General features: G+C 40.8%; 3 protein-coding genes and 1 pseudogene across 6 annotated transcripts; all 4 read left to right on the forward strand.

Moving 5' to 3' along the window:
* Positions 1–41992: 41992 nt before the first annotated feature.
* Positions 41993–42538, forward strand: LOC125345787 (60S ribosomal protein L21-like). The gene has a single exon (XM_048337818.1). The coding sequence runs from the start codon at positions 42022–42024 to the stop codon at positions 42502–42504; it is 483 nt and encodes a 160-aa protein (XP_048193775.1). The 5' UTR covers positions 41993–42021; the 3' UTR covers positions 42505–42538.
* Positions 42539–48586: 6048 nt separating this feature from the next.
* LOC125347422 lies at positions 48587–48738 on the forward strand (annotated as a pseudogene).
* A 13321-nt stretch (positions 48739–62059) lies between these two features.
* On the forward strand, positions 62060–237308 carry Osbpl3 (oxysterol binding protein like 3). 4 transcript variants are annotated; one of them, XM_048339668.1, is made up of 23 exons: positions 62060–63095; positions 138637–138874; positions 155913–156024; positions 156550–156603; positions 157116–157229; positions 164129–164296; positions 164797–164920; positions 167058–167161; positions 167359–167451; positions 168948–169104; positions 178258–178388; positions 182070–182177; positions 189566–189700; positions 190798–190891; positions 194237–194487; positions 199031–199168; positions 215464–215527; positions 221642–221720; positions 222804–222948; positions 228939–229083; positions 231639–231765; positions 234195–234317; positions 236826–237308. In XM_048339668.1, the coding sequence occupies exons 2-23, from the start codon at positions 138789–138791 to the stop codon at positions 236920–236922; spliced, it is 2649 nt and encodes an 882-aa protein (XP_048195625.1). In that variant the 5' UTR covers positions 62060–63095; positions 138637–138788; the 3' UTR covers positions 236923–237308. The 4 variants fall into 4 exon arrangements, with proteins under 4 accessions (XP_048195625.1, XP_048195627.1, XP_048195624.1 ...); XM_048339670.1 differs by having other exon boundaries at positions 62062–63095; positions 155878–156024; positions 236826–237307; XM_048339667.1 differs by having other exon boundaries at positions 62062–63095; positions 155908–156024; positions 236826–237307.
* LOC125346811 (40S ribosomal protein S27-like) lies at positions 116052–116486 on the forward strand. Its single transcript, XM_048339671.1, has one exon. The coding sequence runs from the start codon at positions 116086–116088 to the stop codon at positions 116338–116340; it is 255 nt and encodes an 84-aa protein (XP_048195628.1). The 5' UTR covers positions 116052–116085; the 3' UTR covers positions 116341–116486.
* Positions 237309–257273: the final 19965 nt, after the last annotated feature.

Genomic DNA, 257273 nt, shown 5'->3' on the forward strand with positions numbered 1-257273 from the left:
AGCATACATGAATTGTATGGGAGATTCATTGTGACCCTTCCAGAGGTATAATTGTTTTTTTTTTGTTTTGTTTTGTTTGCCAGTCCTGGAGCTTGAACTCAGGGCCTGAGCACTGTCCTTGGCTTTATTTTGCTCAAGGCTAGCACTCTGCCACTTGAGCCACAGTGCCACTTCTGGCCATTTTCTATATATGTGGTGCTAAGGAATCGAACCCAGGGCTTCGGGTATACGAGGGTATAGGAGGCAAGCACTCTTGCCACTAGGCTGTATTCCCAGCCCCCAGAGGTATAATATGTGTATACAATGTATCCTACCAACTTCACTCCCTCTGTTACACTCCTCAGTGGGCCCATTTTTTTCTTTACTTCTGTCCTCCATAATTCTAAAATAATAAACTTCTCTAAGTCATTATGTTTGTGGTAATTTGTTGGAGCACCAATAAAGAACTGTAAAATACTGTAGGTGTCTTTGTCTCCATTGTTTTCCTGAAAGCCAGGATTCCAATCTAATTCTCTATGACTTCAAAGCCCATATTTTCCCCTGAATTCCATTTTTGTCTTTAAAAATTTTTATGTCCTTATTGAAATCATCAAATATTGAATTGTCATAATGACTACCTTATAAAGAATCACTAATGGCATACTTCTGAGTACCTCTATTATTTGTTGAAAGAAAAAGGAGCATCAAGGATGGATGTAGTAGTATGTACTTGTAATCCTAGCACGTAGGAGGCAAAGAGAGATCAAGAACTCAAGGCCCATCCATCTAGGCTACATACAATTTCTGTTATTTTTTTAAAATATCAATTGAATATTGTAATGCCAAAATATACCAATTTCCCCCACAGATATACTTCTATCTAAGGGGGCAAATAAAAGCATTACTTTTTTTTACTTCATTTGGTTGATTTTCTAAATTATTTTGTGCAAACTTAGCATAGCACTGTTTGTGAAAAGATGCACAAATTCGTAAATACCAGGGCAACATAAACCAAAGCCACAAGAAAAGAGCCCACTAGGTGGATTGAAATTTTTTAAAAATTGAGCATGCGGGGCTGGGAATATGGCCTAGTGTCAAGTGTGCTTGCCCTGTATACATGAAGCCCTTGGTTCAATTCCCCAGCACCACATATATAGAAAAGGGCCAGAAGTGGCACTGTGGCTCAAGTGGCAGAGTGCTAGCCTTGAGCAAAAAGAAGCCATGGACAGTGCTCAGGCCCAAAGTCCAAGGCCCAGGACTGGCCCCCCCACCAAAAATAATTGAGCATGCAAGACATGAGTATTGGTGAGGATATGAAGAAACTGAAACTCTCCTAAATTGTTGGTGGGATATGAAAGTACAGCTGCTTCGAAAAACTGGCAGTTTCTTTCACGGGCTGGGGATATAGCCTAGTGGCAAGAGTGCCTGCCTCGGACACACGAGGCCCTAGGTTCGATTCCCCAGCACCACATATACAGAAAACGGCCAGAAGCGGCGCTGTGGCTCAAGTGGCACAGTGCTAGCCTTGAGCGGGAAGAAGCCAGGGACAGTGCTCAGGCCCTGAGTCCAAGGCCCAGGACTGGCCAAAAAAAAAAAAACAAACAAACGAAAAACTGGCAGTTTCTTGTAAAATTAAATACATGCCTACTATATTATCCAGAAATTTCACTTATGGGTTTTTAGCAAGGAGAAATATATATATATATATATACATATATATATGTATATATATATAATATAAAAATATATAATATAAAATAATATATTTTAAAATATAGAAGCTCTCTATAAAAGTGTTTTTATCAGCCTTATTCTTATTTGCCCAATGTGGATAAAATCCAAATATCTATCAAAAGGTAAATATATATTCCATACAATGGAATAATACTCAGCAATAAAAAGGAATAAATGCAACAGTATGGATGATTTTCAAAAATCATTTGTGTCAGATGAGAAGGATTTATTTTATTGTTGTTTTCTTGCAGTGCTGAGGATTAAACCTAGGGCTTTACACTGGCTAAACCAGTGTTCTATCACTACACTACACACCCCAATTATACCCCCAGTTCAAAAAGCACTATATTGAAGCCAATTGCTCATACCTGTAATCCCAGATACTCAGGAGTCTAAGATCTGAGGATCCCAATTCAAATCTAGCCCAGGTAGACAAATTCAAAGGACTCTTATCACCAATTACCTCGCAAAAAGCCAGAGAGAGGTATGGTTCAAGTGGTAGACCACCAAGAAAAGAAAGCTCAGCAAGAGCTTAAGAGTTCAAGCCTCAGTACCAGCATAAAATTTTGTGTGAAAGAATTCAATAGCTTCCCCACTGCAAGGTTTTATTTCTATGAAGTTTCGTACTGGGAAAAACGAATCCTCTTGGCAAAAAGCACTGTTGCCTCTGGTCAGGTTAGGGTATGAGGATGACTAGAATGTTGCAATGGGCGAGCTTTCTGGGGTGATAAGGATGGTCTGTATCTTGATTTAGATAGGGGTTACATGCGTTTGTGAGAATGCGTCAAATTATTTCCTTAACTCTCTATGAATATTTCTCCAGTTTTGAAAAAAGAGGCCGGAGTTAAAACTAGAGGAAAAAGCACACTGGGGGTCTCCTCATACAATCAATGTGCATCAGAGCAGGACAATGATTGCTGTGATGGAGAGAGAACCAGGAGAGAAACAGAGGCTTCCTCTGGTCCAGTTCTTCACTGACTTATGGCCATGTGTGACCTTGCACGATTTACTTCTGGATCCCAGGATCATCAATTGCAAAATAAATGAGCTTGGTAGATGACCTCTAAGTTTTCTCTTCTTGCTCTAAAATTCCATTACCCGTCATTCTAAATGGCAAATCAAATCATGCAGCATTGCTTTTCCAGTCTATATTGATTCTAGTCTATGATTCAATTGATACTCGTCTCAGTGAGGAATGCAATTCTCAGAGATTACATCTTCACATCAGAAACTTGGATCCTCTTTATTAGCTAATTTCCAGGAATATATCTTAGAGCAATTCAAGTGAGAGCTACATGCATTCAGATTATAGGCATTTTCCACCTTTAGAGAGAGCAGATATGTTAGTGTTCATAGATATATGGACTGGATGTATAGAGTGGGACCTCAGATGAGTCATTTATGTAATCAGATAACTCTCCTCTCTTTGAATGATTTGCCTTCCCAGGGTTGTCTGAGGACAAAATAAGATCTTGTCAAATAGGCAAAGCATGCTTTAACTTGCAACGTGTAGTATAGATATCAAGTGGTTTGTTTGAATTGAGATTTGGGAGAGGAAGAAACCACCACAGGTGTACAAACATGAGCAGAGGTCAGGTCAGTACCAGTCACTGGGGTGAAAATAATCATCTCTTGGGGTGACACTGATGGCTAGGATACAGGACGCATTGAAAGGGAGATGAGTTTTGGAACATGGATTTGGGACAATGATTTCCTGGCTTTTCATCATCTAGATTTCTCCGGCTCATCTAGAGTCGCTCATCCACATATACAAACTCACTGACCTTTGACTGAGCTGCAAGGTTGGGAATAATGCACCAGACAGAGGCCACAGAGAGTGCCTGGGAACACTGAGTGTCAAGGACTGCAACAGCTGAGCCTGTCTGGCTGGTGGATTTGTGGGCCCAAAAAAGTTTAGATTGGGGAGGAGACAAGTGGGGGGAGGGGCAGGATGAAGACTGGCTCCCTCCCATAGATCTCAAACTCTCCCAAAGGACAACAGCTTCCTGCTGTTTCTCCACTGCTCTGTTATATGAAACTGTGTTATTCATGTGAGAGGTGGGTGATGCACGCAGGATGAATGAACAGAGGTCATAAATGCAGCATTAGCAATGTCCACCAACCCATACTGGGCTGAGAGGAGAAGTATCTGGCCCATCTCTCTAGATTTGGAGATTGAAAGAGAGAAGACCAGCAGATGATCAAGTTACTAAACCATTCAAGTCAGGAGGCCCTAATGCCTTTTTCCTTATTACCCAAGTTTAGCAAGCCAACTTGATCCTTTCTTCTGTATCCTATCAAAGGGCCACAAGAGCAGGAATCTAAAAGAAAGAAAATTAACTCATTGTGTTTTCTGTTTCTCTTACACTCCAGCCCCCATCGTCATCATCTTCCAGCTAAACCATAGCAATAGCCTCCTAACTGGGCTTCCCATTTCCACGGTCTTTCCTCTCTCTCTTTCTCTCAATCTCTCTCTCTCCCCTCCGTTTTCCCCCTCTCTCTTTCCTTCCCTCTGTCTTCTCTCTCTTCCTCCCCTTTCCTCCTTTCTTTCTGTGGATACTATCTAAATTATATATGTACATAATTTATTATATAAAATAAGTTACAAATAATAATACAAAATAAGTTACAACATATTCATATATGTATTCATATATAGACTCATCTATTTAAAAGCATATAGAACAATGTCCTGTCTCTCTTCTAGCTCAATTTCTCATATAACTAAATACACAGATGCTTTGAGTTTATGTATAAAATAAGTACCTGACTCAGGTGTCTTAGCCAGTGCATTAACTGAATGCTAGCCCCTTGGTATCTTACCTGGATAGTTGATGGCCTTATGATGAGGGTCTCCTAGCATCTTTGGAATTTTGCAGAATCTTAATTCTAGCATATGGTGACTCCTTCTGCATTCTATTAAGAGTGAAACAGAGTTTTAATTTTGACTATTGTGAGAAATAAGGTAATCTTTCTTTTTCTCTCTCTGTTTTCTTGACTGCTTTCTTTTTCTTTATCATTTTTATTACATTTAAGTAGGTGTACAAGGAGGTTTCAATTCAACATGTCAATTTATGTGTATAATACATTTTGATCAATTTCACCCCTTCTATCTTTCTCCTTCCATCTGTCCTAGTCCCATGCATCCTCTTGTTATCTAGTTCCATCTTCATATATTAAGGTTATATTTCTAAAAATCAAGGGATGAAAACAGTAATTACCAATATGTGTCCAATATACAAGATGAGACAGCACCTGTGAGCCAAACCAGACTTGAAGTGTTGAGAGATGGGATCTAGTGTCTTTGTCCATTTTCTGTTTCTATAACAGAATACCAGAGGCTGGTAGTATACAGTACACACAAATGTATTGATACATTAGCTGGCATTTCTAGAGTTTGGCATATTCTGGACTGAGGAGCTGGTATCTGGCGAGAAACTTCTTGGTGGAGAGACAGGCAGAGACCATCTTGTGGTGAAGAGACATAAAGAGGGAGAGAGAGAGAGCACTCTTTTGGAACATTCTTTTATAACAACTCTGCTCCCACAAAATTAGCAGATTCTGGAAATAAGCACCTTAATCTGTTCCTGAGGGCCAAGTTCTCCTGACCTAAGCACCTCTTATTAGGTCCACCTCCAAAACTGTTGCATAGGGGGTTAACTTTCTAATGCATGAATTTTAGGGAGCACATTCAAACTGTATCACCCAATAATAAACATCACTATTAATTTTACAAGCACAAGTAAGTGTGTGTGTGTGTGTGTGTGTGTGTGTGTGTGTGTGTGTGATCTGATACTGGGGCTTGAACTCGGGGCCTTCTGCTCTTTATTGGCTTTTTTACTCAAGAATGGCACTCTACCATTTAAAACAGCTCCATTTCTGGACTTTTCCTGGTTAACTGGAGATCAGAGTCTCAGGGACTTTTCTTCCCAGCTGACTTCAAATCATGATCCACAGATTTCAGCCACCCAAGTAGCTAGGATTATAGAGGTGAGACACTGGCACCCAGAAAGGATACACATAATTTGAAGTTCAGGTTGATCCTGAACTCTTCACACTAGGTTGTATTCTGGTTTGATATAATGTGTGAGGAGGCCACTATGAAATGTATGTGCTCAGCACTAAGACAAAAGGAACACCTGAAGAAGGGGTGAACTGTCCACAATGAAATGTACTCTTTACCTGACTTATGTAACTGTCACTCCTCTGTACATCACCTTTACATTAATAGTAATATTTAACAGAGTTAAACATGTTGATTTTTTTTTTGCCCAGTTGTGGGGCTTGAACTCAGGGCTTGAGCACTGTCCCTGGCTTCTTTTTGCTCAAAGCTAGTACTCTGCCACTTGAGCCACAGCACCACTTCTGGATGTTTTTTATATATGTGGTGCTGAGGAATCGAACCCAGGGCTTCATGAATACGAGGCAAGCACTCTTGCCACTAGGCCATATCCCCAGACCCAAAACATGTTAATTTTATACTAATACATTTACCACACAGTTTACATCATGTGTTTGAGGAAGCAGTGCCCCACAAATCAATAGATTATTGGTGTGCCTATCATAAGCCACCTCCCTAGACTGACCAGGTATAAGATAGGTAACTGATAGTTAGAAGATAGATGATAGATAATAGATAGATAGTTGATATATATATGTAAATAATAGATGATATATAGATTATAGATATATAGAGATAATTGATAGATGATAGATTATTGATAAGTGATACATAGGTAGGTAGGTAGATAGGTAAATGATAGATTTTGGTACATAGATGAAAGGAGATAGGTAGATAAAAGATAGATAGATAGATAGATAGATAGATAGATAGATAGATAGATAGGCAGATAGGCAGATACTTAGGAACTCTCCCAGTAAATACTGTTAGTCTCTTTTCCAAAAAGTTTGTAATAGTTTGGTGTGTTGACAGAAACTTGACTAGGTAATATCTCTCTTTGTCTCTATCTCTCTATCACTTTGCCTCTGCCTCCCACTTCCACCCCACCACCTTTCTTCCTCCTTCCAGTGGCTTCCCAGAGAAAAGAATGGTCAGCTTCTAACTCTTTCCTCCCTCCAAGAAATAAATTTCTGATGCTAAGAATTCCACTGGAAGCTGTTCAGTGATGATTCTCTGAGCCTGGAAAGCCTTCTGTCTCAATCATCACTGCCTGGGCCTGAGAGCAGCCTACACACACAGACCAGCAAGCCTGTTCCCTAACCACCTCTTGGCTTCCTCACCTGTTTCCTTCCTGCAGGGTTGATACAGCTTCTTCTTAAGTACGTTTCCATCACTAAGTTAACTTTCCATAAAGGCCTTTGAGTTTTTCCCTAATATTTTTGTAAGCCCTTCTTAATAATAATGTTGCATTTCTTTTGTGCCCATGACTAATTCCCACCAGCAGCCAGTGGGATCAGAGAGCTAGAAAGTGTTTCCCCACTGAGTCCATGTTCCAGTCCAATAGTTCTCAAAGCCTGCCACGTGTCTGCTGGGCATTGCCCAGGGAGAAGCCACTGTTCCTGTGCACAGGGAACTCACAGTCCCTAGGGGAAATAAAGCCATATCTATCTCCAAATCCTCTGACATTGAACTCACCCTGCCTTTAGTGTCTGAACAATGGCTCATAAATCAGGACATAAAGACAATTCTCTCCCTAATGGTGTTTTGGAACCAATTTCAAATGAACATTTTGTTCTTCTCAATATGCCAATAAATAAGTAATAGCATAAACTGTGTTTGGTACTGCAATATAATAGTAAATCCTGAAAGGAAGGAGGATGTAAACAGTACATTCCAGCTAGGGATATGGGAGAAGGCACAGAGGATGTGCTGGCTAAGCTGGGTCTATGAATTTGAGAAAATTCTCAGAGACGAAGGGCATCCAAGTAGTAGACAGGAGACATGGAAGATGGCCTCTGATATTAAGCTAGTTGATGATAAAGCTGGGGCATCTATCCATCTATCCACCTATCTACCTATCTATCCATCTGTGCACTGGTATTGGTGTTTGAACTAAGGACTTTGTGCTTTTGCTTGACTTTTCTGCTCAAAGCTGGGCTCTACCAGCTGAGTCACCTCTCTACTTCCAGCTTTTTGCTAGTTAATTGGAGATAAGACTCTAACAGATTTGTCTGCCCAGGCTGGTTTCAAGTCATGGTCATCAGCTTTCAGCAAGGATTATTGGTGTGAGCCACAGGTAAGTTTGAGTATTTTGAAATCATAATGAGCAGGTGACTTTCATAGAGGACCAGGCTTGTATAAATGACACACAGGGACACCACAGTAAAGCAGCACGGGGAGGAAAAAAACAGAATTGGCAGTGCTTGGGTTGCTGCTGAAACCTGGAGAATAAAGGGAAAAGAGAAGTCACAAATTCTGTCATGGAAAACGGTGTGACATTTCCTCAAAAAACAACAAAAAATAAATAAAACTACATATAATCCAGTACTCTTGTCTTGGTATTTTTGAAAAAGCTTTGAAAGCAGGGTCTCAAAAAGATACCTGTACTCCTCTCTTCATTGTAGCACTACTCACTATAACCAAGAGGTGAAAGCAACTCAAACGTTTATTGATAAATGAAGGGATAAAGAAATGTGATACATCCATGCAATAGAATATTATTTAGCCTCAAAAAAGAAAAAAATTCTGTCATCTACTACAATATGAAAGAACCTGAAGCACATTAGGCTAAGTATATCTGGGCATAAGAAGATAAATATTGTATGATTTTACTTCTAAGATGAATTTTAAGTAGTCAAATTTATAGTCAGGAAGTAGAATGACAACAGGGACTGGGGGTTAGAATAAGGAGTTATTGTTCTTTGGTTTTATATGCTGTACTATGCTTGAACTCAGGGCCTCATGTTCTCACTTGGCTTTTTCTGCTAAAGTCTGGTGCTCTATCATTTGACTTCAGTTTCACTTCTGGCCCTTTGCTGATTTATGAGAGATAAGAGTCTTCCAGGTATTTCTGCCTGGGGTAACTTTGAACCACAGTTCTCAGATCTCAGCCTCCTGAATAGCTAGGATTACAAGCATGAGCCACCAATGCCTGGCAAATAATTATTGCTTCTTTGTTACAGAATTTTAGATTTGGAAGATGATAAAGTTCCTGAGATCAGTCCTACAACAACATGAATGCCCTTAGGGCTGGGAATATGGCCTAGTGGTAAAGTGCTTGCCTCATATACATGAAGCCCTGGGTTCGATTCCTCAGTACCACATATATAGAAAAAGCTAGAAGTGGCAGAGTGCTAGCCTTGAGCAAAAAGAAGCCAGGGACAGTATCCAGGCCCTGAGTTCAAGCCCCAGGACTGGCAAAAAAAAAACCAAAACAAAACATGAATGCCCTTAATATTATGAAGCTGTATATTTTTGTACCTGCAAATATTTAAGGTGATACTTTTACGTTAATATGTTTTACAATAAGAAATTCTATCTTAGGCATCTTAGTGACTAGGCATTCTATACTGGAGGAACATAATATATCTGGGGGGAAGAGAATAAGTTCAGTTTGGACAAAATGAATTTGAGATGTTTGGGTGTTTGGGTGTTTGGGACTGGCTCTGGAGTCAGTCTGCTATGTTCAGGCCTGGCTAAGTCACTCCAAATTTAGCCACCTATTCCTAGAACTCTGTGAGATGAATTGTGCAATCCTACAAATCAATTATGTATAGTGTATCGGGGTGAGGCTCACACTCTCCCCTAACTTTTTGCTCAAAGCTTCCACTTGAGCTACAGCTCCACTTCTGGCATTTTACCGGTTAACTGTTGATAAGATTCTCACAGACTTTTCTTCTTAGTCTGGCTTTGAACTGTGATCCTCAGATCTCAACCTCCTGAGTAGCAGTGTCTCCCCAATATTTAGAGATGAGAAAGGGCAGATAGAAAAAGACTCACAGTCAGCAATGGGTAATGTTAATGAATCTGTACAATTTTGTGTCTAGTAAGCAGTAGTCTGGAGTTCAGGAACCTTTTAGATCTTCCCAAAAGAGGTTGGAAAATAAATGTTGTTCCAGAATGTACTGAATGCATCAAGAGATGCCAATCAAAATCAGTTATCAAATCTAACAGTTTCATTAGCTCAGACACTCTTATCATATATATATATGTGTATACATACATATATGTATATATAATATATACTCTGCAAGCTGTTGCTGTTGACAACAACTATTTCATGTGAAGGGCATAATTTAAGAAGAAAGTGCGGGGGCTGGGAATATGGCCTAGTGGCAATTCCCAGCACCACATATATAGAAAATGGCCAGAAGCGGTGCTGTGGTTTAAGTGGCAGAGTGCTAGCCTTGAGCAAAAAGAAGCCAGGGACAGTGCTCAGGCCCTGCGTCCAAGGCCCAGGACTGGCCAAAAAAAAAAAGAAAAGAGAGAAGAAGAAAGTGCATACCAGTGGTTTCACAGTGTGAGTGGGAAGTTTAGCCTGGGTTTGGTTAAAATTGCCCATGTTGAGCTGGTAATGTGGCTAGGTGGTAGAGTACTTGCCTAGCATGCAGGAAGCTCTGGGTTCGATTCCTCAGCACCACATTAACAGAAAAAGCCAGAAGTGGCGCTGTGGCTCAAGTGGTAGAATGCTAGCCTTGAGCAAAAAGAAGCCAGGGACCAAGCCCCAGGACTGGCCAAAAAAAATCTGCCCAAATTGAACCAAGCACTAATGGCTCACACCTGTAATCCTAGCTACTCAGGAGGTTGAGATCTGAGGATCACAGTTCAGAGTCAACCCTGGGCAGGAAAATCTGTGAGACTCTTATCACCAATTAATTACCAGAGAGCTAGAAATGGTGCTGTGACTCAAAGTGGTAGAGAAGTAGGGTTGAGTGGAAAAAGCTCAAGGCTCTAAGTTCAAGTCCCACAACAATCAATCAATTAATAAAACAGCCAAGTGCAAAACACCTAAAATACAAGATACTTGTGGATTTCTTCAGGAAATAAATAAATTAGCATTGGATACTTTCTTGTTTCAAAAGATACCTTAACCATTAGGGAAAAAAGAAGTGGTTGGTTACCCTCAGACAAGCTGTAACAACCTCACATGCTTACTGAGACTTGCCTGCATGTGCCAATATTCATTTCCTCCTCCCTAGCTACCTCCTTACTCAGCCTGGTGACTCTGTTTTTAAGAAAACAAGGGTGGGGAATGGAATTTGAGTAAAAAGCAAGCATAAGTGGGAAGAAAAAAACCAACAAAGGGAAGTATAATTTCCTCTGCAATCACTAGCAGGCATCACTAATTAGCTCCTGTCATAGACTTGTGCTGTCCCCAGAGGACTCATGATAAGGTGACTATCACAATTCTTGCTCTTGCCTTCAGGAAGCAGGAGCTGAGGTGAGTTGAGCATGGCTCTATGGGGCCTCCCTACCAGTCTTCCAGTGTCTGAGGTTCAATCCAGATCAGAACTTAGCAGGTATAGATCAGAACTGAGCAAGCATCTAGCTGACTGGGAGAACAACAAGCCAGCTTCTTAGATTGTATCCCTGGGCTTTTGTGAATGTGGTCACAGTGACAGGGCAGAAGGGCGCTGCTCTGACCAATAGGCAGAGTCCTGACATAGACAAGCAGGGCCAGGCATGTTAGCATGAATCATAATTACTCTTGTTTGCACTCTGATTGGTCATCGGAAAAATATCTCTGTTTTCAGAACATTAATTTGAGCCAGGCCCTGTTGGCTCATGCATGTAACCCCAGATAATTCAGGAGGCTGAGATCCAGGAGATTATAGCAAGAAGCCAGCCTGGACAGAAAAGTCCATGAAAACCTATCTCTAAAATACCAGATAAAAAACTGAGCTGGGAGTGTGGCTCAAGTGGTAGAGCACTAGACAAGAAAGAATGCGGAGCAAGAGAGACTCTGCTTGAGTTCAAACTCATACCAGAAAGGGGGGGGGGAGGTCCTTCAATTGGGTATTGACCCAGCAGATAGAATAACAGCTATTTCTTGAACCACTATTATGAAACAGGCCACCTAATGATGATGAATACATGGCTCCTACAGTTAAAAAGCTTCCAGTCTGTGGGAGATTAAATACAAATTTTAATGAAATTGCAAAAATGATAGGAGAAGAAATGATTCAGTCTACCTGGTATATTTGGAACACATTGAATGGAAGAGGTGATTTTTTTTTTAACTGAGTCATGAACAGCCCAACACACCCTGAAGGAGAAAAAGAACACTTTCAGGTAAAGGTAGCAATACATAAAGGTCTGATGTATGGAGGATGTAGCTGGACCTGAATGGCAGGAACATAATGACATGAATAGTATAATTGTGGGTCTTGAGAGGATATGGACTCATGGTTGTAGGGTCCTAGAGGCCTATGCTAAGGAGCTGGTTTCTATCACCAAAGTCACTCTAATGTGCCTTGTCTTTCCCTCCTCTACCCTTGCCTATCCCTCCTCCACCCTTGCCTACGTTTCCTCAATTTGGCTCTGGCCTGGGGCACTGCAGAAGCCCGTTAATAGCTCTCTCCCATCCATTATTATTCCCCTCCCATCTTTTCTCCACACTGAAGCCTGGGGGAGCATTCAAACTCTTTTCTTAGAATCCAGAACTGGCACATGCAATCGATAATGAGAGAGAAAGCAGAGTAGTGATTGTCTCTGACCAACAGCCAGCAAAGGACCAAGGGGAGCTTTTTGAATGACAGCAATGTGCTGTGTCTTAACTGAAGTGGTGGTGGTGGCCCTTCACTGAGTTCTTCACTTAACAACGAGGTTGTTTTCTTGCTTTTTAATTACACTTCAGTAAAGCTGATTTTTAAGACAACCACTTTTCTTTGCCTTCTGCTAAAAATCAGTATCCTTCACCTGATTCCTGGACCCTGCATGGCTTCCGGCTTTCTCCTGCCTTGTTCTGCTCGCCCCCTCCACACTACACTGCTCAGCCTCCACTGCCCAGCCTCCACAGGTCTCCTGCATCTGCAGAACTTAATGTGCCCTCCTCATTGAGAGTACTGCCCACTCTGTCCTTCCCAACAACAATGCTGGTCCTTTCCCTGCTGCTGGCTTTGCCCAACTGCCCAATGATCATACATCATGGACCCCAGCAGGGACCTTTCCTGTTACCCCACCCCCAACATACACATACACATACACAAAACACACACACACACACACACACACACACACACACACACACACACTTCTGCATAGCCTGAACAATGTGAGTGTGTAGCTGTTCAGCTTCCCTCCTCCCCTACAGACAATGAGCTTCAGGGGATGTGACAAGGCTGGCTTATTCACCACCAGCAGCCTGCTACCTTGCTCTTTGTGTGACATGGTAAGGGATCAGTAAGAGTGTCACAAATAAAACCATCTTGAGGGCTGGGAATGTGGCTTCACAGTAGAGTGCTTGCCTATCATGCATGAAACCCTGAGTTTGATTCCTCAGTACCAGATAAACAGAAAAAGCCAGAAGTGGCGCTGTGGCTCAAGTGGTAGAGTGCTAGCCTTGAGCAAAAGAAACTTAGGGACAGTGTCCAGACCCTGAGTTCAAGCCCCAGGACCGTCCAAACAAACAAAAACACATCTTGAACCTCAGGGCCTTACATTCTTCCTTAGCTTTTTCTACACAGATTGGTGCTGTACCACTTCAGCCACACTTTTGTTACTGGCTTTTTTGCTCATTGGAGACAAGAGTCTCGTGGAATTTTCTGTCCAGGCTGACTTCAAATCCTCAGATCTCAGGATACTTATATGTTTCCCATAGAGATTCCCAACTAAGAAAGTCAGGCATTTACTTCTGTTTCTCATGATGACTGAGGGCCAGAGGCCAGGCATGCTAGACATCCTTCATGCTGAGGACAACTCCATTGAGAAACATTGTTCTAGAAAGATCACTCTACCTGTGCCTGTGATACAGCTATGGAACGTGGAATAGGAAAGAGAGGCTGAAATCAGAGTGGGGAGACTTACAAACATCCAAAACAAAGGAGAGCTGGTGGCCAGGATGAAGTCCATACTAAAAAAAAAAAAAAATAGGGTCAAAATGAAAGGAGGAATGGCAATTTGAGAAGTATTCAGTAAACAGAGCCAACAAAATAGGTGATTAATAGGCAAACAGATTTTCCCTTTGAGGAAAGGGTTATACAAACTCATATAAAATGATGACTGTTGAAATGAACTCCAAGAAATGGAAGAGGGTTTTTTTAAAAATTATATTGTTTATAGTTCCTTTTTTTTCTTCTTTCTGTTGATTTATTCTCTTCTGTGGCTGTTTTTTATTTATTCCCTTCTGTGGCTGTTTTTGATTTCTGTGCCTTCCTCAGTCTTGTCTATAAGTTTATCTGATTTGAGGCAGGGAAGGAGAAGCACAGAAATGATGGGACCAAGAGTGAACCAATTCAGGAGTGAAACCCCCTAGACACTATACTGGAAATGAACTTTACAACCTTGTGATGAGGGAAACTGGGTGGGGGGAAAACTGGGAGAGAATGTGGGAGGGGTGACACTGTTCAAAAGCAAATGTACTTATTACCTGACTTATGTAACTGTAATCCCTCTGTACATCACAATAACATGTTTTAAAAGAATTTTTGAAAAAGAAATAAGATCTATGATCCAGGAAAAGTATTTACCTCTTTGTCTTCTGTAATCTAGGGACACAAATAATACTCAGATCATGGAGGCTGTTACCATGTTCATTGAATCAATATGCTTGGGTTATATTGGGTCCTGGCGGCTCATGCCTGTAATCCTACCTCCTCAAGGAGGCTGAGATCTGAGGATCTTGGGTTGATGCTAGGTCAGGCAGGCAAATTGGAGAGACTCTTATCTCCAATGAACCAGCAAAAAGCCAGAACTGGAGGTGTAAAATGGTAGAGCATTAGATTAGCCTTGAGCAGAAAAAGCTAAGAAGCAGCACACAGATCTGAGTTTAAGCCCTAGAACTGGCACCAAAGGATACTTGGGTTACTGCTTGATGTATAACAAGCACCAGGTAACATTTGATATTGTAGTTGCAAATATAAGAATAAATAGATATAGCAAATTAGCCACAGAGTAATGGAGAGAGGAAGAGAAAAAAGATGGATGGATTGATCTGCAGAGATAAACAGGTATTGGATACAGGTGATTGAGAAAGCATGATTCTTGGCATGTTGGCAATCACAGGTTTGGGTAAATCTACCCACACACTCCTTTAAGTGTGAAAGCACCCAGTGCTCTTAATATTATAGGACACAGCCTCAGAAGCAGGAAACAGGAAAAGGATTTAGTTGGCAGAAATGTGCCATAGGTAGACTGTATTCATCCCATTTCTACTGTTATAACAAAATCCTAGGGGCAGGGTATTTACAAAGAATTTACTTTACAGTCATGGAGACCAGAAATCTGAGATAATGTTGGTCTCATTTTTCTGATCTCCAGTGTAGGCCCTGTTAGCTAGGTCAAAAAATGGCAGAGAAGTGGCCACTCCTGAGAGCTAAATTGGGTCCTACAAAAGCTGCAGTCATCTTTCCTGAAGGCAGGCGCTCCAGTCACTTCTCAACTCTACCACACTGGGAGCTAATTTTCCAGCATATGGTCCTTTAAAGTTGCTTCAGTTTGGATATTGGATGCCCCTTAAAGGTCCACGTGTTAAAAGCTTGGTCCCAGGGTGGCAAGATGGGCAGATGCTGGGACCCTTCTGGAGGGAGTCCTTAAATCACTTGGGATGTGCCCTAGAAAGGAATTGTGGGAACCCAGTCTCTTTCTGTCCTATCTGATGAGTGAACAGGCTAGCTGTGCCACACTCACATTCCTACCATGATGGCCTAAGTAGAGGCCAAAAAGGCCACCTGATTATGGAATGTAAACTTCGCAATGAGGAGCCAAAATAAGTCTTTCTTTTTTAAATTAACTGTCTCAGATGTTTTGTTATAGTGATGGAAAGATGATTGGCACTAGAATCATATCAAATCATAGCTCAACCTTCCTAGTGTTAGGTTTTTAAAGTAGGTAGCCGGTAAAGGAGAACGGTAAAACCGAACTGCTGGCCTGTGGCCAAGATGATCCATGGCCGGAGAGAAGGCAGAGAAGAGAGAGGAGAAGAGAGTGACCCCCACCCAGCCCTGCTTTATCTAGGGCAAGGGCAAGGGGTGTGGCCAGGTGGATTAGGATGTGACCTCAGGGAAATGGAAGGTAACTGCCTCCAGGTCTGCTGGTTACCCAGGTAACTGGGTGGAGACTTAATGAGGTGGGGGCATTTACATGGAGCCTTCCAGGGATGGACCTAACATTCCAGCCTTTTAATAGTTATGAAAAAGGGCGAAGACTCTCTCTGGCTGCTTCCTGCTGGCAAGGGGTATGGGCATTAGGGGTAAAAGGCAGAAATCTGGCCCCTCCTGGAGAAGGCAAGCAGCAGGGTCCCTTGGTGGTAGATGCCAGTCCTTGAATGAAGCTTGGAAGAAGTCTCATGAGGCAGAGGCTGGACAAAAATAAATAAATAAATAAATAAATAAATAAATAAATAAATAAATAAATATATATATATATATTAAGGCAAAAGGAAGGGCTTAGAGCACAAAATTAAAAATTGGATGACTTGGCTAGTTCTTATACTCAGGTATGGACATTAGATGGACAAACTACTATCTCTTGATCCCCTGGCTCTGATTAATTTTGAAAGGGCGAGACAAAGTGACTCCATTTAGGATGTGACATCATTCTCCTCTTATTCATCTCCATGATCCTTGTTCCCTGAACTGGCTGAGTCCCAGGGGTCTAGGTGCTTGTTGCTGGGATGGCTTGCCCCCATTGACAGGGTTTGAACTCAGGGCCTGGGCACTGTCCCTGAGCACTTCTGCTCGAGGCTAGTACTCTACCACTTGAGCCACAGCTCCACTTCCAGCATTTGGCTGGCTAGAGATCAGTCTCTTCAGCCATGCTTCCAGCCTGGCTCTTTGCTGGTTAGTTGGGAGATGGAGTTTGAGAGAGATTTTCTGCCCGGGCTGGCTTCAAACTGCAATCCAAGGCATCTTTGTCACAAAAGCCCTTTTTTTATTTCCAATTAAAACAACAAGGAGACCAAGGGGACTAGAGCTTACCTATACCTTGTCAAGAATTGACCAAATACTTGCCAGAATTCTGCAATGACAAAACTCAGTAGATGTGATGAGTTTTAGCACAGATATATAGCTAGATGGACATACTAACAAATGACATTTACACAGACATACACAATGTGCACATAGGTTTTACAGCATGCACAAATGAATTTCAGCAGACCCTTTTGGAATTCCAATAGTAAATGACTTTTTTTCCCCCAATATTTTAGAACCACATGGTTGGTTAGAAAAACAAATTTGCTAGCAAACAACAATTTTCAGATTATAAAATGGAGAAACCATATTTCGATAAACTCCAGTGGGATGCCATGTTGAGGGGGGTGGCAGGAGGACACAAACACACTAATAGAGAACACGTGGCATGGCATAATGGCGCCTGAATTGGTGCCTGTTAAACCCAATATCCACCACGTGGTCAATGCTAGAGAAAATAACTTTTAGATATCTTTGCTGACAAAGCACATTAGTGGTCAAGCCTCAGTTTCAGAGTTCTGTGAAAAGACGCAGCTTTGTGAGCAAGGCACATTATCAGGATGGTACGACTTGGCGTTTTTATGAAGTAAGCAAGTAACCAGGCAGATGAGAGAGGGAGAAAAAGGAAGAGAAAGAGAGCCTGAATATAAGTGACTTCTGACCATTTACCATTGCAGTGGCAAAAACTATCTGTTTGAATATTTCGAGCAGGCCTCATTGCACTGTCAAGAGGCGTGCTAGCAGTGTCCCGGCTCAGGTGTGACTGTGATGCAAAACCCAAAAAGCACAGGAGGGAGGCGCCTGGTGAGTGGATGAGAGCTTACCGGGCAGAAGCGGCAGAAGCGGCAGAAGCGGCGGAAGGAGTGGCAGAGAACCGGAGCAGCAGCAGTTTCACTCACCAGGGTAGACAAGTGGTGTGGAGGTGGAGGTGGATGTGGAGGTCAGCAATGGTATTAGTGAAAAGTGCCACGTGGCGTCTCGCAGCTGTTCAGTTTGCAGAAAAAGGGCCGTCAGGACTGGGGATACTCCCAGAAAAAGGAGAAAAATAGAAGGGAATTCCGCCTGTCCTGACTCTTAAGCCCTTCCCGAGTCACGGCACCATATATGTTAGGTTTTTAAAGTAGGTAGCCAGTAAAGGAGAACACCACACGGTATTCAGGCAAGAAAGAAAGTTTATTACCGAACTGCTGGCCTGTGGCCTAGATGATCCATGGCCGGAGAGAAGGCAGAGAAGAGAGAGAAGAAGAAGAGAGTGGCTGGGGATATGGCCTAGTGGCAAGAGTGCTTGCCTTGTATACATGAAGCCCTGGGTTCGATTCCCCAGCACCACATATACAGAAAACGGCCAGAAGTGGCGCTGTGGCTCAAGTGGCAGAGTGCTAGCCTTGAGCAAGAAGCCAGGGAAAGTGCTCAGGCCCTGAGTCCGAGGCCCAGGACTGGCCAAAAAAAACAAAAAAAAAACAAAAAAAAAGAAGAAGAGAGTGACCCTCACCCAGCCCTGCTTTATCTAGGGCAGGGGCAAGGGGTGTGGCCAGGTGGATTAGGATGTGACCTCAGGGAAATGGAAGGTAATTGCCTCCAGGTCTGCTGGTTACCCAGGTAACTGGGTGGAGACTTAATGAGGTGGGGGCATCTACATGGAGCCTTCCAGGGACGGACCTAACACCTAGCATCTGCCCAGCAGATGGCCCTAGGAGACACATGGAGTGGCTAGTCAGGAAGAGTTCTGGCAACTTCACTTAAGACACTTCCTCTTGCTCTTTTCTTGCTCATTCAACATTTTGTCACTCTCCTACTTTTTTCTATTCTGCTGCAGCATTTACTGAGATGTTCATGTATGTTGCCTGAAAGACTGGGAATCACTGTGGACTGGAGTGAGTTGTTAGCAGGTCATTTTACTGCTCTGCTTGCAGTACTTGCAAATGTAGCCCAAATGAGCAGTACTAGATTATGCCTAAAGCTCTGTAAAGTTCTTTTCACCTACAACCTGGCTGACGCCTCATCTCCTTGTTCTCCCCAGGAACTCACTTCTCCAGTTCTATGCTCTCATCTTCTGTACCTTTCTCATTTTCTTGGCTTTGGATGACTTCATCTTCTAAGTTTTCTACTAACCTCCCATCTGGCTTCTGTTTCACTGTGAATCATCCCATGGCTCTCTCCAGATTAGGGGGAGTGCGCAGCGCACTGTCTATTAAGGCAAGAATTATACTCATAGAAGTTTCAGAGAACAGAACCCATTCCAACCAGTTTAACTAGGAAAAGATTTATTGTGCATATTAAATAGCTAATAAAGTCATGGAGAGTTGATGAGATAGACCTGAAATTAAGCTTTTATGAATCATAGCCACAGGACAGAACCAAGCTTCCACAGCTAACTCTTTTAGTATCAGGAAGTCTCCGGCCTGACAATAGTACTCCATTAGCATAATGAGGAACTTAATTTTGCCCACACAGAAATCATAGTCAAATTTTGGCTAATCTGAAGTCTGTTTAGTTATTACCATCCTGGTTTGACAATGTTTGTTTCATCAGGCCATATCCCACCTTCTAATTTTACGGACCATTTAGAGATTGATTGCTTTTGGTCAGTTGCCAGACATGATCCAAAGTACTTCAGACAGTAGAAGAAAAGTTCACCTGGTAAAACATGGTGAAGGAAACTTCTGGGGACAGGGAATGCAGTATACTTATGCCTTTCTTTGTTGGTTGGTTGGTTATAGGGCTTGAACACATCTGGCCCTAGCCTTGAGCTCATTTGCCCAAGGCTAGTGCTCTACCATTTTGAGCAACAGTGCCACTTCCAGTTTTCTGGTGGTTAATTGTGAAGGGGGGAATGAAGAGTTAAAAGTAAACCCCATTTTCAGGCGGCCCCCGTTTTGTTGTCTGAGCAAACCCAGGGCAAGCTTATTAGGGCCCAGCCGGTCAAGAACTCTAACCGCCCCTAGAATGCCTTGAGCCTAGTGCCTCGAGCCCTGAGCCAATCAGATTTGTACCCGTATCCTAATCTTGCTTGCTTAAGCACCTGATTGCTGTAACTTTGCTTTTTGTCTTGCTTGAACATCTGATTGCTGTAACTTTGTTTTTTGCCTTTATAAGCTCTGTGGAATCACAGCTTGGGGCTGCCTCCTAACCTCTGCTGTGTTGGTGGGTAGGACAAGGCCCAGGCCGCGGCCACGCTTGAATAAAGTCTTGCCTTGCTTTTGCATTTCGGAATGTCTGAGTCTCCGTGGCCTTCTTGGTGGTTGTTTCACGACTTGGCATAACAAATCGGAGATAATACTCTTTTTTTTGTTTTGTTCTGTTTTTGTTTTTGGCCAGTCCTGGGGCTTGGACTCAGGGCCTGAGCACTGTCCCTGGCCTCCTTCTGCTCAAGGCCAGCACTCCGCCACCGGAGCCACAGCACCACCTCTGGCCATTTTCTGTATATGTGGTGCTGGGGAATCGAACCCAGGGCCTCATGTATATGAGGCAGGCACTCTTGCCACTAGGCCATATCCCCAGCCTGGAGATAAGACTCTCACAGATGCTCTTGCCTGGGCTGGCTTTGAACTGTGATCCTCAGATCTCAGTCTTCTGAGTAGCTAGGATTACAAGTGTGAGCCACCAGCTCCTAGCTACTTTTTGTTTCTGCTGAGATTAATTTTCCTGTTACCAATAGGGTTCATTGGTGGTGAATGATGGTAATTAATTGCCTACCTGGATATCAATTAAATTTAAATCTGCTATTAGCCCTAACCATTTTTTTCATCTCATCCCTGACATAGAATGAATACTGCTTTTAACACACAGGCCAGTGATCAGCAAGGTGCTTCATGCCAGTAATCCCAGCAGAGACAGGAGGACTGAGAATTTGTAGTCAGCCTGGGGTATCTCAAAACAAAACAAGAGAGGCCAAGGTCATAGAATGTTGGGAACAAGGAGAAAATTCAGGGACCATAAAAATTTAGTAGCCATCAAATACTAATTGTAGTCAAAAGTGAATAGGATAATGTAATAAATTTTATTTAAGCTAAATGAACTCAATTTGAAGACTTGACTTTATGCTGAGTGTAATATGGAGGTCAGATCTGGCTAGCGCCATCTTTGGCTGTTGAGGGGTGTCAGAATGAGTCTATCTCAGATTAAAGAGGTCAGAAGCCTACTCCATCTTTGCTAAGATCTCCCCTGCCCTATCCAGGGAAGTTCCCCTTCACTGTGATAAGATTGTGTAAACTGTTTGACCACTTGAGTTGTGGAACATTCAAGGTTAAACCTGTGCCCTCTCATGAGGAGGCGTATCTACCTGCATCACGTGAGCCTGCCAAATCCATACCCCAAGTCTAAAATGATAGGTTGGTTCAAACAGTTGCTTGAGGCATATTGCAACTCCATTGGCCACCTGCGTGTGACCTGGCATGCTCTGTAAGTGTTGTAACCTCAATGGCCACCTGCGTGTGGCAAGTTTGACCATGTGGTATTTGCCTTTATAACCTGACCCCGAGCATGGCCTGGGGCGCGTGGTCCCAGCTCCTGAGTCTGGGCTGCGGCATTGTGGTCCCCTCCCTTGGGGGGACCCCATCACACTGAGGTTTTTTGCTGTTGTTATCCTTTATCTTTAGCCATATATGGGCTATGTAATTCATAATTTTAAAAAATAGGTCTTTTGTGGTAAATTGAACATTGGATTGTCTTTTGCTGATCTTTTGGAGAGACCTGTGAATATTTGGTCTTATTTTGATCATCTCCCACAGGGAAGGCCTGTGTCATGGCCTGTGTGTCACGCAAAATAAACTAGAAACACTGATCTCCTCTGACCACTATATTCTGAAAAATGTCAGAGTGCCCTTGCTGCTGACCTTGCTAAATCATCTACTACCCCCTCTACCCTTCCCAAACACACTCTGCAGCTTTAAAAGAGATAACCAGAGGCCAAGGGCCATCCAGGTGTGGGTGCATCTGCTGGACTGGTGATGCTGTTAAAACCCCCTATCCTGTGACTCAAGATAAGATTGCTCTCCCATCCCACCTCCATCTTTGCACAAAGAGCCCCTCCCTGCGTTCCTTTCCTGCCCTCCCAATGTGAAACAAACCACCCCTGACCTCTGCCCCACCTGACTTCACCCTTCTGTCAGATAAAAAGAGACCCCAGTGGTAAGAGAAACACACCATTTTCTCTTCCACTGGGCTGAAGGAGACTTGGTTGCCCTTCCCAGATTTTCATTCTGAGTAAGACCTATTGGTCTGTTGAGGTCACCTTCCTGCTCCTTTTCTGACTTACTCAAAGGGGTTTCTTTTCCAAGTTAAACTGTACCTGACATCATTCTTAGATGAATCACTGTGCCACATACATCAGGACATTGATTGGTTGATAGCACTAGTACTGAGGATTGAACTCAGGACTTCATGCTCTTGCTTAGCTTTTCTTGCTCAAGGCTGGAGCTCTACCATTTGAGCCATACCTCCACTTGCAGCTTTTTGGTAGTTAATTGATTATAGTCTTATCAGATTTATCTGCCCTGGTTGGCATCAAACCTTGGTCCTCAGATCTCAGCCTTCTGAGATTAGCTAGGATTACAGGCATTAGCCACTGGCACCTGGCCGCATATCAACACTTTAAAGATTAAAGACATAACTTCCTGCCATCTTTTTCTCTAGGCCTTTCTTCCATTTGTAGCTCCTAGGGTCAAAGGCCTTCCCTTCTGCCACGCTGTGTATTTACACATCTAACCCTTTGAGAACTGGCCTAATTTCTCTCCCTGGTTACATTTGTTTCTTTAAAATGATAACACAAAGAGGTTAGAGGGAAAGCCACCACTTCCTGTGGTAATTGATTTCCAGGCTTTTGGTACTTTGCCCAGGCAAGTGGATAGAACAAGCAATTACCTGGGTTGTTCAAGAAAACATTGACTCCCTTTGACTACCAGAAATGTGTAAGGTTCGCCAGAGAGGAAACCACATGGTTCAGGGAGAAAGGAGTTTATTGGGGGGAAAACAAACTGCCAGCCCATACAAGATGGAGGTGCAGGGAGTCAGAGGGGAAGGAAGAGAAAAAAAGGAAAGAGAAAGGCAGAAAGGGAAAGAGAAAAGGAAAAAGTAGGGACTGTATTGAGCCAGATTATATAAGAAAAGGTTGGAGATCTGGCCAGGTAGATTGGATGTGACCTCAGAGAAGCAAGAGGTAACTGCCTCCAGGTGTACTAGGTAACTCAGGTACTGGGCACAGACTTAAACAGGTGGGGGGCATCTGCATGGAGCGCTCCCAGGGGTGGACCTTACACTCAGAAGGCTATGTTCTGAGGATCATAATTCAAAGCCAGCCCAGGCAGGAAAGTCCATGAAGCTATTCTTTTATGCCAGTCTTAGGGCTTGAACTCAGGGCCCGAGTGTAGTCCCTGAGCTTCTTTTACTCAAAGGTAGCACTCTACCACTTGAGCCACATTCCCAGCCTTCCATGAGACTTACTCTCCAACTAAGCACCAAAGAAAAAGCTGGAAGTGAAGCTGTGCAGGCCTTAAGCAAAAAAGCCCAGGGACAAAGCACAGGCCCCAAAATAACAAAATAGCAAAATAACAAAAACCAAACAAAAGGTCTGGTAGATCCCCTGGAACCCCCATCCCCAAATGCCTGTTGAAGATCTAACCTCCAGTGTGACTATATTTGGAAATAAGGCATTTAGAAAGTCATTGAGGTTAATGAGAGCCCAATGTAATGAGAGCCACATGCTTGTAATGCTAGCACTGGGGGGGCGGGGGCTGAAGCAGATGATCTCTGGATCCAGGCCAACCTCAACTACATAGTGAAAGTCTCATAAATATATAAACACAAATATAAATACACATAAATAAATACAAATAAATAAACAAATATAAATACAAATAAATAAACAAACAAATATAAATACATATAAATACAAATAAATAAAATATAAATACAAATAAATAAAATATAAATACAAATAAATAAAATATAAATACAAATAAATAAAATATAAATACAAATAAATAAAATATAAATACAAATAAATAAAATATAAACACAAATATAAATACAAATAAATAAAAATAAATAAACATAAATACAAATACATATAAATACAAATAAATAAAATATAAACACAAATATAAATACAAATAAGATATAACTAAACATAAGGAAATATAAGTACATGTAAATAAATTAGATAGCTGTAAGGTTTGCCAGAAAAGAAACCTGCCACATGGTTCAGGCAGAGAAGAGTTTATTGGGGGGAGAGCAAACTGCCAGCCCACAGAAGATGGAGGTTTGGGGAGACAGAGGGGAAGGAAGAAGAGAAAAGAGGGAAAGGAGAGAAAGAGGAAGAAAAAGGGACTAAGAGAAAAGGAAAGAGAAAGAGCAAGAGAGAGTAAGAAAAAGAGTGGGGACCTGTGTTGAGCTGGATTATATAGGGAAAGGTGGGAGATGTGGCCTGGGGGTGGACCTTACATTCGGGCCTTTTAATAATTATGAACAAGGGCGCTGACCCTCTCTGGCTACTTCCTGCTGGCAAAGGACGTCGACATTAGGGGTAAAAGGCAGAGATGTGGCTCCTCCAGGAGAAGGCAAGCAGCAGCTGTCCCTTGGTGGTAGATGCCAGTCCTTGAATGAAGTCTTGGAAGAAGTCTCATGAGGCAGGGGCTGTAACTTATTAAGAATTGACCACATATACTTGTCAGAGTTATTTCTCTAAAATTGCCCACTTTTTCCTTTGGCTGGTGGAGATCAAACCCAGAATGGTTGGCCTTTGAGAAGGAACCAAGAGCGGGGTCCCTGGAACCCAGCCTGTGTTGTACTCTTGAGAGCACAAGCCAAAAGGTTGGGCCAGTGAGATTCATTTTCTAGTCTATGAGGCCTTTTGACTTTATGGAGTAGTCTGGTAAGGACATAGGAGTCCATAAGGACATAGATGGGGGTCCACAAGGACATAGGCAGGGGGTCTTCAAGGACATAGAGTCAAATTCTTGATTCAGGCATCCCTTAAATGAGAAGAGACTGGCCAAAAAGGCATCCGGGGTCCCTCTGGTGTTGTCAGACAGACAGAGGACCTGTAGAAGGGAGTCACTCACCAGACATACAAAGGAGATGGTGTGGTGGATGCGTAGCTAGCAAGGGTAAAGGTGAAAAGTCCGAAGTGAGGTTCCTCTGGCTTTTGGCAGTTTGGTCCAAGGAGGGATGGTCAAGGAAGCAGATTAATCCTCAGAAGAGCAGAGGAGGAGGAGATCCAGCAACTCCTGACTCTGTCCCCTCTCGAGTCATGGCACCAGACAGTAAGGTTCACCAGAAAGGAAAGGAAGCCCGCTACATGGTTCAGGCAGAAAGTCTATTGTGGGGAGAGCAAACTGCCAGCCCACATAAGATAGAGGTTCAGTGAGACAGAGGGAAAGGAAAGAAAGAGGAAGAAAAGGGGAGTAAGAAAGAAAAGGAAAGAGGGAAAGAGAGCAAAAGAGGAAAGCAAAGAGAATGGGGACTGTGTTGAGCCGAATTATATAGGTAAAGGTGGGAGATATGGCCAGGTGGATTGGATCTTACCTCAGAGAAGAGGCAACTGCCTCCAGGTGTACCAGTTACCCAGGTAACTCAGATACGCGACACAGTCTTAAACAGGTGGGTGTGAGGGGGGGGCATCTGCATGGAGCACTCCCAGGGGTAGCTCTTACAGAATGAATGGTGGAAGCCAGGAAGTGAGTATTAGTGCATCTTTCACTCCATTTTCTGTCAGGAGGCTAGTGAAGGAAGGTATCTGTGAAGCCATTTCACCTGGCTTTGCATTTTGGGAGGAATGAATTAGGAGCAAAGTGATTTTGTCACTCATGGAGCTAACAGACGTAGGAACATTGACTACATTGACTACTCCAGAAACTGCTTCCCCAGGCCAGGAGATGACTAGCTGGAAATGCCTTGGCATCTTTCCCTTCCATCAGACAAGGGCCTGGGTAGAGCCAGGTTGCCATGCACCTTGACAAGTGTCTCTCTTGAGTTGTGATTTATTAACTACTAAGCAAACAACCATGCCCCCCCCCAAACTATTAGTGGCCTTTATCAGACTGCTAATTTATCCTTAGCCTTCTTTAGATCTGTAACTTTTAAAGACCTTGCTTATTTAGCAATCAGGAAAAACTTGTGTATACAAGCCCAGAGGCAGTTTCCCTGGAGACACTCTAAATCTTACAGTCAAGACATTGTATTTGACTTGGGTCCCTGCTGATCCCTACTTGAATAACCAGACTACACTTAACTACAGAGTGTTTCTTATCTATCACAGCTAAGTGTCCCAGAGTGAAGAAGTTAACGTGAAAGAAAGAATAACATCACAAATGCAAGCTAATATTACTACTCATTTCTTTGTGTCAATACTGGGGCTTGAACTCAGGCCTTTGTGTTCTTTTACTTGGCTTTTTCTGGAAGGCTGGAACTCTTACTCTTCCAGCCTTTTTCTTTTTTTTTTTGCCAGTCCTGGGCCTTGGACTCAGGGCCTGAGCACTGTCCCTGGCTTCTTCCCGCTCAAGGCTAGCACTCTGCCACTTGAGCCACAGCGCCGCTTCTGGCCGTTTTCTGTATATGTGGTGCTGGGGAATCGAACCTAGGGCCTCGTGTATCCGAGGCAGGCACTCTTGCCACTAGGCTATATCCCCAGCCCCTCCAGCCTTTTTCTGGTTAATTGGATATAAAATTCTCACAGATTTGTCTGCCTGGAATGGCTTTGTGCTATGACCCTCAGATCTCAGCCTCCTCAGTAACTGGGATCAGAGGCATAAGCCACTGGCACTTGGCTCTATTGCTCTTTTTTTTTTTAATTATGTTTTTTTCCCCCAATACTGGTTGTAAATTTGTGGTCACTCCCAGACAACATGCATACTTTTCTTACCTCTCAGTTAAAATCAATAAACTTAACAACACTTGGTTTTAAGTAACTAATTAGGAATCACCACTTACTGGCTAAATGGGAAAGGAGGACAGGATGTGAAAGCCACAGTTTAAGTTGAAGAGTTAAAGTAAACCCCATTTTCAGGCAGCCCCCATTTTGTTGTCTGTTTAAACTTTGAGTAACCCAGGCCACCAATTATCCCGGCTAGCAGGACAAGATTATTAGGGCCCAGCCGGTCAGGAAACTCTCTGCTTAACTCTAACTGCCTGGGAATGCCTCAAGCCCTGAGCCAATCAGATTTGTTCCCGTATCCTAATCTTGCTTGAACACCTGATTGCTTTAACTTGTTTTTTTGCCTTTATAAGCTCTGTGAAATCTCAGCTCGGGGCCTTCCTCCTAACCTCCAGTGTGTCGGTGGGTAGGACGAGGCCCGATCTGCAGCTTGCCTGAATAAAGTCTTGCTTTTGCATTTCGGAATGTCTGGTTCTTGGTGGTCTTCTTGGTGGTCGTCTCGTGACTTGGGCATAACAAAGTGAACTGGGTAGTTTAAAAATCAGTATTGAAAGACTGGCTAGGATGGCCTCATCGCCTCTGCCTCAGTTTGTCCTTCCTGACCTAGCAAGGTCATGATTTGGAAATGCTAAGTCCCCATCAGCTTTCCCACTGTCATGGGAAAAGCCACAACCTGCCTGAGTCAAACTGAGGACAGTGAGTATGATAAAAAATTTAAAAAAAAGACCAAACTTTAGGAATAAAGGTTGGCTAAATTCTGTGACTTACCACAGAACCATGGAGATGTTATTTACAATTTATCATGTGGGATCAAGGGGATAAAAGCACTTTGTGACTAAAAATTTGCTTTTGGGGGCCAAAGCAATTCCAGGAGAGCCACTAGAAATGAACATACAAGGTTTCAGTTCTGTTCTCATAAACAATAGATCTGAGTGTGGTGTGTCAGCCAGCCACATCCTATCAGGGCAGAATGTCAACAGACATTTTCTCCACCAAAAGCCAAGTTCCATAAGACAGTCTTCAAAGAGCGTTCCCATAGTTAAACCAATTGGGATTCTGTGAGTGTGCCTAGAATAGCACAGAAATTGGAAATGAATCTGTACTTAATCAATCACACAAACATTTGTGCCTTGAAAATACAACAATAAATGAGAGGTGGTCTTAGCTCTTTTAAGGAGCTTATTGTAAGTGTTATTAAAGTAGGTAGCAGATGAAGGAGAACACCACAGAGTATTCTGGCAGGAGAGAAAAGTTTATTCACGAACCGCTGACCTTTGGCTGACAGCAAACATGGCTGGAGAGGACTGAACCACCCCGGGGCCATGACTTATCTAGGGCAGGGGTGGGGAGGTGTGGCCAGGTGGATTCTGACGTGATCTCAGAGAAGGGGAGGTAACTGCCTCCAGGTGTGTCAGTTACCTGGGTAACACAGGTACTGGGCTGAGACTTAAACAGGAGAGTAGGGGGTGGGTATCTATCTTCATATAGCCCTGGGGGGGAGGGGCGGACCTTACATTTATATTTATGTACTGGTGTAGAAGTAAGATAAGTGTGCAGGTAAATATGTGATATAAGTTCAGAAAGTGGTAAAAAACAAACTACTAGTAAAATTATTAAATAATACTTAGAAGGAAATTAGAGAATACATATTTTATTTATTTATGTATTTACTTTTAAATTTTATTGTAAAAATGGTGTACAGAGGGACTAATAGTTATATGAATCAGGTAATGAATATATTTCTTTTTCTTTCTTTTTTTTTTTTTTTTTGCCAGTCCTGGTGTTGTGCCAAGTTGCAAGACCACCCCCAAGAAGACCACCGAGATTCAGACACTCCGAAATGCAAAAGCAAGGCAAGGGTTTATTTAACGAGCTGCCAACTCGGGCCTCGTCCTACCCACCAACACAGCGGAGGTTAGGAGGAAGCCCCGAGCTGTGATTACACAGGGCTTATAAAGGCAAAGAACAAGGTTACAACAATCAGCTGTGCAAGCAAGATTAGAACACAGGTACAAATCTGATTGGCTCAGGGTTCGATTCTAAAATGGGGTTCACGTGGTGGGGCTTGACTTCAAAGTCTGGCACCTCATTTCCCCCTTTTTCTTTTTGGTACCTTGGGAGCCAATCATGGCTCCATTCTGTCCATTTCAATGGCTTGCATGTCTAGGGGATGATATAGAGGTAAGGCATGGGCCAGTAGGGCCAAAAGTAGTATCCGAAAATAACTCTGGTCCCTCAGTTTTAAAGGGGGGCTGATGGGTGAAGATCATCCATCTTCTGTAATTTCTTCAGGCTGACTCAGGGGCGTTGACCTTACCTAGCCAGGAACCTATAACCTTAGTCTACTTTACCAAGGGACTGCAGGATTCACCTCACTTTGGAGTGAGCTGCCACTAGCCAGGGTAGTAAGGAAAGAAGGCAAAAAGAAAATTATAACAATATTCAGTCTAACTTTCTTTTCTTGAGGCGAAGGCGAAGTGGCTGAGTTGGGTGCTTGGAGACCTCCCATGTTCCACCACGGTAGTTGTCATCCAGGGCAAAGGGGTCAGCTGGCCTGGTGTGGAAGCAATGAACCCATGTGGCGATGCCGTCCAGGGTCCCCTCCACCATGGTTAATCTGTTGATTGGGGGCATTGGCAAGCTGACAGGCCTTTAACAGATCAATAAGGACAACACAATCTCAGGTCTACAAGCTTTCTTTCCTAAACAGATGTATCAACTTAAAATTCTTACTGCCAGTCAGGGCTTTGAGTAAATGCGGGGGGTGAGATTTTAATCTATCCTCTCATTTAACAAACTTACCCTTACCAACCACTATCACAGATGACTGGCAAATTCCTGCCCAGTAGACAGACATGGGCATTGGAAAGGCATGCTCATGAACTATTCTTCTAGGACTTCCCGGCTTTAACTTTTGAAAGGCCAACAGTAGTGACTCTAGGATCTGACACCATCTCTGCCATCCAAGCAGTGGCTTACTGCCTCTGGATGCTCCATCACTTTTGTCCCAGGAGGAGTGACTTTCGACTTGGACTCAGGGCCTGAGTGCTGTCCCTCAGCTCTCCAGCTCAAGACTAGCACCGTACCACTTTGAGCTCCACACTACTCCGTTCCCAGCACTCTGCTGGCTGATTAGAGACAAGTCTCTCGCAGGGACCTTTCTTTGCCCGGGCTGGCTTCGAACCGCAGATTCAGATCAATGAGTCTTATAAGGGGCCACTTTACTCCAATTATAAGCAACAAGGTGGTCCACACAGAAGTAGTTTTTAAGCATGCTCTCTTACCTGGAACTTATTAAGGGTCAGTATTAGATCTTGACAAACTTGTAGGAATCACCTGTGCTTCTCTGTGGGCCTGCTGGAAACTGTTACAAAAAAACCTACAAAGAAGCTGGAATGGCAATTAAACATTTTGGTAGCCATAATTCTCCTTTTCTCACTTTGCAATAATTATTTAGGACAATTTTACTTCCAAATTTCTTCCAAAAGGCTACAAAAACAAAACAATTAATACAAAAGGAGGAAAACACACAGGCCTAAGAAAAGTTACGAGTTGGAGATCTCCCAAGCTGGCCCACAACCTCCTACAAGGGTGGAGAAGGAATGGACCCGAGTTGGCCCACAACCTCCTGTAAGAAGGAGTGGACCCGAGTTGGCCCACAACCTCCTGCAAGGGTGCAGAAGGAGTGGACCCAAGTTACGAGTTGGAGATCTCCCAAGTTGGCCCACAACCTCCTGCCAGGGTACGGGAGGAGTGGACCCAAGTTGGCCCACAACCTCCTGCCAGATAAGCAGAAGGAGCAGACCCAAGTACAAGGTGGGCGGGTTGAGTCTCGTTTAGGAGGTCCTCCTGGTCAGTTCCGGCCAAAAACCAAACTGACTCGCGCCCTACAAGCAAAAGCAAAACAGACAAATTACAGGACAAGACAAATGAACAGTGCTGTTTTCTTACCTTCGGAGTCTGGGATCTCGGGGTCTCTGGGGCTATCCCGGACGAAACCCCAAATGTTGTGCCAAGTTGCAAGACCACCCCCAAGAAGACCACCGAGATTCAGACACTCCGAAATGCAAAAGCAAGGCAAGGGTTTATTTAACGAGCTGCCAACTCGGGCCTCGTCCTACCCACCAACACAGCGGAGGTTAGGAGGAAGCCCCGAGCTGTGATTACACAGGGCTTATAAAGGCAAAGAACAAGGTTACAACAATCAGCTGTGCAAGCAAGATTAGAACACAGGTACAAATCTGATTGGCTCAGGGTTCGATTCTAAAATGGGGTTCACGTGGTGGGGCTTGACTTCAAAGTCTGGCACCTCACTGGTGCTTAGACTCAAGGCCTGAGCACTGTCCCTGGCTTCTTTTTGCTCAAGTCTAGCACTCTACCACTTGAGCCACAGCACCACTTTCAGCCTTTTCTATTTATGTGGTGCTGAGGAATTGAACCCAGGGCTTCATGTGTGCAAGGCAAGTACTCACCAAGCCACATTCCCAGCCCCTACATTTTTTTTGAACAGTGTCACACCTTCCTCATTCTCTCCAAGTTTTCTTCCTCCTGACTTACCTCCCTCTAAACTCATATAGTTCATTCATATAGTGAGTTTCACTGCTGAATTGCTTCACCCTTGTCCCACTGTTTCTGTGCTTTTACTTATTTTTTATGCTGGTACTGGGGCTAGGGCACTTACCTTGAGCTTTGTCATTCAAAGCTGGTGCTCTACCACTTGAGTCACACTTGAATTTCTGGGTTTTTGCTTTACGTGTGTCAGTACTGGGGCTTGAATTTAGGGCCTCACTTTCTCATTTGGCTTAACTCAAAGGTGGCACTCTATCACTGGAGCCACAGCTCCATTTCTGGATTTTTGCTAATTAATTGGAGATAAAGAGTTGCCGGGCTTCGCTCTACCCCCCCATCCATGTGGGGGTCCTGGGCTTCGCTGCCTCTTCCGTGTGTGGTCCTCTGCCACCCTCTCACATCCCCCTGGCCAGTAGGGAAATAACTGCGGGAGCGGAGTCCACAGGTAGCCTCAGGTGGCGCATAGTCTCGAGACCCCCATACCCAAGGAAGACACAGGCGCGTGTGAGTCCCGGAGAAAGCCTCAGGGGCGTTCTGGTTTATTGAAGGGAGGGGCTAACAGTTTATACCCCCAGAGGCACGCACAGGAGAGGGGCTACTGGACATTAATGATTGGCTAAAGGACTGTCCATCAGGTGATGTCATGGAACTTCCTCTATGGGCAGAGACCACAGTCCCCCAAGGACCGGGTCTCCGCCATTACACACCTGGCCCAGCCGAGAGGCGGGGGCTGCTTTGCTTCTCTTCTGGTTGAAGCCGGAAGGTGGGAGTGACTACCTTCCACACAGCCCCAGGGCTGGGGGAAGGGCAGCTTCTCGGGAGCTCTAGTCGCCCTTCCCCCTTCAAGGCCAAACTGAATCCCCAACAAAGAGTCTCATGGATTTTTCTGCCTAGGCTGCCTTCTTGGTTCCAGACCTCAGCCTTTTAAGTAGGTAGTATTACTAAGCAAATTATTAAGCAAAATATTTAAATCTTGCACCATTTCTCAACCCCCTCACTAGTTCTGGGGCTTGAGCACTGTCTCTGGCTTCTTTTTGCTCAAGGCTAGCACTCTCCCTCTTAAGCCACAGCACCACTTCTGGCTTTTTCTGTTTATGTGGTGATGAGAAATTGAACTCAGGGATTTATGCATGCTAGGCAAGCACTCTACCACTAAGCCTCATTCCCAGCCCTGCCCTTCTTCCTCTTGATAGGAATACTGTCTAATAGGATACTGTCTTGATAGGATACTGTATAATAAGATTGTCCTATTCATCTTCTACCTCTGTTCCAACTCCAGGTGCTACGCTATAGATTGGAGGTACTCCATTAAGGAAAAACAGAGAAAGAAACAAGAGACTGGAACTGTCTTTTAAAAAGGTGAGACTACAGTGAGTCATAAAAAGAGAATCTTTGGGAAGATTGCTGAGGGAAGGAAGCAACCAAGAGAATAAGGAAGGAGCATTTAAAGAAGGAAAATCCTAGGCTATGCACTGGATCCTTTCTGATGACATCTGAGAGATTCCAGCAAGATTAGAGTTACTTCTAATTACCCTGACTACTGGAATCAGTGTGTAACGCCCTGCTAAGATTGAGCCAGGTGGGTGCCTGGGTTTTATTTCATCTACATAGAGTATGTGCACACATGCACACACACACAGATACAAAGACAGACAATCAGACAGACAAGCATGTAAGCACACACACACACACACACACACAATGTCTCCAGGAAATTGCCACATTTTGAGGGGGGGGTGTAAGGTTTAATAAGGTTTAAATACTTTATCAAGGCATGAAATGATGAAACATAAGACAGTTCAGAACAACATATAATCAAAGATTTAAGCTATATCTTAGGTGACAAAGATATACATAACGTAAACTCTTCAGCTAATTGTTATTTTCTGGGCATGGAGAATATGAAAAGTATGAAGATTCCTTTGACATTTAGACAAATAATGCATTCTATGTGAAGAGCAAGTTTCCTCAGGGGAGTTTCTAGATAATAATTTTGCTCTTCTATTATGCAAACAGCAGTCTTTATTGATGTAGAGCTCAGCATAAGAATGCCTTCCAGATCACCGATGCACCCTCTCACAAATCATCTTTGATGAAAAATTAAACAGACACTAAAAGACTTCCTGCTTCATACCTCATAGACCAGGAATGCATCCAAGAAACCTGAATCAAGTTGAAAATTTGCATCCAAAAACCTTTAAGATAAAATAACAAGTAATTTCCAACATTATAAGTATAAAAGTCATTCATGTTCTTAAAACTATATGGAAAGTTGAGGTAGATCCAGAAAGACTAATGGGAAAACTTATTATTTGGGGTGTGTGTGTGTGTGTGTGTGTGTGTGTGTGTGTGTGTAAACCATTTTATAACATGTTAAAGGGATCCTCTATAAATACAAAAGCCTATAGAGAGAAGAAGATATTGAAAATGTAGAAGTCAGGTATATGACCACTCAGCTGTTTATCCTGTAGAAAAGTACTATTTGTATAGTCAGGCTGTTCAAATAATGGTATAGGTCAAACAATAATATAACCGAGAATATCCAGATCCCCTGTGGTTATTCTGTAAACAGCAATGTTTTGGAAAAACAAAACTCTCTGTAGGCATACTTCCTTACATATGTATGTATAAATGTGTAGAGTAAAATGCCTAAAAATATAAATATATAAACTGTCACTGGTTCTTATCTTTGAGAAATCAAACTCCCAAGGGACAGAATGGTGGAAGAATTAGGTTGAAAGGAAATCTTTTGTGTTTTATTCTGTGTTTCTCCTATTATTTGACCTTTACAATAGGGATATACTGATTTGTAGTATCTTAATTAGTAATTAATTAGCTTGTAGAACATTTGGGAAACAATAGATAAAAATCATCCACAATCATAGGTTTAACTATTGGTTCTTGTCTTGCTCACAGTGCTTCAACTACAAGCATTTCTTTCTCACAATTCTGGAAGCCAGGAAGTTCAAGATCAGACTGTCAGCAAGATGGGCTCTAGAGAGCCTTCTCTTCTAGACATGGAGATGGCCACCAATGCTGGGGCTTCACAGGGCAGACACACACACACACACACACACACACACACACATGCGCACACAGAAAGAGAGAAAGAGAGAGAGAGAGAATGCTTTCATGGCCCTTTCTCTTCTTTGGGGACCAGTGATCTCATCATGAGGTCCCTTTCAGGACCTCCTCTAAACCTCACTCATTAATGCCATTTCATTGTGGGGTAGGGCTTCAATAAATTAATTTGAGAAAGACATAAGCTTTAGCCCATAACAGCATTTTTTTTCTAGTCCCGGGGATTGAACTCAGGACCTGAGCACTGTCACTGGCTTCTTTTTGCTCAAGGCTAACACTTAACCTCTTGAGTCACAGCACCACTTCTAGATTTTTCTGTATATGTGGTACTGAGGAATCGAACCCAGGGCTTCATGCATGCTAGGCAAGCACTCTATCTCTAGGCCACATTCCCATCCCACTAACAGTTTTTAATATATTTTCTTCTAGGATTTTTTTCTAAATAGGTTGGATTATATATGCATATATATATATACACACACATACATGTATGTGTGTATACATATATAGTTTTGTACATAGTTGTTTTTTTTTTTGTTGTTGTTGTTGTTTTTGCGCCAGTCCTGGGCCTTGGACTCAGGGCCTGAGCACTGTCCCTGGGCTTCTTTTTGCACAAGGCTAGCACTCTGCCAACTTGAGCCACAGCGTCACTTCTGGCCATTTTCTGTATATGTGGTGCTGGGGAATTGGACCCAGGGCCTCATGTATATGAGGCAAGCACTCTTGCCACTAGGCCATATTCCCAGCCCCTTGTACATAGTTTTTATAATTTATTTTGACATTAAAAAATCTTGGTTACACTGGGCTTTAAAGTCGGAGCCTTGTGCTTGCTAAGCAAGGACTCTACCACTGAGCCATGCCTCCAGTACTTTCTTGAATTGCTTATTTTGAGATAAGATTTTGCTCTTTGCCTAGGCCCATACCTAGACCATGATCTTCCTATTTTACACTTTTCACCATGGCTGGATGACAGGCACATGCTACTGCACATAGCTATTGGTTGAGAAAGAGTCTCATAATTTTCTTTGCTTAAACTGACCTCCAGTGGTCCCATCCTCCCTAAATATATATTCTTTGATACTCAGTAAAACAGAACTTTTTTTTTTTTTTTTTTTTTGGCCAGTCCTAGGCCGTGAACTCAGGGCCTGAGCACTGTCCCTGGCTTCTTCCCGCTCAAGGCTAGCACTCTGCCACTTGAGCCACAGCGCCACTTCTGGCCGTTTTCTGTATATGTGGAGCTGAGGAATCGAACCCAGGGCCTCATGTATACGAGGCAAGCACTCTTGCCACTAGGCCATATTCCCAGCCCCCAAACAGAACTTTTTAACACCTGTTTTTTTTTTGCGTGTGTGTTTGTTTTTTTGCCAGTCCTGGGCCTTGGGCTCAGGACCTGAGCACTGTCCCTGGCTTCTTTTTGCTCAAGGCTAACACTCTGTCACTTGAGCCACAGCGCCACTTCTGGCCGTTTTCCATATATGTGGTGCTGGGGAATCCAAAGGGTTTCATGTATACGAGGTGAGCGCTCTACCACTAGGCCATATTCCCAGCCTTTTAACACCTGTTTTGAACCCTTGTAGTTTCATTATAGTCCTTGTCCTTCATATGCACTGTTAAAAAAAAAATATATAATATATATGTATATATGTATATGTATATGTATATATGTATATATATATGTGTATATATATATATGTATAGCCAGTGCCCACAGCCATGCCTGTAAGCCTAGCTGCTTAGGAGGCTGATATCTGAGAATCAAAGCTTAAAGTCAGCTCAGATATGAAAGTTGGTGAGACTCTTATCTCCAATTAACTACTGAAAGCTGCAAGGGGAGCTGTGGCTCAAGTGGTAGAATGCTAGCCTTGAGCACAAAAGTTCAGGGACAGTGCCCAGGCCCTGAGTTTGAACCCCAGGACCAGCATATATACAATCAATATAAACACCATATATTGCTATATAACATATTTATATATTAAGAAAAACTGCATATTTTTGTAACTTGTTTGTTGGGGATTCATGCTGCCCTTCCCCCAGCCCTGGGGCAGTGTGGGAGGGAGCCCCTCCCACCTTCCGGCCTCAACCGGAAGAGAAGCAAGCGGTCCCCGCCTCTCGGTTCAGCCACGTGTCTAATGGCGGAGGCCTGGCCCTTGGAGGATTGTGGTTCCCACCCACAGAGGAAGTTTCATGACATCACCTGATGGGCAGCCCAGCTCAGCTAATCAGTCACCCCAAGTCCCTCCCCTTCCACCTTTGTCACCGTAATAAATTCTTCTGCCCACCCTCTGGACTGGTGAGACGTATGGACCATCGAACTGTCTCCCCGATGCCTCTCTCCGCCGCCACTCCTGACACGTGAGGGGACGGGGGTCCTTTGGCAACCTTTCCTCAATTTAGCATAATCCATAAGAACACGCTTTGTTCCTTCTGCCAGCGGGAGGAGTAAAAGCCGAATGTTCTTTCATAGTTTGGGATCAGGCATTCCCCCAGGAGATAGGGGGAAAGGGGGTCCAGAGCCCCCCAACACTTGTTAGTTTTGTAGTTATTTATAATAGGCAATCAAATCCTGTTTTTTCTGATTTCCTCCCTTTTCCTTTAGTTTTAAAAAGTATTATCTAAAATGGAAGGACAGAGTGAACAAATGGAATAGTAGGACTCACTAGATACTATGTTGAAAATGAACTATACAACTTGTGAGTGGAGATGGATGGGAAAAACTGGGAGAGAGCAAGGGAAGGGGTGACATTGTCCAAAAAGTGATACATCCTTTACCTGACTTATGTTACAAACTGTAACTCCTCTGTACATAATAATAAAAACAAATCTAAAAATGAAAAAAGTTATTAACACAAAATATATTTTCTTATAACTATGATATTTTGTTTTGCTTACCTTATTTATGTTTAACTAACTCATGTAGGGTTTGTTTAGATGATATGGTAAAGTGAGAAATTAAAATAATCTAATTTCCCCTAGTACTAGACCAATTTCCTCTCTTTTTTTCCCCCTTCAGGTCTAGGGCTTGAACCCTGGGCCTGGGCACTGTCCCTGAGTTTCTTTTACTCAAGGCAAGCACTGTACCACTTGTGCCACAGTGCCACTTCTGACTTTTTGAGTCTTTTTTAGGGATAAGAGTCTCATAGAGTTTCCTGTTCAGGCTGGCTTGAACTGGGCTCCTCAGATCTCTGCCTCTTGACTAGCTAGCATTATAGGTGTGAGACACCAGCGCCTCACACAATTTCCTCTTTATTAATTACCTTTCCCTCTAATTATATTTAATTTTTTCTCTAATTCATTTATAGTGTGTCCTTTATAAGGTGTGTTAGCTCATGTACTGTAATTTGTTTCTTAGCTAAATATGCTGATCCCTTATTTCAATATCAGTACCAGTGCTATAATACAGATGTCAAATAAATTATTGTGTAGGTTTTCTAGTAGCTTGTTCAGTTTGTTATTTAATTGCTTGTTTGATTGATTGCTTTTCTGTCAGTTTTCAATTTTTCATTTAAAATTTTGTTTCCAACATTATTTTGGCCATTCTGAGGCAGGGGGACAAAACAGAGTGCATGGCTGCCCGGGCCACCAGCAAGATCAGCCCACAGATCTGCCCCTGCCCATCAACACCTCAAAACCTCTCCTAACTCCTTGCCTTATGACCATTAAAAAGTCCCAAAAAATCTCCTCAGGGAGGGACAAATGAATAGAACATCCTAATAATGAGGATGTTTGCTCAGAAAATAAAATTTCCCCTGCAGGGTACTTAGAAGTCCTTAAGTAAACTTTCAGGAGAAATCCCTAATGTTTATGTACTGTATATCATTAATATCATTATAATAGAATGCATCATGGGAATGCATATGTGCAGTTGGAAAACTTATATACCACTACCTGCTATTCAAATCTGTCCATCATGAAGAATCACTTCTATGAGAGGAACCCTTTGACCCTCATATTAACTCACAAAAGCTTTCAAGGTCCAGGACACCATTCCTGGGGGGCTTGGAGCTCTCCCGCTCAGGTTTGCTCTCCTGTTGTGGATCAAATTCTCACTATACTTTCACTTTGCTAATCCTCTATCATTTCTTACATGCATTTGTCTGCCTGACTTCCTTCCCTTCTTCCTTCCTTCCTTCTTTTCTTTTTCTCCCTCCCTCCCTCCTTCCCTCCCTCCCTTTCTCTCTTTCTTTCTTTCTTTCTTTCTTTCTTTCTTTCTTTCTTTCTTTCTTTCTTTCTTTCTTTCTTTCTTTCTTTCCTTCTTTCTTCCTTTCTCTGGTAGATTACTACTTGTTACCACCAGTTATTTTTTTTGCTACTTATTTTAGAGACCAAGTCTTAGACTTTGCCCAAGTTGCCCTCAAATTGAGATCCTCTTGATCTCAGCCTCCTAAGTAGTGAGGACTACAGGTGTGAGCCACTAGCATGAGGCTTTTATCCAATTCTTTGAACCTGGATGATACCTACTTGCAACTATAACTAGATAACAAAACTAGTTTATTTATTCTTCTAAAGCAACTTTAGAAATTTTTTGAGTTCTCAAAAATCCTTTGAGACTCTACAGTAGTATACTTCAAACCCATGGATTAACTTGTGGAGAATTATTTCTTTTTCCTTCAATATTCAGTCTTTCATACTGGGATGCAGTTATTTACTTCTTGTGAGTTACTTAAAGCTTATTTGTACTCTGATGTGGAAATGTGTTTATATATACTTACATACCTGATTATCTCACTTGTCAAATGGATGCAGGCAATTTTCTGTCAGACAGGATGCAATTAGCAAGGCTTTTTCAGACCTAATATCTGAATTAGATCAATAAAGTATATGCCAACCAATTCGAAGATAGCTAGAAGTTCCTCTCTGTCCTGAAGTTCCCATTCAATCACAGGACCAAGAGTAGTCCTCTGCAACCAATCCACCACAACACTACCAGGCCATTTAAGGAGTAGAATCAGATTTGAATGGTATAACAAGGCAATCCAAGCTAACTTGCGTAGATTCATTACCATTATTTTACTAACCTTCCAGTAATTCAACTCATATTTTATAGAGCTGAAATCTTTGATTTCCAATATTGTGTTATGGCAGCATATAATGTATAGCTGACAGTATAGTTACCGTTGATTAGCTACATGGCATGACCTTTCACTACTCCTAATGTTAAATCCACAGATTCAAAAAAAAAATGTCCTGCATTTGGACATTTGTTTGTTTATATCATGGTTGATCATAAGTGGCTTGCTCCAGAAAAATAATGTGGACACGTGTGGTTTGTGAGGGGGGCCTACATGATTCCTGGTCCTGTGAGCAGAGGCAGAATGGCAACTACTAGCCCTTCTCCTAGGTAGATGAATAAGCTCAGCTCTTCACTATGCCTCTTATGGCTATGTGCCAGGCACTTCATCTCCTCAAATGTGCTAGACATAAAGCTAGGATTTATGCATGGGACCCATGCTACTATATGGGATCTATGCAGCTTCAGTGAGAGTGCTTTGCAATAATGTGGCAAATGTTAACAGAGTAGTCAGTCAACTCCTTTAACTTACCTTAGAAACCTCAGGAGGACCCAGACCTCACCTCAAATCTCTCTCTCTCCTCCAGTGCTATAGTTCTTAACATCTACAACTAGAAATTAATCACTTTTTTCTTCTCTTTTCATTCCATTTAATATGTAAATTTTGGAAGTGTAAAGTCATTAACACCTTACTTGGAAATAGTTTCTCAAAATTAAAGAAACTGAGAAAAACGTGACAACTCTAGCCCATGGGAGTGGAGAAGCCTTTTGAAGGGGAGGGGACAAGGAAGGACATATAGAAGAGAAACTACTTCGTTAATTTTTCCAGATATAGGGTTAGGCATAGAATCATGACTTGTGTAAACCACATATATGTTTGTTGGTATTACAACATTTTGTATATTTGGTTAACATTATGGATACACATTAATTTTTTAATCTCTCCTTGTTTTTAGTTACTCGAACAAGAATTTACTGCCTGCCATTGTAACTCCTTTATTTTTCAGAAGACTGCTATATTAGTCAGGATTCTCCAGAGAAACAGAAGCAATCATACACACACACACACACACACACACACACACACGTATGTGTGTGTGCGATGGGAGAATGAGTTTTTTTTTAATTTAATTTTATTGTTAAGGGGATATACAGAGTAGGGTTACAATCGCATACATAAGGTAGTGAGTACATTTCTTGTCAAACTTGTTACCTCCTCCCTCATTTTTCTCTCACTTTCCTTCTTCCCCAATCCCCCCCCAATCAAGTTGTACAGTTAGTTTACAACATACTGTCTTATAAGTATCGCTGTTTCATTGGTTCACTCTTTGTCCTTCGTCTCACCATTCTGATGTTCTCCTTCCCTTCCCTAATTCAGATAAACATATATACAATACCCAGGGTAGCAAAATCAAATTCAGTGACAATAGGGGCTAAACCATAAGGAAGAGAAACACAAGAAAAAAGAAATAATTTCATATAGTACATTAAAAATAACAACAATGAAAAACCACTTGTTTCTATATCATGAAGTTCATTTCACTTATATGATCATATGTACATAGTTATTGAGCTATTGTGATCCTCTGTTAAGACTATCCTTGATATATACTAATTATTACCAGTGAGGGAAAACAAAGTCTTTGTTTCTTTGGGTCTGGCTCACATCACTTAGTATGATTTTTTCCCAAGTCTTTCCATTTCTTTATGAATGGAGCAATGTCATTCTTTCTGATAGAAGCATAGAATTCCATTGTGAATGTATACCACATTTTCTTGATCCATTCATCTACTGAGGGGCATCTGGGTTGGTTCAGTATTTTAGTTATGGTAAATAATGCTGCAATAAACATGGTTGTGCTGGTAGCTTTAGCATGGCCTTGTTTGTGATCCTTTGGGTAAATGCCCAGAAGTGAGGTTGTTGGGTCATAGTGGAGCTCTATGTTTAGCCTTTTGAGGAATCTCCATACTGCTTTCCAGAGTGGATGAACAAGTTTACACTTCCACCATCAGTGTAGTAGTGTTTGTTCCCTTTTGACGACATCTCCACCAGCATCTGCTGAGCATCTGCTATTATTAGTTGTTTGTTTGTTTTTTTATAATGGCCGGTTCTTGTGAGGTAGAATCTCAATTTTGTTTTGATCTGCATTTCTTTTATGGCCAGAGATGATGAGCACTTCTCAGGTGTCTATTGCCCATGGGAGAATGAGTTTTACTTTAAGGAATTGTTTCACACAGTTATGGAGGCTAAAATCCAAAATTGACAAGCCCAAATAATTTGTGTGTGTGTGTGTGTGTGTGTGTGTGCGCGCACACACACAGTACCGTGGCTTGAACTCGGCCTGTGCATTGTATCAGCTTTTTCACTCAAGATTGGAGCTCTTCCACTTGAGCCATAGCTCTACTTTTGGCAATTAATTGGAGATAAATGTCTCACAGTCTTTCTTGCCCAGGCTGGCTTTGAACTGCAAACCTCAGATCTCAGCCTTCTGAGTAGCTAGGATTCTATGTGTGAGCTGATGGCACCAGGCAATAAGAACTTTTCTTTACATAGGATAAATTTTGTATCTATCACACTAGAGAGTAAAACTAACAGATGTTTAAATAGTTACTAAATTCATATAAAATTAACAATAACAACCTTGGTAAATATTAACATGTTTATGTTAAATAACTACATTTTGCCCAAGCAAACAAAAATACAGAGACCCTTTTGGCCAGAACCGCCATCTTTTAGTAATTTGCCAAAATGACGAACACAAAGGGAAAGAGGAGAGGTACCCGATACATGTTCTCTAGGCCCTTCAGGAAACATAGAGTTGTTCCTTTGGCCACATACATGAGAATCTACAAGAAGGGTAATATTGTAGACATCAAGGGAATGGGTACTGTTCAAAAAGGAATGCCCCACAAATGTTACCATGGCAAAACTGGAAGGGTCTACAATGTTACCCAGCATGCTGTTGGTATTGTTGTGAACAAGCAAGTTAAGGGCAAGATCCTTGCCAAGAGGATTAATGTGTGTATTGAGCATATTATGTACTCTAAGAGCCGAGATAGTTTCCTGAAACAAGTGAAGGAAAATGACCAGAAAAAGAAGGAAGCCAAAGGGAAAGGAACTTGGGTTCAACTGAAGCACCAGCCTGCTCCACCCAGAGAAGCACACTTTGTGAGAACCAAAGGAAAGGAGCCTGGACTACTGGAACCTATTCCCTATGAATTCATGGCCTAAGAGATGTAAAAAAATAAAAGACCTCTGGACTATATAAAAAAAAAAAAAACAGAGAAGAGTCGCACTGCTTTGAATTTTTAAGTTTGACTTCTTGGATGACAAATGGATTCTAATGCTTGTTTCTGTATTCAAGAACTGATTTCTATCTGTTTTGTTTTTGTTTGTTTGTTTGTTTGACATCCTACATATGAAAAGAATCTGGCTTTGTGCAAACGTGCCATTGGAAAAGATGTGTTTTCCAAGCTTTTTCAGACATTAAGGTATTTTTCTACTCTCCTATTTACTGCCCCATACCCAGGGCTCATATTCCAGCAGTTTTTGTAAAGATAATGTTGCCTTTTCCATCCAGCTCCCTTTTCAATCCTTTGAGGATGGCTTGTGGTGCTTTGCCAGCCATGTCAGTGGGGCAGCAGAGCCTGTGGCCAACCACAGAGCCCTGGGAGTTTCATCACACCTGTGTGTATTGAAGATATGTGAAGACAGTTATAATCGTTTTCTAGAGCTTTGTCATAGAAGATGGCTGAGAAACAGAAAGACCAGGACCTCATAGGAGGTAACAAGTATAGAAGTAGCTACAGATGACTATCAAAGTCCATTTATTGTGGTTAAAAGTACTGCCTTGGAATTAGGAAAGGGGTAATATTCATCAAGATACACTGTATACCTATAAACTGACTTGTTGAATGGTAACCATTTGGTACAACTACTTAAAGGTAATAAAAAATATAATACAAATATTTCATTGCTAAAAGTGATTCAACTTCTCAAGCAACCACATCTCTGATGACTCCAAAGAGCTGGGAGGTGTGACATGCTACCTTTTGGAAGAAAAAGTTAATATTGGTTAAAAAAAGTAAATAGAAGCAAGTGATGAAGATTAGTTTGTAGATACCTGTAGCAAAAAGAGAAGAATATTCTACACACAAAAAAAACCCCAGCTAGTTTAGTTCACAAATTGGACGGCTGTGCCTCATCTGGAGATTATGTGCATTCCGGACACCAGGCAGTCCACAAAATCACAACCATGGCCGATGAATCTGAAGAGACAAGAGGATGTGCCCAGCACACCCAGAGAACATTAATGGGATAGATGTTGAAAAGGCTTGTCTTACTTTAGGTGATCTACAATTGTACCTTCTCCTTAACTTCATATCTCACAGTGCTGTTTGACTTCTCTTGACCTTTTTTTTTTTTTTTTTTGCCAGTCCTGGGACTTGAGCTCAGGGCCTGAGCACTGTCCCTGGCTTCTTTTTGCTCAAGGCTATCATTTGAGGCAAAGCATCACTTCTAGCTGTGTATGTGGTGCGGAGGAATCAAACCCAGGGCTTCATTCATGCAAAGCAAGCACTCTACTGCTAAGCCAACATTCCTAGCCCCTCCTCTTGACCTATTTATTTATTTATTTTTTGGCCAGTCCTGGGCCTTGGACTCAGGGCCTGAGCACTGTCCCTGGCTTCTTTTTGCTCAAGGCTAGCACTCTGCCACTTGAGCCACAGCGCCACTTCTGGCCGTTTTCTATATATGTGGTGCTGGGGAATTGAACCCAGGGCCTCATGTATACGAGGCAAGCACTCTTGCCACTAGGCCATATCCCCAGCCCTCTTGACCTATTTATAAAAGCTTCTACCAACTGCTTTGCTGCCATGCAAGACCTGCCCATCTGGAACCTGAGTGAACTTGTCCTCACCGGCATGTGTGGGGCTTTGATAAAAGGAAGCTACTCTCCAGTTTACTGGATATGTTCTTCACTACAGCAGTGTCACTTTGAGTCTTATGGGGTCTTTACCACCAGCCTGGTATGCTTACACTATTGTTCTAAAGACTAATTTATTGAAGAATTTATGTCACTGAGGGAGCACTGCAGAATGTGTTGGAGGAGCTGGGTGATTCTGAGCTGATCCTAGGCTTTAGCACTATGGAGTTGGGTAGTGTTCACTTGGCAGACCCAAGGATCTATGGGTAGGCACCTGTTCTAAGTGTTTAGAAATCATGATCTTAGACATAGAAGGTGTCATCCAAACTTATATAATTCTTGGTTTACTGGGACCTGAACATCATGGAGAATTGATGTTGGCATGAATTAAACTGGTATTCCAATAGCTATAGCTCATAGGCCTAACTGGTACTGAGACAGAAGGGGAGGGATCACAGATTGTGGTGACTACTCTCATCTCTGTATTTTTCTGTGATAACAGAAAAGGGAATTTGTGAAGGCATTTAAGTGATCTAGATCTGCCAATGTTTTTTACTTTAGCCATCATAGAGTCTGATTGCACAGTAGCCTATTATGAATTTACTAATGGATACATGATACCAGATCCTCAGAATACTTCCCTTAGAAAAATGACATATATACTTCTTGGTATTTATTTTACTTATAAGAGATGGTTTTGAGAATCATTAGCCTGCTTTGCTTTTTTTTTTTTTCTCAAGATAGGTTGACTTAGCTGGTTCTGTTCTGTAAGTTTTCTTTCTGACTAAAACTTTTCCAGATAAGAGAATGTTTATTGTTCAAAAATATAAAGTGGCTGCTCTAGAAATTTCTTCCTGAAGCAGTTTGATTATAGTTTTATGCAGGTTTATTTTGTGACATGTGCAGAATAATGAAAGCCATGTGCTGTCTCTGTGGTTCACATTCTTAGCTGCCATGGTGGAACTCATTGTTGAAATCTTTTGCTTTTTCCCTTCCTTAGCTCTCTCTGTGCCCTTTCAGCCAGCTTGGAATGGCACTACATGTGGCCTTTGACACATGCAGAGTTTACTGGTGTCTGCTTTTTAAGCCCAGTAGAAAGTACAAGATTCCTTCAATAGATTGTTTTCTTATCGTACTATTATTTTCCTTTTCAATTGACTTTAAATCAAAATTTATTTATTTATTTATTATTATTTTTTTTTGGCCAGTCGTGGGCCTTGGACTCAGGGCCTGAGCACTGTCCCTGGCTTCTTCCCGCTCAAGGCTAGCACTCTGCCACTTGAGCCACAGCGCCGCTTCTGGCCGTTTTCTGTATATGTGGTGCTGGGGAATCGAACCTAGGGCCTCGTGTATCCGAGGCAGGCACTCTTGCCACTAGGCTATATCCCCAGCCCTTAAATCAAAATTTAAAATAAGCTTTACAACAGTATAAATTTATATACCTGGATTAATAGGAACTTGAGAAGTTGTACCTGCAGGAATGTTATTGCTATTATCCTTACATTCTAGCTAGAATACAACTAGAGGGAGCGAATAAAGGACAAAATCAGATGACTTTATTAACTACTTTTGTTATTATTTCCCAAATAAGTTGCCCAAAGTATGAAAGAATATATGTGTACATTTTCAAAATTGTGTACTAATTATAGCCCAGATTATGTATGAACTGCTAAAACTTTTAGGTCAGTAGTCAACATACTTTCCTAAAGGACTAGACACTAACTAGTTTAGATTTTGCAAACCATACATCAATTGCCCAACATGGCTGCTGTAGCATGAAAACAGCCATAGACAACATATGAACAACGAGGAGGCCTATGTTCCAATAAATCTTTATTTATTTATTTATTTTTGGCCAGTCCTGGGCCTTGGACTCAGGGCCTGAGCACTGTCCCTGGCTTCTTCCCGCTCAAGGCTAGCACTCTGCCACTTGAGCCACAGCGCCGCTTCTGGCCGTTTTCTGTATATGTGGTGCTGGGGAATCGAACCTAGGGCCTCGTGTATCCGAGGCAGGCACTCTTGCCACTAGGCTATATCCCCAGCCCACCAATAAATCTTTATTGACAAGTGTGGGGCCATAGTTTTACCTCCTTCCCTCCCTCCCTCCTTCCCTCCCTTCCTCCCTTCCTCCCTTCCTCCCTTCCTCCCTTCCTTCATTCCTTCCTTCCTTCCCTTCTTTCTTTTGCCAGTCCTGTGGCTTGAACTCAGGGCTGAGCACTGTGCCTGAGTTTCTTTTGCTCAAGGCTAGCACTCTACCACTTGAGCCACAGCGCCAAGGCCATAGTTTTTTATTCTCTATTTATAACCTGTAAACAGGTATCTATGAATGTGGAAAGCATTTTCTATGTTGATGGAAAATACACATAGTTTATAGCACAGTAGTCTCAGTTACTTGATCTTAGCTCTATTCTGTTCATTGTTTTTGAGCCCTGTTTGTCTTTGTAAGTTACGTAACTGGTACATAAGTCCTAGCTTTTGAAAGGAGAAACTAGTTTTGTTTCTCTTGGCAATAAATCTATGAGATAATAAACGTTCCTCATTGTTGAAAACTGTATTTTCTGCCATTCATATCATTTGCAGCCAAAAGCTCCCGACATATCGCCTGTGAATTGGGGTCTGTAGTACTGTCTTGCCTGTTCCTCAAAAGTTTGCAATCATTCTTTGAAAAGTATTTGATGGAACTTGTTCTCAATAATTATGTAAATTGGTATGCTAAATGAACCCTTAACCACAGAATGCTTAAATATCCACTTCCCTGGCTCCAAAAAATTAAAAAGAAATGAGTTCATATACACTCTAGGTTTTAACATAGCAGCAGGTTTTGGTTTTGATACAAATCTATCAATCATGGTCTCTATTTGCATTCATATTAAAAGTGGCTTTCTTGGGGCTGGGAATATGGCCTAGTGGCAAGAGTGCTTACCTCATATACATGAAGCTCTGTGTTCGATTCCTCAGCACCACATATATAGAAAACAGCCAGAAGTGGTGCTGTAGCTCAAGTGGCAGAGTGCTAGCCTTGAGCAAAAAGAAGCCAGGGATAGTGCTCAGGCCCAGGGCTAGTTAAAAGTAACTAACTAAATAAATAAATAAAGTGGCTCTTGGAATTCAAGGACAAATGGTCAAGAAGAAAGGCCTTAATAAATGGAATGTTTAAACATAGTGATCAGTGGAACAAGGTTCATTTACTGTTACATGTCATTACCTATCTGTCATACTTTTTGATTATTTGTTTTAGTCCTAAAAGTGTAGCACACTCTGGAATAAACTGTTTTCCAGCAAAATATTTAAGATCCTTCTTTCATCCTTTTTAGGGACATTACTTAGGTACAGTTTGGTAATCTCAGTGACAATCAAATCCCCATTGACTTTGAGGGGTACTGTGGAGCCCCTCTCCAAATCCCTATCTCAAAATTTGTTGGCACTTAAAAATTAATCTAAACTTTTATTTCTGCTTTTCTAAGTATGTTCTCAAAATTCAGTTCCCTTTTAAAATGTTAAAAAATATTACACAACTACATAATTGTTATGGCTGCATAAAATTGGGAATATACACTAAACTGTATATGCAAAATGGCTAAACTTAGCTGGGTGCCAATGACTTATTCCTGTAGTCTTATCTACTCAGGAGGAACTTCTAAAGCCAGCCTGGATAGACATATTTGAGGGACTTACCTGTAATGAACCAACAAAAAGCCAGAAGTAGAGGTATGGTTCAAATAGTAAGCAACTAGCCTAGAGTAGAAAGCCAGAGCATAAGGCCCTTAGTTCAACCCCCCCAAAAGGGTGACATAATTTGTAGGGTCTGTGCTCTTTACCCAAACTGAAAAAATTAAAAAAAAAACTTAAAAAATCCAAAACCTAAAAATCTTTCCAATGATTTTAATGTGCAGCATGTTAATAGCATTTGAGTTGGGCACTGATGGCTCATACTCAAAAGTCTGAGGCCTGAAGAGTATGGTTCAAAGCCAGCTGAAGCAGGAAAGTCCATGAGACCCTTATCTCCAATTAATCTCCAATAAGCTCAAAGAGGATGTGTGGCTCAAGTGGTAGATTGCTAGCTTTGAGCAAAACAGCTCTGAGACAGCTCAAAGCCCCACAACCTGCACACATATACAAATGTGTAGGGGTGGTGGTGAGTGAGAAATGAAGATACACCTAAGAGATAACTAATTGTAAGAGAACAAATTAGCAATACCCAGGCTTGACCTTGGGACAATCCTTTATCCATTCTAAAGAGGAGAATGAACTGTGGACACACAGGTTTTTATCACCAGATTATCCTCTGGCCATACCGATGAGTAAAACTGCTCAAAATAAATAAATAAATAAATAAATAAATCGAAGAATTAAAGACTGCTTTAAAAAAATTCTGTAATAAAAGAACATTTGCAACCAGTTAAGCTGTTGGCTCCTTTGCTGGTGAGAACCCCATGTGCAATGGCAACAAACAGCAACTTCCTTTTCTTTTTCTTTTGTCTTTCCCCTCCCCCCTTTTTAAGTGTGTAACTTAGGTTTGAACTCAGGGCTTAGACACTGTCCTTTAGCTTTTCACTCAAGGCTGGTATTCTACTTTTTGAGCCATCGCTCCACTTCTGGCTTTTTGCTTGCTAACTGAAAAGAAGAGTTTCACAATGTTTCCTGCCCAGGCTGGCTTAGAATTGCAGTTCTCAGATCTCAGTATCCTGAGTAGCTAGGATTTCAGGCGTGAGCTACCAGCAGCCTCCTCCTTACTGTACACAGCCTGTGTCCATAGGTCACCCTACAGAACCTGGGAGACAGCCCTGGTTCTTTACTGGCCTTGTGCTGTTTCCTGTACAGGTTCCATGCAGGGCACCTTTGCGAAGGACCAGGGAACCGTGGCCAGGGTTCACATTTGGCCAGGACATCAGCCTCACCTTGCACTAAATAAGGTTCAGAACAAGAAGCATGCTATTGAGGCCCTCATTTGGGTCAATTCAAATTCCCTGAATGTCAGAGGATCCTTATCTTAAAGAGGTGGGAATCTGAAATCACAAGCTGTGGGGAAGTGGCCCTTTGTGGGTGGGTGTGGGGTTAAATAAACCCCCAGTCCTGGTACTCAATGTTTCCCAGGCTGTCTCAAACTCATGATCCTCCTGCCTCAGTCTCACGAGTATCTGGAATTACAGGCATACCACACCCAGTTTATCCATCTGTTCTTTAAACAAATGGTTACTGAACACTTAGTATAAGCCAAGTTCCATCTTAGGTGCAAGCTTAAAGCAATGATTAACAAATATTTTGTGACTCAGCTGAGCTTGGTGGCATGCACCTGTAATCTCAGTACTTGAGAGGCTGAGGCAGGGAGACATTGAGTTCAAGCCTAGCCTGGACTACATAGTAAGACCCTATCTCAAAACAAAAAAATAAAATAAAACAAAATAACCTCTCCTCCTTTCCTCTAACAACAAAAAGGAATTCATCACCCAAACATCTTCTAATAGGTAGGGGAGATCGATAGAGTAATCATACAAATAAAAAATTATAATTTCGGGGCTGGGGACATGGCCTAGTGGCAAGAGTGCTTGCCTCGTATACATGAGGCCCTGGGTTCGATTCCTCAGCACCACATATACAGAAAATGGCCAGAAGTGGCGCTGTGGCTCAAGTGGCAGGGTGCTAGCCTTGAGCAAAAAGGAAGCCAGGGACAGTGCTCAGGCCCTGAGTTCATGGCCTAGGACTGGCCAAAAAAAAAAAATAATAAATAAATAAAATTATAATTTGGGCAGCATTAGGAAGAAAAACAACATAGTGCTCTCACCTTTGAAACTTGACTATGCATAAGATTCAAGTCTAATTGACCCCATATTCTCTGCTCTTCTTCCTAAGCCCCCTTTGACTACTGCAAAGTAGCCCAAAACCTTAGCCTAAAGATAATATTGCTAACATTGCTTCTACAATTCCCTTTCCTTCCTTGAAACTGTTGAGAAAGGACCCTGTCATTGCTGTGGTAGAGCAGCATGGTGCTTTAGATCTGGGAAGCCCCAGTTTTAAATTTACTTGGTTGCTTTCTATCTCTGTGAAGTTGGATAAGCTATCAGGCCTCTCTGATCTCAGCTGTAAAATGAGGTTGACTGTATATGCCAGGCATATGGGCCACTATGCATGTGCAATAAATGTCTATTAGTACTTACCACTGAGGCTGTTATTGCCCATAAATTCAGAATACTTAACCCAGGAAAATAGGGTAGGGGACCCAAAATTAAAGTCATACTTGGTGTTTAAGGTAGAGTTTTATACCTTATGCTCATAAAATGTTTCTTTCTTTTTTTTTTTTTTTTTTTTGGCCAGTCCTGGGCCTTGGACTCAGGGCCTGAGCACCATCCCTGGCTTCTTCCCGCTCAAGGCTAGCTAGCACTCTGCCACCTGAGCCACAGCGCCCCTTCTGGCCGTTTTCCATATATGTGGTGCTGAGGAATCGAACCAAGAGCTTCATGTGTAGGAGGCAAGCACTCTTGCCACTAGGCCATATTCCCAGCCCAGTGTTTCTTGATATAAGAAAAAAAGCAATGAAAATATGTAATTATAAAAGAGAAAGACAAGCCCTTGGCATTTGTGTTGATAGAAGCATCATTTTGTGTTAAAGAAGCCATTTGAGAAAGCAGCTTCCAGCCAAAGCACTTTAGCTGGACATTTTGGCAGCAGTCAGGGGAGTGGTGTTGGCGCTCTTAAACATCCTGTGTTTCTGGAAAGCTGGAGTCAGGGCTTTTGTTCCTGGAAGAGTGACGCTAGATTGTCCATTTGCATCCAGTAAGTCTATTATCCACAGATTGAAATGCATCATAACCCTCTGGAGATATTGGGCATCAGTTCTATTACATTCTTGACTCTTACCTACTGCTTTTTTTTTTTTTGACACCTCAGTTTTATCCAGATAAGTGTAGTAATTCTGATCACTTCTTTGGATGAGAGTATAAGTGACCTACACCCCTCAAGATGGAGGCTTGGAGACACATATGTAGAGGAGGCATTAATCACTACTCACTAGCTGTTCAGTTCCTTCATCTTGGTTTCCTGTGCCTGACACTTAGAAGGTGTTTTAGGTATTATTACTGTTACATAGGTATTGTTCTTTCCATCTTCATATGGGAAATTCAGTGCGATTCAGAGCATACGGTTGAGATCCATATATTTGATTGATGGTGTGATCAGTGTTTCAACCAGGGCTTTTCAACCTTAGCCTTATGGATATTTGGGGTAGATAATTGTTGAAAGGAGGGTATTCTGTGCATTGTAGAATGTTTGTCAACTGTCTTTAGTAGATAGCAGTATCTACCCTCACAAATCTCACCCAATATTGAAAAAAAAAGTTTTAGGTAACTTTTGCTTTTGTCAATACCAGTGCTTGAATTCAGAGCATCGTGCTTGCTGGGCTGGAGTTCTACCATTTGAAACATACCTCCAGCTTTGTGTTTTGCTGGTTATTTTGAAGATGGAGACTAGTCGACTTTTTACCCTGGGCTAGCTTTAATCTGAGATCCTTGAGATCTCAGCCTCCTGAGTAGTTAGGATTAAAGGCATGAGCCACTGGTGCCCAGCAAGAAACACTTTTAAAAAATCTGAGTCTTTGGGGCTGGGAATGTGGCTTAGTGGTAGAGTGCTTGTGTAGCATGCATGAAGCCCTGGGTTTGATTCTTCAGTACTACATAAACAGAAAAAGCCAGAAATGACACTGCAGCTCAAGTGGTAGAGTGCTAGCCTTGAGCAAAAGAAGCTTAGGGCAGTTCCCAGACCTGAGTTCAAGCCCCAGGACTGGAAAAAGAAAAAAAATCTGAATTTTTGGAAAAAAATTATGTTGAGTGAAGTAAATCAGACTCAGAGAGACAAAGGGCACATGTTTTCTCTCATATGTTGAAGTTAGATCTAAAATGTAAACACACAAGATCATATGCATATACAGCATGCATGCTCAAACTAACTATAGTATACTCGGGGGTGGTTTCATGGTATAATTCCTTGAACAATTAACAGACAGTTTAACAAAATGAATACTAGGAAGCTGGTTTGAGGGGATGAAAACTAAGGGGAAGGAGCAGATGAATGAAGAGAGGAATGGTGAATAAATACAGTCATAACTATGTACATATGTGAAAATAAAACTCAGAAACAAGTAGGGCTGGAATAAATAGGGGGTTTACACTGATTGAGATGCATTGTGCATATAAGTTGACATGCTGAATTAGAATCCTTTTATTTAAAATTATTGAAAACAAAAAAAATTCAGGTTTTTGGAATACAAAGCCTATGATCATCCTACTCTATCACACTACAGTTCATTTTGTGCTGGCATTGGAGCTTGAATTTAAAGCCTTGCCCTCTCATATAGCTTTTTTGCTCAAGGCTGGGACTCTGCCAGTTGAGCCACAGCTCCACTCTGGCTTTTGGGGTGATTCATTGAAGATTCTCTCAGACTTGTCTGCTGAGGCTGATTTTATACCACAATCCTCAGATTTCAACATTCTAAGTTTCTACGATTATAGGAATAAGTCACTGGTACCCAGATTGATTCCTAAAAAACTTAAGGGTAGGAGCGGGGGTGTAGCCAGTATATGCTTAGCATACACAATGCATTGGGTTCAAGTCTTAGCACCAAAAGGAAAAAAAGATAACTAAAAGAAATGTAAAGGAATGATTTTCTTTCTTTTTTTTTTTTTTAAAGTCACATATTAGTTCCAGGAATGGTATTAAACCTAACTCTGGGGCTGGGAATTTAGCTCAGTGGTAGAGTGCTTGCCTAGCATGCATGAAGTCCTGGGTTCAATTCCTCAGTACCACATAAACAGAAAAGGCTGGAACTAGCACTGTGGCTCAAGTGGTAGAGTGCTAGCCTTGAGCAAAAGAAGCTCCAGAACCATTCCCAGGCCCTGAGTTCAAGCCCCAGGACTGGCAGGCAGATAGAGAGATAGATAGATGACAGACAGACAGACAGACAGACAGATAGATAGATAGATAGATAGATAGATAGAATATCACTGTGAAGTCAGTAAATTGTGTCATTTTTATATAGTTAACCTCTTTTAATCTTGTAGTCATTCTTCATTTTGCCTTCTACGGTCTCCCACTTCAGGTACCCACTGATTTTTATGGTCTCCTTAACTCTATCACAGTCCTCCTTTCATATCAGGAGCAATGTTCTCTGTTCCAGCCTGGCCAAAATCCCTGCCATGACACTCTGGATGTGTCTGCATGTTTACCGACAGTATGCAGCCTCCATTTCTCATATATGAATACCTTTGCACATGTAGTTTCTCCCCTCAACCAGCAAAGGCAACAATGAATGTGTCTCCTTGCTTCTTATTACAGTATGATCTAGTGCTTAAAACGCTCAACCACTTTGATGTATATTTTATGTTGACAGTAACACAGGTGGGTGGGCAGAGAACTGACAAGACACTGTCAAAATAGTATATATCATTGAAGATTCAGAAAACAGTGAATAATTTGCCTTGACTTATATGGTAACAAACATATACATGTGACCAGTGAGCTCTTGAAATAGAGCAGTCCTAATTGAGATGCACTGTGATATTGAGTTTATTAAGACATTACTAAAGTATATAAATATCTGGTTAATATACTTTAATTGGTTGCATGTTTGAATGACAATGCTTTCTGACATAATGTGATATGCATGTTATTAATGTTTTTAGAAAAACCAAAACCAAAATGGATACATGGACTTGTTATGATTTGATTTGGCCATGGCATAATGACATACTGTGTTAGTCTATCTCTCCATTGCTATGGTGGAATCTGTGAGGCTGAGTACTGAGAAAAACAGTTTCCAGAACACAGTTTACAAGTTCAAAGAGCCTGGCACCAGTTCTGGCAAAGACCTCCCTGGCTCCACAGCATCATGGCAGATGCAATCATCTGAGGAGCAAATGTGGTGAGAGGAAAAGATCACATGGTAAGAAAGAAAACTAGAGAACATACCAGGAACTGAGGTTCCATAAGAAATTATACTTGTTTTAACATGACCACACTGGAGACTGAGCTTCCAACATATGAACCCTTGAGGGATAAACCGCATTCAAACTAATCTTTGGCTGTTATTAGAAAGGCCTGATTGCAAGATGGGTCCTTGGCTGGCATCTGGAAATATGGAAGAAAAGCATTCCTTGTGCACTGAATGTTTGTGAAAATGGAGTTCCATGTGAAACACCTGCCTCCCTTCTACATTTGTCAGTTGAGCCACAGTTTCTTGTTTTGTTCTGTTTTGATATCTAAACTCTATGATCTACATCAGTCAGGGCAGAAATTTTGTCCTGGCTAAGTATGAAAGGACATAGCTCTCAATTCTAACCAATGAAACATGACAGTAACTTGGCCAGGGGCTTTTCAGAGGGACTTCCTGACTCATAGAATGTGGCTCAAGGAAGGGATATTCTCTTCTGCCTATGGCTGTCATAGTTTCCTGGACATGATCTTAGTAACTGCTGCTTCTGTATCACATCACCAAGAAGAAAAGCCCTCCAGGTGATTTTTGTAAATCAGAAAGACAGAAAGAACCGGAGTCTTTTGCTAATGTATTTGAACTATTGAATAAACTAATACCGAAATCACCATATCTCTGGATTTCTTGCTATGCATGTAAGATAATATATCCTGTTATTAAAATGGCTTTTAATTGAATTTCTCTCACTGCAGCCAATGTTTCCAGAAGATAATGGGAACATAATTCTACTACCTATCAAGGAAGTCAGAGAGAAATTACGGAAATTACGTAAACATAAATTTGTATGTATTGTCCTTTACTTGAGGGCCTAGCGATCATCTGATTACTCTTAATTCCTTGGATTCTATGGGGACAGCTATGACGAACTTCAGTCTAAAAACAAGAAGCAAAAATTTAGAAAGGTTAATTTACTTGCCTAAGAAGAAAGAACTATTAAACCGAAGAGTTAGTATTTAAATTGAGTTCTTCATTTTCAAAATTCAATTATTTTGTTATGGTATATGTTTAATTGATTTTTTTTGTTGTTGTTTTTGGTCGGTTCTGGGGCTTGAACTTCAGGCCTGGGCACTGTCCCTGAGCTCTTTAGCTCAAAGCTAGTACTCTACCACTTGAGTCAAAGCACCACTTCTAGCTTCTTCTGGTGGTTTATTGGAGATAAGAATGTCAGGGACTTTTCTGCTTGGGTTGGCTTTGAACCATGGTCCTTAGATCTCAGCCTCCTGAGTAGCTATGATTACAGGTGTGAGCCACTGGCACCTGGCCATTTAATTGATGTTATACAGATTGTTTCAACATTTTTCATAATCTTCACCATAACATCTTAGTGAATTCATAATATTCTGTTGATAGTTATAAATCATTTATAAAATCACATACATCAAAGCAAATATAGTTTATATTTTTATCCTAAAATTGCAACAACATGAAAAAGTACTAGAACTAAACATTGAATGATAAAAATAGATCCTTTTGTAGGTAGCCTAACAATTTTATTCACTTTAACTTCTTTTAGGTTTTAGCTTTGCTACTTTTTTTCTGTGTGTGTGTGTGCATGCATGTACACATGCACATGTGCTGGTACTGGAACTTGAACTCATGGCCTCACACTTTCTCTTGGCTTTTTTGCTCATGGCTGGAGCTATACCACTTGAGACACAGCTCCACTTCTGGCCTTTTCCTGGTTATCTCAGGATAAGAATCTGACAGACTTGGCCTTTTTCTGCTCAGGATGACTTAGAACTGTAATCCTCAGATCTCAGCCTTCTGAATAGCTAGGATTATACGCATGAGCCACCAGCACCTGGTTAGCTTTACTAATCTTTTGCTCTACTGGAACTTTATTCTTTCAGAACTACACTCTGTTCTGTTCCACAACCCCAGAAAATTACACTCACTTTCAGAGGAAAAGAAAAGTATCAGCTTCATATACCTTTTATTAAGAACATATATACTATTCATAGACAAGTTTATTTTCAGTCCCAAGACTTCACTTTATTGCTTTAACAATCTGTAAGAGCCAGAACAAGGCAAACTTTCTTCCCCGAAGTGCTAATTCCATCTGAGCACGATATTCTGGTTGCTACAGGCCAGTAGAGAATTGTAAATAATACACATCAGGGAACAAAGTATTTTCTTTAGACAAAATTATTCGATACAAATCCTGACAACACTGTAGAGAAACAGAGAGACTCACACAAAGGGAAAACCCCACTTCCAGAAAAGGCAAAAATACATCTGCTAGAGGATTTATATTTTTGATTTCTGTAACTGGGGGAGGGGGTGCTATGTTTGTGAGAACCATGAAGCCCACTTCCCAGTGTCTACATTTGGTAGAGCTGATATGAAAATGTGGAGGATGTGAGGAATACAGTAAAGGAGAGAAAGAGAAAATTTAAAGTTAGGTAAGTTGAGTCCATGGCAAGTTTATTATTATCATTATTATTATTATTATTTATAATTATTTTGTCGGTCATGGGGCTTGAATTCTGGGCCTGGGTACTGTCCCTGAGCTCCTCAGCTCAAGGCTGGAGCTCTACCACTTTGACCCATAGTACCACTTCTGTTTTTCTGGTGGTTAATTGGAGATAAGAGTTTCAGAGACTTTCCTGCCTGGGCTGGCTTTGACTGTAATCCTCAGATCTCAGCCTTATGAGTAGCTAGAATTACAGGTGTGAGCCACTGGTACCTTGGCAACTTTAAAGAAGACAATCTTTCTGATGTTGAGGGCTATACAATTCCATCTAGGATTTGGACTCTGAGCAGTTGGTAATTCCAAAGTTTGGGGTGGGCACTCACCTCTAATCCCACATTCCAGCCACCATGAAAGTTCATTCTTTGAACAAATATTTGAGGGCTTATTAAGCTAGGAGCACACACTTGTGCCTAGCTCTTCAGGAGGCTGAGATCTCAGGATAGTAGTGTGAAGCCAGTCTGGGCAGGAAAGTCTACAGAGACTCTCATATTCAATTAACCACCAAAAAGTCAGAAGTGTAGGTGCAGGTCAAGAGGAAGAGTACCAGCATGAGCAAAAAAAAAAAAAGAAGAATATGAGGCCAGTATCATGCACAAGCATTGGGTGGTTCAAACACACAAGGTGGCATCCTGTGGCATTTATAATCCAGTTGGAAGACAGAAATTAATTTTTTTAAATAATCACAAAATAAATTACAACTGTGATACATGCTACTGAAGTAAATAACTCCCATACAAACTAACACTGCTCCCCCCGGCCCCACTATTTCATCCAGATCAATACAGATTGGATCATGAGAGTTAGGGAAGATGTCCATCCCTAATGGATGAGTCAGCATTAACTAAATGAAGATACAAAACAGTGTGTACCAGAACCCTGGGTCAGGAAGGAACAAGGTCCTGGAGCAGACCAGTGTGAAGAAAGAGGAATGAAGAAGGGTTCAGGTGGAATGAGGCGAAGTAGTTGTGTGTTTTTCTTAAGAATAATAAGTTTCATGATTAAATTTGGATTTAAAGAGAACCACTTGAACAATGGATTTATGGAGCAGAAGATAGTTCCTATTTTACAGTGTTTTAAAGACGCATTGGTGGTGCACAAAAAGATGGTGAGTTAAGGGAAATTGTGAAGGACTTCTAGCTTATTCTATAAAAATGGAAACATTAAAGAGGGCATAGTATACATTTTTTCTTCTGCTTATCTATTTGCCAGAGACTTGGAGAAGATATGGTGGATGCTGTGGCTTGTCTCACCCAGCTTCTAACTTAACTTCCCTCTAGCAGGCCTTCTGGTTGTGCAGAGGATAGAAGGACAAGGATTCAATTGCCTTGCCTCCCTTGCAGCTAGATTTGCAGATGGAGATTGTGTAATATACAAATCAGACCTATTTACACAAAACATACATTTGGAAATGAGATAATAAGGGAGAACAACAAGGTTTCAGGTGTACATTTTGCTGGGTGTGGTTTGTAACAGAAAGGGTGTAGTCCTGGATGGGAATGTAGCTTAGTGGTACAGTGCTTGCCCTAGAATGCATGAAGCCCTGGGTTCGATTCTTCAGAACCACATAAACAGAAAAAGATGGGAGTGGCACTGTGGCTCAAGTGGTAGAGTGCTAGCCTTGAGTAAAACAAGCACAGGGACAATGCCCCGGCCCTGAGTTCAAGCCTCAGGGCTGGCAAAAAAAAAAAAAAGGGAGAGGAAGGAGGGGAGCCTTGGTATTTCTGCTAAATCTTCTGATTTGACTGGTTGGCCCATGACAGTGGCTGAATCAGTATCAGTCTTGGCAGCTCAGTCGTGGCCCAGAAATGTTTACTACTTGTGAGCTATTATTACACTTTGTATTTACAGCAGATAATTGTACAGGACATGCATGTGCTATAGAGTTAGTACTTAGGGGCTGGGAATATGGCCTAGTGGTAAAGTGCTTGCTTAGAGTTAGTACTTAGTGAAATGCTTTTCCTGACTCCTGAGGTAGTTCAGATCTGGAGGAAAATCTGTTCAGTGATTTGTGCATGACACTTATATCTCTCAGTCCCAGTATGTTCCTTTGTTACTAGTATGCTCCTAAGGAAGATCATGCTTAAGAAACTGGCCCTGATAAATGCTTGAGAAAAAGCTGTCTTGTTGTTCTGAAAGGGGAACAATCTAGAACATCCCAGACATTTTAAATATCTGATTTAAGAAATGACTCACAATTAGAATGAACTGTGATCTTAAGATGCACTGATGATAACCGGTTACATTACACAGGAACTGTCTCTGAACTAGGAAACCTAACAGTGTGGCAACTTCCTTTATGAGAATGACTTTAGTATAATAAATACAATAATCTTTTATCAAAAGTTAAAAATGCCAACAAAGGCATGCAGGAAGTGACTCTCTGCTCCTAATTCTCAAAATAATCTCTCTTTTCTCTGAACACATTTTTAGTACCTCTCCTAGGACATTTTCTATTCTTCAGTTTGCACTGTAGTTATTTATACACATATTTGATCTGCCCCATAGATGAAACTGTAAAAGCAACAAGGGCAAGAATACTTACCGCTTCATCTTTTTAGCTCTTAAGTGCCTGCTAAGAATGGTTCCTTATACCATGCAGGAAATCAACTTATATTTAATTCCAGGAGTGGATAAAGTCTTGTATAACCTTTGTCATGAGTTTACTAACACTTTCCAAAGATCAGTTCCAATGTATTCATAATGCAATAAAATAGACTCATTTCCCCAGACAAAAGTGAAGAAGGGAGATGGATATGAGTGTGTATATCTCTGCTCCAGACAAATGCTTTCTCTGCCTCCCCAGGTGAGGAGAATGGCTTATGGGGATAGGAGATCCAGCTTCAGGGCTATATAATTATGATCAGAATGTTGGAGTTCCTAGGGCTGGTCCCCTATTCCTCCATGAAAAGGGTTGATGGAGTGATTTGCTGGTTCCATCTCAATTGTTGTCACCATTCCAAAACACTGAAGGGTATTAGGATCTAAAAGGTCCTCTAGCCCCAGGATGGCCATTCAGCACTCACTTATCTGCTGACTCTGCTCTATCACTCGTGGCTTCCTGTAGCAATGTGTTAAGGATTCTGAGGCTGTATTTGAGTTAGGTGAGGAAGCCAACCTTGACTTAACATTTTTCTGCCACAAGACAGAGAAGGGAGAAGCAGCCATCCTCCATGCAGTTCAGTCACTGGGTTTCTGCTATATGAAGGCCAGTAGATCTCAGACAAGGGTGATTGTACCCTGTAGAAGGCATTGGATGGTGTCTGGAGACATTTTGGTTGTTACAACTAGGAAGAAGAGGGTACTACTTGCAGTTAGTGGGGAGAGGGCAGAGATGCACTAAATTTACAGGAAAGACTCTTCTCTATAATTATCTGGCCCAAATGTTACTACTTGAGGTTGAGAACTCTGTGCTAGGCTAGGTGATAGGTGTTTTCAGATGGTCAGACTCTGCAGGTACAATTATTATTTCTACTTTACAGAGTAGGAAAGGGATCTCAGAATCAAGAAGTACATAGGACAAAACAAGAAGCCAGGTGCCCTGATTCAAGAATCCATAGTTCATGTCTATATTCTATTGCAATCAGGTTCCTTTTTCTATCAAGATATGCAAACTTAAGTAGCGCCTGCTTATGTTCTATAAAGTTCAGATGCTAATTAACATCCCTCAGCCAATTGTAGGAAAATTTATCCTGGTGGTGAAGGGCTCTAGAAACATTTACTATGCAACCATTGATCCTTCTCTAGTACATCCAGATCATTGCTTTAAAATAAAACTCCAGGAGAAAGCTAATTTTAGAACATTAACAAGCTTTTTCAAGAATAATTAGCTCTGCGTGGGTTTCACCCTTAAATTTTTCCCTCTTTTGATGGTAGGAGCTGGAGTGCCTGGAAGTTTATTTAGAAGAGGAAATGAAACTGAAGAGATACAGTAAGATTCCTCTTTCCTGGAGGCAAGACAGAATTGGAATATGAATAACTTTTCCATGCTGACTAATTAAAGGCCTCTTGTGCCAGTAGAGAAACACACACACATACACAGCTATTTGGAAGAAATTAGAAAAACAAAAGGTCAAGAACTAGATGCTAAACAATAAAAAGAAATTCCTTTTGTATTAAAGGCCAATCTGCCTAAAACAAATGCTGTTCTGTCAGGTGATGATGGTAAAAAAATGGAGATGGGGTGGGGAGCATGAGTGAAGCAGGGGCATGAGGAGTGCAATGCTGGCTTCTTTCTGAAGGGTTATTGTAAAAGAGAGTGTAGTGAGCGATGCAGGTAACACAGATGGGGGTGGGCAAGGTGTTCCCTTGAATTCAGGATGAATGGTTTACAAGGGCCAGACCGGTTCCTCTAGCAATGTTCACAGGTGTCTGATGGGGGCGGTTTAGGAACCTCAGCAACATTCCGTTTGAAGCCGCCAGCCCAGTTCGTGTGCCAACGTGGCAGCACGTCAGCCAGTACATTCTGTGGCATCTAGGGATCTATCTTCTGCTGTCGCCCGAAAGCATGCAGTCCCATGCACTCTGCGACTGGGAAGGTTCCCCAAAGCAGAGGACTGAACGAATGAATGAAATGTGGATAGCACAGCCGAGGAAAGAATCTTAGAAACTTTAGTTGGGGTTAATTTGGAGACTGAAGATGCATGCACCCATGCCTGCAGGTGGTGGTTGGCACGGGAACTAGGCTTTCTGGAATGGGTATAGTGTGCCAGGAGCCCGATGCATTGCCAGCTCCTGATGGGTCTTCAGAGAGGTTGAATACTTTGTTTTTGCTCTTCTCCGGGCCTAGAAAGCTCTTCCTGAGATTGGGTGTGGCAGATCCTTTTCTAGTTTCAGAGATCTTGCGGGACAGCCACCTCCTCTGAGAAGCTCTCAGGGCACCGCAGCTTCACTTCTGAAAGCTCTGCCCTCACATCAGCATTCACAGTGCAGCAGCATTTTCAGTGTTTCCTGCAGCTGTTTTTCAGCAGTAGTGTTTAGAGCAGTATATTTTCTTTTGTTTATTTTCTCTCTCCCCACTAAAATGTGAGCTTAGTGAGGTCAGAAACCTTGTGTACCCTATCACAGGCAGAGACCACCACTACTCCTGAAACCAGCAGGTGCTTAGCAAGTGCTGCTTATTTCCCTTTGGCCCTGCCCCCTGTAGTCTAATTACCAGTGGCCAGCATTCAAGCGAGGGTCCAGAGGGGCCAGGCTGGAGTAGGCTGTCAAGCTAGGTTTGACATTGCTGTTTAGCAAGGAGCGCCGACATTTATTATTTATTTAGAGGGGTGGTTGGTGGTGATACTAGAGCTTGAACTCAGGGTCTGAGTGTTGTTCCTTAGCTCTTTCCGTTCGACTGGCCCTCTACCACTTGAGCCAGACCTCCACTTCCGGCTTTTTGCTGGTTAGAGATCCAAGTCTCATGGACTTCCCTGCTCTAGCTGGCTTCAAACCGCAATCCTCAGATCTTAGCCTCTACAGTACTTAAAGATTACACGTGTGAGCCACCGGCATCCGCCTAAGCTCCTGCGTTTTAATTGCACCCCACGGAAACTGCAAGAACAATTCGAACATTTTCCCTCACTCCTCTCCTGAGCCCCCACCCATCGGCACGACCGTCTCGGGAGTCCTGGCCACCGTCTCGGAGCCCAGCGTCGACCTCGGGCGCCCACCATCCTTCCCTTGCCTATCACAGTGCTCTTGAGCCCTTCCCCCTCCCCCCTCCCCCCCCCCCGGCCTCCGTCTGATTTTTGCAATCTGTGGAGTGAATCTTCTCTTTAAACCAATCCTCCCGTGCAGCCCTCACTTCCTTCCCTCTGAAATGCCATTCGGCAAATACTTATTAAGCGCCTATGGCACACAGGCACAGTGATGGGCCACTGGGAGCGCCCTGCCCCTCACCGCCGCAACGCTCAGCTTCCTCCGCCCGTTCGACCGCTCCCAAGCCCGGGGTCGCAACTCTCCTGACGTAAGGAGGAATCCGCCAGCTTCGCCCGCCTCCTTCCTAGGACTGGCTCCTCATTGGTGAGTGTGGAGGTCACTCTGCCATTTCCCCCGCCCTCCCCAGGTAGACCCGCCCCGTTGGTGGGCGCAGGCTCCTCCCACTCGTTCCCGCCCCTAGCTCGTCGGCTCTGGCTGCTCGCCGGGAGGCGCGCGCGAAGTTCTTGGGCAAAGTGCTGGGAACTGGTCGCGCAGCCGCGGCGCTATCGCGGCACGAGCCGGGACCTGGAACACAGCGCCTCGCGGCCGGTGCTCCTGGAAGGCTCCCGCCCCGCAGTGCAACCGCGAGTGGCGTCCCTTTACTCCTGTTTCCTGCGGCGGGAGCGAGAACTGTCAGCTGCGCCGTTGCTCTGCTCCGGGACTGGAGAGGTGCGGTCCGGTCTGCCTCCGCTGTGATCTGGGGTGAAGCCCGGAGCTGGGCACCCGGGAACGAGGCCAGTCTTCTTGCCCCGCGGCCGAGCGCGCAGGTAAGCGGCGGGGGGCCCTGTCAGAACGGTGCTGGGGTGCCGTGGATGCCTGGAGCCTTTGGGGGTCTCGAAGCGCTGAGGTGTGGAAGTGCGGTGTCACCACGCGAGGGCCGAAGTCCTGTCCTCTGTGGGAGAGCTAGCGGGCGAGGCACCCCCGGGCCTGAGAGATGGCCTTGGTGCCACCGCTCCCTTCCTCCGGAGCGACCCGGGGCCACCGTCCTGGGGTCTGCCCCCTCGAAGGACAGCCTAGCGGGGCTTGACCGCCGGAAGTGGCCATGCGCAGCGCAGAGCCTGGGCGCCGGCGCGGGTGCGGCCGGACTCGGCGCGGAGGAGCTAAGCTGTCCCGGGCAACGACCGGCGCTGCGCCGGGGCGGGAGGCCCAGGAAACCGGACTTAATTGGACCCTCCGCGAAGCTTTTGCCACATCCGCGGGTTTGGGACGCAGCGGGCTAACTCGGTAGCTGCGGGTGCCCCTCTAGCTGAGCTCGCTCACAGGTGTCTGGGCTGCACTTCAGGAGCCGTCGCCCCGTCGGGCTTGCAGGCGCCCCGGAGGGAGGGCATTTGCCCCGCGGGGGTCGTCGCCTAGTGTTCCGATACTTCTTAATTCAGGGCGCTCCTCTCCGACTCTTGGAACCGAAAGGGCTATAAAGTTGTCGCTTTCCGTAGGTCTGGAAACTGCTGGCGCGGGAGTCCCCAGAGACGTCGCACCACCTTTAAATACCTCTAAATACAGTGGTGGGGATGTTTAAAGTAGCTGCAAAAGAATAAACCTTCAGAGAGTAGGTCTAGAGTAAGTAAGCAGTAGATCTGTCTTTTAATTGTCCTCCCACCTCCCCCCAAATATTATACAAGTTGAGGTCCCTCTTCTGGCCAAACGATATTTTTCAGGTGAGCCTGGGTTGTATCCAAGATGAATTTTTGCCCTGTCCACCGACTCCACATGGTACTGTCCTCTTGTCTTCTTTGTTGCTGCTGCCGGTCCTACCCCTCCTTTTTTTTTTTTGCCAGTCCTGGGCCATGGACTCAGGCCTGAGCACTGTCCCTAGCTTCTTTTTCGTTCAAGGCTAGCACTCTGCCACTTGAGCCACAGCGCCACTTCTGGCCGTTTTTTATATATGTGGTGCTGGGGAATCGAACCCAGGGCTTCATGTATACAAGGCAAGCACTCTTGCCACTAGGCCATATTCCCAGCCCCCTACCCCTCCTTTTTCAGTGGTGTTCCTACAGGGGCATGCACTCAGCTTGGAGCCAAACATCCACTTCTGACTTTTTTGTTTTCTTTGTCTCAGTCTTGGGGTTTGAACTCAGGGCCTGGGCCTTGTCCCTCAGCTCTTTTGCTCAAGGCCAATGCTCTACCATTTGAACTACAGCTCCACTTCGGTTTTCTGGTGGTAAATTGGACTTTCCTGCCGGGGTTGGCTTTGAACCGCAATCCTCAGATCTCAGCCCCCTGAGTAGCTAGAATTACAAGTGTGAGCCAGTTACTACTGGCTCAGTTCTGACTTTCTGCTAGTTAAAGGTAAGCATCTCAAAGACTTTTCTGTCCAGGCTTTCTTCTAACAATAATCCTCATTTTAGCATACCAAGTAGCTAGGATTACAGACATGAGCACCTGCACCCTGTTTCTGTTTTGTTCTTTCTTTCAGCATTTATCACTCTGAAATGATCTTGGTTCATTTACTGTCTGCCTTCCCCTACTGGAATGTAAGTTGCCAGAAAGCAGAGACCTTATTTGTTTTGTTCTTCATCACTGAGTCCATCACTGAGTCCAGTTCATCACTGTTCATCATCAGTGTCATGAACACTTGGCCGTGCACACAGTAGGTCCACAATTCATATTTGTAGAATGAACAAATGAAAATTTATGGCTTTGATCTTTTTTTTTTTTACTTTTTATCTATTTTTCTGTTGAGGAAATTAAAGAGTGATAACCACTTTTGATAAGCACCTACTAAGCACCAAGATGTAGTCAGGAGCTTTGTATAATTTGTCTCATTAAATATGAAAATAATCTTCTTAGACAAATTAATTCTTCAGAAGATTAACCAACTTTCCTCCCAACGTTATCATGGATCCCAATCAATTTTTTCTCTTTATTGTGCTAGGCCAATTCTAAGAAATTATAATATGGTTTTCATTAGTATGAGGAATAGACAAACTAGCTTTATTTGAAACAAAATCTATTTCTTTGTCACTGGGCTATAGTCTCAGTAATAACTAATAGGCTGCTACAGGTTGTCACACTTAACCTTCAAGATCTTCTTAGGCAGCATTGTAACATTCTTTAATTTTTTTCAGGTGAGAAGAAAAAAACAACAACTGAGGATAAGTTTAGTAATTTGTCCAGAGTCAATAGTAAATTGCCAAGGTAGTTTTTACTACTTAGCTTTTGGATTCTAAACTCTTAGCTCCTTCCACTCTATTCTAGCACTTCTCCCCATCCCCACCATTTAATTGGATATTAAGTCATAATGATAGAGCCCAATGATACAAATCCAATGATACAACATGTTAAAACCATCTGAGGTTGAAAACTTGCTGGTTCCAGGATGAAGTGTCTATGTGTACCATTTCTGAACTATGGGACCTTTTAACTACCATTCATTTTTGTGGTATAGTGTATGGTTTGTGGACCTAGTAGTTTGGTGGTTTCTAATAGAGGAGGAAAGAAAGTCATACTTTCACTTAAATCTAAAGAGAAATCAGATTAGTTTTAATCACTTGGTTGAATGTACTCTGAAGTATGATGCTTACTACCTCTTAAGTGTAGGGAAGCCAGCAAATCTACCTTTTCCATGTGTAGAAACCACAGATTCCTAAAGTTTCTGCTGCAATAAACTTTAGTAAAACAGTAGCATCACAGGTCCTTTCTTTCTTGCATGGAAACTGATAAGTCAAGTGGTCTAGAAAGAGTATCATGATTATTGCCTAAAGGACTAATGCAGAAGAGGGCATGGGGAAAAAATTAGAGATGCATTTTTCTCTACTTCATTCCAGTTTTGAGGTAATAGAATGTTTTTCCATGCATAATGGTCTGCTGGATAATCCAGTTTTATGTTTAATGTGCTTCTTGGCAGGACTGTGTTTTTGTAATTGTCATTTCCATTTCAGGAGAGCCCCAGGAGGGCTGGAGTACAGTGCTCAGGGACGTGGGGTGGGGTGGGAGGCACTGTGGAAGGTGGAATCTGTTAGGTTGAATAATTCCATGAATAATTGAGTGTTGTTTATAGTGCTCCTCAAATTCCTTTCCTATCTAGATCTACTTTGCCAGCTTTCTGGCCTTCTTCTCTGGAAAAGCCTATGCTTTATCTTCCTTTTTTTTTTTTTTTTGGCCAGTCCTGGGCCTTGGACTCAGGGCCTGAGCACTGTCCCTGGCTCCTGAGCCACAGCGCCCCTTCTGGCCGTTTTCCATATATGTGGTGCTGGGGAATCGAACCCAGAGCTTCTTGTGTAGGAGGCAAGCACTCTTGCCGCTAGGCCATATTCCCAGCCCTTTATCTTCTTTTTTTTAAAAAAATTAAATATTATTGACAAGGTGTTGTGCAAAGGGGGTACAGTTACATAATAAGGCAGGGAATACATTTCTTGTGATATCTTACACCCTTCCTCCCTTCACTAGATCAAGTAGGCATATATACAATATCCAGTGTACCAAAATTATATACACTAACCATGTAGCGTACGCCACAGGAAATTTACCTAGAACTTTAAAGGTAAAGTCAATAGTAGAATCCTCCTGTGTCCTTTTCTTGGAGTTGTTTTTGCTTATTCTCGTCTTATATGATCATGTGTACATAGCTGTTGAGCTATTGTGATCCACTGATAGGTTTATTCTAGACCTTTTTATGTTTAGTAGTTGTTTGGTTTCCAGATACATAATGTGAAGTCACTGACCAAAACATGTGGAAATGCCATTTGAAAAGAAGTTTGTTGTTTTGCAGACCTGGTCTCTACTGTCCTCCTCCCTCCCTAATAGTCATCTATCAAGGAAATCATGCCCCTTTGTTCTCTGTGTTCTAGGCTTGTCTTGCTCAACATTATTCAGTCAAGTTCTAACCATTTCCCTGCGAATACCAATATTTTATCATTTCTAATCGCTATGTGGTATTCCATTGTGTATAGGTACCACAGTTTTTGAATCCATTCATCTGTAGTGGAGCATCTGGGATGTTTCCATATTTTGGCTATTGTGAATTGTACAGCGATAAATGAACATGAATGTGCAACTGTCTTTATTGTTTTATCTTCTTTTGTGTTTGTTTTATCTTTTTTTGTGTGTCTTAACTAGGGTTTGAACTCAGACTTCTTTTTCCCTTGATTTTGTTCACAAATTGACTATCATTTGGGTCACCCTTCCACTTCTAACTCATTGCTGGTAATTGGAAATTGTAGTCTTGTGGACTTGCCCTGGCTGGCTTCCAACTGTGATCCTCATATCTCAGACTCCTGAGTAGCTAGGATTATAGGTATGAGCCCTTGGTCGTTGGCTGGAAAAGCCTTTCTTTTCTTTCCAAGTACTGCTGTTCTAATCCTGTTCACATTCAAACCAGCTCTTTTCTCAGTTTTTTGCATGAGTTCTTCCTGTTTCCCCATTGGAATATCTTTTTTTTTTTTTTTTTTTGGTCAGTCCTGTGGCTTGAACACAAGGCCTGAGCACTGCTGTCCCTGGCTTCTTTGCTCAAGGCTAGAGCCACAGTGCCACTTCTGGCCTTTTCTATATATGTGATGCTGAGGAATTGAACCCAGGGCTTTATGTATGTGAGGCAAGTACTCTACCACTAGGCCATAGGCCCCCAACCCCCCCCCCCCTTTTTTTTGGCTGTACTGGGGATTGAACTCAGGGCACTGGTGCTGTCCCTTAGCTTTTTTGCTCAAGGTTCGTGCCCTACAACTTCCGCCACAGCTCTAAGAGTCTCATGAACTTTACTGCATGGACTGGTTTTGAACCATTATCCTCAGATCTCAGCCTCCTGAGTAGCTAAGATTATAGATATGAGCCAAGGACACCTGGCTCCATGCAATATCTAAGTTCAAGGTCTTAGGGACTTCTTACCTCTGTACTAACAGGTAGATTTTCCTCTCTCTCTCCCCTTCATACTATACATACTTAGAAAATTTCTTTAAGAATTCTGATAATATTATTTGTGAATAGCTTATATACTTAATAATAATATTAGCAACAGCTATTGAACTGTCATGTGACAAATGCTGTCATCAGTTCTGTATGTGTATCATGGAATCTTGAGAGTCATATCAAAGTAGATGTGTTATACTCTCAAGCTCTAGCTAGATGAGGCTAAGAAAAGGCAAAGTTCATGCCTGCTTTTCAACTAATAAGTATTGAATCTGAGATTGTGCCCCAAGTTCTTTTCTTTGCTTTTTAGGCTAATGTCAGGATCCAGCAGTCTAGACTCAATGTTGGTTCCTCTCCCATCATTGCCCTGGCAATCTGAACTTCATCAGCAAAACATTTTGCCTTTGTACAAACAGTCCTGTTGCCTGGATAGTTCTCTAACTGAAAACCCAATCTTTCAAGAACTCTAAACTATTTCTACCCCCTAATCTCCAACTTAAACACTCTGAACATTTACAAACACAAATGGAATCTTTAATATGTTGCTTGTTTCTTTCATCTGTTTAATTCTTTCTTCCCTTTAATTGTTTCTTTCTTCCCTCCCTCCCTCCCTCCTTCCCACCCTTCCTCTTTCCTCCCCTCCCTCCTTTTCTTTTCTTTCATGCTGGTAGTGGGTCTTGAACACAGGGCTTAGGTCTTACTTAGTTTTTTTCATTCAAGGCTTGTGCTAAACCACTTGAGCCATACCTCCACTTTGATTTTGCTGGCTAAATGGAGATAAGAGTCTTATGGAGGGCTGGGAATATGGCCTAGTGGTAAAGTGCTTGCCTCATATACATGAAGTCCTGGGTTCGATTCTTCAGCACCACATACACAGAAATAACCAGAAGTGGTTCTGTGGCTCAAGTGGTAGAGTGTTAGCCTTGAGCAAAAAGAAGCCAGTGACAGTGCTCAGGCCCTGAGTTCAAGCCTCAAGACTGGCAAAATAAAGAAATAAATAAAATAAAAATATTTTTAAAAAAGAGTCTTATGGAATTGTATGCCTAGTCTGGCTTTGAACCATAATCCTCAGATCTCAGTTCCCTGAGTAGCTAGGATTACAGGTGTGAGCCACCAGAACCCAGCTACGTTTTGTATTTTTGTTTGCTCCCATCCTCCTGTTCCATTATCTTTTGTCCCAGTTGTTTATTCAAATATATCACCTCTTTTCCTAGGTTTTAAATGTTTTGAAGGAAGAGTGTGTATTCCTCATTTTTCTGTCTAAACCTCTTGTCTAATCAGCCTATTGTCCTATTCGGCTACTTGATTTTAAACTAACTATTGAACAATTATTACTAGTTACATTTTATTAGAAAACAAGTAGTTAGAAGGTAGCATTTCATTTTCTAGTTTTTGATCCACAATATTTCAATGCCCCTTATATTTAAGATGAAGCAACAGAATAAATTCCAAGTTAAATCTAAGGAAAGCACTTATTCTGGTTGCCCTTACCATTAGACCATGGATCTATTGCCAGGAAATCACAAATTCATACAAGAAACCAGAATAAATACCTTACATATAATTTGTGTCACTTTTTGCTGTTATTAAAATGTATTAAACACACACTGGTAGCTCAATCCTGTAATCCTAACTAGTCAGGAGGCCAAGATCTGAGAATCAACTTTCAAAGGCAGCCTGGGCAGGAGAATCTATGAGATGCTTTATGTCCAATTAATCACCAAAAACCTTCACTCTTGTGAAGCAGTGGTTTAAGTGGCAAAATGCCAGTCTTGAGCAACAAAAGCTAAGGAGCAGCACCCAAGCCCTGAATTCAGGCCCAGGATCAGCACACATGCACATTCTTATGTGTAAACATATACAGTATTAAAACTGTTCTGGAATTCAAACTGTATTTTTTAACTCAATGAATATTTCCCATTTTAACCAGATTTAGGACATCTTGAATCAGCTCTCTGCTTTCCTGTCCAGCCTCATAGCACACCAATTAGTCATCCTTTGCACTGTTCAGTTACACTGAAGTAAATACAATGTGGTATATGTATATGTATGTGTGGAGGGGGTTGGCTTCTCAGTGTTTGTACAGTCTTTTGTCTACTTCATAATCTTTTATTCCTTATCCACATTGACCTCATTCATTCCTAGTCACATATCACATGGTAGCAGGAATGCAATTTCTAGGAAGACTTCCTCAGCCCCCTTCAAATTGGAGTTGGAGAGGCTCACCACACTCGGTGTCTACCTATTTTGTAGAAAACAATTATCCTACCACTGTACAGCTGTCAGGCTGAAGCCTGCCCTAAACCACTGTTTCTCCTTTGGCTTACATTAGAATTAATTAAGAATTCCTTAGGAACTTCCTCTACCTAGGTTCTACTCCTAAAGTTAGGGGATCAAGTGGCCTAGGGTTGAGGAGAGTCAGTGACTAGATTTTTTTTTAAGGCATTCTCTCATTGTATTTATAACTGAATAATGTTTCATTGTGTAAATGTGGCATACTTTATTCAGTTACTGTTTTTCAAACTAACAGCTATATTGAGATATATTTACATATACAATTTAACCGGTTGAAGTATACAATGTAGTGCTTTTTACATATTCATAGAGTTGTGCAACTTTCACCCTAACTAATTTTAGAACATTTTATCATCCCTACTTTGTATGGAATTGCCTATTCCATAAATGATGTCATACTTACAATGTATAGCCTTTTGTGTGTGGCTGTTGTGTTCAGCATGTTGTTTTTAAGGTTCATACCTGTTGTAGGAGGAGGCATTTTTTTATTGCTTAACAATAAATACCCTGTTGTAAATGCACCATATCACCACCACCCTCAGAGCAATAGCAATGTGATGTGGGCCGGGGGGTGGGGGAGTGAGGGGGGAGAGGAAGGAGGTTGGCCTCTCAGTGTTTGTGTCTTTTGTCTACTTCATAATCTTTTCTTCCTTATCCACATTGGCTTCATTCATTCCCAGTCACCTGTCACATGGTAGCTGAAATGTGACTTCTAGGAAGACTTCCTCAGCCTCCTTCAAGTTGGAGTTGGAGAAGGCTCTGTGTCCACCCATTTTATAGGAAACAGTTATCCTACCACTATATAGCTGTTAGTCACTTGTCCTGCCCACATTTTATTTATCCATTTATCCATTTGTCAGCTGGTGAAGCTGGTATTATAAAGCTTTCTTGCGAAATTCTCATGTGCAACCAGGAAACCAAACTAGAAGTTTCTTTGAGTATTGTTCTTATGCTTTGGGCTAGAACAGTGTGGCTAGAATAGTATTACTCACCTGTCCTATTACATAAGACAAGTGTATAATTAACACCTGAATGAATAAAGAATTATGCTAAAAGTAAAACTATTAGGTTGGGGTTATCAAAAATCTTCCCCCCCCACCCCGTAGTGTTGTAGTTCAAACCCAGGGCCTTGGGTAGTCTAAGCAAGTGCTCTACCACTGAGCTATATCCTTGTTCTGAATTTTGTCATTAAAAGTCCCCATTGTTGATTGTTGAGCTCCCAGTTTTTTGTTTTTGTTTTCTTTTTGCCAGTCGTGAGGCTTGAACTCAGGGCCTGAGCACTGTCCCTGGTTTCTTTTTGCTCAAGGCTAGTACTCTGCTACTTGAGCCACAGTGCTACTTCTGGCGTTTTCTATATATGTGGTGCTGAGGAATCGAACCCAGGGCTTCATGTATATGAGACAAGCACTCTTGACACTCGGCCATATTTCCAGCCTGAGCTCTTAGTTTGAACAAACCAGCTGTAGAGAGATGGAGGTGGGGAGGTGAGGGTGGGATGGGAATCAGAGACAGAGGGGAGCTAGAGAGAATAAGGAATTTTTAAGTCTTTTTTTTTTTTTGGTCTTTATTATTTTGTGCTGGTGATCAAACCCACGATGTTGTACTGGTTAGGCAAGTACTTTGCTACTGAACTACATCCCAGCTTGAATGAGGAAAATTTGAACACTGATTTTTAGGATTTACTTCAAAATAAATAGCCCATGAGCATGGAGGAAATGTAGAGTAAACAAGGCTGGGATGTGCTGATTTCTGAAGCTGTAAGAATGACTGCAGTATTCGCATCTGTACTGTCCACTAGGCAGCCATTGGCCACAGGTACTCCACTAGAATTGTGGCCATTCCTTATTGAGGAGGTGTAAAAACACACTGAGTTCTGAGGATTTGGTGTGAAAAGAATGTAAAAATAATTGGGAAACATTTTGTTGATTATTTGTTGAGATAATATTTCAGATATAAAATATATAATAAATAATGTTACTTCCTTTTACTCTTTGAGTTGGCTACTTAAAAGTTACATATGTGCCTCATAATACATTTCTCTTGGATAGTGCTGCTCTATTCATTTTGTATGTGTTGGAAATTTTTATAGTAAAATGTTTTAAAATCACAGACAGTTGAATTTTTTTTTAAAGTATGGAGTAAAACATTTTTGTAAAGGATTCCTCTCATATGAAAAAATTAGGAAATTCTGATTTGTTAAAGTTTCTCTTTTGCAAAAGCTAATAGCAGAAAGGCTATAGTCTTCCATTTTCATTCCTGGGCTTATTTCATCCATGTGAAAAATTGGAAATCCTTTCATAATAAATGGAATTAACAGCTAGAGGCAGAAAAAGAATTGCCTTTTTGGTTATTTATCTGATTCTTCTGAACTTGATGAAATATTTCTTTCATCATGGAAAAATATAGACAACAATGATAACTTATTTTTCTTAGTCATATTGTTTATTATTCTGAAATGATTTTGTCCTTGGGCTTGCTTTATAACTGCCTCTACCTAAATTTGTTTGGGAGTTAGGACGTGATTGTTTTTAGACTCTCCAAGACCTCTTGAGTATGAGTAGAATATGACTCCTAAAGCGATAATAGTGTGTGGATTTGAAGTTAAGAAGCAAATTGCTTTCATATAAAATTTCTTTAGGTGAAAATTATATCAACTTTCTAGATATCTGTGTTTATTCACAAAATAAATGTGGCAATAGTGAATCTTTCCTTTTTTTTAACCAGTCCTGGGGGTGGACTCAGGGCCTTGAGCACTGCTCCTGGCTTCTTTTTATTCAAGGCTAGCACTCTACCACTTGAGCCACAGCGCCACTTCTGGCTTTTTCTTTTTATGTGGTGCTGAGGAATCAAACCCAGGGCTTCATGCATGCTAGGCAAGCACTCCACCACTAGGCCACATTCTCAGCCCCTGAATCCTGTTTCAATGAGCAGCTGGACATGAGATCAGCAGAAGATCACAGGCTTTGAATATACAGACTTTGAATATATATAGTTGACCATTTTTCCCCACTCTCTATGGTTAAATTACTAAATGTTTTTGAAATTTTATGTAAGTCAAACATATACATATACATGTATGATTTTTAGTGTCACAAATACTAAATTTAAGTAAATGCCTTCAGAATTAAAGCATGTAGTAAGGTTTTTGTTTATGTATTTCATAAATATTTGTTGAGCATGTGCTAGGTGCTCAGCATTGAGCTGGGAAACGGGATATGGTGATGAATTACACAGAAGTGGAAGCTGTCTTCAATATTTTACAGTCTAGAAGGGGATTTAGATATCAAACAGAGAATTCATTAATTATAATGGTGATACGTGGCTCAAAGGAAAGAGTCTGGTTTTTAATTGGGACCCTGGGGAGAAAAGTTCCATTTTCCTGTAGGTCTTGATTCAGGCTACAAAGAACTGACTAAGGAAGAGAAAGAGAATGTGGCTGGGGAATCCTCCCAGGAGAATGAGATGAGCAAAGTTCTGCCCTTTAGTGTCTGCTGATTGTAGGAGGTCATGCAGAACCAGTAGAAGAAGGGTTTTATCTCTTGTTCTGAGGGTTTGACTTTCTCTCTGTGGTGCCACACACAGGCTTGTTTACTTGTTAATGGGAATTGAATCCAGAGTTAAATTTGTATCAGTTTTATAACTGAATCTGGACAAGATCTAACAACCATCTTCCAGCATAGCTCTGAAAATAGCTTAATATAACTGTACTACAGTTCTAGTATAGCTCAGTTGTCTTTCTGAGATGAGCTAGAGGTATTTCAAGGTCCAAAAGAATAGAATGGAAACCCACTTGGGTTTTTCTCTCACAAGTTCAACTGCCACAAGCTAATTTCTGATGTATGCAGAAGTGTCTGAGGTTTATTTCTGTGTACCTTGTGGAATCATTAGGGGATGAGGAGTCATCCTGCCTTTAAAGATAGTAATGAGAGTCAAACAATAATAAGAATAATAATAAGAATAATGGTGGCAGCCAGTGTCCATGGAGAATTCTGTGCCAGGTTCAGTGATTTACTTACACTGCTTCATTGAATCTTACAATTGCATGGTTATTATTTCAGTTTATCAATAAGAGAACAGAAGCTGGGAGCAGTTACTTGCTCTTGGGTTAGACAATATCCATTTATCCTACTTGGTTCCCACTTGAAAAACCACTTCTTGCCTTTGAACCTCAATTTCTGGTAGCAAAAATGAGGATTCTATTCTCTCAGCCTTGGGTTGCCTTGTGCCAGGACCTGGATCCTGACTCTGGATCCAAAGCGAAGAGGAATGGAGATTCTGCTGTCTGTGTGCATCCTGAGCAGACTGTCGTGGCTCTCACAGGTTTGGTCTGATCCAGCTTCCTTGCTTCCTTTTTTTTTTTTTTTTGGTCTGTCATGGGGCTTGAATTCAGGGCCTAGGCACTGTGGTTGAGCTTTTTTGCTCAGACTAGTGCTCTACCACTTTGAGCCACAGCTCTACTTCCAGTTTTTCTGGTAGTTAATTGGAGATAGGAGTCTAATGGATTTTCCTGCTTGGGCTAGCTTTGAACTGTGATTCTTAGATCTCAGTGCCTGGTCTTTTAGTTCTTCAAATGGACATTTTTCTAACATATTTTTGTTTATATTTACCAGATTATTTCTTATATATAAACAGATACTGAAGGAGCTAAGAAGACTAATTCGGGAGATGCTGATGTAGAGCAGTGGGCATTTGAGCCTTGCCTTGAAGATTGGGATAGTAGAAAGGACATGGTAGGCAGAGAATGCAGGATGAACCAAGGCACAATATTTAAGAATCAAAGGGCCCTCCAGTTTGATAAAGGAAGGGACTGTTCAAAAAGGGAGATAATGTCATGGAATTTCCTAGAGTGTAAACCAAGAGTGATACACTACTCTGTGCGCTTTTTGAAGGAACATCATCTGATTTAACTGTCTTGACTAGGTTCTGTTTTCATTGATAACCATTGAGGGGGGAGAGGGTAATTGCAAACATTACAGCAGGAGAGATCTGAGAGGGATCTTAATAGAGTTGGGACTGTGGAGTGGGGTGTAATTTTAAAAGGTAGAGAAGCAGGGAAAGATACTTCAGATCAAGGGGAGTGATGCAAAAATGGAAAGCTGGCTATTCTTTGTAGTTTGAAGGTAGGAACTGGGGAGAGACTCCAGTGGGTGAATGACTACTCCGTTGTCTATCAGTTGGAGAGCCATCAGTGGAGAGTAAGGGATCATACATCCATCAGCTCAGTAGACAGAGAGGTTATATGTTTCATTACTGGGCACTATTATGTATCCTCAAATTGAAGGAAAGATGGCTGGTAGGAGTCAGGAAATATCACTATAATGTGAGATAAGTAGTACAGTGGTCTTGACCACAGACAAGAGTAGTTGATATTTTAGTATAACATTGTAGTTGGTATTATAGTAGAAGTAGTTAGTATTGTCATGTCTTGTCAGTATGTTTTGTGCTAAGTTGAGTTTGCCTAGATATGTGTATTATGTACATTTTTATCTATCAGTAACTTACACACTATAAAGAATACTGAATGCAGGATACTAAGAAAAGTAGAGGTGAATAAAGAAATGATTATTTGTTGACATGTATTTATACATGTATGATTTATCCATAGTTGTGCCTGAGAAGTAGTGTTTCCTCTCACAAGCACACACAAACCTTGTCTCTATTCTTTGGGGGACACTAGATACCTAAAGTTTTTTCATCTTGTACATAAGTACAAACATGATGTAAAAATTTCCCCAACAAGGTATTTAGCTCAGACTTTGTTTAGCCCAGTGTGCTGTTAACAGTCTGGTGTGTGTATGTTGTTACATGTCATTAAGGAAACATAATAAGGCATGTGAAAGGGATCAAGATTATGCCCTTGGTTTAAAAGGACTGTAGACTTGTTGGGCAAACCTGCAAAGGCATCAGGCATCATACTTCTGACTTGTAATTCCTGTTTTTCTAGTCATTCATTTCACAACTAGAATAGCATTTCAGTGTGTTTGTTAAGAGTTCTGCCTGGTATGTTCCCATGATTAAGGGATTGGGAGCCTCTTTTGCTCTCTGGTAACTAGAGGTCTTTTTTTCACTGGTCTATGTGGATATTTATGGAAGATAGCCTTTTCTGACATACAGATTGATACCTTTGTCTGACAAATGCCAAAGGATGGAATGTAGGAATTTGGATTTCCTCTGCTAAATAAGAGATGTGTGGTCCCCATAAGTACCTTGACTTTTCCTTCACTGCTACCGACAGGTTAGGCAAAGTTATTGTGTTACAGGAGGTGAAGTAGTTGGGTCTTGCTGTAGATGGTTAACTCATGCTCACCTTTGGCAAGTCTTGGACCTATCTGCGTACCTGTAGATAGGATTGCCTCTCTGTAGCTGACTGTTAATAGGTGAAACAGGGCTCTCCAGGAAACCAGACCCTGCTATTGCCAGCTGAACAGGGAGCTAGCTGGAGGAGAAGGACCATGGGAATAAAACATCCAATAATAGACAGTGGTTCTAAGCTTCAGCAACACCAGAATGCCCCAAAGGGCTTGTTAAAATACTGATTGTAGGCCATACCTCCAGGTTTCTGATTTAAACAGAATGAGAGATCCCACATTTCCAGAAACTTCTCATGTGTTATTATGGCTGCTAGTCCAGGGACTACTTTGCACATCCAAGCCTTGGTGTACTGGGAAAAGACTGAGTGATAACCAGCTTCATGTCTACTATGATTGGAGGAAGAACCAGAGAATTCTGGATGTCAGTATGTTGTCAAAACCTCCTTATTTTGAAATGCATTTCTAAGTTTGTAATTTTGCCCACATTAGTGTGCTTTGCTCAGCTCTGGTTTGGAAGGATCTCCCAAAGGCTCATGTACTAAAGGCTTGGTCAGCAGCCTCTGGCATTATTGAGAGGTGGTGGGCCTAGTGGGAGGAAGTTAGGTCATTGGGAATGCATCCCTCAAAGTAATATTGAGAATATTTGGACCTTGACTCCTTCCTGTCTCCTCTTGTTGTCCTCCTGTCTCCTCTTTTTGTCTTCCTGTCTACTGGGCCATGATGAAGTAAGAATTCTTCATTTACCATTTGCTCCTGTTGCTGCTTTTCTCCTCCTCCTCCTTCTCCCCTTTTGATACTGAGCCTTGAACTCAGGACAGTGGACAATCTCCCTTAATTTTTTCACTCAAAGCCCTAGTGCTCTACTGTCTGATCCATACTTTCACTTTCAATGTTTACTGGTTAATTGGAGGTAAGAATTTTATAGACTTTTCTGCCTGAGCTTGCTTCAAACCATGATTCTCAGATCTCAGCTTCTTGAATAAGTAGTATTCCAGGTGTGAGCCACTGGCACCTGATTCCTGCCATCAATATATATTGTGCTCCTTATGGCAGCACAAGGTCCACAACCTCTGAAATTGGAACCAAGAAAGCCTTTCTAATTAAGTTGATCTTCTCAGGTATTTTTCCCAAGGTGATGGAAAGTTGGCTAATCCAACTTCTTACAACACACCAGTCTTTAGAGGAAGGCAGGATAGGAATTGTCCATTGGATACCTGTGGAACATTAGCCTGAGGCTAGTGAGTAACACACCAGGGGTATGGGGTTTAGTGGAGACTTGGTGTCTTGATGTTCTTTCCATCAATTTCATACTCTTTAAAGATGGAAAAACTTGGAGCTTACCTGCTTAGAAAATCTTCAAAGCTTATCCAAGTTTGCTTGTTTATTTTAATCACACTCTCCCAATACAAAAATAACTTACTTAATTTTAGGGTAACAGAAAAGTTGTAGAGATGGTACAGAGAGTTCCCAGGTGTCCTGGCCTGGTTTACCCTACTAGTAAGGGTCATACATCATAGTTAACCAATGAATAATAAAACAGTATTACTAAAGCCTATGCTTTATTTAGATTGCCTGACTTTTTTTTCTGATGACTTTTCTAGGATCCCATTGAGGTTTTGTCTTGCATTTAATTGTCTTTAAGCTCCTTAGAAAAAGTATCTTTAATCTCCTCTTAGTTTTGACAGTTTTTAAGATGTCTTAGTCCATTTTATGGTGTTATAACTGAATGTTTGGGATTTGGTTATTTATAAAGAAGGGAAATTTATTCTTTTACAGTTCTAGAGGCTGCAATCTTAATCTGAGATGAAGTCACCCACATCTGATAGGGGCTTTCTTAATGCATCCACATGGGGGGGAGCAGAAAGGCAAACCAGAGAACCCACTCTCTTAAGCACCTTTATACAACCCACTCCTAAGGCTTTAATTCTCATGACCTAGCTACTTCCCAAAAGACCTTCCCTCCCAATACTGTTCACTGAGTCTTAAGTTCCTAACAGATGAATGTGGACAATGAATGTGGACAGATGAATAAAGATGAATGTTCAGACTATAGCCACAGACTTTCCTAGCTTTTGGTGATCTTGACAGCTTTGAGTAGTTGTTAGTTTTGAACAGACTATCCCTTTATTGAGATTTGTCAGTTTTTCTCTTCACTAGATTACATCACCTCATATCAGAGCCATGTGCTGTCATGAGCTATGTGCTCTTGTCATCATGATAGTACATCATGAGAGTACATAGTACGTTCACGCTCATGTCAGTCTTCATTGTCTGGATGTAATAATGTTTGTCAGATTTCTCCACTGCACAGTTACCCTTTCCTTCCTCTTTCTATTCTGTACTCTTTGGAAGGAAGTCACACTATATACTGTGCAGAATATCTTTAAGGAGCAGGGAATTGTTCTCCAGCTCATTCAAGGTGAAGAATCCTTCTAAGTTACTTGGCATTCTTCTGTGTGGCAGACTTGTATGTTCTTTCCACTTATTTATTTTATCAGTATTTACGTCTGTAAGTAAATGGAATTATGAATCAGAATAAAGAAAGGGCAAAAAGCAAACTCAGCAGACCAACAGACTTTCATTTTGGGCGTGTAAAAGCCTGAGCAGGACCACAGTCTTCCAGCCGGATTGGAAAGACAATGGCACACACTCTTACAACTGAGGTCTCTTTTTATTAGGCAGGGAGAATCAAATCAGGTGGGGCAGGGGCCTGGAGTAGTTTGTCATAGGAGAGGAGGCAAGATGGGAACAGAGGAAGAGGCTTTTTGTGCAGAGATGGGATCTTGAGGTATAGGGAAAGGTTTTTTTTTGTTGTTGTTTTTTTTTGCATTTGTTTTTTTTAGCAGATTTGTCAACGAAAGTTGTGGCCCTCAATTCACAGGTTATCCCTTTTACAGCAGGGTATGTTCAGGGAGGGGAAAGGAATTGGGAGATGATTCTGCAGCAAAAGCAGCTCTAAGATGTGGCTGTCAGGGGGAAAAGTGTTTTTAGTTTAAGTCATTTTTCATCAATGTCTGTTTGAATTTATGAATATTTTGTATTTTGGGTTGTAAACCTATATACTTTGCTTTGTTTATTAAAGTGTTATAGCGTTGTCTATTATGAGCTCTTCCCATTGGCTCCTTTGCCTCTTTTAACCTCATTGTGGATTTTTTTTTATTTTTTTTAGTGTAGCCTACTTCTGTTAGTGCAGATGGCTCCAGGCTCATTTTGTATATTCTCTGCACTAGCCCTAGAATCATTTTGGTAAGTTGGTCTTGATCTACTACATCAACTTGACTACCCATTGCAGGGATCACTACCCGCAGTGAAAAATAGTGATCCTTTTCAATCCCTCACATTATAGGTAAATGTATCACCTTGAAAGGTGAAATGACTTGTTCAAGACCACTCCTACTTGGTTAACACTGATTTCTCTGGACTTCCAGTTCTTTCCACCACTTCATGCAGGAAGATTCTACCATTGGCTACTAGGGTTACATAGTCCTACCCCATCCATTGTCAGTCAGATATGAGCTCTTTTGGATGTGTTGTTGTCTAGTCACAGCAAGTATCAGCAGGAAGGGGCAAAAGGTGCTGGCCAGACTCCTGTGGAGGCCACTATAATGCTTCTATATTATTCAGTCAACATGGGGATTTGTAATGGTGAGTGTGTTGCAAACTCACAGAATGTGATTGCTGGCATCTGCCCTTTGCATCTGTGCTTTGACCATATAACTGTGCTTGGTTTTGTGGGGAAGTGGGCCAAAGATAGTCTTGTAGAGTCTCACACATTCTGTTTGTGGTTTCTTCTCCTTTCCACAGAGAAGAATGAATTCAAGAAAGAAGCAAATTTAGAGAAAGAAGCAAATTTAAGCAAAAAACTCCCCTCAAAACAAAAACACCCTGGAATTTCATTTTATTCTATGAACTCCTGGGAACCACAAACACAAAACTGAACAGACAGGTTTTTGATCTCCTGAAAGATTAAACAACTTGGTATTAAGGTTGGGTGTAATTAATCAGTTGCACAAAAAAAGCATAATTTCCTTGTGAGAAAAGAAATAATTCAGTTATTCAAATGTTCCTGTGATGAAGGTAGTACAAAAAGGGCAATCTTATTGCAACCTTATTTTCATTCTCCAGATTATTCCATTTCAAAAGATTTCTATTTATTTTTTATAATCCAGGGTAGGCACTCTGGCTAAAGGTTTTTTTTTGTTTGTTTGTTTTGGTTTGGTTTTAGGAATTTGACCGCTAAGATATTTATTTGCAAGTAACAGAAATCTAATCTAGCATCAAAACAACTTAAAGTAAAATTAATTGGCTTACGTTACTATATAGTTCCTGAGTAGGACTAGCTTTAAGCAGAGCTGGATTTAGGGGCTTGAGCATACCCTAGCATGCTGAGTAACTGGTTCCACAAATGCTTGTTTGTTGTGATTGTTCCGGCTGGGTCATGCTGCAGGGACCATGGTTATTGAGGCTATTATGAGCCAGGCATGGGTTGGGCAGACAAAAATAATGGATACCTAACAGCCTCAGTGTTGTGAACATGCAGGATAAATGCTTGATGAAGAACTCAATGTCTAGCTCTAATCCTATCCCTGTGTTTGCTTGTTGAGCCCCTTGCCAAGCTACTGACTTACTCTGTGGACTTTTGAGTTCTACTAGTTATCCCTCAATTAATGAATCATTCTGACTGCCTTAGTCTGTTCAGGTTGCTATGAGAAATGATCATAAACTGAGCAGTTTATAATTAATAGAAATGTATTACTTCTAGTCTGGAGACTGAGATCAAGGTACGCAGATTCAGGTTTTGGTGTCAGTCTTCCTCCTAACTATATTCATTTTTGGCATTATGGAGTTTGAACCCAGGACTTTGTACTTGCTAGGCAGGTTCTCTACTGCTGCTGAGCCAAGCCTCCAGTCCTCTGGCTGTGTCCTTACTTGGTCGATGTAGCAAAGCAACCCTCTGGAGCTTCTCTGATAAGGACATTAATTCTGTGCATTAGAGTGACACCCTGTTATCTAATCAAAACCCATAGGTTTCCCCTTCTCATTACCTCTTAACCTGGAGGTTCTGATTTTGGTAGATGAAGCTTGGGAGGGAGGAGGATACATTCAAACTATAGCAAGTTCTCAACTCCAATACTTCTTGCTTGTTTCTGTTGCTCATTTCAGCTAGTCTTGCTTAGTTAGATTGTGGTGATCCTTTCTTCCCTGAACCTGCTTAACCAGGTCAGTCTTAGACAATTTGTGATTGAGTTTGGTGGATGGTCAACACAGATGCTTTAGTACTGGGGGAAAGATCTTCCTTTTTCCCTTCATCACAAGTATAGCCTCAGATCATAAGTGGTTGATTAGATTTCTTTCCTTTCTTTTTTAAAGAAATTGTTGAATGAACCAAGTCTAATTCATTCCAAATTTTTAAAAAAGTCATTTAAGCATTATTTCTTGTTTTTCTTGTTGCCATCTGCCCTCTGTAAATGTCATTGCATGTTAGTGCCTCTGCCTTAAGGGGCAAGGTAAGATTGAGGGTAACTAAATCCTTGACAGCAGCCCACCTTCTGTCTGTCTTTGTTTTCTCTGGAGACTTCAGAGATGAGTCCATGCAAAACCAGTTTTATATCTTGACCAAAAGAACTATGATAGACTAACTGTAAGTATCCATTAATAATCTTCTTGGTGTCTCCTTGTACAACAGGAAATTGAAAGTCACCTTCCAAGGTCACCTCTGAGTAGTTGCATACACTCACATTTTTTCATTTGCCTTTCTCTTGAGTCCTGCCAGGATCAAATTAAACATGAATAAATGCCAAGTTCAGAAGCAGGTGACTGGGTTTGTTCTGTTTGTCAGTCTCAGAGTGTCTATTACTTCTCAGTCCAGTTGGAAAAGAGTCTGTTTCTATTAGCACATCTAATTGAATTTACTATTCTTGATTGTGGGTTGTCTGCTTTCTTTGTTTATTTTAAGTCCTATGTGGCTACTTCACAGCCATCTATTTTCTTTAACTTTGTTTTTTATTTATTTGTTTGTTTTTAATCTCCAAAGTCTTTTCATCTAGGCTGTGGTCAAGACTCACAAAAGCTGTTTTGATTAGGTTTCTCTCATTCATTGATATATCACAGGAGCAGGACATGGCTTCATATTATAAGAATACTTTAAAGCTGGCACTGGTGGCTTATACATACAATCATAGCTACTCAGGAGGCTGAGATCTGAGGACTGGTGTTTGAAGCTAGCCTGGGCAGGAAAGTCTATCTCTAATAAACTACCAAAAAGCTGGAAGTGAAGCTGTGGCTTAAGTGGTAGAGTGCCAGTTTTTAGTACAAAAGCTCTGGGACAGTGCCCAGGCCTTGATTTCAAACCCCAGTACTGGCACAAAGAAAAAATAATTAGAGAACTAATGAGGTGGTAGGGTTGTGTTTCATTTCTCTTCATTTCCATCTGTTCAGGCACCTGCATTTGCCATTAATTACTATTCCTGTGGTGAGTTCTCTCTTTCTTTGTTTTACCAGGGCTTTAAAATGATCTCAGAAGGAAAGCTGATATGGAGGCACATATCTGCATTAGAATAGGTATTTGCTTTTATCTTGGTAGTTCAACGTTATCGTTAAGACTCAGAGCTATTTTAGTCCCCCCCCCCCCTTTTTTTTTTTTGGCCAGTCCTGGGCCTTGGACTCAGGGCCTGAGCACCATCCCTGGCTTCTTCCCGCTCAAGGCTAGCACTCTGCCACCTGAGCCACAGCGCCCCTTCTGGCCGTTTTCCATATATGTGGTGCTGGGGAATCGAACCAAGAGCTTCATGTGTAAGGCAAGCACTCTTGCCACTAGGCCATATTCCCAGCCCTATTTTAGTCCCATTTTTAAGGATATTCTTTTTATCTTCTCCTGCTGTCTCTGCTTATTCTCTATAGTTCAACCACTTTGGTCACATCATTTTTTTTTTTTTCTTAGCAAGAAATATTTGAATACTATTTGTGGCTCCTACTTTGTTTTAGAAGTAGAAAAATGCCTTGTTTGATATTTCTTTTCAGTAATAGGCACTTGGGTCAAACCAGTGCAAATCAATTTGCAAGTGGTTGGTAATCACACAGCATTAAAATAACAAAACAAGCATTTATTTATGAAAGACATTTTAAAGGGAATATATACTCTATTTGGAGGTTCCACTTGCTGCTTTTATTTTAGGTAAACATTTTGTACAGCATATGTACAGAAAACTTTATAAAGCATAAATGTATAGTTTAATGAATTTTCATAAAATAAATGAATCTATGTAGCCAACGTCCAGATTAAGGAATAGAAGGTTTGTTATTAACTCTTTTAATCCTTGGACACCTAGCTCTATTCCAAATGGATAGTTCCTCACCTGGTTTATTATGCCATCAGATAAAATTTGCTTGTGTTTGTAAAATTTGCTTGTTTATGAGTCTACTGACTCAAAGTCTGTATTACAGTCTGTATTACAGACTTTGAGTCAGTAGACTCATTCATGTTTTGTTTGATGTATGGTTGTAGTTCTTTCATTCCTATTGCTGTTTGAATTCCATTGTTTGTGTGCCAAACTTTATTCAGTTTAATAGTGGTAAGCATGCGGGTTTTTCCCATTTTGGGCTGTTTCTGATTAGTGCTGTTGTGTGGATTCATGTATGTGGCATTTGGTGAATATACTCATGGATTTTTATTGGGTGTAAGGGCTGGATTACAAATTGATGTATGACTAACTTTGATTCTCCCACATGTTGTGTCAATTTGCATCTCCATTGTTCATTTTAGCCATTCTGGTTAGTTTGGCGGTTTCTTATTATTTTTAATTCTTGTGACCTTGTTTGGTAAAGAAGACAATCATCTTTCCATAGGCTTATCAGGCATGAGTATACTTTGATCTTAGTTATGTTTTTAGTTATTTAAGTCATAGCTCACATTAAAAGAGCAAGCAAACATTAAACAACTTCCAAGAAAGATTTATCAACATTCATTAAATTGTGGTATGAACTTCTAGGCCAATAGCAAGTCTTTATTTATTTATTTCTTTGCCAGTCCTGGGCCTTGGACTCAGGGCTTGAGCACTGTCCCTGGCTTTTTTTTGCTCAAGGCTAGCACTCTGCCACTTGAGCCACAGCGCCACTTCTGGCCTTTTCCATATACATGGTGCTGGGGAATCGAACTCAGGGCTTCATGTATATGAGGCAAGCAATCTTGCTACTAGGCCATCTCCCCAGCCCCAATAGCAAGTCTTTAGATCTTTGTTAATTTATTATTATTAGATTTTAAAACATAAGTGCAAATTAGAAATACAGTCTTTTTTATGGTCCTGTGGCATACTTCTAGAGCACTTTTGTTTTGTATTTTGTTTCCTAGATAGTCTTGTTGCTACCTTTACCTGGGTTGATACAATTTATACTTCAGTCCTTTCTCTGCCTCCCAAGTAGTGGTATGTCCCACTACTTCTGGTTCTACAATCTTTCTTTCTAATTGAGTCTTATTGTACAACATAGGAGATCTAAGGTGAAGGATGTAGTCTCAATTTTCAAGGAGCACACATGTAAGCTGGGTGCTGGTGGCTCCCAGGATGACAGTGACCATGCTAACACCTGGATATGCTATTGCAAACTTTGAAAATGTACCTTGATTACTTTGAGGAAGAAGAGGTGAGCCCTTTGAAAGGAACACAGGAACATATCAGAAGATTTGAAATGCCTTTGAACTTCACTGTCAAATATCTTTATAAGTGAAAGATGGAAAGAACAAGCTTTTTCCAAAGTTTTGTGCATTTGAGGGATATCAAGTAGCTCAGAGTGGCTGAATTATAGGAGATTCAGAGTGATATAGAGGAAGAAAGTTTAAAAGAGAGTAAAATCAATTATCTTAATATTCAAAGCAAGCCTGTTTTAATAAATCAGAAAGCCTCATTAGCAAAGCAAATTAAGGGGTGGGAATGTGGCTTAGTGGTAGAGTGTTTGCCTAGCATGCACGAAGCCCTGGGTTGATTCCTCAGTACCACATAAACAGAAAAAAGGTGGAAGTAGCCCTGTGGCTCAAGTTGTAGAGCAGTAGCCTTGAGCAAAAAGAAGCTCAGAGACAGCATCTAGTTCCTGAGTTCAAGCCCCAACAGGACCAGTAAAAAAAAAAAAGCAAATTAAAACACATAGAGATAGACATAGAGAAAAACATTGAGATTTAACTGTCTTTGTTAAATCTTTATTATACTGTCTTTGTTATACTGACAAGTGTGTGGAGAAATGGTCTCCATTTTATGGCTGGCTTAAATTGCTCTATCACTCTATGATAGGTGATCCGGTCATCTTTTTCAAAATTGAAAATGTGCATACTTTTTCACCCAGTAGTGCTTCTTGTTGGAAATATATCTTGTTGAAAGTGAACTCAATGTGAACAAAAAGCTATAATAATAAATTATTGGAAATAACCTAACTAAAAGAGAATGTTTAATTGTGCTTTATCTATTCAATGGCTTTCTGCAGCCAATAGATTTGGTGAAAATTCCTTTATATTGGTGCACTATTATGGAACAACCTTCAAGATATATCATGGAGCTCTCTCTCTCTCGTTCTCTCTCTCTCTAGTATATATATCACACACACGCACACACACACACACATATATGATAGTAGCTATGTAAAAATTTGGGGACATTTTATCTGAAAAAAAAAGATGAAATTGCTGATACTGTTTCCTGAGAGAATGAGGTGTCTGAAGTCCAAGAGAGACTTTTTGCTGCACACCCTTTTACAACTTTAGGATTGTGAACTCTTGGGGTATAGTATCTATCCCAAATAAATGGAATTATCTCGCCAATCGCTCTGCCCTCCTCCTCCCAAAATAGAATGAGATCATGGAAGATTTTGAATTATAGTCAACCAACTATATTTTTAGGTCTTTTAAAATTTATTGAAGTGTATTACTTCCTTTAATCCGACATTAACAAAGTGAGGAAGCAGTTATTTTTTATTTATTTATTTATTTATTTATTTTTTTGGCCAGTCCTGGGCCTTGGACTCAGGGCCTGAGCACTGTCCCTGGCTTCTTCCCGCTCAAGGCTAGCACTCTGCCACTTGAGCCACAGCGCCGCTTCTGGCCGTTTTCTGTATATGTGGTGCTGGGGAATCGAACCTAGGGCCTCGTGTATCCGAGGCAGGCACTCTTGCCACTAGGCTATATCCCCAGCCCTATTTTTTTAAAGTAGCTTATATTAGTTATACATGGGGTAGAAATTCATTGTTACATCTTCACTCATATTGGCAGTGTATTCCAATCAATCTCACACTTTAGCATGCTCCCTGCCCCTCCCCCATAAAAGCATTCCCAACCATTTTCTTTGTGCTATTTTCATAGTTGCAAATAACTTATTTGGATAATCTTCAGCCTCCTTCTGCCGGGCACTTTTATTTATTTATTTTTAATTTATGTTTAAAAATTGATTGTAAAGCTGATGTTCTAGATTACTTTTAGGCAAAGTGAACACATACCAAGTAATAATTGCAGCCTAGTGATTTGAGAAGCATTTATTAGCAATTTTTACCTTGATCTGTAGCTGTTTATCTTTTTATACCAGATCTGGTCTTGGCTCTTCAACCTTGATTTCAAAATCATTAGCTGTCGGTGGCAAATTTGAAATTCATTAATAAAGAAGAGATAGTTGAAGGCTTGATTATTTGTTGCTTAATGCAACCTCGGGGCTTTGTTTAGAATTACATATAATCCTTTTTTTTATTGATAGGAAGGCAATTGGATTTCATTTCTAAACCTTAGACTGATAATGATGAAGTTTGTCCCTTTTTTGCTTCCTTTTTCTATTATGTCTCAGCTACAGACAATAAGAAAGAATTAATGTGACTTCAATAGCTTTGGACACCTTTCAAAGTATTAAGTCCACTTTTAGTAGAAACTATTTCAAAAAGGCTTTTTCAACAGATCAAAGTAGCTCCATAGCAAAAAGAAATGGTAGAAGGTAAAAGAGTCACAAGAGGAAAAGAAACAAAAAACAAAAACTGAATTTCCCCATAAAGAAACAGATGGTATTGTTTTAGGGAAAAAGTCAAGTTTAATTTCTCCAATGAAATTGCACAAGTAACTGGGAAGACAAATGGGAAAAATCAAAATGTGTCTCAGAAGACCACCTTACCAAGGAACACTGTAAAGCATCCAAAAATGTGAAGTTTAGCAATGTGACCAACTTTATAAACAGAATTCCTCTTTTCAGAAACGAATGCTTTGAGTATACACAAGACAAAGGAAGGTCAAGATAGGGTAGTTACAAGAAGATTCAAGAAAAGTAGTGGAAGCTCTAGTGTTTTGCTCTTCAGTTCTTTCTAACCAGAGATACATGGGATGAACATGGGTGGGAAATAAAGTTAGGAGTAGAGAAAATGGGTGAAGGATAATTTTTTAAGGCTAGCTATGACTAGCTAGAGTGGTTTGCTTGAGTGAAGAGAACAATTCTGTCTAATGTGTGTTGTGCAAATGTGGATGTGGCTAAGAAAAGACTAGTTAGCTGGGAGCAAGTTAGTGCCCTTGGGGCAAAGCTAAGGATCCCTTGGGGCAGTGTGGCAATATTTCAATCTCAGGATGGAAGCTTTCATGACCAAGTGGGTGATGTGACTAAGTGGGTGGTAGATGATGGGAGTCAGCATTGAATCTACCATAAGATGTTGGCTGTGGATCACTGTTATCCTGTGAGGAGTCAGTAAGTATTTTTCATGGAGACTGATCTAGGTTTTGTGGAAATAGACATTTTAATTAGTGAACTGAAATGTGAAGTGGGAATTACACTATTATGGTGTGTAGATGTACAAGCAGTTGGTAAGTTGGAGATAGTTGGGAACAGTGTGATCTCATGGCTATAAATGTCCTATTTTTTCCATAGGATCAAGAGCTAGTTTTGGTGAAAAACATCTGTAAGATCACAGTGACTAAGCTACATGTTAGTTGGTTTGCTGAAGGAGCTTAATGATTGTGTGCTTTAACGAACATTTATTCTGTAGCTGTTAACTTGGTTTCAACTATTATGTCAAACATTAGAGTGTCCTGGGATTATAGCAGTGAGCTAAGTCTCTACTCTTGTGGAATTCACATCATAAACAAATACAGGAATATGTAATTGCTAGTGAGTGCCATGGCTAATTTAAAGCTGTGGTAAGAAGGTTAGAGTGAACTGAGGACTCAGAATTGCCATTTGATTTTATTTAGAATGATAGAAGGCCTCTCTGTAACATTTGAGAACAGATCTAAAAAGGAAGAGAGGAATAACACCTCTGGGGAAAGAGCTCTCCAGGTAGAGGAAACAGGAACTGCAAAGGCCCCAAGGCGACCCCTAAAACCTGTCCTCCATAGACCAGCTAAGGAGAGTCCCAAGAATGGAAACTCTAGGAGGGAAGAAACTCCGTCTTTCTACCACTGCTATCTTTCTAAATACCTTTCTTTGTGGTAGAAATGCTTAGGTTAAGGATCTCTGTGATGTGTCTATATGAATTCAGATAGTACATATGATTCTTGGAATAAGAACATAAAACTTTCATTATTATACAGAACTTATAAAGCTACTAACATACCTAGAGACAGAAAGATTTTGACATCCTTATGGAGGATGGAAAGTAATAGTGGGTTTTTTTTGGTGCAGAGAATAAATAATAACTTTGTCTAAATATATTTTAATTTACAACAACAATAGTGACAATCTAGACTGTTTGATCCCACACATTTTCAGTTCTTGTTAACATAAGTGGAAGATGTTGGGGTTCAGACAGTGTTTTGGCTTGAGTGACTGTATGTGTGGGTATTATTGACTTTTGTTACCCAGGTGAAAAAATGTAGTGGGGTGTCAAAGTATAGAGTGGAATACTAGAAAGGAAGGAGAAAGATCTTGGGTGAGAAAAAGCTGCACGTGTGACCCACGTGGACTGCATATTTCTAAAGTTCAGCATCTGAGGAAGAATTTCAGGCTGATTGTCATTGTTGCTTGTGATGGATGTCGATTTCTTCATGAGCTGTTTTGTCTCCCATTTTGTAGCAGGAGCTGTCCTCATGCATCCTTCCAGGTCATGTCACTCAACATTTATTGCAATGTCTGGTGCCACTATTTTTTTTAAATGGAGCCTCACTGTGCCTTAGTTTAAACTTATTTATTAGAGTTTTGTTTTCTTTCACTCCATTTCCATAGCATGTATTAAGCAACTACTATGGGCAGGATATGAATAGGTACTGAGTGCAAACGTGTGCATATATTTAAAATGAACTTCCAGGTCAAGGGGTTAGAGTAGCCCTATGGTAGAGCAAGCAAACCAGCAATCAATCACTATCTGTAAGGCCCTGAGTTCAACCACCAGCATCTCTTACCCAAATAAAAATAAAGAGAGCTTCTCTCCTTGGCCATAAACTACTTAATTAGTGATACAAATCTAGTGCTTCATAATGTGCTTAATTCTTTTTCTGATAGCTACTTTGTTTTCATACTGAGAGTCATTACAGGTACTCAATCAGTAAATGATTAAGAGGAAAATTGAAAATCTAGTTAAAATTCAGCAAACATACAGTACTTAAATAGGAGACATTTAAACCTACCTTTTGAGCAACTTTTCCCACAGGGATAGGAAATGAGAACCTTCTGATATAATTTTCTCTGAAAGAAACCCTAGGAGAAAATTGCTTGGTTTGGCAGGATGTGGCTGGCTCCCTGGCAGAGCTGACAAGTGGTTGGACATCAAGAATCGAGGTGTAGATGGTTGTCAGAGCAATTAAGAGTGATTAAGCAGGGGCTAGGAATATGGCCTAGTGGCAAGAGTGCTTGCCTCCTATACATGAAGCCCTAGGTTTGATTCCTCAGCACCACATATATTGAAAACGGCCAGAAGTGACACTGTGGCTCAAGTGGCAAAGTGCTAGCCTTGAGCAAAAAGAAGCCAGGGACAGTGCTCAGGCAAAAAATAAAAATAAATAAACTAACAACAACAACAAAAAAGAGTGATTAAGCAGAATGACTTGAGAGAAGGTTTTCAGGTGTGATGATGTCTGAAAAAGCTGTTACTTTAGGTGAGGTGGAGGAAGGCAAGAAATGAGAAGGGATAGGCAAAAAATGTTGTTAACCTAAGAACCTCAATGGTGCTTTTACTTATGGATTCACCTAATGGTTTGCATGTTGTCAGGGCCAGGGAACCTTAAAATGACCTAACCTTGGTCTTTATAGTGTTGATGTCAAGCACACAGTTATGAATGTGTTAGGACTTTGCCTGTGAATTTACAGAGGCCTGGCATGAATTGCTTTGAACTGGAGGAACAATTTGAGTATGTGGTTCATAGGAGGGACTTCCCAAATCAATAGAGCAACATTTCAATTCATCCAGTTTCCTGTCATTCTTTGAAGGTAGTAAAATAATTTTCCAGACATGGTTTCTGATGTTTCAGTCTTCTGCAGTGCACTGCATTGTGGATCACAAGACCTAGATGATTCCATAGCATTAGGTAAATCTTAAACCTAGGGCCTCAGTTTCCACATTCTTAAAATCAAGGGTTGAGGAGTCTGGGCATGGTGGCCCATGACTGTGGTCCCAGTTACTCAGGAGACAGAGGTAAGAGGACCACAGTTCAAGGCCAGGTTGGACAAAAGCAAGAGACTGAAAAACAAACTAACAACAAAAGAACTGGGTGGTGATTCAAGTGGTAGGCAAGTCCCTGAGGTTAGTCCCACTAACCTCCCCACCAAGAAAAAACCTTCTAAAACAAAACAAGGGTTGGACTGATTATGTTTTTCTTAGCTTCTTACCTTCACCAAGTATTAGTCTTGCTGAACATAATTTTGGGTATCATCCTAGCCCTGGATAGTTCTAGTGCCTCCTGTATTCTGACACTTGACACATGTATAAGCTCCTTTTTCAAAGCTTGAAAGAATAGCCCCAGAGGTGGTCTCTTCACCATCTTGCCTGTCCTGCCTCTTGGTTATTTGGTTACACAATCCTGTTCATAAGTATCCCTAAATAGTGTTCCCATTATCGGCACTAAAGATCTCTACAGTCTCATTTATGCTTGAGTAAAATGATTCCTTTTGATGTTTAAAACAGAAATGAAAACATTTGAGGTCTCACTGGAGGTGTTTATTCATTGAAGCTGAAAGATGTGCCATGGGTGTTCTGTCTGACTCTGGAGAGCTTTTGTAGCAGGGTTGTATCTGAAGTGTTTGCCTTTGTTTATTTGTATTTGTCTAGACTGAAATTAATAGAAACTTTTCTTGCAATCGCTGGGGATCTTTAATATAGTTTTCTTCCCTGAGGTGCTTTTTGTCAGCCCTTACCTGACAGAACATTTAAAAAGTATTGTTTGTTTTATTTAAGCTCGAGCTTTCATCTTTTACCAATAAACTGGAGAAGTTGGAGAAGACAGTATATGCTTATATATGTTCACAATAATAAGGTTTAAGTCATAAATGCGAGTAGCCTTTTGTAAAGCAAATTTCTTGTGTAGATCTCAGTGCCACCTTTTAAATTAGCATTCATAGGCATGGATTTATATATATATATATATACATATATATAATAATATTCAATCATCTCTTGGTTTGCTTTTATTTTCCATTTTCCTCTATTTCAAATGGAAGGGATATATTGGATATCAGTTTTCTAGGCATGTGAAAAAGTGATTTTGTATTTTTTTTACTTGAACAAGTTGCTTTTATTGAAAAGCATTTTTATTGTTAATAAATTTGAAAGGAAACAATGACCACCCAATAATCCACTGAAAAAGATATTTAAAACATTTTAAAATGATATTACTGTAAGGTGTTTATTGTGTGTGTGTGTGTGTGTGTGTGTGTGTGTGTGTGTGTGTGTGTTGGTACTGAGGCTTGAACTCAGGGCCTTGCACTCTTGGGTAGCTTTTTTTCCTTAATGCTGGTGTTCTACTCCTTGAACTACTCTTGTATTTGTAGCTTTTTGCTGGTTAATTGGAGATAAGAGTCTGACTGGATTTTTCCTGCCTGCACTGGCTTCAAGTCTTAATTACAGGCATAAGCCACCAGTACTCAGTTTACCATAAGATTTTGATGGATTTCTTTCATAATCTATTTTTATAATCCAAGATAACAACATTTCTTTCTCTTCACATTCTACCTCCTGATGCACAAGAATAAAAAATTGTAGTGAGCAGATAATAATTGTAGGGGGTTGATATGATTTCATACAGGTGCAATTTTAATCCATTAATGAAGATTTAGCAGATCTGAGACTATAGCTAAGTGATAGAGCATTTACTTTAACATTTGTAAGGCTTTGGGTTCAGTCTCCAGAAGTATGTGTGAGGAGGTAGGGATTGAAGGCTAGTTTTGGGTACATATAAAACCTAAAAAATATTTTTCAACTAAAACTCAGCTTTGTAACTTGAGTTTTGGCTGTTGTGCACTGACTTTAAATTGTGCAGTATGGTGACTTGAGTTTCAAATTTCACAACTTCAATTCTGAAGACTTTCAGAAAAAAAGAAAAAAGAGGCAAATACATTAAAAGTCAAGTGTTTTTGTTTGTTTGTTTGTTTTGTTGTTGTTGTTTTTTTCCAATCCTGGACCTTGGACTCAGGGCCTGAGCACTGTCCCTGGCTTCTTTTTGCTCAAGGCTAGCACTCTGCCACTTGAGCCACAGTACCACTTCTGGCCATTTTCTGCATATGTGGTACTGGGGAATCGAACCTAGGGCTTCATGTATTCGAGGCAAGCACTCTTGCCACTAGGCCATATCCCCAGCCCCTAAGGGTTGTTTTTAATGTGCTCTTTTTTTCCTTTTACTTCTTTGGCCAAGAAGTTTTGTATGTGTTCTGTGATAAACTACATTGTTTCTGCTTTTTTCCTTTTGAGAGCTCTAATGAGTTTAACTTTTTTTTTTCATGAGTCTATCTTGGATTTCAAGTTATAAGTAGGTATAAGGTCTCCCATGAATATTGATATAGGCATGCTGGTTTATCTCTGTATGTGTATATGTATATATGTGTCAAAGTGGGTGGAGCCTTCATTGCATATTAATTTTTTTCTGATAAGGAAATGTATTATGATAGTGTCTCCTAGGAACTTTTAAGCTAGCACTATGCTGTTACAGAGTAAATTCATTTTAATACCTGACTTGGGGACCTAATCATTTTATAAAAGAATTTCTATAGAGAAAAGCAGACTTCAAATTCCAGGCAGTTGATTTACAAACACACTTGTGACTCAGAAAGCCCTGCTAAGTTGGAGACTAATTAAATAGTTCTCTAAGCCCCAAGCTTTGTTTTGATTTCCCAGAATTTGCCCTAATTTGGTTCCTGTGAAAGCAGTGCCTGAAGCCAGGATTTGCGTAAGGGTGGTTTAAGATGATCCCAGGAAGCAGGGATGGGGAGCAGGGAGAGAGTCTGAGAAGGAGGAAAAGTCTATAGCAGACAGTGTTGTGAAGATGGATGCTCTAGGCAATCTGATTCTGTCCTTAGATTCCTCTTTTCAAAAGGCAGGAGCTAGAGCATTTGTATCTGGGTCATTCATGCTTCCACACATCTGGACTACACTTGTTTTTTTGTCCAAGTGGGAGCCTTGCTTTAGAAAAAGCCACCGAAAAAAGAATATACCTTGCACTCTGCCTGTGGTAGAAGGCTAGTCTGTTTGGAATTGCCTGCCATAGCCATGGCTGAAATCGGAGCTGAGCTGAGAGAATAGGACAAGGGATGTCGAGTATCTGCACTCAACACCCAAGATGGATTTATTTTGTACAGTTCAGCCAACTATTCATTGAATCAAAGCCCATATTTATTGGAAGATCTACCATTAATTTATGTACCATTGGGCTGGGAATATGGCCTAGTGGCAAGAGAGCTTGCCTCGTAATTTATGTACCATTAATAGAAAATGTATCACTAAGTAATTAAAATAGGCTGCCAAGTAAACCATGATGCGCATTAACTGTGAGTCATGCCCAGTACTGGAGATGGAAAGTGTGAGAAAAAGCATGTTCCAGCCAGGCCTTGGTAGCTCATACCTGTAATCCTGGCTACTCAGGAAGCTGAGATCTGAGGATCATGGTTTAAAGCCAGTCTGGCAGGAGAGTCCAAGAGACTTTTCTCGAATTAACCATCAGAAAACTGGGAGTGGCAGAGCAAAAGAGCTCAGGGACAGTGCCCAGGCCCTGAGTTCAAGCCCCATGACCACCACCACAAACAAAATATGTCCTAGAACTAATGAAACAGTATGCAATAAGTATTTGTCCTCATGGAAAGACACCTGCAATACACTGCTAAGTGAATTCATTGTTATACTGTCACTAGAACATTGTTAAGTGAATACATGGTTATACTCACTGGATCCCAATGAAAGTTTGTGAAATTTCTCTCTAAAAGTTAGGGACTCTTCACTTAGGGTCATTGTCTAAGATCACAGAATAAGAATTTCTGGTCACAATGATAAGGGACCTTGGTAGGGCTTTGTTAAATAAGCAAGCAGGCAAGTAGACAAGAAGCAGACAGACAAGCAGCAGAGGCACACTCTAACAGTCATGTAGGTGCTCAAAGGGAGACACTGAGCTCTTTGACATCTAGGATATTTATATGATAAAGGGGGTGAATCTGACTTAAAGTAATGTAAGAATAGGTGTTTATCTTGGCTCTTAATTTCTCTTGGTGTTACACTTTCACCACTTGGGCTCAGGGTCTCCAGGACTGACCTGTACTTTAAATATATGGCCATTATGTTAGGGTGTCCCTTTTAGGAAAGTATACATCCTACCATATATTTTATTTATTGATTAATTGATTGTCAAAGTAATGTACAGAAGAGGTTACAGTTTCGTATCATTTTTAAAATAATAATTACTTATTGTCAAAGTGATGTACAGAGGGGTTACAGTTTCATATGTAGGGCCATGGGTACATTTCTTGTACTATTTGTTAGTACACCTCCCTCTCCCTTTCCATCTCCCCCCCAGGAGTTGTTTAGTTGGTTTACACCAAATGGTTTTGCAAGTATTGCTTTTGGAGTCGTTTGTCTTTTTATCCTTTGTCTCTCGATTTTGATAATCCCTTTCACTTCCCTAGTTCTAATACCAGTATGTACAGTATCCAGGGTACTCAGATGAAATACAGTGATGGCACAGGGACAACCACAGGAAGGGGATACAAGAGGATCATCAACAAAAGAAGCTACGGTTTCAGATGGCATGTTGAAAGTAATTACGACACAGTGATTTAACTCATTTCCATAAAATGGAGTTCATTTCACTTAGCATCATGTGTGTTTATAAGGTTATAGCTATTGGGCTCTTGTGATCCTCTGCTGTAGCCTAACCTGTGCTTGTTATTCCCTATGAGGGAAACCATAGAGTCCATGTTTCTTTAGGTCTGGCTCACTTCACTTAGTATAATTTTTTCCAAGGTTCTTCCATTTCCTTATGAATGGGGCAATATTATTCTTTCTGATAGAGGCATAAAATTCCATTGTGTATATGTACCACATTTTCCTGATCCATTCATCTACTGAGGGGCATCTGGGTTGGTTCCATATTTTAGCTATGACAAATCATATCATATATTTTTAAAATGGGTATCTATCCTTGATAAAATGAATGCCTTCGGCCACAGATGTTTATCCTTTGAGATAAGCACTTTGTGCAAGGAGAAGCCATTTTTCCAAGTATTTGCTTCTCCAGGATATGTGTCTTAAAAAAAAATGTTATCCTTTCTCAGTTTTCAGAGCATACTAATTGTTTGGGGGACAACAGGCAAGGCCAGATGGAGAAAGCTGTTCTTGCTCTTTTTTTTAATTTAAGTTTTATTGTAAAGGTGATATACAGATGAGTTACAGTTCCATAAATAAGGTAATGTGTACATTTCTTTTTGAACAGTGTTACCCCCTCCCTCATTTTCTTCCACTTCCTCCCTCCCCTCCCTACCAAGGTATAAAGTTTATTTCCAACATACTTTCTAGTGAGTATTAGCGTTAAATTGGTTCGCCCTTTGTCCCACTGTATTTGTAATTCCCGTTCCCTTCCCCAAACCGGATAAATACATAAGATTAAGGGTACAGAAATCACAAAACTCTACAACAGGGAATAAAGCAAAGGGGGAGAAAAGAAAGAAAAAGGAAATAACTGAAATCAGTACAATAAAAAAACCTCTTGTTTCCATTTCCTGGAGTTTATTTCAATAAGCATCATTTTATATGGTCATATGCACATAGCTATTGATCCACTGTGATCCTCTCCTAAGGCTATTCTCCTTTGTTCTCCAGTATGATGCTTAGAGTGCTGTTTAATTAATCATGTCCAAGTATAATTATTTGCTTTTTACTATCCATTGGATTAACTTTTCCTTGTGCTATTACTGCAACTTCTGAAGGAATGCAAGAGCTAAAACAAGGAAGGTAGTATTTCTATGTTTTTAAATATACTGTTTCTAAATTCCTGGCTGCCTTTCACCATAGCTTATTTTCCCTATTCTAGCCTGCCTCAAAGACAACGTTATGTGGTGAGTGCCAAGCAAGAGTGTAAGGCCCTGAGATCAAGCATCAGTACTGACAGAAAAAAATACTCACAAATAAAACCCCAATGTGAAACACGATTCCATTAATATGAAGAAATAGACGGATAATTCTAAGGAGATTTACGCACATTATATTGGTTGAGATGTCAGTCTCATGTACTTTTTGCCTCGACTATCCTTGACCTGAAGCCTTCCTCCTTTTTGCTTTCTGTGTATCTAGGATTTCAGGTGATGAGCTACCATGCCAGGCCTTTTCTGATCTCTTGCTACCCCAAATTATGAGCTAAATAAAGTAGTTGCTTAAAGTTCTAAGTTTTGGAATACTTTGTGGTTTAGCAACAACAATCAGAAAAAAGTACTAAGAAATAAAACTATAATTAGCTGTGTTACACATCTCTCTAAATTTCTTTCTACTCCCTTTGAACAGAGCCTACACATAATTTGCACCTCTTGTGAACATCTTATGTTGTGATTGATGTAGTTATGTCCTCAAGATATAAAGTGAGTTGCAGAGGGGAGTCTAGACAGCTCAGTTTATCAAAGTTTAAGGCATACTTCAAGTATTTTCTTTCATTTCACAGTATCTGAGCTTGTCACTTTCAATATGCTAGATCATGTTCAAAATCATTGTATTCTGATTCAGGTATAACAGCTCATGCAAAATGTTTTCAACAAAGCTTGAGTGCTTACTTGGTATTTGACATTATTCACAGTGCTAGATGAGATGCGAAGCTTCCAGAAAGCAGCAATTTTTTGTCACTGATGTGTCCTGAGTTCAGTGACTAATGCCTGGTGTTTGCTAAGAAGGTAGATTGAGTAGATGTGGGATACTGTGTAAGGTGGTCAGAATAGACTATGCCATTAGAAGAGCAAAGAAGATGGAAAAAGAACTGGAGGCTGTTTTGTAGAGAATGAGTGGATTAGAAGGGATATTTATCTTGCAAAATGAAGAGTTACTTAAAGAAGCCAAGGGTGCTAGGTTTGAAGCCAAATGTTTTTCTTCTTGATTTGTCTCTTTAGTACTAAGTAAGAGTAATCAAGTCTCAGGTAGAATTTATCATCACATAGCCTGGCAGGGTGTGGACTTTCTTAAATACAGGGGGAAAAAAAATCTAGTCTTGGAATTCATCAGGAAAAGAACTCAGATGTTTGTCACTTTGGACAAAAATCATTGCTTCATGCTGGATGCTTTGGCTCAGGCTTGTAATCTTATCTAGTCATGAGGCTTAGATCTGAGGATCACAGTTAAAAGCCAGCCCACCAAGCAGGAAAGTCTGTAAAACTCTTTTTTTTTTTTTTTTGCCAGTCCTGGGGCTTGGACTCAGGGCCTGAGCACTGTCCCTGGCTTCTTTTTGCTCAAGGCTGGCACTCTGCCACTTGAGCCACAGCGCCACTTCTGGCCATTTTCTGTATATGTGGTGCTGGGGAATTGAACCCAGGGCTTCATGTATATGAGGCAAGCACTCTTGCCACTAGGCCACATTCCCAGCCCCTGTAAAACTCTTATCTCCAGTTAACAAGCAAAAAGCTGTAAGTGGAGCTATGGCTCAAGTGGTGGAGTAACAGCCTTGAGCAAAAAAAGCTAAGGGAGAATGCACACCAAAGAATTCAAGCTCCAGTACTAGCACATACACACAAAAATCATTGCTTAGTATTTTGTGGCTTCTAAAATACTTTTTTGATAGTCATGTGGCTGATGTATATTATTCACTCATTTATAATGCCAGGATTGAAGAGAACAAGAAGGGATGAATGGAGAAATAACACACCTTACTACATGAGAAAAAGATAAACATCATTTTGTAATGCAAACCTTTGAATAAAACTGTGGATACAGAAGAGCTTTGGTAGTCCTTTCTGAGAGAGGGGGTCAGATCGTTGAAATTTGAAAAATTTAATGTTGCCATTTTGTTTTTAGCACTTGAAGTTTCTTGTCAGCATCACCAAGAAGTCTCAGTAATTGATCAGGTTGAGTTTAATGCAAATGAGAAAATGGAAACTCAGGGGATTAAAGTCTCTTGATAAGTGTTAGAGGTGTTACTGCATTTTTATGAACCAAAATGTCAACATCTTAGAATATAAAGAATTCTGATATTTCTCTATCAGGGTCAGTTTTAATCAGTTGTTTTCTCCTCAATAAAATTCTGTTCTTAAATTATCCTTGACTTTGGGTTGGCAAGTTTTTAATTTCTTCATTGATTTCCTCTGCTTATTAAGGGTAGTCTAGCCTCCTAGCTATACTGGGAACACTGATTTATGAAAGGACTTGTAGTTCAATAGTTGCTGTCTCCCATAGTTTGTGTTTAGTTTGAAAACAAGGTAAAATTCACACAGTGACTTCTCTGAGAGGGAGTATATCATAAATGGTAAGGAAGATTCAGAATGGACTAACCAAACCCACATTGTTAGTAATATTTATTCTGGGTAGTGACATTTTCAGCACTCCATCTGGACTGGCTTCTTCATAGTGAAGATATAATCAGTACCACGGACTGCGAAAGCTTTTCTTAGAGTCCCATTTCCCTTTTATTGAATTTGACATGCCTGATTTGTTTCAAAATTTAATCTGTTTCATAGCATGACTGTAATATTAGATGGGTTTCCTTGGAGATAGATACAGATAGAATTAATATTGCGAACTCTGATCCTATCTAGTTTAAGGGAATTATTCTTAGAAAGGTATGCTTTTGTTTAGGTTAAAATATCCCATTAAAGTAAATACAAATGCAGAGTGCTTAGTGGCTTATGCCTGTTCCTAGCTACTCCAGAAGCTGAGATCTGAGGATCATGGATTGAAGTCAGCTGGGGCAGGGAATTCCGTGAGTCTCTCACCACCAATTAATCACCAAAAAGCTGGAAGTGGAACTGTGGCTCAAATGGTAGAGTGCTAACATTGAATGAAAAAAAGGGACAGCACCCAGTCCCTGAGTTCAAGCCACACTGGCACACAACCAACCAACCAAGGATCAAAATCCCCACAAGCTATGCAGGTAAGGTTTGAGGTGATGCATTTCTGGTTGTGAATGTGGTGAATGGGTTGGGGACAGTTTGTTTTCTTTCACAGTCTCATTCCAAGCCTTTGCATTTGTCTTGATTTTTTTAGATACAGAGCCAATCAGAAGAAGTTCCCTAAAATTTTATTTACAGCCGCTAGAGCTACTGATGTCTTCCTCTTGATTGACATCACTAGCTTCTTAGCCATTGAACTGAGCTGTTCCATTCTAAATCCTCACTGTCTCTCCAGTATCTCCTAGTGACACCCCAACCTGTCTATAACATGTGGTGCTATTGACTATTAGGATGATTTTGGATGCAAGTAGCAGAAAACTCAAAGAGGCAGATGCATTGTACTTATAAACTGATTCGTTATATGGCAACTCCTTTGTACAACTACTTAATGATAATAAAAATACAATTAAAAAACAAAAGAAGCTACATAAAAGAAATCTAGAAGTAGGTAGAACCAGAGTGGCTCCATTCATTGTCTTGACTGTGTCATAGAGGATTCAGTTTATTTTGTCCTTCCTCCTTGTCCTCATTAGCACCTTAGCCTTTTAATCCCATATTTTCCCCAGGGTTGCATTGGCCATAATTGCTTAAGCAATTACACAATTGCTTAAGCTAATCAATAGCAATGAAGGGCATAGGCTCAGACTGTGGCATCACTAAGATCACAGGCACAAGCCACCATTCTCAGCCACTCAGCATATTGATGGAGATGAGGATCTCACTAACTCAAAGGAAACATACTTATACTCAGAAAGAATACTCTTTCTGTCTTCACAGATTTATTTACATTACAAAGTTTTGAGTATTTCATATAAGGGTAACCATGTGTAAAATGGAAACTCAATATTTTTATTAATGAGAATATCATTTGGATCAACTAGCTTAGCACTTTGGCAATAAGTTTGCTAACTTTAAGTTATTTCATATCCAATAGCACCACATCTAGAAATTCTACTTCTAGGTAGGTAAAAGTATCATATACCTCTATTTGGAGATATATCTGTTTGGTTCACTGCTGTATTATTTGGTGTATTATTCAAAAAATTAGAATCAACCTATGTGCTCATGAACAGAATGGGTTATTTACCAATAATTATAGTGTATTCTATTGTTAAAAATTTTAGAGAGTACCTAAAATAAGCTAGATATATCATAATGGATATATATATACATATATACCTTCAGTAATGTTGAACAAAAAAGTCAAATTGTAGATTATACACAGCCAATACCATTTGTATTGTTAAAAATTCAAATAATAATAGACTCATTAGCATCTTCTCTTTTGCAAATACTATGGCTATTCCTAGTGAGAGCCTCTTTAACTTTCATTGGCATATTGTTAAGAGCTCAGTATTTGATCCTTCTCTTCCATTCTTTTCATTTTCCTTCTATTTCCCACTGCATATAGGATAGTGCAAGCAAACCTCTACAGTATCCAAGATCTTCCCAGCATGATATCCCTTGACATCTTCCTGAACCTGTACCTCACTCTTCTTCTGCAAGCCAAGTTCTGTGCCTACCAGGCAGCCTGTGGCTGAAATGGTCCACTTCACTTAAACTATCTCCTTTAAGCTTGGCAGAAGCCCAAATAGAGGCTTTCAAGACCCAGAGCCAGAGCCTTCCTTTCTTCACTATTCTTCCACTTTTCCATTCTAGACTGAACTGGTTGTTTGCTTTTCCATATGTTCCAAGAACTTTATTTTTGTAAGAACTTAGTTTGTTGTGTTACCGTTTTGACCTTGTTAAGAACAGGGCATTTGTTTTCTGCATCTTGAAGTTTTGGAGCACCTTCAGCCTGATCTCAGCATATAATCAGTGTTCATTCAAACTTGTATTGGAAAAAAAATTATAATTTCTTTTCACTGTTTGGGCCTTCTTTGAAAATTGCTCCCATAATCCCACACAGAGCCTCACCGAGATGAAGCTTTAGTTCATCCTTTGCTAGAACCAGTGGCCTGTTCTTCACTGTGAAGTTGTCAGAGATTGTGGGATAGAGTAGGAACCATTCAAATTAATGTTCTAGCCAGCAGAAATTTAAGAATGGATTAATTGGTAAGGAAATAATATTTCTTCAATACCATACAGTTTTTTCTTTGTATTTTCCTTCAAATTATTAAGGCAATTCTTGTTAACCTCAAAAATAGATACCAGAAAACATGAAATATTTTCTGTAGAGGAAAAGTAAATACTAATATTTGGGAAGATTTTTTCCCACCTCTGGACAATAGAGATACACTATATGAAAATGAGATCATTTGTTGATTTGTAACTTTGTAAGTAATTCAATGCATTATGTCATCCAATAGAGCTTCATCATCATTCTCTTTGTATTATTTATTTGTGTGTGTGTGTGTGTGTGTGAGTACATGTGTGCATGCATGAATGCATGCATGTATGTGCTTGTACAGCAGTACTGGGACTTGAAATCAGGACCCCAAGCTCCACCTTGGTTTTTTCCACTCAAGGCTGGCATTTCACCACTTGAGTGATACCTCTACTTCTAGGTTTTTGGGTGGTTAATTGGAAATAAGAATCTCATAGATTATTTTTGCTGGTGCTGGCTTTAAACCTTGATCCTCAGATCTCAGCTACCTGATTAGCTTGGACTAAAGGCATGAGCCACCAGTGCTCCGTTTCATCATTCTTTTTAAGTTCAGGAAGAATTGATCATCTGTATTGAATGAATCTGAAGAATACAACATAACTACCACTTACATCAAGATTGAGGACATGTTAAGTACAATGAAAGGGTCTCTGTAGTTCTTTCATGGTGATTAGGTAGTTCTGTGTCTTTGTTGTGCTGCCAGCCACATAAATCTGTACATAATACAATTTTATGGGCTGTACCCAATACATATAAATACACATAGACACAGATGAGGTAAAAACTTGTGAATTTCTAAGTAAGCTCTGTAGCTTTCTGTAATTTTACAGTCCACTGTATTGTGTCTAGTGTTAATTTCCTATTTGGGGTTATAGTTATAGTATAAACATTAGTGGTACTGGGTAAGAGGTACATTGGTTTTCTCTGAACTATTTTTTGCAACTTCTTGTGAAAGTGGATAGTGTCTTAAAAGTCATATAAATATGCCATGAAATATTTAAAATTTTTTTTTTTTTGGCCAGTCCTGGGGCTTGGACTCAGGGCCTGAGCACTGTCCCTGGCTTCTTTTTGCTCAAGGCTAGCACTCTGCCACTTGAGCCACAGTGCCACTTCTGGCCGTTTTCTGTATATGTGGTGCTGGGGAATTGAACCCAGGGCCTCATGTATACGAGGCAAGCACTCTTGCCACTAGGCCATATCCCCAGCCCCGAAATATTTAATTTTTAATTCAATTTTTTAACCAACTTATTTTATTAGCATTTAGATATTTTCTAGATTTCTTCTCCTCCTTCTTCCCCAACCCGCCCCAGTCATGGGGCTTGAACTTGGGGCCAGGGCACTGTCCCTGAGCTTTTTGCTCAAGCCTAACTCTCTACCACTTGAGCCACAGCCCCACTTCCAGCTTTTCTTGAGTAGTTTATTGGAGATAAGAGTCTCCTGAACTTTCCTGTGATTCAAACAGCAATCCTCAGATTTCAGACTCCTGAGTAGCTTGGATTACAGGCATAAGCCACTGGAGCCTGGCTTAGATTTCTTACTAGCACAGAAAACTCAGTGATGAGCAACTTTTTACAGTTACCTTTTCAAGGGCAGTCTTTTAAAAGAAGCCACTACAAAGTTCTCATGATTCATTTCCAATGTACGGTGTTTCTTTCATTTCATAAAACGTAACAAACTTGAGCAGTAGGGATAATTACATTTTAAGCCTCCTCTTCCCTCAAAGAAGGCATGTCAACAAAATGGTCCACATTTCTGGCTTTTCCATCTTTTTGTTTTCCAAAATTCCAAGCATGTTGTACCCTGAGCCAAGAATATAATGCCAGTTGGCCTAATTCAAACCCAAGCCTTTATCTTACTTCTCAAGGATGAAATGAAGTAGGTCTACAAAAGATTCACTTGAAGATAAGCTGCATGGAAAACTCAGTTTCATAGTCTATAGAATTTCTATTTGGGCAGTAAGGCTGTTTTTCTAGTGTTGTGTATTCTGACTTCAAGTCTCATTTTTTTTCTTTTACAAGACCTGGACACTAATTGAGACCATAATGTACTTTAAGTTACTTCTCAGTGGTCAAGGGCCAAAAGATAACTATGTTTTTGGTAAATCATGCATTATCTAAGAGTTATATTCAATTTCAATGCAGCATGTACTTTATTCTCTAGCAGGTAATAAAGGCATTTTGTTCTGTTTTGTTAACAAGCACTGAACTCACTTCTTTTCCTGAAGCTTGTGTCTTTGATCTAAACAACTTTATTATTTATCATTAAAGTTCATAACTCAGACCCTTGAAAGGATTGCAATGAAAAGATTATTGCTTCTCAGATATCCAGGAAAGACTTACACTTATCAATAAGATAAATGCTGAGCATGCTGTGTTTTTCTGTGTAATTTTTTTTAGTAAAAGGGGTTTTCAAATGAGGCCTCTATTGAAGTGGTAGGATTTAACTTTTCAAATAAAAAAAAAAACACCCTGTTCTTGTATGACCTGATTTTCCATCACTACCAAGCCCTAACTCCTGGATCCAGCTGATAAAATCAACTTCCCCTTGGAGTTCCTTGTTTGACTTTTTATACTGAGGGTGGAACTTCATCCTCCCACAACTCCATCACATTTGTTCCTCGCCTTCTTTCAAACATTGCTTTCCTTTTTTTTTTTTTTAAACCACGAGGCTATTTATAGACCAAACTGATAGAATGCCAACACATTTTATTGTTTTATCCTATTTATGCCATGCATAATGCAGGTAAATATTTTATACAGGATATGTCACACTGTTTGGTTAAAATTCCAAAACTAATAGCAGAAGCAGATAGTTCTTAAATTTGTGGACTATCAGTTACCTTATTTCCCTCCTAACCTGTTACTTAAATATCAACTTCTAGTCAGAACTGGGAGCATAGGCCAAATACTTTGCCTTGGATGGAATTTAAGATAAATTATAGAGAAGTACATTTATTTCTTTACGTGTGTGTGTGTGTGTGTGTGTGTGTGTGTGTGTGTGCATGCATGTGTCCTAGGGCTTGAACTCAGGGTCTTTGGTTCTTGGCTTATTTTTAAATGTAAGACTTCCACCTGAGCCACACCTGTACTTGTAGTTTTTTGCTGGTTAATTGGAGATAATAATTCCCTGCAATTTCCTGTTTGGGCTAGCTTTGAAGAGAGATTCCCAAGATCTCAGACTCAAAGTAGCTAGGATTACAGTTGTGAGCCACTGGCACCTGGCTTTTTTTTTTTTTTTTTTTTTGCTTAACCATGTCTGTGCCAGTACTGGGGCTTGAACTTGGCCTAGGTACTGTCCTTGAGCTTTTTTGCTCAAGGCTAGCACTTTACTGGTTAAGCCATAGCTCTACTTCCAGCTTTTTGAAGGTTAATTGACTGGAGATAAAGAGTCTCACAGGGATCACAAGAGCCCAATAGCTATACCCTTATGATCACATAAGATGATGCTAAGTGAAATGAACTCCATGTTATGGAAACGATTGTTATATCACAGTTGTAACTACTTTCAACGTTCCATGTGTATCTGTAGCTTCTACTTTTGATGATGTTCTTGTATCACCTTCCTGTGGTTGTATCTACACTATCTCTGTAATCTTATCTGAGTATATTGGAAACCAGTCTATACTGGTATTAGAACTAGGAAATTGAAAGGGAATACCAAAATCAAGAGACAGGGTAAAAAAAGACAAACAACTACAAAAGCAATACTTGCAAAACTGTTTGGTGTAAGTGAACTGAACACCTCATGGGGGGAAAGGGAAAGGGGGAAGAGGAAGGGGGGAATGAGGGACGATATAACAAACAGTACAAGAAATGTATCCAATGCCTAATGTATGAAACTGTAACCTCTCTGTACATGAGTTTGATAATAAAAATTTGGGGAAAAAAAAAGTCTCACAGATTCCTTCCCAGGCTGGCTTTGAATGGTGATCACCCTCACATCTCAGCCTCCAGAGTAGCTAGGATTATAGATATGAGCCACCAGTGCTCAGCACATGCCCAGCTTCTTAAGCACATTTTTTTCTATTTATACAGTAAACTTGCCCTTTTTCACAGGGACTAGTTTTATTTGAAATAGTGTTGTGCCAAGTTGCAAGACCACCCCCAAGAAGACCACCGAGATTCAGACACTCCGAAATGCAAAAGCAAGGCAAGGCTTTATTTAACGAGCTGCCAACTCGGGCCTCGTCCTACCCACCAACACAGCGGAGGTTAGGGGGAAGCCCCGAGCTGTGATTACACAGGGCTTATAAAGGCAAAGAACAAGGTTACAACAATCAGCTGTGCAAGCGAGATTAGAACACAGGTACAAATCTGATTGGCTCAGGGTTCGATTCTAAAATGGGGTTCACGTGGTGGGGCCTGACTTCAAAGTCTGGCACCTCAATAGAAGCAGAAGCAGAAGCAGAAATATGATTAATGATCTGAGTGTTCACATTGCAGGTGATTCTAGTTTGGATATTAGACTGGCCAGTGAGTATAAATGTTCTTACTGTTTTTTGGGGGGTTATTTTTATTCTTATATTCTGCCTCTTCATAACTGCTCATAAACTTAAGATACTGTTATGGACATACAGTTACTTAGTAGATTTGGGATCACATCAGAGTACACACTGGAAAAGAATATTCTGAGGTATGTTTGCATTTTTTTGATGCCATGGCAGGGTTAATAAGTTGTCAAGGTGAAATTCCTAATTTGGACTCCCTTTCAGGGTGTTTACAGGTGATATTAATGACTTTTCCCCATTGAACATATGTAACTGATTGTCCTTCTCCTCTCCAGTCTCCATTTTAACCTTGAGCAATGAGCCCCCCGTCAGCTGGGACCCAGTTTGCAGGCGTCTGCTGGCTGGGTCTGTTATTACTCTGTGAATCATTGCTGGCCTTATTAAACTATTTTGGGCAGCAGCCTTTCTAGTCTCCTCCTGTGAACTGTGAAGCCTGGAGCTGCTACAGCAACATCATGTCTGGTGTGGAATTTGGATATGGACTGGTTCCTAACACTGCATCTTTCCTTGCCGGGGCCACTTTGTGCTTTGAAATTTTTCTTTTCTCAAAAGTTACCACAGAAATGTCATTCTTTTTGTTGTTGTTGTTGGTCATGGGGCTTGCACTCTGTCTGGGCCTGGGTGCTGTCCCTGAGCTCTTCAGCTCAAGGCTAGTGCTATATCACTTGAGCCACAGCGCCACTTCTGCTTTTGGGTGCTTAATTGGAGATAAGAATCTCACAGACTTTCCTGTGCAGGCAGGCTTTGCACTGTGGTCCTCAGATCTCAGTCTCCTGAGAAGCTAGGGTTACAGGCATGAGACACTGGCACCTGGCAGAAATGTCATTTTTGAATGTCATATAAGGTATAGAAGACAACTTGTTTTCAGTTTGTGGAGTTATAACAAAATATAAGAAATAAATGAATTGTTTATAAAGAACAAGGATTTAAAGCTGGTCACTGGTGGCTTACACTTGTAATCCTAGTTACTTTGGAGGCTGAGATCTGAGGATCAAGATATAAAAGTCCACGAGACTCTTTATCTCCAAATAACTATCAAAAAGCTGGAAGCAGAGTTGTGGTTCAAGTGTCAGCCTTGAGTAAAAAAAAAGAAAAGCTAAAGCGTAGCATGCAAGACCCTAAAGTCAAGCCCCAGGATTGGTGCCCTCCCTCCCCCTTAAGGATTTGTGCCAGCAGGTCTGGTTCATACATGGTGTCTTCTTGCTATGGTGAAGGGACCGGGCAGAGGTTTGAGGCCTCTTTCATAAAGGCACTGATCACATTTTGGGGGCTTTCCCTTCATGATCTAATCACTTCCTAAAGGCCCACTTCCGGTTGCCAATCAAATTGCAATAAGGATTCAGCTCATGAATTTGAGGGAAGATAGTTCATGCCACAGTATATTCTCCCCTTCCCCCTCTCATTCACTTTAGCATATTCATGATTCTGGTTTGTGTTGCTGATGTTTGCTCACTTTTGCTGAACTCCACTTCAGTTCTATGGTCCAACCTCACCACAAAAGGCAGCACAGTGCCAGGGATGAGCAGGTAGTCTGTATCCAACTCCCACCAGTAGGGGCAAATGGCATATCCTTGTCAAGCCCCAGTTGCTAAAGCTTTAAACTGAGGGAAATGGGCCCAACCTGACATGGTAGCATTAGTACTAATTAGAATAGGGCTTGTCAGATTTGGTTGGTGAGAGAACCAACCATGGGCTAGAACTCATCTATAAAAAAAAGTCTTCTGGCCTGTTAGGAGACATGATAATTCTTGTATTTCATTATATCAGTTAGTCACTAAGACCCTGAAAAGATGTGCTTCCTGCCTAATGCCACAAAACTGAAGGACAAAAGCTCAGGTTTTCCATCCCTAGTCTTCATTTAGCTGCATAGCTATCCCTCTTGTTGTTGGCTCAGAGCCTCATTTGAGTTATTCTCCGTCTTGTTCATAAGAAAATACCTTTTCTGTATGTTATTTCATGCTTTTCCTCATTTCCCTGTTCCCTCACAGAAACAAAACAAAATAAACAAACAAAAAATCAAGGCCCAGTGCTCAAGTCTCATGCCTATAATCGTAGCCACTCAGGAGGCTGATATTTGAGAATTGAAGTTTGAAGCCAGCCTGGGCAAGAAAGTCTGTGACACTTTTATACCCTATTAACTACCAAAAGAGCCAGAGTGAAGGTGTGGCTCCAGGGGTGGAAAGCTCTAGCCTTTGAGTGAAAAAGCTTAGGGACAGTGCCTAAGGCCTGAGATCAAGCCCCAGGACAGGCACAAAACAATCACACACACCCCAAATAATAACAACAAACAAAGGCAGTATATTAATTTCCTTCTGCTACTATAGCAAATTATCCTAGTAGCATACACAATTGTAGGGGACAGAGGCCTTAAATCAGGTGTCAGCAAGACTTATTTCCTTTGAGGATCAGGTGGAGAATCCACTCCTGACTTTATAAATTCACAGAGGCTCCTGCATTCCTTGGTCAATGGCCTCATTTAACACCTTTTCCTTCTCTGTATCTATCATTGCTTGCCTTTATATAGTATTCCTCTGATAGTGCTTTGTAATTGGATTGGATCTACCTGGACAATCCAGAAGAATTTTTCCCTCTTCAGGACTTTCACCTAATAGATACATTTGCAAAATTCCTTTTGCTGTATAAGTTTACATTATACAGATTAAGATTAAGATGCAGACATGATTGGTGCCATTATTCTGCTTACCATAGACAAACACTTGCTTTACAACCCAGAATTCCCAAATTGTCTCTTCTCACCTGTGGTTTTAAGCTTTTCCAAATTAAACCATATTTTTCAGTCTGTTCGCATGCATTTTTCTAGCTGAACACTCTTCCTCTCTCTGTTCCCCATATGAATACTTGATTTTAGGGCAGACTTATTGTAGAAATGAGAGGCTGTGACACCACACACCCAAATAAATAGCTGTATAAATGTGTCAGCTCTGATGTGAAGGTGATGATGGCTGGGGGATGGGAACCTGGGGGCATTCTGTCTTCCCACAGCTCATTTTCTGCCTCTGAATATATACTTCCTGTGAGACTGTTAAGCAGTTTTTGGAATTTAAGAAAATCATCTTCATATAGTACCACATTTGAGTTAGACATTTGCTGTGAAGAACTTGCTTTCTTGGTTTTGGATATTGGCTGTATTTGAAATATTGGCAGCAGAAATCTTACTGGTGAATTCAATCAGGGATCCTTCATCTAAACCTAGGTCTCAAGCCAGGCACAGTGTTTTCACCTGTAATCTCTGTTACTCTGGAAATGAAGGCAGGAGGAGTTTGAGGCTCATCTAGTTTGTATAGTAAGATCCTATTTATAAATAATCAATCAATCAATCATCAACCAGTCAATTAGTCAAACCTAGATCCCCCCAGTTGTTAAAGGCTTCATATCAGGACTTAAAACAGATCCCTTGGGACTATGCAAAAGCCATACAAACATTTTCCAGAAAGACTGGACCACAAGCTTCATTCGATTTTCAAGAGGTTATATTGACCAACTGAGTTGATGGTGAGTGGATTACTTTCCAGTTTCCCCTTAGGTAAAAGGCCCTTGGAAGTGTTCTGCGTTTATGGTGGTGTTTTTTTTTTTTTTTTTTTTTTTAATATGTGCTCTTTTTTTAGCAGCAACTCAGCTTTCTCATTCATATTGTAATAGACCTCCCACTGAAGCCCTTGTCTTTTCTGCTGTCAGCAATAAAAGGTTTGTTCTGTTTCAGTTGGTGCATTGTGAGATATCTTTAGAACAAGATATGGGAAACCTTTGTTAAGTATAATCTGTATCTTGGATAGGCAATATATAATTTGTTTGTTTAGACAGGAATTGAAGATGAAAAGTGTTGTCCCCCCATCCCCACACAAACACCAGATGTGCTATTTGCATTTTTTTCTTTTAGTCCATGTAACTTGGGAACCAAACAAAACTAATTTCCTTCAGTATTTTGCTATGAATTTCCTCTCATTCTGATCACCATTTACCCCTTCTTTTGCCTCATGTATTGTGTGTGTGTGTGTGTGTGTGTGTGTGTGTGTGTATGTGTATACACTGTTACTAGGACTTGAACTCAGGGCCTGGGTTATTGTCCCTTAGCCTTTCCATTCAAAGTTAACATTTTACTACTTGAGCCACAGTTCCACTTCTGGTTTTTGCTAGTTAATTGGACAAGAGTTCAATTTACTTTCTGCCTGAGCTGGCTTTGAACCTCTATCTTCAGATCTTAGCCTCCTGAGTAGCGAGGATTACAGGCATAAGCCACCATTGCCTGGCACCAGACACTTACATATTACATTATTCTATTTTTATGAAGTTCTAGAACAAGTCAGAGTAACCAGCAGTAGTGGAAATCAGATGGGTGAGGATTGGAGTTGGTTGCCAGGATCATGAGAAATTATGGGGGTGAAGAAATGTTGTTGATTAGAATGGTGGTTCCATAGATTTACACAATCATTCCAAATTCTTCAAATACACTTAAACAGGAGTATGAGACATAAACCTCAATAAAGATGGTTAAGCTAAGGTGTTGATAGCGACATCATACTTGGCATAATGCATAGAGTATTTTAACTATGCCATTGACTTTTCTCTGATCTCATGTTTTCCTCTCAAAACTGTGGTCATTTTGTCACTGTTCCCCTGCCACTTGTCCAAGAAGACAGATGGAACCACAAGCCAGTGTGCCACTGTGGAGATTGAACCATCTACTGTCCCCATTCCTATGAGCCAGTTACTTCTGTGCCTCAGGATATTTTATCAATGTCAGCGGCAAGCACGGGAACCATTTAGAACTTCAGTTATTACTTCTTCTTTAGTTACCAAGAATTTACTAGGAAAACTACATATGCAAATAAAGTAATGCCTGAGAAATGCCAAGTGCTTTTCTAGTCTCCAGAAGGAAGTTTAGAGGATTTGTAGACTGAGTGGGTTGAACTTACTGCAATATTCTGTACTTTAAAAAAAAGCCTAAAAATAAAACGTTGGCATTACAGTTGGTGTTCTGAGTCATATTTTAAATCCTGTAAGCCTGCAGCTTAGAAAAATGCTATTTAGAAAACTCTAAACCACACATGAAATACATCTACATCTTGCCAGTTGTCTTGCCAGCTTCTTATTTCAGAGTTTTATCCATGAGATGTCTAGGACTAGGATGGAAAGCCTGTGGGGCCACTAATATAGTGAGTTCCACATGGGACAAGACAGCAGCACTGCTTCTCACAGCCCTTCCCCCCAAACTCTCTTTAAGCCTCTGCTCCAAGGTGGTAGAGGAACTCACTGAACCAACAACTTACTACATACAGACAACCTAGTTAAATAGAAACTAGAGACTACATCCATTTTACTTTCTTTTTCTTAATTAAAATAAAATAATTCTAGCAGTCTTTTTTGTTGATGTTGGCTATGCTGTTTGTGCATGGAAAAATTTATTGGTCCATGCATTGGAATTTATTGAGAACCTATCCTAACACATGCCACAGATTTTGCTAGGCAGCAGGGTATAAAGTTCAAAACAAAAACAAAAACAAAAACTCTGTGCCTTACAGAAACTTATTATTTAGCAAGGATGCAGACATGTAAACAAAATAGCCTCTTATAATAAAGTCAGTTGGGAAAATTTTGTGTGTGAACAGCCTGGTGTGCTCCAGCCAGAGGATTCTAGGAAGAATGGGTCCTCCCCACTGCAAGGTATAACCTGGGTGCTTCTGTGTCCATGATGGAATTTGGAGGTGGTTGCTTCAAAGGCTCTGAGGCAGGCTGTGGGTAATGCCAGTGAACTGGTATTATGGAAGGTGAAATGTGAGATGTGTAGTTATAGGAATTGAGGCTTGTGTTTAGCACAGAGTACCCAGGTTTCCTTTTATGTCAGTAGTCAATACTGTGATGTGTGTCTGTGCATGTGCACATGCTCGTGCAAATGAGTACTGGGGTTTGAACTCAGGTACTCTTGTTTGACTTTTTTTTTTCCTGGTCCTGGTACTTGAACTCCAGGCCTGGGTACTATCCCTGAGCCTCTTTGTGTTCAAGGATAGTGCTCTATTACTTGAGCCACACCTCCACTTTCAGCTTTTTCTAAGTTTATTGGAGATAAGAGTCTCATGGACTTTCCTGCTCATGCTTGCTCTGAACCATGATCCTCAGATCTCAGCCTCCTGAGTAGCTAGGATTACAGGCATGAGCCACCAGCACCCAGCTCTTGCTTACTTTTTTTGCTCAAGTCTGAGGCTCTACACTTGAGCCACATCTCTACCTCTGGCTGTTGCTGCTTCTCCTTCTCCTCCTTCTTCTTCCTCTTCCTCTTCCTCTTCTTCTTCTTCTTCTTCTTCTTCTTCTTCTTCTTCTTCTTCTTCTTCTTCTTCTTCTTCTTCTTCTTCTTCTTCTTCCTCTTCTGCTTCTCTTCTCCTTCCTTCCTTCCTTCCTTCCTTCCTTCCTTCCTTCCTTCCTTCCTTCCTTCCTTCCTTCCTTCCTTCTTTCCTTCCTTCTTCTCTTCTTCCTCCTCTTCCTCTTCCTCTTCCCTCCTTTTCTTCTTCCTCCCCCTCCTTCTCCTCCCCCTCTTATGCCTCCTCCCTTCTTTCTGCTGGCTAATTGCAAGTAAGAACCTTACAAATTTGTCTACCCAGGCTGGCCTCAAACCTTTAGATCTCTCTCAGTCTCCTGAGTAGCTAGGATTACAGGTATGAGCCACTAACTCCTGGCTTTCAATACTGTGATTTTAATAATCTGGAACATTAAAAAAAAATAAAGGTTCAACCTAAATCCCAGGAAAGTTGAATCTTTGGGAAGAGGACCAGAGTATGTGTTTTCTTTAAAACGTGCAGCCAGATTACCTAGTACTTGCAGTTAATGTCCATTGAAGCAATGCAAGCGTGTCATGACATGACTTGACACATTCAAATAGAGGACTAGAAAGCTTTGTATGACATGGTATTGCCTTGTCTATATTTACTTGGGCAGGTGCAAATAGATCACTCTCCTTTCCTTGATTCACAACACCTAAGGGGATAACTGTTAAACAAATAACAGGTTCCAGTTACAACCAGCAAACCCTGTTCTGGGAATCCACCTACCTATTAGTTGTGCCTGTATATTCATTACCACACTTCAGAACTGAAGGCTGACAAGGCTTTGCTTCCTAGTTACTTAAGGATCACTTAATGAAATATGGAATGTGTTTTATCTTTCCAGGTATCCCCTCTCTTGGTATAAAAGTGAGCTGTGGCTGGGGATATGGCCTAGTGGCAAGAGTGCTGGCCTCGTATACATGAAGCCCTGGGTTCAATTCCCCAGCACCACATATATAGAAAAAAATGGCCAGAAGTGGCGCTGTGGTTCAAGTAGCAGAGTGCTAGCCTTGAGCAAAAGGAAGCCAGGGCAGTGCTCAGGCCTTGAGTCCAAGCCCCAGGAATGCCCCCCCCCCCAAAAAAAAAGTGAGCTGTGTCCCTGTCACAAATACCAGTAAAAACAACAGTTATATAAAAAACAATGGCAGTGAGTTTGAATCTTGGAAGAATGCAAAGCCAAAAAAAACATAAATTATCTGCTGCAGGTGAGGAGAGTATGAGGGCAGCTTCTGAGCAAAGGAAGCTAGTGAATTTTATTCAAGAATCTTATACATATTCATATAGTAAAGCACTTTGGAGGTGAGCACATTCCTGAGCATGCAAATTAAAATGTATATCACTGAGAATACTCAATTTAAGGTCATAGATCAAGAAGGAAAGATAGCAGACAGGAACACTTCTGGACATGCTTCAGAGTACTTCTGTGCTCACTTAGCATCCTTACTGGAAAAGATTTTTAGCCAAAAGAAGAGATGCTTTGAAACTATGGGATACTTTTTGTTTGTGTCAGTCCTGGGCTTGAACTCAGCATTTAGGCACTGCCCTTGAGCTTTTGTGCTCAAGGCTAGCACTCCACACTTGAGCCACAGTTCCACTTCTGGCTTTTTTTTTGTAGCTAATTAGAGATAAGAATCTCACAGACTTTCTTTCCTGCCTCAGCTGTCTGGCTTCAAGCCATGAAGGACCCTCAAGTCTCAAGCTCCTGAGTACCTAGGATTACAGGTGTGGGCCACTAGTACCAGGCTGAAGCTATGTTAATACAGGAGTTTACCCCTAAAGGGCACCTGCCTCACTGAGGTGCCAACAGTCAAACCTGCCAGGCCACTATACTCTACTCACATTAAGTTGCAAAGGAGAAAGCCTGCTAAACACTTAACAGAACCCTGATTGCCGCTTCTCTCAGTGATTCTGTTTGCTACAGAGAGAAGAGAATAAGGCAATGAAATGTTCCAGTCAAAATAAGAACTGCTGGATGCATTTTCCCCCTGAAAAGCTAGAGAAAATTCTTGCAGATAGGATTTTTTCCATTGGTTTAACGTAGAAGGAAAACCATCCCTGTAGAACCCATATGAAATACGCCATCACCTCTTGCTTCAAGGTCTATCCAGCCAGGTGCCAGTGGCTCACACTCATAATCATGGCTCCTTGGGAGGCTGAGATCTGGGGATTTGGGCTTGGCAGGAAAGTCTGTGAGACTCTTCTCTCCACTTATCCAATAGAAATCTGAAAGTGGCACAATAGCTCAAATGGTAGAGCACCAGCCTTGGGCAAAAATAATAGACAGTGCCTAGGCGTTGAGTACACACACACATACACTTAAGCCCCAGTACACACACACACACACACACACACACACACACACACACACACACACACACACTGTTCATACTTGGAGCCAGATTTCATGATTAAATAAGAGGACCATCAGGGAAATATGGGGATACAGTATCAGGCCTTTGACTATTTAGATCGGAACTGGAATATTCTTTCTATTTTTGCAGAGGCATCTATCTAGTCACCTATTACTACAGTGACCAGTAACCAGATATGGGTGAGGGTTTGTGAAGTTTCCACCTAAAAGCAGGGATTTTTCACTTAGGGTCCTTAACTTCGATCATGGAACAAGAATTTCTGGATAAGTCATAATGGTAAGAAAACTTGGCAGAGCTTCATTGAGTAAATAAGCAAGTAAGCAAGCAGACAAAACAGACGAGCAGAAAGGAAGAGGCACAGTCTATAATAGAGTATGAGTGGTCTCAAAGAAAGAGACAGAGCTCTTTGGTAGCAGAGTTATTAATAAGATAAAGGCAGGGGAGTCCTACTTCAAAGTTAAAGGAAGAGCCTTTTCCGGCGGTGACGACCTCCTCCGGAGAACATGCCTCTCGCAAAGGATCTTCTCCATCCCTCTCCTGAAGAGGAGAAGAGGAAACACAAGAAGAAGCACCTGGTGCAGAGGCCCAACTCCTACTTCATGGATGTGAAATGCCCAGGATGCTATAAAATCACCACGGTGTTTAGCCATGCACAGACAGTAGTTTTGTGTGTTGGTTGCTCCACTGTCCTCTGCCAGCCTACAGGAAGGAAAGCAAGGCTTACAGAAGGATGTTCCTTCAGAAGGAAGCAGCACTAAAAGCACCGAGAACCAAGATGAGCAGGAAACTGTCCCAATAAACACATTTTGGATTAAACAAACAAACGAACGGGGCTGGGGATATGGCCTAGTGGCAAGAGTGCTTGCCTCGTATACATGAGGCCCTGAGTTCGATTCCCCAGCACCACATATACAGAAAATGGCCAGAAGTGGCGCTGTGGCTCAAGTGGCAGAATGCTAGCCTTGAGCAAAAGGAAGCCAGGGACAGTGCTCAGGCCCTGAGGCCAAGGCCCAGGACTGGCCAAAAAAAAAAAAAAAAAAAAAAAAAGTTAAAGGAAGATAGGTATTTTATCTTTGCTGTAATCACTCCTGGTATAAACATTTTTTGAGTTCCTAGAAGTTTTGGGAATTCTCCTCAGGGAAGAATGAGTCCTGCTATAAACAGATGCTTATCTTTGAGTTAAGGAAAGCATCCTTGTTGACTTTCTTAGAAGCAAAGATAGTGCCTCTGTGCTTCTAAATACCTTGTTTCTGGGTTGCCTTCACCAGACTTCATTTTTCCCAATTTATCTTGCCTCATTTCCCACTAAAGTGACTTTGGTCCCTAATCTTTTTTTTTTTTTTTTAAATTTCAAACTGATGTACAGAGAGGTGGTCCCTTAATCTTAAGGGAAGTGGATGGATGAGTATCTCCTATATTTGCTTTAAGCTTAATTTTTTTAAATTCCTCACAGCTGTTTACCATGCCTCATTTTTCCCCCCCTAATCTATCCTGCCTCACATGAAATATCATGCCTAGTATTCTAAGGTCTAAGCCTTGATCAAGAAATAAACAGCTCCTCAGAAAATCATGCCTTCCATCTGCACATGCTTCTGGAGCTTGTGTTGGAAAGGCTCAAGGAGTTGTGTTTGTCATTGTGGCTACAAGTCAGCAAAGACTATCATGGTAATTTCCATCTCAGCTGTTGGCGACTCCTTTTACCCAACACTGTGTTCCCATAACATGGTATTTAAAATATTTAACTCAGTGGTCATGCTATTTAATAATCCATAATAACATTTAAAAAATCTTAACCATATGTATAGTTCTACTGTAAAGACCAGAAGACATAAAAAAAGGAAATGCTGTGCTTAGTCCTTGTTACTTGTACAGAGAGAGAGAGAGAGAGAGAGAGAGAGAGAGAGAGAGAGAGAGGAGAAAGAGAGTAGTCACGACAAGAGAGAAATCAAACATGTCGACACCCTGAACCACGTCAGATTGACTCTTGGGCAATGCCATGATCAGCTATAGGGCTAAATATCTTGGGGGAAGGAGTATGGACTGACTACAGTTAGATTGGTCAACAGCTCATTTGGGCCTCAGGATAGCTTATTAAGTTTTAGATAATTGACATCTACCAAAACATAGAAAAATGGAATTAACTGTCTCACAAAGTGAGAAGTTGCCCATTGGAGAATAACTTGGCTTTATAGAAAGTGGGCAGACATGGAGTAAATGTTGACCAAATAGAAGTTACCATGGCAACATTGGGATGAAGCTTAACCAGATGAGTGCTGGTAGAATCAATGTTCTTTGCTGAGATGTGTACCAGGTACCAACGATTGTACTAGAAAGTCAGAACTTCAAATGAATAAGTAAAAAATGTAGCCGGGGGTGGGGGGTGGGGGAGTAGGGCCTACCTCAGTATAGATCCTGTGCTCAGCATAGTAAGACTTTGGGCTCCATCCCTAACCTACCTTCCTCCACCCAAAAAAAAGATAGATGGTCATTGCTTTTTTTTTTTTTTTCTACTTTCATTTTATTTTAAGTAATTAATTATATAAAGTCTTGAATATATTCTGAGTATACCAGTGTTAAAAATACAAAAAATTATTTAGAAAAGAGGAGGAGCTATATGTAGCTTCCTGTCATTCTTTGAGAATTCTCTTGTGTCCTTTATTTTTCATTGTGTATTTTACATGTTTATGTACTTTTTTATTTAGCATCCTTTTCTTAACCATAAACATTTGGAAAGGCATTTGGTGTTAGCCATTTTCCTCACTGGTGTTGGTATTTATTACTTTTCTAAATTTTATAAAGTGAAAATTTTTATCTGAAATAAGATTGAGTAAGAGAGGGTTTAACTGGAATGTGTATGTGTGGGAGGTAGGGCAGCTTAGAGGGAGCCCTAGGCAGACAGCAGGACACACTGCTGTGACTGGGAGCCTGGAATATGGCTAGAAGAAAGCCTCCCATGGTCTCCAACTTGTTTGCTTCTTTCTATCTCATTACCTCTGTATGTGGTGAGCTGGGCAGGAAGGAGACCATTTTCTAGGCTTATGCTGAGGTAGGACCAGGGGCACCCCTGCCAGCAGCTCATGGAGGGTATCCTGTGTTTGATGCTTCTTTTTTTTTTTTCCCCTTTGTCTTGGGGCCTAGGCACTGTCCCTGATCCTCTTTGTGCTCAAGGTTAGTGCCCTACCGGTTGAGCCACAGCGCCACCTCTGGCTGTTTCTAAGCAATTTATTGGAGATGAATCTCATGGACTTTCTGCCCATTCTGGCTTCTAATTGCAAACCTCAGATCTCACCTCCAGAGTAGATAGGATTACAGGTGTTTGCCACTGGCACCTGGCTTCTTGGTGCTTCTATGCACATCTACTGGATCTTCTCTACAGCAGGTGCTCTTCCAAAGGAAGCCTTTTCATCACATCCATTCTAATGCCATGTGTGCCGAAGGCATACTACAGCTTATTTTAAATGTTAGTCTTTTCCTGGTTTTTCCTCTTTTTGGGGGTGGGGGGGTTGGGTGGGGCTTGAACTCAGGGCCTGGGTACAGACCCTGAGCTCTTTCATGCAAAGCTAGTACTTTACCACTTTAAGCCAAAGCTCTACTTCCATTTTTCTGGTGGTTAGTTGGAGATAGAGTCTCACAGATTTTCTTGCTCAGGCTGGTTTCAAACCAGTATCCTCAGATCTCACCCTTTGGAGTAGCTAGTATTACAGGCATGAGCCACCAGTGCCCAGTGCCTTTATTTTTACTCTTCTCCTAAAACGAAGTCACTTTTTTGTTGTTGTTTTATCCTGTATTGGCTGAAGATAATGAACTTTTAAAAAACAAATTTCACAGTCATCCTCCCCCCTGAAGCAGGCAATCTATCACATTTTCCCAAAGAGTAAGGCAGAGGAGACCAAGATCCTTGCCCTGAAACCTGAAGTGGGGCCAAGTGATTTGGCCCAAATACTAGGTTTGGTAGGGAGGCTGTGAGTCAGAAGCGGGTGGGTCAAGCTAGAGTGATGTCAGAATAGAATGGGAGCAGAGCTGACAACTCAATAAAAGTCACAAGAGAACCAGAACCAGGAGGTAGGTGTACAGATGGCGAGGGACGGGCCTGGCATCATGTGTACTTCCCAACCTTTACTCGAAGATTGTTATAAAGAATCATGTGATGCATATTTTCCTTTAATTGTTTAATGAAAGATGCATGTTTATAAAAACCAAACTCTATAAAGGTACGAGGAAGCCACTGAAAATTTCCTGGCTCCTCAGCCACATATCTCCCTGGGGAAAAAACTGACCTCTGGTCTGGTAGATCAAGGCATGGTGGCAGATAGGCTTCAAGGTCAAATTGCTGGTGAAGATGAGCTTTGGAGAAACCTTCCCATGTGAAAGCTTCATTGATTTGAATGGGAGTAGTTGGAATTTGCAGTGTATGCCATGTCAACCAACCTAGGAGACCTGGGCTGATCTGGGACCACAGAGGGATCTGTCTAGATGCTGAACTTCATCTGGGATGCTGCTGTGTTCTGGAGCCAAGCTTGAAAGGAACTGTCCCCTTAAAGATGTACCCCCAGCTCTGTGCTTCAAGTACATTTCACCAAGTTCTCTCATCTGGCTGGGTACATGAGTGCAAGCTAAAACATGCTTATGGGAGGAAAAATAACCATAGTTTTAGGTAACTTCAAATAGCTTGTTTACAATTACCTTCTGAACACAACCTCTCAAAAGCTAGAATTACTTTTGCTAGCTCTATTTATCTTGCACTTTGGACCGCCAACAATGGAATTAAGGCTTTTCAGTAGCATAGGTTGTCCCTTTGACTTGTGCTAGTTTGTATGAATATGTGTGTATCTATTTTAATCTGCATAGTGGTTTTTCTGATAATTTGAGTTTTGTAACTTAAAAAATATGTATCTAAGTCATTGCTAAATGTAAAGCAAGCATACGATCAAAGATCAAGCAATTATTTTGGAGTGAAGACCATTTTAACATCCATATTTGACTTGTTATTTTGTAAGGGTTTTAATTGGACCCATGATTACATATAAGTAGACTTTTAATTATCTGAGCTGATGCTGTCTTCTAATATAGAAGACAGCCTTTGAGATCATGGAAGACCTCAGGTTTCTTTTTTTTTCATTTTTTAAAATTTTATTGTCAGATTGATGTACAGAGAGGTTACAGTTTCATATGTTAGGCCTTGGGTACATTTTTTTTTTCAATTTTTTATCAGGTTTCATTTTTGAGTGTGATCGTCAACAGTGTCTCAAGTGAAGATGTGTTTGTGAGTCTCAGCATGACTAATATGGCTGCCATTTTTGACAGAACTTGTGGTAATTTGTGTATTTTTATCTGTTACAGTTGACTCTGATATTTGACTTTTACCATTTTATTCTTTTTTTTCCATTAGCTTATTAGATGCTAGTAGATAGCTTTGTGTGGTTGGTTCTGAAATGATAGACTCCCCTGTTGATACTAGTTTGCTCATTCATTTTCTGTAGAACATGTTGTTTTAAAGTGGTGTTGATAACCTTGCCACAACTCTGTTTTTGTGGGCTTCTGGTGGCTTAACAATTCAGGATGATGAGATCAGAGTCATGGTGTAAAGTCAGCCCAGTCAGAAAAGTCTGTGAGACTTCTATTTCCAATTAACCAGCAAAAACCTAGAAGTAGAGGTGTGACTCAAGAAATAGAGGGCCAGTTTTGAACAACAACAACAAAACCAAGGGAAGTCCTGAGTTCAAACTCTAGTACCATTACATTACACACACACACACACACACACACACACATACACACACACTCCATTGTTGAAGATTTTGAGGTACTTTAAAAAATTGAGATATAGTTCACCTAACACAAAATTTACTTTTTTAGAATATATGCTAGTGGGTTTTCTTTTTGTATATTCACAACATTTTATGTCCATCACTACTTAATTTCCATGGCCCACCCAAAGAAACCCCATACTTCTTCCTTTTTCCTGTCTCTAGGTCCTGGCAAATAATCTACTTTTTTTTTTCTTATAGGTTTTCTTATTCTGGATATTATGTAAATGCAATAATACAATATCTAGATTCCTTTACTGATGGTGTTCAGGGTTCATTCATATTGTAGCATGGCTCAGTATTTAGTTTATTTTCATGGCTGAATAAATTTCCATTTTATTGATATTTTACTTTTAATTTATCCACTACTGGTTAATTGACATTTGAGTTTTTCTCCATCTTGGCTATTAAGAATTCTACTGTTATGAACATTCCTCCAATAAAAGCTTTTGTGTGGATAGTAGAGCTGTGACTCAAAGTGGTAGAGGGCTAGCCTTGAGCAAAAGAGCTCAGGGACAGTGCCTAGGCCCTGAGTACAACCCCTACTACCGACACCCCGCCCCCCAAAATAGATTTTTGTGTGGATGTATGTGTGGGAATTTATGTAAGTCATGTGTGGAAAGAATGTTGGAAATATATGTAGAATTGCTGGGTCATGTGGTAACTCCATGTTTAACATTTTAAGGAACTTCCTGATGGAAGCCTACATTTTTACCAGAATGTACAAAGCTCCCAATGTCTCTATGTTCCCCATAACACTTGTTATTGTGTTATATAACTACTAATTTTTGAAGTTGCAGCCATCCTAGAGAGCATAAAACACTGTCGTTGTGTTGATTTGCATTTTCTTTATGGTAAATGAAATTGAGCATTTTCTTATCAGTGTTTTCTTTATCAGTGTCTTATCAGTGTTGGAGAATTTTCTGCTATAATTGTTTTAGTGTTGAGTTGTTTGTTGTTATTGTTGTTATTTTGTCAGTCACAGGGCTTGAACTCAGTGCCTGGGCGCTGTGCTTGTTCTTTTGGCTTGTTAGTGCTCTGCCACTTTGAGCCACAGAACCACTTCCGCATTCCTTGTAGTTAATTGGACATAAGAATCTCAGGGGGGCTGGGGATATAGCCTAGTGGCAAGAGTGCCTGCCTCGGATACACGAGGCCCTAGGTTCGATTCCCCAGCACCACATATACAGAAAACGGCCAGAAGCGGCGCTGTGGCTCAAGTGGCAGAGTGCTAGCCTTGAGCGGGAAGAAGCCAGGGACAGTGCTCAGGCCCTGAGTCCAAGGCCCAGGACTGGCCAAAAAAAAAGAATCTCAGGGGCTTTGCCTAGCTGGCTTTGAACCACAATCCTCAGATCTCAGCCTCCTGAGTAGCAAGGATTACAGACATGAGCCACTGGCACTGGCTAATGTTGTTTTAAGTGTTCTGAATATTAGACCTTTATCAGACATCCAGCCAACAGATTTTTCCCCCCGTTCTGAGAGGTTTGCTTTAAATTTTTTTTTTTTTAATGGCCATTCCTGGGGCTTGGACTCAGGGCCTGAGCACTGTCCCTGGCTTCCTTTTGCTCAAGGCTAGCACTCTGCCACTTGAGCCACAGCGCCACTTCTGGCCATTTTCTATATATGTGGTGCTGGGGAATTGAACCCAGGGCTTCATGTATACGAGTCAAGCGCTCTTGCCACTAGGCCATATCCCCAGCCCCTTGCTTTAATTTTTATGTTATCCTTTGAACCATAGAAATTCTTCGTTTTGGTTGATACCCAGTTTTTCTCTCTTCTTCTTCATTGTTACTTTTATTTTGGCCATAAGACCCAAGAAATCCTCATCAAATCCAAAGTTGGGAAGAATTGCCCCTATGTGTTTCTCCAAATATTTTTATCTTTTAAATTTAGGTCTTTGGCCCATTATGAGTTAGTTTTTACATATGGTATCACATAAAATTTTATCTAGCACCATCCCTTTTCATGTAGGTATTAAGTTGTTTCAGTACTGTTTATTGAACAGCCTATTTCCTCACTGAATTGACTTAGTACTTGTGACGAAATGAATTGACAAAGTATATAACCCATACGCTGTTTCTTGCCACGTGATCCTCTAGGCTGCTGGGTCATCAATATAGCCCACACATAGTGCTTTCAACCTATAGAACCATCTGCACCTGTAGAACCATCTGCCATAACAATCCTTTTTCCTTTTATTGTGAAGGTTCCTCAATGTTATTCTACTGATCTATGTGTCTGTTATTGTGGCAGTATATTCTGTCTCAATTCCTATAACTTTGTAGTTATTTTTGAAATCAGGAAATAGGAGTCCTCAGATTTGTAGTGATTCTTTTCAACTGTTGATATGCATCCTTCAATCCCACAGGCTTTGGGATTTTTTTCTCTGTCATGAATCATAATAGAAATGCAATTTTGAAGTGGACATGAATTCAGTTTTGGATCTGACTTCACTGTTCTTATGTAAGTGGCTTAGATTTAAGTATGATCAGTCATATTTCAAAAGTTTAACCCATTGACTCTTAGGTTCTTAAGAGTAAAAGGAAACTTAAAACTCAAGTTAACTTAAAACTCAAATAACATATCAAGTATAAGACCATCTAGCAAGTGCCGGGAAAGTGGTCAGTGCCTCATAGTAAGTATTCAGTGAACATTTGTTAAGTGAATACTAGGGGTTGATCTTACTCTTTTTTTTTTTTTTTTTTGCTAAGGGAGATATAATACTGCTTGTACATATGTTTCTAAATAAGCTCATGTAATAGTGTGTATATATTTAATTACTAAGATATTTGTCACAAGATTTTTTGAGTAGCTCATCTAAGATTTTTAATTAATTCTTTTCTGTGGCAGTACTGGGCTTTGAACTCACTTGATTTACTAGGCTGGTACTCTACCACTTGAACCACACTTCTAGCTCAGCTTTTTTGCTGATTATTTTGGAGATCGAATTTTTTTGCCCAGGATAGCTTCATACTGTAATCCTTCTGATTTTACCTTCCTGAGTAGGTTAAAATTAAAGGCACGAGCCACTGGCACTCAGCTGTAGTTTTTCATTTTCTTGAGTGGCACAATCTTTCCTTCAAATGATGCTGTACTTTATACCATCCAGATCTTTCCTTGTCAGGGCAATTTCAAAGTGAAATGGAAATGTTTGAGTCTGAGTAGTAAACTTTAGAAAGCAAGGAGTGAGATGAGCAGGGAAGTTGATAGGGAGGAAGATTTAGGATAATAAGGAACCAAGAAGGAACTCTGAAGGAGAATAGGGTTAAACAGGGAAGTGCATTCTAGTCTCCAAACATTGCTATGGTCTTTAGGCTATAGTCATCGTTTGTTGTGGCTCCCCAGACATCCCAAGTCTAGACCTGAAACTCTAAACAAAGAGTGTTATTCCTGGCTGATGTGGGCCTGACTCATAACCAAGAAATAGTGCCTATGCTGGCTGAGTTATGTCCGCTGTGGATAAAGCAACCTTTAAAGGTAAGAATTCAAGTCATTTCACAGACTCATAGGATAATTAAGTTTGAAAGCAAAGCAGAACTTTCAGGCTTCAAAGAATGAATTCTTTTGTCAAATAGCTTTCAAATGAGTTCAACAAAGCTAGCAGGTTTGAATTTTGTGGTGGTAGTTGTTGGTTTTAAGTGCCAGATTTCTGAGGGCCTTTAGTGTGCCAAAACGTTTTATGCAATGTGGGCAAGAGGGAATATAGGCACAGCAACCACCGAAGGTGACCCATCTTTGAGGTTTTAGAAACCTAAGGCAGTCGTAATGAGTGAGACAAGTTTTAAGTAATTAGGCAGGAAAACACTTTTATTTTTCAAACATGAAGACATATTTCTTAGGTTTTATTTGAGCTGCTGCTTCTACGAAAGATTGTGTCTACTAGATAGACATAGCTTCAAAGCTGGCTAACTATTGTCTACTGAGAACAATACAAAAGTAAGAACTAAATTAGGATTTAAAAACAAACTGATACAACTATATATGTGTATGTGTCACTTTCTCAGGATATAGATATCTTTAAGCTATTACTTATAGTGTTCAGTCTATATGGCACCTGATAATTCCTGATCAGATGTACTTGACAATTCAACTTCTGAAGCTTTTGTTTGAACACTCTTTAAGAAGAACAGGAAGAGGGAGAGTACAATCCAGGTAAAACAAGACCATTGTATTTCTGTGTGGAATATACAAAAAACCCAGACAACTAACCCCTGTTATAGGTTGGCAGATAAGCTAGCTATGACTGGAATTGTTGGATTCTACTCTAGAACAAACTGTGTCTAGTTACAAGTATAGGCACAGGCCATTCCTTACTCCTAGAAATTATTTTCTCTCTCCTTTATCAGTGTGTGCCCTCAACCAGCTTTCATCTTCCAGTCATCTATTAGAAGCTATTCATGTGATTCTTCAGAGAGAGAGAGAGAGTGTGACATTGGGAGAGTTAGAGAGCCAGAGGAGAGGAGGAGGTAGAAGAGGTAGAAGAGGAAGAGGAGGAGGAGGAGGAGGAGGAGGAGGAGAAGGAGGAGGAGGAGGAGGAGGAGGAGGAGGAGGAGGAGGAGGAGGAGGAGGAGGAGGAGGAGGAGGAGGAGGTGGAGGAGGAGGAGGAGGAGAGACATCCAAGTTGGTATCTTAGTGGCCTCACTATCAGTAAATGCAGTCTGTGGTGATATGCACCATCATTGTAGGATGACAGCAGAGAGTGGCAGCTGGAATTCCCAGGGCAGGCAGTTTCCATTCACACCCCTGTTCAAAGAACTATGCCCCACTGTTTTTCTGGTCTTCATATGTGGGAAGTTTCTGCATCACAGAACTTGGTAACTGTCCATGGGAGGAGAGCAGGAGAATCCTTTCTTCCAGGACCTTGGTCCAGATGCAGTACCACATCTGGATTTTTCTGTATAGTGCTGAGGAATCGAACCCAGGGAGGGCTTCATGTATACCAGGCAAACACTCTACCACTAGGCCATATTCCCAGCCATAGAATGCAAAATTTTAATCAGAAAATAACCAGCGTTGACCTTTATTACAGACATGCTTCTATACAAATAGAAAGGTTGGAGTTGCAGTAACTGTGTAAAACTAAGTTCAAACAAAATTGTACTTGAATTTAACAAAAGTAAAAGAAATCGCCAGTCTTTTGAAGTTACTTTTTTGGGGGTAAAAGTAGCATTAGGATTTGAACCCAGGACCTTGGTAGGCAGGAACTCTATAACTTGAGTTATGCCTCCAGCCCTGATTGTTAATGAATTATTTTGGAGCTGGAGTTTCAAAGGACTTTTCTGCCCAGGGTAGGCTTTGAACTGCAATCCTCCAGATTTCAGTTTCCTGAAATGGATTACAGCTACCATGGACTGGAGGCCCACTGATTTCTTCCTTTTCTTTTCTCTTTTCCTTTTTGTACCAGTAGCAGAGTTTAAACTCAGGCTCATGCACTCTGTTTGACTTTCACACTCATAGCTGGTGCTCTATCCCTTAACATGCCTCTAGTATGACACTGTTACTAGTTAATTGGAAATAGACTCTTCTAGACTTTTCTGCTGAGCTAGTTCCAATCCATGTTCTTTCTTTTAGATATCAGCCTCCTGAATAGCTAAGATTACAGGCATGAACCACCATTGCCTGACTTCCTGAATAGTTTCTGACTGAAGTTCAGTGAGTTGAGGATAGCTCATTTCTATGTTGCCATACCCATGTATGTTCCATACCCATGAGTCTCTAAGTGTTAGTGTTTTGTGCCAACAGAAAAGGGAAAGAAAACAAGTGATTTAGAATAACATGGTTTAAAACTGCTTGTCCAGTATTGTAGCTATGTAAATTTAAATTCTTTGAAAGGGAACGAAACTTAAAATTTCAGTTTCTTAGTTATGCTAGCCCCACATCAGGTATGCAGTGGGCACCTGTGTTCAGGGGTGACATGTCAACAGCACCTGAGCTCTATCATTGTAGCCTTTGTCAGCCAGCACATAGGACCTTTCTTCTCATGATGTTTCCATCTTGCCTTAAAGACTTCGTCTCCTGGCTTCTCCTTTGTTCTGTTTGCTTTCAATTATTCTGCTCTAACTGATGTGGTAAAGCACTATTTAAGCAGTGTCTCCTGGGCACCTTTTGTGGTTCCTGGGCACATGCAACTTCTCTTGCGTCATAAGCATAAGCTCACACAGATTTAAGAGAAGACAACAGGAACCTCCTTACCTGTGGAGAGAGCCAGTGTCCCTTTGTTAGAAGAGCATGTAGGATGAGATGTATTAATGTGATCATCTTTGAAAGGTACACCTTTCATACCTTCTGATAATAAATCAGAACTGGTATGATCTCACTCCTAGCCATATATAATCATGTTAGCCATATATAATCAAAGATCCGAATCTGGAGATTGAGTCTCCCCACTTCCAGGTGACAATCACTGCTCTCTGTACTGGAGTTGCTCTGCCTTTGGGTGTGAGCATCTGAATTGCCTTTGCATAAGGCACCATCTTCATACAGAATGATTCATTCAAACACCCTTAAGACTTCGTGTTTTACTTAGATTTTCCCATTTGTAATTTCTGCTACCTACTACTCTTTTGTAACATTTTTTCATTGGATCTTACTAGATGTAAACTTCTAAAGAAGTGTGTGTGTGTGTGTGTGTGTGTGTGTGTGTGTGTGTGTGTGTGTTCATTCTCCTCCTCCTGCTCTCTTTTTTTAGACAGTATCTTATAGTGTACCAGGCTGGCCTCAAAGAGATAATCTTCTTGCCTGACTCTTAACTATTTTATGGTTTGATACTTTCTTCTCTTTTTCTTTCTTTCTTTTTATTGGTTGGTCATGGGGTTTGAACTTGGCCTGGGTGCTGTCCTTGACCTTTTTTCCCTCAAGGCTAGCACTACTCTTACCACTTTGAACCACAGATTCACTTCTGGTTTTCTGGTGTCTAACTGGAGATATGAGTCTCACAGAAAAGGATTTTCCTGCTTGGGCTGGCTTCCCTAGTTTGATACTTTCAGAGGATACTTTGGATAGTACTTTTCTGAGATAAAATACATTGTAGTAAAAATCTTTTCCTAGCAGACAGTGTGAGAGGCAAACACACAGGTCAGTTGATATACAACCTACCAGCTACCAGGTCATGTGCTAACTTTAGGAAATGAAAAGCAAAACCAGTAAGGCAGCCTTCAAATTGCTTTTTATCCTTCTACTCTCCTGGAGAGAATGGATACCATTGTATTGTTAATATTGGGAAAGAGATATTTCTAAAATTTTCTTGCTCTTTTAGTTTTAGATTGTCAACATCTATCACAGTTTTGTTGATGATTTATTTGGGGTGCGGGTCTTGAACTCAGGGACTTGTGTTCTTGCTAACAGCTGGTACTCTACCTTTGAGCCATACCTCCAGCTTGACTTTTTGTTAGTTAATTGGAGACAGTCTTAAGTTCTTTTCTTCTTGGACTAGCCTCAAGTTGTGATACCTCAGATCTTAGCCTTGTGAGTATCTAGGCATAAACCATCAGCACCCACCAATAGTTTTTGCTTCATTTTGTTTTTAACTTGTTCTCTGCTATTTCCTTTTATTTCTTCTAGTTCCCCGAACTCTCCCCCCATCTCCTTAGGCCCCCCTCCCCTATCCCCTACTATCTTGGGCAGTTAAATTCCTCATGATCATTTTCTTGTAGCCATCCTTTCCATAGAAGTGAATTCAATTTCCTGTTCTCCCTTTTCTCTCTACTTACATGCACTAGCTTAGCAATCTTCTTAAAAGAGATTGCTTATTATTGCTCCCACAGTTTTGGAAGAATAACACCAAAATAGGTCTCAGGAAATTAATGTTAAAGATTTGGATACTTGGATACTTAAGTTCAAAGTAATCTTAAATTGAGTAGACAAAAAACTTGAAGTATGTATGTCAGACACATGAACACTAGGGTTTAGTTTCTGGTTATTTGAGGGCTAGGTTAATATACTTATTTATGGAATAATATTTGTTGTTAGCTGAATTTTCACATTTCTGAACAGTGAGTAGGTAGCTTTTTATAGGAGATGAAGCAGTTTTAAAAAATTCACTTTCCCATTTTGTAGTGACTCAATTGATAGTCTTTTAAGATAGTAATGGCATGCTGTGTGCTGTTGCCAATTGTTAAAACTCTACCCTGCTTCCAAAAGCAGTTGTCAGTTCAGGGCGGGTAACACCACCCACTGATAAAATTCAAACCACAGATGTTATTTTAAGGTCTTGGGTGGTTCTATCTCTCTTTACCCTTTAAACTGCTAAGTCACATCCTGCTTTGCATTTTAATTTGGTATAAATTAGGTGCAGCAGACATCGGTCTGGTATTAGATACTCAAGTGAAATTAAATGCCATAAGAAAAGACGGCAATCATGTGGAGTAAACCTATCCTCTCTGGATGCAAGATCATGTAAGGGCCTTGGCTCTGCCCTTACTCTGCCTCACTGCATTTCCTGATGAGCTGCCCAAGCTGCCTGTGCCCTTGATACCCTGAAGGCCTGGAGGAATTGGTGTAAAGTGGGAGCATGTTCTGGGATTTTTTTTTAAGATCTACCCAAGGTGATGTCATATAGCCAGGGTTGAGAAATGTCATAGGAGGAATCCCATCTTTGCTTAACCCCCCACCCCCATCTTGGCTCTGCACATTTCTCTGCATGTAGCCAGGCCCCTGTCCATCCTGCAGGTCTTCCAGTGATACTTCTTCTCCCAGTACCACTAAGCTCTTCCTTCCCACAATACCTCCCGGATGGCACACCCTAAATGTATTATTCTGTTTTTATTTTCACCTGTGAATATTTTGTCTTCATGATCAGAATAGTTTCTTGCTTTAATTAAGCTTCTGTCACTTGGCATTCTTGAGTGAGGGGTTAGCACAGTAATATTCTATACTGGTTGGGGACCTGGGTGAGGGAGCTGGGTATCTTAAAAAAACAGTCCAGGAGCCAGATGCTGGTGGCTCATGCCTGTAATCCTAGCTGTTCAGGAGCCTGGGGAAGGATTGAGGTTCAAAGCCAGACAGCAAAGTCTGTGAGACTTTTATCTCTAGTTAGCCACCAAAAAGCCAGAACCAGGGCTGTGGCTCAGGTGGTGGAGTGCCACCCTTGATCACAGAAGCCCAGGGAAAGTACCCAAGCCCTGAGTTCAAGATCCAGGATGGACTGGTACAAAACAAAAAGGAAAACAACAACAAAAAACCAGTCCAGGAATTTAGGTGGTATCAGCATGAAGGAGTAATAAGCTTACCTTGGAGTTATCAGTAGGCTTGGTCCATCAGTGGATCAACTCAGAGGTACTCATCAGGCTGTGGAGTGGAGGGAGGGTAAAGAGCACAGTGCTGTGCTGACTACTGCCTTACTGAAGTAATGGACATGGATAGGGTTGCTAAGAACTAAAGCTTGTAGGAAGAGTGACTGAAGGACAGAACTATCGTAAATGCCTACATAATTGGGAAAAAAAAAAGAACCATCAACAACATTGGACAATAAGAGGATATTAGTAATTCTATGGTCATCCCAGCAATGCATAACAGCAAAAGTATGGACATACCCTAGATATCTATATGGACAGAGAGATGCTAAAAGAGTACAGTATGTGTTCTGTGTACACAGGAATATTACTCAGCTTTAAGCAGGACATCCTGTACTGGGCAATAATATGGGTGACCTTGAAAAACATGATGTTGAGTGAAATCAGCTAGTGACAAAATGGCAAATACTTAATGATTCCAGTTATATAAGATATCCAGAATAGCCACATTCACATTGGTGGGTAGGAGCTGGAAGTGGGGGGGGGAGGGGAGGTGGTGGCAGCAAATTACTGTTTAATGGGTGCTGAGTTTCAGTTTGGTAAGGTTAGTAAGCTCTAGAGACCTGTACAATGTTGTACCTATGCTAATAACAATGTTCTGTGTACCTTAAATCTGTTAGTTTTATGCAGCATTCTATAAAGCAATTATATATATATTAGAATTATGTACTGCCAGGCTCATAATCAAGGAGAGATCCAGGAGTGTGAAAAAGCATGCTAGAATAATGTTTGCAGAACTGACTTTAGAAATGAGCCGAGCTCACAAAGAACTGGTAGTTTCTCAAGCCAATATTTTATTCCTGGTTCTCTGTCAGAATCACCTGTAGAAGCTTAAGAATTCTAAAATTTAGCCTCACCATAGATTCCAATGAAATAGACTTGGGACATAGACTGACATCAGCATTTTAAACTCCATGTAATTGCAGTATGTAGTCAGAATTTTGACCTCCTGCTCAAATAAAATCTAGACATTACAAAGGTCAAAGTTATCATTTGTATCTGGCAAGGGACAGGTGGGAAGATAATTTGCAGTGAGGAATGAAGATAGGGTGCATATTTTAACTCTTATGACCAGGTTATCTTATGGAAATTAAGGTTACTAGTCAGGATAAGGGAGTGTAAGACCTTACCACTCTGCCATAGCAGGTGGACCTTAGTGTGGGCCTGTCTCAGCAACTCTAGTTTCAGTTTTCTGGACAGCCACACATGCTGTTTTCTGTCCTCTGCTTAAGGTGTAGCAAAGCAGCCAGCCAGAATCTTCTTAGGAAAAGAGATCAGGACCTTCGTGAATCTGCTGTCAAGTATATACCAGAGACCTCAAGATCCTATGCTGTGGATAAATTATTAATCTGTGTAAGTGCAACAAGAACTTTGACTTTCTGCTGTCTGTGACATCACAGACATTGGTATTGGTTCAAGATAAGAGAAGGGTGTTGAAAACTAGTAACTCCATCAGAATTTCTCAAACTATATTGTGCACAAAAATCACCCAAGGAATGTGTTAAACAATTATGAGAAATACCTTGATTTGGGTGAAGATTAGCAAAGATACAACAATAACACCACCACCAATAATAATAATGTGACAGGTACCAGTTCCTCATGGCTATAATCCTAGCTACTCAGTAGGCTGAGATCTTGGTTTGAAGCCAGTCAGGGAAGGAAAATTCATTCATGAGATTCGTATCTCTTAACCACAAAAAGCCAGAAGTGGGGCTTTGTCTTAAGTGATAAGAGTGCTAGCTTTGAGCAAAAGAAGGTCAGAGATAGCACTTGGGAGATGAGTTTAAGCCCTAGGACCAGCAGCATAAAACATGATGGTGATGATGATGATGATGATGATGATGATGATGATGATGATATGATGGTTGTGGTGGGTTTAGGTTAAAGGGTACTGTTCAGAAGAAGCAATTCTAGCTTCTCAGCAGTTCTTGTGACCTGAGAGAGCTAGTGAACTGTAAGCACCCCAGTTCCAGAGACAGAGATGAGAGTCCCAAGGCAAAGGCAAACAGCAGTATTAACAGTTGAAATATATGGTAATCTTGTATACCTTTATACCCAGTGCTCTGGAGACTGAGAAGAGGATCATAAATTTGAGGCTCGCCTGGACTAGATAGGAAGACTCTATTGAAAACATTCAGACAAATAAATGAAGAAGTTATAATGCACTCAAGGGAAGTGATTGCTGCCTTATTTTCTTCTCTGGAAAGATCATACCTATAGCTTGTCTTTGAATCTGGGACTCATTGGCAGTGAAACCTCAGACATGTGTGATGAGAATTATACATTTGTGATCATCAATCAGGGCTATGGATCCATGTCATGAGAAATGGCTGATAAAGGTATGGCTGTTTGTTGTCGAAGGAAAGACTTGCTGGGTTAGAGGAAGTACGCCATGATAGCATTTTCCTTGCAAGTTTTGGTACAAAAGTGGCTAATTATTTTCTCTATAGTACAGAGGGAAAATCTAGAGCCAGCACATGGTAATTACAAGTGAGACAAATTTCAATTACAAATATGAAAAACTCTCTAGAAAAGGGTGAAATGAGGGGCCCTGTTTCTGACCATTATTATGGTCAAGGTGTGATAATCCAGTAATATCTAGTAATCTAATGCTTGCTTTGGATTAGAAGTGGGGTAGAATTCACTCTTGGGTTCCATGATTTAAGTGAAGTGATGGTTAACTTTGAACTTCTCTGTTTATTCAGTGGTGGCAAATAAGTGATTCAAACACAAACTTATATTCTGGCACCATGGTAAGGTGCAATGTCTCCTGGAAGCCGCCACATTTTACATCTGTGCCCACATATATTCCTGTTTCTGGACAGCTCTGAGAAATCACTGTGTTCTTCCCTCAACACCAAGTGGATTCTGAAGGGCCAAAAAGGAAGCAGAGAATGGAAATGGTCATTTGCTTTGAATGTGCTCTTGATCTTTGTTTTTCCAGGAGAGATTAAAGTAAAAAAATGTTCTATTGAGTAGTATTTGACCCCTGAGCAGCCAGACATTGGTTTTCATGATCAGACTAGTTTTCCAGGTAGTTGAGCCTTTACAGATCCGCCTTTACTTCACACAGAATCCAGAACCACCTATCAGTATCAGAGGTAATTGTGATTAGAACTTCCATCCAGAATATGATCTTGAGCTGAGACACTTGGAGTCAGATAATGAAAGCCCTATTTCTGGTCACACACACACACACACACACACACACACACACACACACACACATATAAATTCAAGGGGTTTCAGAAGGTAGCATTTCTAAAAAGGTACATATCTAGGATTAGAATTATTTGTTTTTATTACAGGCCAAAACTGAGTATCCCATTATAATTTGTTACTGTCAATTCAGAGTATAATTTTTATCCATTTTCCTGAGAAACTACTAATGAACTGAACTATATACATTATGGTCTTTTTGAGTCATTTACAACTGAGTAAGCCCACCTGTTTGCTAAGCCAAACCCTGTCAAAGTGTGTCAGTGCAGTCCCCATAAAAGCAATGAGCTTTTATGTCCTGCTTCAAATTTAGTTAACATTAAGTTGTCCTTTTGGACAATCAATGTTAATGAATTATATGGCTTTTACTTCTGCATGTGTCTTTTTCCAAAGCACTATAGTACAATACAGATATCTGAAGAACACAAAAATTTTACATTTTCTAGGACATAAACACCCCCCGACTCAAGATATTTGGCAGCCTGGGTCTCCTGGAACTGATCTCTACAGAAGGTCATGGACAGGAACTTTATTGATTTAAAAATAATGTGTTCTTGCCTCTGGTATAGATTTAAGGAAATGTTAAAATGTTGGAAGATACAAATGTTTTAAATTTCTAGAGCCCTTATTTGTTTTTGTTTGAAAAGAAATATAGGTCTTTATCTTGTGGTGCATATGTTCAGAGAAGTAGAAAGGAAATTCACATCTGTCTATTCTGTTCAAGCCACTTTTTTTCTCATTTTTTTCATTTAATTGTCACAATTCCCTGAGAGATGAATATCATTATTTCTTATTCTTTACATGAAAGACTAAAGAAGCAAACACCTTATCCAAGTGTAGAGTTAGTAACAACGGGGCACCAACTCAAACCAAGACTGGCTCCTTCCAAGGCATCTCATTTCTATCTTCGTATGGAGTATTCTTTCCTAAGTGAAATTTTCTAAAATAAACCTTTGAATCAGCTTGGCAGTACCTTTATTCTTCCCTTTTGGGGGTGGTGCTGAACATCTGTTCTCTTTCCCCAATAAAAACCACAGGGTGGCATATGTTTTACACAAGCCTGGCTACTCCACTTGTCTTTAGGTGGGTGGCAATGGTAAGAGAGATAAAAGCTCATTCAAAAGCCAACCAAGGCAGGTTTTCTTTGCCTAAGGCCTTTTACATCTATTGGACTTTTAGATGTCAATGATTTAGAAGGAGGAGTGAGTTGTGAATCCTTTCCTCTTCAGGTGATCTGTTGACCTGAAAGTAGGTCTCAAACCAAATTATGTCACACATAAAACATTGGTAGCTGGAAAAATGCACAAAAGCGTCCATAAAATGGCTTGGTCCCTTCTGCCCAATGACATGACCTTGTGAAAGAAATTTCCCGTCTACAACCCTGTGTCAAGTGATCAGTCCCAGAAGACCCAGGCTGCCAAATGTTCTGTGTCTTGAGTCAGTAGTGATGATGTCCTTGAAAATGTAAAATGTTCTAGGTTTTCTTAAGATCAGTATACTGTATTATACCTCAATAAAATAAATAAATGATTGTCCTTAAGTTCTTCACAGACTGTGAGCAGGGAAGCTGTTATATTTTGTACAGATCAACAAACCCAGTGAGTTAAAAGTTTTCCATCAAAAGGTCACTGGGTGCATTGAGAGCACCCAGAGGTCTTCCATAAGTCTCCATCTTATCAGCTCATGGATTTTGCATCAGCAGCCCTGGTCTTGGCCCTATATTCCTCTTAAGGAATTTATCATCACCATATTTCTAGGTCATCACAATGAAGAAAGCTATTTCAAATAGAGGACATACTTTGGTCAAGGCCTTATGTGTTAGGACTCCTGCCAAATCCCTTTCTTTTCTTTTTTTTCTAGTGATCTAGCCTGGCCCTGCAGAGTTCCTTAGGGTGGATGTCGTAGCTGCTTCTATTCAATGACCACCTTGGTGCCTGGGGACCTTAGTCTTGAGGACATTATTTTGCCCCATTTAAGCACGCCTTTTTCCTGGAATTGAACTTCTTTTGCCTTGCCCTTTAAAGCCACAGTTGGTGATTTTAACAAAACTTCTGATGAAGCTAACAGTTATATTTTCCTGGGCAATAATCTTGCTGTGCCCTGACGAAGGATGGGAGAGGAGTTGCAGAGTCTCTCTCTTTTCTTCTCCGAAGGGGGAAAGAGGCCAGGGCAGAAAGAGGCTGTAAGAGGCCTTACCCAAAGTGCCAACTTTGATAAATATTGGATTTGGCCTACGAAGAGCCTTGGCCTGAGTAAGTGAGATTGTCTAAGTGAAATTGTCAAGATCAGGAGATAAAGATGACCCTTTTCATCAATCTCTAAGGCCATGGCATGGAATACTGATTTGATACCCTTTCAGAACCCCTGTGACGCAAATTTATTGCCCAAGTTTCTTTTCTGTACTCACATTTCACATGCCCTTTATCCCATTCTTTTATCAGAACTCAGCCTTAAAAAAACAAAAACTGGCACAAACAAACGGAAATCATATGTTGGCATTTTTACTCTACAGTGGATATATCGCCACAGCAATGGTTATATAGTGCATATACACACGTGTGTGCAGACACAGGCACATAGGTACAGGCTGGCACACAAGCACACAAATGACACATGTCAATTTGGGTTTCTGTCAGGCTGTTCTTTTTCCTTCCTCAAACAGCACCAGCCAACTCTCAACAAACTCTTAACAACATGTCTTAAACTTCTCTTGGCGATTTTTAACTAGATTAGTATGTGCCTAATTCAGGCACTCTTACTCATGACCCCTCAAGTAGAGCTAATCTTATGAAAAGACTTATGTTGATTTTCTTTTAAAAGTCTTCTTTATTGTTAGACCTCTCCTGGAAAGGATAAGGAGATGGTGTGGGTAACTGGGGTTACCTGAGTGGAACATGGAAATTGACTTTAATTATCTTAGTTTATTTTCTGGAGTTTAGACACCTCTCTTCATTGTTTGGATTTTAATTCATGACTTGCTCATTTGTAAACAATTGTCAGTGAGGACATAGGAAATTTGAGCATTAATAATCAATTGCAAGTTTGATATCCTATCTGATATTCTAGCTGGTTCCTGGACAGTTGTATAACATCCTTCTTTTAAAATTAGACTTCATAAGCACTCAGCTATATAGACTGAATATATGTACTTTTTAAAAATTATTGTTAACATGCATGGACAAGTTGTTTTAACATACTAAGTTGAACTGATCTTCTGAAGCCAAAACAAAACGTATCAGTTAATTCAGAATAAAGGGGGTGATTCTGGGACTTCTACTCTATGAGGATTAGGAAACCTTCATTAGGATGAGGCAGCCTAGGGCTGCAGAGATGGCAGGGGTGACTTTGTCTTTGCCCTGGACAGTCCTTCCCACATCACTGGCACTTAGCCATCTTTGGGGGGTGGTACTGTGCTGTAGAAAGAAATAGAGTATTACCTCCTGAAAGCTGTCTTATAATATTTTTCCTTCTGAGACATTTTAGTGCAGGTTTTTATCTCTCCTAGGTCTCAGAGATGGGGCATCAGCTGTTTCCTCAAAATCTGGTCACTAGGGGCATGCTAATTTCCAACGTGGCTAAAGGGTTGGGCTAGTGCCTGGATTCTGCCTCTTGTGGGCTATATGATTGGGCAAGTAACCTACATTTTCAGAGGTTCAGCTGTCCTATTCATAAAACAAAGATAATATTCCCCATCATACTGTTGATTAAATAAGACAAGGCTTGTAGGATCCTTAATGTAGTGTGTTTGGAGGTAAGTAATATGTACCCAGTGGTCATTGCTTTAATTATTACTGTGTTAATAGCAGAAACTCCACTTTCTCTACACAGTTTTGGTTACATCATGTTACAATTTTTTATTTTGGAAACTGTTTCCAAAAGCCATTTGTAAAGCAAATCCCCCATCCTTGTCCAAAAAATAAAAACAAACTAGATAGGCAGGGGGGCGTTTTGTAGTACTAATTTTGTATCTCTCTGGACTCAAATTTCCATATTAATGTTCTTAAGCTTGTTCTATTATAAAATTTCATGAAAAACCACCTATACAAAATATCTGTTTTGGGCAAGGTACTGTACACCTATAATTCTAGCTCTTGAGAGGCTGAGGTCAGTCTGGGCTACTTAAGGAATTCTAAATAAGCCTGGGTTACATAGTGAGACCTGTCTCAAAAAGGAACGTATAGGGCTGGAAATGTGGTTTAGTGGTAGAGTGTGTGCCTAGCAGACATGAAGCCCTTGGTTCAGTTCCTCAGTTCCACATAAACAGAAAAGGCCAGAAGTGGCGCTGTGGCTCAAGTGGTAGAGTGCTAGCCTTGATCAAAAAGAAGCCAGAGGGCTGGGGATATGGCCTAGTGGCAAGAGTGCTTGCTTCATATACATGAGGCCCTGGGTTCGATTCCCCAGCACCACATATACAGAAAATGGCCAGAAGTGGCGCTGTGGCTCAAGTGGCAGAGTGCTAGCCTTGAGCAAGAAGAAGCCAGGGACAGTGCTCAGGCCCTGAGTCCAAGCCCCAGGACTGGCCAAAAAAAAAAAAAAAAAAAAGAAGCCAGAGACAGTGCTTAGGCCCTGAGTTCCAGCCCCAGGACTAGCAAAAAAAAAAAAAAAAAGGAAAGTATAACATGCTTTCACAGTACCTGAGGTAGCTAAGCCTATAGGCATTTCATGGCTAATTAGACATGATGTTTGATGCTTCTCTAACTTTTTCTCTGATTTTTTTTCCCCCTTTGGCTTTAAGGATTTTCACTGAGCCATCCATAATGCATTGTCAACGTACTGGATAAGACCTGAAGTGTTTGTTCGTGGACGATGTCATATGCTCAGTCACGCTTCCTGCTGATGGCATTTTGACTGCATCAAGGCCACGTGACACGCTGCCCAGGATGAGTGATGAAAAGAACCTTGGAGTGTCCCAAAAATTGGTATCCCCTTCAAGAAGCACAAGCAGCTGCTCCTCCAAGCAGGGAAGCCGACAGGTAAAATTCAACTTGTGCAAATTTTAAGATGTAAATCTAAATTGCCACGAATTTGCTGGCACATTTACTTGGCAAATCCTACTTTTCTGTTTAAGAGCATTTACATTTCTATCTTTGTATCAATTTTCTATATTTTAATAGTTTACTTAATGTGCCTACCAGGTTAGTAAGAACTATATGTAGCTTTGTATTATTTTATTCAGTCTTTTGTATTTGCCTTTCAAGGTAGGTGTTAATACGCCCCTGTCCCCATGAAGCAGACTCTAACAGATCAAGTTGCTCACCCAAGGACACACAGGAGCAGATGTCAGATCAAAGCTCCATTTGTTTGGCTCAGGGGCCCATGCTTTCCTTATACCTTGCTAACCAAAATAAGACACTGCCATCTTTCCAGTAATTATAATATGAATCCCCACTTTCTTCCCTTATCAAACCTTTTTTGTGGGGTGTGTGTGTGTGTGTGTGTGTGTGTGTGTGTGTGTGTGTGTGTTACTTGAGCGCAAACTCAGGACCTGAGTAAATTGTTACTTAGTTTTTTTACTCAAAGCTGGAGCTCTGCCACTTAAGCCACAGATCCACTTTTGGCCTTCGGGGAGGTTAATTGGAAATAAAAAGTATCACAGACTTTCCTGCCCAGGCTGGCTTTGAACTGTGATCCTCAGTTCTCAGCCTCCTGAGTAGCTAGGATTAAAGGAGTGAGCCACTGACACTGGGCATATCAAACCTTTTATGACCACTTATTGGTACTGAATTTTCTCCTTTTATTTCTCTAATGGGTTGAGTGGAACAGAAAAGATGGTCCAGAGGAATTAAGAGGAGGAAGAAAAAAGTGAAACAAAGAACAGAATAATTAACTCCTAAGTCACTGTCAGGTAATCATATGTTCCTTTTTGGTTTTCTTACTAATAAATCAGTTGGCAAGATTTGCTGGTGCTCCACCAGTGGCAGGAAGTGCACATTAATCATTCGGGTCCTTCCTTTTCCACTAGGTGGGGGAGGGGCCAAAGGCTTCCAAAAAGCCAGATTTACAGCCCAAGTGGTCTCTGAATCTTTTCAGCACTTCTGGTCCTGTTGGTGGTTGTCTTTATCCTGTAGGAAGTGCTGGCCTAAGAATTCACCCAGCAAACTTGCTTCCAGATTTGGAAACCACAATCAGGCAGCTTCCCACCTCAAGCTGTCCACATGGTTGTGACTCAGCAGCAACATGGGTCTCTGTATGAACATGGCCTGGGACAGGGCGCAGGGAGCTGGCCACCCACACATCTGTGATTCTAGGCAAAATAGAGTTTGCTATGGTTTGACATGTTGGGGAGCCTCCAAGGTCTCCTTGAGAGGAAGCTTTTTTTGTTTTTTTGCTTTTTTGTTTTTTTGCTGTTTTTCTTTTTTAGCATTTATCTGGAAGGTATGTCAGAATTATACACATGAATATATATGAACATATACTGGAGTTTATATCATATATATCAGGGTATATAAATATACGAGTGTGCGCGCGTGTGTGTGCGCACACACACTTTATTTATTTTAAAAGACTCTCAACAGTGACTAACTGATGTTCACAGCAACTAGCTGATGTTCCACAGCTCCCTAGAGCTCTGTGTTCATGAGGATGACTGTGTTCATACGCTCTATCAGCTTTGCAGGGGTTTCTTTCTCTCAGTCCAAGGTCTGGTCACAGCCCCCTTTGCCCCTAGAAACAATCATTATTCCTTCCATCCTCTTTTGATCAGGGCATGAATCAATGAAGTAGCCAGTGCTGGAATCACCAACACTGGAGTTGTTCAGTGACATTCTCATTTCAATAGTAAGAAACACTTCAAAGTGTTGTTTGAAACCTGTTTTTGTAGTGTTTGTTTTGTTCGAAGTTGTATCATAAAAGGTAAAGGGGTTTTCCCAGTGCATTAATCCTTTCTCATGTTGAATAGTCACTCATTTAGCAAATTATTGTCTTTTATGTTTAGTATCTTCCACTTCAATTATATATGTATATATAGTATATGTATATACACATTATATACATATCTATTATACATACATATTATATACATATATACACACATATGTATATTTATTGTGTATGTATATAATATTGCCTTATAAATATAAATACTTATTTCTTCTGTGGCAGAGAAGGTAGAGAAATTAATATGATAATTTCACTTTTAGCCCAAGTTTGGATTTTTCAGGGGCCATTTTCTTAGCGCATCCACACTTTCATCTGTATAAAAAGGAAATGTTTTGACCCAGGCTGCCTGAACTATTCATCCACCTCATCCCTGTAGCAGTCCACAGCCACGCTGCTTGAGCTGGCTCTGACTGCTTCCGCCCTGAGATCTGTAGCTGAGGTTGGGTTCCTGTGGAGTTTCACACTTGACAGCAACTGGGGACACAGCCATGCCTATGTGTTTTTTTTTTTTTTTTTTTTTTTTTTTTTTTTTTGGCCAGTCCTGGGGTTTGGTCTCAGGGCCTGAGCACTGTCCCTGGCTTCTTCTTGCTCAAGGCTAGCACTCTGCCACTTGAGCCACAGCGCCACTTCTGGCCATTTTCTGTATATGTGGTGCTGGGGAATCGAACCCAGGGCCTCATGTATACGAGGCAAGCACTCTTGCCACTAGGCCATATCCCCAGCCCCCTATGTGTTTTTGGTTGCTAATTAGAATAGTGGTAACCTGTTTCCCACTGGAAAGTAAAGGCTAAGTACTTGCAACTTCAAGATTTCCATGTAAGAGACTTAACTTGAGGAATGTTAGACCGTTACTGAAGCCATCTGTGCAGTAGCACTCTTGTTTTGAAAATGCCATTTTAAAGTAGTTTTCAAGCTGCTCCACTCTTCCTTTCCTTCAGAAGGGGTCATCTCATGTTGACTTGATCAGCATTGTGTTGGTGCTAGTGTTGCTCATGTGCATTGGAATGACTATTTAGAGCCTCATCTTCTGTTTGTTTCCCATGATGCTTCTCTCTGCATTCATCTGTCTACACACACCTCTTGAGCCACAGCAGCACCACTTCTGGGCGTTTTCTACATATGTGGTGCCAGGGAATCGAACCTAGGTCTTCAATGTATAAGAGGCCTGCACTCTTACCACTAGGCCATATACTCAGCCTTGCATACACCCATTTAGGGATGTGCTGCTCCTATCTCCCACCTCTGAGTCTAGAGCCAAGTCTTACATTTTCAGCAAGGGCTTCTCCTTCATTATGAGGCTGGAATATCTAAGGTCTATCATCAGGCCAGCAGACATTAAAGTCCAGGTCCATTTTAGAGGCTCCTCTTGCTTTTCAGCAAGCAGATATCAAATCCCCCTTTCATTCTGGTGTGGGGACCTTCCTTCTGTGTAACCTCTTGAGCCTGGCTTGAGTCCCAGTCCTTTCCTCCAGACAGTTTCAGCCCTGTTAGTCCAAAAAACTAGGCTTGCAAACACCTCTGTCTACAGTATACCTTATATTTCTACTTTTTTTCTGATCTAGAAACAAAAGATAAACACTTTTTTGACAGTCTTTTCCAGCTTAATAGTAGTATAATATATATATAATATAGTATAGTAGTATATACATATATATTATACTGTGCTGTTACTTTGTGTTACATTGTGAAATGATCACAATCAAATTAATGTCTCTTATCTCACATAGTTATCTTTCTGTGTGTGTGTGTGTAATAAAACATTTTAGATCTACTCAGTAGCAAATTTTAAGTGCAACAAAATTTGAGGTACTCGATTTCCTTATAGGAAATGGAATAGTGTTTACATCCAGCCTATGAAGTCCTTCTTTGTACTTAAATTATCTTTAGATTACTTAGAATGCCTATATAATATAAATATTGCATAAGCAGTAGTTATACTCATGTTTGAGGACTAACAAAAAAAGACCACATGTTTTTACAGTTTTCGTCAACCAACTCTGGTTGTTTGAAGCCATGGATGCAGAACTATGGATACAGAGGGCCAACTACAGTAAAGCACTGTTACTTATCTATAGTCCCTGGATTTCACATCACATCTCTAGAACTGATTTTCCTGAGCAACTGCAGTATTGTACCCTTGGACAACATCTCCCTATTTCTTCCCACACTCAAGTCCTTGGATGCATCATTCTATTCTCTATGACTTCAGCTATCCCAGATTCCACATACAAATAAAATCACATGCTATCTGTTTTTTTCTCCCTTATTATTTCAGTTAGCATTGTGTTTTCCAGTTTTACCCATGTTGTCACAAATGGTAGATCATTCTGTTCTTAGAAGCATATTCCTTTTCAAAGAAAATGAAGTGTGTGTGTGAGAGAGATAGAGACAGAGAGAGAAAATGAAGGGTGCATGTATTATAGTTTGTATATATACTACATTTTCTTAGGAATTACTTATTAATTTTTTTATCATGCAGATCTGAAAAGAGCCTCTGGTGTTCGGATGGGGTAGGGGTGGCTTAAGTACAGGGCACCAAATGCTTGGATTTAAAACATCAACATGGCTGAAAGATAGTCTTCTAAAAACATTTTCCTTTAAATTCTTATCTCATACAGCCAGATGATGGTATAGGTTTTTGTACTTCAGCCATACTGGATTTCCTTTAGTTCCTTAAACTAAGTTTGCCCTTGTTTGTTGAATTGAAGTTGGCCTTCTTATTTCAGAACGGCTCATATAAAAGTCTCATTTCTGTAGATGTAGATGTAAATATTCCCTATCCATGTATCTGTTAATAAAGCTTGCTTTCTTAGGAATAAAATGAGAACTAAATGAAATAGTAAATATGAAATGTTGGGCTGCCACACATTCAGTACATGTGGATTAAATTAATGAATGAATCTGCACACAGTTGTTAGGACAAGAGTTTGCTATTTATAAAGCTCTGTAGATACATGAAGTGGGCTAGGGGAAATCTTAAGTAGGAGGGAGAATTTCTATTTTAAAACCTATATGAGTAATTGCAATTTCCTTTTTGTCTTTTTTCCCCACCACCCCCTTACCTTTCCTGCCTAGAACATTTGAAGTAGCACATTTCAGAAGCTAGATGAAGCTCAATAAAAATGAATGAATCTGGCTTGTCTTTATTGACAAAGTTTGATAGTCCCGAATTTCATTTCTTCAGCCACCACTTCCTATTCCTAAAAAGTCAATGAGAAGGTGCAGGACAGCTGTACATACAATTACAAGCAAGAAGCTGAGTGACCACAAAGACTATAGGTTGCAAAGAAGATACAGGCTTCATTCTTTTATGTGTTGTTAGCATTAGGCATGAAAGTCAGAAATGAGAAAATGAATCTGCAAAAATAATTGAGCACTGCTTCCCTCGTAATTGTAGGAGATTTGAAGTTCTGTAAGTCTGTTGCTAGGTCAGTCCCCATGCAGTTACAGAGAACATCGTTGTCACCCTATTGGGCTAACCTAAAGAGGCATTTGAGCTCTCCCAAGGTCACCTGATGAGAGTTAATTTATGCAGGCTGTTAGATTACTCTATACTCCAGAGAACATAGCCAGGCTGGGCACAGTGCCAGAATCCATAGGACAGGTGAGTTCAATGGAGGAGAATTTGCCACGTTTTGAATAGTGAATTAAAGCTATTTTCAGTTGTGTGAGTAGTGAAAATGCTTAGTCTCAAGCTGAGTATGGTGGTACTCAGGAGGCTGAGGCAGGAGAATTGTGAATTCGAGGTCAGTAGTCTGGACTAGGTATCCAGATGCTATCTCAAATAATAGTGCAAAGAAAAAAGGAAAATGCTTAGCCCCATATAGTTAGTTCTCTTACCTTATCAGCTGCCTTTTAAGTATTGTACTGAATCAATGCCACAAACTGGTTGGGGAGGAGTGGTCTTAGAACTGCACTGATTGAATCGCATTGTTCAATGGCAGTGTATTAGTATGCTTACTGAAGTAGATTACAGTGCCTAAAGCTGAGGGAGTGATTTATGAAGAAGAGGTTTATGTATTTGGTTTTAAAAGCTGGGAAGTCTACGAGTGTAGTGTTGGCTTCTGCTTGTTTTCTTCTGGGGCTCTTATGCAGCTCAATTCATGGAAGAAAGTGGAAGAGAAAAACTAGGAGCAGTCTTGTTTACCCCACCTGTTCTCTGTGGTTATCTCTATGACCTATTGCCTCTTAAGGTCCCCACCTCACATCACTTTGAAAGGAGACAGTCCATATTCAAGCCACAATGATGGTCACAGAAGGACAGCAAGCAAGACCTATGGGGCCAGATGGCCTGGGTTGGAATCTTGGACTGTTGATAAGCTCTTGACAAGCCTTAGGAAGATTACCATAAGTCTTGATGCCTTGGCTGCTTATATTATCCACATTACTTAATTAGAACTGCATCTAGAAAGTATTATGAAAGTGTGTAACAATCCACTTTCTAAACTAGGGAGGTCCCAAGAGTCCTCAACCTACCCCATAGGTGACTGCTTCCCTACCTTATCCTTCCAGCTGGGAGGCAGGTAGTGCACAGGGCGACAGCTTGGCTATGTTTAGATTGCACCGCGAGGAAGAGTCAGCAAAGGCTCTGGGAGTTAAAAGCATCTAGAGGCATCTGTATAGCTCTAAGTGCCTTTTCATGCTGTCCTTCTGGGTCGCAAATCAATCCATGAGGTCTGCATAGTGTTCCATGCTGTGGAAAGAAAATGTGGCCTAGAGATATTAGCTGCCAAATTCAGAATCACACAGCTAATGAGTAGTAGGCACCAAGCCACTGTCTTTTTGGAGAATATTCCATTTGCTTTGATATTCCAGGATGTCTTCAGAAATTAGTTCAAGTTCTATGTGCCCTGAAAAAATGATTCTTTGAGCAAACCTCCATCAGGAGCCTCTGAATGCTGAGAACAACACAGATGAAGTAATCAGCCTCCTATTCCCTATTGGCCTGGAGCTTTCTCTAGTGATAAAAAATTAACTATGTTTCTGTCTTCATTCTGCTCACTGCCTCTCCAAATCCCCAAATGCCTGCACTGGAGCTTGAACCCAGGCCTTAGGCCTGTTTCTTAGCTTTTCTTCACTCACAGCCGGTGTTCTACCACTTGTGCCACAACTCCACTTCCAGCTTTTCACTGCCCAGGTTAACTTCAAGCACCATCCTCAGATGTCAGCCTCCTGAGTAGCTAGGGTTGCAGTTGTGAGACACCAGCATCCAGCTTTTACTGTCTAGCCTTTTACCTCCTTTCCTTATTGCTGACCTTTTGGCCATTACATCCCAGAGATGATAAGGGCTGTGGTGAAGACTCGGTTCTTAATACATTTCCACACTGAGTCAGTCTTATAAACAAGCAAACTTGATATTCAAGAAGGTTAAAGCATCAGCTAAAATGACATATTTGCGTCATCAGGGTATCTTTGTTCTTCTCCATGTCGGCAAAGCACAGATAGCTCCATTTTCCCACTCAGAAGAGCAGAAACAGAACTCTTAATATACTTGAGGTAGTCGCTGCACTGTCTGTACTACTCTGCAGTTCCAGAATAACAAGTCACACATCTATTTGGGTGCATTTTTAAAACATTAACTTGATAAAAAAAAAACCACATGAGATGCCTTAGGAAAATAAAACATGTTTCTTCATGGTGGAAAGAGGACACAGTAGAAAACACTGGCCCAACACAACACTGGCCCAAGTAGTCTGATTAAGAGCTCATCTTACCAGTATGCAGCTCCAGAATGTTGTCAAGAAGCTCTAGATGCACATGTAGGCTGAACTGACTCAATAGTTCTTTCATGAGAAGAAGATAGACCTAGTTAAGTATATGGTGATACTAAAATGCTGTGAGCCCAGAAATGACTGTGCAAGAAGCATAGCAGAGGCAAAACCAAACACTTGTAGAATAATCTGGTATTCCATTTAAATAAGCCATCTGCCTAACCAATCTAGTTCAGCTGTTTCCCTCTACACCTATGCCCAAGCCCAGGTGAGTCCTATTCCTGTCCCATCTGTCTTTTGAATTAGCCTGAGTAAAGATAGATCCACATCCGAGTCTGTGAATGTTACTTTATAGGTAATTAAGAATCTTGAGATAAGAGTACTTGCATTATCTTAATGGGCCCTAAATTCACCAACAAGTGTTTATAAAAAAAAATTTCAGAGGACATTCACACACAGACTAAAGGAAGATACCAGTAGGAAAAGAACCCAAAAGTGTAACTCCCCATAAACATTCAAAATACTATTTATCACAAATTCCAGGAAATGGAAACATTGTTGTTAGTAGTGGCAGTCCTGTCATGTTGTTGTATGTGCATTTTTTCTCTTTTTTAACTTTTTAGATTTGGCAATGCAGAGGGTAGGGCCACAGAAGGGGAGGGAGAAAGAGGGAACAAATGCGATCATGCATTCAGTATGTACTATTTGGAAAATGGAAAATGAACTATGCAACTTGTGGGAGGGGATGGGAGGGGTAAACTGGGGGAAGGTGGAGGAAAGGGAGACATTGTCCAAAAGAGAAATGTATGCATTACCTGAATTATGAAATTGTAATCCATCTGTACACACCTTAATAACAATAAAATTGCATTTTTTTGACGCTCCAAGTTCAAGCCCTAGTACCAACACACAAATGGAAGGGAGAGAGCAGTGATGGAAAAGGTTTGATCAAGATATAGGATACCTATATATGGAAATGTCAGAATGAAACCCATGTATAGAGCTAATTGATTTGAATAAAAATGTGAAAAAAATTGTCTTAATCCAGAGGATGAAAACAAAGGAGAAGGTGGAGGCAGGGATTTCCTGAAGTGATGTGTCTACAAGCCAGAGCATGCCATGGAATGCCAATAGCCATCTGAAACTGCAGAGCAGTTTCAGATTCTTAGAGGACTGAATCCTCTAGGAATTCTGGGAGGCAGTGTGGCCTTAGATTGGAGGGGTGGGGGAGGGGAGGGCTCCAGAACTGTTAAGAGAACAAACTTCCAATGTCATGAGCTAACTTCTTGAAGGTCATCACTTGGCTTTATGTCTTTGTATCTCCAGTTCAGGTGCTGAGTGGGAGATCTTTGAGTAGGGACTGTTCTCCTATTGAGAAAGTGGGCTGTGACCTGAAATGTACCATACTCAGCACCCTCCTCATTCCTTCTTTGGATAAAGTAATTCTGGTCTTAACATGGCACTGGGTTCTCATTAGGAGAGCCAGCTCTACTATGAAAACAACCCACTGCTGATTTGGATCAAAGCTGTAGGACAGGTTCATGCTGCTGAACTGAAATCTGGTGCTAAACTTGTCTGTGAATGTGTCTCTATTGTGATTGAAAAATTCACTCTCACCCTGGAAAGGTTGTTTTGGGCTTATAGTGACAGAAAACATTGTTGCCAGCTTGCCCTGCCCTATAAGAGCCTGGGTTTCCCTGAGGAACCTAAATGCCCTATGATTGAATGTAAATATGTTTTATTGGAGTTCAGAGTCTGCAGGTCTCTCCAGCACTTAGACATCAAAGGGCAGGGCCCTGCAATGTGCCAGGAATCTTTTAATTAAAAGGTAATAAAGAAAAAAATATTAACATGGTGCTGAAAGATAATAAGGAGACAAACTGTTCCCACCTTCTCACCCACTGCTACTCTACTCATGAACATCTAGATAGGAGAGTGTTCATCCTTTGGTAGAGTGAGTTATACAGATGTCCAGTCACTGGTCTGGCTGTCACTGTGAAGCTCTTATAGAGATCATGAAAGGGACATTGAAGAAAGAAAGCCCTCACACAACTTTGTGGCCCAAAGCAAACAAATCATTTCACTTAGATGCCTCATCTCTAAGGTGAAACAGTTGGGTAGATGACCTTCATATTCTCTTTTAGACTCTGAAGTTCAAAATAAACATACCATTAACTGAGGTGGGGAGGGGATGGGGAAGCCAATCATTGTAGGAATCCTTGAAGTGGGGAGAGGGGGAGTCTAGAAGGGACCTTAGAGTCCCTTGAATGGATAGTGTTCTCCTGTTATGGTTGTCTCTTTGTCAAAGGTAGGCTTGTTGAGTCTGGAGAGACAGTTATATGGGGGTGGGGGGGAGGGGGCTGAAGGTGCTCCAGTGAATCCTAGTGGGTGTCAGGTAAAAGGATCTGTGAGTGATCTCCATACTCATCCACAAATGGGTCCGACTGGTTAGTAGCTTATCATCTTGGACAAGCTACTTTGGAACTCCGGTGTTTTCATCTTTAAAAGGAGGATAGCTAGTTATTTTTCCTGTCTTTCACTTTTTTTCTCCTCTGATTTATTCTCTGTAGTCACTGTTTCTGATTTTGGTGCCCTTTGTCTTGTATATAAGTTTATCTGATTTGGGGAAAGGAAGGGGAATCACAGAAACCATGCGACAAAGGGTGAAGCAGTGTAACAGCTGTACTCACTAGAAACCATGTTGGAAATGAACTTTACAACTTGATGGGGGAGAGGAGCTAGAGAGGAGGGAAAGTGGGAGAAAATGAGGAGGTGGGGTAACACTGTTTGAAAAGAAATATATTCATTACCTTATTTATGTAACTGTAGTCCCTCCGTATATCACCTTTACCATAAAATAAAAAGTTTTTTAAAGAGAGGATAGTCATACTCTGATCATACAATCACTACAGGCACATAGGAAGTAGTTCTTGATTTTATTACTACTGTCATTCCCATGATAATGACATAAAACGCAGAACAGCATTCATCATTGGGGGGGGGCAGGGGGAACTCCAACTATAGTAGTAGCTCCAGCTGTTATGAGGCCTCTGTTTGCAGCACAGAACATTCGCAACACAGAACATTCGGTGGAGGGAACATGCACAGGTTCATAGTTTTAAGGAGCTTGATACCATTAGGAGAATATTTAGCAATCTTAATAACTTCCAAATATATCTGAGGAACCTAAAAAGTACCAAAGTAATTGCCCATAAATGCAGTGAGTCACCAATAGGGTAGAAAGTCATTTATATGTATGTGAAAGATTTTTTTAATGTTTTAATTATAAAGCCATTTGTGGTCAATATATTTATGATAAACATTTATTTGGAAACCCAAGATGGGAATGACCACAGATGGACTGATAATTGACAGCTCACACATTTTGGGTTTGGGTTTGTTTTTGTTTTTGTTTTTAAACTCTTTTGTCTTTGACAACCACTGGCAATGAGTCATTTTCTTCCCCTCATCTCCAGTGCTTTCTCAAGCTTTATCCAAGAGTCTTTGGATCCATCTTTTTGGGTCCATCTTTTCTCATTATCTAAGTAATGGAACCAGTGGTTTTGTTCAGTGACTGGCAGGATACTAAGATGGGAAGCATTTAGGAGCCTGCTTTACTTCTCAGCCCTGCTGTGGGTTGGTGAGCCACATCTCTGTGTTTGATGGGAATGGGGAGTGGGGAGAAGGACAGGACAGTGCCCATTCACAGATGATGGCTGCTGCTCCTCTACTAGCTGTCAGAATCAGAATGGGTTTTCTAATGCTCAGTCTCCTTTTGTCTTAAATCTTTTCACTTAGCCCCTAAAGTCATGGATTGTACATCAGATGATTACACTGAAGCTAATGCAGCTCTTTGGTATGGTATTCCTTTCTGATAAAAGATTTAGGTAGAATTTCAGAGCTCATTTATTGTAACCTCCCTCTCTATCTTGGAGTTCCCGCTCTGGTGATTCTTCTAGGTGACCATTAGCCTCTTACAAAACATTCAAATTCTGGGGGAATTTGCTTTTTCTCAAAGCATTTTTGCCTTTTGATAGTACTGGTTATCAGATAATCAGATAATCCATTCTGTATTCAAAGCTGGAATCTGAGATCTATGGCTACCCTCTGTTAGGTTTGGTTTTGTCCTTAGATTCTGAGTCAGATCCCATCCTGGTCTTCAAGAATGTGCCTACTCTCTGTAGCAGCAGCAGAGTCAGAATCCCAGCCCCTTCAGATTTCTGAACTGAAATGTAAATTGAGACAAGTTCTCTAGGTCCCAATGTATGCACATGACAGTTTGTGGAGCACTGGATTTCTCATCATATACCATTCCTCAGCCCCCAACTAACTCCTCCTCCTCCTCCTCTTTTGCTATCAGGACCTCTGATATCCAGAAAAAATCTTAGGTGAGAGGAAAAAAATTGTGTAAGGCAACAGTTACAGTGACTGAAATCTTAAGTATAGAATTAGTCTGACATCTGTTAAAAGTTGTCGTTCTATTAATGGGAAATCTGTTGGTAAGTAATTATGTGTGTCCATAGTACAGTCATGGAAGAAAATATTGATGATTTTTAGCCTTTCTTGATAGGCTTTATGAGATTACAAATGCCTTTGAAATTGTTAAAGATAGATTAAATGATGCTACATGTGGTTTAATGCTCCTTGTGATTAAAAAAACAACAACAGACTAACTAAAGAACCTATTCTTTAGTTATGCTAGGTAGATATGGCCCTAACATTTCCCTTGCAACACTTCTCAGCTATGGGAAGAATAAAGTTCAAATCATGTTCTATTCCTGACATCACTGCAAAGGTCAGTGACTGAGAATTCAGCATCTGAGAGGAGCGTAAAGATGTGTACTGTGCAGACAGCTGTGCTGGAGGGAAGTGCTTGCAATTCACATACTCAGCAATATGGAAATGAACTTGGCCAGCTCATGTGTATGAATAAATGCTTAGCTGCTTTTCTAACCACAAAGCGGCTTTCTATCTTTGGCACGTTTAGAAATTCAGTAAAGCAGAATGAATTTAACACCAGATGACAGTGCCTGACTGTCTTTGGTAAAGTTCAGGCAACAGCCTTAAGAAGTTTCTTACCTCAAACTCTGTCATATTTCTTTCCATCGAACCTTCATGATGTCCTTTCAGCCTGAGAGCCACAAGATGAGACATTGGCTAGCCATGCTGGGCTAAGTCAGCAGGGCCTACATTTCTTCAGTGACCCAAATCCATTAAGTACTATGTCTCAAGATGTTCAGCACAAAGTACAAGCTCTAATTTCAGATTATCAGATATGTGGAGGTCTGCAGAAGCAACTTGCCCGGACTTTGTTCCTTTAGTCAAGAGAAAGTGCCATCTCAAATATTCCTGAGAACCGAGTCACTCTAATTCAGTCTACCTATTGAATCACTACTCCTCTGTCTTTACATTTTTTCTCTAAGTATTTACTTAGGGTCCTTATTTTCTCAGGATTAAGATTATAATAAAGGACTGGGGGCATAGCTCAATGGTAGAATATTTACCTAGTAAGCAGGAGGCTCTGGGTTCAATTGCCATAATAAAAAAGAAGGCAGACAAGGAGAAAGGAAGAGGAGGAAAGAAAGTGGACACCACATGTTCCAGGTGCCAGACTAGGAGCTACAGGATTTAGTGTTTGGGTTTTGGTCTTGCTTTGTCCCCATTCCTTTTTGTACCTTCTTTTCTCTCATTTGGAATGAGAATGTTTACTTTTACTTTGAGCTTTTGTGTGTTGAAAGGATGCAAATAGATTTTTGTTTGTTTTTTATATAGAGGCTGAGTGTCACTAAAGACTGTATGCTTAGACTTTTGACCAATGTTGCAAAGTTTTGGAGATCCTTGGGGAAAGACTAAATACATGTTGCATTAAGAGATGTCCATGGGGCCTTTTAGGTCTAGAGAGTAGAATATTATCCAAATATGAAATGTTCCCTATAGACCTATGTGTTAACTGTTTGGCTCCCAGAGGGTAGCACTATCCTGGAGGTAGTTGAAACTTTGGAAGGTGGAGCCTAGCAAGAGAAAGTAGGTCTCCGAAGGCATGACTTTGAATGTTATACCTGGTCCTCACTCCTTTGTGCTTTCCTTCTTATTTGCCATGAGGCAAAGGAGCTCTGCTACCTGCAACCACTGCCATGCTGTTCTTCCCAAGCACATAAGCCCAAGCAACTATGGGCTGAATCCTAGGAAACTGAGCCAAAAGAAAATCTCCTCCTATAAGTTGTGTATATGAGGCATTTTGTTCCAGTGATGAGAAAAGTTACTGATACAATCTTTACGATTGTTTAGGAAGAAAATACCAAAACACTAGGGGATATAAATTAAAAACAGAAAACACCTTGTGCATTAATTAAATGCTAAATTACCTAGCAATAGACATCAAGAATAGTTTATATGAATATATATGGCTAACATGGTTTGGGTAATTGAGGATATTTCAAGGAAGGAAGTAGAAATACAACCAAAAACTTGAAGAATTTATAAGGGCAGAAAAGATTAGGAGAAGATTCTGAGAGGCTGGAACAATATGAATAAACCACAGAAATGAAAGTACATAACTAGGATTTCATATTTATTCTCATATTGCATGAAGGATGGGACACAGCGGATCCTGCAGTGGTTGTAGGAACACCCATCGAAGCTCAAAGAAGACTTGGAGACAAAAAGTGCTGCAGAAATGAGACTCCTAATGACTGTCTGCAAGACTTGGTGTCTGATGGGCAGTCATACCCTAAGGATTTGCAACAAGAAACTCATTCCCTAATGGGCAAATCCATCCCTTGTTCCTCAGTTGAGTACTATGGGATGAACAATCTTCTCAGACCTAAGTTTCATTGTTTTCTATTGGGTAATTTTAATGTATGCATCTTTTAGGGCTGGTTAGAAAGGAGTCTTGTCTTCACTCTGTTTTGTTCTCTTATGGCACAAAGGCTTTTGGGGCATGTGCTGTCTGACATATACACAGTTTTTATTTACTTTCTCATTTGATAGTGGTCCATCCTTCTCTCTTGCTTGTTGGCCCCCTTCTGATTTGAAGCAGATTTTCTGTTCCCACCTTTGGTTCTAGAGTTGCATAGCCTTAAAAGGAATAGCCCAGAGAACCAGCAAGTTTAGATAGGACTGCCAACCCTAGCATGGGGGCTAGGAAGCTGGAAGGGAATATTTGGATGTGTAACCCAGAAAAGGCATTGGCTTCAGTGCTTTCTTTCCCAACCAAGGAGCAAAAAGGCCCATTCTTTCTTAAATACTGAAAATCTGACTTTTCTAGCTTGGCAACAGCTCTACAGTTCTAGCCCCAAATAGAAAGTAAAATGAGGCGAACACAAGGCATTTTATAGAGGGGGAAACGTATAAGCCCTTTTTGGCTTGTTTACATGAGGGCCCAATAAATCTACTCTCATTCTCTATACCCTAGATTGGCTCATTGGAAGGAATCGTCTAGGTCTCAGAAATTCAAGTGCAATCTTGTTGTAACATGAATCTTTGAAACCAGTTTCTAGTTTAATTCTCTTTTCCTTTAGACTACAGCTATGATCTCATCCAGTTCTGTAAAGTATGCAATAATAGCTAACCCCTCTTGGCATTTGTACTGAGCACAGTTGAAGGTACTGAGCAGATGGGCGTGATTGCTTAGTATTAGTGCTCTGCAAGTTGCCTTCTGTTTGAAAGTCTTAAGACAAACAAATCCAAAAGGCTTGATCCACTTAGGGTACTTTCCAGAGGATTTGGGGGCCTTGAGTTTTCATTTAATGGCAACAGCATGTAAGAGCTGACTTTTATAAGCATGGATGTGTTGTCTAATTCGTAAATAGTCTTTTGACCCAATGATGCCGGACACACTTGAAATGCATAGTGCCAGGTTATAATATTCTAAGAACATAAATCTGTTTGCAGCTTTGTTTCAGAGCTAAGCATAGACATTAGGTTAGGATTGTGAAGACATCAGATGTAAACTAAGCTCAAGAGGCTGCTATCTAGTAAGTATGAAAAGACTTCCTGTGTATTATCCTAAGTAAGTAGGGAGCATTGGAAAATAAGGTGGAGACCAGTGGAGTTCCTTAAGGAGGAGAAAGTTTTAATTTGACAGCCTTAAAAACTCAAATTTAAACAGGTAAAACAACTTGTAATGCTTTGAGAAATGACTTTCTGAGCCAAAATAAATTTAAGCTGTATGTGTGTGTGCGAGTGTGTGTGTGTGTGTGTGTGTGTGTGTGTGTGTGTGTGTGTGTTTTCACATACCAGGAAGTGTAGCCTTCTATCACTGAACAACATGACTTCTCCAATTGCTGTCTGGGTATAACTGAGTGACTGAATAATTAGTAATAAAGGAAATCCCATTCAATGTTACTTCTTTTTTTTTTTTTTTTTTTTTTTGGCCAGGGGATTCTCCAAATAAAATCTGTCCTTTTTTTTCTATTGAATAAATCTCATTTCACAGCTGCAAAGGTGGTTTCAGAATTCTATAATTTATATTCAACTCCATTCAGACTGAAAGGGAATGAGAGATACAGCAGATAGATCTGTCAGGTCATTAGAAAAAGAGTTCAAGTGTTGATATAGGAGACAGCTCTTGTTTCAAGAAGAGCCCATACTGAATTGATGACAGCATGAAAAGGAGCCATGGAGGACTCCTTGCTTTCCATGCCCTCCCTGGTAGACCATACCATGAGTTTCCTAGGACCCAAGTCTAACAGCCTCAGAAGCCTGTGCCTGCCTTGCTGTCCATCTGAATGTCTGCTTCTGCCTGGGGCACCTGTCTGTAGGCTTGACCCGTGACTCCAAGTAGGGAGTTAAAATGAAATCTTGGCCAAAAGAAAGGGAGGGAAACATAGCCTTGAGAGGCTATCGCTTTAATGTTTCAAGATTTCTACCACATAAAACCTAGAATTTGAAGATAATTATTGATGATGTCATTATTTCAGGTGATTTATCACCTTTGCCAATTTGTATCTAGCCTCATAACTTAAAACCAGTTCAAAGTTAAAAAAACAGTTACACACACACACACACACACACACACGTACATGCTTACTCCTATCCTGTCATCTAGCTTTTGGTTGACATTCAGACTAAAGTCTAGTAAGTGAACAGTAGTTGTGTGGTGATGTGAAGGTGAATAAAAATAGAAGCTGCCATCAGATCCTTCCCTTCAGCTGTGCTTGTCAAGGCTGAAACACCAAAAGTGAGAGAAACAGCCTCTTCTGAAACAGAGCTCAGCAATCAAATCTGATCTCACTGAAGTACAGCATTAAATCTATAGAGTCCAGGGACTACATAGAGATTACATTTGAATTTCTTCTGCCCAACAAAACCCACGAGGCTCTCTATCCTGGATGGATTTTCTGACAGCATGAAGCATTTCTTAATGTTGTGATGTTTTTTAAAAGATAGACATTTAGACTCTTTTGTTGGAACAGGACAGCTGGGAAGTGGTGGAAGGACTGAGAGGAGAGATGAATTACACCCAGGAGCCACCTGTGCAGAAAGGATTTCTGCTGAAAAAGAGGAAATGGCCCTTAAAAGGCTGGCACAAGGTAAGACATTAGCATTCACTTCTTTCTGGGCATTCACTATGTCCCACTCAGTACCTGATTTGGGGGCATTTATCATCATCATTATCATCATCATCATCATCATCATCATCATCATCATCATCATCACCATCATCATCACCACCACCATCATCGTCATCAGTACTGGAATTTGAAATCAGGGCCTTGCCCTTGCTAGGCAGGTCCTCTACCACTTGAGCCAGGCCCTAGCCATTTTTACTTTAACTGTTTACAGACAGGTTTTGTATTTTATAGACTGTGATCTTTCAAGATCTTTCAACTTAAGCCTCCTATATGGTTATCATTACAAATGCATGCCATCATGCCCGCCTTACTAGTAGAGATAGCCTCTTGCTAACTCTAGCCTGGGCTGGCCCCAAACTGCTTTGTTCCTTATCTCCACTTCCCTAGTAGCTGAGATTACAGGGTGTCTGGCCAAAATTGAACACCAAGGGAAAGGATGTTTCAAATGGATCACTGTAATGAATTATATCTTGTTTCCCACAGAGATTCTTCTACCTGGACAAAGGAATCTTGAAATATGCCAAGAGCCAAACTGATGTAAGTGTTGTTGTTGGTCCACCATGCTGTTGAATTTCACAGGGAAGTTTCCAGCTCAAGAGGTAGATTGCATAGTCTAGGGCCACAGTGCTCTGAGGATAATGATTTCTCCAGATGGGACATTGGTGCTTGCTCTGTATTGTCCTGGGTGGAGATTCTTTCTGGGCTCCATTCACCCTTCAGGTGAAGGTTCAGGGAGTCTGCCATTCCTTACTGTCTCTTCTCAGTGAATTGGGACACAGACACTAAATTTAGTGACAGTCAACCCATAGTGGTTGCTCTCCTGCTTCTCCTCACACTACTACACTTCTACACATTACTTGGTTTCTCTGACTGTGAAACAAGGAAAGGCCCCTTTCCTCCCAGAGTACAGAAATCAGTATGGGCCAAGCACTTAATTCAACACTGGGGTGCTAAGTGCTCCATGAGTCATGGTGTTTGCACTTCAAGTTAGTGCTTGTGGAAGGTCAGGGGGAGGAGGTCATCAGTCCTTCACCTCTATTGTCCCACAGATCGAGCGGGAGAAGCTACATGGCTGCATTGACGTGGGGCTGTCGGTGATGTCTGTAAAGAAGTCATCCAAGTGCATAGATCTTGACACAGAGGAGCACATCTACCACCTAAAGGTGAGGCTGCTGCACAGGACAATCTCTTACACTCGCAGCATTTTCATGTGTAATGTTGTTTTGGTTTTACTTGAGAAGGAGATTTTACTATGCTGCCCAGATTGATGTAGAACTCTTAGATTGGTGAGCCTCCTATCTCAGCCTCCCAAGTAGCTGATTCCAGGTGTGCAACTTTGTTCCTGTCTTTGTTGTTACTTATTGTGCGGCTGATGGTGTCATTTGGATATCTGGCCAGCATGTAGCAGACCTTCATCACTGTAGAATCCCTAAGGACAATCTGTGGCATACTAGGCTGTGTCTGACATTGCCTCAAGGTTTCACACCCTGTCCTCTTATCCTCCAAATAATGACCCCTCATCCCCCAGTAACTGTGATATAATAATCAATAACAAAAGCATCTCCATGATCCTAAGTTTTGCTAAGGCAGTGATATCTGCAGTAAAGAACCATTTACCATACTTTAAAATATCTGAAGTATTTGTTCTATGGGTCCATGTCTTGCATCTTTAACTAAATTTTTAGAGATTCTGTTAACATTCCAGTATTACAGTGAAATGTCCAGGACTTTTCCCCTGAAGTGAGAAATCTGCAAATAGTACCTGTCAAGTCTTTTCACCCTCTTGCTCTCTTCTATGAATATAATAGAGAAGGAAAAGCATGAAGCATGACATCCAGAACTTGCATGCTTGCATACTCCATGCTGAGCTTTGGCCCATCGCTTAATGTATGAAAGTCTGTATTTTCTCACCTCCCAAAAAAACAAAAGAAGAAGAGAAAATTATTACAGTGCTTGTCTTGTAGAACTCAAAGTCCGGTCCTCTCTAAGTTCAGTAAGTTTAGATAGTGCTTAGGATGATTAGCTGGTACCTGAATGTGAAGAATTAATTGAGAAAATATGACTCTGTGTGTGTGTGTGGTGTGTGTGTGTGTGTGTGTGTGTGTGTGTATGTGTGAGAGAGAGAGAGAGAGAGAAGGGAGGCGGATATGTGTGTTTATAGTATGTATGCTGGTACTTGGGCTTGAACTCAGGGCTTGGGTGCTTTCCTTTAGCTTTATCTCTCAAAGGCTAGCTCTCCTTCACTTGACCTGAATCATAGCTCCACTTCTGGTTTTTTTCGAGTGTGGTTAATGGGAAATAAGAGTCTCATGGACTTCAAACTATGATCCTCAGATATCAGCCTTCTGAGTAGCTAAGATTATAGGCATGAGCTAAGACTGTTTTCTTACTTGGGCAACTTTCATGGTGGGGAAGGGGGCTGAGGGTTAGGAATGTAAAATCACGAGACCATGAGCTCCAGATCTAAATATGCCACTGTCTTCTCAGTAGCATGTGTGCAGTAGAGAGAAACATAGCCTCACATGTGCATGTGGTTGCTTAACTGGGTTTGGGAGTCAAATGTGCCATGCCTCCTAGTCTAGCCCTGAACCTCTAGTTTAGTTCATTGTGTAAAGCAGAGTTTTAGGCTGGGGGAGGTGACACTTACCTGTAAACCCAGCATTTGGGATGTAGAAGCAGTGTGATCCCCAAGTTTAAGGCTATCTTGGACTACATAGCGAGACCCTGTTCAAAAGAACAAAAGTGACAATAGCAAAAACAATCCTAAGCAGAAAGAACAGTGCTGGAGGAATTACAATACCCAACTTCAAGCTGTATTATAAAGCTATAGTAATAAAAACAGCTTGGTATTGGCACCGGAACAGGCCTGAAGACCAATGGAACAGAATTGAAGACCCAGAAATGAACCCACAGAACTACGCCTACTTAATCTTTGATAAAGGAGCTAAAACAATAGTATGGAAGAAAGATAGCCTCTTTAACAAATGGTGCTGGCAAAACTGGCTCAACACATGCAACAAACTAAAACTAGATCCTTATATATCACCCTGCACCAAAATCAATTCCAAATGGATTAAAGACCTCAAAATCAAAACAGACACCCTGAAAACACTAAAGGAAGGAGTAGGAGAAACACTTGGTCTCCTTGGCACAGGATGGAACTTCCTTAACAAAGACCCAGAAAGGCTACAAATCAAAGAAAGGTTGGACAAATGGGACTGCATCAAACTGCAGAGCTTCTGCACGGCAAAGGACATAGCTCGCAAGATAAACAGAAAGCCCACAGACTGGGAGAAGATCTTTACCGGTCATTCAACATACAAAGGCCTCATATCTAAAATATATGCAGAACTAAAAAAATTACCCTCTTCCAAAACAAAACCGCAAAGAGCCAATAGCCCCCTCATCAAGTGGGCTAAAGACTTACAAAGAGACTTCTCTGATGAGGAAATGAGAATGGCCAGGAGACATATGAAAAAATGCTCTACATCACTGGCCATAAAAGAAATGCAAATAAAAACAACATTGAGATTCCATCTCACCCCAGTAAGAATGTCATATATCAAGAAAACTAACAATAACAATTGTTGGAGGGGATGTGGCCAAAAGGGAACCCTACTTCATTGTTGGTGGGAATGTAAACTGGTTCAGCCACTCTGGCAAGCAGTATGGAGATTCCTCAGAAGGCTAAATATAGAACTCCCCTATGACCCAGCAGCCCCACTTTTGGGTATCTATCCAAAAGACCACAAACAAAATCACAGTAATACCACCAGCACAACAATGTTCATCGCAGCACAATTTGTCATAGCAAGGATCTAGAACCAACCCAGATGCCCCTCAGTAGATGAATGGATCAGGAAAATGTGGTACATATACACAATGGAATTTTATGCCTCTATCAGAAAGAATGACATTGTTCCATTTGTAAGGAAATGGAAGGACTTGGAAAAAATTAAACTAAGTGAAGTGAGCCAGACCCAAAGAAACATGAACTCTATGATCTCCCTTATTGGGAATAATTAGTACAGGTTTAGGCAAGTCATAGCAGAGCATCACAAGGCCCAATAGCTATACCCTTATGAACACCTAAGATGATGCTAAGTGAAATGAACTCCATGTTATGGACACAATTGTTATATCACAGTTGTAATTACTTTCAACCCATGTGTATCTGTAGCTTCTATTATTGATGATGTTGTTGTATCACCTTCCTGTGGTTGTACCTACACTATCTCTGTAATCTTATCTGAGTATATTGGAAACCATGTATACTGGTATTAGAACTAGAAAATTGAAAGGGAATACCAAAATTGAGAGACACAGGGTAAAAAAAGAAAAACAACTACAAAAGTAATACTTGCAAAACTGTTTGGTGTAAGTGAACTGAACACCTCAGGGGGGGGGAAGGGGGAGGGGAGGGGGGAGGGGGTATGAGGGACAAGGTAACAAACAGTACAAGAAATGTATCCAATGCCTAACGTATGAAACTGTAACCTCTCTGTACATCAGTTTGATAATAAAAATTTGAAAAAAAAAGAACAAAAGTGAGAAAATAAAGGAAAGGAGAAAATAGAATCAGAATTTCTTTTTATTTGTATGCATACTGGGACTTGAACTCAAGGCCTTGCACTGGGCAGACAATCTGTCACTTGAATCACACCCATAGCTCTTTTTCACTTTAGTTATTTTTTGAATACTGTTTTGCCCAAAGACATCCTTGGCCAGTGATCTTCCTCCCTACACCTCCCTATAGCTTGAATTACAGATGTGAACCACCATAGCTCTGCTTATTGGCTGAAATGGGGTCTCACTGGCCTTTTTTTCCCCTGGGCTGGCCTGAACCTCTATCCTCCTGATCTCTTCCTCTTGAGTGGCTGGGGGAAGAAAAATCAAGGTTTCTTAGTCTGGTATTGGTGACAATGTAAGATGGATAATTCTTTGTCGTGTCTCAGACATTGTTGGATGTTTAGCAGCTTTCTGTCCCTTTGAATGCCAGTACTTCTCTCTTCTAGTGTGACACCCAAAGAATGTTTCCAGACATTTCCAAGTTGACCCCCCTATTCCCCAAATCCCAAGTAAGAATAGAATGATCATGTGCAGTAAAAGAAGAAAGAAGGAAAACTAACCCTACTGCTACCTGAAGTCCCGTTTCAGTGCTCAGTCTCTACTGGGATAAACTAGTTTAGGTGATGAGTCTGTGATATGCTTCCATTGAGTGTTCATTATGTACCCAGACATGGACAGGAACTTACATGCTCTTCTTTATACGTTATTCTAGTTATCAAAGTGCAGATAATTATTAATTGCTAGTTTTTAAAAAAAAAGTTAGAATGTCTTAAGACATATTGAGTACTAGTATAATGATGAACAGGTTAATACTTCTGCGTGTGATTCACTTTTAATTCTGTTTGGGGTTGTTTTGGGTTTTTTTTTTTTTTTGCTTATTGTGGTTAGCTGAGGTTCTACTTAGTAGTATCAGAGCCAGACTCTCTTTCATACTCTCTGTCTCTGTCTTTGCGTGTCTGTCTGTCTGTCTGTTTGTTTTATGAGACAAGAGCTTGCAATGTAGCCCAGGCTGTCCTCTGATTTGCTATGTAGCCTGGGCTGGTCTTGCATTCTCAGTCTCTCTGCCTCAGCCTCCCAAATGCTAGGAAAGTAGGTATTTACTACCACACTCAAATCCATTCTTTCATTATACAGATAACTGACTGCCCACCCAGTTTCTACTTCAGGAAAGTTGTTTTATTGAACAACTTATTACCAATGAGTTGAGGTAAATGCTCTGGGCACTGATTATCAAGGGCCACAAGTGGGTCAGTACAAGGATGACACAAGATTCTGGTAAAGTTACTCTTCACCATATCTGGGAAATGTCATGCATTTCAGGCGCATGATAATGTAGAAAGACAAATAGGCCTATGTCTGTGGGTCTGAGTTTTCCTGTAAATGTCATGTTAAATAGCTCTTGGAGGAGGAGGAGTCTTAAACCTTCCAGGAATTTCTAATCCACACAGAAGTCTCCCTCACAATTTCTCACCCTTGATACTTCTGGGCTTAAGAACATAGCCCTGTTCTCAACCAGAGCCAGAGGAATGAGTCTTTCTGGCTGGGCCTGCCGTTATTTGGAAAGTCAACTTCCCAGGCTTCCTTTTGGGTTGTTCTAAATTGTAGCTTCATTTGGGTGCTAGTGGCTCAACTAGCTCCCCAGGAGGCTGAGATCTGAGGATCACAATTTGAAGCCAGTCTAGGTGGACAAATCTGAGAAACTTATCTGTAACCATCAAAAGGCTGGAAATGGAGATGTGGCTCAACTGGCAGAGCACCAGTCTTGAGTGAAGGAGCCAAACAAGAGTGCAAGGCTCTGAATTCAAGTTCCAACACACACACACACACACACACACACCCCAAATAAATTGCAGCTTCACAAGTCTCTGTGTCCTATGTATAAGTTTTTATTGCTTTTCACTTTGAAAATACTGACTTGTAAGAAACATCTGCAATATAGAAATGCTTGCTTTTCAATATTCTACAAACATTTGACATTGTTTTAATAAAAATTATTAGACACAAACATTTGTTATGCAAATTAGAAATCATCATCACTCATGTTTGGAGACCAGAGACAGTTGAGTGTGTATGATGATAGTAATGTTTTATAATGCCTTAGCACATTTCTTCCTTTTTTGACACTAGGAAAAATGCTCATTAAATAACCTTTATATTTATTAACATAAACTTCTCAGCAGGGTATTCTTGCCAGAGTCAGTGAACAAGGTGAAATATTTTAGGAAGAATTTACTAATTCCTTCTAGTTCAGAGAAGATCGATCTGAAATATCTGAATTATAAAATAGTTTCAATAGGAAAATAGTGCTAACTACCTTCAGTGAGGATAGAAAAATCAAGGTCCTGAGTCAATATTGGAGCTGTTTTAAGAGACATAAATATCAAATTCAGTTTATTGTTTAATACAACTGTTACTGTCTTCTTTTCTTAAAAATAGCATAGCTAAAACATAGAGCTCACCTGTGACCCAGCAACCCCACTTTTGGGCATTTACCCAAAGGATCAAAAGCAAGACCACACTAAAGCTACCAGCACAACCATGTTCACAATTTACCATTGCTAAAATATGGAACCAACCCAAGATGCCAGATGCCCCTCAGTAGATGAATGGATCAAGAATATGTGGTGCATATACACAATGGAATTCTATGCTTCTTTCAGAAAGAATGACATTGCCCCATTAGCAAGGAAATGGAAAGACTTGGAAAAAATCATACTAAGTGAAGTGAGCCAGACCCAAAGAAATACAGACTCTATGGATTCCCTCATTGGTAATAATTTGTATATGTTTAGGGTAGTACTAGCAGAAGATTCAATGGCTATGTTCATATGAACATATAAGATGATGCTAAGCGAAATGAACTCCAAGTTATGGAAATAAGTGATTTATCATTATTGCTGTTATTTTCAATATACTATGTGAGATTATGCCTTTTTCTTTGGTTTTTCTTCCTATGGTTTTACCCCTAATGTCACTGTAACTTATTTTGGTATCGTGGGTATTGTATATACATTTATTAGAAGGGAAGGGAAGGGGAACATCAAAATGGAGAGACAAAGGGTAAAAGATGTACCAATACAACAGAAATACTTAAAAGACAATATGTTGTAAACCAACTGGACAACTTAGGGTGGGGAGGAAGGAAGGTGGAAGAAAAATGAGTGAGGACATAACAAGGTTGATAAAAATGTACTAACTGCCTTACATATGAAACTGTAACCCCTCTGCACACCACTTTGACAATGAATAAATTAAAAATGATAAAAATAACATAGCATTGAAACTTCTCAATGAAAACCTAAATATACATTTATAAAGATCATTTTTACTCTACCTCCTGCCCAGATTTCTTCCTGTAAAGCACAGGAACTGTTTCTACATTTCTACATGTGTCAACTTTAAACAAAGCGTGTCAGGAATGACCTCAATTTGATGAATAATTGTTCCCTTCAGCAAGTGACTCTTTTCCTTCTTTCAATTGACCTGGTTTTAGGTGAAGTCAGAAGAAGTCTTTGATGAGTGGGTGTCCAAACTCCGTCACCACAGAATGTACCGTCAGAATGAGATTGCCATGTTCCCACGTGATGTCAATCATTTTTTCCCTGGGTCCACTGTCCCAGACTCGACATCAGGGGTGTTTGACTCCATTTCCAGCAGGAAGGTAATGAATGTTTTACAAATACCGAGTACAAAAGAAAGGGGGTGGCTTTGTAGCAGGGAGGTCCATGTTGAGAGCAGAGTCTAAGGAAAGTTTGTAGGGAGGGGCAGGTATATAATTCAGCTTTTTGCCCAATAAGTCAGAATCAAGACCAGGTATGATAGCTGAGGAACAGTTTAATAGCCCTGAATGACTATTTACTGAATGTCTAGCTTCTTATTGATCAGATTGATTTTTTTATCACACACATATTTATATAAGATAGCAAGATATTTCCAAACCTGTATATAATTAATTTGGTATCACCATTTGGCAGAGGAAGAATATAAACACTGTCATATGAGGCATTGTAATCAATCTGGAAAAGCCAAAGGTGTTCAGGTCTCTTGTGGGTGTTTTGATAGGAGCACATGGCAGATGACATTAATTAAGGGCTAGCCCACCCTGTTATTCCTTACCCTAAAGTCTGTTTCCATTTGTAATGTCTTCTTGTCTATGAACAGCGTAGCAGTATATCAAAGCAGAACTCATTTCAAACTGGAAGCAATTTATCATTTTCTTGTGGTGGTGAGACACGAGTTCCATTCTGGCTCCAGTCTTCAGAGGACATGGAGAAATGCTCAAAAGGTAAGGTGACCTGAAAGTCTGTTTCTTTCTGTGATGTGCCTGAAATGATCTTGGTTTGGTATTTACCCCTAAGATGAATTTGTGGCCCTGCCTTCACCCATCTCTGTTTTCCTTCTGCTAAAGAAGGTCACATTTGTTTTCAGTTAAACACTCTTGGGGTTCAGAGCTGTATATCGTCACCTGGGCGTACATGAAGACAGGTTTACTTTTCTAGTTTTGAGTACAAATGCCAATTTTTTTTGAGCTGATAAATGACATCTCCAGGTGTATAGGCTTGCTAGCTCTGTTAAGTGCCAAAAATGATTCTGCTGTATAACTCAAGAATCTGTTCCAGAGGTAAATCAATGGCCAAATAGAGATCTTCAAAATGTAAGCATCCTCTATCCTGGCCATACATTAGAATCACCAAGAGAGTCTGGGCATGATAGTACGTTGCTGTGATCCCAGACTGGGCAACACAGTAAGACTTCATCTCAAATAACCAAAATAAAATTTAAAAGAAAGAAATAGAAGAATCACCAGGAAAGCTTTTTTAAATATAGGAATATTGTTACCCAGGCCTCTCTCTGTTTAAATTAGTCTAAAGTGGATCCCTGGTACTTTACTGCCAGGTGATTTGATAAGAAGCCTGGGTAAGCACTCCTGCCACAAGGAAACTTAGTGTTCTCAGCCTTAGTTAGCTAGGACTCATCATAGGAACTAGAACAAAATCACCAAAACAAATAGGAGGGCTGTGATTTACTTCTCCAGGGGTGTGACGTGGGCATATGAAATTAAAAACATTTCTCTAGTTGATTTTACAGTGTGGCCATGATTGAGAATTACTAATAGAGAAAATTGCTAGTGGTGGACTTGGAAATTTTTCTTCCTGTTGTTGAATGCAGATATTATTTCTTCAGGGGCCATGTGGCCCTTTCAATAACTATCAGAAATGTATATTACAAATAAGTAAGTTTCACTGAGAAATACAGACAAAATGACCTCTGAAATTACTTGGGCCAGCAACATTAACCTAGCTTGGGAACTTAATTAGAAGTGGATCTTTTCAAGCCAGATGGAATAGCACATGTCTGTATTCCCAGCACTTGGGAAGTTGAGGCAGGAGGAAGATTAAGTTTGATGCATATTTGGACTGTGTATGAGTTTGAGACTAACCTTGGCTGCATAACGAGGCCCTGTACCAAAGAAGACAAACCAAAACAAAAGGAAATACTGAAGCCCAGTTCAGAAGTACTGAGTCACAAACTAGGAGGAGGAAGCTAAGGATCTGTAGCTTCCATTTCCCAGGGATTGTGATGATGCCAGAGACCTAGAGCTACTTCCCTGAGGCCTTTGAGCCTTGAATGTTCAGCAGAAACCTCTATCATCAGACCCAATGAAAGCTAGTCATGGACTAGCTTGTGACTGGGATCTAGGCAAGACTACTTTCTGTTATATCAAGTCTTTCTGTAGAGACTCATCAGGATCCTCAGACAGGTCCATAATCAATGAAGTTATTCTTAGAGACCAGTAAGCCTTAATGGTGGATTTTAACATCCAGCCTACTATTGCTGGATGCTGCTGGTCTTGTGGATGGTGGATATATTTAGTCCTTATAAGAGGCCAGAGACACTAATAATCACTCTGTATATATCAACTTAACTCTCACTACTCTCTATGAGCTAGGGGGAAACTAAGGTGCAGAAAAGTGATGTCATTCGCCCAAGAGCCACCACAAATTAAAGAGATTCAAATCGAGACAACCTGGTTCCCTAGGTCCATGCCTGTAGACTGAAGTCTACAACCTTGCCTATGAAAAAGAAAGTACAATTTCCTACCTGTACAGATGGAAAATCAGATATAGAAAAATCAGAAACATGCCAAGTGCAGTGGTGTGCATCTATAATACCAGCTATTTGGGAGGATGAGGTAAGAGGATTGTTTGAGTCCCAAAAGTTCTAGGCTTCAGTGAACTATGCCAGTCAGGTGTTCACACTGTATGACATCAACATGGTGACATTTAGGAGAGAAGGGGCCACCAGATTGCCTAAGGAGGAATGAGCCAGCTAAGGCTGGAAAAATCAGAAAGCATCCACTGCCAGTGTTGTAATCCCTCCTGCTACTGGAGACTTGGACCATTCCCCTCTTCTGCCCACAGACCTGGCACACTGCCATGCGTATCTGGTGGAAATGAGCCAGCTCCTGCAGAGCATGGATGTCCTGCATCGGACATACTCAGCGCCAGCTATCAATGCCATCCAGGTTAGTCTGCCCCTCCTGTGTGCCTTCTCAATTGTGCTTCCTTCTTGACCTTCTCCCTAGCCTTTGACTAACAGGGGATTGTGTCTGGCCAGGTGCTTTCGCCAAGCTCCAGGGGAAGGAGGTGGTTACTGCTGTGCATTTACCCATGGGGTTTGGTGGGCCTCATTCTCTGCTCTCTTTCCTGTTTTGTAATGAAGGGTGGAGTTTTTGAAAGTCCCAAAAAGGAAAAACGATCGCATAGGAGGTGGCGGTCCAGAGCTATTGGCAAAGATGCTAAAGGAACACTTCAGGTAACTGTGGCTTCTGCCAGCTGCTGCTTTCCTCATTGGCCTCTCTCTGCATGCCACTTGTTGGGACTGCTTTGACTCAGATAGAATAGAGAAGTGAATGTTCTGGATTATTCTTTACACTACCTGGGGCAAAGAGATGAATTCAATTATTTAGATCTTCTGGGTACCATAATAACCTTGTCATAAATATTGGGCAGGGGAGAGAATGTGAGCTGCAGGAAAATGACATGAGCTCAGAAGGACTGCCACCATTTCTAGGACTCAGGTTTGCCCTTCTTAATCTTTAGCCTGCTGCCTTCTTCCATGTTTGGGTGTGTGCCTTGTTTTTGTGGCTATTGTGGCCCTACTGCTTCTTGGTGGATTTATCATTGCTCTGAGCCAACAGGCCTCACCTGTACATGTCTGGAACATGGCGACATCATATATACTCTTCATTCTTCTCCAACCTCTCAGTTCCCCCACCAGAGATTTCCTTCATGGTCCTCAAAGCTTCCCAATGCTAAACCACTGGTCAGGGTTTGCAGCTTGACTGTTGAATGTTAGACATAAATTACTAAAATCAGACCCCTTTCTTTTGAGTAAAGCATCTGATGGACTCATGTACACTCTGGTTTAAAGCATATTATGGCTTGAACTCATATACTTTCTTCTTTTTTGGTGTGGGGTGTTGGTACTGGTACTTGAACTCAGGGCCTTGTGATCTTGCTTGACTTTTTTCTTCAAGGCTGGTGATCTACCACTTGAGCTACAACTCCACTTCCAGCTTTTTGCTGGTTAATTAGAGATAAGAGTCTCACAGAGTTTATGCCTAGGCTGGCTTCCAACTACAATGTTCAGATCTCAGCATCCTGAGGGCTAGGATTACTGGCATGGGCCAGCAATACCTGGCCAAACTAACTTTTAAAGTCAAGAATTTTCCATGTGCAAACATGAAAATTTGTTTTGTAGAAGCCCCAGCTGCACATAAAGAAAAGAATTTTAAACCTGTTCCCTTTAGTCACCTAGTAACTGAGTGTTGATTGAGACTAGCAGCATTAGCTGTCATTTTCAACCTATGGTTTTAAAACTTCTATCATTTTTTTAATCTTTTTTTTTTTTTTTTTGCCAGTCCTGGGCCTTGGACTCAGGGCCTGAGCACTATCCCTGGCTTCTTTTTGTTCAAGGCTACCACTCTGCCACTTGAGCCACAGTGCCACTTCTGGCCATTTTCTATATATGTGGTGCTGGGGAATCGAACCCAGGGCCTCATGTCTATGAGGCAAGCACTCTTGCCACTAGGTCATATTCCCAGCCCAACTTCTATCATTTTTAAAGAACATATTTTATAAGAAGCAAGTTACTGTGGAAGTAGTTCTTATCTTTTCTTTCCAAGTTATCAGTCTGTAGGAAGACATGTATAAAATGTCTTTCTCTTAATACATTACAGTTTTAGAATCAAGTAAATATTCAGAGCAACCCATATCTGAACAGAAGTGTCTTCCTTATTTTCCCTTTAGGTCCCTAAACCTTTTTCTGGCCCAGTTAGACTCCATTCCTCCAACCCTAATTTATCAACACTCGATTTTGGAGAAGAGAAAAATTATTCTGATGGCTCTGAAACCTCATCAGAGTTTTCAAAAATGCAAGAAGATCTGTGTCATGTTGCTCATAAAGGTAAATGAGTTTCCTTTCTTTCTTTGATGACAATATGTCATGCATGCCTGAATTGGGGATGTCCTTAGTGATGGTTTCTTAGGTGGTTCATTTTCTGCTGTATGAAGAGTTCATGCAACTTAGTATTTATTATTTCCTTGGTGTGAACTTTCACTTTAATAGTGAGAGTATTTTGCTTCCAAACTGGGCTGGTTCACTTTCCTTAGACAACCTGGTGGTTCCTTGCTCCCAGGAGATCACCACAGTGATGCTGAACATAGTGTGGAAACTCAATCAGTATATAGGACATTGCAGCCCAGAATTTCTGGATTTAAACTATCCTCTTGTCTCAGTTTACCCAGTATCTGGGGTTATAGTTGTATACTACCACACCCAGAAAGTATTTGGTATGTCATTGGCAGAAGCTCTGAATTCAACTAATGGTAGATTGAAAGTATTTTTAAAAAACTGTATCTGTATGGTACAGATATTTTTTTCCCATTATTCCCTTAAACTTTCCCTGTTTATACATCATTGCATTGTCTTAAGTATTGTAAGTAACCTAGAAATGATTTAAGTGTAAAGGAGGAGAAGATACTGAGGGATGAGTGCACTTTAAAAGCCAAGCAGTTTGTGATGCTTAGAGAGCATAAATAAATTTCCAGAGTGCAATATTACATTGTTTTCCAACTATTTTTTATTTAGTATAATCAGCAATTCCACTTGGAAGAATCCATTTGTAGTGATTAACTCAGAACTTATCCAGACCAGGTATCTGCTCTAGCATTATTCATCATTTAAAAAATTAGAAATAGAGCCAGGCATGATGGTTCATGCCTGCGATCCTAGCTATTCTGGTTGTAGAGATTGGGATGATTTTGGTTCAAGGCTAGCTGGGGAGGGAAAACATTCATGAGGCCCTCCCCCCAAGTATAACAGCATGTTCCTCTCCCTGCAGCTATGTGGGCTGGTTGTTTTGGGTTTTATACTGCTATGTAAGATGTTAGCATCTATACTGATATGCAACTTCCCATGAATCCATAGCACTTTCAGAATAAGCACAGAAATAATCTAAATGCCCAGCAAGAGAGGTTGGATTTTTATAATCACATAATAGAATAGTTAGCATAATAACTACCTTATATTGAGCACCTGTCACCCCAGGTATTTTGGTTAAGTACTTTGCATTATCATTTAATTCTAGCAGCAACTTAGGAGTGTGTAACATTGTAATCTCTGTTGTTTAGATTGGAAACTTGAATGAGACGCTAAAGGTCATAGGATTACAAAGCAGCCAGCCTGAGACTTGAATCCTAACCTGCTTGACATCAGGGTCTACAGTCTTTACTTGGTATTTCACTACTCTTAAGGGTGGAGGCCAGGATAACTTTTTATACATAGAAGCATTTTACTCAATATGTCCTTGAGTAAAAATATAAGGTTATAAAATAGCATGTAAGTATTATCCCATTGTTTCTGGTATGGATAAGTATGCCAAAAAAAAATAAATCAAGAAGTATCTACACCAATATCTGAGTGATGAAAGCTGAAGTTAGATTCTGTTGTCATCTTTCTGCTTATCTTTTTCAACTCTCTTTTCCTTTTTCTTTTTCCTTTCTATACTGGCACTGGGGCTTGAACTCAGGGCCTTGCACCCTTGCTTGGCTTTTTCATGCAAAGCTGATGCTCTATCACTTGAGCCACAGCACAGCTCCACTTCCAGCTTTTTGCTAGGTCAGTGGAGATAAGAGTCTCATGGACTTTTCTGCCTAGACTGGCTTTGAACCACTATCCTTAGACCTCAGCTTTTTGAATAACCAGGCACCCTGCTCAATTTTCATATACAGATTATTTTTGTTAAAGAATAAAAGGATTAAAAAAGTCTCAAGCAAAGTCACAATGTTTGATATGACAGGAAAGAAGAGGGTCTAATTATTCCCTTCTCCATATTATTCCCTTCTTCTCTGTACCCTGTATTTTTCTTCTTCGTGACTGATTTCTTTGGCTCTCTTTTCTTTTGCCCTGCAAACCTAGCCTATTGGTTCTTAGGGTAGTTATAATGAAATGGCCATGATTTTAATAAGTGTCCTTCTCATACTCCTGTGCTAGTCACCAGTAGACTTTCTCAGTATTTAGCAGGGCTGTTGTACCATCTGTCTGTGAAACATGAGGCATTACTTCACCCACCTCATTAAAGCTCTTTAAATATTTCCTTGGGCATTCTTTAATACTAAAAGAATCAGTTGTAATTGGAGGATTGTAGATTTTGTGTGTGGGGGGGGGGGGAAATACCTTTAAAATGCCCTTACTTGTAAATAACATGAACTCCTTTTAAAATTGAGAAGACAGTGCTTCTGTACCCAAAGGGAGAAGTTTTGAATTTTACTTACATCATTGAAGCTGCTTTCCTCTGTAGGGCAGAGGTTGCCATATTGATGGATCCATTGATCGTCTTTCTAGTTGAAAGTCTATAATGGGGCCCCAGCTAGCTGTAATTCTTTAGGGCTTTATGAAATCAGCTGGCTGCTGCAATCCTAGAAAAGGTCAGGGTTTGTGTTCCAAACAGAAATCTAGATGAGCGATTCAATAACAGTCTGAGCCACCTGGACTCATGGCAACCATTCCACAGGGAGCCTCAAGAGCTTTCATTCCTGTGGGCTTAAGTCATACCTGCACCTGAAGGAACAGAGATCTCTTGTTGGTTCATGAAATCTCTCTTACACCAGTGCTAATTCAGGAGCCTCATCGAATATAGTACTCAGATTTGATCTAAGTCCCACGACCTTCTAAACTTGAATCATCAGGCTGAACCCTCTTAAACTTTCTTCCTGTGGCTGTTTTGTTACCAATAGTGACTACTGGGCTCTTTAAACATTTATCCATTCTAAAGACAAGAATTCCATTGATGTAGCTTAGGCTGTGTGATATTAAATGCCTTTGAGGTATAGTTTTGTAGATCAAATGGTAGGCAACTTGTTACATGTAATATGATTTCTTCTAATTTTCATTCATTCATTTACTTATTTATTTTGCTGATTCTGTGCCTTGAACTCTGGGCCTGAGCAGTGTCCCTGAGCCTCTTTGTGTTCAAGGCTAGCGCTCTACTACGTGAGCCACAGTGCCACTTCCAGCTTTTTTCTGAGTAGTTTATTGGAGATAAGTCTCACCAACTTTCCTGCCTGGGATGGCTTTGAACTGCAATCCTCAGAGCCTCCTAAGTAGCTAGGATTACAGGGATGAGCCACCGGTGCCCAGCTTTTCTTTCTGTTTTTAATCTTTATGTTATTGCATAAAGGGGCTCCAATTCAACATGTCAGTTTGTGAATACAATGAATTTTGATCAGTGCCATCCTTTCCACTGTTCGTCCCCATCTTTTCATATCCTATCCATTCCCTCAATTTACCTATTTCCATTTTCGTCATGTGACAGACTTTAAATTGTATATATGACAATGCCCATGTAAACAAACATAATAAAACACAGTAGCTTAGAAGTTAACATTTTTGTTCCATATATTAGCTTTTACACTTCCCAAAATGTATTCTCTTGAACACTTTATCCATAAAACACCTATAATTCAAAGCAAGAATTTTATGGTTAAAAATGTCTGGAAAATACTGCTGGTTTGGATTTTTTTTGGCTTCACACAAGGAGATGGTAAAGGCTTTGTGAAGTCTTACACTAAATCAGCCTTTTAGCTTTATTTGGGAAGCACCTTACTGCCTGTTCCCTACCTGCTAAATCCAACTAGCTGTTAACACCTTGGAACTAAAGCTCCTGAAAGCCATACTATAGGAAACATTAAACATTAGGCCTTTCAGAGCCACCCCCCAGCCTGGCTTAGTAGGCCACCTCTAGACTGACTACCTGTTACAGGTCAACCAGGCCCTCTATGGGCCTCAATTTTCTCATCTGTTAAGTTATTGAAAATAGCTGGCCTAACTGCTGGCTTTCAAATTCTGCTAGCATCATAGTTTCTATTATGAATTGTTTCACCCAAGACGGAGAGAATTCACATTATTGAATTGACAAGAAAGGTTTATGAGAATGTATTCTAAAAGCAGCAGGAACAGAAATGACTAAACCTGGCTGACAGATTTAGGGTGAGAAAGCAAGAAACCCAATGGGACCAGGGGCAGGGAGCTCCAGATGGAGTAGATATTAGCTTTCTTACCACAGAAGGGAAAATAATGAGGCTTAGGAAGTATATTCCTGTACATGAGAGAAATACTCATTTATCCATGCAAACACTAGGAGTAAAGCAAAATTAAACTATATTAACTTTCTCTTTTGTACTTAACCCATTTTTGGTATTGAATTACAATTTTTTAATGGCCATTTTTTGTGAATTGTTTTGAGCTAGAGCAAGCATTGAATCAAACACTAAGAATGCTGCCCTGAAAATCCTATGTCCTCTCGAGTCATCCCTCCCTCCCTCCCTCCCTCCCTTCTTCCTTCACTCCCTTCTTCCTTCCCTCCCTCCCTCAGCCTCTGGCAGCCACTGATATTTGTACCATTTCCATAGCTTTGCCTCTCCCAGAATGTCCAGCAGTTGAAATCATTACAGTATATAGCCTTCTCAAATTGGCTTTTTATTTCCCACTTAGGCATATGCATTTATCTCCTATTAAAGGACATCTTGGTTTCTTCCAGGGTTTGGCAATTATGAGTAAAGCTGCTATAAACACTCACCCAAAATAAGTCAAGTATAACATCCTAATATATATTAGCTTGTAATACACACACAGAGAGAGAGAGAGAGAGAGAGAGAGAGAGAGAGAGAGAGAGAGAGAGCCAGGTAATGTATTTGTATAAATTGGAATTCTGTCTCAACATACCAAGCAGTTGGTTTTATAGGACTTAGCAGTAAATCAGTAGAGCCATTTAAGACAATTATCTAATCGGTATGAAGCAATTTTGGCAGAATATTAGTTAGGAAATATTTTAAAGCTGTGACACCCAGTGAGGTTTTAAACTTAAAGGAAGTAGATTACAGAAGATCGAATTATCCCAGGTATTTAAAAAATGTTAGTATTTTAAAGATAATTCACTCAAAACATGGTTTCTATTTTTTTAAAAAAGAGGAAAGAAAGCTGAGTTCTACTGTGTGTTCGCTAGTATATTTTCTCATTATTTCCTTAAGGCAGTACTGAGAAGTGGGCATTTTCCACACATACAGGGTGGAAGTGAGGATTTGTCCAAAATCTAAATACCAACCAAGTAGTGTACATAGGACTCGGGGTCCATGTCTGCCTTACTACCGACGTTCTTTCTCATACCACACTGAAAGGCTGGTGCCCGTAACATTGGTAACTGTGTTCCTTATGGTCTTTGCTAGTGCTAGAAAAATGCTAAAGAAGAAATGTGTGAAGCAGAAGGAACTCAGATCTATTAAGAGTAGAATTATCCTTTATAAGCAGCTTCCCTATCCAAATGCATCCTGTATTCTAGCCTCAGCATCTCAGTGCAATTAAGGACTGGCACAGAAGCTGGCAGTAATGGGAAAAATAATGGCTACCAAAAGACAACTATTTGATGCTTCATAGTTTCATTCTGTCCTTGAAGCTTAAGATTTTTTTTGTCATCAAAAAATTCAAGCTTGCCCCACTCTCTTAAAGCCAGGAGGTCTAAGAAATAGCTAAGGATAATCTGAGAGGGGGATATGAATAAATAGAGATAATATAACTGTCTTGGAGTATTTGACTTTCTTATGGGAGAGGAAGTAGTCCTATTTGACAGTGGGGAGAGACTGAGGCAGATGTTGTCTTAGCAACAGGAAGGAGTATAAACCCCAAATCAGAATACACTGCTTTAGGAGATATCAAGAACTGTAAGGAGCATGGGCTGAAAGACCACTTAGCTTGGATGTTGGTGCTCACAAAGAGTTGGTCATGCTTGGGGTGAGTGGCTTGGGTGATCTTTAAGGTTTTTATAGTTCTGACCATCTCAGGTTTCTAGGTGGCTTTATTATCGGATGCCCATGGGTGCAATCATTGTGTTTAAACATTTTCGTCTAAATAAACACAGAATTAAGGTGGAAATAAGAAGACACTCATGTCCCTGACCTTTGGGATCCACAGTTACTATAACCATCATCTCCATGAATGGCCTCAAGGCTCTAGGTGGCTGCGAGTGACTAAATGTCCTCCATTCTTGGAGTAGTCCTTAACACTCACCTAAGAACATTACTGCTTGGAATCTAATCTTCTGAACCCCTTGTTGAATGATTGCAGATGAGTTTTAAACTTTACAATGATAGGTAATGACTATACGAGTGTCTTTATGCTTATTTTTTTTCTGCTTATTTGCCCACCACAGCCTTAATAATACATTCCAAACCAAACTGCACATTCTGCCAAATGCAAACCTTTAAATAGGAATCTCCTAGTTGAGTTGAAAGCATTGCTTAACAGCAGGACATCAGAAAGCCAGTGGAATTGATTTGAAAGTGGCAGCCAGCTGAGTACCAAAGTAATTTCATTTGGAAGAATAAACATGTCAGTGAAGAGGCAGTTTCCCCAGGGATCCACTGTGATGGGCATGTGAATCCCATGGGGTGGGAGGTGGCTAATTGGATATGAAATGGAGTGAGCTCATGGCTCTCCTCTTGAGGTTGCCCTCCTGTGGTTCAGTATGCCCTGGCCAATCCCTCATTCATAGAGTCAACCATTGCTCCAGCAAGAGCTAAAGCATCCTGCTAGAACTGCTGCTCCTATTTCAAGGGATCACAGTCACCCACTGTCATCCTTGTGTATCTTTTTCAGCATCATCTCCATTATTTCCATCATAATGTTTATTACTGATTACATGCTGTACATTGAGTTAAGAGCTTTACTTGAATTATTTTATGTAATCCTTTTAACAATCTATAAAGTAAATGCTATTGGTATCTATCAGTATCCCCATTTAGGGGCTTAGCTACATTTACTCATCCATGATCATGGAGTGAATAAACAATGGTACCCTCTTATCTGATGACAGAGGATCATTATGTGTGTTTGTGTGTGAGAGAGAGAGACAGAGGGAGACAGAGACAAAGAGACAGGGTGCACACAAATTGCTTCTTTGTATTGGGACCTTGGAAAGATTCTCTAAGTCCATCACTAAATGCCACAGCTTCAAACAAGTTCAGTGGCAGCGTATAGAGTTCAGTTGCCCTTCTTGCTGTTAAGTGAAGGGAGTAAGACAATAACATGTATTTAGTTTCTGTGTTACTAAATAGGCCACTCTTGGATAACAATACCTCTGAAAATTCAAGCCTGTGAGAATTCAATTAACATGGCAGGTCATTTGAGAAACAGTGTGTCGCAGTCTCTTCCTTTTCTTCCTGCCCTTCTAGCACAAAATATAATGGAAGGGATTGGAAGGATAATATTTATAAATGTGCTATCTTTGCTTAGTACTGTAGCACAGGAAAATTTTTCATCCCTAGGAAGTGACTTGTGCATTATATAATCTAAAATCTTATAGACCCCCCCCCCACCCATATGTGTTAATGGTTTTTAAATTCAGTTCAGGAATTTGAGTGCCTAAGAGTGCTAAGCTTTCTTTGTACCTTAATGCTCTCAGAAAGTGAGTGAAATCGCTGAGTGCTGAGATCAAAGGTGGAGTTCTGGGCCCTGTAGCCAGAGGGACTAACAAGGAAGAAGGACAGGGAACACCTTAGTTTGGAATAATTTGAAATTTACTGAAAAGTTGCAAGAACAGTGAAAGAACTTTTGTTTATCCAGATTTGCCTTTTCAATACTGTGTCACAGTTTTTCTTTATATACAAGTATACTTTTATAACATACACTTGTTCTTTTATATACTCTTTATAAGCATACTTTCATGTTTCTGAACTGTTGTAGTATATGACTCATAGATCATGTCATGCTTTATGGTTTTATACTTTGGTGTGTGGAAATAGGAATGGTCTATATAAGAGCCCAAGGTACTTATCAAATTCAAAACAGGTAGCAACTAACCAATACTATTAGCTATTCAAATGCTCATATTCAAATATTCAAATGTCATCAAATTCTGAAAAATGCCTTTGAAGGCCATTTCCTTTTGAGAACAGGTTCTAGTCTGGGGTTCGTTTATACATTGCATTAAATTATCCTGCCTCCTTAGTCTCCTTTAATTGGGAACTGTTTTTTAGCCTTTTTTTCTTCTTTATAAAATTGGGACTTTTGATGAATATAGACACTTGCTTCCTCCTGATCAAATTCAGATTCTATCCTTGGCTGGCAAGTCAACAAAGAAAATGTCATTTCTTTTCCAATGTATTGTACCCAGAGGCACACAGAGCCCACTGACTACCTGTCATTGATTTTGATCACTGGGTTAAGGTGCTGTGTCATTTTTCTGCTTCACTGTTGCCAGTTTCCTTCTGGGGGAAAAAAAGCATTGTTCTTATCCATTTCCAGTAAAAACACTAATTGCTGATTATTTTGAATCCAAAAGTCATAAAATTATAAAATATTGTAGTGGGCAAGGCCTTAGGATTGTCCATGTGTATGAGTTTTAATATGCCTTGTTTTTAAAGCACTTTTAGGCCCTCATCAAAATTGCAAAAGGAGGGCTGGGGATATAGCCTAGTGGCAAGAGTGCCTGCCTCGGATACACGAGGCCCTAGGTTCGATTCCCCAGCACCACATACGCAGAAAACGGCCAGAAGCGGCGCTGTGGCTCAAGTGGCAGAGTGCTAGCCTTGAGCGGGAAGAAGCCAGGGACAGTGCTCAGGCCCTGAGTCCAAGGCCCAGGACTGGCCAAAAAAAAAAAAAAAAAAAAAAAATTGCAAAAGGATAGGATTCCCAACAAATCCCCTAGCTCCAGTGTGGGGAACACCCCCACACTGTCAATATCCAATACTAATGTAGTTCATGTTACAGTTTTTTTTTTAAAAGCACCTACACTGACATGTCTTTATTATCCAGAGCATGTATTTTGTATTATAGTTCCATGAATGTGTTATAAATCAATGTGGAGTGTGTATTTCCTGATCTCAGAATTATTTTTTATAAGAAATTGGATGTGCTAATTTCTTATTTTAAATTCTTATTGTTATTATAAAGGAGATGTACAGAAGGGTTCTAAATTCTTTTTATAAGCAATAGAATTTTCTGTGTTCTCTTTTTTAATTATGCCTCTTTTTAAAATTTGTTCTTGTAATGATTGTATCTTTATAGTTTACTTCGCCTTAAGGTCAGCTTTTAATAGCATATCAACGGAGAGAGACAGACTGAAGCAGCTGATGGAGCAGGACACCTCCTCTTCCCCTTCTGCTCAGGTCATTGGTCTGAAGCACACACTGTCATCTGTGAGTTATATGCCTGTGTCACAAGAATGCCTGCCAATATATCTGGGCTTATGAATTGCTTATGTTTTCCATTCCCATACTTGCATTCAAAATTCATGACTTTCATGGTTGAGTTGAAAAAATTTAGGAGAAAACAAAACAACAAATGGTCCAAATTATGTCCTAACTTTTCATCATATCTGCTTATTTGAAACAACAAAACTGAAAGAACATACCCCAATCTTAGTAGCTAATGTAAATTTTAAATGATACATTCTTTAAGTTTGGTTTCCTCTAATTTGTCTAAAATTTTTGGTCCTTATAAGACTCTTGCTGAATGTGTGGATCTTAATAGATGTTTTTTTGTGAATGATTAGAAAATCTTAGGTGAGTTTGTGGACCTGAGACACCACAAACTTGGGTCAATTTCATATATGACAAGTAGCAGAGAAAAATTTCCAGTTGATATTCTTCTGCAGAACACTGTCTACATACTGCTCTTCCAAAGACACTAAAGTTGTTGGGTTTTTATTATTAGTATTATTAAATAGTACCCAAAAAGGTTAACTTTTTCCTACCATGAGTGCCAAGAATGAGTCACACAAGTGTCAGATAATCATTGGGCCATCACAACAGAAAAATCAATGTCACAGGCTCATGTGCAAGCCATTCTGTCACTTCTAAACTTGTTTGTTCTGTTCGTTCCTCAGAGCAAATAGGCTCACTCCATTGATGCGCTCTGTCTTAGCCTAATCTGAATTACTGAAGTTGTCTTGCAGTTAACCATTTTATGTATCAAGAAACTAGAGAACTTTTAAAATATCATGCTTATTTGCTCTTACTTTTTGCTGTACTTTGGAATTCTGACTTTAAAAAGAGAAAGAGCTGAATGTAATTCTGTAATTCTAACTGTAATTCTAGCTACTCAGGGGGCTAAGATCTGAGGATCTTGATCCAAAGCCAATCTAGGGGGAGAAGTCCATGAAACTCTTATCTCTAACCACAAAAGAAACCTGAATGTAGACCTGTGGCTCAAGTGGTAGAGCACTAGCCTTGAGCAAAAAAGCTAACGGACAGCACCTAGACCCCAAGTTCAAGACCCAGGACCAGTGCATGTGTGCATACACACACACACACACACACACACACACACACACACACGACTACAGTAGCTTACTCCATAAAGAGAGTGCTGAGATTGGTTATTTTTTTAATTGCCTTTTTAACAGTTATGGCTACAAATCCAAATATATAATGAGCAAATATTATATTGCTTCAATTTTTCCCTCCCTCCCTCCCTCCCTCCCTCCCTCCCTCCCTCCCTCTCTCCCTCCCTCATTTCTTTTTTAGTAATCCTAAGGTTTGAACTCAGGACCTCATACTTGCCATGCACTTGAGCCATATCTATAGCCTGTTAATGTTGTTTTAAAGTTAGAGAAACACATCCTTTGAATTACAGTGAAGAACTGACTGAATATACTGACTTACTTTGCCATGATTAAAATAGAGTAGTTCTTTTTTTTAAAAAAAAAAAGAGTTTATCTTAGCAGTATAAAGCATTTCTTATTGCTCTCATTAGGTTGGCTTTTAATACATTTGAAAGATACCTCTAAAGGGCCCCTACTTCCTCCCCTGACCCCCTCACAGAGATCGTCTGGTCTCATCTTGTTGATCTGCTTGTGTTGCAGTGAGATCTATTTGGCCTTGGCATTCTGGGCCACAGTAGTCTTCTTCATTGGTAAGGATGTTTCATATTGATGAAGATAGTGATGAGGACTGGGAAAACTTAAACAGAATGGTCCTTTCCTTTTTTGACTGGATACAGATAAAATTTTCAAAATCATCTCAGAACTATCAGAATGAATATCCTGGGGACATATGTGCAGTCTTGGTAGGTTCTTATTTGTACATGTTGTTCCCAAAAAAAGAGAAGCTATGAAAATAGCACAATGTTCAGGCAAGAAGAGTCTAGTCACCCAAAGAGACTGTTACACATGATTGCCTGACCCTAAACCTTAGTTCTAGTTCATTGTTTCCTAAATGGTCCTTGAGGATTTTTTTTTTAGGGGTAGGGTAGGGAGCTAATCTTGCGGTTTTTACTCAGGGCCTGGGCACTATTCCCTGAGTTTCTTTTCTTTTTTTTTTTTGTGGCCAGTCCTGGGGCTTGGACTCAGGGCCTGAACACTATCTCTGGCTTCTTTTTGCTCAAGGCTAGCACTCTACCACTTGAGCCACAGTGCCACTTCTGGCCATTTTCTGTATATGTGGTGCTGGGGAATCGAACCCTGGGCTTTGTGTATACAAGGCAAGCACTCTTGCCACTAGGCCATATTCCCAGCCCCCCTGAGTTTCTTTTACTCAAAGATTGTGCTCTACCAGTTGAGCCACAGTGCCACTTCTAGCTTTTCTAGAATCATTTTATTGGAGGTAAGAGTTCCCTAGTCTTCCTGCCTAGGCTGGCTTTAAACTATGATCCTCAGATCCCAGCCTCCTGAGTAGCTAGGATTATAGGCATGAGCCATCAGTTTCCAGCAAAGGCTTAAAAAATAATAATGCATAGCTTCTGTGGAAACTAAAATAGTAAAGCTAGATCCTTATTAGAGAGCCAGGCCATGGATTAAGCAGTGTCATATTCTTCTAGGCTCTCACCAGCCAGGTGCTATAGATCCTGAAGTATAGCAAAGGCTCTGAGCTTCTTGGAAGAGAATCAGGAAGACAGATGGAGAAGGAGCTGTATACAAGTACCCTGGGAGCTAATTGGGGGGGAGGGGTTCTAATGAGAGAATTCTATTTCCTTGCAAAGACAGACCATTTGGAAAAGAGCAAGTTGTAAAGTATACAGGAGTATCATCAAAGAGGAAATACATCAGTTACTTTTGACCAGGTTCCTCACTGGTGAGATATAAGGGATGAGACCTGCTCATGGGAAAATTTTTAAAAGAGTTCTGGGAGAAGGGGTGTCTTATATATGCTTGTATTCACTAGGGCCAAGGCCCTTAAACCTTTGTACAGGTAAGCGAGATTTGTTTATTTTAACTAGATATTCATTCATTCCTAAAGACATGAAATAACTAGGACCTGTATTAGAAGAGCAAAATTATCTTTCCACAAAATCTAACTTCACAGCACTCTTCAAGACCCAGTTCACCTGGTATGCTAATGAAATCATATTGAAATATGTTTACTCATAAGGTGGAGCCACCATCTTTTCAAAGATGGGAAAAGGTTGGAATTTTGGGGAATTTGGCAAAAGAGACCAAAGATAGTTGGGCAGCTGGAATTGATGCTGGGAGGACCCTGGAAAGCCTTCATAAAAACTTGTGGTGGGCTGTAGCATGGTTCAGGTGATAGAGCACCAGCTGAACAAATAAACTGAATGATCACAAGGCCCTGAGTTTAAAAACCAATACCTCTGAAATAAACAAAAGTAATTGCTGGTGGTATCTACAGTTTCCTCACTTCACCCTTTATTAACCCTCCTTCCTCCTCTGGAGATGAGATTTAGCAAAGGAGCCTCATTTCCAGACTACCATTGGTGATCTCCCTAGCCTCCTGGCAAGGAGTTGGAAAAGCCCAGAAGAGTCCTCCGGTGGTCACTCAGAGGTCCATCACTTGCTAGAGATCACCTCTGCTGGGCCCCCCGCTGTGCTTTCTTGAACTTTGTATTAACAAAGCCACACTATTTTTTTTAACATGTTCCAGGCCCTAGCACAAAACACAGATCTTAAAGAACGCTTACGCAGAATCCATGCTGAATCTCTGCTCCTCGACCTGCCCGCAGTTCCCAAGTTGGGTGACAATCTGGCAGAGGTGGGTAGGTTTCTTCTCTGCTAACCATCTCTGCGATTGCTACTCCCCCATGTGACACCCTCTGGCCAATTGCACGGGCTCCCTGCTTCATCCTCTGAAATGGCATTTGCCTCTCCTCTACCTCCTCTGGGAGCAGCCTTTGCTGGAAGCTCTGGACAGGACTCCAGGGTTCAGAGGCTTTCCTGTTACTGCTCCTGTACATTTTTAAACCTCTTCCCCTTGCCCCTTGAAATCTACCTTTTTATTTATTTATCTTGTTTCCCTTCTAAGCGTCACTCTACTCATGACATATTACTGGCATGGGAACTCTAGAAAGACAAGTATTTCCTCTCATTATCCCTGATGAAACCTACATTTCTGTGACCTACAATATCCAGTTCCTTGCCATATTCCCTTTCTCACTTAGTAAAAATCATGCTACCCACTCCTTGTGCTTATTCTCTTCCTCCTCTTCCTCTGATTTTTTTTTTTCTTTTACAGAATACAACTGTATACGCCACAGGGAGAAGGGGGAACATTGCATTGAAATCTCTTGGTCAGTAAAAAAAAAGTCTTTCTGTGAGACTTGGGATGTAGCTAGGTGCCAGTGGCTCACACCTATAATTCTAGCTACTCAGGAGGCTGAGATCTGAGAATCGCAGTTCAAAGCCAGCTTGGGCAGCAAAGTTCCTGAGACTGTTATCTCCAGTTAACTATCAAAAAGCCAGAAGTGGAAGTATGGCTCAGTGGTAGAGTGACAGCCTTGAGTGAAAAAGCTGAGAGATAGTGTTCAGGCCCTGAGGCCCAACCCCAATACTCGCACAAAGTAAGGAAAGAAAGAAAGAGAAAAAGAAGAAAAGGCAATGCAGGTGAAAACTGTTTTTAGTTATAACATTTATATACCTCAGATTTGCTAAAATTTTTATTCACAAATTATTAGGCTGGGTAGATTTAAACTGAAAATTAGGAGAGGTAACAAAGGGAAGGTGTGTTAATTTTTTAAATGATTAATCATAATTCTTCTTTTCCTGTCATCAAAGAAAATGAAACTTGAGACTTAATCTCTTCACTGCTTGGGTAGCTCCTGGATTGGGTGATGAGGAGAGCCGAGGCTTAGGCCAGTTAGGACACAGACATTAAGTGTCTACACCATTAGCAGCATAGGCTGTGTGTGCCATGTGGTTCATGCCATCTCACCTGACTGGGGGCAGAAGCTTTCTCTGTAAAGTTTGCTGGGCCTATTACTTCTAAAAGTCAAGCTTGTGGCTAAAAAATTTCTCAACAGACACATATTCCCCAACAGAGCATCCCTAAACCGTCACTCAAGATCGAGCGTCTATATACTGGTGGTTCATATCCTCCCAAGGAGACTCAGTGTTGAATCTGCACATTCACTAAATGGTTTTTTTTTTGTTTGTTTGTTTGTTTGTTTTGGCCAGTCCTGGGCCTTGGACTCAGGGCCTGAGCACTGTCCCTGGCTTCCTTTTTGCTCAAGGCACTCTGCCACTTGAGCCACAGCGCCACTTTCTGGCTGTTTTCTGTATATGTGGTGCTGGGGAATCGAACCCAGGGCCTCATGTATATGAGGCAAGCTCTCTCGCCACTAGGCCATATCCCCAGCCACATTCACTAAATGAACCTGAGCCAGAGCCAAGCTATTGCTGGTGATCATCTGTTGCCCAACACCATAGCATTCTCCAGTTTTATGCTCATTCCAGATAATACTTTACCTTTTACATTGCATTATCACATATATTATATATTCTATGATTTGTTAAATAGATACTCTTCATTTATGCCTTTCATGTGTGCTCACCTAGCATGTACGTGAAGGGCTAGTTGTGTTTTGAGAAGGAAGCAATGACCAAAATTTTTTGAAGCGTATACTTTATTATTATTATTATTATTTGCCAGTTCTGGGGCTTGGACTCAGGGCCTGAGCACTGTTCCTGGCTTCTTTTCGCTCAAGGCTAACACTCTACCACTTGAGCCACAGCGCCACTTCTTGCTTTTACTAGATATGTGGTGCTGAGGAATCGAACCCAGGGCTTCATGTATACAAGCCAAGTACTCTACCACTAGGCCATATTCCTAGCTCTATTTCTTTAGTTTTTAATTCCATTACTGGGGCTTGAACTGATGGTTGGGCACTGTCCCTTAGCTTTTTTTGTTATTGCTATATTTACAGCTTTTTGGTGGTTAATTGGAGATAAGACTCTCTTGTACTTTCCTGCCTGGGCTGGCTACAAACTAGGACCCTCAGGTCTCAACCTCCATAGCAGCTAGGATTACAGGAGGGAACCACTGGTACTTGGCTTTGAAAAGTGCATATTTTTAAACTGATCTCGAAAATACTGACCTCAAAGCTGGTAAATTGTCACTGAGGGATGGCAGCTACATCCCTCTAGCTCTACTTTCCTGACTCAGTGACTCAGTGATGCGGTCGTCTCATACATTTCCTCTTTCAGAAATTTTCTGTTTCCCATGGCTCATTCTTTTTCATTCATTGAGTGACTCAAGCTAACTTCCCAGCAAAGGAAAACCCATTATTACCTTCAAGAAATAACTGGGCTGGACGGAAAGGGCCACCCAGACTGAAAATTTGACACCAGGTTACTTCTTAAAGGGATCTGCCAGACACTCCAAATACTCTGTGAGGAAATGACAGCTTCCAACATGGGGTCAGCCCAAGGACTCTGGTTTTAGAACCTTCCACTATCTTTGCTTACTTTCTATTGTCATCTTGTAGTAATTCTACTAAATCATCTCTGGTGTTGGACTGGATACTTGAACTCTAAAACTGATTTCCTATCAGAAATTACTCTTACAACTTAAGTCATTTTTACTTTATATTCCTGAATCAAAAGCTTAATATGAAATTATCTTTTCTTAGATTATTTTATGTTAGCATAGATTCCAAATGAAAGGCCAAGTACTTTTTTAAATACAAATAAAATCTTTCTGCATTTTTGTCCATTAAAGAAACTAAAAAAAAAAGACACAAGAAAATTAAAAATCTGAAAGAGAAGTTGGGAACTTAATTCCTTTATTTTAGCTTTGTGCCTTTGCCTTTCCAGCAGTGCTAGGGATTAGCCACTGAGCTATATTTCTAGCCACAAGTTTTTGTTTTTTTTAATGGCTTGCCTACTTTGAAGGAGATGGATACCTCACAAAATTTGAACCTTGACTCTATGAAGTAAATGATAGAGATTTCATGGAAATCACAGAGGAAAGGAAATCTCACACAGACACACATCTTATAAGAGACAAGCTAGGGATTGAAATCTGTATCTAATGAGACCAGAGCATATGTTTTCTCAGTCACTCTATACCACTATATAGTGAAGAAAGATGTGCCAAGCCAGAAAACAGTCTTTAAAAAATTCCCACAGTTAATTAAAGTAAGGTAGTGATATGGTAAGAATGGGACAGAATAGTCAATTCTGGTATTTCTTTCATATATAAAAGAAATGGCCAGGTACCAGTAGTTCATGCCTGTAATCCTAGCTACTCAAGAAGCTGAAAAGTAAGGATCAAGATTTGAAGCTAGCTCAGGCAGGAAAGTCTCAGACTTTTACTTCCAATGAACCAGCAAAAAGCCAGAGTGGAGGTGTGGCTCATGTGGTAGAGCACCAGCTTGGAGCAAAAAAGCTAAGCACGAACATGAGACTGAGTTCAAGCCTCAGTACTAGTACCAATAAAGAAGATAGATAGATAGATAGATAGATAGATAGATAGATAGATAGATAGATAGACAGATAGATACGGAGGTAGGGAGGTTGGTAGGTAGATAGATAAATAAGAAAAAAGGCATCAAAAACCAATGAGGTAGAGATGGATTATTTAATTAACTACATTGGTACAGCTCAAAGTAATTTGGAAAGACGCTTAGATATTTCCATTCCATGATAAAATGAATTCCAAACCAATTCAAGTTAAATATAAAAATTTAAATGGAAAAAATATGATTTGAATATTTATTAAACTGGTAGAGCAGAAAAGAGGTTCTAAACTGTAGAGTAATAAAAATGTGGCAAAAGAATTGTTGAGTAGGCTGGGGATATGGCCTAGTGGCAAGAGCACTTGCCTCGTATACATGAGGCCCTGGGTTCAATTCCCCAGCACCACATATACAGAAAATGGCCAGAAGTGGCGCTGTGGCTCAAGCAGCAGAGTGCTAGCCTTGAGCAAAAAGAAGCCAGGGACAGTGCTCAGACCCTGAGTCCAAGCCCCAGGACTGGCCAAAAAAAAAAAAGAATTGTTGAGTAGATTTGGTATATGTCAGAAACAAGAAGGCACATACTAAACTCAGAAAAATATTTTCAGTGAAAATGACAGGTTTAGATCATGTTAAATTAACTATAATGATTTTAATATGTAAGCAATGAACAACTAATAACAAGAAAATTAAGACCTCAACACAAATAGAAAAATAATGTAATTCGCTCAACATACACACACATAAATACAATAATTGTAGGTTTTGTTTTTGTTTGTTTTAGTTTTTAACTCAGTCATACACTGGGTAACCACTAGGTATGAATTGGTACTGGGTTATGTTCTGAGATATTCATCATTGGATAATTGCATCATTGGCTGAACATAAAGTGTACATCCAGAAACCTAGGGGCAGTAAGTTAGTTAAGGGCCTTATCAAACTGATGGAATTTTAAGTGAAAATTCTATTTACATTTTCTGTATTTTCTATTTTGAATACATATTATTTTATCCTCAGGACATGTAAATACTGAAAACAGTTTTGATTAAATGTTGAAGAGTTCATAAAATTATATACAAAGTATGACTGTAATATAATTATACTTTAAAATAAAGTCAAAACTAGATTAATAAAAATACTGGGGAAAAGTGAATTTGTTCAAAATACACTGAACAAATGTATGGAATTATCACCATGAGACCCTAGTTAATATGTACTAAGAACAAAATTAAGTAAAAAAAAAAAAAAAAAGAGAGATTGGAACCAGGTATGGTATTACATAATTTTAATACCAAAACTCTAGAAGCAAGACAGAAAAATTGCAAGCTTAAGGGCAGCCTGGACTTCATAGTGCAACCCTGTCCCAAAGACAGAATAAGAGAAAACAAAAAAAGTGGGAGAGAAATTGTTCAAATTATTCTATCAGTTTTAGTGTGCAGGTTTATGAGTGTTTTTCTTCCTTTTTCAATGTTTAACTTTTTGTAAAGTAAACTAGTTAGGCAACTACTCCGAAATTACAAAACATGAGGGGAAAATATTCAATAGGACTGTTAACATTGTTTTAATTTTGCTTTTATTTGTGTGGCACTGAGGAATCAAACCCAGGGCCTCATGCATACGAGGCAAGCACTCTATCACTAAGCCACATTCCCAGTCCTACTGTTAATATTTTAATAAATGATGTTTTAAGTTGTGCTAGAAATTGAAGCCGAGTGGTGGTTACCTTGGAAAGAGTGAGGATTCCTCATCCAAAATAAAAATAAATCTGAAATTCTCTAAAACTCCCAAGCCTTTTTTAGTATCAATGTGATACAATTGTGGAAAATTCCACACTTGACTTCATGACCAATCACACTCAAAACACAAATACGCTAACAATAACATAGAAGAGTAGCTTCGGGCTGTGTAAGACATGTATGAATATTTGGACTAGGGTTTCCCAGGACACCTCATCTTTTATACATGCAAATATTTCAAACATCCAAAATGTGGTGCCAAGCACTTCAGATAAGTAATCCTCAACATGCATTATGTTCACTGTTGAACAACCAGGAAATTCCTTCAGACTCATCAGGCCAAGGAGAGGAGACAGAGCAGGAGTGTGCAGTAATGAATTAATGAGCGGCACTAATAAATTATTAGTGTCTGCCATGGTGAGGCTCAGAAGAGACAGAAGATTCCTTTGCTTAAAGGAGCTCTGCTAATCATCAAGTGTCTTCAAACTCTTCAGAATAGGGAGACCATTCCTTTAAGATGACAGCTTTGATATGTATTAGATTCTACAATGATCTCTTCGTTAGGAGCAAGAAGAAGATGAGTTTTCAGAAGGCTGCATAAATGTTAAAACAGTGGAATCTTTAAACCATTACCTTCCTTGGAAGATTTCTTATTTAGGAAGAATCTAAAGAAAGGACTAGATAATTCTGTGGGTGAGAACACTTCATAAAGGGATTCCTAACCCTTTATTAGCTATGAAGTAAACAAGAGACCCTTGGGTCCTGACATCCCCACACTAGGCATTACTTACATTGATGAGACTGAGTAGTATATGCTGAACTCAGAATCTTTGGGCAAGGCATCATCTGCCTTAATTCTTCTTCCCCATATTATTCTAGGACTTGCTTATCATATACAGAATTAGACAGAAGCAACTCCTGCCCTAGCCTGGTGGAAAAGGTGAGCTTCTCCTCTAGTTATCCTTTCCTAAAACTGTCCTAACCAAGGTTTAAGTCTGGTCTGTGAAGTCTTCCCCAGAGGTTTCTACTCAGCCAGCCTCCCTTTCCTCTCTGCTTCCTCTTTGCTCTTTACAGGGTCTTGGTCTAATGTTCCTTAGATGTTCTCTACTCATTCAGGTCAGAAATCTTATTCTACCATACTCTTCCATGACCACCCGAGGACTGTGTACAAATTAATCGCTAATGTATTGAGTCAAATCAAATTTTTACTTGCAGATAGAATAGAAATCTTTCTCTCAGGACATTCAGGTCTTTCCCAGAGGGCAGTTGTAGATGGAGTGGAGTGGAAATAGAAGGCCATGTGTGAAGAGCTAAGAGTGATATTTCATTGAATTCTTTTTGTAGAGGCTATGTCAAAGGTCAGGGGTCTCCTTCCCTTGAAGAGTCATTGTTGGTGGAGAGAGACAGTCAAAAAGAGTTCATCTCACTTATCCATGAATAATGAATGATCTGCCACCAGAAGCACCTCTAGACGAAACACAAGTTTAATTTTCATGAAATGCCTTAGAAGCAGCCCCTGGGAATGCAGAGACAGAAAAAAAACTATGTTCCTTAGAAGCAGCCATGCAAAGACCTGTATTTAGTACAATTCCAAAGACATTTTAGGATGAAATAAAAGGTCTTAGCAATAGCAAATAAAGGCCTATAATTCAGAGCACTGGAATTTTCCCTTCTCAAATGGAACAAATATTACCCTAGTTTTGGCTTTGAGATGTGTGGCGTGAGTCTGGACAGTGAAGTATCTACAAGTGAAGTGCCTGTTTGGGAGAGAACTTCATTCTTAATTTTTGTTTTGCGTGAAGCCTGCTGCTTCTCAACTTTGGAGCTGACCTGTATTTTGAGTTGCCTGTTTGCATGGGCATGTGAGCTATATTTATACAACCAAGTCATTTGTTTATTTTGTTTCTCTTGAAACTGTTTTTAAATAGATGTGGTTTTGTTTGTGTTTTTCAAAGGAAAACTCCAGAGATGAAAACCGAGCCCTGGTTCACCAGCTTTCCAATGAGAGCAGGCTTTCCATCACTGATTCCCTTTCAGAGTTTTTTGATGCACAAGAAGTCTTACTGTCTCCAAGCTCTTCAGAGAATGAGGTTTGAAAACTGTTTTTCATTAGGTGCATCCCAAATCTCATGTGGCTTTTTTGACTAACCTGTTCAGTTAAGATCCCTATGTAGAAACACTAAACTCAATGTCCCCTTTTATCACCACTCATTTCATTCTGAGAGTCCTGTCATAAATGATACCCCAAAACACAAAAGTATATGTTATACTAGAAGAAAAAGTTGTAAAAGAAGTGGGATACTTTCTCATTTGTGCTTATACTTTTTTCAATTACAGAATGATAGTTCTAACTTCTACTTATTTAAGAGTGTCATCATTTTCATTACAGGGAAAGAAATTAGCATTCTGTGTGTCTTAACCATATTGTGTGATACAATTATATATATAATTTTATTATTGTTATAATATAGTTATGTTATATTAATTTGTAGTATATAATGTTTTCAATTTATAAAAATATATACTTTCTGGAATTGGCACATGACATAGCATTGCTGTGTGTAAGCATACATTAATAATTTCACTCCTTGGATATAGAAGTAATAATATTAGTTCTGTATTAATTCCCATAGAAAGTTCTTTCTCTCAAATAGTCTGAAGAAAAAAAAATTTTTTTTTTTTTTGGCCAGTCCTGGGCCTTGGACTCAGGGCCCGAGCACCGCCCCTGGCTTCTTCCCGCTCAAGGCTAGCACTCTGCCACTTGAGCCACAGCGCCGCTTCTGGCCGTTTTCTGTATATGTGGTGCTGGGGAATCGAACCTAGGGCCTCGTGTATCCGAGGCAGGCACTCTGGCCACTAGGCTATATCCCCAGCCCCTGAAGAAAAATTTTAACTGGTGAAACAATAGCAAACTCTGAAAATGCTGTCTGAATTAATAAGAATTTTTTAACAGAAATCTTTAATTTCCCTGCCATTTTGTATTTCTTATGAGAACAAATCAAGAATGTACAAATATTTAATGGTTGTTTTTCCATAAGCATCACTTGGACAGTCCAATTGGCCTCTATGAAAGTAGCACTCAGAATTATTTCATATGTTTGTAATGTGGAATGCTGCAGCATGCTTGACCATTTATTTGGTAGCTCTCTTTCTTTCTCTAACATATATTATTTGTTCTTTCCCACAGATTTCTGATGATGATTCATATGTCAGCGATATAAGTGACAATCTCTCTTTAGACAATCTCAGTAATGACTTGGATAATGAAAGACAGACCTTAGGTAAGCTTTACATTGTTTTGTTGTTTGTTTGTATTGGTGCTGGTATGGGATCTTGAATTGGAGCTCTGTGCTCTTCCTTAGCTTTTTTGCTTAAGGCTTGTGTTCTACCACTTTGACTCACAGCTCTTTCTGGGAGTTCATTGGCAATAAAGAGTGTCATGGACTTTTCTGTCCAGGCTGCCTTGGAACCTGAATCCTCAGATCTCAGATGCTTCATTAATGAGGCAATGAGCTCAATGAGGAGTGAGCCACCAGTGCCTAGCTAGATATACATTGTTGGATATCTGAATGTTTGCATCTCACAGAACAATAACAAACAGAGAGTTTCTGCTGCATGCAAAAGGAAGGGTAGCAAGTAATACATTAGAAATTGAACACACTGTCTCGCCTTCTAGCTTTTCATAATTTAGATGAGGTGTTAGTACCCACATATGAAAATATATATTCATTCAAATAAATTTGCTTATGCAAATATTTATTTTATAGAGAATACACTGAGTTTTTATGAATGTCAAAAATAATGCAACAGCTCTTCCTTCTACAGTCAAACACTCTACAAATGCATTAGAATATGGCTTTTTTAACCTTTAAATAGCAGTTTTTGAAATTTAAGAATGTAGTAGGGTATATGTAATAAAAAAAAAAGTCTGATTCAAGTGGTAGTTTAATTTTAGATTATTCTAGACATTACTTTATTACCACTTGATACCAAGGGAAAATGATGACCATGAAAGATATATCATAGTGGTAGTTTGAACTGCAGGGTACCCAAAATTCTTGATTACTTTTAAACAGCTTAGGACTGTGGGAAGCCTGTTGAGAGGTGCCCTTAAAAAGAACCTGTCTGATTAGACATTGCTCCGTAGAGGTCCTTTAGTATCCAGAACTTCCCATGTTGGTACTCAGTATGTCTTGATATTTCTAATTTGTTTGCATGCTGTGTTGGATATCAGAGTACCATCCATGCTCACACCTGCACAAAAGACTGAGTATAGCAGGTGCCTATATTGATATTTCAGTGTTTCTCGGTTCAGTAATTATGCTGGAACTATGATGATGAATGGTCTAAACACTAAAGGGCCACCCCTTTGGGGACCACAAGGACAGGTAGATAATTTTTCCATTGTCTGTAAAATCATCTTTTCAGTATTGCACCTGCTAAGAAATGAGATGCTCATAACATTCTGAATTTTTGTTTGAAATATTTCTGCAGTGAGGAACCCTTGATGGGAAAGTCTAAAAACAAATGCATGTAAAGTAGAAGGCAAGTAATGCAGGAACAGTTCTGTGCTACTTGTTTTTCTAAGAAGTCAAGAAAGCAAAGTAAGAGAGAAATGAAGAAACATCACCTACTCCATTGCTGGCAAACAGCATACACACTAAAATGGAGCTCTTGAGTATGGATGTGGAAGACTACAAATGCCAAGGGCCTCCATCTCTTGGAGGCCTTAAGCAAGAAGCCAGAGTGAACACAGAATATATAGGGTATTCAGAGGCCAAAGTTAGGAAGAAAGGATCCAAAGACTGACAGCATCTAAGAAAAGCATAGAAGGAGGTAGGGTTGGTTCTCTGAAACCTACAGTCATTTTGCTAGATCCCTGACACTGTAAGCTTAGCTTAAGCTTTTTAAAAAATCTCTATCTAAATACTAGAAATGCATATCCCTGGTTCTCTGTAGACATTCTCCAAGGAGATTACATTTCTACATATCTAGAAAAGATGGTCGTAGGACTAGGCTTTATGTCCTTCAACTCAGTTTTGTCTACAGAAGGAAATAAGGTGGAATCAAGACCTTGGTCCATTGTTGCTCTAGAATGCTTCATTGTTACTCCAGAATATTTCACAGCTCGTAATAAATACTAGAAATTTTAGAATATTTTGTGGGCTAGGGAAAACCGCTAAACTTCTCTGAACCTCTCTTTTTCTACTCAAGAACTTGTCATGAGGAATAAATGAGAATATATGTGTTTAATGTTTCGAGGACTAACCACCACAAAGTAAAAAGCAATATATATGTTATCCATTAGTACGATAGCAGAGGAGTAGTATTACATCAAAACTTATATTAATATAATCTGAGAAAATATTTTGAGACAATAGGGAAAGCCATTTTTAGAAACTATGACCAGATAAGTAAAGGAGTACACCTCTGTAATCCCATCAGTAGAAAGGCTCCAAACTGATCTGCCAGATCTCAGATCACTGAAGAGCTAGGATTACATGTGTGAGCCACTAGCACCTGGTTCCAACACATAAGCCTTTGGAAGGGCTACTTATTGCCCAGACATTGACATTAGCTTTTTTGAAGAGCATTCTGATTATATGAATCAAAAGTCTGAAAACATCCAGTTACTTCTGTTAGCTGAATAGCAGAAAATAAAACTGTATATATAGTATTACCTAGGATGGATAGAGAAAACACTTAAGGAAATACTCCAAAATACGGAGTTGCTGCTGGAGTGGTAGAATAATGGATGACTGCAATAAGCACAGACACTAAGCTGGTGGGTGGGGCACACCTGTAATCCCAATGCTGAAGAGGCAGAAACAAGAATAGTTCGAGGCCACCCAGAACTTGTTTGAGGCCAGCCTGGGCTACTTAGCAAGACCATCTGAAAAACAAGAGACAATAAAGAAGACATACAATTTCATTTGTCAGAATTTTATGTCATTTTGTTAAAAAGTTTTTTACACATAAATCATATAGGCATAGAAATCCAATTTCCAGTTTTATTCTAATATATAAAACTACGAGGAACTACCTTTTCAGTAAGAATGTAAGGGCCTCCCCAGGAATAAATTGCATGAGTTTTAGTGTGTAAAATCATTGACTTGTGTATGTGTCTGTATTTTGCAGTGCTGGAGTTTGTAGCCTACTAGGCACACACTGTGGTACTGAGCTATACATCCCAGCCTTAATTTTTGGTACCTACTTGCTCAGAAATCTTTTGCTTGTTTTCTGAAGTTGAGTCATAATCTGGATAAGAGGGTTTAATAGTATTACTGAGGTTTTTTAAAAAAAGATTTTACAGATTTGTGTGTGTGCATGTGTATGTGTGCATGTGTGTATGTTGGTAGGATTTGAACTTGGGGCTTTTCGTTTTTCCAGTGTTCCACCACTTCGACCACAGCTCCACTTCTAGGTTTCTGCTGGGTAGCTGTAAATAAGAGTCTCTGAAAGTATCCTGCCTGGCTGGCTTTAAACTGTGACCCTCAGATCTCAGCCTCCTAAGTAGCTAGATTACAGGCATGAGCCATTGCACTTGGCAGATTTTTGTAGTTGATTTTCATAATGGAATAAAATGAAAAGCTTCATAGAGATAACCAGGCCTCTTTGCCTTTCAGGACCTGTTCTTGAAGGTGGCGGGGAAGCAAGGTCCAAAAGAAGAACATGCTTGCCGGCACCAGGCCCCAACACCAGCAATATCAGCCTGTGGAACATTCTGAGAAACAACATAGGCAAGGACTTGTCCAAAGTGGCCATGCCGGTGGAGCTGAATGAGCCCCTAAACACATTACAGAGGCTCTGCGAGGAGCTGGAGTACAGTGAGCTGCTGGACAAAGCTGCCCAGATTTCCAGCCCCCTGGAAAGGATGGTAAGTATTAGACCTGCCAGTAGCATTGTCCAGCCTGGTCCTGAGCTACAAGCCTGTTTATCTGGGTCTGCCAGAGCCCAGATGGGTAGACACACTAGTTCTCATTCTTATTGCTCTCAAGAGAGGATCATTTCTTGGAGACATTCCCTCCTCTCTATCTGGCTGTTTCTAGTCACCTTGTTTGGATTTAGTCAGCATGGGAAAGAAGACATTTTGGCTTGGGGTGGGTCTGCTCTATGATTTTATGGTTCCTCTTTTTCCAGAAGCTGCCATCTCATGGTTCTATAGGCCAGTTTGGAAAACATGGCTTTAGGGCTGTCTTCATGTTTATTTTTACTACCCTGAGTGGACAGAATTTAATATCTTAAGCTGTTTTTCTCATCCAGCATAAATTTCCCTTGAGAATATTGTGGGTTATTTCTGGAATTGTCCCATTATTTCTTAGGATTTTGGAAAATAACACTCAAAGAGGTTTTTACACCAAAGAGATTACATTTTCCCCTTTCTTATTATATATGGTAGGGGAAAAAGTCTTCATTCTTATACATTGAAAGATCCCATTGTGAAACTATTCTTTTGGTTTCCCAATATGTGACCTGGTACACAATAACACTGTGCTCTGCCTGAGATGCTGGGACTTCAGTGCCCTCCAGATACAGACGTCCCTGGTTTCTCTCTGATTGGCCAACCTGGAACTGGAGCACACCTTGGCTTCACTAAGCCGATTCATCTTCCCATTGGTAGAGGATGCAGTCATTTTAAAAATGCTACACTTAGCCTGTAATCCTAACTACTAAGAAGGCTGAGTTCTGAGAATTAAGGTTCAAAGCTAGCCTGGGCAGACAAATTTGGGAGACCTTTATCTCCAATTAACCAGCAAAAAGCTGAAGTTCAGGTATGGCTCCATTGGTATAGTGCCAACCTTGAACAGAAAAAAGTCAAGTGGGTGGTTGAAGCCCTGAGTTCAAACCCCAGTGCCAGCACAGAAGAAAAAGAATAAAAGAAACGCATGCAGGCAGGAAAGAAGGGAGATAGATGATACACATTCTGTGTTTTTAACCCTCATAAAAACTGCATTACTTAAGTGATCTAAAGATTAAAGGGAAATCTCTCAACTACTGCCCCAAAGAGACATCAATCCAGTCCTACTTAGTTTCCCATGGAAGACTTCTCTCTTAGTTACAGTAATGGCAAGACAGAAAAACAAGCTTTTTTTTTTTAAGTTCTTTGTTAATTTTCCTCAGAATTTCTACTAGGATTGCAAGTCAACATTTGTAGGCAGGTTTGTTTTTTTTTTTAGGACAATGATTAACTTGGAACAGGAAAGTATTCTTAAAGAAATTTTGTTGCCACTGCATTTTGGACACCTCTAGGATGTTCAACTATGATCAGATCGTTTAGGTTTATCCATGTCATTGACTGAAGCAGAAATTTGAGAGCAGGCTTCCCAGCCTAGCACCTTACTGAACAGAGGCACCTTTATTATGTTGCAGGTTACTTCCTTCTGCAGTTGTTCCTTCCCTGTTCTATGAACCAAAAAGAGGTGTTTCATTCCCCCCTCTTTATTCCCTTCTTCCCCCAGCATAATGAATTATATTTTCAGTTATGATGGTGATTCAGAACTGTTCAGCATTTCATATAGACTGTATGATCTTAGTATCTCACAGGTTATAGACAAGAAAGTGTAATCTTTCAATAAATCTAAGTCATCAAAAGTTACACATAATTCCTAACTTCCTGGCCAATGCATCAAATACATTACCAGAAATTAGGACAGCTGAGTTGACCTCAGTCCTTCCTCTCTCCTCTTCTCCCCTTCTTTCCCTTCCTCTCCCCTCCCTTCCTTGCATGACTAGGAAAGAATTCAGGCAAGATCTGAATACAAGTAAAGATGATAGGTACATTTATTACAAAAAAATATGGCAGAGGAAGAAAATGTGTGGCAGAGATATGCCACAGGAAGACAACGCTTCAGCCCATCTCTGCCATCTTGTGCTGTATCTTCTGGTTATAGGATTTGGCCTTAAGTTAAATAGGGAGAAATGGAGTCTTTGAAGATGGTTTTCTGATTGGTCTCTTTTCTGTTTTCTGTAAGGTCATGCCAAAAATTTAGTGCCCAATCCTTATTTTCCTGTTCTTTTGTCCTCCTTACTTTCTCATCCTTTTGTAGTTTCCTGAAGCCATTTCATTGTCAGACAAGTTTTAGTTTATCAGATCATCCTCTCATCTACAAGCTGTATAGGCCATAACTCCCTGATTGGCTGCTTTTCTTCTAACTCATAGCAGAAGCAGAGAAAAAAACATGCCCAGGTTTTGACAACACAGGCAGTCATCATGGGATGGAGCAGAACATAATGAATTAATTTTTTTCCAGTGGTACTGGGGACTGAACCCAGGACCTTGCACATGCTAAGCAAGCACTGTACCAATGCCATACCCCCAGCCCAGGAACTGATTTTTATAAGCTATCCAGCAGCTCTCAAGCAGTCTACAGTGTGAGGGTTCTATTACAGGCAACACTCAACTGTTTCGTAAAAGGTTAATGCACAAGGTTTTGTGACGGTGAGAGTTATAAATGGCACTTACGCTTTTCTTCAGTATAAGAAACTTTACAAAGTGCACTGGGAAGAAAGAAAGGTTGAAAGGAAAATCTGCTTTCACTACTCAGGTTTGACTCTTTTAGCCAAACTTAAATAAGATTTAGAAAGAAAAGATGTGTCTCTTTGAAAGGAGAATATGATAAAAAAAAAAAAAAAGAAATGCTGACATGTCATCAGGAGAACCATTAAAAGATTTTTTTCTCATTTTTGTGTGCACATATAGTCATCACTGTGGTGCTTCCCCTTTTAGTTTTATTTTTTTCTTCTCAGAAAAGCAGAAAATTAAAGCCACTTTAGCCAGTGGTTGCTTCTCAGTCAGAAAACTACTATCACAGATTTTCTGAACTCAAAATGATTTGTTAGGTTTCTACTTTTTAGCCCTCTCCCCCCCTTTTTTTTTTTTGCTGGTTGTAGAGTTTGAACTCAGGCCTGTGCTCTGTCCCTGAGCTTCTTTGTGCTCAAGGCTAGTGCTCTACCACTTGAGCCACAGTGCCACTTCCAGCTTTTTCTGAGTAGTTTATTGGAGATAAGAGTCTCACAGACTTTCCTGCCCAGATTGGCTTCAAATTGTAATCCTCAGAGCTCAGCCTCCTGAGTAGCGAGGATTACAGGCGTGAGCCATCAGTGCCTCACTTTTTTAGGCTTTTTGAATGGTTAAACAGGATGTTGTGCCAGGTACCAGTGGCTTACACTTGTTGCTCCTAGGTACTCAGGTGGAGATCTGAGACCTGAGGATCCAGTTTCAAAGCCAGCCCAGACAAGAAAGTCCTTCAGACTCTTATCTATAGTTAGCCAGCAGAAAGCTGGAAGTAGAGGTGTGTCTCAAGTAGTAGAGCACCACCTTGATTGAGAAAGCTAGGCAAGAGCATGAGGTCCTGAGTTCAAGCCACAGTACTAGCACAAAACAAAAACAATCAACCCTTGGGATGCTTACTCCTGAGTTGGGGGGCAAGTTTGGCTTCTTCTTATATTTCTCTCCCCCTGAAATCCTGATGTCAAGATTCCCAGGTAGTATCAAGCTAGAAGGGTCCAGACCCACCTCACTATGCCATTCATTACATGAATGTCATCATCTTAATTGCCCTGTGAGCTTTTCAGTATCAAAGTAATTGTCTAGATGGTGGCTCATGCCTGTAATCCTAGCTACTCAGGAGGCTAAGATCTGTGATCTGAGGATCACAGTTCTAAGCCAGCCCGGGCAGAAAAGTCTCTGTGAGACTCTTATCTCCAATTAACCATTCAAAAACAAGAAGTGGATCTGTGGCTCAAAGTGGTAAAGCACTAGCCTTGAGTAAAAGAGCTTAGGGATAGCATCCAGGCCCTGAGTTCAAGCCCACAACTGACAAAAAAAAAAGTGTAATTGTCCCATTTAAAACTGCTAATTGGTTTCCTTCTGGGTATTAGTCAGACTTTTGCTGCTATGACAAAATACTTGACAGAATAACTTGAACAGAGAAATTATTTATTTTGGCTCATAGTTGCAGAAATTATAGTCCATAGATCTCTGTTGAGTCTGGGCCTATGTTGAGGCACACCATCATGGTGACAAGAACATGTGGCCGAAGCTTGTAGCCAACAAGGACACAGAGAAAACCACAAAGGAGCCCCAAACAAGGTACATACCCCGAGGACACACACTCCTGGCTCCTTAGTAAGCATCTTCCTCCAGTCAGGGCCCCATACCTTAAAATTTCCATGATCACTAACTAGAGAGAAGTCCCTCAGTAATTAGTCTATGAGGTCATTTCATATTCAAACTGTAACATTGGGCTAAAATGAACATTATTTTAACCTATGACTTCAATTTTCTTTAAGCCTAGACAAATCTTTGGCTTTCTGAAATAAACAATAGCAAGACAAATTGAGATTTGATTTGATTTGATTTCATTGCTTTGTTCCTTGGTGACACAGAAGTAGCCAGGTTCTTTCTTTTCCATCTGCAGGTATACGTGGCAGCCTTCGCCATCTCTGCCTATGCATCTAGCTACTTCCGAGCTGGGAGCAAGCCGTTTAATCCTGTCCTTGGAGAAACATATGAATGTATTCGAGAGGACAAGGGCTTCCGGTTTTTCTCAGAACAGGTGAGTATGCGCCCTTTGTACTTGGTGGGAGGAGTTGCTTGTGCCTGAAGCTTTAATGTGCTTCTAAAATATTTATTTCTCTCTTTCACTGGCTTCAAAGAACGAGATAATTACTGTGCTTAGAAACTTAAAGCCAGGGATCTATTTTCCTTCCATTGAAATTCACCACCATCCCTTGAGCACTTGCTTGGCTGCATGCATGAATGCTGCTCTTTCTGTTTAAAATCATTAGTGGAAAGAATTTTCAGAGCGTGAAGTGTTTGCCCAAAATGTAACTTCAAGTTTGAAAGTGTGTCCCTAAGTGTTGACATCAACATTCCAGAGCCTGGTGCCTCTCAAAATGGATAGCACCAAGTCAGTGCTCTGTTCTTGATTTTTAGTTTGAGAGGAATACTCATTCATGTATTTATTCATTCTAATCAACTTGTTGTTTATTGAATGTATACCACAAGCCTGGCACTGTTCTCGTGCTAAGGCAGTATAGTGGGGTGGGAGTCTGGAGACTAGCAAAGAATCTCTGTCCTATATACGAGCAAAAGAAAGTGACTGATGTTGGAGTGGTGTGGGTAGAGAAGGCAGTAAGGGAGACTAAATGTGATCAAAGTACATTATGTACTTGTATGCAAATGTCATAATGAAAAACCACTGTCTTGTATTATTAATATATACTGAAAAGAAAAATAAGAAAGCAGGGGATTCAAACTGGGAGGATTTACAAACATCTTCATCTTGTGAGGTGTGGTGTTGCATACCTGTAATTCTAGTTATTGGGGTGGTGGGGGCAGAGGTATGAGGACTGAAGTCTGAGGCTTGCCATGGCAAAGTTAGTGCATAAGACCCTAATTTGAAAAACAAACTGTAAAAAGTAAAAAGAACTGGCACATTGCTCAAGTGGTAGAGCATTTGTCTTCAAGTACAAGTCCCTGAGTTCAAGCCCCAGTACCTAAATAGGTAAATAAAAATGGTCCTTCATCTATATAAATTTCAAGGTAACTTTCCTCTTCTGAAATGGCGTGGGGCTTAGGACTCATAAACTTTTCTCAAGGTTCTATAAAACACAACTGAGTGTCGGAGAAGATTGAAAGCAAAGGAACAAGAGACCACTTCCTGGTTATGAAATAATCATATATTATGATTGGATGGGGGTTATGCATTTGCCAAAAATCAAAGTACATAATTAAATTTTGTTCATATGATTTTTAAAAGGTTATTGAAAAGATAAATTCCTGTCCATGTCTAATACCTGGATATCTGGTTTACTTCTGTGGCTTGGGGCTCATCAGACTCTTAGTAGGAAGTAGCATACATGAATATTCAAGAGCCAGGCCACCTGTCAGCATTACCTCTGACTAGCCTTGTGACCCAGGGCTTGTGACTTAACTTTTCTGTGTCTTATTGTTCCCTTTAAAAGGGTAGTGATAACCAAGCAGTTAGTAATCCTACTGCCTATAATTCTACCTACTCAGGAGACTGAGATCTGAGGATCCTAGTTTGAAGACAGCCCAGACAGTAAAGCCTGGGAGACCCCAATTAACCACCTAAAGGCCAGAGGTAGAGGCATAGTTCAAGTGGTAGAGTACCAGCCTTGAGTGGAAAAGCCAGGCAAGAGCATGAGAACCTGAGTTCAAGTCCCAGTACCTGCACTAAACAAACAAGTTGTCAGTAACAATGAATATCCTCCTGAGACTTTGTGACCATTAAATGTGTGACTTTTTCTCTTCAAAGCATATGGGGCAGGGGCAAATGTTCTTTGCAAGTTTCCTGGCATTGCTGGTTCATGGCAGCATCCAAATATCTGCCAAAACAAGGAATTATCATTTGGTTAAAATAGAATGTATACATTTAGAAAGTGAAAATCTTGTCTCTTCTTATTTAGCAGCAATTGTTTTCACATTCTGAGTCTTCTAAACATCCCAAGGGATACTAAATATTGTTTTAATGTATATCTCTCCTTCCCATTAGAAAAACTGAGGAAAAAGAGGGAAGGTAGATAGTGAAAGTATTCTTTGCATTCTGATTATCTTGCTGCCCTCTATCAATTGATTAGCACTGTGGGGAGTAGAAAGGAAGTGGGTGTGGCCAAGGGAATCAATGATGGAAATGCTGTTCATTGTAAATGACAAGCAGTGTTCTCTGAAACTTAAAAAAAGAGTACAAAAATCCTACAGCAGGGGCTGGGGATATGGCCTAGTGGCAAGAGTGCCTGCCTCGTATACATGAGGCCCTGGGTTCGATTCCCCAGCACCACATATACAGAAAACGGCCAGAAGTGGCGCTGTGGCTCAAGTAGCAGAGTGCTAGCCTTGAGCAAAAAGGAAGCCAGGGACAGTGCTCAGGCCCTGAGTCCAAGGCCCAGGACTGGCAAAAAAAAAAAAAAAAAATCCTACAGCATATTTATTATTAGTGGATTCCCAGTATTCAGTATTGGGGATGTAGAAGACAAAATTAGCAGTTAAAAGGATCAGACAATCTATCTGCTTAAAATTCAATGGGGTTATTTAAATGCTGAACCTAAAATGGTTTAAGAATAAGTGAAACTTAGTTTGGTTGCCATGGTGTTTAGCGTGCCCTGAAAAAAAAGAAAGAAAGGCTCAGAATAGCCCCCAAACTACAGCTGTCAGGACAGGATAAGTAACTATAAGAAGAGTGGAAACAGGAGCTTGGACAGAGTTGAGCCTCCAACTCCTGGGCCCTGATGGGGAGGGTGGGGGAAATGCAAGACCCACAGTCCTGTCCATCTGCCATCTGCCCTGTAGCTCTGGATAGGACGAGAGCCCCCAAGCTTACACATGATCCTAGAGGGGCTATCTAGAAGGACTATTGCACAACTTGGTATTTAGTTCCACAAACTGGAGCGCAAGCAAAGAGGCAAGTTATTATTGTCAGTAGCAGAGAATATGCTGGGCATAAGAATTGTAGACCTTCCTGCTTCAAACCCTTCCACACACCCCTTCTGTGTTTAGCCTTCTGTAAACAACTTTTCCTTTTCCTGGGCTCAAGCTTCATCTGTGCAGCAGGAATGTCACACTTGGCTCACAGGTTGTGAGAAGGCTTAAGTGAAGCAATACATGTAAGTTGCAGGGTATTGTAATGGAAGCTCACACCTACAATACTAACTCCTCAGGAAGCTAAAATCTGAGGATCCCACTTTGAAGTCAGACAGACAAATCCTTGACTCTTTAATTCACCAGAAAAAAAGCAGGAAGTGGAGCTGTGTCTCAAGTGGTAAAGCACCAGCTTGGAGAGGAAAAATAAAAGTAAGAGAGAACACTAATCCTGAGTTCAAGTTCTGGTACCAGCACCAAAAACAAAACAAAAAACCAAAACACCTAAGTGAAAGATGCACAACAAATGTTTACTGCTGCTAAATTTAGAGCAAGGTTTTTGGATGTAGTGATAGTGATTCAACCCATGGCTTTCAATGTGCTAAACAAGCACTCTACCACATTGAGCTACATCCCAGTTCTTGAGGGAACTTTTAAATGCCTTTAAATGTAGACTGTTAAAAACAGTATATGGAGGGGCTGGGAATATGGCCTAGTGGCTAGAGTGCTTGCTTCGTATACATGAAGCCCTGGGTTCGATTCCCTAGCACTGCATATACAGAAAATGGCCAGAAATGGCACTGTGGTTCAAGTGGCAGAGTGTTAGCCTTGAGCAAAAAGAAGCCAGGGACAGTGCTCAGGCCCTGAGTCCAAGGCCCAGGACTGGCAAAACACACACACACACACACACACACACACACACACACACACACACAATCAAAACAGTATATGGAGTATTACAAAGGCAGAAGGTAAACTAAGACTCCCGTATCTAGTCTTCAAGTATAAGTGGTTGAGTATCACTGGTGAGACAGAAGCTGCCCATAGGCAGCCAGGAATCTTCGTGGCTGGCTTCATTGTGGTAATTACCACCCATCCTGATCGTGAGGAAGTGCTACAGAGGTCAACAACTGATAGAATGTCGCCTCAGAGGGTACCCAAGAATGGATAAGGCCCAAGGAGAGATCCACACTGGCATGTTTGTTTGTTGTTTTGTGTGGGTTATTATGATATATTTGTTTGTTGAGATGAGATCTCACTATGTAGCACAGGCTGGCTCCTGCCTGAGCCTCTTTTTTTTTTTTTTTGCCAGTTGGACTCAGGGCCTGAGCACTGTCCCTGACTTCTTTTTGCTCAAGGCTAGCACTCTGCCACTTGAGCCACAGTGCCACTTCTAGCCATTTTCTGTATATGTGGTGCTGGGGAATCGAACCCAGGGCCTCATGTATATGAGGCAGGCACTCTTGCCACTAGGCCATATCCCCAGCCCATGCCTGAGCCTCTTAAGTGCTGGGATTGCAAGCAAGCATTGCCACCCTCAGCTAAAATCTCTGTATATGCATTTACAGCAGAAAATAGACCTTCCATGGGGACCAGAAAGCTTGGCCAGCATGACCAATCATGGTTTCCCTAAAGTAGGTAACTGGGAAGTTAAGTTCTAGTCATAGGTGTACAGTAGGAAGATGTGGCTGCCTTCTCACCACCAGGTTGCTTGTGTTGTCAACAACTCATAGTGTACCAATACCACACTTAAGGAGCAGGCAAAACATCCATTCACTTCATGCTGTGCCTGTAAGGACAGCTGTTCTTCTTGTGGCTCAGGAGGCTATCTGCCCATGGAGATAGTGAGATCACCAATGTCTGTTATTGTAGGAGACACACCTGCAGAGCTTATCCTGTAGCTCTCTGCAAAGTCCAGGGCTCCAAAGGACAAACGGGACTAATTGAGCAGAGCCCCTAAATTAATACATTTTTGTGAAAGTTTAACCTAAGAAAGACAAGCTCAAAAACTGAGAAGAAACAACTTGACGCTTGACTGAGTTGAGAAGGCCTCTGCTCTCTGTCCTCCCAGTCCTGACACTGTGATGCTCTGTGGTTTAGGTGGGTGTGGAGATGGGGATGTGAGGTAGTAGGAATACCATGCAATGAAGTACTTTCTGCTGCCCAGAGTTTGGCCACATCTAAGCTTGTTTCCCTATTTTCTCATCTGAAAGACATAACAACACATGTCAGAGTAACTCCTGTGGCCAGAAGCCAGAGAAAGATTTCTTAATCACAGTTAAATGGCCTTGTAGAACGCATTATACTTCCAAATGAGCAAATGATCTTGTTTGATCCCCACATTGCTCAGTGTGGTAGGCCAGGCAAGGATCTGTACCAAAGAGATGGCCAAGGTTGGGAGGATGGGAGTTTCCAGTGCCCCACCCCCACTCCTTACTAATGTTCCACTCCAGGCTCCTATTTTTGTTCAGTGGCTTTGATCCTTCACTTTCTGGAGGACTTTTGTGTGGAGTTAGTTATTATGCTCACATACACAAGAGTTGTTTACTATGGATATAAAAAATAGCCTTTTTCTAAACTGGGAGTTTGCTTGTCATTGCTAACAGCAACTCTGTTGTGAGCTAGGGTGTGGCCTTTGAGGAGAGACCTCACAAGTAGATCCTAAATATTCCCATCCTATGTTCTCATCTGTGCCACTCTTATCTTCCTAGGGGTTTCCACTGTGCCAAGGAGTTTTCTCTGGCTCAGTTTTGGCTTTCTAAATATGCCTCAGGCAGGGAGGTTGGGAGAGAAAGGCTTTCCTTTCCTTGCTTGCCAGGTAGACAGACACTGAGCATCCTGCTGGTTTTTTCTCCTCTGCCTGGAGGAACCAACACCTTGGCTGTGAGCTTCCTCAGGGAAAAGAATGGGGCAGGAAAAATCATTTCACCTAGCTTCATTGCTTGTTTTGTGCCTTTGAGAAAGGTCTGGCATGGTAAGGATGTGCAATCAAGTGGTCATCAACAAATGGTCAGTATCCCAGATGTTAACCCACTATATTTCATTGAGAGTTTGTATCAGAAAAGTTGACTGCATTATTACTAGTTGCTGATCTTTGTGTGTACATGCCTGTATGCCAGTACTGGGTTTTGAAATCAGGGCCTCACTTGCTTGGCTTTTTTTCACTCAAGGCTGGTGCTTTGCCACTTGAGCCACAGATCCACTTCTGGGTTATTCTGTGTTAATTGGAGATAAGAGTCTCTAGGCTGGCTTGGAATTTATAGGTGTGAGCCAGCAGCACCTGGCCAACGAAACAGATTTTTAAAGAAGTTGCTAGAAATGTAAGAGTGAAGTCTTACCTCCTTGCTTTGTGCATTCAGCATGACCTCCTTTTCTGTGGCCTATTTGAGAACTCTGAACATAGCTGAGTTCTTGGCTGGATTTCTAAATACCTCTCCTTACCATTCTATGTCACCCCTCTAAGAAGTTCTTGCACCTTCTAGCAGATAGGTATTTACAGTTGGCTAAAAAACACATCATCTTTAATAATACGCTCAAAAAGTAGTGACAATTCAAACACAAGGAAACTAAGATATTGCTCTACATTTTTCTGCATTTCTAGGTCATTGCTTAATGTGTTTTTGGTTTTATTTCAAGAAAGGTCCTGTGTTTGTGAGCTAAGTGGTTAACTATGAACTTGGAGAAAACAATTGGCAATGCTTTCACCACAGATTGCCGTGTCTCCTTTGCATCATCCTTAATAGTATCTGGTTTTGTGAACCACATATACTGGCAAATCCTAGGTCTCCCTTTAGAGTCCTTCCTTCCAAAGTGAGCCACCGATGGTGGTCACCAGCCACCATAGTCATTCACTGAGATTATAGCACTGAACTCATTAGCTGGATTTCCATTAGCTGTCTCCTCCATAGACAATTCCTCCTACAGCAGCCAGAATAGTTGTGTTGTGTTGCTTTGCTGTAATGCTGGAGTTTAAACTCAAATCCTTGAGCTTGCTCTGTTTACTTTCTAGTCTGGCACTTTAACATTTGAGCCACGCCTCTAGTCCTACATTTTACTTGTTATTTTGGAGATGGAGTCTGACTTTTTGTTTGGCCTGGGTTATCACTGAGCTGCAATCAACCTCCTGAGTTGTTAAGATTATAGGTATAAGCCACTGGTATTGGCTAGAGTGGCTGTTTTAAGTAGAAAGAAAACAACACTAACAACTTCACAGTATAAAATCCTTAGTATACTAGAGTCCCAGCTGTGGCCCAGAAAGCCCTCCAAGGTCCTGACAAGCCATCATGCTTCTGGTCCCTGCCCTCCATCCAGCTAAGGCCACATTGGCTTTTTGTTTCTGATTTGCATCACAGTTTCCAGTCCTGGACGCCTGCAGTGACCTCTCCCAGATCTTTCTTTCTTTTTTTTTTTTTTTTGGCCAGTCCTGGGCCTTGGACTCAGGGCCTGAGCACTGTCCCTGGCTTCTTCTTTTTTTGCTCAAGGCTAGCACTCTGCCACTTGAGTCACAGCGCCACTTCTGGCCATTTTCTGTATATGTGGTGCTGGGGAACTGAACCCAGGGCTTCAAGTATATGAGGCAAGCGCCCTTGCCACTAGGCCATATCCCCAGCCCTCCCAGATCTTTCTGTATGGTTCACTCCCTATTCCTCTCACTCTCCACTATTAGAACACCCCCCCCACACACACACATACCATGCACACACCCTGCCACCCTGTGTGGAACAGCAGCCTGCTCACCCTGCCTGATCCTCACACCTAGTTTAATCTTCCTTAACAAGTACCACTAGTGACAGATTGAGTGCTTCCATGCATATTGTCAGTCTCACCACTTATACCCTAAAATACAAGCTTCATGAGCATGAACAATCATCATTTTACACCCAGTAACTAGCACATGACAGCCATCACTAAGAGCTGGTCTCTGCTCTTGGTTACTATTTCTTTTGGCACTTGGCTTCTTTCTGCACCCTACCCTATATGTCAGCAAGAAGTACAACTAAGTAGCTGCAACTCTGGGCAGTTAGGTCAGGGATAAGTGGTGCTAAGGGGCAGTTTAAGACGATGCTAAGTGAAATGAACTCCATGTTATGGAGACAATTGTTATATCACAGTTGTAACTACTTTCAATGTCCCATGTGTATCTGTAGCTTCTACTATTGATGATGTTCTTGTATCACCTTCCTGTGGTTGTACCTACACTATCTCTGTAATCTTGAGTATATTGGAAACCGTGTATACTGGTATTGGACCTAGGAAATTGAAAGGGAATACCAAAATTGAGAGACACAAGGTAAAAAAAGACAAACAACTACAATAGCAATACTTGCAAAACTGTTTGGTGTAAGTGAACTGAACACCTCAGGGGGGGAAAGGGTAAGGGGGAGGGGGAAGGGGGGTATGAGGGACAAGGTAACAAACAGTACAAGAAATGTATCCAATGGCTAACGTATGAAACTGTAACCTCTCTGTACATCAGTTTGATAATAAAAATTTGAAGAAAAAAAAAAAGAAAAAAGAAAGAAAATCCTCATCTGATTCTCGTTGACCTCTTACAAGAACAGCAGCCCCACTGTTGGGTATCTATCCAAAAGCCCACAAACAAAATCACAGTAATGCCACCAGCAGAACAATGTTCATCGCAGCACAATTTGCCATAGCAAGAAGCTGGAACCAACCCAGATGCCCCTCCATAGATGAATGGATCAGGAAAATGTGGTACATTTACACAATGGAATTTTATGCCTCTATCAGAAAGAATGACATTGTTCCATTTGTAAGGAAATGGAAGGACTTGGAAAAAGTTATACTAAGTGAAGTGAGCCAGACCCAAAGAAACATGGACTCTATGGCCTCCCTTATTGGGAATAATTAGTACAGGTTTAGGCAAGCCATAGCAGAGCATCACAAGGCCCAATAGCTATACCCTTAGGAACACATAAGATGATGCTAAGTGAAATGAACTCCATGTTATGGAAACAAGTGATATATCACAGTTGTAACTACTTTCAACGTCCTATGTGTATGTGTAGTTTCTATTATTGATGATGTTCTTGTATCACCTTCCTATGGTTGTACCTACACTATCTCTGTAATCTTATCTGAGTATATTGGAAACCGTGTTTACTGGTATTGGAAGTAGGAAATTCAAAGGGAATACCAAATTTGAGAGACACATGGTAAAAAAAGAGAAATAACTACAAAAGCAATACTTGCAAAACTGTTTGGTGTAAGTGAACTGAACACCTGGGGGAGGAGGGAAAGGGGGGGAGGGAGGGGAGCATGAGGGATAAGGCAACAAACAGTACAAGAAATGTATCCAGTGCCCAACGTATGATACTGTAACCTCTCTGTACATCAGTTTGATAATAAAAATTTGAGAAAAAAAAGAACGTATATTCAAAGCATATGTCAGGAATTGTGTCAGGATGAATCAAGTCCCCTTTTATACAAATAAATTATAAATTACTAGAATTCTTAACTTTCAAGAGAATAGAATTTTTTTTTTTTTTTTTGGCCAGTCCTAGGCCGTGAACTCAGAGCCTGAGCACTGTCCCTGGCTTCTTTTTGCTCAAGGCTAGCACTCTGCCACTTGAGCCACAGCGCCACTTCTGGCCGTTTTCTGTATATGTGGTGCTGGGGAATCGAACCCAGGGCCTCATGTATATGAGGCAGGCACTCTTGCCACTAGGCCATATCACCAGCCCGAGAATAGAATTCTTAAGGGCCACACAGAGACATATTATGAAGACATATCTCCTCACAGTAAAAAGAAGTATAGTAATTTCCTGAATGCTTAGAAATCCTCACCAATTAGGAATTGTTGTTCTTTGATTAGAGAGGAAATGATGAAGAAAGTTTCAATGAAATTTAATCTACATTGGATTTATCCATTAAAATAGCAGATAAAATAGGCTGGGAATATGGCCTAGTGACAAGAGTTCTTACCTCATATACATGAAGCCCTGGGTTCGATTCTTTAGCACCACATATATAGAAAAGGCAAGAGGTTGTGCTGTGGCTCAAGTGGCCGAGTGCGAGCCTTGAGCAAAAAGAAGTCAGGGACAATGCTCAGGCCCTGAGTTCAAGCCCCAGGACTGGCAAAAAGAAAAAAATGGGGAGGGACTGGGAATATGGCCTAATGGTAAAGTGCTTACCTCATAAAACAGCAGATAATGCTTTTTCTGGAGCTGGGTCTGTTTAGACTCTACTGTTATTTTTATTTTATTTTTTTTTGGCCTGGATTACAAAGTAACAAGAGTTGACACTAGCTGGGCCCTTGTGCCTCATGCCTGTAATCCTAGCTACTCAGAAGGGTGAGATCTGAGGATCATGCTTTGAATCCAGAAGTGGAGTTATGGCTCAAGTGGTAGAGCAGTAGCCTTCAGTTAAAAAAATAAAAAAGCTCAGGGACAGCTCTGAGACCATGAAGTTAAGCCTGGGGCCAGTACATAAAGAAAAGAAGGGAGAAAGAGAGAGAGAGAGAATGTGGGGGAAGGAAGGAAGGAAGGAAGGAAGGAAGGAAGGAAGGAAGGAAAAGAAGGAAAGGAAGGAAGGAGAAAAAGGAAAGAAAAGAATGGAATAGAGACTAGTCAGAAGTAGTGGTGCATGGCTGTAATCCCAGCATTCAGGAGGCTGGAGGAAGATGAGTTTGACATCACTCTACGTTACATGGTAAGACCCTGTCTCAGTAATGATAAATGAAAACCATTAGAATAGAGTCTAAACCAAGCCAAGACTAGAAAAACAGGTCAGATAGTGCTTTCTCTTCTCTGCCCCCAGGGAATGCCTGCCATCAACAAAGACTGAGTGACTGGCCATGAGTTACCCCTTTCTGTGGACATTCAAGCCAATCAGAGTCTAGACTCAGATTTTTCAAGGCTGGCTGTTAATCACTGATCCATTTGATCCATGTTCAAAAAAGACATTGAGAGATGTTAGAATCATAGCATTTTGAAGCCAAGAAATATGCTGGCCTCATTTTACAAAGAAAGAAATAAGACTTGAATAGGTTAGAAAGGTCAAATTCCAAAGCATTTTTTATTTAAGTGTTCCTAAGGAAAGGACATTAATGAATGTTCAGGCTTTGGAAGTACAAGAGCCCAACTTTCAGCTCAGTCACAGGAAGGCTGCTGTACGTGTGGAAAAGACCATTGGGTTGGGATTTAATGCTGTCTTCAGCACTCCTTAATGGGACAGCGTTGGTGAGATTCTGTGCTGAACAGAACCTTGATTTTCTAATTTATAAAGGTGAATGAGGCATGAGGTTACCATGGAAACTAAGTGGAAATATACCCTCTGCCCTAATCTACACTGGCATGGGATCCTGGACTTATTTCATGTGTGTTGTCCTGATCTGTTGATCCAGTCAGTGACATTAGCCCTATTTTATTGATGAGGTAGCCAAAGCTGAGAGAGATGAAATTTGCTGAAGGACCAGGCAGAGTGGTGCATGCCTGTAATTACAGCACTCTGGAGGGTAAGATGGTCAGAGTTAGAAGCCAGCCTGGACTACATAAATAGTGAGATCCTGTCTCAAGGAAAAAAAAAAATTCCCCAAGTCATACAGCCTACAGACCACCCAGGCCTGTGGGACAACAAAAGCTCTTTCACATGTCCTGACACTAGAGTAGCCTGAGGTAGATGACCCAGAAGTATGTCATAAATAAGAATGTACTGTGATAAATATATTAAAGAAAAAGAAGGCAACCTTGTAAATTTCTCTGAACCCTGAAAAGCAATTTGGTCCACACAAACTTCTCAGATGCCTGTTCATAAAGACATAAGAAAGATCGTTGATACTTCAACATTGAGATGCACTTGTTCAGAAAACATCTTTTAGGGCCACTTGAGATGGTACATGCCTATAATCCCAGCACTCAGGAAGCTAAGACAGAAGGATCTTCAGTTTAGGACCAGCCTGGGCTACTAGCAAGACCCTGTCTAAATAAAATCCTTTGGGTACATTTAAAGTACTCTTCTAGGCAGTAGTTTATTAACCTAGCACAATAGGTTTGTTTGTTTTCTGATCATTACTGATATTTGAACTCAGGGCCACTTGTGAAACAGATGCTCTACCACTTGAGTCATGTCTCCCCAGCACTTTTTGATTTATTAATTTTTTAGTAAGGTCTCTTTTTTATTGCCTCCACTGGTGTGCTCAAGGGTAGAGCTCTACCAGTTGAACCACAGCTCCACTTCTGGCTTTTTGGTGGTTTGTCTGAGATAAGAGCCTCAAGGATATTCCTGCCTAGGTTGGCTTGAAATCACCATCCTCAGATCTCAGCCTCCTGAGGAGCTAGGATTATAGTCATGAGCCATCAGTGCCCAGCTTAACACAATAGTTTCTAAAAGACCAAACCAGCATTTTAATGTGATAATAAGGTTTCTTGTATAATTCATATGGACACCATATTTATATACTTGTTTAATGGGATTTAAAATTATAGAACTGGTGCATCGTTTTTATATACTGCATTTTGCTTTCATGTTTAATATTGGCTATACTTATAAAGACTATACTGCTTTTTATCATTTATTATTTCTGTAGGATTAATTTTCAGAAATTCCGACATTATGGAGTGAGGGGAACACTTTATAGCTCCTCTCCCATACCTATAGTCCTATGGGGTAGAGAAATGAGGCATGAGAATTCTCATCCTGACTTAACTTCATATGAACCCATGGTTTAAAAGTTAACTAGAAGCCAGGCACTGGTAGCTCATGCTTATAATCCTGGCTACTCAGGAGGCTGGAATCAAAGGATCATAGATTGAAGCCAGCTTGGGCAGCAAAGTACTACAGACTCCATTTTAAATTAAACAGCAAAATGCCAGAATGGATGCATAGCTTAGTGGTAGAGCACCAGCTATAAACAAACAAGTAGATTGGAGCATTAGGCCCTGAGTTCAAGTACTGAGTTCAGTACTAGCAAAAAACCAAGTTAGATTATTTTTGAGAGCTATCTAGTAGGAGAGAAAAAGAAGGAGTTACAGAATTTTGTGATATGACCTGTCTCCAAGTGGTTGGACTTTAACAAGATGACAAAGGAAAGCAGAGCTAGAGAGTCACAGTATAGAAGTTAGGTTTCTCCATCAATGCTTGAAGAGGAAATTGGCCTTTGGGACCTCATAGAACAGCAAGGACTCACATTCTTAGGAGGCCTATGGGGAGCTAAGACAAACACAACACCACCACAGTATGTCTCCTACTTCATAAGGCAACTGGAATCGAATCTGAGAAGCTAAAAGGTTTTTCGGGCTTTGGTCTACTTTTCTTTGGCCCCAGCTTTGCTCAGCTGCCACTGACCAATCACCCATGTCTGTGAAGGTGTATATGGCCTGACATTCTCTGCCTATAGGTGTGGCACACAAAAGTGGTTTGCAAACCATGCCGAGGGTCCATAACAAGGGAATCGCTATTGTTGCCATCCCTGTTGCCTTCCTCTCTCCTTCCCCACACACACAATTCTGGGCGTCTCAGGTAGGGCTCCAGATTCTGAGTTCTTTATAAACAACACAGTGCAGCTGCTTAAATTGTTGGAGTTTGTAAATCATTGAGTTCAACCATGACACTCAATTTTCCTTCCTTTTGTCCCTGTGTGCCTTGGGAAATCTTCATTTTCCTGATTTCAGCTTCCACATTTATAATATGAAAGGGCTCAAGGCTCCTAAGTATATTAAGAACCAACTGTCTAAAATGAAACTGTCTGGAAATACCACTGCCAGCATTACAGGCTTTGAACATGGTCTGTGGTACTGCTAACCTGTGAGAAGAGGAATAGAGAGCCATTTGCTCTCAGCTTCTTAGTGTATACCAGAGATGGCCTGTTGTTATCTTACTGGTAAAGGTGGGTTTTCCCCCCATTATTTAGAGAATACTTTATTAGTTTCTGTAATCAAATCCATGTAGATAAGACCTTACATATTTAATATAGTGTGCTTACCCCTGTACAAATGGAAAAAATAATTTTAACATTTCTAGACCAATATGGCTATTCACTTCTGTACAATGCCAACTCAACAAAGGTTTTTTTTCAGTAAATATTTTCAGTTATTATAAAGGTGATGTATAGAGGAGTTAACATTTTATAAATCAGGTAATGAATACATTTCTTTTTGTACAGTGTCACTTCTTCCTTCTCTCTCTCCTAGTTTTTCCCTTCCATCCCTACCCACGAGATATATAGTTCATTTTCAACAAAAAAGGTTTTGTGGGTTTTTTTTTATCTTGGGTTTTTTTGTTTTTTTTTTGTTTTTTGGTTTTTTTTGGCCAGTCTTGGAGCTTGAACTCAGGGCCTGAGCACTATCCCTGGCTTCTTTTTGCTCAAGGTTAGCACTCTACCACTTGAGCCACAGTGCCACTTCTGGCCATTTCTATATATGTGGTACTGAGGAATCGAACCCAGGGCCTCATGTATACGAGGCAAGCACTCTTGCCACTAGGCCATATCCCCAGCCAAGAGTAGTTGTTTTTTAACCTTTACACAGAAAAGGATAGAAGTAGTTCCATTTTCACCCACTTAACATTACTTAACATAATGCTTAACATTACATGTTTAAGTTTTTTTTCATCCTCAACCTATTTTTTTATTGATTAAATTTTGTTGACAAGGTGTTGTGCAAAAGGGGGGCAGTGAGTACATTTCTTGTGTTATCTTACACCCTCGTTTTTCTTTCCCTTCCCTAGATCAGGCAGGCATGTATACAATACCCAGTGTACCAAAAACATATACAGTAGCCATGTGGCATACACCAAAGGAAATTTACCTAGAATCTTTTTTATCTTGAAAATAGAAAAATGTATTAATCCTTAGCCATCAGCAAACCTTCCCTAACAATTGTATTGTAAGTTCATTTAGAAGAGGTTAGATTCACAATGAAGTTTTTAAGAGTTAAATTTGCTGAGCCCAAGGGAGAGCATCTTCATGTTGCTTAGAAGTAACATATTAAAACATTGTTCTAAAGAGAGACATTGATCATAATGCATTGTACCCATAAACTGGGATGTTGAATTGTAACCTTAAAGACAATAAAATTATAAAACTTTAAAAAAAAATACACTTGTTCTGCGTGAAAGGGTGACATTGATCAAGATGTATTATACTCATAAACTGATAGGTTGATTGAAATTCCTTTGTACACCTACTTAAAGATAGTAATTTTAACTGTATTTTTTTTTGTCTTTTCTTTTTTGGTACTGGGGATCGAACCCAGGATGTTGCACTTGCTAGGCAAGCACTTTGTCACTGAGCTACATCCCAGCTAAAGATCGTAATTTTTAAAAAACAAAAAAACACTTGAAGCCTGGCACCAGTGGCTCATGCTTCTAATCTTAGCTACTCAGGAGGCTGACATCTCAGGATTGAAGTTCGAACCCAACCTGATCAGGAAAGTTAGTGAAACACTTACTTCAAATTAACCACCAAAAAGCTGGAAGTGGAGGTGTGGATCAAATGGTAGAATGCTATCCTGAGTTCAAGTGCCAGGACAGGAAAAAAAACACACTTCTTTGGCATCTTAAAATATTTTCAAGTATTCTTCAAATACCTAAAAAACACTGGCAGACAAAGTTAGAGCACATAGCCTGGGAATAGCCAATAGCCAGTCCTAACATATCTCCTTTAAAAAATTATTGATTGTACAAGGAAGCTTCATTATGGCATTTGCATACATGCATACCATGTATCCTGATCAAATTCACCCTTCTTTCATTCTCCCTTATGCCTTTTTCCTTCTGAAAATAATTCCAGCTGGATCCTGGTGGTTCATGCCTGTAATCCTAGCTACTCAGGAGGCTGAGATCTGAGGATCATGGTTCCAAGCCAGCCCAAGCAGGAAAGCCTGTGAGACTCTTATCTCCAATTAACCACCACAAAACTGGAAGTGTAACTGTGGCTCAAAGTGGAAGAGTGCTAGCCTTGAATGAAAAGGTTCAGGGACAGTGCCCAGGCCTTGATTTCAAGCCCATGATCAACATAATAATACTTATTATTATCAGTAGTATATTTAATAATAATCATAAGTATTTATAGTATTATATAAACAATTACCTATTATTATTTCAGTGTGTTTCATTTTTCTCTTTCCATGCTTGAAAATAAACTACTGCCACCATACTCATCCTCATCCATCCACTTTATTAGCCTTCCCTCTTCTTGCTGGTACTCCATCCCAAATACCAACAGAGCCTAGAATGTCCTTTTACTTTTGTACCTTTCAAAGCATCTATCTCCATCACTTACAATTGGGTCATCTTCTCTGGGAAGCTTCCATTCACAACTTTCCTCTATCCTGACCAGTCTGAGGAAGTGGGAGCTGATTGTGTCAGGAGCACCCTCTGGAGGTCAGGCTAGGGAATTACAATTCTTTTATAGTCAACCACTGCACCTTGTGTGACCTTTCAACACCGAAGGAATGGATTTTGCAGAATACAGACATTTGTTCGTTGCTTTTCTATCTTTTGTCCCACCAGGTCAGTCACCATCCACCTATCTCTGCCTGCCATGCTGAGTCTGGAAATTTCGTTTTCTGGCAAGGTAATGTGCTGACATATGTGACCTCCATTTTATATAATGATATATAGAGTTCAGTTGTGGAGGAATTGTTTAAAGGTTTGCTGAGATCAAGTGGTCCTCAAAGAGTTGAGGCCTTATAGGGCTCTGCTCCAATTGATGCCCTCACTTTTCAGCTCTGGACAATAGCTAATATGTATCATTTAGTTATTTACTGATGTTCAGCATTTAATTTTAGGTGATTGCTACTAAATGATTTTAAGTATTCAGGGAGATCATTTTATTTCACCATTTTTATTTGTTGTTATTGTTGTTATTATTAATGCCAGTACTTGGGTCTGAACTCGAGGCCTGGGCACTGGCCTTCAGCTTTTTTATTTTACATTATTTTATTTTGAGATAAGAGTCTCATGGACTTTTATTCCTAGCTGGCTTTGACCTGGGATCCTTATATTTCAGCCTGCTGAGTAATTAGAATTACAGGTGTGAGCCACCAGAACCCAGCTCAGTTCCAAACTTTTTTTTTTTTTTTGGCCAGTCCTGGGGCTTGGACTCTGGGCCTGAGCACTGTCCCTGGCTTCTTTTTGCTCAAGGCTAGCACTCTGCCACTTGAGCCACAGCGCCACTTCTGGCCATTTTCTGTATATGTGGTGCTGGGGAATCGAACCCAGGGCCTCATGTATATGAGAGGCAGGCACTCTTGCCATTAGGCCATATCCCCAGCCCCTCAGTTCCTAACTTTTAACTGCTAAATCTCATTGGCCCTATAAGAGTCTCTTCTTTTTTTTTTTTTTGGCCAGTCCTGGGGCTTAGACTCTGGGCCTGAGCACTGTCCCTGGCTTCTTCCCGCTCAAGGCTAGCACTCTGCCACCTGAGCCACAGCGCCACTTCTGGCCATTTTCTGTATATGTGGTGCTGGGGAATCGAACCCAGGGCCTCATGTATACGAGGCAAGCACTCTTGCCACTAGGCCATATCCCAGCCCTAAGAGTCTCTTCTTTAAAAGCAATGGGAGATTTTTGATGTTGATGATTATGATTCCTTTTGCAGTACTGGGGATTGAACTCAGGGCCTCATGGTTGCTAGGCTAAAGTTCTTTCTACCACTTGAGCTCCAGCCCTTGGAGCTATATATTTTTTCCATGGAAGGAAGCTTCTGAAAGTAGGCCCTATCTTAGCAACGTTCCTCGTGTGTGTATGTGTGTGTGTGTGTGTGTGTGGTGTGTTTCCTGGGCTTTGAACTCAGAGCCTGGGTATGTCCCTGAGCTTTTGTGCCACTTGGGCTACTGCTCCACTTCCAGCTTTTCTGGTGGTTAATTAGAGATAAGAGTTTTATACACTTTCCTACCTGAGCTGGCTTTGAACCTTGATCTAGGATTACAGGAATGAGCCACTGGCACTGGCTTCAGCTTCTTTCTTAATCCTCCTTTTCCTGGACAATTCTATTTCCTAGGTAAAAATCCTACTAGCATTTCTAGCATTTCTTTGCCTTTTAGTTAAGTTGGTTAAAACTTCTGTAGATGTTATATTTATTATGGAGTGGGATTGAAATCTGTTCTCCTGTTAATTTGTTCTCTGTCACATCTATTCTTTATCCACCCCCCCCCCGCCTTCTTTTAGTAGACTTAAATACTTCCTTTTTCTAGGTATAATATTTTATTTACTTATCTCTCTGAAACATGCCAAAGTCCTTTATAGCTAATGAAACTTTTCATGCTAAAACATTGAGCATGACAAACTTCTACCAAAATTACTTTAATGTAGAGCCTTCACTTGAACCAACCTATGAACATTACTTTTAGATGGTAAAATCAGGTTGCAACTAAAGGATTGATATGAAAAAAAATCATATTTCTGGGTTGCTGGAAAATAGTTGTGAGAATCATATTTAACATAATCATTTAAGTTTGTATAACCCTTAGCCCTTTGGAGAAATTTCCTGTAGAAAATACCACCTAGTCCATATTCTATGGTACAGTGGTTGTAGGCCATATTTGTCCTATATTTACAACTTAATTTTCACATGACTGTTCTTGATTTGATCACTGAAAATAAGACTGAAAGACTGAGTGCAGGCAGTGCTCAACAAAGTAGTACTACAAATCCCTTATAGTGTTAGCCTGGTATCAGTGGCTTTCTGTAATCCAGGCTACTCAGGAAGCTGAGATCTAAGGATTCTGGATCAAAGCCACCCCAAACTGACAAATCCAGGACACTCTTACCTCCAGTTAACCAGCAAAAAGCCACAAGTGGAGATGTGGCTTAAGTGGATAGAACACCAGCCTTGAGTAAAAAAGCTAAGCAAGTATGTAAAGCCTTGAGTTAAAGCCTCAGGACTAGCACACACATATGAAAATTGTAGTTTTAGGGGCTGGGAATATGGCCTAGTGGTAAAGTGCTTGCCTCATATACATGAAGCCCTGGATTCGACTCCTCAGCACCACATATATAGAAAAATCCAGAAGTAGTGCTGTGGCTCAAGTGATAGAGTGCTAGCCTTGAGCAAAAAGAAGCCAGGGACAGTGCTCAGGCCCTAAGTTCAAGCCCCAGGACTGGCAAAAAAAAAAAAAAAAAAGAAAACCCACAAAAAATTACAGTTTTAAGGTCTGAAATAAATGCTTGTTATTTAGAATGTAGACTACACACCATTACCATGGTGCATGACAGGGCAGTTAGTGATTTATTCATTATCACAGCACATTTTATGCTCCAAAAGAAACATAATGAGCCATTAAAATAGTTTATTTAATTTTGTCTTAAAAACAAATGACCTAAGTTTAAAGGAAGAATGGCTTTTCTTGTATTTCCTTTCCAAATTACTGGTATAAAAAATAGCAGAGAATGAATTATATATTTTGCTCAACACCAAATAATCTGCCAAAAGTTTCTGAGTTAGTATATCTTATTCAGTTTCTAAAACTAAGCAAAGAGGGTTTTTTCTGATCCAAAGCATTTATATCCCTAGCTCACTAAGTTAAACATTAAGAAGAAAGTTCAGCCAGGTGCTGGTGACTCATGCCTGTAATACTAACTACTAAGGATTGAGACCTGAGGATTGTGATTCAAAGCCAGACAGAAATATTTTTGAGACTTATTTCTGGTTAACCAGCCCCCCCCCCCCAAAAAAAAGCCAGAGGGCAGAACACCAGCATTGAGAGAAAAATCCAAATAAGAGCTCCAAGGCTCTGAGTTCAAGCCCCAGTACTGGCACCAAAAAATAAAATAAGGAAGAAGAAGACTAGCTTGCTTATTCTGTAAATATTTTGTCTTAACACTCACTCAAATTCAAATAATAGTTCTGAGTAATTCTGAATGTGACAACATCCAGCAGTCTGATTCTACCACACTAACACTTGCAGGATTACTGGATAAGGCCCATTAGTTGACAGTGGAATTTCTGTGGGGTTTTTTTTTTTGGCCAGTCCTGGGGCTTGGACTCAGGGCCTGAGCACTGTCCCTGGCTTCTTTTTTGCTCAAGGCTAGCACTCTGCCACTTGAGCCACAGCGCCACTTCTGGCCATTTTCTGTATATGTGGTGCTGGGGAATCGAACCCAGGGCCTCATGTATATGAGGCAGGCACTCTTGCCACTAGGCCATATCCCCAGCCCAACAGTGGAATTTCTCAACCTATTCCATATCGTGAGCTTGCTCTTGTCTGTACATCAAACTATATCACCAGTTATGTTAATGCATCAAGTCCCATCAGCATGCCTGTATTGGAGAACCACATGTTCCTCACAGAGTCTGCAAGGCAGAGCTGCCCAGCCAGGTGGTTGTTCCCTTGTCTGGAACTGTGCGTTACAGCAGGTGCCAAGGGGGCACCGGAGGAAAGGCCATGGATGCAAGCTGGTCATCTGCCCGGCTACTATTTTTCCCAGGGACACCACTGGTGAACTTGTATACATTCTACAATTCCATGTCATCTTCTCTGTTGCCTTATTATTTAAACCTGTCTGATTTGTGTCTGTACTTTAAGTTCCGTACTGTAGCCAGGCACTTATGGCTCACTCCTGTAATCCGAGCTACTTGGGTGGCTGAAATTTGAGGATAGTGATTGAAAGCCAGCCCAGACAGGGAAGTTCTTATCTTCAGGCAACCACCAAAAAAGCTGGAAATGGGGAGGGGAGTGGATCCAAGTGGCAGAAAACAAGCTTTGAGCAAAAAAGCTAAGGGACAGCACCCAGGTTCTGAGTTCAAGCTCCAATACAGACACACACACAATTCATATTAGATATCTTTAATGTATAACCTACCATCAAGAGTATTATGCCACTTTACATGTAGTAGAAGAAACTTTGTAAACTATACTTCAAGTTTTTCTCTCTCAACCTTGCTCTATTTTGACACACATTTTACTTATATATGTTTTAAACCTGTAATACATTGGTTTTTGTTTAAACTGACAATTCTTTTTCATAGCAATTTTATTGAGATATTTTCACATTTTATAAAGCATACAATTCAGTGGTTTATTTCTTATATTCAGAGCTGTAGAGTCATCACAACTGGTTTTCAAAACCCTTTACTAAGCCCTCTAATTCCCTTCCACATCCCTTATCCCTGGGAAACTCCTGATGAATACTTTTTGTTCATACAATTTGCCTATTTGGGGTATGTCATATAAATAGAAATGTATACTGTGCATCCAGGTGCTTCCTCAGCTAAGTCTCACTTCTCTCCTTTGGACCCCAGCAGTGGTCTCCCACTGACCTTCCTGCTCCCACCCTCACTCCCCTGTTGTCTGTCTGTCCTCAGCACAGCCATCAGTTAGGACTCCTCTATTATTCCTTCTCTGTTCTGTCTCCTCTCATGGTTCTACCATTTGTGCAGGTTGGAAAGGTCTGACATCATTTATGAATATTCCCACCTCAGATCTAATTTACCACTTTGTTCCATCCATTTTTGCTTTTGGGATTATGGATTCTGTCCATCCCAGACTTGTTCTGCTGCATTCTTTATTATCCTTGAATAAGTACAATGGCCTCTTGTTTTCCTGCTTTTAATGTCTCCTTGATTCTTTTCTCCATATGATTTCAGTTGTCTGCACTCTGTATCTAATCACTGCAGTTCCTTGTTTATTTTCACCAGTGCACACAAAGCAGACTTCTTAGCCTGGCTTGGGTGCCCTCTGTTTTATATTCTCAATGTGACTTTTTACTCTTCTCCTCAGACAATTCTGAGTCCATAGAACATAACACATACTACTCTGTGCATGCATGTGTGCGTGTCTGTGTCTGTCTGTCTGTCTGTCTGTGTTGTACTGGGGCCTGAACTCCAGGCCTGCAGCTCTCAATTAGCTTTTTAAAATCAAGACTAGTGCTCTACCACTTGAGCTACACTTCCACTCTGGTTTTTTGGTGGTTAATTGGAGATACGAATCTCTTGGGGACTGGGAATATGGTCTAGTGGTAGTGCTTGCCTCATATACATGAAGCCCTGGGTTCCATTCCTCAGCACCACATATATAGAAAAGGCCAGAAGTAGCACTGTGGCTCAAGTGGTAGAGTGCTAGCCTTAAACAAAAGAAGCCAAGGACAATGCTCAGACCCTTAGTTCAAGCCCCAGGACTGGCAAAAAAAAAAAAAAAAAAAAAAAGAATTTCATGGGCTTTTCTGCCTGGACTGCCTTTGAACAAAGATCCTTAGACCTCGGCCTCCTAAGTCGCCAGCACTACAGGTGTGAACCACCAGCTTCCAGTGTACTCCACTCTCTTACTCCATCTTTGCTTCCTTGAGTGAGCTCTTTCCTCTGCCTTGAGTTGCTTTTTCTCTGCCTGATGAACTCCTTCTACAAATCCCTATTTAAATGTCTTCTTCTGACAAGCCTCTTCTGATGTCTCTCATAGGCTTTCAGTTAGGCCTTCTTTCCCAGCTCCACTTACCTTGCAACACATTTAGTTATACTCTGTTCTGCTCTGTGGTCACTACCTGTTTCACATCTGAATTAACACTGTTAATTCTTCCAAGGAGAGAATTTTGTTTTGTAATTTTAGTTTCCTTGGTTCTGCTATATTACATGAAAAGCTATTCTATAGGATAATCTAAAAAAGTTGTAACTATAAAATCAGTTATCTTGACTAAGAACTCTTATCTATATAGATCTCTTGCTAAATATGTAATGTTTGGTATTTTGTTTCAGATGTGAGATGGAAAAATAAATTCTGGGGCAAATCCATGGAAATTGTCCCAATTGGCACAACCCATGTGACTCTACCAGCGTAAGTTCCTCTTCTGTGGCTAGGAACTTACAGAATGTGAGGGTCGAGAATTCACCTTAGTGACAGGATTCTCACCATTCCCCAGGCACTGGGAGTGTTTTAGTCTTGCTTTTATTCTTGCAGTGCTAGGGATGGCACCCAGAGCGTTTTGCACACTGGGCAAGTGTTCTGCACACTGGGCAAGTGTTCTACCACTTGACTCATCCACACCCTTGTTTTGTTCTTTTTATCTGATGGGCATTGGGTTCACATTGTGTCCTTTGGGAAATGTCATAGTCTCATGGATTTTCCCCCCCTCAAGTGGAAATGCCTCCCACAAATTAAAGTTCTCCAAGTAGAAGCATTTTAGAAACTCACTTCTACTTCTTAATGAAGATTAAGGATGGGAGTTTTTCTTTAACCTGGTCATGCCTTACTCTCATAATTGCCTTTAGGAAAGACATGGCCTTGACCTTATAGGGATTATGGATACTTATTCATACAAATACCTGCTCCCTCTGCCTCTTGCTCCAGGTTGCCCTTGGGACTTATCTCCATAAATACCATGAAAATGCTTTCTCCTGGTAAAAGGTATAATTATGCAAATTGTATAGAACCCTTAACAGTCAGGCACTAGAGGCTCATGCCTGTGACCCTAGCTAATCAGTGAGTGAGATATGAGCATCATGGTGCAAAGTGAGCTCAAGGAAGAAGGAAAGTTAGGAAAATTTGTGAGACCCTCCAGTTAACTACCAAAAAGGCAGAAGTGGAGGTGTGGCTCAAGTGGTAGAATGTCAGCCTTGCATGAAAAAGCCAAGGGACAGCATCGAGGACCCAAATTCAATCTCTAGTAAACCAAAACAGAAAGTATCTTTCTCTCATCCTAGTTTGGTTACATTAGTGAAGCTCTCAATGTGGCTTGTGGCCTGCGGGAATCTGACCCTGTCCTGACAGCCCCTTGCAGGAGCGCAGCTCAGGGAATACCCACAGGAGGGAGGAAGAGATGAGCAGTTCATCACATGGCTTATCCTGGGAGATAGTGGACTTTGCTTTGGCCACTGGCTCTTCTGGGAATTGTTACTTTGGCTTTCTCTTCCCTTTTAGTTTCGGAGATCATTTTGAGTGGAACAAAGTGACCTCTTGCATCCACAACATTTTAAGTGGTCAGAGGTGGATTGAGCACTATGGAGAGATCATCATCAAGAACCTAAACGACGACTCCTGCCACTGCAAAGTGAACTTCATAAAGGTAACCAGAGTGGCCCCTGAGCTCTCACGCCGGATGGGCCGTCCTGGGGTCCAGGTCCTCGACACAGGCCATCTTGGGAGATCTTTCACATGGCCTTTGTGCCAGAAGCTTCCTAGCCCCAGCCCACTCTGTCATCTGGACCAGCACCATGTCCCTTCCAGCCTCCCTTCTTTTGCTCTCACCCCCCTGCTACCTCTTCTCAGCCCAGAGCCAGCTGTCTCCATGGCGCCACCACACGGATACACTATAAAGACATTATGCTATGTCTAAGTGGGATAAGCCAGACTCAGAAGGACATAGACTGCTTGATCCAATTATACCAGGTCTCCAGAGGAGCCACATTCATAGACAGAAAGCAGAGAGTGAGTGATTTCCATGGGCTAGAGGAGGGAAGGATGGGGAATTGGCCTTTCATATATATGGTTGGGGAAGATGAGAAGATTCTGGAAATGGAAAGTGGTGATGATTGTACATGATGAATGCACTTAATATTATTGAATTAGGTTAACATAAAGCTGAGGGTGGTGGTACCCATCTCTAGTCCCAGCACTCAGGATACTGCAGCCAGGAGGATTGCAAATGTTGAGGTCAATCTGGGCTGTACAGTTATCCCAAAAGGGAAAGTTTATGTTCTTATGCTTTACTATAAGAAACTGGTGCCACTGGATGCCAGTGGCTCACACCTGCAATCCTAGCTACTCAAGAGGCTGAGATCTGAGGATCCAGGTTCAAAGCCAGCCCAGGCAGGAAAGTTCATAAGACTATCTCCAGTTAATCACCAAAAGCCCAAAGTGGAGCTATGGGTCAAGTGGTAAAATACCACCCTTGAGCATAAAAGCTCAGTGACAGCACTAAAGCCCCAAGTGCAATCCCTAGAACCAGCACAGAAAGAAAAGTTCATCCCAAGACTAGTGGCATGACTCAAGTGGCAGAGCATTTACCTAGTATCCTAGCATGCACAAGGCCCTGGATCTATTTCAAGAAAGAAAGAGGAAAGTGAATGGGGACGGGGGGTGGGGGGGGGGATGCAAAGGAAGGCAGAAAGAAGGAAGGAGGGAAGGAGAGGGATGAAGGAGAAGAAGAGGGGGAAGGGTGGAAGGGAGAGAGGGAGGAAGGAAGGAATTTATGCCACATTATTCTTTTGAAAAAAATCCTCCAGCAGCTTCCATCTTCCTTAGAGTAAAAGCTTACATCCTTACAAAGGTCTGCATGGCTCTGAACAGCGCTTCCTCCCCACCCTTATCCCTTTGCACACCTAGACACACTTATACACACACATACACACTCCACCCTCATTTCTCTCCAATGTCTGCTCCTACTCCCTCCTCTCCCCACCTCCTCTTTACCCTGTCACCCCCCTGGTCCGCCTCATTTCCTTCTGCCTGGACCACTCTCCTCAGATCCCTGCATTTTCACCCCAATGTCTTTCACTCTTTTTCATGTCCCCTTTCCTTCCAAGTTTTTGTGAGTACTGGGTTTAGCTTGCTAGCAATTGCTTTATCTGTTTCTCTGTTCTGAAGCCTCCTCACCACCCTGTAGCCCTACTGCCTACTGCCCAGCTCACAGCACAGTCCTTAATGGTAGTGAAAGGTGGTCCAGATACAGCATATATATGATCATCTGTTCTAGCTGCCTTGATTTGAGGCTCTCCTCTACCTTATCTCCCTCCTGGGACTTAAAAATGCATGTACTTAATGTGACTTTAAAGTATTACCCTTGTCCAGAAATATTTACATTTAGCTCAGATCAGAATGGTGAGCTGAGACATGAGGTCCCAACTGTGGGATTTCATGCAATGTCTACACCACCTAGGGGGCGCTTAGGATGAAGCTGATTGGAGTCTTTGTTATAATCTACAAGTCCAGTGAAGTATAAACAGATATAAAACTAGCCATGACAACTTTGGGTGACAAAATTAAAATGACCCCCCTCCTGGAAGCTTTGCCTAAGCTGTCTGCAAAAGCACCAAAGGCAGCCTGAAACAGATGTGGTTACCCTTGATCTAGGTGAAAACCATTTGGTCACAACATTTTAACTAAGGAAATGTACTCCACTCCATGTCTACTCTCACCTGGTTCTCCTCCACTCAGGGTCTGAGAAAGAATTGCTGTTGTTTGAGGGTTTTTTCTTTGGTTGTTCATTGGGGTATTATTGGGGCTTGAACCCAGAGCCTCATGCTTGCTAGGCAGACATTCTAACATTTGAGCCACTCTACCAGGCCCTGTCTGCCTTGATTGTTTTCAAGACATGGTCTTTCTTTATTTTTGCATCAGCCTGGACTGCCATCCTCCTATTTATGCCTGCCCTGTAACTTAGGATGACAGGCACATACCATCACACTCAGCTCTTAAAAAATAGGTCGTGGGGGGAGGGGGAATGTGACTTAGTGGTGCTTGCCTAGCATGCATGAAGCCCTGGGTTCAATTCCTCAGCACCACATAAACAGAAAAGGCCGGAAGTGGCGCTGTGGCTCAACAGTTAGAGTGGTAGCCTTGAGCAAAAAGAAGCCAGGGACAATGCTCAGGCCCTGAGTCCTAAGCCTCAAGTCTAGCAAAAACAAATAAAACAACAAGTCAAGGGCTAGGATGTAGCTGAGTGGCAAGTGCTAGTGCAATGTCCTGGGTTCAATCCCCAGTGCCAAAAAAATAGTTTTGTTTTTTTAAAAAAATGAAACAAACCAATAACAGGTCAAGATAGTGTCACTAGAACTCTCCCACCCCTAAGCCAACCTCAAACTGCAATGTCCTATTCTCTGCCTAGTTTACAAGGTTAAGCCACTATACCTAACTGTTTGTTTTTTGAATCAGGATCTCACTGGGTGGGCCGGGTGGGCCTCAAACTTAAGATCCTCTGCCTCAGCCTCTCAAGTGCTGGTACTGCAGGTGTGTACCACCACACCCAGCTGCATTTTTGTAGTTATGAGATGAACACTGGACATACCAGCAGTGTTGAAAGACCATCTGAAAGTCGGTTCCCGTGGACTATGGCTTGCCTTCTGGTTTCCTGTCTAATATCAGCCTTAGGTTTGTTAGCAAATATCCCTGAGAGAAAACTCTGACCCTATCTTTCAATAAACCTAAGTCTGGACTCTTACTTTTCCCCTCCAGTTTTTTTATAGCTGGACAATTCAATTTTAAATTCCTTCACCTCTGAGACACTGTGGTCCCCATCCCTTCCTTCCATTTCTATCAATAGCCTAGGAGTGTGGAAGCTGAACCACCAAAACATGGCCTAGAAATGCCACTCAAATTTATTGGTTTCCAACTATGGATTCTGCTTCAGCTGGAAATAGTGCTGGGATTTTTTGATGCATAGAGAAATGCCTTTTGTTCTTCATAGAGATGTTGAAGGGAAACTAAGTAGTTGTGAGGATTGAGGAGGTGTGTGTGGGGTGGGGGGTTCATTTCAAGGGAGTTGGAGCTCCCTCTGCTGGCTGGCTAGTGGTACTGTTTGAAACCCACAGGCTGAGTTGAGCTGGACTGGCTGTGCTGTGTGCAAAGTGACCTCACAGATCACAGTCAGTGCCCTGTGAGAATGTGCACAGAGAAGGGTCCTGCGGGCTAGATGAAGAGTCCTACTCAAAGAAATTGAAATTTTTCAGTAACCTCCTGAATATTTTTGCAAATGACTGCCTACTTCCTTGGAAGGAAAAACTATTACAAGTTTTCTTTTAAATTATAGTGATCAGCAATACAGCTCTGTAAGTGACAGTGACAGCTATCAGACAGCTGCCCCACAGAAAGGTCTTACAGACCAGCCATGCTCTTAGGCCAGTGTCTGAGAGTAGACTGAGACTTTTGTTCCTGCATCAAAGGTAGCAAATGTGGAGGAGGGTTGTATCTTATACAAATCTTATACAAATGTTGGGTCCAAGTTACAAATCGCAAAATTAACCATTATTTTTTGTTAAATAATAAAGGTGATATTGGAAAGGAAGGCAGAAAGGAATGGCTGGAGGGAGAGAGGAAGGAAGGAAAAGAAGGAGAGAGAGAGAAGGGAGAGAAAGTGTGCGTGTGTGGTGTGTGTGTGTGTGCGTGTGTGTGTGTGTGAGAGAGAGAGAGAGAATGAATCCAGGCTTATTAGATAGATAGACCAATAAGAGCAGTATAGAAAGCCCAGAAACAAATTCATGCATTTACAATTAAGTGATTTTCAACAAAGATATGAGGAACACATGGTGAAAAAACGAAAGTCTTTTCAATAAATAGTGTAGGGGGAAAATTGGCTATTAGCATGCAGAGCAGTGAAACTTTATTTCATACCACATACAAAAGTCAAAAGAGATTAAAGACTTAAAACATAAGAGCTACAATGGTAAAGCTGCTCGAGAAGACTCAATGGAAAAAGCCCTATGATGTTGATCCAGACACCACTAGCTTTGGTAGACTCCTAAAACACAACCAACAAAGCAAAACTAATCATGGAATTGAATCAAACATGCCTCCCACAGCAAAGAAACAATCCATAGAGAGAAAAGATGACCTACAGAATAGGAGAAAATACTTACAAACTATATCTGATAAGATGTTCATATACAAAATATTTAAAGAACTCAACACAATTGCAAGAAAACAATCTTATTTTAAAATGGGAAAAGGGGCTTTTACCCCTGGCTTTGACCCCCAGAAAGGCAGAGTGTGAATAGACATTTTTCAAAAAAAAAATCCCAGTGAGATATCTCTTAAAACAGCTATTACAAAGAGATGGAAGATACATATTGGAAAGGCTGTGAAGAGAACAGAAGCCTTACAGTATGTTGGTGATGTAAATTAGTACAACCAGTGGGGAAAGCAGATTCTTCAGATATTGTCCCAGCAGTGCTACCATGGGCATAAATGTAAAGAAAATGAAATCATTCTATAGAAGGGACATCTGTACTCCAGTGTTGATTGCATTTATTCCCAGTAGCCAAAGTGTAGAATCAGTCCAAGTGTCTCTCAACAGAAAGCTAAAGAAAATGTGCTTTGTTGGGGTGTGTGTGTGTGTGTGTGTGTGTGTGTGTGTGTGTGTGTGTGTGTGTGTGTGTACACACACAAAACAATGGAACATTATTCAACCATAAAAAAGGATAAAGTACTCACATGTGACAGCGTATATAAACCTGGCAGACATTATACTGAGTGAAATAAATTAAGCCTAGGAAAACAAATGCCACATTATTTTATTTGTATATGAAATCTGAAAAGATTGAACTCTTTACCCAGGAGTAGAATAGTGGTTCTCAGGTCAAAGGATACGGATCTCAATTGGCAGGAATATGTATATGTTCAGGAGAACTAATTGCAGCTTGGTAGATATAATTAATAACAATGTATCATATACTAAGATATTACTAAAAGTACTTTTTAAGTCTACTTGCAGAAGTATGTAGCAGGGTAAATCAGACCTATAGTCAAAGGATACAGATCTCAATTGGCAGGAATATGTATATGTTCAGGAGAACTAATTGCAGCTTGGTAGATATAGTTAATAACAATGTATCATATACAAAGATATTACTAAAAGTACTTTTTAAGTCTTCTTGCGGAAGTATGTAGCAGGATAAATCAGACCTATAATCCTATGTACTCAGGACACTGAGATCCAGAGAATTGTGGTTTGAAGCCAACCCAGGAGAAAAACTCTTTGAGACTCCATCTCCAATTAACCAGCAAAATGCTATAGTCGAGGTATGGCTCAAATGGTAGAGTGCTAGCAAGAAAACCAAGCAAGAGCGCAAGGCCATGAGCTCAAACCTTGACAAGGGCTTAAAAATGTATTTGAGGTAAAAACTACCGGTGTGGGGGTATTTGTATGGTTGTATGGTTGTATGTTCTTTTTTGCATAAACTCCTTCTTGTTAATTAAACAGAACCTAGAACTGGCAAACCAGTGGTGCGGATAAAATCGGTCTATAATCCTTCCTCTTTCTTTACCTTTAGTTTTTATTAACATCTGTAATCAGATGAACCTTCCATAGTCCCACTCAGACATGTGCCATTTGCATCCTAGGCAAAATACTGGAGCACTAATGCCCATGAGATTGAAGGCACAGTCTTCGACAGGAGTGGAAAGGCGGTGCACCGGCTGTTTGGGAAATGGCATGAGAGCATCTACTGTGGCGGCTCCTCGTCCTCCACGTGTGTCTGGAGAGCCAGTGAGTTTGGGGCTCAGCTACCCCAGGCAGAGAGACCTTGGGTGGGAAGGGCAAGGGGATTCACCCTTAGGCAGGGTCAGCTCCACCCCGGTCTCCAGCCTGTACCTGCTGTGAGCCAGGTTTGTGGTGTTGGCCTTTATTTCCTTCATGTGGCCACTTTTCAAAGTCCTGACCCCCTTCTAGAAGAACCTCGGTGGGGCTGCTTGGTCCTGGGTTGTTCACCCCAGAAGGAAGCCATTACCATCACTAATGCATGTGTTCAGCCATAGAGACACCTTGAAGGAACTTCAGTGGCAGGCAATGAGTCATTCTAGAACACCAAGAGAAGAAACGGGGTCCAGGAGTAAGGGGCCTCAGATTGACCCCTAATGCCTTCTGATAGGTGGCCTGAGGTTCCAGAGGACTCTGAGCCCTTGAAACAACTGTGGGGAGAAAGGCAAGAGAACCCCAACCTACCCCATCATGTCCCTTAGCCTATCACCTTCCCATCTGAAAGATCACTGTGCCCAAGGCAGGGTGGTTCATAAAACTTTTAACATACTTAGGCTGATAAAAGCTAAACAGAAAGAAACCTGTACTATTAGTGGCTTAAACCAGGAGGATAAGGTGTACATATAAAAAAGGAACCAGGAAACGTGTTAGGAATGAAATTTTTATTTTTCAGAGAGAGGGGTGAGGAAGTGCAACACAGGGTAAAATTGATTGGAATACAGCATAACCCTGTGTGGAAAGTAACAATGAAATCCCCCTCCCCCTAGAACTAACATAAGACCAAAAAAAAATTCTCATGATGATATTAAGAATAAAGTGAGGGTAGCCCAGGTTTGTTTCTCTGGCACCTGACCAGTGCCGATAATACAGATCAGTTGAGGACACATTGTACTGCTCCTGCTGTGCCATGATGTTCCCTCATGTGTGGAAACCTTTGTCACAGTCTGTCATAGTCCCGCATGACCATGAGCCAGGCAGGGAGAGCGGGAGGGGGGAAACGAGCTAGATTCTCACTCATCTCCTTATTCTCAGGAATGCAATATTCCTTATTGCCTCTCAGTAAAAATGTCTGTACAGCCCATCAGCCTAAAATGGGTCTACCACTGATCCAATTTTGGGCCACAGGGCAGGCAGTGGAAATTTAGGGGGACTTAGGTTCAGGCCTGGGGAGGACGCAGTGCAACCATATGAGAACTAGCATTCCTTTAGCAAATAAGGGGAGTGACTGAGGTATAGGGAGCTAGCCACGTCTCTTCCAATGGGCAGTAGCCACATCTTTTACTGTGGAAGAGGTCACCAGGAAACCAGAACAAATTCTTGACTAGCAAGCAGGCACAGGTGAGATGTTACAGGTGCACAGTCTCTCCTCTGCTCTAGTATGTCTCACAGGTGAGAGCAACCATCCTCTCCGAGTGTTAAAGGAAATTTTGATGTCATAGCTGTTGTAATTCCTTGACTTTATGTCTGTGTATTGGCCACGAGCACCCGGCCTCTTTAGGTCAAGCAACTATCCTCATTGGTGAGTGGAGGACTAGAGTAGAAGATGCAGTAGAAAGCTTTGTTCCAGCTTAAGAAACACAGAATTGAGTTACAACTTCAAAAAATGGTCTGCAGACAAATGCATGGCAACATTATGTGTGAATAGCAAGAGCTAAGGCTAGAGGTAGAATATTTTTGTCTACATTAGGTTGCTTTACATATAAACTTGGGATGTGTTTAGCTAGAATTCAAGTTAGGGCCATATACTTAATGTTTCTAAAGATAAAGATTTAAGGGCCAAGTATGATGGTTCATGCCTATAATCCCAGTTACACAGGAATCATAGGTAGGAAGATCACAGTCCAAGGATAGCCCTGGAGTAATGAGAGCTCATCCTAACCACCCCCTCAAAAAAAAGAAAGAAAGAAAAGAAAAGAGCTGGGGTACTCCTCAGGTGACAGAGCACCTGTCTAGCAAATGTAAAGCCCTGAGTTCAAACACTAGTACGGCAGGGGAAAAAGAAAAGATGCCACATTTTAGGGAACAAGAGTTGGTGAAGAAAACCTGAACCACTAATAAAAGCCTGAGTTTACACAAGAAAAAAAAAGAGTTGGTGAGAGAATGAGAGAAAGGGCAAGAATGGAGAAAAGGCCACTTACAATGGGTTCTACACTGTGTAAGTTAAAAGACAGAGTTTAAGAGTTGTCCATAGCCTACATGAAAACAAAACAAAAAAATGGATGGAGAGTGTAGTTGGTTAGGAAAGAGATGTAGAGGTTTTAAAAGGTACATTTAATAGCAAATTAAATTATTATGTAGCTCAAATGGCATGGAAACTTCACAGCATTGTGTAGGACCAAACAAAAGAGACCATATCCCTGAAGGAAGAAGAAAATGTACAGAAAAGAAAATTGATAGGAAAATATTCAGCACTTATGTGCTAGTCAAAATATTTTAATCCAAATAGAATAGTTTCAAGCTGAGCAAGAAGAACTGTAGCTGCTCTGAAGCAAAAAAAGATGAAGGAATTAAACTGCAGTATGAATGAAATGGAAGGCAAGAGTAATGGTGTTTTTCTCTTTTAGATCCCATGCCCAAAGGCCATGAGCAGTATTATGGCTTCACACAGTTTGCTCTAGAGTTAAATGAAATGGATCCACCATCAAAGCCTTTGTTACCACCTACTGACACTCGATTTAGACCAGATCAAAGGTAAACTCTTTCTCCCCAAAGATGTAAAGCCAAGTATGGTGGCACATTTCTGTAATCCTAGCACTCAGGAGACTTGGGCATGAAGACTGTGAGTTCAAGGTTGAAGTATTCTATGTAGTGATACACTGTCTTAAAACAAGTGGTGGTAACAGCTGCCTGGACCCTGTGAGAGGCAGGTGAGTGTAGTTGGTGGTGGTGGGGGGAGGTTAAATAATTGTGTCAGAGAGGAAATGGAGCCTAGCTTCAATCCATGTGTGACATTTCTATTGAAAAAAAATTCAGTCTTATTTTGAAATGTTTTACTGTGCTCAGAAATGAAGAACTTAGTCTATATTTGAAAGTATGAGAACATCCAGGTCAGCCAGGCACCAGTGGCTCACGCCTATAATCCTAGCTACTCAGGAGGCTGAGATTTGAGGATTACAGGTCAAAGCCAGCCCGGGCAGAAAGGTCCATGAGACTTTTTAAATTTATCAGCACAACCATGTTCATTGCAGCACTATTTACCATAGCTTAGATATGGAACCAACCCAGATGCCATCACTAGATGAATGGATCAAGAACATGTGGTATATACACAATGGAATTCTATGCCTCCTTCAGAAAGAATGACCTCAACCCATTCATAAGGAAATGGAAAGACCTGGAAAAAATTATGTTAAGCGAAGTAAGCCAAACCTGTGAGACTCTTATCTCCAATAAACTACTCAGAAAAAGCCAGAATTGGTACTGTGGCTCAAGTACAAGAGCGCTAGCCATGAGCACAAATTGGCTCAGGGCCAACACCCACACACTGAATTCAAGCACCAGGATTGCCACCCAAAAACAAAAACCACCATCCAGGTCTCCTAACCCCTCAAATTTAAATTAACTTGGTGCATTGAGGTCTAATTTTCTTTTTTTCTTTTTCTTTTTTGCCAGTCATGGGCCTTGGACTCAGGGCCTGAGCACTGTCCCTAGCTTCTCTTTGATCAAGGCTAGCACTCTGCCAACTTGAGCCACAGCACCACTTCTGGCCTTTTCTATATAAGTGGTGCTGAGGAATTGACCCTAGGGCTTCATGTATACGAGGCAAGCACTCTTACCACTAGTCCATATTCCCAGCCCAAGGTCTAATTTTCAACGTAAACCACTGCTAAAAAGCTATGTAGTATATGTGGTAGAGAAAAAAACTCTCAATATTTCTCAGCCTCAGCTTCCTACTCTCTAAAATGGAAAAACTGGTCTTGCCTCCTAAGGTTTTTCTAATTAAGCCTCAAAATCCAGAAGTCAAAAGAAAGAAAAGATTGCTATGTTTGACTGTGTGTGTGTGTGTGTGTGTGTGTGTGTGTGTGTGTGTGTGTGTGTGTGTGTGTACCAGTACTGGCTGGGCTGGACTCAGGGCCTCATGCTATCACTTGGCTTTCTCACTTAAGGCTAGCACTCAACCACTTGAGTCACACCTCCACTTCTGGCTTCTTGCTGGTTAATTGGAGATAAGATTCTCATGGGCTTCCCAGCCTGGACTGGCTTTGAACCTCAATCTTCAGACCTCAGCTTCCTGAGTAGCTAGGTTTACAGGCATGAGCCACCAGCACCTGGATTGACTTTATTTTTTTAAGTCTTCTTAATGGATAAATATATGTAACCCATACAAAAAGATAAACAACAAACAGCTAACTATTTATAACTCATATCATGAATTATTTCTTTAAAAAAATCATATAGGTCAACCCATGAAAAAACAAAATGGGCATAGGAAAATGGATAGTTTACAAAATACTAAACACAGTGTTCCTGAAATATATGCAAAGAAGTTCAGTCTCACTCATTATGTGAAAATTGTTAATTTTGAAAATTAAATGGAATTACTATTTCTTATCTTATCAATCTGGCATAAATGATGGGGCTCAGGAAGTAAGGGCCCTGACAACACGTGGGTGGAAGTATAAGTAGAAGAGCAGTTTGTCATATGTGAGTTGCCATCTTACCTTTCAACCCAGCAGCTCCACTTCTAGAAATTTCCCCTACAGATATGCTTTCCTACTTGTAAAATTAGAGATATATATATTATTTGTTGCAATATTAATTATAACATGTTGACAAATAGGAACAACCCAACTGCCTGTTAATAGAAAATTATTAAAATAAATTGAGGTTTAACTACACACCTTAATATTAACAAATGAAGTTGCTGGTTGGGCATCTGGCTCAGTGGTAGGATGCTTGCCTAGTGTACAAAGGCCCTGGGTTTGAGTCCAGTGACACACACACGCACACACACACACACACACACACACACACACAGAATTTGAAGGTTGTTGGAGAGGGAGGACTTAGGTATGGCAGATATTGAATATCTAGTCTTAGAGAGGTGGAGGTTCAGTAGTAGTGATTGTTACATTTTCTTGGAATTAATCTCCTTCCCCTTGTTTCCTTCCACACCTTAGATTTCTAGAAGAAGGGAACATAGAGGAAGCTGAAACACAGAAGCAGAGGATCGAACAGCTCCAGAGAGAGAGGCGGCGGGTCCTAGAAGAAAACAATGTAGAGCACCAGCCTCGGTTTTTCAGGTTTGGATCTGGATCTGCAATGGGGTTTGGGCTCTCCTGCTATTTCATGCTGCCACTGTAGAGAAGAAATGCAAGGCGGCCCTTCCCATTTGACAGCTGCTGGACAGTGGAACTGAGGCTGTCCCTGCCCCCATCCTCAGGCAGGACTGTCTCCTTCCAGTTTTGTACATCATGCTCCTTCCCAATGGCCCTACATAGCCTGACCAGCAAGCCTCTCAGTAAATGCTTATGGGAAAAGCAATGAAACTGGTCAGAGTTGGCCCTGAGTCTAGGCCAGCTTTCAGTTCACAGCTGAGGCTGGGTGCTGGTGGCTCATGCCTAGAATTGTAGCTACTCAGGAGGATAATATCTGAGGATCACAATTTGAAGCCAATCAGAGCATGAAAGTCTGTGAGACTCTTTTTTTCCTTTCCCATTAAATAATAAAAACCTGAAGTGGAGCTATGGCTCACGTGGTAGATAGTACCAGCCTTGAGCAGAAAAGCTCGGACAGCTCCCAGGCCCTGAGTTCAAGCAACACACACACACACACACACACACACACACACACACACACACACACACACCCCACAGCTGAGCTTGTTCACCCAGATAAAAATATTTTACATGCACAACAGAGATAATTCATGAATTACCCAAATGGGATCCCAGGTAGTTTAAGCCACAAATGACATGTTCCCTTACCACTGAGCTCAAATTTCAAAGGTTTACTGTTACTTTTAAATAACTTGCTGAGCAAGTCTTGTTTATTACTTAAATTTTGAAAATGGATACGAGAGATTGTGGCTCTGCACCATTCCTCTTCCTGTTTTTGTTTTTATTTTTAAATATTTTGTTGGTTGTAGGCTTGAACTCAAGGCCTGGGCATGGTCCTTGAGCTCTGTTGCTCAAAGTTAGCACTCTACCACCGTTCTACCTCCAGTTTTTTTTCCTTTTTTAACTTTTATTATCAAACTGGTGTGCAGAGAGGTTACAGTTTCATACATTAGGCATTGGATACATTTCTTGTACTGTTTGTTACCTCGTTCCTCATTCCCCCTTCCCCTCTCCCCCTTTCCATTTCCCCCATGAATTGTTCAGGTCATTTACACCAAACAGTTTTGCAAGTATTGCTTTTGTAGTTGTTTGTCTTTCGATTTTAGTATTCCCTTTCAATTTCCTAGATCTAATACCAGTATACACGGTTCTACCTCCAGTTTTTGAGTGGTTCATAGGAGATAAGAGTCTCAAGGCGACTTTTCTGCCCAGGATGGCTCCTAACCTCCATTTTCAGATCTCAGCCTCCTGAGTAATTAGAATTACAGGTGTAAGCTACCAACACCCAGCTTTCTTCCTTCTTTTAACTGAGAAGCAACAGATCCAGGAGCTGGAAGTCTGGCTCAAGTGGTAGAGCACCTACCTAGTAAGTGCAAGTCCCTGAGTTCAAACTCCACTATTTCAAAAAGAGAAATAGAGAGAAAGAAGAAAGAAAAAAATGGAAATGCAGGGATGTGGGCTATTTAATGAGGGACTAGGTGGAATGTTCCACGCAGAACAGGGGTAGCGCTCTCCTGATAACCCAGGTAGAGTTTTGTGTTTTAGGATTTTGGTATCCTCTTTTTGTTGTTGTTGTTGTTTAAGTTAAAGTTTAAACAAGCATGTGAGAAGGAGAAGCAAGTTCCCTCTCTCCTTCCACCCTGTCCTGCTTTCAGGGCATTTGTGTTTTATTGTTGCTGTATTGGTGCTGGGTTCTTTTCTTTTCTTTTTAATGTGTCCTTATTTTGAACAGACAACAGAAATGTTTTGTAGAAAGTCTTAGGATATCTTAGCAACAGTAATAAAGTGTCTATTCCAAAACATTAAAATAGCAAGAAGCAATATTTTATCTCTAAAATGTAATGCTATAACCCCTACATCTGGTAGCTGTAGATTCTACCACATCTTTTCTGGTCATTTCCTCAAACTCTGGATATTGCAACTGAAGATCAGCTCAGCAGAGATTTATCCTGAAATGCTCATGACTTCATATAAACATCTTAAAAATGAAATAAGCATCTTAAATTCTATTGTGAAAAGGGCCAAGGATCAAAAAATGGCTGGGTTAACAGTGTGATAGACTTAGTTATTGAACACTTGGTAAGATACACCCATACCTTTAAATTAGGTTGTTTATTTGCTTCTTACATAAATATGATCTAATTTCTTTTTTTGTTGTTGTTGTGGGGTTTTTTTGTTTTGTCTTTTTTTCTTTACCAGTCCTGGGGCTTGAACTCTGGGCCTTGACACTGTCTCTGAGTTTCTTTTACTGAAGGCTAAAACTCTACCACTTGAGCCACAGTGCCACCTCTGGCTTTTTCTGTTTGTGGTGCTGAGGAATTGAACCCAGGGCTTCATGAATGCGAGGCAAGCACTCTACCACTAAGCCACATTCCCAGCCCTAATAATGGAGGGAGGGAAAGCAAGAGAGACAGCCTGGGATAGCCTGTGACTGTTTTTCAGAGTTTAAGACATGGTCTCATTTTCCCCCAGGAAATCTGATGATGACTCTTGGGTAAGCAACGGCACCTATTTGGAACTTAGAAAAGATCTTGGTTTTTCTAAACTGGACCATCCTGTCTTGTGGTGAAAATAGTAAGAAGAAGAAAGCTATGTTAGTGAATGTCTCGTGCATTTGTTTCTGAAGCAGCTCAAACCTGTGTCTGTATATGTAAAAGATAGTATCTAGAGTGATCTTGTGTGCTTTAGCTTGGCATCGTAAGTATTTACCCATGTATTTTCTTCACTAGTTTTCTTTACAATGTCAAATGGTGTCATGATTTCATGATTGTTTATATGAATGTAACACACTAGTATTTCTTTTTATATGTAAACTATTTAATAAAAATTAAAGATTGAATATTCATTTGTGGGTTAAAAAAAGAAGCTTTACCACTGATTTTCCAAAGGATAGAAAGATTCCAGTTAAGTATATGCCTTATAAAATTATGTTGGGGGAAAGAAAAAAATTAACATCTCCCCAGTGCATTAAGAAATGAGAGAACTTGGGCTGGGAAGGTGGCTAGTTGTAGAGTGCTTCCCTAGCATGCTTGAAACCCTGGGTTTGATTCCTCAGTTCCACATAAACAGAAAAGGCCAGCAAAAAAGAAGCCAGGGACAGTGCTCAGGCCCTGAGTTCAAGCCCCAGGACTGGCACAAAAAAGAAAAAAGAAATGAGAATTCCCAGGGTTACTCACCCAAGTGTAATTCGGTAGATGAGATATCTTTTTTCCTCAGACAGCTCTTGAGTTGCTCATTCGAAACAATTCTGCTGGTGCTGGAGCCCAAAGAATGTTTTCATCTGCTTTTTGGTGGTGGAAGAAATAGTATAATATCAGTGGAATGTATGTTTTTATATAAGATGGGTGTGGGGCACTTTCCTGAAAGGGCTTGTCCCTCCCTCTAGTTCCATCTTACATGCAAAATTACTCATCATAGAAACCACCATACATTCAATATCCAAATGGCATCCTAAAGAGGCAGTAGCAAATTTTCCTTAATAAGAGCCAAATCCCTGGAAAAATTAAGAAACTACTTCCCATCCCATCCCCTAGCTTTGTAAGCCTCCTGTTTGACCACATCTCTGTTGAGTCCAGGATGTCCCAGTTTAGTATAAAACATACAACACACCACACAATAGGCTGACTTTTTCAAAGTTTAGCAACATAACTGTTTTAAATAACTCAATATGCTTTTCTTAAGTACTGTCTTGGTATTTTCTACCTCTCAATCACCATATTTTAGCTCTTGTATACAGTGTTTGACCATCTGCCTTATAGACAAATGTAGAGTTGCTGTTCTTTGCCGTTGTCTCCTTACAAAGCTACAAGTGTCCGATCCTTTTTCAATACTTTTTTATTTATATAACTCTGTGACTTCTGTAGCAATCTCAGATACTAGATTATAAGTACTTTATGAGAAAATGTTGGTCTCTTAAGTGTTTTATTTCAAATTATAGTAAAATAATTTGTGCAGTCCTTGAATTGTGTTGTCAAAGCAATCTCAGCTTCTGCCCAGGTTACCGTTAAAACCAAAGCTTCTTTGTTAAGCCTTTGTCAGGAATGTTAGTTAACAATTCTGTAATGCATTTAGGTTAAGGTTGTGATAAGGGATTTCTCGTGCACATTCTTAGGTATTTAAAAAAAAAACAAGTGTTACAAATGATGGATAAAACAAATAACAGGGAAAGGATGCATGATTTTTTTTTGGTTGTCATTCTAAGTAACCAATTCACAGCATTACATTTTCCAAATGGAGAGTTAAACACGGATTAGTTATCCTTTGGAATCTTCAAGTAACTAGCATTTTTTAAAAAACCTATTAAATATTGGATCCATTTATTCCATTTTAAGGAGATGTCAAAATGAACACAATGCAAGTATAATTTTGATTTCTAAGCATTTGAATGATACAACCCATATCTTTGGTATGTGCCTTGTTCTTTTTGTTTTTCAATATTTGTCCAAATTCTGCTTATAACATGAGGAAGCCAGCTGTAGATTTAAGAGTACCCTGGGAAAAACAAATCTAGTTTTCACAATTTGAGAATAAATGTAGAGTTTTAGTAATATTAGCTGTTAAGCAAACCTGCTCAAGAGTCTAGCTAAAAAGAGAAAAACAAAAACATACAGCCCTGCCATATAATATTGGTGAATTATGATTACCTATTATTATTTCTAGTGGTTTTATGCTTAATTTTGGAACCACAAGGACAGCTAGACCAAATGTCACTTCTAGTGATCTTATTTGAATTAAGGGTAGACATGAAAATACACACACACACACACACACACACACACACACGAGAACCAAATGCAAATTTTAAAATCCACTAGTCGGTACAAACATCTGTACAAACAGCTTTCTGAAATTGAAATAGGTTGGGGAATACATGCTTATATCCAAATCTTATATCCAATTCTTTTGAAGGAAGAAATGGCTTTTTTTCTTTCCTGTCTCTCAGAAGCATCTTTTTGCCAAATTTGCATCTCCAAGACTTATATTTTAAGATGAAGAAAACAAGAAATATGACATTGAGAAAGAGTGAGATGGAATTTCATTTCCTGGAGTCCGAATCTCTCAAATCAATCAATCATTTCACCATTCAGGACACATGTTTTAACCTCTATTCCTAATTATTATCCTGTCTCAAATGAGGGAAGTACACACACATCCTCAGAAATAGGACCTTGTGCAGGCATCGCTGCACTTCCAGTATTCCTGTTACCACTACCCAAACCGCAGTAAGTCCACTCCAGAACATGTGCCTGCAATGCAGCAGGAATACAGCAGGGAATGCAGGGAATACAGCTATTCCCTGTATCAATGGTAATAGTATAAGCCTCAGTGTAACTTGTATGGAAATGTCACGATAAAATTCATAATTTTGTACAATTAATATACACTGAAAAAGAAGAAAAGAAAAAACTCAATGCACCTTCCCTCTACTAAACATACAAGAGTTCACTTTAGGATAAGAGAGACCTACCCAGAATACCTCTGTGGTCCTCCAGTTTTTGTGTGCTTCCTGGGAGACTATCAGGGAGAAAATTATACAGACTTAACTTTTTCAATGTTTTCTTTGTTTGGACGATTCCCTTTCTCATATAAGTCATTTGCTTGGGTTGTGAGCACTGTCTTTCATCTGGACCTTCCACATTTATGGTGTTGTTTTCCTCTACCATGGAAGATGTCAAGAAAAATATCAAAGTGTTACATACGCCAAGCTGTATTATGGCTTCCAATGGTTAGAATTTTCTCAGACCTTACCTTACCAGTAGGAGCAATAAGAAGTCATTCTTAGGATCTTAGGAATATTAGCTACAATGTTTTTGGCATAATTTATTGGAATATCTTTAATTTTGATATTAACATCAGTATAAATCTATTTTTGCTAGCAGATGACAGCTATTTTCATGTGCTAATTTTCTGCATTATAGTAATCTGTTAGCCAGTGTTAGTCTTTCTTGTTCTGTGTTGGAAATCTGCCTACCATATAAATATTTGCAATTCCTGACAATTAAAATGCAAACCATTTTTGGAGACTTTTTATTTTATTCATGATGATTTTCATCTTCCTCTGTTACCCTTGGAGGATATTTTTTAATGGATTTTGCAAATCTTTCACTTAATCATTTGTAAAATTATTTTCTGCCTAACTCCTACCATTCTACCTATGCCCAGATGGCTCCCCCAAAAGCTCTTATTAATTTGTTTACTTCCCTCATGTAGCTAGTTGGCTGTGAATAAATAACATGGAAAAAGTCCACCCTGTCTTTGTTTTTCTGGGGTTTGCATTGCTAGAAGGAGACAGAGCAAGTCTGTTGCCTAATGTCTTGCCTAGAAGAAATACCATAAGAGCACACTCAGATACAAACTCAGAGTTGCTATAGTCCTGGTCCTAATGTTTGCCATTATCCAAATACAGATTCCCCTAGTTGTCGGAATAGAGATCTGAGGCACCTGCACCCTCCAGGTGGCTCCTCCAGGGAAGCCCCTCTGTTCCCCATGCCATGGAGACATTATTGTTTGGGTGTCATAACATGAAAGGGGAAAATGCTGACTACTTACATCCAATTTATAACCCTAAACAATGACCTAGCTACCTTTTTCCAAACCAAAGTTGTTTCCTTTGCAATACAAGAGGATACATAGCATTCAGTGAAATTCCATTTGATTCTCCTGGTCTATTTAGGATGGCGTAACATATTTCTACCTCCCTGATGGTATGTAAAGAGGCATTGAAAAGCAATTCATGAACCTAGATTGGATCCTGGCTATGAAAGTCATCATGCGAACAGTTGTGGAGGCTTTTAGCAGCTGGATAGTGTTGGCTTGTGCCTGTAATCCTGGCTAAGAAGGATGCCGTGATCAGAGGATTGCAGTTCTTAACCATCTGGGGCGGAAAAGTCATGAGATTCTTATCTCCTATTAAGCAGCAAAGAGCTGGAAGTGGAGGTGTGACCACCAATCTTGAGTGGAAAACGTCAAGCAAGGACACCAAGCTCTGAGTTCAAGCCCTTGTACCAGCACAAAAATAAAAAGATAAAAAAGAATCTGTAGGGGCTGGGGATATGGCCTAGTGGCAAGAATGCCTGCCTCATATACATGAGGCCCTGGGTTCGATTCCCCAGCACCACATATACAGAAAATGGCCAGAAGTGGCGCTGTGGCTCAAGTGGCAGAGTGCTAGCCTTGAGCAAAAAGAAGCCAGGGACAGTGCTCAGGCCCTGAGTCCAAGCCCCAGGACTGGCCAAAAAAAACAAAAAAAAAAACAAAAACAAAAAACAAAAGAATCTGTATGCATACTACTACAGCAATACTGCAACCCTTAAGACTCTGAGGTCTTTGAGAGATGATGGAAGCATTTTGCATTCTGAGATGGGCATGAGCTTTTGGATGTCACTCAAAATCATATGTTATAGACTTGGTTACAAGCCTGTGAGGCTACTGAGAAGTGGTAGAACTTTTTAAAAAGTGGGATCTCAGCCAGGAGCCAGTGGCTCACATCTGTAATCCTAGCTATTCAGGAGACTGGGATTTGAGGATCATGGTTCAAAGCCAGCTTGGGCAGAAAAGTCTGTGAGATGGCTCTTTAGCTCCAATAAATTACCAAACAAGTCAGAAGTGGAGTTGTTGCTTAAGTGATAAGAGTACTAGCCTTGAACAAAAGAAGCTCAGGGTCAGCATGCAGGCAAGCCCTAAGTTCAAGCCCCAGGACTGGCAAAAAAAAAAAAAAAAGTACCACAGGAAAAGTAAAGACAATCCTTGAAGAGGATATTGGATATTGGGATTCTGGCCCCTTCTTATTTTTCTTTGCTCCCCAGTAGATGAGTTGAGCAGATTTTCTCTGCCATGTGTCCCACACCGTGCTGCTCTGCCTCACCACAGGCCCCAAAGCAGTAGTGTAAACTGACCATGGACTGAAGCCTCTGAATCCATAAGCATAAATAATCTCTCCTCTTCAGGCATTTTATCACAGTAGCAGAAAGCTAAGACCTACACAAAATAATGAAATTATTGCCAGTTTCATATGCCTTTTTTATATTGCCCATCACACTACATAAGATCTTCCATTAAAAGAAGACCAATTGCTACCATTTTTCAAAATACTATATTATTCAAGGATATCTTCAAAGGCAGCCTTGGATGCCAGGCACCAGTGGCTCACACCTGCAATCCAAGCTATTCAGGAGGCTGTCTTGAGGATCAAAGCTCAAAGCTAACCCAGGTAAGAAAGGCCATAAGACTCTATGTCTAATTAACCACCAAAAATCCAGAAGTGGAGCAATAGCTCAAATGTTAGAGTGCTAGCCTTGAGCAAATAAAGAAGGAGCAATGTCCAGGCATGAAGCTCAAGCCCCAGTACTGGCATGCCAGTATTAAAGCATACTATGGTATCCACTATGAGAAGGTAACAAAATCGAAAGTATAATTTCTATCTCATGAGTTTAGAAATTGAATCATATTCTAGTAATACCAATAAAATACCTGCCTTTGTGTAAGTAGCTGGCATCAGTAATCAGCCAGTCAGGATGCCACTCTCCCTAGCTGACACCACCTTAAGAAAATGCAGCCCAAGTGAGACAGACCAAAAGACTTAAATGAAGGAGCTATGTGCAAGGCCTGAAAAGGTAAGCAACAGTAGGTACAAACTTGTAAGTATAGTCAAATCCATGATCATATAGGCAAGAGGCCCTATTAACCAATCCACTGGTGCTCCTGAGAGGAGGCAGCTATTGGACACTTGTTTTGGAAGGTCTCCCTCTTCCGCCAGATCCAGGATCCACTCCTAATGGCTGAACTCAGGTGAGTACAGGCAGCCCCAGAGTGCCATTCTTAGGGCTGGGAAGGGCAGAGCCAACAGGGAAACCTGGTTTTCAGTCACCAGAATAGTTTATGTTGGGGCTTTGGAAGACTTCCCAGCATGAGAGCCTTGATGAGGATGGCTTGATGAGTGACCAACCACTGATTTTAAGAGTGAATTATGACTGCCTGTATTTCATGTAATTGTGATGGCTTTAGTGTTGCTCTTGTAATGGTTGTAAGGAGCTAAGAGCAGGCTCCCTTTTTAACTGCTGTAACTTAAATGTATAGGCTGGGAAAGATACATTAATGGGAAGCAATGATTCTCAAGTTTGTTAAGATCCTGGGTGATTTACACACACACACACACACACACACACACACACACACACATCACAAAGTTCCCTCAGGTGCTTTCAATCTACACAGCCTGTTGGTCATTATCTCATCACCATGGAGCTGGAACCACATTTTCTAATCTCACAATTGTTATAAGACTTGAAATGGCTGGTGACAATATTTACTTGTATATTGCCAACCTTGCTTTTGTGTGCCTTTGTAATTTAAAGGTAGCAGAATATTGCTTCTTTCCCCTATCATATCTCTTACATACTTTTTTAAAATTTTTCTGTGAGATGGTTGGTTTTTTCTTGAACTGGTAGATTCAAGCTTTCCTCTCACTTCAGCCTCAAGTAGCTGATTCCGCAGGTGTGTGTCACAGAACTCAGCTCTTCTGTAGGAAAGGGCTGCACACACCCAAGAGTGGTGACACATGTCTGTTATTCCAGCACTTGGGAAATGGAGACAGGAGGATCATGAGTTTGAGGCCAACCTAGGCTACATAACAAGCATTTTAAAAAATGCTTCCAACAGGGGATCCAAAGCAGCCACTGTGATGAAATATTTAGGAACATTTGAGTCTGGGCTGTCTTGTACTATCCAGCTCTGCTTTCAGAAGCTTCCAGTCTGGCAGAAGCATGCAGGCACAATCAAATCAATAATCAGTGTAAGCAAAAAGCTCCATTAGTCAGGCGCCCATGTTTCACACCTGTAATTGTAGCTACTGAGGAGGCGAAGATCTGAGGATCCCAAATCAAAGCCAGTCCAGGGAGACAAGTTCGTGAAACTCTGGTATCGAATTAACCACCCAAAAGACTGGGAATGGATTTGTGGTTCAAGTAGTAGAGCACCAGCCTTGAGTGAAGAAGCTGAGGGACTGAGCCCAGGCCCTGAGTTCAACCCCCAGTACCTGTGCAGAAAAGGGGGGGACTCCATTTGTGATAGGGGGGAAGTGATGACTGGAATTGGGGGGGCTCAGAGGCAGGGGAGGAAAGAAAGAGGGCTTGACAGCTAGAGGAGGAGGCAGCACGGATGACTCAGGTCTTCTCCAGGCCAACCAAGCCACCACCACTGCTTCCCAGTGTGGTGAGTTTCCACCAACGGTGAGGTTTTGAAGTGTCACAATATTTCCTCAGCCTGGAGGCATGAGACAACGGAAACCATGGCCCAGGACCTCAGCTCAACTCTGCCGCAGAGGACAGACTTCCAACACCACCGTCCCCTCCGCACTCATCCGGACATGATGTGCAGGAGGAAAAATTCAAGTGACTGCCATGATCAGAACAGACTGCTGACACAATGAGTTGAGGCTAGATTTTAAAACAATTTTATTCTAGTAAAACACATCAGATTTTTAAAATCATTTTAAACCATTTTATATGTTTTATGCCAGTACTGGAACCTGAACTTGGGGCTTCCCACTTTTCCTAGCTTTTTTTGTACAAGGCTGGAGCTCTAGCACTTCAGCCATTCCTCCACTTCTGGCCTCTTTCTAGTTAATTGGAGGTAAGAGCCTCTGATTTGTCTGCTCAGGGCTGACTTCACACTGAGATGCTCAGGTCTCAGCCACCTGAGTAGCTGGGATTACAGGAATGAGCCATTAGCACCTGGCCATTTTAACCAGTTTTAAGGCACAGTTCAATGGCACTGCATGCTCTACATTGTCACATGACTGTCAGCACCACACATCCCCAAACTTTATGAAACTGCTTATTCAGACTCTTTTTTTTTTTTTTCATGCCGATACTGGGTCTTGAATTCAGAGCTGAAGCTTTATCACTCAAGACTGGTGCTCTGCTGTTTGAGCCACAGCTCTATTTCCAGCTTATTACTGGTTATTAGAGATAAAAGTCTCATGAGCTTTTCTGCCTGGCCTGGCTTCTAGCCATGATTCCCAGATCTCTGCCTCCTGAGTAATTAAGATTACATGTGTGAACTACTGGTGCCCAGCCATTTAGACTGTTTTAGGCAATATTGACCCTTTATCCAATCTGGCTAATGCATAAGGATCAGGCCCATGGGGATAGGTAGGGTTTTTGGCAAGATGGAGAAGCAAATCTTCTCACTTCTGAGTTACATACAGTGTGAGCTCATAGCAGCCTCGTGCAGAACACCCCCACTAATCCGAAGAGTCTTCGGAAGACCCAGAGTTAAGCAACTTGACCTAACTGTTACAATGACAGCCGTGGAGGATGAGCACATGTCCTGTCTTGTGTCACCCGGTTCCTTGGGCTATGGAATGACCTTGTCATCCCCAAACATCCTTCCCTTTCCACTAAAAGGACTTGTCCTTTCATGTCAGTTCCAGATGTCTCCTTGGGTCTTTGAAGCAGCCCAATCCCTAGAAGAACTCTGGTACAGGATTGGAGGAACCCAGTTCTACTTAGTGGTGAGCACTCAGAAAGACATTTACCCTCAAAAATCTCATTTGCCCACAACAACAAGTAGATTATCATTCAATTTCTATCTATGCTGTCATAGAGATGATTCTGAGATTAGATAGAAATGTTCGAGCTGGGCGCTGGTTACTTACATCCTAATCCTCACAACTCAGGAGGCTGAGATTTGAGGATCATGGTTCCTAGCCAGACTAGGCAGTAAAGTCCTTGACACTTAACTCCAATTTATCAGCAACAAGCAAACAACAAAAAATGGAGACGGTATGGTTCAAATGGTAGAGTGTCAGCCTTCAGTGAAAAATTCAAGTGAGTCTGAGAGGCCCTGAGTTCAAGTACCAGTGCTGGTACAAAGAGGAGAAGGTGACTAAGGAGCAAGGAGAAGGAGGTGGTGGTGGTGGTGGTGGAGGAGGAAGAGGACGAGGAGGAGGAGGAGGAGGAGAAATGTTCATTGGTCAATCAGCAAATTTTCTTGAGCACAAACATGTAGATATAGCGTCTTCTCATGGGATGTATTGCCAGGTTACAGCATCTGCTTTAAATCATTCTCTTCTTTTTAATTCTAGGAGTGCAAATTATTTGGCCACTGCAACTAATTATATGTACAGTGATGGACCATGACAAGTTAGGCTCAATAGCTTGTAGACAGCCTTAGTATTGAGAAAGATGTTGGAGACAAAAGTCCTAGAATGTAAGAGCTAGAAGGATAGGAACTGTTGGTTCATGGCTAAAATGCTTCAAAATCTTTAAATAAATCCTGAAGTCTTTATGTTTAAGGAAGGGATGTGATCATCACTGAATCAATATTTCTCTGGTGTTTTCTGTGTCAAGAACTATGCTAAAAGTACTTCTTAAAGTAGCTGATGAAGTTGGGCTCTGGTGGAGCATGCCTATAAACCTAGCTACTCAGAAGTGTGAGGTCCAAAGATTGCACTTCAATGCCAGCCTGGGAAAAATAAGCTTAAAAAATGCCTCCCCCAAAGTAAAACTCATTGTATTGTCTTTCTCATTTGCCTTGAATTGCTGAAAACTCTGACAGGTCTTTAGAAATTAGCAGTGTGCCGGTGGCTCATACCTGTCATCCTAGCTACTCAGAAGGCTGAGATCTAAGCATTGTAGTTCAAAGCCAGCCCACGCAGAAAAGGCCTTGAGACTCTTATCTCCAATTAACCACCAAAAAATCCAGAAGTGGAGCCATGGCTCAAGAGGTAGAGTGCCAGGCCCCGAATTCAAGCCCTAGGACCAGTACGCGCACGCACACATGCGCGCACATACACACACACACAACTCAAGGGCACTCTATCCCAGGGATCTCAAACTCTTTGGATGAAAGATCAGAGTGTCATCTCAGGTACTGCATGCCATCTGGTCTCCTCTATTCTGAGCTTTGCTTCAAGCAGCAGAAACGATAGGGCGTGAGCATGTTTGAATTCCAACCAAGGTTTATTTATGAAGCACAGATGGCAGGCAGGACTTGAACTAGGAGCTATAGTTTGCAGATATCTTTTCAATCCCAAAGCATGGTCTGTAGCAGCTGTCCATGAATAAAGTATGGAAACTGTCTCAAGTCATTGTCTAAGAAAGTCAGGGTTTCTAGAAAGGAATCCTGAGTGTGTGTGTGTGTGTGTGTGTGTGTGTGTGTGTGTGTGTGTGTGTATGTGCACACATGTGATCCAGTACTAGGGTTTGAATTCAGGATCTCTCCTGGCTAGCTAGGATTATTGGTATGAGCCATAAATCCAAACTACTTAGAATTTAGCAATGAGAGTCTTGACAGAACAAGCACTGTGGCCAGTCTCCCAAAAGTATTGCTTCCCTCCTCCAGAGAACACAGATGAATATTTGCTATAGCCCTCCATGTTTGACCTCTCTTGACTTTGGCATCTGCATTTACACTTCCTGTGGAAATCACCATGGAGAGTCCCTGGGCCATCTCAATGCCAACACATCCAAGATGGAAATCATCCCTCTCCCTGCCCCCAGCCCACTTCTCTGCTCTTGCTCTCCAAAAATGGCACATCCTAAAGCTCACAAGAACCAAGAAGTCATCTTAGATGCCTCTCCCTCTTCCCAGGTCCACGGGAGCTACATCCTGCCTGGCTTCCCTGTGCAGCCCAAGCTGCCCTCCTCGGCTCCTACTGCAGTCCCAGCCTCTTCCTTCTAGACTAATGGCTGCCACCAGTGACTTTCTGAAAATCTGGTCCCCTCTTTAATCTGTTTCTAATCCTTCTTGGCTCAGAACAGAGCCAAGCAGAGAAATTAGGTTGGAATCCCATTTTTGCTGTTTGAAGCCTCAATTTCCTCGGTTCTGAATTGGAGCAAACTGCTGGTGGTAGTTGTGAGAGAATGAAAGAGACTGTCGATAATTTTTTTTAGTAGTTTCCCCCTTGCTTACCTGTTGCGGGAGTCTGGAGCATCTTCTGACCACACAGAACATGGCGGGCTCAGAGGCTACAAGGGCTCATGTCCTGGGTTGCTCACGTGTCATTGTGACCCAGCCGCCTCCCCCAGGTCGCAATGGCTTCCTATGTAAAGTGGGGACAGTTGGGGAGGTTTTAAACAACGGATACAGAGAGTTCTCCATAAACACCAGCAACCAGTGACCCACACAATGGCGTTTTCCAGATGCTATGTGACTTGTGAGAGTGCAGTAGGTTAATGCAATAGCAAATATGAGAACCTTGTTCTGTGTGTGTGTGTGTGTGTGTGTGTGTGTGTGTGCGCGCGCGCGCTGGTACTAGGTCTTGAACTCAAGGCCTTCATACTTGCTCAGCTTCTTTGCTTACTACTGGTTCTCTGGAACCACACTTCTGTCTAGCTTTTTACTAGTTAATTGGAGGCAGAGTCTCATGAGCCTCTCTGCCTGGGCTGTCTTTGAACCTTCAGCCTCTTCAGTAGCTAAAATTATAGATGTGAGCAGCCAGCACCCAACCCTTGCTGCCTGCTTAAAGCCCAACTTTCATGAGACTTAGGAGAATGCTATTCTTCCTTCCAAAGTGTCTCTTCTCCTCTGGAGTTTGTAGCTATAGTACATTCCATTAGAAGAATTGTTTGGAGATGAGGTCTTACTATGTTGAGATGCTTTTGGTGGGGAGAGGGGAGGTATCACATTAACCTCAAATTCATGACCTTCCAGCCTCAGCTTCCTAGGGTGTGCTGCTATGGCCAAATAAAGTGTGTTTTTATGTTAACATATAATAGACATTTTAAATGGATTACCATTTTCACAGTTCTCATTTTGAATTTCTAATACAATACATATTAGTAGATATAACTCATACAAATTGAAGCTCCTTGTCTCAATAGTTTATTTTGTTTTAGTTTTGTTTGAGAGACAAGGTCCCACGTGCAGCAAACTTGCCATGTCATTCAAGCTGGTGATCCTCCACCTCTACCTCTGTGGCGCTGGAAGCACAAGTGTGCTCTGCCACACTTAGCCCTCAATAGCTTTTAAGGACACACAAGTGTCTTGAAACCAAATAGTTTAATAAACACAAAACAAAGCTATACAAAACATTTGTGATATCTAACTCTCAGTTGTACATAGTATATATAAATGGCTGATTTTAGTGTTGAATGGGAGAGGAAGGCTCACTAAATGGTAGTCCTTAGGCTTGTGTAAGGTTCTCTGTCGACACTGCCCTAAACCTCCCTCTCAACATTCCTCTCTGGTGACACTCACCCACTGTGCTCACAGATTCCCCACCCCTCGTCCTCGCTGTTCTGTTGAAAAACGGGTTCTAACCCTTCCTCCTCTCCTTGGGACTCAGCTTGAGCAGCTATTGCTTCTAGAAGGCTATGGCCTTAGACTGTCCACTTTTCCAACTGTGCAGTGGCCATCTCTACTTCAAAAGGAAGTCATGGAGGTTTTGTTGGAAGGAGTATTTGGTTACTTCATCTGTGAAAGAGCCCTTTCTTCCTGGCACATCACATTTCTCCATTGCTAGATTTGCAAAGCTGATGAAAGATCACAGGCAAGTATTTTCCAAACTTTCCCTAAATCCCCCTCCAGGTCATTAATGTATGAATTAAAACACAAAGCTGTTTCCTTGCCCGAGGCAGGGCATAGTGTCAGGGGGATGTCCCAACAAAGTCTGGTGGTGATTGAATGATTCCAAAACACACGCACCCCTGAAAAGCACTCTTGTACCAGGCCCTTGTGCTGCCGTGCCATCCTGCGAGGAGAGACTGCTCCACAGAAGGGAGTGCACATGCTCTGTGTGGATCATACGCCAATGGACGACATCACCTACAATGGACGTTTACAACCCAAGTGTTAGGAAGCGGGTTAAGAAGGATTTCACAGATGCCATGTCTGAGTTAATTTCAGTGTCTATTGTCTTGTAGGTGATAAAGGCTAATGAGGTTATCCCAAAAGGAGGTTAAAAAAAATTGGTATGTGCCAGTTCTGGGGCTTGAACTCAGGGCTTGGGTGCTGTCCCTGAACTTTTGTGCTCAAGGCACTTTACCATGTGAACCATAGCTCCACATATGGCTTTTTGGGTACTGAATTGGAGATGAGTCTCATGGACTTTCCTGCCTGGACTGGCTTGGAACTGATCCTCAGATCTCAGCCTCTGGAGTAGCTAGAATTATAGGTGTGAGCCACAGGCACCCGACACTGAAAATGTATTTGACAAACAGTAAAGGACTTCAAACACCCTGCGCCCTTTGTGAGGTCTATGGGAGTCTGCCATGGTCTCAAGGAGCAATAGACCTATCTTTCTTTTCTTTTCCTCTACTTTTTCTTTCTTTTCCTTGCCTTTTTCTTTCCTTTTCTTTTTGTTTCTCTCTCTTTCCTTCCATCCTTCCTTCCTTCCTTCCTTTCTTTTCTTTTTCTTTCCTCCCTCCCTTCCTCCCTTCCTCTCTTTCTTTCTTTCTGACAGAACGTCACTTAGCTGAGACTGACCTACTATGCAACTCAGGCTAACTTTGAACTCAAAATCCTCCTACCTCAATCTTCCAAGTGTGGAGATTATAGGCATGCCCTACCACACTTGGCAGATTTTTTTTTAATGACACAGTATATGTTCTTAGCACAAAAATCCAAAAATGTTAGTTTGGTTTTATAAATTTAGTTTAAAGGCAAAATAAATTGAGTGAATAGAGCTTCTTAGGATTTAACCTCATTTGCTAATACCAAGAAATAGCCCTCCTCACATCAAATCCTGGGAAGACATTTGAGCTGAGTTGGTTGTCTAGGCTTAAGTTCTACGAGGACACTTCTTAGAAGCACAGAAGTTCAGGTTTGCTGAGTAAGAGTGCTCTAGTTGCTCACTGAATTGCCTACAACATTGGCTGGATCAGGAGCCAATGTGTCCTCCAAAGCAAGTCTCTCTTCTGAAATCATCAGTCCATGTGGAAAAGCTCCAGAATTTAGAAATTGTATTTCTAAACTATCTTTCCTCCAGTGCTTCTTGCTCTCTTAAGCAGCAATAAGAGCCTCACTTAGACTCTCAGCATAATTTTTGCCTAGGGCAACAGGCAGACCCAGGCTTTGATGCATCCCTAAGTACATAAGAGGATCACCCATGTGTACAATTTCTGGCATTTTGGCTGATTGATTAAAAAAAATTGTGTATTTTACCATTTTCTTAGGAGTTTGACCTATGGAAAGGGTCCTATGTAGTCTATTCCATAAGAGCTTCTTTGGAATTTGCATGTTTTCCACGGAGAGCATTTTTGTTCACCTAATTCATCATAAAAGTATATTGTTGTTGTTATGGTTTTGATCTTAAGTGCCCCCCAAGGGTCCATATATGAAAGTCTCAGTCCCAGCCCATGGTAACTATTGGATATTGGAAGTGGTGGAGGTGGGGCCTAGTAGAAGGGAGTTAGATCATTGGAGGCGTGCCCTTGGAAGGGATTTTGACACTGAGACCCTGAGCCCTCCTCGCTCTCTGTTTCCTCTATTAGACACCTCCACCATGATATTCTGTCTCATCACAGGTCCAAAAGCCTTAGGGTGAAGATACCCTGGAATGTAACCTCTGGAACCTTAAGTCAAAAGAAATCTTTCCTACTTTTAAGTTGTTTATCTCAAGTATCTTGTTATGTGGGAAGCTAAAATTTATCTCTAGGAGTAGAGAAAATTTAAATAATTATAAATTTGTGTGGCATATAACAAGACAATGAATATGATTATATTTATTGCATCTAGAAATAGAAAAAATGTTAAATTATGAGACGAAAGGAAGTAATAAATGGGGAAACTTTTTTGAGTACACCAAGGAAACCCTGTTAATAATTTTAGCAACTTTTTTTTTTGGTCAGTCATGGGGCTTGAAATCTGGGCCTGGGCACTGTCCCTGAGCTCCTCAGCTCAAGGGTAGCACTCTACCACTTTGAGCCACAGCACCACATCCAGTTATTTGGTGGCTAACTGGAGATAAAAGTCTCACAGACTTTCCTGCCCAGACTGGCTTTGAACCATGATCCTCAGATCTCAGCCTCCTGAATATAGCTAGGATTACAGGCGTGAGCCATTGGTGCCCGGTGTAGTGCCTAACTTTTTACGTTAGGGCATTGTAAGTGTGACTATGGACACACACACATATTTCTAGTCTTGTTGAGAAATCCAACAATATAATCTGCATTCGGTGATTTCAGAAAGTAAACCTCTTTAAACCAGAAAGTGAGAACATTGATCTAGGAAAGAAGAGAGAAGCCAAATAGATTCCCCTCTGGGTTCCCTCCCATGTTAGTGGGCTTCGTGGTCTAATACAATTTATATCTACTGCAGGAGGTTTTCATTATGGCAATTGTAATTAAGGCACTAACAGTAATTAATTCTCTGGTGAGGTGTTGAAGGCCTGATTCTAAAATGAAATATGATGTTTCAGAATACAGTGGTGGCGGCAGCAGGGGCTTGACATGGATGCGACATATTGCCACTAAATTGATGCTGAGTGAAGTAGAATGATAGATATGGGATAATGTTTAATACTATTCTAACTTGGTGAGTATAAGTAGTAACAGTTTTCATAATAAAATATTAGAACAATAAAAACATAAGAGATAAAGTTTGACGTGCCCACATCCCCATATTTCCATTTCTGAGACTCCTCTTTTTTTCAGATGTATCCCATCACACCCTATGGACAGATTAAAAAAAAAAAAATTCTCCCCGGGGCGGGGGGGAAATACATAGAAGCTAAACAATATGATAGGCAAACTATTTCATCTTTCTGAAACTTAGTTTACTAGTTAGTTAGCTGGAGATAATCAGCCTGGTTTTAATACAGAGCTTAAAAACGTAAAAAATTATCTAGCAGTATGCTGGCCCCCAATGCTGAGTCATTAAGCAGGTGTAGAAATGAGGGCCTGTGATCCCAGGGCTTAGAACACTGGAGTAAGATTATGAGTTTGAGGCCCACCTTTGGAACATAACATGACCCCACTTCACAGAAGAGAAGAAAAGAAGAGAAGAGGAAAGAAAGGAGCCAGACACTGGTGGCTCACGCAGGTAATCCTAGCTACTCAGGAGGCTGAGATCTGAGAATCATGGTTCAATGTCAGCTGGGGCAGGAAAGTCTCTGAGACTCTTATCTCCAATTAACCACCAGAAAACTGGAAATGGAACTGTGGCTCAAATTGGTAGACTGCTGGTCATGATAGCCTTGAGCAAAAGAGCTCAGAGACAGCACCCAGGATCCGAGCTTAAGCCCCATAACCGAAGAGAAGAAGAACTGAAGAGAAGAAGAAAAAAAGAAAGAAAGAAAAAGGAGGAAGGAAAGGAAGAAAGAAGGGAGGAAATAAGAGAGGAAGGAAGAAAGAGAGGGAGGTAGGGAAAAGAAAAGAAAAAAAGAAGTGAAAGAATAAGATAATAGCTTGTCTTCTGGGCAGAGTGAGCTGGACAGGAGATGACTTTGAGAGAATCACTGCCTTGGTGCAGCCAGGGTGGAGCTACGGAAGGGGTGGAGGATGGAGCATGAGCAGGGCTGCAAGTTCCTCATAATTCTGAGTGTTACTGATATAAAACTCTCAGAAAAAGACTCTCTCCTGAAGACTGAACGATGATTTGCTTATAACCTTACCTCACACACTTTCAACAGAGATTCACCCATTTGGAGACATATATTTATGCAGCCCAAGAAAATTGAAGAAAAAAGAGATTAGAAACCATGAAGAAAAAGCAAAGAGATGGTTACTCTAGGAACAAGGGAAGATGAGATTGCTGCACGGTCTCCTCAGTCAGGAGTTGGCGAGAAGCATAACAGCAACTGAGAATGAAAGCCCTATGAGCTCTTCCATGGAGTATGGTTGCCCCTCCTTCTCCATGGCACTGGTTCTAGGACCTCCACCTATACCAAAATCCAAGGATGCTCAGGCCCCTTATACAAAATGACAGTATTTCCATATAACCTGTACACTCCCCCATACACCTTAAATCCATCTCTAGATGACTTACAACACTTCAAAACATGTGAATGCCTTAACTATGTAAATGATGGTTCCACTGTGTTATTCAGAGCAGAATGACAAGAAAATGTAGGTGGCCAGGTGCCAGGGGCTCAGGCCTGTGATTCTAGCTACTCAAGTGGCTGAGATCTAAGGATCAAAATTAGCCCTGGACAAAGCCAAGAGAGCAATTTTTCCCTGTATATTTTTAGTTCTTGAACTAAACAAGGTTGGTTAAAGCTATAGATGCAGAACCTGGGCACAAAAAGGGCCAAAGTCTATGTCACCCCTGGCTTAACAAAACCCAAAGGACGATGTCCTCACTACCTTATGTGACCTAGAAAGGCTTTTACAAAGGATGCTATTCTGAGAAATTCCAATATGATTAAGGCTATTAGCCTTAAACATTCTTCAGATCTGCCTGTTCTATCTCAAGTTGAGAGTCTCATAAATCATATAGAAGAAACCACTTACAAATTTGTAAATGGAAGAACAATGTGAATTTCCCACAAGTATGAATACAATTTAAATAAATTAGTCATAAACCATATTAAAATGAAGGCCATCGATGTAGATTTATTGTTTTGACTAAAATATGAAGGAATAATAGCGCTATAGCTTACGCTACCAAACTTGATTTGTTTTAGTGTGCTTCAGGTACCAGCAGTATAACTTGAGATGTCTAAATGGTAAAGTAGATTTATAACCCAAACGATACCAATAGAGACATAAGATTAAACATGCAATTCAGTTATACCTGGGAGTTTATAAGCCTTAACAGAATTGTGTTTAAAAAAATAAGATGATTCAGATTGATAATAAAAATATAAAAAATAAGATGAAAAATATATTTTATTATTACTGATGAGTTTTCTGGATATGAAAGACAGACTTATTTTGTAGTTGAGTTTTGCCTTTGGCATTCCCTTGAGCCTGGAGTGTGCACACCAGGAATGCAGTGTGGGGTTCAAGGGCATGATGCTTGGTAGGAAAGCAGCTCCTTTCATTTGTAATCAGCACTGCTTGGCCACATCCCCTCAGGTCCGTGGAATGCATGTGTTTCATTGCTGGAAACAATACCAGTCTCTCACAACCAGATTCTTCATTTTTTTAAGACCAAGTCTCATAGCTTCTTTTATAAATTAAAAATACATTACATCTAAAAGGAGAAGCCATCAGACAGAATCAAAGCATCTAAGTTTCACCAACTTGGGAGTCTAAAATTTTTAATGAAATCCATTCATATAAAACCATGTTAGTTGTCTTCTTAAAGAAAACACCAAATAGCAGATAATACACACATGTCTAGAAGCCTGCTACATGAGTAGCCAGGAAAGCACTGAAGAGCAAGGCTGCTTTCCCCAGGCGTTAGCAGTGATCCTCAGGGCTGAGGCTTCATGGCTTGTGGGGGCAAAGCCAAAGACGTTATTAGATCCTCATCACCAAGCTGGAACTCTTGGTTAAGGACATGAAGATCACGTCCCTGGGAAGTTCTAGTCTTTCTCCCTTCCTATCATGGAGTCTGAGATCACTAATTTTTCTGGGACATCCTTCAAGGATGCCACATGGTCTGAGCTTTCTAATGACTTTCCCTGTCCCAATATTATTATCTAAGGCTTCTTAGAAAAAATTGATTTCCTGAACATACCAAAGACAATCCTTACTCAGGAACTCTAAGAATTATAGGAGCTCTGTGCTAGGAAGCAGGGACATAAACCAAAACATTTTTATTATAGCATAATTACCCATCTGTTCTTCGGTGTTTTCTATTGTCCTCCATTAGAGTCTTTAGCATATTAATCATAGCTATTTTAAATACCTGATCTGAAAACTCTAACATCCCTGCCAGTGCCTGACACTGAGGCAGATTAAAGGGAAAGAATACTGAAACCAACTCCTTCTCCTAATCAGGCCTTAGGAGACACCCATAAGTCCTATCTCCTCCTTAGTACCTGCCAGGGTATTCCTTGTGAGGGTGGGGGTGGGTAATTAGTGGTTCCTAGGGGCAGAGAAAACTCTAGATATTTCTCTCAAGACTGTACACCTGTGCAGTGGAACTTCTTATGTCCATAGCCTGACCTTTGCCCAACAAACTCCTATTTAAGACCTCATGCTTATGTATTGCCTCTCATACAGATACATAAAACCATGGGATCCCAGCCTTTGCACATGCTCAGGTCCCTCCCCCGCAATCTGCCAAATTGTAGTTCCTCATTTTTCTAAGACCAGCCACTAACCATCCATGAACACCTCCCACACCTCCAAATCCTAGAAGCTTGGGATTTTCTTAACCATGTTTTTGCATGGATGGCCTGCTGTTTCTCTTAACAGTGTACTTTCTTTCTATTACACTCCTTCTTTGCCATTTTACGTGGGTGTGGGGGCCTTCATTCAGTTCTTCTTTGGAAATGCTAAGACTCTGGGATCTTCATCCCCATGACCATCCACTGGTAACAGAGCTGCTGCTTGCTCTAAGCTTTTATACTTTTTAATATCTTGTAGTTTTGTGTTGTTGTTGTTGCAAGTTGGGCATGGTAAAAAGATGTGTGCTAAATTGACCTTCAGTGACGTGGGGAGAGGGAAGACTCCTGAAGTCCTATTTACTACTTAGTCTTCTAGTGAGCTGTGCAATTCACAAGTACCTCTCACTCCCTTCCACATGACAGGGCATGCATGGATCTGATAAAACCTCAATAATCAAGGCTTTATGAAAGTACATTTTTATGATGAATGTTCATTGGGTGCTAGAGGCTCATGCCTGTCTTCCTAGCTACTCAGGAGGCTGAGATCTGAGAATACAGTTAGAAGCCTTCCAGGGAAAACATATCCAGGAGACTCTTACCTCTCCAGTCAACTAGTTAAAAAGCCTGAAATGGAAGTGTGGCTCAAGTAGTAGAGTGACAACCTTGAGCCAAAAAGTCAGGCAAGAACACAAGGCCCTGAGTTCAAGTCACAGTTCTGTCATAAACAGAATGTTCTGTATTTGAAAATGGCTGCTTCT

Source organism: Perognathus longimembris, chromosome 2 (assembly GCF_023159225.1).
Source record: "Perognathus longimembris pacificus isolate PPM17 chromosome 2, ASM2315922v1, whole genome shotgun sequence".
NCBI lineage: Eukaryota > Metazoa > Chordata > Mammalia > Rodentia > Heteromyidae > Perognathus > Perognathus longimembris.

Bases quoted from the DNA above. Each gene is read 5' to 3' on its own strand.
- LOC125345787 (XM_048337818.1), top strand. From the start codon at position 42,022: ATGACGAACACAAAGGGAAAGAGGAGAGGTACCCGATACATGTTCTCT.
- LOC125346811 (XM_048339671.1), top strand. From the start codon at position 116,086: ATGCCTCTCGCAAAGGATCTTCTCCATCCCTCTCCTGAAGAGGAGAAG.
- Osbpl3 (XM_048339667.1), top strand. From the start codon at position 138,782: ATGAGTGATGAAAAGAACCTTGGAGTGTCCCAAAAATTGGTATCCCCT. The intron at 156,025-156,549 runs GTAAGACATTAG...TGTTTCCCACAG, and splicing joins CCTTAAAAGGCTGGCACAAG to AGATTCTTCTACCTGGACAA. The intron at 167,162-167,358 runs GTTAGTCTGCCC...TTTGTAATGAAG, and splicing joins CAGCTATCAATGCCATCCAG to GGTGGAGTTTTTGAAAGTCC.